The sequence below is a fragment of the Athene noctua genome, chromosome 2 (genome assembly GCF_965140245.1).
Source record: "Athene noctua chromosome 2, bAthNoc1.hap1.1, whole genome shotgun sequence".
In the NCBI taxonomy this organism is placed as follows: Eukaryota; Metazoa; Chordata; class Aves; order Strigiformes; family Strigidae; genus Athene; species Athene noctua.
In genome coordinates, this window is record NC_134038.1 from 56582788 (window position 1) to 56845760 (window position 262973).

Genomic DNA, 262973 nt, shown 5'->3' on the forward strand with positions numbered 1-262973 from the left:
GCCAGCTTTCTAGGAAGTTTAATTCAGCTGTTGGATGAGAACAAACTCCCTAAGCTCCCAAATAACAGCCAGTTGAGTTGTCCCATATCAGTTAGGACCACTGTCAAAATGTCCACCTGTGGGTCATCATTGTGAAAATTCACTTACCAAGATAGGAAATAACTGAAAATTACCGATTCCAATGGCTCTCTGGTGCCCCAGCCAAAACAAGGGGTGTCCAGTGCCAGTCTTGAGCAACAATAGTCATATTAGTGATAATTGCCTTCCCAGCTCTCAAAGGCTCACTGCCAGCAGTTTTTGTGAGCATTGACTCCCCCAAGTCTGAATGCTTGTAATTGTCCGTGGTAACCACCCTACTTGCTTGAAAATCTTACTGCAACACTTTGCTGAATTGTTGCAATAATTTCAGTTTGGGAGTGGAAGGAGGAGCATGTGAAAGAAGTGTTTAGAAGGTCAAAAAAGAGTTGCAATGGTACTGAAGAAGACTTAAGCCACAACTGAAAGATCCTTGTTTGTTTTCAAAATCCCAATTACCAGGAACAGCTTTGCAGGGAGAGGGGCAGGGGTTGCCGCTTCCTTAAAAGCTCTTTCTCTTAGATGAGGTAAGTTAAAGTTGCAAATGAATGAGCAACGTTGACTAGCAGCAAGTAAAAATGTTGTTTTGTTTCTTGTGACAGCTGTAATTTTTTTTAATGGTGCAGAAGAAAATTCGGGTGACCGATTTGTAGCTTTGATACCTTGAAATGATATTTGCCTTTCAAATCAAGGATACACCAGCCTGCAGAATTAGCTGCTGGCCATCCTGAAATAGGAAGGCCTGTGAGGATAAGCAGCTGCCTGTGGCTTGACAGGTAAAGTGCTTATGAAACAGCAGGAATCACTGAAACAAAAGCGAGACAGCAAGCAATAGCAAGAAGGAGAAGATTAAGTGCAAATATAAATTTGCGGACGATCTTAAAAAGAATCACATTAATTAAACATAAGCTCTTTTCTAGTCTAAATAGCAAATAGAGCGAAATTGAGAAATATCACATGTTACTTCTGGCTCTTTGGAAACACCAGAGCTTTTATCTTCCAATATTCCTGCTGGTAGGATTGGGGGATTCCCTCCCACCCCCACATTATTCCAGAATGCTCCATAATTGCTTAAATAAATCACAAAATAAACGGCAGGTCTTTAGTCCATCTAAGGTTATTTTAAAAGCTTCTAAGGAAAAATGAAAAGCCTTTTTAGAAGGTCTGCACAGCTCACTCTGTGTCTGTGGGGTATCTGAATTATTGCCTCATGAATAATCAGGGCAGGAGAAGCCTGACAGATTGCCACACAAATTAGTGTACGGGGATATGAATATGTCTGTCACAGCTTTGCCTGATGAGGCTGAAATAGATAGCTGGAGTTCACCCAAGGTTTTGTGGTGCCTGAGACGATTGCATTGGGATATTGTCTGGTCCTGCAAGACAGCAGGGATCAGGATCAGGACTGCGATCTGTGGCATCCCTCCCAGTCCAGCCAGCTTTCAGTGGGGGTTGCAGCACCCCATGGCGTTGGGGTATCCCTCCTGCCACAACACTGCAGTATCCATGTGGGCACCATGAGGGGGAAAAGTCACCCCTTCTCCCACTTTACTTCATGTATCTCCACAATTGGCCACCCCCCAACATGCTGCTCTCCCCTTTCCACTCCAGGCAAACACGATATGTACCACTGGTAATGGGGTACAGACTCTTAACTCACCTACCCACGTCCACAAGGAAAGACCTAAAATAGGACAACATGGCAACAACACATCTGTGTTGTGCCTCAGTGCCTGGACAAGGACTTAGAGAAGAGCTTGGACCCTCTTTCCCCACCGCCCCCTTCCCCTCATGTCCCACTCTGTGCAGAGGAAATCTCCATGCATGTGGAGTACTCCAAGGCATGCATCTTCCCCTCTCCACTTCCTTCCCTGCATACCTGGAGACATCAAGCTCCCCCATGCTCTCTTTGGAGGTACCACATCTGCTTGCTCCCTGTTCCCCTGTTTTGACTTCTTTTTATGTAAATCACTGCAACCTACTAGATTATTATTAAACTGCTGTGTACGTATAATTTTCATATGAAATGACAGTTAATGTCTTCAGTCTCCTCACAGCCCAGCCTGCTTTCTAGAGAGGCTTAATGGCTTTAAGCAAAGTCTGCTTCCCTTCCCTATTTATCATCTTCTTACCCATCTTGCAGGAGTATGAGACATTCTGCCTTCAGGTCTGAGTGAGAGAGATTACTGCCCTGCTATAGATGTCTCTAGAATAAAAAATTTGCATCTGTTGCTGAAAAACACCATTATTTTTTCCTGGCAGAGCATATTTAGGACTTCTCTCATTATTCATTCTTTTTTTTGGTGTACAAACACTTGCTGGAGGCCAATCTCTACATCCTCTGAAAAAAATGTGAGCAATCCTGAGAGCACTTGGTGGTCTGGGCAGGATTTTGCAGGTGAGGGAGGGCTCAACAGACTGCTCAGCAAAGTCAGTGCAGCCTCTGTCCTGGAGCTGGCCTGAGAAAAGGTGGTGGTCCTAATGTTTGGAGGCAAAGGTGGGGCTGCACAGACACAAACAAGCTCCTCAGAAGTCCCTGGTTTGGCAGCCACCATTTGCAGGTTAGAGCTGCAGAAGGTCAAGAGTTGGATGGCAGAAATGCTCCCCTGCTGAGGACAGGGCACCCACATGCCTGGGTTAGTCTTGCCCAGGGTGATGGGCTGAGATCTGAGTTCAGAAAGTCACAGAAAAAAAAAAAACCTAAAAACTAGCGCCCTTGGCAGCTGCAAGGAGATGGATATCTGACTGATTGGAGGAAAGAAGCTGGTTTGGATATTGAGTTTTGTATGTCTCTTGATGTCAACAAGCCTGGCTGAACAATGTAAGAGAATACTGCACTAAAAGGGGAAAGTCCTGCTAGGCTATGCAATGTGAATACTATTAAATGCTAACAATAACAAATTTTGTTTTTTCCTTTTAAATACCTAGATTTTTTTATATATACCTTAATTGGATTTTTTAATCCCTACAGTAAGACTTTAGAATAGGTTTACACAGAAGAATGCCATGGACCCACATACTCTCCTCATCCTTCTCTCACCTACTGTGATCCCTCTGGATTAGGGTGCAGAAGAGACAGCTGAGTGCAAGTGGACAGGCTCATCCCACAGGCATTGCTCAGCAGGAACCTCTTTCTCACTGAGTTGATTGAAACCAACTTGGCTTGAAAATACTAAGCCCTGCAGTAACAGGCAACGAGGCTCACTTTTGGGGTGTTGAAGAAGTTCCCACTTTATACAGGAGAGTATAAAATAGTATAAAATGTATAAAATATAGTCAATATATTTTAGCTACCAAGAATTGCAGTGTGAAGTTCTTAGCAATTAAGAATGGAAATTTCATTGATTTTCTGCCCAGTGAAGAAACTTAAGTAACTAAGAGATTTTGGGAACTTTTATCTGACTACAGCTTCAGTGTGTTTAAAATATGGTCTCAGTTCCTGACATTGTCTGAGATAAGACATGTATTGTGTTGTTCCTCACTTGACTTTCTGTACACTACATTGGCAGTACAGAAAAAAAATCACTTTGCATATATGAATGAGAGGAAGAACAATAAAGGCCATGATTTTGTCACAGCTATTTCCATGACAAAACCAAAGACTTTTGAGAGGGTATTTTCTTAGCACAATGTCACTGTAGTTTGTCATGGAAATCACATCTTAGACAAAAATCAAACCCCTGGCTTCACAAATTATCTGTGTTCCTTTCAGTCTGTGATGCCTCTAACAACACCACAGCTTCACTACATACACATAAAACCCAAGTTAAATATATTGTATAGGCATCTTAAATGTTTTACAAATAAGCATTGATGTGTAGTCATATTAAAAAAAACCATACTAAATGTATTTTCTTATAAAGTAGTAAAGCCATGAAATAATTGTGAGGCAAACAGCAACAGGAAGTCAGGAAAGGCAGAATTACCCCCTGGAAACCAGCACCCTGAACCATGTTTGGTAAATAACAGGCCTGGTTCTGATTTCCCAGAGAGCCCTGGACCTGTGTCTTGGCTGTAGCAAACCTTGAGTTGTTTTACTGCATTGGAGGCCACGTGAGGTTACAGACCTTGTCTGTCTATAATACTGACAGCATCTTTCAAAATCAGTCCATATTTGACTGACAGGGAAACCCCGAGCTGACGGAGCTGTTCTGTGCCACATTTTTCCAAAAAGCCCTTAAGTCTTCAGCAGGATAGACTGACCTCCCAGGCAGTGACGTCCTGAAGGGCGCGGTGACAATCAGTGGAGAGAAATGGTGGGACACTGTTCGCTGAATTATGCAACCTCTTTCACATCAAGAACAACAGCAAAATTATCCAGAAACTGCAGCACTATGGTATAACACCTCCTCATGTACATGGGTTACTTTTACTCAGCAAATAATTAGTGCATCTTCCTAGCACAAAGCTAAATAATTTAGTAGAAAAATTTCCCTACTTAGCAGAATCTGTCTGAGGTCTTGGTTGGCAGGTCTGAGTAAGGTGACCAGCAGCTCTCCTGATTCACATCAATCCCCCCTGAAAAACCGGGAGAACCTCCATTCACTGCAGACTCTGTCCCACAGGCACTGCTCAGTCACCACCAGCTCCCAGATCCAGAACTGGTTTATTCAGCCAGTCCCACTACCAGGGTTTCCGGTTTCTCTCACTGGAGCAAGTTCCCCAATGCCAGCACAGATCCCTCCAGTGCTGGTTCTTCAGGTTAGGCAAAGGCAACTCCAAAACTGAAATGGAGCCAGGATGGGGAACAGATTAAGGAACTAGCCCACTGTTACCCGAGGCCACTCCTGACCTGAATGAAAAAAAAAAAAAAACCACCAGCCTACACCAAAATAAAATTAAATTATCATTTGAGCTACTTAGCAAGTTAACTAAATTTACCGTGACCTACATACCAGAAAGCACTGGATATGTGGAAATACTTCTTTCTGTGGGAGTCAGGTCACTCAGTAAAACCTAGTTCAAAAATCCACACACACTTTTCAGAAGCCTCCATTGGTCTTAGAGCAGAGAATGGCCAATCTGAAGAAGCAGTGAAACATTTTTAACCTTCACATCTATGAGGTCAGGCCTGAAATGATTTTAGTATCTTGTCAGAATAGTAGACAATGTTGACAGATTAACTGGTTATGCTTGGTGCATATTGCAGTGCAGACACAGTAATTACAGCCTAGAAACAATCATTTAAACAGAAAATAATGCATTACATGCAGAAAGTTCATTACCAGCTGCCTAGAGGCAGTACCTTCATGGCAGAAATAAAACACATCAGGCAGCACATGAGGCATTAAATCTTTCTAAAAGTGTATCAGCTAAAGAGCAACCACTTATAAACAGCTGATATAGTCACAGAAGATAACACAATTATATATTTCGATATATATTGAAAACAGTCACCTAAAGACAAAGATGTATCTATCTATCTATCTGTCTATCTATCTATCTATCTATCTATCTATCTATCTTTCTTTAAAACAGAAAGTCTATTTTATCTTTATCGTTTTGTGTATGTATATATACAGGGGTAAAACCATACCCCTAATAACAGATAACGCTGCATGGTCTATAAAATGGCCTTTTCCAAAACAAGGCAGAGATGTCCAGCCAGAATTTTCTACACCTTTTAGCATCGTTTTCTATCACATATCAGCATCGTTCAGCTTTTAACTGCAGACTGCTGCAAAGCTGGTCTTTGGAAATAAAAGAGCTGAGTTACCACCTAGCATTTGCTCTGCTGTTTTTAAACACTATTTGTGTATAAAAGCCCAGCTCAGATTAAGAAGATAAATACAATACAGAGCTTTAAAAGATAAGTTAAATGGACAATGAAAATCGGCCTTTCATCTGCTTAGGAAGTCTTTATGATTAAAGTCTAGCACTTTTTTTCTGTGCTAATGAAGGACTAGGCAAGATGGTGACTGAAGAAATGTCTGGAGAACAGCATATAAACCATGGCTGGTTTTGCTGTTGCTTTTCTTTCTAAACCATTTACACAGATAATTTTTATTTCTTTTCTGTATTAGTGTGATCAGATGAAGCATACAGACACTATCAAAAGAAGCGTACATTGGCTTTCAACCTCCATCATGGCAAGTTTTCTTTTTCCAGCAGGCATCTGAGTGTGCCACCACGTACGTAAACCTCCTTTTGATACATGTTCTATGCAAATAAACCTTTGCTTTACAGAGCAGCAGGCCACGAGCTGGCACATACATCAAACAGCATGCAAATCCTTCTCCACCGACGATGTGGTTTATAGCATGCCACTGGATTGTAAAAATGTAAAACATCTGTCAGATACTGTAGAGTTATGGCACAATGGCTGTTAAAAACAGCCACACATTGCATTAACAGAGCATATGTTTTGCAAAACCCTCTCTGAGACACCTATACCCCCAGCAGTATATTCAAAATAAACAGCAATTAGTCCTCCCGATGCTTTACACTGGAATAGAAAGCAGAGGAAACAGGCATGGATCTCAGTTTAAACCAAGTTAACTGGAGTGTGGTTTATTGACTGGATTTACTGGCAATTGGTTTTAGAAGCAAGATAAAAATAATATTAAAAGGGCACTAGTATTCACTGGGAGATTTTGGAAAGCCCAAGGGCAACTTGATTGGAACTGCGTCACACAAAGAGTATCACTCAAGGTTAGGGCTGCCCTCAGTTAACCCAGTATTTTCCATATGAGAAATGGAAATGAAATGTTATGTCCCAAATGAAATCAAAGAGGCTTTGTGTGCTCACCCCCTCTAAAAACGTGGTTATAAGAAACAGACACCTAAAAATAATTTTCTCTCTCTTATTCAGTCCTGCCACACTTACCACTTCAGTATTTGAATGCTACTATCCCATGGTTTAATAAGCAGTGTGACTAACATCTGTCCCATAATTTATTTGTTCGTCCTTTCCCTCGGGAAAGACCTGTGTGCAGTAGAGACTGTTTTTATTATGTATACAACCAAGAAAAAGACTAATTACACAAGCACACACACGTCCATATAAGTTTGTCAGAGAGGGCAAGATGAAAGCGAAGGTGCCTCATACCTAGGGCAGGGAGTGCTGAGGTTTGCACTGTGGGAACAAGGAGGGCTGGAGCTAGAAGGGCCCCCAGAATGTGCTGCCCAGACACACCTCACCCTTGTCCTGGATAAAGCACAGTTGTGCTGGAAAGGTGTTTGCTCTCTCCGTAGCATTCCTGCAGCATGTTGTCTCTAGCAGCACAAAGGACCACACACTCCTGGTGACCGATGTGACCGAGTGGTTATGGAAACATTGGAGTCTCTTACATGAGTTTTATCTGTAGCTGCTACATATAGTGCCTGGCGACATAGAGCCAAAGAGCTTGACCAGTAAAGATATACTAGGATCTTGTCAGACAGTTTTTAAAAGTTTTCTCTATGTTACAGCACTGTATTTTACTGGGAACTTGATTTTATATTAGTGATAGAATCCCTGCAATACTGTTGTGCTGGAGTGACCTGCAGAAGAAGCAGCTATTTTCTTAGTACAGGAAGAAATTATGGTACAAACTAAAGTTGAGCAAGTAGAGGCAGGAGAAAGGAATTTCTTTGTCTCCCTGTTTCTGGCAGCAAGAGAAACAGATTTACAAGGAGTATTTTGGAACTTGGCCTCTTTGAATAGGGAAAATCCATAGCCATTCAGGGAATACATTAATGCAGTAGCCATGCTAAACAAGAAAACATCCACTTCTAGTTATTTTCATAATGCAGGCTGGATGCCCTTTAGTTGATTGTGTCCTGTGACTGAGGACAGGAGTGCTCTTGCCAGTTTTTCTAAAGGTGTGTGGCTGTCTGTGAGGATGTATGTGCATTTTTTTTAACTTGGATGGGAAATCCAACGGTGGAGAAATTACTAATCCAGAGAGCTCAGCAGGTTTGTGTAGGAGGGGTCAGGCAGCATCACAGCAAGAATAAGTGACAGCTGCCATAGGAAATTACAACTGCCCGTTCTATTTCCAGGAGCCAAGATGAAGGGTGCAAGCCACCAGCACCCAGCAGGACTGTGTCTGACAGTCTTTTCCAAGTAGCCATCCGAATTTTGAAACTGTTTTCCCTTGTTTTGCCTAAAGCTTCACTAGTGAGGGCAGACAAGGCATTACAGCCACGGGCATTACCTCCAGCCACTGTAAGGGGACTGTTGCCCTGGACTGGATTCCTCTGGGCTATATCATCCTGGTCAAGGCGAAACTGCCCAAACAGACCTGCTCTGGATTCTGTTAGGCACCCTCCATGAAAAGAGAAGCTCCAACTGCAAGGACCTTGGCCACAGGCTTTCTGTTGCTGCCTCACTCATAGCTCCCCAGGGCCCAAAGAAGGACCCGCGTCCCACCGGGCTTCTGCGCTGCATGGTCAGCACACAAGGGAGAGAAGAGCAAGATGAGCAGGGCAGCTGGAGTGAGAGTTTTCACGGACCTGCCTACATTTAAGTTTCCTGCTTTTTCCAAAAATGACAGCACAAAACAACATTATCGTAAATGCTGCTTTTCAGCCGATTTCCAGCCTGGGAGTCTGAACTGTGCATGTGCCTTAACTGCTAGCATGGAAAACATGTTTCTGTTCAAGCCAGCAGCTTTGAGGATTTCCTGGGAGTTGCAGGTGGCACACTGCTATATATAGCGATTTTAACCCATATAAGAACTGGTCTCAGTGGTGACTGAGAAGCATGGATCCTTACAAAAATGTGGTGCTTGTGGTGGTCACAGACTGGCGGTGACATCAGTCTCAAAGGTGGTGCTGGCCTCCTGCCATCGCCCAACACAATTAAAGGTCAGTTTGGCAAGCAGCAGGGACATTGTGCAGAGCTGTTTGTATAGCGAGTGTGGTGCTGAATATTGGGAAAATGAAATCTAGTACCACCTTGATTTGTTTCCTTATGCTTCCTGCACTGAGGGTGGGACTAGGCCTGGATTTAAAACAAAAAGGAGGAAGAAAAGAAAAAAGTCAGCTATGTTTAATGTCACATTTAGCTCTGTGGATGGCACCTAGCTTTGGTCCATGCCTGCTTGTCTGTGCCCAGAAGCTGTGCATATGTTTTTTTATGATGGGAATCCGCAGATGGGACAGGGTTTTATTGTGGTGCTGAAAGAGAACCCAGTACCTGCAGAGCACTTTTTCTCCTCAGTCCCATCTTTACTCAGTTCACTATGGCCTGGCATGGAAAAGGAGGATACATGTAGTGTCTGTTGTCTGCTAAAGACTGTGAAACCACTCCAGTATTGACTGTCTGAGCACTGGATTCCTCTAGAGGGAAATGGTGGCAAAACTGTTCTTGGAAATCTAGTGCTATTCTAGGAAATGAGGGAATTTTGCTGTAGAAATATCAGAGCATCAAATTATTCCTTCACACATTCAATAAGGTCAGGTTTCAAAGTCAAGGCACAACTTTAATTTTAAAAGACAAAGCTTTCTAAATAATCCTGATAATGATATGGTTATGACTGAGCAGGTATGTCATTGCAACCACATTCTCCTTTAGCATTAAGTGGAGCCTGCATTCTGCCTTGAAGAATAAAGAGGGCAGAAAGGTCATGGTTTTAGAGCACTGTTCATTATTACATCTAATTTTGCTCAGTTTATTAATAATTTATTTTTTCCCCAGTCCTCTCAGATGTCACCCTCATGTTTCCTCGTAAGTCTTCACTCAAGTTTTAAACATCCAAATTATAGACAGAAACAAAGGCAGATACGCAGTATTGCAGATTGCCTCCTCTTCTCCTTGCATGATTCAGTAACTTTGGCCAATTGCACTGCTTGGGCTTTAGAAGTGCCAGTAATTCTGTAATTTCTTCACAGAAGTAGGTTTCCCTTTCTTCCCTGGTCTTGGGCTCTGATTCTCCATCCCACGTGTACCTGGAGCACCCAAGGGATTTAGCAAGGAAGAGAATATAGGATCAGACCCTGGCAGTTTGCAGGGGATTAAGAAATCCACTGCCTCTGGGCCCTCAGCTGGCAGCATTCACAGCAGCTCTCCAGTGCTCACAGCAAATCGATCCCTGTACCAGAGCCCAGAAAACAAACCCATTTACTGCCCCACCATGAGCCGCAGTGCAAGGGCAGGACACAAAGCTGCTCGCGTGTGAAAGGGGATCAGGGTGACTGAGATTTGCATCCAGACTACTCATCAGAGGTGTCATACTCCATTTTACCTTACATCTGAAAAGAAAAGATAGACTATATAAGCTCTGGTAAGTGTCCAGATAAAAAAGAAACTTAACCATCCTATGTGTGGGTGCATCTGGAACCTGTAGATTAATTGGCATTACGTGGTAAGGATGCGAAGCATAGGGAATACAGTGCTGGAGGATTAACTTTGCCTTTGGAGGCTGTGCAGACAGCTGATGAAGCTAGGAGCCTAGCAGATACCTTTATCTGCAACAGCTCTTCCTCCCAGATGCCATCCTCTGTCCATCCATAGGTACATCCATCCCTCACATGCTGTCAAACCATGACTTTCATCATAAGCAGTTTCTTATTTCCAGCCAAAGTTTCAGCTGTTGACCTGGTTCTAGGAGAACCTGCACCAGCGCCCTAAATCCTAGATGCTACTCTTTATGCTAGCCTAGGGCAAGCATATACCCCATATTAACTGCCATCATACCTGTACACCAGTAACACAAAGCCCTAACATGAGGTCCAGATTGGAGGGCCAATCCACATTGGCATTAGGACTACATTTAAACTTAGCCTTAATTTTGTTGTAAGTCCAAGCCAGAAACTCAGATTTACACATAGTCAAAATCAAATGCTCTTCCACACCCCCATTTTTTACCAGAACACAAATATTTCAGATTCATTCCAAGATGCTGGCTCATGCCAGACATTTTTACTGATTTTAAAACTTTGGCAAACAAATATATTGCAAGGCTTGACCCTCCTTGTAACTTCTGAAGCCATTTACATCTTTGAAAAAAGACCATGGGTGAATTTCTTTGGAGAAATTACTCTGCTGGTTCCACTGAGAACCACCAAAGTGACTCAGGCAGAGTCCTGCCCAGACAATTTGACTCAGTACAATTTCAGTGCTCCCTGCGCACAGGGGAAACAAAAGCACAGAGACCAGGATGCTGCCAGCCACATCTGCAGGAAGTCCCTTATAGAAGGCGAGCAGGAGTTATCCAAAGGCCTCTTGCTTGCCACTCTATTTCAAAACGTATCCAGAGGTACAATTTTACTCCTTATATTCATGATATTTAAAATGTTAGATTTTGGTGAGAGGTATTTTAGAGACAGACAAACTTTATCTGACTTGTAAGGCTCTTTGTTCCAGGAACTCTTTCCTAGTCTGTTCACTGTCTAGCAGCCTTGCATTATTTCAGCCGCGTTATACTAAAGGTAATGATAAAAATAAAGATAACCATAAAGATATATGATAATATATTTATCAACGATCTGGACAAGGGGATCAAGTGCACCCTCAGTAAGTTTGCAGACAACACCAAGATGGGTGAGAGTGTTGATCTTCTTGACAGTAGGAAGGCTCTACAGAGGGATCTGGACAGGCTGGATCAATGGGCTGAGGCCAGTTGTGTGAGGTTCAGATAAGGCTGAGTGCCTTGGGTCAAAACAACCCTGTGCAATACTAAAGGCTTGGAGAAGAGCAGCTGGAAAGCTGCCCAGTGGAAAAGGACCTGGGGCTGTTGGTCAACAGCAGACTGAAGATGAGCCAGCAGTGTGCCCAGGTGGCCAAGGTCAATAGCATCCTGGCTTGTGTCAGAAACAGCGTGGCCAGCAGGGACAGGGAAGTGATGGCCCCCCTGTACTCAGCACTGGTGAGGCTGTCCCTTGAATACTGTGTTAAGTTTTGGGTCTCTCACTACAAGAAAGACATCGAGGTGCTGGAGGGTGTCCAGAGAAGGGCAATGAAGCTGGTGAAGGGTCTAGAGCACATGTCTTACGAGGAGTGGCTGAGGGAACTGGGGGTGTTTAGCCTGGAGGAAAGGAGGCTCAAGGGAGACTTTATCACTCTGTACAACTGCCTGGAAGGGGTTGTTCTCTTTTCCCAAGTAACAAGCAATAGGACAAGAGGAAATGTTCTCAAGTTGTTCCAGGGGAGGTTTAGATTGGATATTAGGAAAAATTTCTTCACTGAAAGGGTTGTCAAGCACTGGAACAGGCTGCCCAGGGAAGTGGTGGAGTCACCATCCCTGGAGGTATTTAAAAGATGTGTAGATGTGGTGCTTAGGGATGTGGTGTAGTTGTGGACTTGGCAGTGTTAGGTTTACAGTTGGACTCCAAGATCCTAAAGGTCTTTTCCAACCTAAACTATTCTGTAATACAGCATGACAACAACCATTTTTCTATGGCTGGGCCACCAGCCCAATAAATATTTGGTGCCTTGGGGATGGCAGGTATTCAATCAGGGATACAATTTTCCTCTTTTGTAGTAAAAAGGATGATGAATTTTAATTTCCACTGGAAAAAAAAAATGGTTTGAACTCTTCCTTGTAGTCAAGGAAAGTCAAGAAAATGCTCTGAAGTGCAATATAGATTCTAAACCTCTTAAACAGTGGTAAAGAGCAATGCTGGTTTTGCAATCAGCTTTTCCAAGGAATGGTTTTCATGGGCACCCATTCCTAGTGATCCTGTTACGGTACTGTAGTTTCAATGCAAAAGAAATAGGGCAGAATTACAGGGGGAAATACTGTTAAAACCAAAAATGCTTTGATTTTTGTTACACTTGCTAAAAATCAATGCACTATCAGTTTTCTGCCACAAACAGAAGGGATTTCTTAAATATTAAGATGTCACAGAGGGTCTATGTACTGAGAATATCAAACTCATAAATCAGCCTCATATCAAAAGCAATACATCTGGCTATCATAGGAGCTTTCCCCTGTGAACCAGAGAGAGGAGAGTGCTTAGTCCCAAGGAGGTTAACATCTGGGAAAGAATTCAACTTACAGAATTCACAAATGACTGGCAGCCCACATTAAATTTGTTGTCTTGAATCAATTGAGAATGGTGTGGGGGATTCCACAAGGGATATTATCCTCCTTGGCCTTAAGCCACTCACTGGAAAATATGCCTATTGGAGGTGAAATTGAATTGCACAGATTTGTCTTCTAAATATTCACCATATGCTCTCATAAAACTAAGTGCCAGCCCCATCTATAAAATGAATTGTTTATCGTGTAGCTGTTTTCTTTAGGCTTTGCTTCAAATCCTTAGTACACAACATGAGATCTGTAAACATTTGAGTCATATACACGATGTTAAATGAGTTTATTCCAAATTTTTAGAAAGGAATCCTTGAAAGCCTGAATATTTGTTTACACATTGTTTTCTCTGCTTCATGTAATTACAATCATGCTCCAGTCCCTCAGCATTTCCATCTTATCTCATTCTATCCTAAAACAATTTGTGCTGTCTCAATTATTGTGGAAAAGGTAGGTACCATCCCAGAAGAGACTTCATCTCAGTCATCATTAATAAACTTGTAACACAGAAAAGTAACACAACTGGTTCTCTAGTTAATAACTTCTTGTGTGGTCTGTAGAAAGCTGGCAAAACCAGCTGAGAGTAAGAGCTGTACAGAATATATGTACAACAGTAATCTAGTAAAATAATAGGAATGTTTTAGTAGCTCCAGCTGGACTGAGGAGCAGCACAAGAAAACAACTGTAATAACCTTGACACCTAGGCTATACAAAGGTAAAAGATGCTGTAGGACTTCTAGGTGAGAGACATCAAAGAAGCTAGGAAGAATTTCTACTGTGAATAGATTTGGATTATGTCTAGCACTGATTTCATTTGTAACCTGGTCTCCAGGACCTGTTAAATGAAGTTTTGCTTTATTTACATGAGAAAGCTGCTGTGAAGGGAAAGATGAATGAGAAGGAAACTCAGTGGACTAAACAGTGCAGTGCCTTCCCAAAGAAGCCACCCAGAGTCTTGCAGTATGTCCAGGCAGAAGTGAGGAACTGGCATCCCAGAACATGGACAAGGATGACAGAGGATGGACAGAAAAGATGTGTGGGGGCTTGTGCTGCCAGGTAAGAGGTATTCGTGTGAACAAGCAAGTACCACAACTATTCTTGCAAGTAACAGCTGGTAGAGATACTTTACAGATCTGCACAAAATCCCAGAATGACAAAGATTTCCCTTTTGAAATGTTGCTAAAAGGCATCTATAAAGACTAGTGAGAAACTGAATCCAAAACAGGCTCCAGTGAAAATGAAAGGCAAATTTGTCCATTAGATGCCAAACCACTGAGTATGACATCTGCAGTCTCAGAGCTATCTTAATGCAAAGAGGGTTGGCACTCTCTGAAGTTAGCCCTCACTGGACCCTGAGGATGGCTTCTTGCAAGTTTTAAGACATGCCTTAAGTAAAGCATGGGCAAGAGCCATGGCTGGAGGAAAGAAACACCACTCCTTCCCTGACACCTCCTGCCCAAAGTATAAGTAAAAAAGACTAAGACCTCACAAGTCCCTCTGCATGAGCTCAGTATAGGGGTGATTCCATTCTTTGGGGGGAACCTTTTGTTTACAGGACTGGTAATCAACCTCTCAGCCAAGTTTACTTCTCAAATCAAACACCTGATAGCAGTATGTTGTACACTGAGCTCAGCAATTCATGCTGTTATGATTCAAGACTTCTTGTATTACATGACTTTAGGCACTGTTCTTGAGATGTATTTCTCCTCCAAGACCAAATAAGAGTTCACAAGTGGAGGAAAGGTGTTTTTAAATAAAGGAGCGGTTTTTACCCCTTAGAGGGACATTTTGCCTTCATGCATGATTGTTCACTCTGCAACCTGTCTGTTGATATTTTTCTTCTCTTGTTCATAACATTACCGAGAAAGTTCCCAGAAAAACAACATGAGGCTCGCTAAAAATAATGGGTTGTTGGTAACATTATCTCAAGAAGCATATACTTGTCTACATTTCTGCTGCTTTCTTTAGCAGAGCTCAGGCGTTCCAGGGCATCACAAATTTCTGTTTGTTCTTTCCTGTACTGCTTTTTTAGACTCTCATGATGAATGCACACAACTCCACCAGGATTCACACTCTTCCTCCTTCTCATAGTTTGTTTGTTATATAAAGTCTGACTGGCTTGAGGCCATGTAGCTTACAAGCAATGAAGGTGAAGTTCCTTCTTCCAACTCTCCAAAAGAACCACAAACTTTTTTGGTGTTTGATTGAAGAATAAATGCTATAGTACCCACCTTAAATATAGTTTTTTTCTTTCTCTGGCATAAAAGATATTGCTGATGTCACTTTATATGATTAGAATCCACATATAGCTTTTGGCATATTGTTGCTTTAGTATGTTTCACTCGGTAACCTCCTAAGAAAGTATATCTTTATAATATAAAAAAAAACCAAAACACACCAACCAAAACAACAAAAAAACAAAAAACAAAACCCAACAACCTTTGACTGCAGGGTAACATTTTCAGTAGAGATGAGATTATTTACTTAGGGACAACTTAAATCTAGCATTATTTCTGCCATTTTCTAGGGAAAACATGTCTTAATAGTGAAGAAATGAGATCTCTTCACTGACATCCGCATCATATAGGGAATTCATAACTTATCAAAGACCTAAAAGCAAAGACCTGAAGTGAAATTAGTGCATTCATACGGCCTATATCCATTTCAAATAATACAATTCGAGGCTTTTTAAGGAAAAGAGGTCCCAGCTCACCAGGCAGAAATCAACTCTGTGCAGCTGTTAATTAACGATGTCTGGACCCTTGCCTTGCTGTTCAGGATTTCAGAGTTTCTCAGGAGCTTTTTTTTATTATTATTATTACTTGATTACACCTGCACCATCCACCAAGTTTTTCCTGCAAAGTCTTTCCCAGAATGTTTTTTTAATAGCTTCCTCCTTACAGCTAGAACAGAAGCAGCTGGTGGGTTTTATGGCATTTAGTAGGACCTTCCTAAGGTCCTCTTTGCAACAGACAGGAAGCTAGAACCAAAGAAAATAACGCCATACTTCCAGAAGAGATTAGCATGTGGTATATAAGTTGAAGATAAATACTTATCATGCTTGCAAATCCTACTTCTAAAGAAGTCTACCATGATCCGTCTGCCATGTTCTCTTCAGGCCGAGGAATCTGCATGAGGAAACCTGCCACTGCCTGATTTTCACTTCAAGTCTCTCTCTTCTGATTCTCTTGTCAAGATTCATCACAAGGGGTAAGATGCAGCATCCCCTATGGTGCAATATAAAAGGCTCTGTTGTAGTAAGTACTTTTTGATCATCTGAGATCCTTCTTTTCATTGTATGACTATGAGAATGCGTGGAGGAAACAAAAAAATACAAGAGTTACATGAGTATCAAAGTGCCCTGTGAAAACAACTAAGAAAACAGATTCTCCAGAGCGAGGGCTCATTTAGCAAAAAGAAAGATCAAAATCTTGGGCAGAAAGCCAAGAAGCAGCAATCAAGTAAATTTATGAAGCTGCTGCATGAACTTCAAGGCATGCTTTTTTCAAGCCTTAGCCTGTGTGTTAGGCAGAAGTTTGTCTCCAAAAGGTGCTATGTCATGTCACTTGTTTTCTCAAGTTAGTCATCACTGTCAAGCTCCCAAATAATATTAAATCAGACAGATTAAATGGTATTTGCAGAGATGTTGAGACCTGGTGACAGCCACAAAGGACAAATTGGTCTTCTGGAAATCATCTCAACTTGCCACCTCCATCATTAGCTCCTTATCAAAACTGAGCTGAATATCCAGCACTGAAAAACAAATGGCTCCTCTAAGCTGTCTCAAAGACTGTGTGATAAAAATAGCTCTAAAATAGTTACAATGATAAAATCCATCCTCAGATGGGTAAGCTATTCATTGTCTAGCCATGGAAACAGTTGTGAAGCTGTTTCTATTCTGGATACAGGTTAGGGAGCTCTGATCTGGAACTAGAAGGGGAATAAGAAAAAAAACCCTAATTGTTCAAAACGAGGTTATGAGAGCTTATAGTGATCACGCCAGATAGAGCTTATGTCCTGAGGAAAACACTGATAACTGTATGATGCAGAAGTCCTGAGAATTTCACGTCCCTGAAGGAAAGAAATGGAGGAAGGATGAATTCAACCCTAGAAGGAGGTAAATCGATGAGTTGTGAAGAGTTGAAAAATGTTTACTTGATCTTCTTATTGCCTGCAGAATGAGGACAGATAGTCTTATGATTTGACCAGGAATGCAAGAATGATTCAACATGTCAAAGTTCCATCATGCAAGATTGAAAGTGAAATAGTCTTTGGAAAAGGGAGAAGGAAAGGTGAGGCAAAATTGCAGACTGGCACACAGAGCAAAGAGATCACCTCAAAAGACTAGCAAATTTGTGTGCAGTTATATTTATTTTCAATTTAACCTAATTTTGGATTTCCTCCATTTTACTGTGTTGAAAGCAGAAGAAAAAACTCCCCAGCTCTGTAACAGGCCAGGGACCTACTCATTTCTGGAAATATCCCAGGAGGTGACCATTATGTGGTGAAATGTTCTCAGCAACAGCACTGCCTATGTAATAGAAGGTGCATAGGGACTGCTCTAACAAATTATTCATGGACAATAAATAATGTATAATGTGTCTCAAAGGCTCGGGAAGTGCACCTGTACACAACATTTCTATTCCAGGAGGCATTTGTATTTTTGTTTGGATGAGTTTTTTCTCAACATTAGCTCTGTGGGTAAGCATGACCTTGCATAAGCCTGGGGGTTTTTTCACACATCATGTGATCATGGTCCATTGTAATACACAAGTTTAAAGAAAATAAATTTTCTTCTTGATCCTGTTTTTATTAGTATTTATTATTAAGTTCATATATAACTAGGCTAATCTGTTAGCTTTATATCTACATACATTTTCCTGGGGGTAATATTGTCTCAGAACCATATTATTCTGTTGGGTTTAGTGGTAGTAATAGTGTTTACAATGTCAGATATAGCACAGGTTCTGTAGCAGTAAGCACCGCATCAGCCTCCTGTAAAATATGCTCTCTGTCCTTGGGAGTTCATAAACTAGGTTATGATAAGTTGCAGCTGGCTGATGAGGTAACAAGCAAGCAAGATATCATGTCCTAATTAAAGGAGCTGGCTTGCTTTCCACTTGGCTACTGTAGTAAAGGGAGTTACTTGGAAAGGTGCTTGTCTTCCTACCTCATGTCTGAATAATGTTTATTAATCATCACTGATTTCTCAGTGTACTTCTCCCCTGTGAGAGACAGGGGAGGATCTTTCTCCTTCCCTTTTACTATGTGGTTTGCAGCCTGGATGACTCAGGGTAAGCTCTGCTATTTCTTCTGCTTTCATTTCAGGTGATGTGTTTACCACGCTCTGGACTGGTCTGCAGAACAGCCTAACCTTCCCCATTAACTGTTTAGAAACAAGATAGACTAAACTAACAGATACTTCCTAAGATTCCCAAGAGCTATTTCACTCATACGATCTCTTGGACAAAAACAGTTGGGAAATGCAGTAATGTAGTTCATACACTCTTTCAGATGAACAAGTAAACTTACTTTGAAGACATAACTGTCCTGCAAAAAATTATTTTCAGGAGAAAGTCTCTGGGGTAGTTTCAATCCAAATTCCCATTTGTTTTAGGCTCTTTTTCCAGTGGAGGTTTAGATTGGATATTAGGAAAAAATTCTTCACCAATGGGGTTGTCAAGCATTGGAACAGGCAGCCCAGAAGCATTGATAAGACACGTAGATGTGGCACTTAGGGACATGGTTTAATGGTGGACTTGGCAGTGTTAGGTTTATGGTTGGACTCGATGATCTTAAAGGTCTTTTCCAACCTAAATGACTCTAAGTTTCTATGATTCTCAAATACATCCTTTTCAAAGTCAGGATTTATTTTCCTTTTCTTATTATTTAGTACATTTATGTAAAGAAATGAGAGAGGAAAAGTTATACTTTTTTTTTTCCTTAAATTTTTGACTCTTCTCTTGTACAAGAATCTTGATATCTTGTAAGTCTTGGCACAAATACTTGTATAGTGTCTGACTAGTCTCTGGAACTAGAATGGTAACTATTAACAGAGCAGATCTATAATTATGAATTCTAAACTATGCCTAATCCAAAATTCATAAATGCCAGTGATTCACCTAGCGAAGAAGTAACCACAATAATATATGAGCAATAGAACTGAACAAACACCATACATATTTTCAGTTAAGAGTTAATAATTTGAATGATCCAATTTAAGCATTAGGTAGGTAGATTTTACAAATAATCCAAGAAATCTTCAGTGTAAATACACTGAAAAGGAAAATTTCTTTAGCAAAAGGCAAAATTACTTGATTTGACTAAATCATTAATTATTTGCTAATATTGAGTCATCAGGCTGCAGCTGTACAGATCTGGGGTGTTTTCAAGTTTTCAGATTTGTCTGAGTGCTTTAAAAATCTCATCTCTTGTGGAAGGGCACACATGCAATTAATGAGACTATCATATTCTCATGCTATCATTACAAACTGTTTTCCAAACCACTCTCAAATTGACCTACTTTACTCTTCAAACCAATTCCTTAGGAAAGGACAGAAGTAATTGTCATGACTGGCAAGTACCAAATTTAGTGAAGGTAAGAGCACAGGAAACGCTGAAAAGAAAGATGCTCCTTGCTTTATTAGAACAACGAAGGTACTTCATTGAAACTATGCTAGGAGAGAACATTCTCTGGGACAGCTAGAAGGAAAAACAATTAATAAATCATTATACCTAAAAACCGGAAATCAGATGGTGACAAGTAAAGTTATGTTATGCCATGCTTCTCCTGGGTTAAGATCTACTCCTCTCCAAATCCATATAAAAGTGTATAGCTTCTCCTTTGTTAGTTCTCTCTGGTAGGCTAGCAGGTGGCAAAACTACACTCACAGTCTTCAGAAACATCTGCATCTAAAGCCTGCAGTACAGTGATCTACCCCTAACATGGCCAAAGCAATGATTATGATAAGGATCCAATTTGGTCAAGCATAGATATCACTAAGAACAATTTAGTTTACATCTTATGTCTAAGCATTCACCAAGGACAGACATTCCAGTACAACTTCTAAATTGCCAAAGACAGTGAGCAAGTCTATTTAGTGAAAGGAGTTGAGAAAATTTCCTTACTTCCCTGCATCCTCCTCTTAGCCAAGTCTCACTTTCATGTTAGTCTTTGTCTTAGTTGGCCCCAAACTCATTCCTACTCTGCTGAGTAGATGAAAAGACCAAAAGCTAAACACTGCCTCAGTATCTCATCAAACTGTTGGCTCACTGAATAGAAATACTGAAAAGGCTAAAGATGAGGACACTCCACACTCAGATTTTAAGACTAGACAGTCTTTGGCCTCATTCTAGCTTCCCACTCTCTGTGTAGAAGAAAGCCCTTGGCGTGGCAGAAATGAAACCTCCTGCCTCATTATCCCAGTTAGATTTTTCTCTCCTCTTGGACTCATTGTTGTGGTTTTAAATTCTTGCTGTACCTTCAGGCTCTAGCATCACACCTACTCATTAAAAAGAGAAGTCATCTTAAAATCATCTTCTGCAGATGTAAAGACTGTGACTAAATAACCTCTCATTTAGTTTAGCATTCCTATCTTTTGAATGACTTGGCAGTGCTGTAAGGAACTGCTGCTGTAAGCCCTTGATCAAACACTCTAAAAATACTCATACGCTTAAGTATTGTTCATTTTGTCCTTCCTGGTTTGTTCCATGGAGATCTGTCATAACACCACTGTTATACTAACCTCACCTGGAAGATTTAACATATCGCATGATAAACAAGCAACAACCAGCAAAAAATGTGAAACTGGAAAGCCTTTCCTCAGAACAGTGAGCAGCTAGTCAACAGCTGAAATCACTGGGATGATTTGTGTGAGCTAGTCACTGCTCAGCTATGCCAGTAAAGATCTCACAATTTCATCAGATCCCATGGAGGCCGCTGCTTTACAGACTTCCAACTCCTGATGCAATAGGTCCAGGATGGTGTTAGAGAGCCTACATATATGCTACAGAGAGACTGGCTGGTCACAATCACATAAACTATCTTATCTGATGTGACAAAATCCATTTTCCCAAGTATTCTGCAGCAATTGCCAGATGTTGTCAGTTCTCTCTTCAGAAGATGAAAAGGCTAGGAAGACATGCAAATTGTAGACGATAAGAGGATATGACTATGACCCTTGGGCCTGACAGTTGATACTAGACTGTTCCTGTGCCTCTGCTATCCCCCGTACGTTGCTCTCCACAGGGCCTAATGACACATGCTCTTAGTTTTCACACTCACATAGCAAATTCAGCTTGGCATGCAATTTACAGAGAAGTAGCATACTAGTACAAGAATGAGCTTGTACCCAAAGAATGTCTGGATTTTAAACCAAATGCTTTTTTTTTTTTTTTTTCCCAAATGCCGTTGAGTTTTGCAGCAGTTAGGAGTATGGACCAATCCGTTGAACATCAGGGAGAGCAGAATACTAGCAGGTTTCATCATATGCTCAGCCAGGTTAATGACATAGAAGAAAACCATTCCCCTTATGGGAGAGAGGGAACATGCAGAAATTGTGATTAAGTCTTGACTTACAGATGTTTCTCTGCCCTTAACTATTTGCATGTGCATAACTAATGCTGTAAATTTATTTTATGTCCATGTATGGGATCAAGCAGAAAAACAAGCCATGAGTTTTCTGGAGTTCTTCCTGTTGCACTGACAGTTGTTTATTTGAAAGTTGAATCATTTGGTTCATGAATCTAAACTATTTGAATGCTGATGCTCCTCAGGATAAGCACTTGGGAATACACAAGGGTCTGTTTCCTCTTAAAATGTCGACGGCTAAAGAATGGCTTAATTTCACATTCTTATAACTATACAGGTCCTCTACTTTGTACTACCTAGGGTAAAATATATTAAATAAGATTCATCTGAACTTCACTGAAAGTACTTGTTCTGTTTGCCATAAAGAGGTGGGGCCATAGACCATGGTAAGGATGCCACACTGCCCTTGAGGATTCTCAGTAAAGGGAAGCACCTTATCTCCCATCCCCTGACTAAGCTTTACCCATTTTTATGATGTAATTAACACTTCCATCATATGCCCTACCTAAAATTTTAACATGTACTACCAACATCAGTTAATATCCCTATAATTCAAGAATTAATAATCATTGGTTTATTGGAGAATAAGATTCTAAATTCATATTGAAATTGCTTTTGTGCTCTTTACATATTGGCTGTAGGCAAGAGTATTTGTATAAAATATGTATTTATATATAAATATGGAAATTCATTCTAAAAGATGAAGTCTATTTCTCCTGGAAGGTCTGACAGAATATTGGAAATCCTGGATATTATTTTAAGCCCTGCAGCAAGATCAAAGGAGCGTTCTTCCTGAACATTTCCTTGCTCCTCTACACCCCATTTAATCTGTCCTTGTAATTCCTTAGAAAAAAAAAAAAAAAAAGCCTAAAACTAAAAGCCCATCATTTCATTTCTGAAATTAAATGCATCATCATAATGATACAACTATGGTTCCACTGTCCGTTGCTTGAGTGTTAGGTGATCTTATTTGCTACTTGTGAGCCAGTAAACCCACTTAGGCAGCTATGTTATATGCAATTCCCTTTATTATACAGCATTCTTATTTCGAACTTTTAAAATCTCTGTTTTACAAAGCAAATCAGCATATGTTATGTATGGAAAACGTCTCTGTATGCCACTCCCTTTATAGAAAGGGACAAACTGGAATTTCAAGAGAACCTGACTACATTTGCATTTTAAAACAAACTTTGGATTTAACTTACTGAGTATCATTTTTTAATTTTACGTACCAGATCTCTGAAGCATGCTGGCCTCCCATCATTCAGTTACAACACTATGTCACCAAACAGTCCAGCTATGTCTTATGAATTTTAAACACACCTTTCCTGGTTACTCAGAGGTAGGGTTCTCCTAATATGTCTGCAAACCAAAGCTCTTAACTCAGCAACTCTTAACTTAGTCCTCAAGTGTTTGGCACAAACAAAATTTCTTGGCAAAACTAAAGAGAGGTGGGGAATTCACTTCAGTTCCTCCCCTCGGCAAGGGTTGTGTCAGAGGCATAGTGAGAACACCAAACCTGATCTAAAACAAAGCATCTCAAGGAGACAGAAGTCACTGCACTTCATTTTCCAAGGACAGAGAGAGTATGACGAGGACAGTACCTAACCCAGTTTCCAAGGGGGTATGATGGGAGGATGGACTTCATTTGTAGTTCCTGCTGTAACATGGGAGGTAATGCCACATCTTATGGCATGAGTGACCGTGTGTTAAATATGCTCATACCTGAGGATCTGAATGAGACTTGGTGGAATTACACACTATACAACACCTATGTGAGACCAAAACTAAGTGCTACGATCTGGCACTCAAGGTGTTCAGAGTGCCAAGGTGCTGTCTCTGAACCAATAGATCAGTCTTAAATTGAGTCTTTCTAGTTCATGCGTACATCAGGTTTTTTTGTTCTATAAAACAGACACATTCTGCAAGTGAGACAAGAAAATGAGCATTCTTCATGCAGCAAAATCTTTTCTCTCTGGGACAAAGTGAAGAGGGAATCCATTTCATGCCAGGGAAACAGGAACCAATATGGCTCTAATGTGAGCAAATCCACCCTAGTTGCCTGGAATTTGAAACAAATACAAGAAAGAAATCAATCAAAGGAATAAAAGCTGTATTTCAACAATCTTTATTTTGCACCTCGTGTTTCATGCTGAGGTCAGAGAAACAGTGCATACTTATCCCTGAGATGACAAATGAAGATTAAGTAAGACTATTCACCTGGCAATTCCTCTTGCGTTCTGAGCACACAAAATGCTGCTCTGAAAGGTACACTGGTTTAGCATTCCTGGCCCATGGAAAACAAAGCCTGAAACTTCTGGGGTCTGCAGAACATGCAGAGGCTGCTGCTCCCTAGCTCTGGGCAGTCTTTCCATGGCAGCGCTAAGGAGAAAAGAAGCCAAGCCTGAAAGATCCTCACTTTCAAATATGTGCTTCAAGCCTGGCTGTGGTCTTGTCCCTGTGCTGACTGCTGTGCCAGCCCTGGGAAACAGCACACACAACACTCTGGTTTTTAGCATGGGAAGTGAGCAAGCTACAATCTCCCAGCAGCTTCTGAAAGTCCTGAACTTCCTCGGGCTTTCAGAGCATGTTGAGTTATGCTAATTTTCACAAGCAGGAAACTACTGTTTTAATAAAAAACACTGCTGATATACTTTATCTTTATTGTTAGCTATTGATTCCAGCATGGAATATTGTCATTTTTGCAGAGGGACTAGACATATACATCATCACTGACAGGTGAACAAGTCAGTCGCTGTATCTCTTCCCCTTAATATCTACCATGGCAATTCTTAGCATGTTAAAAGTGCTGAGAATTTTGTTTTTAGGAGAATGCATGAACTTACACTGTATTACTGCCAATTACAGAAACTGTTTCTTCAATGGCCAGGCTTGAAGGTAGTGTTCATTTTTGCCCCAGCAGGTCTAGCTGCTGCTTGAAATCTCTCTTGAAAGCATTGAGAGCATTTGGTGTCCAGTTAAAAGTGAAATGCATTAAATAACTCATAACTAAAGTTATTTTAAAAATAGTTTATGATTAGAAGACTAGGAGGGGGTTGGAGAGGGGGAAGGACAGCACCAAATTAAATCACCACTTCTTACAGGCCTAGTTCATGGAAACCCTAGAAGATCCCCTAGCCCATTAATAAGATCTCAACAATATTCAGTCTCTTCCAAAAGAATTAATCCTAACAGTTACATTCTTATGTTTATTTTCTCAGATTTATGTATGTGTGTGTTCACCTCAGAGTCAGCTCCAACTTCTCAGCAGCATGGGCAAAACTGAGTTTTACCATATCATGAACAAGGAACTACATAATCTATGTTGTCCTCATTGTTTGCAATGGAACAAGCTCTAAGGGTGATCTGGGAAGAGGTTCACAGGGGTAAGAGGGAAGGAAGTAGCTGAGTTAAGAGGGTTAATACAGTACAAGGGGCAGTGATTTTTCTTCTCCCCATCTCCCTCTAAAAGTTGGTGCTACCCTGTCATGAGCCTAAGGCTCCTGCTGGAGGACTTCACAGTGCCAGTGCCAAAACACATGCCTGGGTCAAAAATATCTTTGCTCTGACAGTTGAGTGATGGATAAACCACTGCTCCCTTTGCAGTCTAGGCCCATCACTACCCATTCTGTGGGTCTGTCCAAAAAGTCTATCTTCTCCCAACTGGTCCCCAGTCTTGTCTTCTCTCCAGTAGTTTAGGAAGTCCTGCAAACCATCTTCCTTCTCACCAACACCCATGGTGATCTCTCTGTCCACTTCCTCCTTGGCCCGTTTCAATTTCCCTTCCCTTCCCTTCCCTTCCCTTCCCTTCCCTTCCCTTCCCTTCCCTTCCCTTCCCTTCCCTTCCCTTCCCTTCCCTTCCCTTCCCTTCCCCTTCCTTGCCCTGCCTTGCCCTGCCTTTCCTTTCCCCTTTCCCTCCTAATCTGAGATGCACTGACATGGGCTCACCCCACCTATGTGCTGTACCCAAGCTTGCTGCCTCCTCTTCCTTTTTCTCTACATCTTTCCCCACAACCATCTCCAACCCAACCCCTCCCTCCTGGCAGTACACAGGGACTGGAAGTGTGCTCCTTTCCCACTGTCCACCTCTTTAAACATTTAATTTTTCATTAATCCAGGCTATGTGTATGTGTTTGGGACTGTGAGTGTAAATCTAGACAGCTGCATTTTGGCAATCTTGCTGTAAGATCTCCATGGAGTAAAGTCTGTTAACTGCTGCATCTTAGTATACAACTCCACCCTACCCATGTTTTAGGAAACAGAAATTTGACCTCAGTAACTTATACAAATGTAGTGCTAATTTCTGAATGTAAATATTATCCTGCTTTTGTCTCAATATTCTTTTTTAATACTTTCCTCTGTCACACATACAAACATGCCATATTCATTATCCTTAAATCTCATTTGACAAAAATATTGGTTTGGCCTAGTGGATAGGGCCAACTAGGTCACATTTTATAGATGATGACTCTTATTTCTCTGTTCTGTCTGCATCTATACTGTCCCTCTGCTTGTGTCCTTAATTCCTCACAGGTTTTCAAGGATAACTCTCATTGTTTCTTTCTGAACAAGAGATTTTGATCCCTGACATAAATCCAGACCAACTCTGCATTTAATGCAGTTAAATGAATATATAATGAAATTACAGTTTTTCTTATACACATACTTATTACATGTAAATAAGATAGGACAGAAATAATAAATGGCACAATGAGTTGTGCTATTTCTAGAACAAAGAGCAGACATTAATAACAGAAGTGATCTGTGCAGATTCGTGGTGTTTTTCGTTTTGTTAAGGAGAAGCAGCCAGGAAAATGTGTCACATTTTCCAGCAATTCACATGAAACCTCAGCATACTCTCTGAAACTTGGTATCCCTGATTCTTTTTATCCATGAGCTTCAGTAATTCAGAGACCCCTCAGCGTGTGCCAGCAGCCTAAAAGAAAACAAGAATGAGAGAACAACACTTCTTTGCATGCAGGAGTTGACCGTGCCTCACCAAACACAAACCCAATTCATCATCTTCCAGACACTATTTCATACCAACAATTTTGCTGTCTCTTTAATGCATCTGTCTGTTTATCCATTCTCAAGTACCATCTGCTTGTCCTGCTCTTTCGCACCGCACATGTTCACAGCAACTACACCTCCAAGGTGACAAATGAGCAGTCGAGCTAATTTCATTGGGATAAACAAGAAAGCAAGAGCCAGATGGAAAGCCATAGAGAGAGCCAATGTCATTTGGGGGGAGGAGAGAGTGTTTTGGAGGAAGAATCACCATAACAACGGCAAGTGCAAAGAAGAGGTTTCTATTCTGTCTATACCACTAATTACTATGAATATTTTATTCTTACCCTGTGGTTTATCCATGTCCAGATCAATCATTTACTGGCAGATGGCTTATTTTGTTTGGGTTTTTTTTTTCCATAAAGTTTGATTGTTCTTATTTTCACAAGGTTTGGGGTTTAGATTTTTTAATTGTGTTTTAGGAGTTTGGATTGTTTTTATCAGACAAACATAGGGAACCAGTGCTTGGAGGAGTTCAGTGACTTTGTGAATTCTGAAATGAGCCCACCATTTTATTACATATTTTAATTACTGTAAAGACTCAAGTTGCTCATTGATAATATTCATTCAGATCCTGCTTTCAGTTTACAGATAAGCTTCTGAGACAGTAACTTCTTTTCTCTATATGGCACTTCCCAGCACTGGCATAGCATAAAGATCTTACAAATAATCCTGACTACACTGGCCAAGGTCCAGCTGACTTCAAAGCACCAGGATCTCTCTGCCTGTCAAAACACAAACATTGTACCCATTTAACTAAATTGGTTTAAAAAACACTTTAGGTAAACCATCACAAAGCTTAAAGCACACATGTGTGTCTCTGTGTAGGTTTAAAACTCTTTTATATTGCCTTAGCTTGCCTCAGCAAGATACATATCCTAAAGTGAGAGAAGATAGCTTAGTCTGAACTAAATAAGCCTATATAGGCCTTAACAGGAATTTTTAAAACATGATTTTAATTCAGTGCAATGTTTCTTGATACATGTTTATGTAGCATAAGGCAGTGCAGTACAGATATGCCTTACTAGTTGCGTGCTTAGAATTGGAAGCAAACTCTTTGCCAGGCTAATAAGCACCCACCTTGATCAAAAATGGCACAGTTCAGTGTCTTGCAGAGATACCTGTGCTAGTTGGGCATCCCCACACAGCAAAAGTCTTACCTTACTGCAAAGGAGAATCTGGTTTATAATTTCTAGCGACGCACAAATACAGAGCTAAGCCAGCAGGCTGAAAAGCCTCTCACGTTCACTGTCATTTCATCCAACAATAGCTCATTAAATTTAACAATACAGGCTCAGCATAGACTTTATTTTGCTAATATGAATAGACAAGACTTTCAAAATGTTTGGGTTTTGTACACTGTCAGTATGATTCAGTGGGAATTGGTTTCTATATCTCAACATGTAATATTCAAAGAAAAATAACATGTGAAAGTAATGTGATCTAACTAAAAAATCTCCCTACCTGAGCTTCCCAAATTCAATTTCATTGCTGTGTACATTCAGCAATTGCTTCAAAGACTAATCTATCTGCATCAGAAACTCCTATTTCACGCTTTTCAGTGAAATGCCTGTCAGAAAAAATTTGCTCCCTTCCCTGGGGGAATATAATCTTTCACTTTGAAGATACATTTTCAAACAGTCTCCCTTATGTCTCTTCTATAAGAAAACATCATTCTTGATGTAATACAAGCAATTATTATAAGCATTCCATTTTAAAAGTAGTTTTGGACTCTGTAAAGTCAGAGGCACTCTGTTTTCCTCAAACGGGAGCTATTCTGCTGAATGGTACAAAATCACACCGTGTGCTGGAAGACTTTGCTCTTTGTCTCCCTTCTCTTACTAACCACATGGTTCTCCATCAGCTGACTCGACAGTTTGCTTTTGTTATGTTAAACACTCATGGAAAGATTAAGGCTCAGATCTGTCCTATATTCCTGTGCATTTCTACTGCACTCAATGCTATTTGCATGAGAAGCAATGTTGAGACACTATTTGATTAAATTTTGGACATGGCATTATGTGATGCAGTTACACATTTAAGGAGGAACCTAGGCTTAATAAACAGAAGGGTCCTTCCTCCTCTACCACCCAAGTTCCTAAGGGAAAGGACTGCTTATGGGAAAAAAAGTCCTTGATAAAAAGCCCATAAAGGATGAAATTCAATCCTTAAAATCTTACCTAAGATTTTTCTCTAAGCCATGTTGTACTCCATGAAAGACAATGTCACAGTAAATTTCACTGTGTGGTGTTTTACTTGTAAATAAACAAAATGAATGGTATGTCTGGAGAGCATACCCAAAACCTTGAAAATAATGAGTTTTAGGACTGTGAATGCTGTGTGTCTCTAAGTGTCAGTTAAAGAAACTGATACACTTTGCAGACGGAACCAAAAATGAAAAAACCTGCCATAAACTTAGCTCTCACATGAGTGTCTGCTGGTGGACTGGTATTGTAAGAAAGAAGTTAATGTTCCACCTTTTTAAGATGTATAATTAATCTCCATAGCCAGGCATTTTCAAGAGAACAGGCACACCTGGCTAGGCACAAATGATTGCAAAAGCTTTCCCCCTCCTCAGTGGCCATGAGATGCCCAAAGCCTAAAAAATGGAAGACCTTGAAGTACATCAGAACCTTTCCTGAACAAATGTCAGGAACTCTGGAAGGCAGCTTCAGCCAGGGCCTCTCTGACAGGCCTCCTGTAGTTTGCTAGGACAACAGCGCAAGAAGAAAACATTTGGTCACCTCAAACACAGGGGACACACTCTATTTTCAGTAGCACCCCCTCCATCCCCCTGACTGCAGCACAAATGCCCAGGTGCTTCTGAGGATCAGGTTTGGCCCAGGCACCCTTAAGTATCTTTATAACTCTTCGACCTTTTCTTCTTCCTTTTCTAAGCTCTGTTATTTCTGTTTCAAACACTCTCCTTTTCCATCCAAGGATGGATGGATGGATGGATGGATGGATGGATGGATGATCTCCAAGTGGTGACCTTCTGTTCACTACCAAGGTGGAAAAAGACAATGGACTCAGCAATAGAATTCTTCCCACCAGCATTGCCTGCAATAATTTGCACATACCCTGGATGAAATGACCATAGTCCTCATTCTCCCTCTGAATGCACAAGGTCTTTGGATGAGTAAGCAACACCCTGAAGTCAGTGAAGCAGCTGCATAATATGCAGGTGCTCTGGAGAGAATTAGCTCTTCCCAGGGCTATCAGGATTGCCTTTAAAAACTTTAAAAAATCCACAGAACAAGCCTTTAAAAAAAATGCCTCTCCATCTACCCCTGTGTTAATCTTTCTCTAACATTAACTGCACTTTCTTCAGGATCTCACCCCCACTGTATGTGAAATAAGAGATGATATGAAGACCAGAGTGAAGTCAGACTTATTCTCGAATCTCAAGTATCACCTGTTGACAAATACCGATGCTTTGTAAGTATTTGCTCCAAACTTGAGAAAAGGGAAATTTTAACTAGTCTAGTCTCTTTCATCCACCTCTTTACCTACCTAACTTCACACATTTGCCATCACAAGTGTGCATGTCTATATATTTCACTGAACATCCAAATATTTCTGCACTGTTTATCTGTGTGTGTTTTGTGTTTATACACATATACATACATATATATACACACTTTGATTTAGAATACCTTGATAAGTTAGTGTGAATCTTGTCATTCTTGAATCCGTAATTAAATCACTATTTTAATCATAATATATTCTACCAAATCACCTCATTAATCTTTAAATTAGTCAGTCATTAAGTGTTGCCAAAATTCAACCTTTTCATCCACCTCACACCACTAATAAACCTTAAAATGCTGTTAAATCATAACTGTGTCAAATACTTTCATCCACGACATAGGATAAGAACCTGTAAAAACGTATTTCCAATATAAAAATTCAAGTTGCATAGCTTTTGTTTAATTTTGTCAGAATGCTTATTTGACTAAGATTTACATGAACACACATTACTGCAAAACTGTACAGCTCACAATACAAAATACAGTCTTAATAATCAATAATCATCTTTGTTGTGTCTTCAGTGATGGATAGTAGAAAATCTGCTTTTGCATTTATCAGGTCCTGAAAATGGATCATACACGTGATAGAAGGAGGAAAAAACCAAGCAAAATTCTGCAGTGAAGCTGTGACCCAGAAAGAGACACCTGCTCCTGCACTCATACCATCTCAAACCACCTTTATTAGAGCTCTCTGCACAAACCTTATCATCCTCTAGCCTGCAAAGCTGTGTATCTGGGGAAGAAGTTCTGGATTGGGACTGCCATGTGAAAGGTTACATTTCTGGTGGGTTCAGTGTCAGGACTAATGTCTTTAGCTTCACTACTCCTACTTTAAATCCTTTTGGACTGCTCAGCTTTGATGTTTCCCTCTAGAAATACTCCTCAAAAATACCGTCCTTCTTCACAGCAGCTTTGTAGGGCTTAGCAACTTGACACATGCATTTTTAAGATGTACATTATGCTCAGCTTTATTATCACAGTGCTGGATGTTCACTTTTCCTAAGAAAAGGTACCAGGTCTCCTAAATAAAATATTTTAGGCACTTTACGGAAATAAAGTATTAAAAATAGGGCACTAAAGACCTACTTTGGACTATCTCTTATCTCTTTATGTACGCAATAGTCAAGCATAGCTTCATTTAATTCTTGTTAGCTTAATTGCTGGGTACCTACTACATCCATCTGTGTGCATTATAGTGAATACGTGAACTGAGGGCTTAATGAGTTGGACACCTGCTCAGATGAACAAATGACCTAGAGTTATCACTGGTAATATCATCCATACATTAATCTGCTCTTAATTTAAAAGGAGTGCCAGCGCACCAAAATAAATGAAGATGCGTACTAGAACTGATTAGATTACTCCATCCAGCCTGCAACTGCAGTATTAGAGACGTGTCCCCAGGACCATCCTCTGGCAATGCAACTGGTGTGGTTGCACCCACACAGTTGAAGAGTGAGAACTCTCAAAGCAGGGTAGTCCTGTTGGGAATGTTCCTGACAAAGTACCTGAGAGTCTCAGAGGAGGGAAATGCTAGTCAATCTGGATCACAGGCATGATGGACACTACTTTAAATCTATAATAGCATAAAAGACCAAATCTTACTGCCAATAAATGTTCTCTGGCACTGTTTAATTTACTGTGATTTAATTGCTAGTGAGCCCAGAACAGAAAAAGTGTCTGTCTGAAGAGCTATAGTGCACAGAGTGGGGGAAGCCATTTCAATTCAGCTCCTGTTATACAAAAATACCATCTTCGTGTTTCCATACCATTAATACAATTTTCATGCAATTTTCTATTCTCAGAAGGCTTTGACTATTAAGTAGCTTACACTGACTCACTATATATACTCCCGAGTCAAACATCCCAAACAGCCTCCTACAGCCAGAAGAGTTGTTATGGTTGTGTTTATTGTGACATTTCAGAAAAAAATAATGCAGGGGAATAATGAACAAAAGCATAGATACAACAGGATCATAAAAGCCTACTTCATACCCAGTACATAAACTGGCATTCCCAACCTCATTTTAATTTATGTTACTTTAAGTATTTAGCTGACATTTCTCTCAAGGGTTTTTTTCAAGGCCTGAAGGAACACAGCTTTCAAATTAGGCCTTTGTCAAAGCAGATCGTGGCGCTCAACTAATACTTGTTTTACCTGTCCGGTACACTGGATTGTCCTCGTTAATCTAGGCCACCAAGACTGTGAACTGGCATTCTTCAATTCTGGCTCAGCTTTTGTACCACATAGTAAGCTGTCTTCTTCCTCCATAATAACTTCTATCTCCAGAAGAGCACAACCTTCTTTCTATATTTGCACAGGTAGAAAGATCCTGGCTGGAAGTTTTACTTCACTTCTTGAGTATTTCACCCAATTCTTTCAATTCATTTCAACTTTGAACACCATGTCCATTTCACCACTCTCTTGTTCTCTTCCATCAAATTCAAGACTCTCTTCCTTGTAATTCCTACTCACCCCACTTCTGTCCTACTTGAGAGAAATTCCTTTTTATTTGCTGAATCATCCTCTGTCCTGGTTCGAGTGAGTGGCAGGGGTCTTCTTGGTTGCAAGGGAGGGAGCTACAGCAGTGGCCCTCTGTGAGAAGCTTCTTGAAGCTCTCAGGCTCCAAGTTGGACCCACATTCGCACCAAGGCCAGGCCAATTAGCTGTGCCTCTGAGATAACATGTTGAAGAAAGGGAACCTTGGCGGAGTTGTGGGAGTTGTGAGGAGAAGTTGTGAGAACATCTGTGTGAACACCGAGGTCAGTGGAAGGAAGGAGGAGAAGGTGGGGAGATGTGCCGGAGCACAGACCCCGCTGTATTCTGTGGTGAGAGGGCAGGGCCACCCCCCTGCCACCCATGAAGGTACACGGTGGAGCAGATGCCAACCTGAGGTCTGGGGGAGGCCCCATGCCGCAGCAGGTGACTGCACCTGAAGAAGGCCGGGACCCTATGGGAAGAAGGCCCCACTGTCATAGTTCGGCGCTGGGAACACACCCATGGGAGTGACTCATGTCGGAGAGAGTTTGTGGAGAACTGTCTCCTGTGAGAGGGGGACTGCACTGGAGCAGGGGAGGAATGCCAGAAGTTCCCCTTCTGAGGTGGAAGAAGCAGCAGGACTGACTGAACCCCCATTCCCTGCCCCCTGTGCCGCTGAGGCAAGACAGTAGAGATATCGGGAGCAAAGCTGAGCATGGGAAGAAGGGAGGGATGGAGGAAGGTGTTTTCAACATGTGGTGATGTTTCTCACTGTCCTACTCTGTCTGTTAAGTGTTGCTGCTGCTAGTGTCTGTATTAAATTTTATGTTCTTTTTTTCTTCCCCTAATGAGTCTGGGTTTTGCCTGTGCCTTAAAGGATTAGATCATCTCTCCCTGTCCTTATCTCAATTTCATGGATCTTTTGCTTTCCTCCTTCTCAGTGCTGGGGGGAAGGGAGGAGTGAGCGGCCGTGTGGTGCTCAGTTGCCCTCTGAGTTCAAACCACAACATCCTTCCATCTTCTTTCACCTTACCACTTATACCAGTCTTATCATTGATTACTAATGGGAAAAATGACCATGACTTTCCCACTAATATTTGACCATGTTCTCCCACAACTGCTGTGCAGACCCAGTTCATGTACTTCCACCAGAAAAGACCTCAGTTAATCAATATCAGGATAAGGACTAGGAGGGACTGCTAAGGCTTGGAAGGTTTTTTTATATGAAAATGAGAGGGTGCTACCAAATTCTTGCTGATACATGCTCAAACACACAGAATGCATATGTGTGTGTGTGTTTGTATGCATGTATTTATATATGTGAATGCATACTCTTACTACTGTCTTTTCCCTTTTCCACCTATTATATATTGTATTCCATTTGTGCATATTGTAATGCTTCTCTCTTTTATAATCAGAAACAGCATCTGTCTCAATGTTACTGGAGTTCCAGAGGCGCTCTTATATTATACGTCATCACAGATGTTTTGTTTTAAAACTGTCTGTAGTAATGGCTTGCCATAAGATAACATGGGGAAGTGGAACATGTCCAAGCAATGTGGCTGTTCCTTAATTTCATCCAGTAAGAATAAGTTTCTTTCACCATTAGATGAGACATCACTACCATGACAAAGTATTTCAGGAATACTAGTATCAATAATATCTCATCTAAAGGTCAAGAGTAAAAAAAAAAACAGCAAAAATCCCATGTATTTATTACAGGGCTTCCGAGAGAAATTATTTTGAGACGGACAAATACTCTCAAAAGCAAAACCAACTCTGCACACTGAAATTTAACAAGTGAAAGTACTTACAGATGGTTAAAGATTAGCAATTTCCTAGGTTTCCATAAAGAAGTCACTCACCTATACTGCTGACTTAATATATATTAAATAATTCGGGTCTTCTGCTTTAATAAGTGGTTTGGTTTAGAGCATGAATTTCCAACTATTTTTTATATGCCTTTCATTGGCTTTTATACAGCTATAAAACCATGACATAAACCAGAACACAATTCATCATGCAATATAACCTATTGTAAATACTGTAATAGACCATACATCAAATATGAAACTAGTTTATAACCACTGAAGATCGCATGTCTGTGCCACACAACTCTTTTGTGGTGGTAGAAGGCAAAACTATCCTTAAAACAAAACTGAATGATCAGTTTGGCACTGTTGTTCCAGACATTATACTATATGTGTTGCTGGTAAGCCAGAGAGAAAATAAAATTTAGGCTCTGAACCATGAAATATCATTCCAACAGGCTTTCAATTCTTGTCAGTCTTCACATGCATAGGAATCCAACACTGCGTGGACATTGGAAATGGTTGGACATTAGAAACTGCAAAGGACACAAGATCAAGAGAAAGACCCATGTCAGACCAAGATCCAATTTTACTTTAAAGATCACCACTTCCACCTACACTGCTTACAGTTCCTAGTTCCTACTGAGCAAATAACTGCCCAACAGACCTTTTGTGCAATGAGTGAGAAGACAGTGAAAAATCTATACTACTCCCATGCTGTGATTACCTTGAAATCATACCACAGAAATACAAGTCTACTTCTAAGCTTTGTAGTGCATGTGTAGCACTGTACACCATTTTAGCACGGATCTGCTGCTTTTCAGTGCCTTTCCAGAGTGGATGTGTCACCAGTCTCTGTTCCTTCAGATGTCAACATTTTGCCAACGCCCTTGTGACTCCCACAGTGAGCCTGTAAAGGTTTAGGGATCCTGTAGTCTTCCTGTTCATGTACACGCAGTGATGCAAGGGTGAGAGCAACACATTTAGGGCTGCAGTATGCCGAAGAAGAAGACAGATGATATGACATTTATTCACAGGGACGCTGTTGTTAGCATTCTGCAATGGTCTGGTGTGGAAAGGACTAGCTTTATTCAGATGAATCCAAATGGGTGTAACAGAATTTGGTAAATAAGTGATTTCCTCTGCTCAAGTTTCTATTTGCACATTTATATGGGATTTTACAGCATTAATTACTCTACTGTTGCTCACACCCTTGAAAAGAGGGAGGAAATCAACAGTATTTCAAGTATGAATGAAGGCAGTCATCTGCAAGATGATCATCTCAAGATGACCATCTGCTAGATGATCATCTCAAGAATGATCAGCAGTCTTCTTCCACCCCTAATGGATTGGGGGAAAGTACTTTTTCCTCTCAGATGTGAATCTCTTCACAATTGTCCATGACACTAAGGGGTCCAAGGAGCTTAATGGGGAGCAGAATACAGTTACTCTTTAATACAGTAGCCCTTCTAAGTGCTACACTAAGGAATAAGCTAAGTTTTAGCTGTAACATGCATGTTTTGTGTGCTGCATTAGCTTAATGACTGAGCTCAGGAGGTGATTTCGTCATGATAGCGACAGTCCTTGAAATGTTGCCTCATCTGAAAACCAGTTAATTGGAATAAAAAGACTTTTCTGCTGCCAAAGTTGAAACCAGAAGAAACATTTCAGATTCAGAGTCCAGAATTCCCTTTTCTCCTGTCCTATGAAGAATATTTTTAATTGAACACTATAGAACTTGTTGCAAAGAGTTTAAGAAGTTTTATATATTATCTCAAGGATATTAAATAAGTCAAGCTTAGCCCATATATGATTTTATTTCCAAACCAATCTGGCCTAATTAGAAACCTTAAAAATAGGCACATTTTTACAGAAGGTAAAATTTCGTATAGGACATGGATGCAACATCTTTTTAGTACATTGTACATGCTCAACTATACTGTTATAGATGGTATATATTGTAATATTTTCAGCATGCTCCAGAAACTGCCAAATGTTTTCCATAACCCCTCTTTTTATTAAAATATTCCAGATACATCTGTACTGCACTAAATCCTGTGCTGCTATTTGGCATGAACTCTATCTTCAGACTGTTCTGCAGAGTTAAACTGTGCCAAGACTGAAGTACTGATTGCTACTTACTGTACACTGCATACTAATAAACCCTATGTCTGTGTCCTGGCCAGCCATATATGCATAGCCCCTGAGAAATCACTTCTGCTTTTTAATAGTTGTGCCCTAATGGATCAAGGCACTAACAAGTACCTTTCATAATTCTGTGAAATTAAGAAATCGATCCAGCTGAGTCATTAGCATAAACATAGTAAGCAAAATCAACCAGCTGCCACGTCTTCAGTTTAGTTCACAGCACTGGAACAGGGGTGTCTCCGTCTAGACTACAGGCTTTGACCAAGAGAAAGAGAGAAGCTGAAACAGGCAGAGGCTAAAACTTTTCTGCATTCCTATATGAAGGACAGACTTTATATGGCAGTGTTCATGCCACATTTTCATATAATTTTTATCATATACTTTAGCATACACTGACTCCTTTTTTCCAGATAGTTATCATACTAACTGATCAAGTTTTCAGGGACAATTCAAAGAACAGTTATTGCACACTAAATTCTAAAATTATACATATGTGCTTATGGGAAGACTGACTCATGAATCTGGAAATAAAGAGACCTTACTGTTAGATCACCCTGTCCTATTAAGCTTAAGACTAGAAGTTGTTATCTTGGTTTCATTTCACCCTGAACATTAATGTTCCCCATCTAGTTGTCTGGAGATACATCCATTTTGGAGACACTATTGACCTACCTGGATTTTGTCAGAAATCTGAAGGAGAAACATTAAGTTGGAGTGTGGAAAAAATGTAGAACAATAGAGGGATCCTTTTCAAATATGTCACTGCAAATTGACTACATTTTTGAAGCAGCTCACAGTGACTTGTAGAGCCAGTTACTTTTCTTCACTACCTAATTACTGAGCAGTGATACATTTGGGTAGCTCAAATGTTCAGTTTCAGTGCCTACTCAGTACCATTTTTAGCTTGATTTACAGAGTAAATTAAGCCTATTCTGTAGCATTTAGATGTCTGTTTGTCCATCTCAGTAGTACTTGGCTGAGTTCCATAAAATCTGACACTTAGTAGGGTCTTTAATAAATAACAGGAGACAATTTAATTGCTCAGACAAGCATCTAGAGCTATTTTAGATGTCCACATGCATCCTCTATCCACTGCTCTAGAGAGGTGCAGGTTTTCAATATATTTTGTATCTTAGTTCCAGTCCCACATGGAAGTCTGTAGGGCAGCATGCCAACTTTAGGCAATGACATAAATGTCTAGGTACCCAAATCCTTCCCTAAATTCCAACAAGTTTCATGAAACTCCACTGCTTGCTGAGTTAACAGCCGCAGCATAAAGTATAACATTTATCCACTTTCTATAAAATACCAGTTCAGAGCTGGCCACAGCCAGGTACTGCCTCTTTCAAACTGCTAGGTGTGGATGTGGAAGGGCCTGGACATACTGTGAAGAGGATTAAGATTAATTAGAGAACTACGGGAATGAAAGAGCTCTCATAAAAGAGATGCTGGGGAGGCTGTGATCACTGCAGTGAGGTCAAGGTTGGAAATCGGACATGGACTTAAAGAAAACCAGACTTCCTTATTTCCACTGTTTCCCCTGTTTATTGTATAATAAACTGCTTACATTGCTGCTCACAAATCTCTCCAGACACAAACAACCCAAAAGACCCTGATTCATTTGCAGACTTTGCTAATCATCTTTCCTTGCAGCTCACCAGTAACGGTACTCATTAGATAGAGGCAGACCCAAGGCATGGCTGCAGAAGCCCCTGGAGGGGTATTCCTGCCCACTGGACTTTGGTCAGGGCTGTTACTTGTAGGTAGACCCAGCTCGGAGAAAGGCACCTCTCTCTCAGATATTTGCTGTAATGCAGTAGTATATTTGCCAAATTTAAACTGAATTAATATTCAAGGACTAATTTAACCCATTGTTCTGACTGCCTGGTTCTAATAATGCATAGATAATAATGCAATTCCTAGCCAGTAAAATTCTAAAGTGAATTTTTAAATCCGATTGTGATCAACTGGCCATACCCCAAGATAAACAAACCCTAGAGTTTTGTTGAACAGTTCTGGCCTGAGTGTTGAATACTTCTGAGCAAGCAAAGATCTAGATTTAGCCTACATTAAGCATCTCATTTGTACATTACTGTGTCAGCCATATGCACTGTGATAACTTTGTCTACAGAATTTACTGTCCCTACAGTTTGCTAAAAACCCTATTTTTTCTTTTTTGGGGTCAGTGGGCAGATATCACTCAGCAGCATTTTGCTTCCAGTCATCTGCCAGCCATGGAGGAAGAGGCAGGGGAAGGCCTCCAGACCCTATAATCTACTAAAACACTACAGAAAGGTCCCAGAGCTCATCTGTCAAAGCAAAGAGAGTTAAGTGCCTTCTGCATGTCTTGGTGATCTACTGGCAATGGATGTAGAAGTGCTGCATTATCTTCATTATTTGGTGCTTGCACTAATGGCAAGTGAAATAAAACCATAATAAACTTTTGCTCTTATTACATTTGGAAAACGTTGAATACTTGTCTACATGTGGCTGCTTAAAACTGCAAATTTACAAAATTGTTTGTAATGGTATATTTGACTAATGAGAAAAAAAAATGCCTGGCAAGTTGTGTAGCAGAAATGCTCTCAATGGTTCTTGCTATCTGTACTCTGCAGTTCTCTCTGGCATTACTGATGCCTGGTCCATCTCTTTCAAAGCCCCAGTGCATTAAATCATTTTGTAAATTAAAAGAAATGCGCTATCTCCAGCAGACAAAGAGTGGATAGGAGATCTTCCAGGCTAACACCAAGCCTCAGAAAGCTTTTGAAATCTCATTACTCAAGTATCTAATACACAGAGTAACAGTTGCTGCATGGTCTTTTTACTATGCATTGTGTATAACTGACATACATCAACACTCACTATGTTGGTGAATTGGGTGAATAATCTGCCAGCTTTGATTCCCCTTAATACAATTTTCCTTAAATGTAGGAAATTAATGTTTGCATATTATATAAAAAAAAAGTAAATGTAGTTTAAAAGGATTGCCATTCTGTATATCATAGTATATTTAAAGTGTGACCAGAGAGCCTCATTACAACCATTTCCCTTTATCCATTACCTAAAGTAACATAAAATATATTTATAGCAATCCCAACTTTTCCCTCATGTCTTTCTCAAAAATCCAAAGCCATTTAAGCGTGACGAAGGTTTGATTCATTAATGTCTGATGAAGCACAAGTTCCAGTTGTAGCCTTATGCAAATCAGGGTGATGAACATTACTTTCTCCCTCATTCTTCCTTCCTCCTTCCCTTTCTCAGAACTTAAGGCTACATTACATAAGCTTTGACTTAAATTATATATGAATTCAAATATTACAGTTACGTTTTCTTACCAAGTCAAGTTAAAAATCACTTCAGGAGAAAGACTGTCCATTCCTGAACTAACACATCATTTAGCAAAATATACTAACCAAAACAATACTTCATATTCCATAAATGTCTAGACATAGATATTCTAGAAAGAGCAAAGAAAGCATTTTCAAAAAGTACACTACACTCATCTAACTCTGTCTACCAAACCTGTGGTAGTTTAACAAATGATCCCCAGGGCAAAGAGCATTGTTGAGCTCTCCCAACTGTCTTCTGCAGTCTTCTGACTGCAGAATCTAGTTTGAATCGTTGCCAGAAAACAAAAAAATACGGACCATCATCCAAAATCGTGCAGACACTTGGCCCTGCAACAACTTTACCTCAATCCTTTTCCTTTTATTTGTGTTTTATTTGTCTTGGGAAGTGTGTGAGAGCCTGCTCTCTGCTATGCACCCACCCTGCCTCAAAAAGCCACACAACCCAGTGCTTGGAGCTGCCCACTGACAGTCAGGCTCAGAGAAAGGAAGCTGTGTGCCTACATGGAGAGGTGTGTTTCAGACCTGGAGACCTTTTTACAGAGCAGATGGTATCAGCATGGGATGAGGAAACTAACTTAATGCTACACGTGTAGGGAACTACTAAGCGATGCAAATTTTGCCTCAGCTCTGAAGGGAGAACCATCATGTCCATTTGCTATCTCTATTCAGAGTGAAGGGGCTCTCGCTGTGCAAGCATATAGAAAGAGAGATTACAACTACTGGCGAGTAATTATAGGACAAAATTTTAAAATTCTGATTCATAACATGTTGTGGAGTTGTTCTCCATTAGGACTTTAGCTGAATAGAATTCAAGTTTCTACCAGGAAGTTGTCTTGTGAGCTGTCAGCAGTGCAGTGAAGCCTAGTTCTCGGCAGCACATGGTACAAGACTGCTCCACCACCACTTCCAGGTTTTCTGTCCTGCAAGCAGCAACCTAAGAGCCCCCAAACCCTTCAGAGCCTCAATTCAAGCTGAGATGAACTTTTGGATTCAGGGAAGGCCTCATTTTCAGACTACACCAAGTTTGGAGCACCACCATCTCCACATTTCTTTGGCAAATGGTTTTGCATGCCTACTTCTGAGGAGTTATATTCCACTGCAAAAATACTGTGTTGTTGGTATTTGCTGTGTACTTTTTTTCTTCTTAGATAATTTCTTCTACAAGTTTTGACAAATTGGATTTAATTTCAAACTGGAACAAAACCAAACGTCAAAATAATGACATGTTTCTCTAAAGCACGCTTTCCTGGGTTTGGCCAGCTCTGATTAAGGTGAACTAAGAATGAATGTCCTTAAACTGTTTGTCCATCATTTATCTTCCAACAAGGAATCAGCTTACTCCAAAAACACTCAAATACACATGCTGAGCAATTCAAATTGCCTGAACAAAGAGATGAATGATGAGCTGGAGAAAATGTGTACATGGGAGCGGGCACAGCACCATGACTTGTGAGCTGTATTATCCTGCAGTCACAACGTGACAAGCAGGTCCTGTGACCAGATTGCACTTTAGTTTGGCAAGTAGTTTGCAGAGTCAGGTTGGCATCTTTCTTTGGGACTAACCAAAAGAAGATGAAGAACTGCCTTTGAAAGGCAGACACATTGATTTGTCATACTATTCAGTTGTCAAATTTCTAGTTCAGCAGGGGATTTAATTTACTTTAAAAATCTAAATATGAATTCCCTTTGTTTACGCCCTTCTTCACATCCAGTTCTTGCAATACTTCATTTTTCTCACATTTTTGAAATTCATATGTGTTCTTACTGGGAACAAGAATGATCTTAAATTCCTGAGTGACTGGGTGGCTCACCAGGATTTCTTTATGACTAATGAATTTTTCTCACTCCCTCAAAGCTTCATCATTAAGGCCATTGTTTCCCCAAGGAGATGTCCTTGCTCATTCAAAAATCGCACGATGTTCTTCCCATGTACTTTGCAGCAGATGCAGCTGAGTTCCAAACACCTGTGGACACTCAGCTACTTTGTGAGTTGGTATCAGCCATAAGTTGTAAGCTCTAAGGATAACATCTGCTCACGTAACTGCACTCTTATTCTTCCTTCCTGTTCTCATTCTACAAACTTTATGACAGAGTTATATAATGTTAAAAAAAACTATGATTTGCTCTCCATTAGAATCATTTGGTACATGACAGGATGTGCCTGTGAAAATGCAGATTGTGACAAAATGGGATTTCTGGATGTTTGTCTTACGCTTCTGCTGTTCAGCTGTCTCTGACCTCTCTCTGTAGCCTCACCATTACCACATATTTTAAAGGAATAAACTTCTTGGGAAGGAATGGCCATGTTAATCACGAAGGTAAAAGCAATCTTTTTTTCTGTTTGCTTTCAACACAAAAAGCTTACTGTTTATAAATTTGTGAAGGTGATGAGGTCAGTAGATATTCAGGCTCGTACGAGTCTTGAGTGATGACAAATGAGAACAAATATTTTTCTTTTCTTCTGGTTTTGCTTGAACTTCTGGAAAAAGAGAATGAAGCCCTTTCCTCTCAAAAGAAAATGGTTGTTTGATGAGATGGAAGCACTAAGTAAGTGATACCATGAGATCTCCTTAAAATTTTTATGTCATAAAATTAAGTAACAGTTATAAAATAGTTACAAAAGAATTTTTAAAGTGACAGAAGAGAAGCCATCCATTTCCCATGTATTTAGTTGTTGTACCAGCTTCTCATACAGTCCAGCACTTCGCAGCTGTTACTGGTTGTAAGCAAGCACACTTTGTGCCTCCCCCCTTCCTAAAGCAGGTTTTCCCTTCTCCAGATAACAAAACTTTGGGCTTGCACAGCTTCACAACCTTGGCATAAGTGGCCAGGGCATGGCCTGAAGAAATCCCTTTCTTCTGTATGCAGCACCCCAGGTGAGTCTTATTAGAGCAGTCAGGAGGAACTTCTCAGTTTCTCTTCACTTCACCAACTTCCTGCCCATCCAAATCCTGCTCCCATCCCACAGAGGCAGCTCTGCCTAGTTGGTTCCTCTGACTCCTGCCCTCCAGATGAAGTTCTTGGCACAAATCATAGAATCACAGAACCATTCAGGTTGGAAAAGACCCTTGGGATCATCGAGTCCAACCATCAGCCCTACTCTACAAAGTTCCCCCTACATCATATCCCCCAGCATCTCTTCTAAACGACCCTTAAAACACATCCAGGGATGGTGACTCCACCACCTCCCTGGGCAGCCTATTCCACTGTCTGACCCCTCTTTCTGTGAAAAATTTTTTCCTAATGTCCAGTCTAAACCTCCCCTGTTGCAGTTTAAAGCCATTCCCTCTTGTTCTGTCACTAATCACCTGTGAGAAGAGACCAGCACCAACCTCTCTACAACGTCCTTTCAGGTAGCTGTAGAGAGTGATGAGGTCTCCCCTCAGCCTTCTCCTCCTCAAACTAAACAGTCCCAGCTCCTTCAATCTCTCCTCATAGGATTTGTTCTCCAGGCCCTTCACCAGCTTCGTTGCCCTCCTCTGCACTCGCTCCAGCACCTCGAGATCTCTCTCGTATTGAAGTGCCCAAAACTGGACACAATGCTCCAGGTGTGGCCTCACCAGTGCAGAGTACAGGGGGACTGTCACCTCCCTACTCCTGCTGGTCACACTATTTCTAATACAAGCCAGGATGCCGTTGGCTTTCTTGGCCACCTGGGCACACTGCTGGCTCATGTTCAGCTGCTTGTCAATGAGAACCCCAGATCCTTCTCTTCCAGACAGCTCTCCAGCCACACCTCCTCAAGCCTGTAGCCATGCAGGGGGTTGTTGTGGCCCAAGTGCAGGACCTGGCACTTGGCCTTGTTGAAGCTCATCCCATTAACATTGGCCCACTGATGCAATCTATCCAAGGCTCTCTGTAGAGCCTCCCTATCTTAATGCGGATCGACACACCGGCTTAACTTGATGTCATCTGCAAATTTACTGATAATACACTCTATGTCCTTATCAAGATCACCCATAAAGATGTTGAACAGAAATAGTCCCAACACCGAGCCCTGAGGAACACCACTGTGACCAGCCTCCAGCTGGACTTAGCTCCATTGACCACCACTCTTTGGGACTGTCCATCCAGCCAGTGCTTGACCCAGCTGACTATTAGCTCATCCAGGCCATGAGCAGCCAGTTTTTCTATGAGAATTCTATGGGGAACTGTGTCAAATGCTTTTCAAAAATCCAGGTAGATAATATCGAGACAGCTTTTCCCTCATCCAATAATCCAAATACGCCTGAGAGCTGAGCCATAACTTCCTTTGGCCCTTTTTGCTCTCAGCACATGCTTCTGCAAGCCCATCCTCTGCAAGACAAAGAGGAGATGTGGCTGACCCCCAGGACAAAATTGCTGTCAGAACCCAGAAATCCTGCTTCTGATGTCAGCCAACAGATCTGAGGGTGTGTGGAGGGGCATATTTTAGTGCCTTCGTTCTGCCGTTAATCTTTAATGATAAGGGATCAATGGTGTCCTTTCACCGGGAACAGAAACATGAAATGTGTCTTCTTTGAGGATTTTGTAGGGTAAGATTCTGGCTGATAGCTAAAAGACTTCTTTCAAAGCACAAAAGAGAGTGTAAAATGACAGAAGTTTGTGTGGGTTTGGGAGTGGACATGGAAGAAAGAAGCTTTGTCAGCCTTCATTCCTCACTCTTTCTTCTTACTGACCAAACTCTCTAACTATACACAAACATGCACAGCTTATTACACACAGCTGCTGTTTGCATTTTTGGTGTGGTGGCTGGTAAAAGCCTTGATCTCAACTTCTAGTCACTGCATATGTAACTCAGGTCTATAGAGCACCAGTGACACTAGGAAGGATTTTTGTGGAAGTCAAGGGCGAAATTAGATGAGTCCCTTTCAAGTCACGGAAAGGATAATGAATGTCAGAATCATACCCTGGCTGTTCACAAATTGGTGCCATTAGCAGGAGAAAGCGCATACCAATCAATAAGCATTGGCACTTAGTGGCTCTGAAGTATTGGTGGGCTGGCAATTTACATCTGCTCACAGCCCTGTACTTCGACACAACAATTTACTGTCTTCTCTTCTGTTGAAACCCACCGATATAAATTATCAGAGAGGCACTAGCTAATTCTCCCTTCCAGCTTCATAAATGACTCTTACAAAGGTCTGTTTAGAAATCAATAAATTTTATACGAGGAACGGGTAAAGAGGCAAGGTTCTGTTTAACTAATAGGTAACTGTTGTAAGGTAACATCAGGTTCTCTCCATTGCATTCCTTTGTTGCAACTCTAGATTTCCTCAGAAGACAACTCATGTTACATGCTCATCCTTCTGAACTTGGAGGGATCCGTTTTCAATTTATTCAGTCCCATCTGAGGTGCTTGTGCTCCCCATGTCTCCTGAAATCCAGCTTCCTTTCCTCTTGCTCAGGATTTGCTCAATTCAGAGAGCTCCATAACCTACCACAGTTCCACCCCGGGAGCCCACACCCTGCTCTCTGTTTGCACAGGGAAAGGCAGAACCCGCTGCACTACTGGCTCTTGCACTGCAGAAAGCACTGGTGGCCTTACTAAGAGGCAAAATCCAACAGTGGCAACTTCCAACTTCTTCCACTGAAGTTTTCACTCACAAGCTCCAGCTAGCTCACTTCCAAGAAGATGGAACTACTCTTCCATAATGGAAACTTTTCAGGGAAAGGGCATTTTCACAGATCTCTCCCAGAAATTATCACCATCTCTCCCGCAGTTGCCAAGGAAACCAGCAATGGCTCCTTGGCAATGTAGAGAGCAGGAAAAAAAAAAACCTGCACACACCTGAAGGAGTGTGAATGCTCTCCTCTAAGAAAATTTTCAAGATTATTGACATGGGCTACTTATACAAAAAGACTCACAAGAATGTTCATTGAGTCCCTTACTGATCTGAGACAGTGTGGGGGATATGTCCACTCACATGTCAGTGCAATATGGAATTGGGAGTATCATAACATCATTCAAAAATGTAGTGTTTGGCATCATACCTTCTCTTGCCCATCAATTTTAAAAATCATAAAAACATCTTTAAAAGAGTATTTTATTGTATGTTTGTTCTCTTAAAACAATACCTGAGATTTTATCCCTGAGATGCATTTATTCACTCTTACATACACTGTTATATACACTGTTCATACACTGTTACCCAGCAAGTTTAGTTTGATCTGGCTTTTGACCAAAATGTAATTACAGAGATGATAGCCAATTATATTAATAATTACAGTCTGCAGAACCAAATCTCAGTTTCTCTCAGGATTATTCTTTATCAGCATATTAGACCACTGTCTCAGTCACTTGATGTGGGAGAAGGAATTACAGATGAAATGGGGAGTAGCCTGAGAGCTGGGGAAGGCTCATGACACACCATCAATAGGGAATGAGATAGGAGAAATTCATTGAATCTCCTTCTCCACAACTGAGCTTCAAGAAGTCTGAAATTGTATCCATGGTCCCTTTATTCAAATAATTAATATCTGGCATAGACAATGATCTCCAAGTCCACACACTAGACTGGAACTTAAAAGACTGTCATCAAGCAGTTCACTTAATCTCTCTGTTCCTGAACACCATGTAGAACAAGGACAATGGCAATACACTCAGAAGCATTTTGTGAGGACAAATATACGAAGATTCAGAAAAAGCTCAGAAACTATACTGTTGAGGACAATGTAAGTTTATTAACAGAATTTATACAAGTGATACATGCGTTCTGCATTTTCATCCATTTTATTCAGTGCTTCTCTTTCATCATAGAAGTAATGAGCAACTGAACAAATGTAGAAAAATGCATCGTAGTTAACACTGTGTCCTAGATTCTCAGCTGGCCTTCTCTCTCCACTGACTTCAAGGTGTTGCAATAAATCCAAGGCACCATGTAGGCTCCTTGATGTTTCAAATACTTGCAGATATCACAGATCACTCATATATAGCGTGATAAAACAGCTGCAGATAGAACAGCTTCTTGTGTTTGGCCCATCCAAACAGCTGTGGATGCCCAGAGGACAGAGGAAATCTAGATGTGATCAGGCCAGAGTCCTGAAAGCTCTGAAAACCTCTTGGAAGTGCCTTAATATCTGTGCCGAGCAGAGACAGGCACTTGGGTTAGTGAGAGGAAGCCAGAAACCCAGAAAGCACACCCAGCTATGAATATGCTCTCACGCTCTGCTGCAGCTCTAGAGAGAAACCCATTTCATTCTGGCCAGGCTGAGCTGGAGTCCTACTCCAGAAACCATTTATGAAAGCCCGAGGCTTCTGGAATTAAAAACAAAACGTGGGCTATTTGCAGCAACAAATTTCCAGTTACAGGTGAGGCTCCAGAGGGACAGTATGTCTAGATAGCTGGAGACTTGACTACAAGCTCCTGCTTTCTAGGTCTCTCTTGCTGTGGAAGCCGGGTTGGAAAACTTTGCCTCACTAGGTAAGAGATACAGAAAGAGAGGGCACAGTGTCATGGAAGCTCTTCTGCATTCAGACAGCTCAGCATCAATGGCCCTACACAAAAACATCACTCCAGGTCTGGGGGATTTTTTTTAAAATGGAAACCAACCCATATTCAATGAGCTCCAGGGTGCTCTTGCATTTAAAAAAATAAAAGGTTCCACGCTGACTGTCTCTTCAAACAGGCACCTGGTCTGGTTGTAAGAACATGGTCCTCCTCAGTAACAACTGGTTTTGTTTGGTGTATTGTCTCTGAAAGTCATCTTTAGCAGAAACAATACACGAAGTAAGGCACCTCACAGGGCAATACCACACCTGTATACACCTACAGCAGGCTTTGACTATTTACATTTATTTAAGATAAGATCTGAATTCTTATCACAGAGTTTGACCTCTTGCATTTGGGATCTTCCCTAGGTTCTCCTGCTTTCTCATCTATGCCCTATTTTTTTTAATTGAAATTGGGGTTGCCCTTTAGTCTAAATAAAATGTTTATTTTAACATAAATTCATAACACCAATAAGTGCATTAAACAAATAAATAAGTCTTGCCGAAAATACAACATTTATTTGGGGATTGTCAAATTATCTGAGGTCTTCAAGTCCTAGAGGCCACTGTAATGTAAAATGATGTAGTCACTTGGTGGCATAGTGCCACATGCACCAGAAAACTTGCACAGATCTAGCATGTGCTCCCCAAGGCAGGCACATCGGTGCTGAGGCTGGAGGAGCAGACATTTTTACTGCCTCTTGATATGAAGCATTCAGTGACTTGAGAAACCTTCATGTGAGGGATGCATATACTAAGTCACTGTGTCCTACAGAAATTACCAAGAGAAAATGCTCAATGCTGTCAGTCATTTATTTCCTTCTGTCCCGTTCAAATTCAGTCTATTAGACTACTAATAAACACCATTTGTCAACCGCATCCCAAGTGTATTCTCAGTGATTCAAGTAAGGTCCACCAGAGATACATTTAGTGTTCAGATTCACTGGTTTAATTTTAGCAAGTTGCCACTACTGCCTCATATTTCATCCCACTAACAGATTTATGCCGAGGTTTTTTTGTTCATCCATTATTCCTTGCACTATTCAGTGCTTTGCCTTTCTTGCCCTTATTCTTAGCAGACTGGTGATGCACACAGATCTCTCTCTGGGGCCAAAGACACTTTCAATTCTTCCTCCTGCATTAATAACACATACAGACAATGTGTCTTCTGAGGGTTTTTTACTGTATTTTTGTTGCCTCTTATTCTACAAAAAAATACACTGCTATGAAAAGACTCATTGTAGTTTCTTTCTCCCACCTTTATCCTCGGGGTACTGTCATTGTTATCTATCAGCTACAGAATAGCCTACGTTTTTCAGGTTTCTTAATAGTCTTGTTTATTATTTACTGTTCCTTTCACAAGAATATCAGCCCATCTCTGTTCTCTGCTATGTATCATACTTTAACCATTAAGATTTTGTATTGTTGCTTCACCATCTTCTATAAAAGCACTCTGAGCGGGGAGAGCCCATTCACTCCTATGGATATGGAAAACATAGCTCCAGCTTGCACTGGGCAGGACTCTTCAGCATCAGATGGAGCATCTTTATTGGATTTTTCATAAACACTCAGGTTCATAGGGTTTGGAGTTTTTAAGTCTTTTGCTTTACTTGAGACTGCCCTCCTTTGACAATATAGTGAAATTCTTTGATGTACTGAAAGAAATTGCCAAGATTTTTTTCCTTGTTTTTGTCTGACTGAAACAGCAGCTCAGGGGGTGGGGGGGTTGAAAAAAGGGCTGCATGGTGAAACACCAGAGACAAGACTCCATATGAAATCCTGCTTCATTCATTGTCTATATTCTTATTGGTCATTCTGCACCACCCAGCTGCCTTTTGCCAGATCTTCAAAGGTACAGGTCTCTACATATTCCTTTTTCAGCAAAGTATAACAATAACAACTAATAAACAAATTACTGTTAGGCAAGTTCCAACGTGTACAAGTAGCCTGTTAATGGAAGTAAGTTTCAGGGCTGAAAAAACCTCTGAAGGGCTCTCTTAAAGGAGTATTAAGTTTTCCTTGTGGTTTTCTCCTCACCAGGAGCCCAGCAGTCAAAAATTAACAATGCTTTACTTAAGACGGGGCAGAGCCTTTTGTTGTGGTGATTCTTTGTTCTGCTTTGTCAGACAAAATCCTGCTCTGGACATTGCTTCACCCTTGCCAAATGAGAACATATCTACAACTGCTACAGATCCTCCAGGTTTGGCTTCAGTTTGGAGATCTGCACAGCTGAATGAGATATTTTTGTACTCAGGGAATGGCAGGGAAGAAAAGAACATTATTATCAGCCAGGCTCTTTCTGGAAATGGCAATTTCAGAATTCAGTTTATTCAGAAATCAGTTTATGGCCAATTTCAGCTGATGCTGGCCTTTCCATACCTCATTTCTTTGTATCTCCAGACTACATCCAAATTCCCATTTTCTGATTTTACTGGCATAGGGCCTTTAGGACAACAGCTTCAACCACACTGTTACCAGAGTAGTGGACATCCGTGAAGTCATCAGTGTGTTTATTTATACATGTCCTGCCCGAACACCCGGCTCCCAGTACCAGGCATGGCTGGGCAGTGACTCAGCAGCAGGAAACCTGATGTCGTTCCTCCTCGGCTCACATTCAGGGCATCGCTGCTCCCTGCTCCCTAACAGTCACTGGCACACCACAAAAACCTTCTGATAAAAGCACAGTCCCATTCCTACTGCACCCACCTTGCCCATAGTCCATCCCTGCTATGTGAAGCATTATACAGTCCTTTTTTCCTTCACTCCTTCCCTCTCTCTCCACAGAGGTAACAATGAGGTTTTAGAGAAGCAAAGACTCAGCAGCAAACTTCGCTGAGTTTTTAAATAACTAAACTAAGAAAAGAAAACTCAGCAGGAAAGTGCAGAGGTTTATTCTGAGTGGTCCTTGTTTTTTGCTTCCAGCAAAAGATTTTGTTAGGTCTCACCTTGCCTGTCTTTGAAGGCAAAGAAGCATAAGAAGGTGAAGGCTCATTAAAAAAAAAAAAAAGTCCTTTTTTTCCCACCCTGGATTTAAATCTCAGTAACATCCTTAAACTACATTACATATATACACATGTACTAGATATACATAACACTTCTGGATCTGCTTCAGTCCAGCGAGCGCATTCCAGCTAAAATGGCTTTACGCTGCCTTTTCACCTTGGATTCTCTCACTCCTCAGATGAGTCCCAAGAGGGCAGGCAAGTAGCCCACTAATATTCATGGCACAAAACTCCTCCAACAGCTTCTCCAAGCCCCGGCCCCCATGAAAATTTGATCCAGGGGAATAAAAACTTTGTTCTTTTATTTGTGCAAGCCTAAATCTCTGATCCCTCTGTGAGCCATCTGCAAGGGGAACAGCTGAGAGGTGCAGACTGAAACCCAGCAGAAAACATCCACGCACCTGCATCTCCCTTTGCCAGCACCCTGACTGTCACCCGAAGGTGGGGATATTTGTGTTGCCCGCCTTCACCTCCCTCCCAGAAGGAAGTTGCTAGTGGCCACAGTGCTCAGCCTGGGTTTTTGAAGTCAGGCCTCTCTTTCCCCTGCTTGGCACCACATCTGTGACCGACGTTAGAGCTATTGCAATTCGGAAAAAAAAAAAAAGAAAAAAAAAAGAAAAAAAAAAAAGAAAAAAAAAAAAAAAAAAGGGCAGCCAACATGTGTATTTGTGTGGAGTTTATAATTCAGCCTTCCCAGGCGATCCCCTGAGGGCTGGTCAGGCCTGAGCCGTGACCCCGGCGGCGGCTGGCAGGAGCACGGCCGCCGCCTGTCAGCCACGGGCCGGGCGGCAGCACGGCGGGGGCTGCGGCGCCATCTTGTGTCAGCGCCGGGACGGGGAGACGGGGACGGGGAGACGGGGACGGGGAGACGGGGACGGGGAGACGGGGACGGGGAGACGGGGACGGGGAGACGGGGACGGGGCGGCGCAGGCCGGAGCGCCGAATGGGCCAGTGTGGGACCGGAGCAGAGGGGCGAGGGCGGGAAGCGAGCTGCCTGGCCGCACACCGACACGCGGCCTGCAGAGGGAAGGGCAGAGCGGCGGCCCCGGCTCAGCAGCTGCCCCCCCTCCAGCCAGCCGCCCTCCAGCAGGTGGGAGAGCCCGGGTTGAGGGGCATCTAGCAGCAGGCAGGCTGCTCCGTTGCTCTTGTTTTTAGCTACTCTCAGATGAGACCCTTCTCCCGTTTCCCAAAGACCTGGCCGAAGAGAGGAGAACCATTAAAGCACTTGACTGAGATGCTGCCAGGGTGAAGTGGTGGGGAAGGCAATGGAGTCTTTGCTATGAGGAGGGACTATTTTTGTGAAAACTGTTCCATTGTTTCATCATTCAGCTCTAAATCATCTGGGCCTCGTGAGCGCCAACAGCTGTGCCTGCTCTCTGCAGCCGCTCCCACGGCCCAGGAGATGGGCGTGAGCCGGGGCACCGCATGGAGGTCACAAGCTACTGTACACCATTCACCCTGTGGTCTCCAGCAAGTGTACAGATGCTCTGTTCCACCTCTGCAATGTCTAGGATCTGCAGTATCCAGTGAGCTCTTAAGTGCAACAATAGCAGAAATCAGGGATAAGGAAAGACATTTGCACTGGAGGGCATTTCTTTCCACTGCTTGCAGCTAACAGCACTTTGCATTTGTGGTGAGCGAAATGTTTTTTGCCAGAGCATAAGCATCTGGACGAGATTCAGGGGAGCGATGAGCTTGAGCTCTTTAGTGCCAGCACAATGAAGACAGGAAGAGTTGAACAAGTGGAGTAGCGAAGAAGCAAAAGCTACACAGGAAACTAATTATCCTCCAGTCCACACTCTTTAGCATCTCTCCTCAGTGCTATGAAAAGTGCGTGGGGAAAAAATGCAGCACAGAGAAGCAACAGATATATTTTTAATCCATCCATGTAGACTTCTGGTCCTAAAGAACAGTGTAAAAAACCCTCATAGACATAAGTGAAATTACAATCTTCCTAAATCTATTGAAATGGAGAAGATTGTAGGGGGAAAAATGAACCAAAGGAAATAAGAAACTCGAGAGCACAGAAATATATATATAAAAGGAAAGAGTTAAAGAGGAAGGGTAAATTACTACCTCACAGAAAAGGTGAAGGCTTATTTTAACATCTGGAGTATTTTTACTTCGTTTCTTCCCTTCCTAATCAAAAGCCATGTGGCTGACAACTGAAAATGCAGTATGGTTGTTGTATCATTGTCTCTGTTTTACAGGTTATCTCAAAAACCACTTCTCTAGTGTCACTAACCTTTGGATATATTTGCTTCCTACTTTCCTCCAAGTGAGGGCCAAAGCAGGCTTGTGAAAGGATGAACCAAACTATATAGAAGGTGAAAGACCATAAATAAACTGATTCTGAGAATCTAATTCCCATGCTATTAAATTCTTAGGAGAGTTCATGACATACAGCTTTCTTCTTCTGTTCTTTATTTTTAAACATCTATAACGCTAAACATTTTGTCAAACACCAATTAATAAGAACTCTGTGAGCAGATTTGGGGAATTTATTCTTTGATAAATAATATCATATACTTATTTGTACAAAGTATATAACAAAACTATAAGCCTTTTTATAATGTCCCAAAATTCTTATTTGCAATCTAGAAAGTAAATGCCTGCTTACCTCCAGCTGAACTAACGGCTATTAAATATTAAGGTCACTTGAACAGCTGTATGTTTTTGACTGTAGGAGAGGGTTTCTCTTCTCACAGTGTTAATGTCTGAGAATATGGAACAATAAATCCACCTTCCTCAGTAAGTGAATATGCATTTAGCCTTGTCCCGATCTGAAATGACCATACATAATTCCTATTTTTATATGATAGTCTGGTTATGATTATCGTGAGTTCCTACTTACAAAGAGTTCAAATGTATTTCATCAATTCTGTGTTTGGAAGGAAGGAAAAAAAAGGCTGCTGGGACAAGTTGAGAAGCCCTGCTGGGTCTTCTACGTGATGCTCCCCTCACAAGCCAGTATCCCAACCCGATCCCAGAACGGCACCAACCAACCAAATCCCTAAAGCCTCAGCCATGCTGACCATATAGGTGGACAAATGTGGGTGAAGGCAATTTCATGTCAATCATGGCAAAGAGATTATAAGTGTGCAGCAAATGTGTGGTCAGATGACTCCTATTTAAAGCACGTAAACAGGGTATCACATCTTAGGGATGATGTTTTGGAATTTGTAGCTCTAGCCAGTTCCTTGCATGACAATGCATGAAAGGGTTCAGTGCTTTTCCTTCAGTCTGGCAGGTGAACAGATTGTGCCTTGGTACTTTGTACTAGGCTACAATGGCCCAGAGCAGCGTTGCATGAAATGAGCGCTGAGCTCATCCGTGAGTGGAAAAAATTTATTTGCACTCATAAATCTAACTACTTATTGGTACGATCAGCACAGCCATTGTGAACTCCTTACAACTTTATATGGTGTGATATAAACTTATATTTTATTATATCCTTTCAGGAGCCTGTATTTTCTTCTTGGGCTCATTGGCGATAAAACTCCATGAAGATGAGCTGCATTGTGTTGCTAAAAGTAGAAAGGGGTAGTAGCTCTGGCTTAGCTCCATCATCAGCTCTGCATAATTAATTAACATTTTTATTTGCTCTTTTCACTCTGTACTGTGGCAATTTTGAGCAAACAGATCCAAACATGTGCTTTTAATGCACGCATTAGGGAAAGAGTGAGGGAGCAACTCAGTCATAACTCAAGGGAATGTTTGTCACCTATAAAATCAATGTCAGAAAATAAAAACAGAAAGACTAATAAAATAAATGAAATACATAATAATGGATGTCAGCATTGCAGACAAAACAATGAAGGCACTGCTTTACCATAAATCTAGAGTGAAACAAGGACCACAAAGGTTATCTGTGGATTTTGAACAGCACTCTTAAGTAAGAGACATAGAGCAGGTGACTGAATAGGTTAGCATTGAAATCAACAATAACTTAGTTACTCTTTGATTTTTCAAGCAGGTTAAATGTGAGATTATCATTTGTGATGTTTGCACATCCCTGAAGCCTTTTATAATGTTGCCATCAGCTTTTTATTTGGAGATCCCAAGTTTATGGATCATATCACCTCACAAGAGTGTAACAACTTTACAAGGTCTGATTTTCCTCCTTTCTACGTTCCCTGCATATCAAATGGAAAAATGTAGCGGCCAAAATCATGAGTCGAAGTGTTCCTTTTTCTTTCTTTCTGCAGGGCAGGGGCCATTTATTTTCTTTAATCTCTCTTTTTCTTCTTACAATAATACATACTTATATTCTCATTAAAGCTCCCATCAGCATAACAAGCAAATCACCAACTAGACAGCCATCAACCCTCTCTCCCATCCGACAGTTCAGTACTTTTCCCCCAGCTCAGTGTTGCAGCTGTCTGTTGTTTTCCCTGCCACCTTAGGACAGCTGGCAGTTTCTTATCTCTCTTCCAAGGCCTGTTTCTCCTCAAAGCCTTGCTGCTTCTTCGGGCCTGCGGAGAGCTGACTGGCCAATGCCAATTCGGCTCTTAACATACTGAATCTCCCACAGCTGGCATGGGGCTGACAGGCCAATGCCGACTTGCCTCTTAATCATTTACCAGTAACATATTGAATCTCCCACAGCTGTGCAGGGCTGACACTCCCGCAGAAAAATAAACAGAAAGAAGCTCCACTGTTGGTTAATTTGTCATCAAAATATGCCTCCAACTATTTGGGGGGTCAGGAAGGTTTTTTGCTTTACGTTCTGAAGTCTGTAGACCCCCATTCACTCTATGGTTTTAGAGACTTCCAGAGAACACCTTGTCTTTATGAGAGAAATGCTGCAGGAACCAGCCAACAACGTGCTCAACAGTGAGCTGGCTCGCTGAAATCCCCTGCCAGCTCAGTCTGTGACAGCACAGGTAGACCTCTGTGTGCGCCTTCCTCTCTGTATATGTGTGCACGCATAAGATGTGCTTATAAATGTGTTCTAACTGTTACAGAAAACAACATGATAGCAGCTGGTAGGAGATGGCAGTTTTATAACCACTTGCTAATTTTTCCGTAGCTTATTATTGAGCATTTTAGAACAGTGACCTTGCCAGTAAGTGCCAGTTCTTTTCGTTCAGTTCAGTTTAATAGCTTAATAATGCATAATTGGAGTTCTTGGGTACTGGTAGTGAAAGGACACTACGGTCCATTAAGTACAGGATATTTATTTTGGGAAAATGAGTGCACAATTTTCTGGGAGCACTAATAGACATAAATGGATTTCAAAAAGCCTTTTACCATTAAAGAATAAGACTCAGCTATGAGTCACATGCTCCGCTCCTGGGTTGAGCCTGGGATGCAGTCTGTCACTCATTCATTCTTCATTAAAGAAGTTCTGCGGATCTTGCTGGGAGTGTTCTTGATTCATCGAGCTGTGAATGGGATCAGACTCTCGGGCCTCATGTTTAGAACAGGCGGCCCTCTATAGAAAAGATTTGAAGCAAGTTCATTCAGCATTATATTGATGGCTTGTAAGGCTACCCACTAGAAGTACTCCCTAGAAATTCTGTTATTGTCTGATTCACCCACACGGAGAGATGTTGGTCTTAGGGTCTTTTTAAAGTTCTTTCATTGACTGATGGGTTCTGTGTTCAAACTTCCTACACCCTCTGTTCCACAGCTCATGTGTGATGGACTGTAATGTAATATAACACCTTTTCTGCTGCTTCCTCTGGACTCAGCACTGGGATTAGGTGGCTACCAGGCTATGGAGATACTTACATGGAGTGGTGGACATTTGGAGTTTGTTCAGCATTTTCCATGTCTGTGCAGCACCACATCCTTCCCACACTTAAGACTTCTTAGTTCCGAGTCTTCAATACAAATACCTGCTCAGCAGTGTGCAGTACAGGAGATGTTCTTCCCTAACTTCTGATTTATGTTTATTTTATGGGCGTAACTTCTCAAGCATCTCAGACTACCCTTCAGCTTTGGTGTTAGAAAACAAAATTGCTAAGAATAGAAAGAGAAAATCTAGTCAAAGAGATGGGACAATTTGACATATGCAGTACTTCCAATGTGGCACTGCACAAGTCTTGCCTATGTTCCCTTCACATCACTGGAAGGAAAGGGAATTTTGGATATTTTCTATTGCTCAAGCATGGGAACTTTATTCCCTTCCGATCAGGTTGGCTCATCACTTCTCTCCCCAACATCCCTCAGTCTTGTTAGATATTTTGATCATCTCTTATTCACCTTCCCACTTGCTAAACATAATGTACCCTCTGCTGAGGAGGTGGGATTTTTTTTCCAAAATGCCTGGTATAAATGCCTAAATATATTCTAGACTATGTGTCTTGCTTCAACTTAAACTTGTTTTTCCATCGCTACTAACACTAGTAAAAGTTCTGTGGAAAACCTACCCATTTTGTACCCATGTCACTCATCTCATGTCTAAATAAGAAACAGATAAAATTCATGAGCCAACATGTTGAGCTGATGCTTGGCATACAAACAACAAAACAATAAAACTTATGAACAATAGTAGAAAGAACTAAAAGACTTCACATTTCACTTTTTATCACATCTTATTTTCATTTGTTGCATGCATTTGGAAATCTGTCCCACAACAATATTTTCATTTTCTATTTCATTTTTATTGACTCCTTTTCTTTTTTCAACCCCACTCACATAAATATGGCAATATGAGTTATCTATGGATGATTCATTTATCTTGCTGACAGATAGTCTGTCCAATGAATGAGAAACAATCACAGCTCCATGACATCTAATTACACTTTCCTTCTCTTTTTTCTATGTTTTAGAGGAAAACAAGGTCTTAATCAGCAGTGATGCATATAAAAAAAAAATGGTTTAAGTATATTTGAGGGCTTTCATTTGAATTAAAATATTTTTCCTTTTAATTTTCTAACCATGCTGAAGATACATGGTTTTCTACAGAGAGTTGTAATGTTCTATTAAACATCGAAGTTATGACATAGTATAAATATTAAATTTTTCATTTCTGGTTACTCTGACTCTAGCTGCAGTTTCTCCATATGTAATGATGCTTGTGTTCGAGCATCAGCAATTACCTCACCCAGATAAGGATTTATTCCACACACATGCTTTCCCCTTCTTGGAGTGTGGTTTGCATCGTTCTCCACTCAGGTGCTTTGAGCCCCCTCAGCTCTTCAGACTGTTGACCTGGAGTCAATCTCTGTCATACCCATCTCTGATGATTTTACAGGTTGTGGTGCTAAGCAGAGTTTCCTAAGCACAGTTCCTGAGGACAGATGGAAAGCAGAATTTGAATCTGTATTCCATAACACTTCCAGCAGCAGGGAAAGTCCTAAATAGCTTCTTTCGTCACCAGCCATACTGGAGATAGGGATGTGACTCCTTGTTCACGAGTATGCTTCTGTTGTGAGAACCGTTACATATTCAAGGGATACCTCTGAGAAACAGGATTTACAAGTTTGGATCTGCAGTTTCTATATGAAGAAAATCAGTAGAAACAAGACATGTTTCCAAACTTGAGTGTGAAAGAGATGGATCTGCTTCTCACAAGCTCATACTTCACCAGGAGGTGACCCACACAGAGCAACACTTCTCTCTAATTTGATGAGTACTTGCTAAAGGAGAGGGTTCCAATATCCCCATGAACTTTATTACTTTTGCCTCCTACTACAACTTTTTTCACTGATCCAACTGATCACATATTGGCCCTCCTCTAACTGAGACCCAGGAAGAGTATCAGTTTGCTTTGTTTAGTTCCACCTTTATCCACATGGATCAAGTCCTACAAAAGCTTACATTTGCCAACTAGCAAAAAGACATAAAACTTACTGTTTCGCTGTGCCTCCAGTCTTTGGTGAATACTGTTGTTGACACCAGGGTCATTGTGCCCTTGTACATACCATTGTCATTTTTGCCAGCCAGGGTGTGGGGTGCCTGACAGCCAGCCGCCGCAGTGATGTGGTAGATCTGACTCAGAATTTTTAAGTGGAGAGAAGCAGTAGGCAGACAACGATGCTGAGTCCTGCTTGCTATATAGCGAAGGGTGTTGAGCTTTGGAAGAGGTGTAAAAATTATTAGTAAGAGGCTTAAAAGCTCCTGCTCTTTTTCTTGCGTGCAGCTATTTTTCCTGATGTCAACTTTTTATACAGACTTCTCTGCAGCTGGTTTCCATTCAGGTCACTAACACAAAAATTTCACCCACCGGTGGGTAAAGTAACACAAACTGTAGAATAATCCAGTTGAAGGAAAACGGGAGGGAAATCAGAAGATTGTCTTAAATCTGCATATGCTTTAAACTCAATAAAGCACCAAGTGTCAACTAAATGCCTTGTGGTTACTAACAGCTCAGAAATTGAAGGCTAAGAGCCATGAAATTATCAAGATTCACAGTTATGTTTTACATAGCTGCTAAACCTCAAAATAATTAGCATTGAATATCTCTGCTAATCAATCTAAAGCAGATGTTGGAAATTAGAGGCTAAATCATGTAATCCTGGATGCCAGAAGTTTATCCAAAAGTACTATTTATGGCACACCATTGTTTTGTTATGTTTTTTTACTTTAGTAATAATTGAAAGATGTAGTTTAGAATCATAACTGACAAAACCACTTTTTAATAACTATTCTGGGTACATATGAGCATGCCTATTTGGGGGATTTCTGGCTCTCATATACGCGTTTTATAACTGTTGCAAATTTTGGCAAACAGCCACTTAGAAGCAAACACAAAATTTAACTGCAAGTGTCTCAGAATTACTGATGTTGTAACTTACATTGTAACATGCTCTGAGACCATGTTTGTGGGTTATGAGAGGCAGTCACAGAACAAGCCCTAAAAGGGATTTGATTAGGGGAGAACAGGCGCAGCTCTGGGAAAGCATTTTTTCACTTGCTTCAGTCTGTCCCTAGTCATAATGGTCCTTACATATATTCTTAGAGGAACATTTCCAGAATTTGGGCTGAATGAGTTAAAGAAAGAATTTAAGTGGCCTTGCTGGCTTTTGAAACTTAACACGGCTTTTAAAAACAGCTACAGCCCGATTACAAGAATTATTTCTTCAAGGTCTGAGTACACTGTCATTTAAATGGGACTTGTAAATAGTACCTGCAACAACACCATCTGACACCTCTCACAATATTAAAATGTTTAAGCCTTCGTTAAACTTGGAAGAAAAAGATAGAAGCTAACTCCTACCATAAAGTAAAGAAATAAGAAAAATATGGAATATTACATTTCTTTGCAAAGTTTCATGAAGCAATGAACAGGCTTCATTGTAACAGTAAGGCAAACAAGTTCTATTGGCAATAACTTAATAAATACCCTCTTAAAAATAATTCAGATTTTAAAAGTTTATTAGCAATAATAAGTACATCCCAGCCCCTTCTGTCTGCCTATCTGTCTCACAGATCAGGACTGCATTTGAGAGGGAAACGCTTGAAATATTGACTCAAATAATTTGTGCTGAAGTTTCTGGAGCCTGAAACACAGGTCCTGAATTGTTGTCACAACAGACCTCTATGACTTGTTCTACTTCAGCATACATTAAAATACACAAAAAGGGAAATATCCATTTGCTTCTGGTTTCTTTGCTGTGTGATTCTTTTTAACAGTCCAATTAAAAATCTGTGGTGAGTTTCTTGAAGTTTTATAGATAAATCACAGAGAAAATGTAACCCTGCCTTCTTACACCTCAGGCTTCTTGATGACACCAGCTGCATAACGAAACCTTCATGTCGACAGGAGGCATGTCCTCCTTTTGCCTCACTTTTTGGTCTCCTCAGCCCAGGAGACCCAGCCTAACCCCCGTGCCTCCAAGCTGTACCCCAGATCTGTACCATCAGGCAAAAGTGGCAGCATTTGTGCACAGGGAGCCCAAAACTGCTCCCTGGGGAAGCAGCAGTGCCCAGACCTTGTCACTGCTCTCTTTATTGCTGCCCTCACTGCTCTCCACAGTGGACTGCTGCCATGCTCCAGCCAGCTGCCCAAAGACCCTGGGAATTTACTGAGGGTGACCATTTACCGGCATGTCATGTCAGGAAATGGATACAGCTTTCCTCTGCACCACTGAATCTGACCCACCGTATTAACCTCGTTATTTCTATATTTGCATGACAATGAGCAGTTCTGCTCAAAAAAACAAGCCAACAAAATGTCTGTGTAGAAAGCTGAGAAAGGATGAGAATAACTGTAGGTGGGAAGGCTACTGTGTGAAGAATATGGCTCTTCTTCTGTAAGGCTGCATCACAGATATAGCTGGGAAATGCAGGAGGTAGGGGGAAATTGTAAGCATTTTGAAAGTTTTGAGAAGTAGTTAAATGATGCCAGCACAGACACAGCAGGCTACACATACTATGGAATTTACAAGTTGTTTGTATGTTTGTTTTCTGTTCAAAAAGATGAAACTGCTAAATTTTTTCAGCACATTCACTATTTTTGCTACTAAACTGAAATTCCAAACCCTTACATGTTGTGTGCCCTAGATAAATCAGCTCTCAGATAGCTGTTTGCTTAGAAAATATTTTTTACAATGTTAATTACTTCATATGGGTTTTTTTTGCATTTTGAAAAAATTAATTGAACATGAAACTTCCAGGATTGCATTTTCACATAAATCATTTGACTTTGTATGCTAAGTCAGCACAGCAGGTGAAGGAGCTGCTATGTAAGTATTAACAAGACAGCAGGATATGGTTTCTTCATACTATTCAGATAAGCTCATTTGTTGTTCAGAAATCACTCAGAGCCCAAGAACTGATAAAAATCTTCCAAAATCTGTGTTTAAAACAAGTCCATTCTGTACAAGTATTCTGTAACACAGTCATCTGCACAACACAGCAAGTAGTTCCAACTATCTCTTGTGATATCCTTTTAAAAATAGTTTCCCACAAGCATAGTGCTGGCTGAGTATATGGAGTCTGACCAGGCTTTTAGTTTAACTGGAAATAATTCCAGCCCCATCTACTGAGTCATTTTAAATTTGCAACAGATCATATATTTAGAGAAAATACACAGAAATTGAACAACATGTGTCATCTTCTTATTGTAAGTTGTTCAGAGAAGAGACATTTTCTTTCTGTATGTTTTTATAATAAAAAGGACTCCACCAGCAGTTATAGTCTTAAAACAATAAAAGGATCTTAATAAGTAGAAATAATTAATGAACAGATGTGTAAAAGTTCAGAGGCTCACTGAGCCAGAAGTCTTCTATGTTTCTCCAAACCTCCTGGGATGTCCATAGCAGAGTGACGGAAACTTTATAGGATATGTTCCTTTACATTATTTTTTCCCATCATTTTCTAATCACTTTAAGAACATAATTCCAATAAATTTACATTACTTTAGACTGGTGTAACAGAAACCTGCCAGTGTTCACCAGTAAACAGCAACAGGGACAATATCAGCCTGCCTTTTCCAGAAATCACTCCAGAAATTTCAGTTGGGACAAATTCTGCATTTATACATGTTGTCAGTGTACATTTCTGTCCTCTTATCTTTGAGGGATACTTTAGAACACTGAAAGGGGGTGGAGATACAGGTAATACAGGTTAGGGACAGAGTAAATATGCTATCCATTCACTGGGAAAGCATTTACATATTATATCTGGACAAGTCAACAGAAAGGTCTAGATCCTGTCCCACAGCAAGGCTTTGCACTGCTCCCTTCATCAGCACAAAGCTTCCAGAAAGACTTAACTGGTCACCTTAACTCGCCGCTGCAGAGGTCATCTTACAGCTTTGGATGGTAGGTAATTCCTGCTCCGCTACCCCTCCTGTCCGGAGGCAGGGAGCATGGTACCAGATACCAACCACCAAAGCCATTCCTGGAAGTCAGAATAGCTTTGGGGAGTGTCAGACTGACTGCCACAGATTGCATCTGTGTCGGTGCAGTGCTGGTGACCCAACGCTGAAGTGGCACTGGTGAGGCCGCCCCTCGATTCCTGTGTTCAGTTTTGGGCCCCTCACTACAAAAAGGACATTGAATGACTCGAGCGTGTCCAGAGAAGGGCAACGGAGCTGGTGCAGGGTCTGGAGCACAGGTCGTACGAGGAGCCCCTGAGGGAACTGGGGGTGTTTAGTCTGGAGAAGAGGAGGCTGAGGGGAGACCTCATCGCCCTCTACAGCTACCTGAGAGAAGGTTGCAGAGAGCTGGGGATGAGCCTCTTTGACCAATTAATAAGTGATAGAACAAGAGGGAATGGCCTCAAGTTGCACCAGGGAAGGTTTAGACTAGATACTAGGAAGCATTTCTTTACAGAAGGGGTTGTTAGGTGTTGTAATGGGCTGCCCAAGGAGGTGGTGGAGTCCCCATCCCTGGAGGTGTTTAAGAGTCAGGTTGACATAGTGCTGAGGGATATGGTGTAGCTGGAAACTGTCAGTGCTAGGTTAATGGTTGGACTGAATGATCTTCAAGGTCTTTTCCAACCTTGATTATTCGGTGATTCTGTGAAAAAGGTAGGGGAGCAGCTCCAGTGGGACACCTTGCTGAGCTCCAGTGAGACACCTTGCTGGTCTGAGTCCTCCTGGCCACTGCTGAAGCTAATTAGATTGACTAGCTTGTTTCTGCTATTCTGAGAAGTAGTTGGGTTAGTAAGACCCATCTTGCTGTACTAGGAGGGCCACAGCACTGGGCTGAGTCATTCCTATATACCTAGGCAGCCCTATGTGCAGCTACACCTGACCATGTGCTGTTGAGATGATGGCAGTACTTAAACTTTCTTTTTTCTAGCAGGTTGTATTTCTGCTAGCTGAAGTCTGCTATGAAAGCTAAAGCTCCTTAATAGTGCAGAAAGTGTTTTGGGGATTTTCCTCTCAAGCTGTGGCAGGCAAGTTCTCAGTGCCTCAACAAGTGCCCTTCCCATCCGTGAGAGAGATTAATCCCCCCAACAGCAGAAATAAAACTTCCAGGGAGCACCACCTATAGCTTTAAGCTCAAATATGGCATCGCAGCCACAAGTTGCCATTAATGAGGGCAGATGAGAGATTCAATAAGTGACTGATTCAATACGTGACTGATCTCTAGGGAAGGAAACATAGCATGCCAGGTTGGGTAAATCCTTCTGTCACACCTGAATAATCACAAGTACATTTAAAACACTTTCTAAAAGTTGGAAGACACTTATGCAACAGTTCATATCTCAGCACATTATTGCACGGCAAGTTATATACATCTCTTCCTATTCATTTGTTTCATGAACTGTGTGGGACAATACCAGGAAAAGGCTGCTTTTTTTCACCAAGAGAACTATTTCCTGAATTTCTTTGATTGCGGCTAGCTTTCCACTCACACACTCACAGACTGGGTCTCAAACTCTCTTCCAAACTCTCTCTTTTACTCCCTGTGCCCCTTCATACAGATCCCATGCAGGCTGCTGGACTAATGAGATAAACTGGAGCCCCACATGGTTTTGTGTAACATTGGTGCTGTACAGATACCAAAACTGAGGCGGAGCAGTGAAGTGCTGTAAGAAAAGAAAGCAGCATTAGTGATGGGATTAGAATCCATTTGTAAGATGTGATTCAGACACCTAAATTTAGGTGTGTACAGTGTAGGTGTCTGTGATGAGCCAGCTGTCTATGGCACCATTATCATAAAGGAGGTTGAAGGGTCATTTCAGCTTCCTAAATCATAGGTGTCCTATCTGCAGCTCCCAAGGACAGCTGTTACACAGAGCTCACAGAGAAGTTGTTTCCTGCTGCAGGGCAAAGCTCCTGCTAGAGACCAGGCAGGATGTCCTTGGGCTAGGGGCTCCATTTACTTGCTCATACATGGGCATCCATTATCATTTGAGATGCCCTAGGAAATCCAAGGTGTGTACAGGGGTGGAAGATATGACACAGGACCTCTGTAAGACATGTGTCCATCTGAAATGACAGATAAATATGCTTGTCCAGGCAGGCACCCTGGCCATCTCAACAGGCACTAGATAAATACTTCAGAGTGACTAAGTGGTGAGGTAGATATCCTTGCCTAGGCAACTGAAGCATAGTCAATGCAGACACTGACATCTGTTCAATAATCCTCTAGATTCATCCACTGCAAGGGCAGGTTCCCTAGGAGACATGGGCAGGATTCACAGACACTGGGTCCAGTGTCTTGTGGTGGGTTGTCCTTGGCTGGACACCAGGTGCTTGACAAAGCCCCTCCATCACTCCCCTCCTCAGCTGGACAGAGGAGAGAGACTGTAATGAAAGGCTTGTGGGTGGAGATAAGGACAGAAAGAGATCACTCACCAATTATCATCATGAGCAAAACAGACTTAACTTGGGAAAAGTAACAATTTATTGAAATCAAAATCAGAGTAGGGTAATGAGAAATAAAACAAATCTTAAAACACCTTCCCCACACCCCTCCCTTCTTCCTGGTCTTAACTTCACTCTTGATTTCTCTACTTCCTCCCCTCAAGTGGTGCATGAGGATGGAGAATGGGGGTTTTGCTCAGTTCATCACACATTTCTGTTGCTCTTTCCTCCTCAGGGGAGGACTCCTCACACTCTTCCCCTGCTCCAGTGTGGGGTCCCTCCCATGGGAAACAGTCCTCCATGAACTTCTCCAGTGTGAGTCTTTCCCATGAGTTGCAGTTCTTCACAAACTCCTCCAGCATGTGTCCCTTCCACAGGGTGCAGTCCTTCAGGAGCAGACGAAGTGGGTTACCTTGTCATAGAAGGAGATCAGGTTTGTCAAGCAGGACCTGCCTTTCATAAACTCATGCTGGCTGGGCCTGATCATCTGGTTGTCCTGTAGGTGCTGCATGATGGCTCTCAAGGTGATCTGCTCCATAACCTTGCCTGGCAGCACAGTGAGGCTGACAGGCCTGTAGTTCCCTGAATCCTCCTTCCAGCCCTTCTTGCAAATGAATGTCTCATTTGCTAACCTCCAGTCGACTGGGACCTCCCCGTTTAGGCAGGACTGCTGATAAATGATGGCAAGCAGCTTGGTAAGCACTTATACCAGCTCCCTTAGTACCCTTGAGTCAATCCCATCCAGCCCCATAAGTTACAATTACTTTAGTTACAAGTAGTGACTAAAACACATCACTATTGAGAGAATAACAAACCTATTTTCTTGATGCTGAGCAAATCTGCCTTCAGAGAAAATGCCTATGAGCAAATTTCTTTTGCTATTTCAAGTTCCCTGGAAAACCTAGGGAAAACCATAAGGAAATGCCATAGAGAAAGGAGCACTTAACTTTTTCCCACACTTCCACCTCTTTAATGACTTCCAAATCTCTTCAAGAGCCCATCTTAGCCTCTCCAGCTGCTGAACTCCCAAATTTTCCCTGCCTTATTGATTCAACCAAATCTGCCTGAAAATGGACAAAAGGTAGTGAATACCTGGTTCACTGAGTACAGGTTTCAGAGTGGTTTTCTCTGGTGTGAAGAGAGAGTATCCTCAGATGGAGTCTTCCAAGTGCCATTAATTCTGCATCCTCTCAGTGTGCCTACAGTATCATCTGATTATTTTTTTTTTATTATTTCTATAATATCTCATTATTACCTTGGCACCTGGGGACTGTGATTTGCAGGAAAGGTTCTGTTCCAGGCCAGGCTGGATTATATTACAGTTCCAAGGCATGTTTGGCAATTGCTAATAGTGGCTAGCTAATTTTAGATGGTTTTTTTCTGTTCTTCTCTCAGTTCTGATGTCCTATTAAAACTCCATTTTCAAAAATAAAGATTTTATACTAACAATAGTTTTCACTCAGATTTTGGGGTATATTTTTACTGCTTATAAAGAGTTTTCAATAAGATTACTTCCAATTTCATTTTTCTAAAACTGTGGTATAATTATTTTGGACCTAAATCTGTATCTCTTTTCCATGATGTGACAGTATCTCTCAGAATAAGGACTGAATTCCCATCTAAGCCCTTTGTTTACAGGGTGATTTTTTTCACATATCCAGTAATGCCTGCTTCTGACATCTGAATATGAGATATCAGTCTTTTCAAGGGCTCTGCATCTCAGTCTTTGCTATTTATTTGCATGCTTCCAGATTTGCACTGCTCTAATTCACAAAGCCAAATTCAGTGACCCCCTCAGTGAAAATGGCTGAAGCCAGTAGCTGAACTAAGAGTAGCAGAGGGAGTAGAATTTGGCACCTTCAGTACTTTCTCAGTAATATCTCACCTGAACCCACACGGGCTATTGCCCTATGTGGAGCTAATTTTGTCTGAAACCCATAGTTCTAAAAAATGAGAGGGAAAAAAAGATAATTTAGAGGAAAAATTACAGTAGATTTTCCAAGGCAGCTACCAAAATTGTCATACACGTATACACACAGAGGAAAAAATCATTCAGTAGTGATGCTAGATCCTCTCTCTCACACCTTGCCAAGTGATGACATTCCCAAACGAAGGGCATATACTCTGTAGTATACATTAAGTGTACCAACAAAGTACAAAATATATTAATATGCCATGCAAAACTGATTTGGCAAAGCTAAAAACAAAGGTCTTGTTTACTTTGCATTTCACCGGTATCTCTGGTGCAAGCATGGTTATCATTCTGGTTTTGATTACTGCTACAAGCTTATTGTAACACGGGGGCCACACAGACAGACACTTCACAAGGTTATACATAACAAAGGAGCCATCTGCAACCTGCTGTGCTATTATACATGCCAGGGTAATGTTTTCACAAAATATTTTCCCTAGAACATTTTAAAATCAACTAGATTTTTGACTGTCAGAAATACACATTTTTTCACTGGTAGATTTCTTTAGAGAGTTGCTGTGCAATGGAGCATGGCAGCTGATGAAAAACCTGACCTGCTCAATGGAGGGGTTACAGGTTGCACATCAGAAAAGGGTACAAGCTTTTTTTTTTTCTTGGTAGCTCACTATTAGAAACTTCCTCAGTGCTGTGCAAACACTTATAAAGACAACTGCTTTAGGTAAATTTGCAGACAGGGAATGAAAATGCTAGAATGACAACTTTAATAAAAAGGCCTTCAGCTGGAAATGTGGGGCTTGGTTCTTGCCTCTCTTGTTCTTGTATAAATCAGGATTAACTTAAATTTTAAAAGAAAGAATTTACCCTGTTATAAATCTATGAGATCAGACCATAGCTCCTGATCTGGATGGGGGTAAAAGATCTAGTCAACAAAGGAACAATTATTAGTCTGTATTTACTCAAAATTCCTATAAAGTGCATTAGTACATTAGTTTCAGTATATTTGTCTTGCATTAAAATCAGAAATTCCATACAAGAGAAAGAATTGCCATGTCAATTGTGTTCCACATCCTCAGTAACTCAAGCAGCCCCCTTTTCTCTTCTGTATGAGAGTGGCCCATATAGGGCATAAAAGCATAAAAGCAGGTGTAGGTAACATTGAGCATTTGGAGACCCCAAATGCTGTCAAATCAGGACTATTTGAGGGACAATATGAGAGGAAATCCCCATCCCAATTTTGGCTTTACCTGCAAATCTTGCTTTCCAGCCATGTGTCATACTGTTTCTTGTAGGATACATCTCAGGCAAGATAGACGCTGTATTTCTGCTGAGTTTTCAAATAAGTGGGAGCATGCGAACCAGTAGCTTGCAGCCAGGTACGCAACTAGCCCTCCTGCTTCATGTTTCAATTAGACTGTACTGATGCAGAAACTTTGCAGATGCTGCAACTCCATATTTGGGGGTTTTGCAGTCTGATTTCCTACTTGAATCAGGAGAGTTTCTGAGAAATTTCAACTGTATAGCTGCGCTCAAAGTTTTGCCATAAAATAGGATGAGTTTGTGTCCTGATGGTGTTTTGCTAGTAAAAGAAAAGAAAAATTGAAAGTTTATTTATGTGGCTGACACATCACAGATGGTTGCAACTGTTTCCCAGCTCTATGCTTGACTTACTTTTGCCAAAATTAGTGCTAATCATAAGTCAGTCTAGTGAGAACTGCCTCAGGAGTACTGTAACAATTGCTATCTAATGGCCTGGAGAGAAAGAGCCCAAGTGCTGGAAACTCAACACTAAGTGCTACTCCCAGGTATAACAGCCAGCTTCAAAGGGATTAAAATGCTAAAAAGTGTATTTGGGCCATTGAAATAAAGCACGTAAGATGTTTGCTACCATACCAAGGCTAATGCAAGAAAAAGATCATCCTTTTCACTTTTTCTTTTTTTAGTTATACTCTGTCTTCTTAGAGATCGGAGAACCAAAACCACACGCACTATTCATGGATTTATGCTGGAGCATCATGATGCTTCCTGTTTTGCTAGTTCTTTCTTCCTTAATAATTCCTGTCATTTGATTTGCCATTTGCTTTCCACTGTTTTCAGAGAGATAAATGCAGAGACTGCAGGATGTTTTTCCCCAGCGGTAATAAGTAATTAAAAACCTATCATTGCGCAAGTATAGGTAGCATTCTTTTTCTCCAAAGCATTAGTTTGCGTTCCTTAATTTAATATAATTTGAACTCATTATGGGGCTTCTTTCTCAGCTCATGGTTCCTGCTTCTTATGTGCACATCTGTCTTTCTCTCCTTCTCCAGACACAACTGGATATAGCAATGTTGGCTTTGACACAACTTCCTAGCATGGATGTTTAAAAAATAGGTTTCTTTCCAGCAAAGGCAAGGCTTCAGCTGCTGCAAATTTCTTTGCCAGACTTCTGCCCTGTGCTATTGACAATAGCTTCAGGGACTGGAGTGAGGTCCCTGTGAAGGCTTGGCATTTTGAACAGGATCTAGTTCAGTTCCTGCTTGCACCAGATGATCCTGTTCAGCCGTACTGGTCGTCTTCATTTATGGAAGGGTCCCTTAGTGCAGTATCGCTACTCAGAACCATGGTGCAAGGGCAAAACTGTCATATTACAACCCTCACTGTTTGAGAGCAGCAGTGGCTTGCTCCACAGGGGGAGGGAAGCCGGGAGCTAAGAGTGAGAGCAAGGCAGGCAGAAGTAGGGACCTTGCCAACAAGCCTGCAGTCCGACAGTAAGCAAACACAAAGAGCAGAGCAAGTTCAGTGAAATTAACCCAAGTCAGTTGAGCATGCAGACTGGCAGGGAGGTCTGTAGTGACAAGTCAGGCTTGAGGCCAAGCTGGGCAAGGAAGGGTCAGAATCATCAAGGTACAAGACCAGGCACAGATGCACCTACAGCACAGCTCAGGCGATCACCAGGGGTGAGTGCCTGAACTTTAACTCAGCTCCCAAGCCAAGGAAGGGAGGGCCCTTGACAAGGCTTCTCACAGGTTTCCCACACAGCTCTTTTCACAGAAGCCTGCTCCCAGGATACACAGCTACACCATATCAGAGCTGACCATCAACACATAGGCCACTAAATCCCTGGGGTGGTGAGGAAAGAGACTGCAGAGCCTCTTAATGCAATCAGGACCCTGACATTTATATCTTCAGCCTTTTCTTCCAAAAGAGGCTTAAGATCACCTGTGCTCCAATAGTGGTACTTGAATATCAAATTTCTAATGGAAGATGGAAGTGCTGGGGGGGGGTCATCAAGTTAGCACTGGAATGAGTACCACCAAGTTCCTGGGAGATCACAGTCCTTGAATGCTCTGGTCTCCTCTAAGGAAATGATACAGATTTCTAAACACTGTACATCATTTATTGGTCCAGACAACTATAACAGATTTCTGATTCCCTCCTGAAAACTTGGTATAAAAAGAGATTCTTGGTCTCTGGCCAATATCTCAGTCATTATCAGAAGTAATAAAAAAATCTGTGTTCTTTTTGAATGTTCAGAAACTGGTCATTTTAGGAGATAATCTAAGGTAGAAATCCATTGTAACAGTCATAGCAAAAAAAAATCTATAGTCTTTCATTTGGCAATAATAAAAAAAAAAATACAAACTACAAGAAACAAAGAAATTTTACCCTTTATTATCAAGGATCCATTCAACGAGTGATTTCCTAAACAGAAGGCTCTGAGCTTGCACACAAGAAAAGGTGCAGATTATTATTCTTATGAATAAACCACTAATTGAACCAAGCAGTTCACTGGGAATAAGGTTAACTCTGTGCTTTATGTCCATGGGACCAGGCCCTTGGATTACTTATTTTGTATTAATTTTTTACATTCTCCCCATTTCAGATGCAACTTCTTCTTAATGTGGTAAACAAGCCTTTTGGAGCCAGTGTGAAAGCTGCTTGAAAGCAAGATGTCCCTGTCTCAGAGAAGGGTTTCCTTGGAAATCTGAATCCTTATTTTTGTGGTAATATCTAAATTCTTAATAGCTTAATTCTCAGGCAGAGTTGGAGAGGGCTGAGTTCAGAACATATAGAGATAATCTAACTATTTACATGGAAGCAAATCTAATTAGAGCTCAGTACCTTTAAAATGGCTAAATTATGCATGGTTTTGGGATAGGTTGTGCTGACTGAAAATCAACACTGGCATTCCTGGTGGAAAATAATTATTACCCTACTTAGTTTATGTATCTGCCTTGCTCTCACAGTGGGAAAGACTGCTGCTTGTGAAACTGTATGGAAAGAATGCAGATGCAGGGTGTTGTACTTTTTTTGGCCAAGCTTGTGTCATTCTGTTTTAAATTCCAAAATAAGGTCACAGCAAATTTTATGCATCCAAGTGTGAGCTGCTTTTTTGCTGCTGCAGTTGCCAGAGATGCAAGCAATTGTAAATTTCCACACAAAGTTGAATCCAAAAAGGACAGTGCAGATTTTCCATAGCACCTGTCAGGCAAGTAGTCACATCCACTGACTTCAACAGACGAAAAGCTATACACCACAAGAGCTTTAGCTATTGACTGGTAAGAACAGCAGTCAGTCAGCTTTGAGAGTTTTTGACAGTCTCATCTAGAAAGGATAAAAATACGATGGAAAGAAGAGCTGTTTGGAAGTAGTTTAAAACACACTGGGGAAGAAAGATTTAAACAGTACAGAAGGAAAAAATATCCATTTTTATCACACAAGAATTATAAACCAACAATACATTCTCTTAAAGTGTTCTGAGTATGGTGGAAGCCCATTGCCTGAGATGCTTAAGGTGAAATTAGTGCACCTGGGGGTACATCACAGGGTGCATCATAGGGAACAACTCATGCTAGCAGATGAAATGTCACTATAACTTTCCTGTCTAGCCTATTCACCCCTGTGCATAGACTCGGAAAACTATACTGATTTTTAGGTGTTCCCTCCAATGAAGCTGGGTTTTAACATGGAAAAAATACACTCAGTAGTTACTATTTTTTTTTTTTTTTGCTTCTGTTGGTTTAGATTACAGCTATAGCCTGGCTGTAATTTCACTGAAAAGTGAAATAAGGGCAGAAAAAAGACACAAAAGAATCACATTTTCTCAAGATAGTCCTCTCTCAAGTGACCTAATGTTTTTAATTCTCTTTATATTTCTCCCTCCTGCTAAATGATGAGACTAACAAGCCTCGATTGTTTTTTAAGGGCATGATACATTTTAATGGACATATCTTTATAGTAAGCACCTGACTTTATTCCCAATTGGTCAAGCTAACTCATGCTGAAATTTCTTTGGTATTGCTTCATTTAACACACTTGATTTTGACCAGCTTTCAACTGAAGATCTTTTTTTAAAACTACAGGAATAAGACAGTGAAAAAATCCTGAATAAAAAAATTTATACCATCACTGCTTAAGGCTTTGTTACCTTCTTCTCTCTCGCTTAACTTTTTGAGACAGTATAATGCAATTACCAGATATGAAAATTAAAAGGAGCTACCTTTACACTTTCCAACAGATCATAGATTTTGATAGAGTATCTGATTTAAACACACTCAGAAAATAGTAAAATAAACCAGAAAATTATTATTTTCTGAGTAAGAAAAAAATTACAATTTTGGTGTGATGCTCCTGCTATCTGAAAACTATAAAGATTTTTTACTGTTCGTTCAGACATTTGTCTGAGTTGGGAATAAATACGAAATTTATAAAGTAGTTAATTTCCTCAGAAGCTCATTCAGAACTCACGGTTATGTGAAGATCAGGTGCAAGACCACCTGCGGAACCTGAACATACATAAATCCATGAGACCTGATGAGATACAACCCAGGGTTCTGAGGGAATTGGCTGATGTAGTTATCAAGCCACTCTGCATCATATTTCAGAAGTCATGGCAGTCAGGCAAAGTCTTCAGTGACTGGGAAAAGGGAAACATCACACCCATTTTTGAAAAGGGTAAAAAGGAGGGCCCTGGGAACTACCAGTCAGCCTCACCTCCACATTGCAGTAAGATCATGGACCAGGTCCTCCTGGAATACATGTCAAAACTGGAAGACAGGAAGGTAATTAGAGACAGCTAACATGGTTTCACCAAGGGCAAATCATGCCTGACTAACCTAGTGGCCTTTTATGATGGAGTGACTGCATCAGTGGACCTGGGAAGGGCTACAGATGTCACCTACCTGGACTTCTGTTAGGTCCTTGATACGGTCCCCCACAACATTTTTACCTCTAAACTGGAGATATACAGGTCTGATGAATGGACTGTTAGATGGATAAGGTACTGGCTGGTTAACTGCATCCAAAGAGTTAGTAATGAGTGGTGTTCCTCAAGGGTCCATACTGGGACCAATGCTATTTAATACATTCATCAGTGACATAGACAGTGGGATTGAGTGCACTCTCAGCAAACTGCAGATGATACCAAGCTGAGTGGTGACATTGATACACTTGAGGGAAGTGTATCAGTGTCATCCAGGGGGACCTTGGCAGGCTTGAGGATTGGGCCCACTTTTCACCAAAGACTGTAGTGACATGACAAGGGGCAATGGCTTTAAACTGAAAGAGGGTAGATTTTGATTGGACATAAGGAAGGAATTTTTTATGATGAGGGTGGTGATGCACTGGAACAGGTTGCCCAGAGAAGCTGTGGCTGCCCCCTCCCTGGCAGTGTTCAAGGCCAGTTGGACGGGGCTTTGAGCAGCCTGCTCTAGGAGGGGGACTCCCTGCCCATGGCAGGGAGGTTGGACAAGATGACTTTTAAAGGTCCCTTTCAACCCAAACCATTCTATGATTCTATGATTCTGTATCAGTGGAAAATGCTCACTGATTTTTGTTGGTGGTGGATTGGGATCTTTGACTATCTTTTTCTTTCTCTCTAACTTTCTTGTATAATTTCCGCCTTTTTACTGTAACGCGCTACAAATGGCAGATGCTAAACTGTTGTAGAGATACTGTAAATCAGAGGTAATATAGTTACATTATTATAAACCCCAATAGGTGGGCTCCTTGTTATTTTGTTAAACACACCAAGAGTCCAAAGGACATGATAAAAACTTTCTGCTTTCTGAAGGGGGTCCATCTGGCTCCCGGGAACAGAGTAACTGACAGAGCAATTGTGGACATTTGACTTGTATGGCCTTTGCACCAGTAGACAGAGGATTTCAAAGTGCAGGAATGTGACTGACTATTAATAAATGTGACTATTAGTAGACACCAAATTCTTCACTCAGAACTGCTTCTGAGTGAAAAAGTGACTCAAAGGCTGAGATGTAAGGGTAAGCTAGCATGTATTTACTTCTACACATGGAACAGACAAAACTGCATGAAGCGCTGAGGGATATGGTGTTGTTGGGACCTGTCAGTGTGAGGTTAATCATTAGACTGGATGATCTTCAAGGTCTTTTCCAACCTAGATGATTCTGTTATATATATGCCACATTTTTGTGACATGTCACAAAAGCCCAATAGGGCATCCAGAACAGAGTACATTAATGTCAGATACCTAATTTTTCACAAATGACTCCTAGAAAGTTGGAAGGAAGCATCTGTGAAAAATCAGATAGTCTTTATGTGGAGATCAAGCTCAAGTCAAATCAAGAACAGAAACCAAAGATGTTCACTTCTCTAAATTCCGTCAAGGACTCAGCGTGTAAGGCATCAGAGTATGTCTGGCTAACATGCCTATCATATCATGCCTGTTGAAGAAGGAGATGTAGACTAGATTAAAAAACTGATGGTAGCCTGCTATCAGCATAGCAAGCTATAAAGTGAATACCCATCCATCACCCTTCTCTCCAAGACTTCATTAACTCCCAAAGGCCTTTAGCATTCATGCTCCTTTTCTTTCCTCACAGTGAGACAAGTACCTAAGGTACATTTATGCTTTTTCAATTAAGCAAATGAAGTCACACAGATGAAACTAAGAGCAAGATTTCATCCATTACACTCAGTTCATCTTTTCACCTTTATATTACCGTAAGCAGGGTTGTTTCTTAATAATAGCAGGTTCAAGACAAGTCTAGGATGTTAAGCATTTTACTTAAGTTTCAAGGGGTTCAGAAAGCATGCTGGGTATCTGAATTCAGGATTGCTGCTCAGGTAACTTCCAAACTGATTTCTGAATACATCAGCAAAGGAGACAGAGAGGATCAGGGACAGCACTGAGTTTTGTGGGTATCCTGTGAGATTTGTGCACCACAGGTCAAAGAGAATTATTTTCAAATGCATCAGGAAAATCAGTTCTAAGAGCCATGGAAGCAACTCATTCATTCAGCCCCTTAGTCACTATCTTATCCATGTATCTATTTCCAAGGTGAGCCAGAACATGTAATTTTTTTTTGCTCATCTGCATTCTAACTTTTCCTCTCATATATATGCATTTTATACCTGTGTCATTTGGTAAAGTCTTTTACTGTCATAGCAGAAGAAATACAAATATGTGGCTAATCAGACATCTCATGTCTGAGCAAGGGATTAGCTGGCCATCTACCCTGTAGGTTAATAACTCAAGGGGAAGGAACTATTACAGCTCCTAGCCTTGCTTTAGGATGGCAGTTCAGCTCTTGCCTTGCACATTAGTCTAAATTGTCCAGGCAGAAGGAATAATCAGTTCTTATGTTCCCTGCATGTTGGCAGCCTGAACTGTAATCTGCAGCCCAAGGGTAAAGATATCATCTGTCTCACCTTTATTCAAGATGAAAACCTAAGGAATTTCCTTTAAAAATTTCTAGGTGAATTAAGCTAATATCTAACAGGACAGCATGCTTGTTCAACTACTTTTGCTAATTTCTCAGCACTAACATCAAATACAGGTTCCACATTTAAAACCCCTTAAGGAGAAAAGCAGTGAAGAGGTTGGGTGGGGAAGGATTAGGATCCCTTTTTTACCTCCAAACAAGGACACCACCTGCCCTCTTCCTCCTCTGCAAGGTCTCTCATTCCCAGTCCTGTCTCATGTTGTGATGATGGTTATTCAGGCTGCAGGACCATAAACTCTGTGCTACAGCGGGATGTTACATTTGCTAGTCACTCAGGGACCAGTTCTGTTCTTGCTTCAAACTGTGCAGAAGGCAGGCTTCTCTCTTTCTGTGTTGCAGGTGATAAACAAGTATGGCCACCTCTTCTCCAGGGAACTCAGAATATTTCTGCTGTGTATACATATGCTCTCACTCTGCAGGAAGAATAAAATCTCTATGGAGTGATGAGTTCTTGAATGCATTTTAAAAAAACACTGGTGACTTTCTAAAAAAAAACAAAAACCAAAAACCACCCAAAAAACCCAAAACCCAAACCAACAAACAAAAAAACCCCACCAACCACCAAAACCAGAATTATTTGTTTTTATAATCAACAGTGTTACATAGGGGCTTCAAAATGTCAGTGACAGCCTAAGCAATGACCAAAACCAATAGATTGATATTCTACACTAGCTACTCTTCAATAAATTCTACATTTACTCTGATTTACAAAGCAAAGATTACTCTCCCTCCCTTTCCCCTGGTGTCAGTTATTAATCTCAGTATTTCTGCAGGTACTAATCCTACTCTAAGCATTGTTCTTTTTTGCTTTCATATGCCAAAGATAATTGGTCATTAAATCCTTAACAAATCTGTGGACTTCCCTCAGTTTTACCCCAAAACAAGGAGTATGCTTTCTGTTTTTAAAGTGAATTCTTTCTCTTCAGAGGAAGCCAATACCTCCTGCTAACTCAAATGCCAGATGGTGCATTTGGATTTATTTAGACATGACCCACTTCACAGGAGGGAGTGCTGCCCATATAAGATTATACCTGTACTCTGTGGGTTTGCATGAGGGAACTTCAGCTGATGATGAACTTCAGCTGATAAGACTGAATGAAAAGTGATGCTGAGTCCAGCACTGTATACTGTAGGTGATTCATCGCATTGGCAGCTCAGCTGGATGCACCAGGAATTTAATGCCTTCAAACTGGCAGCTTTTTTCCACCTTAGGAACTAATAGTTCTTGCAAAGGAATAAACTGCAAAAGTTTTTTTACTAGACTGGCTTAGGGAAGAAAGGAGTACAGAGCCAGAATGGAAGAAAGAAGCCTGTATTTCTTTTCACCCACATTTCTAGCTTCAGCCTTTCAGAGTGATATTTTGCACTCCGTTTTGCTCTCCAGCAGTATAAAAAACATCTGCTATGAGTCTCTAAAAGGGGATTGTTGCTAATCTGCCTAAAAAAGACACTGCAGAGATTGACTTTAAAACTTCCTGGAGTCATTTCTTAGTTAGCCAAAGGAGTGGTGAATGAGCTGGTCTTCTCTTCCAAAGAAGATTAGGATGGTATGTAATGTTTCATGCACACAACAAAACTAAACCAGGAATCCATCCCACATCTCATATGTAGCTGTGATAGAAGACGCCTCTGTGGAATTAAACTGAGCAAGAGGCATGTATTTATTTATTCACAGCAATAAAATACAGACTCATAATGTCGGTAAGGGCATTCACATTTCTTAAGCAGTGCAATTCTCTGGAGTCTGCTCACTTACAGGTGTTCATGAGGGTGAAAGAATCATAGAATAGTGTGGGTTGGAAGGGACCTTTAAAGGTCATCTAGTCCAACAGCCCTGCCATGGGCAGGGACATCATCTACTAGATCAGGTTGCTCAGAGCCCCATCCAACCTGACCTTGAATGTTTCCAGGGATAGGGCACACACAACTTCTCTGCACAACCTGTTCCAGTGTCTGTCTCACCACCCTCATCATAAAAAATTCTTCCTTATATCTAGTGTGAATGTTTTTTGGTTTAAAACCATTACCCCTTGTGCTATCACTAGAGGCCCTACTAAAAAGTCTGTCCCCACCTTTCTTATTAGCCTGCTTCAATTTTGAAAGCTACAATAAGGTCTTCCTGGAGCTTTCTCTTTAGGCTGAACTCTCTCAGCCTGTCCTCATAGGAGAGATGCTCCATCCCTCTGATCATTTTTGTGGCCCTCCTCTGGACCATCTCCAACAGGTCCATGTCTTTTCTGTGCTGAGAACTCCAGAGCTGGACACAGTACTCCAGGTGGGGTCTCAACAGAGAGTAGTAGAGGGGCAGAATCACCTCTCTTAATCTGCTGGCCTTCCTGCAGTTCTTTTTCACCTATAACACATAAAAGACCTCCTTGGGAAACAGTTATAGGATTAATGTGTCACATTTACATCAAAATGACTGACTACCAGGATTCAAGTATCAGAGGTAAATCCCTCAATTTACAGTGTCTTCAAAGTCATTAATTACCTGCTTTGTTTTGCAACCACCTGATTTAGGATGTCATGTCTCCAAGGACGTTTCTAACTCCTTTTTCGAAGTCCTCCATACTTTGGACTTAATGGCATTCTGTAGCACTGAGTTTAATGATTTAATCATGCACCCTATTGAAAGAGAACTTGCTTCTGTTTCTTCTTAAACCCAGTACCAAATAATGTAGCTTTTTGTACTGTGAGAAATAATGAACAGCCCTTCCTTAATCACCTTCTCTGTACTACTCATGGCATTATAAAATTTATCACATCTCCCCTTCCCTCTCATAGTTCGTTTTCCAGTTTGAAGGGTTCAAGATTGCTTACTCCTTTTCTGTGGAAGTTGTTCCATTTTGCAGATGAATGTTGCTGTTCTTCTCAGCATCCTTCCTGTCTCAAATACAACCTTTTTGAGATGAATAGCAAGAAGTTCATTAAATGTAAAATATATTTGTGAAAACAGAACATTAACTCCTACCATTTGTTTCCTAGTTTTCAACACAATATTAATCCCTGAGATATTTTATGGTCCTTGCTATATGAAAAGACATGTGGACAGGCTGGAGAGGGTCCAGAGAAAGGTCACGAAGATGATCAAGGGACTGGGAAGCCAGCCCTGTGAAGAAAGGCTGAGAGAACCAGGTTTGTTCAGCCTTGAGAAAAGAAGACTGCAGGAAGACTTTATCACCATGTTCCAGTATTTAAAGGGTGGCTACAAAGAAGATGGAGACTCCATTTTTACAAGGACTTCCATGGAAAAGATGAGGGGTAATGGGTACAAGTTACTCCTGGGAAGATTCCAATTGGACACAAGAGAAAAATTTTTCACAAAGTGAACAATCAGCCACTGGAATGATCTCCCCAGGGAAGTGGTGGATTCCCCTACATTGGACATTTCTAAGATTCAGCTGGACAGGGTGCTGGGCCGTCTTGTCTAGACCGTGCTTTTGCCAAGAAAGACTGGACCCGGCGATACTTGAGGTCCCTTCCAACCTGATATTCTGTGATTCTGTTTTAGATCCTGATAGCTTTACATGCCTTTGGTAAGAAATCTTTTAGAAAGATTTTTGAAAATCCGTTATGTATGAACAACTGTAATCAACTGCTCATTGACACGTTCAAAAGACTGTAATAAACTTGCAAATAAAAAGAAATCTGAGCTGATTTTCCCCCTGTATCTCATATTTACACTTTACCCACTGACTGGTTTTGTTCTCTCTTATAGTTTCTACAAACTTGCTTGGTACAAAAGTCAGATTTACTGCCCTCAGAACAAACCTGTAGCTCTTTTAAAGACTGATGCAGCATCTGCTTTTATTTTTAATCTATGAAGAGATTATTCTGGCTGTGACTGTCTCAACCTTTGTATTCATTTAAACAAATGTCTAGATTTAAGGATATAAATAACCAGTAAGATACTGTATACTTCATGACTGGAAAAAAGTTTCAAATAGGTACTTTCCAAGCAATAATTTTCAGTCATCCATCAGTTCTTCTTCCACTTTCACTTATTTCCCTTTACACATAGATCTCAGACCTTGTACTTGATAGAAAAATACTATCTCCAGAGCAATAATTCAATACAGTCTGAATATGGAGATTTCTTTTCCCTTTAGTAATTCCAGTCTTGGAAGGAGGGTTGCAAGCCATCCTTTCCACCAGAATCTGAAGGTAAATACCATTTTTCTCTTATGGAAATTGACAGGAATAAAGTGCAGTGCAGAATAAAGTTGAACATATTGAGGTGCCCATGTCTTCATCACTGCATCTACAAAGACCTGACAAATCCTGGAAACAAAATTCATCATACAAAGAAAAAAACCCCAACATATACTAAAATCTGATCCTAAAAGTAAAGGATCTGGTGACTCATTGATTAAGGAATTGAGAGATGCTTCCAGGCTACTCATAACTATGTACAAATTATTTATTGCTACTTTGCAGTCTTTATTCAGAGCAAAACATAGCAGGAGCCTCTAAGCTTGAGAGATTGCCTCACAGAATTTTCTATACATTATTTTGAAAGCCTCTTCGCCCACATTGTGCAGTGCTTTGCCTCCAGCTCAAGCTCTTGTATCTGTCAAAAGTGAGACACTGTCTTGTAGAAGCCCTCTGATTTTGTAGTCAGGTGGGTAACAGGAAAGCCTAGAGCTGGCAGTGGTAACTCATCCAGTCCACAAAGCAGAACAAATCAACTAGCTGCAAACGGCTTTCTGAAGTTGCATGGAGTTCAGCATGACATGAAAGTGATGTAGATCTGCTGGTTTCCATGTAAAGTGGAAGGACAGTGCAGCAGCACCCAGCTGCAGTCTTTGAACAGAGCAGCCTTGTGTTATGACACTAAATGGGAAACTGAGAAACCAGGGAAAAATTTTCCTGCTTGCAGGCCTCCGTGACCATGTAAAAATCTCCTTTAATCTCCATCTATGAGGAAAGAGGCTAATAGTGTGGCAATCTGAAAAAAATAAGGGGTATTTTTCTTGGCTAAGCCAACATACATACATGTATATCACATGTATGAATGCTAGGCTTTGCAGAAATATTTCAAATGCTGGCAAGCAAGATCCACAGGTTTAAAAGAGCTTTTAATTAACACCGTCCTGTCTCACAGGGACAGTGAGAGAATGAATACACTGAAGATGTAAGGTGCTCCTCTAGTAATAGGACTCACATGACTATAAATAAAACCCATTTCAATTTTTATAGAATATTCTACCATCTGACTGGTTGAAATAAAAATATCATATAGTCCCTGAGATCATCACCTGCAGCCTTATGTAAGAGTAGAAACTGTTTTTCAAGAAAAATATTAATTTCAGCCTATTATTAGGCATGAAAACATTCTTCAGCGTTATGAGTCATGGTTCTTGTCATCAAGCTAAATGCTGTGAAATGTATTTCCTAAAAGCAATACCCTTAACTTTACTCAATGCAGTGATTGTGTTAGTATGGTTAAATGCTGGCTCTCCAAGGTTTTATTATGAAATAAAAGGGGCACATGTGAAAGGACTTGAATGGTATCGCATGTATTTGGACTTCTGCAGTGAAGGGCTGATGCTACCATAGCAACAAAATCTCTGGATTGTTTGGATTTGAAACCACTGCAGTTAAACTCCCTGTTGTGATAGCAAACAGCTGTATCACTAAGCTGCAGACACCATAATTTTTGCAACTACAGTTGTCTGCAGTATGGTCCATATTTATGTTATTAGGGGCTGTACTTCCCCTCAGATCTTACACACAGACTGGTGCTTCTGTAGTCCTTCTTCCCACCTGACCAAGAATTTTCTCAACATCAGATTTTCAGAAGATGATAGAGCTCCATGTACATGTCTGCATTTATATACCTAGATACCAAAGCTGTGACTGGAGTTGGATGTTTCAGTAGTAATATTGTCTTGGTGTTGCTATTATTTGATTATAAAGTATAATCACCAGACTTATAAAGATATACACATTTTTGCATCTTATTATATGTATATATTGCACACTCAATCACAAATTAGGGGCAGTTAGATAAGCCTTTTGCCAGACACATACTTCTGATATTTCTGTTCTTTTCTTCCTGGGCTTAACAGAGGTCTGGTTTAGGAGATTGCTTCTCTGATTAGAAATTGCAATGCTTGAAAGTTTATGGATATTTTCAATTTCTGCCTTTTCCAGCATTAAAATACCTTTTACAACATCACGCTTCAGATGCTCAGTTTTTTTCACACTTCTTAAAGCACTAATTATCTTTTTCAAACACTGATCTTCCTTATATGCTCAATCTTTACAGCAACCACAGTTACTAATTTCGCTAACAAATACTATAACAACAATACGAAGAACAGATATCCATTTTGAATCTTTTTAATGTACTGGGTACAGATCCTGATTTACATCTTTTCATATCTCAACTGTTAGTACTTTCCCAAGAAACTCCGTATCTTTTCTATTTATCTACAGCTATTGCTACTCTAAATTTGGCCGCTTATGTCACTCTGGCGGAGTAAAGGCTCTGTCTAAAGGTAGATTATGTTTTCACCTATTTTCAGGTCTTCTTATGGACAGTAATTGCACTGGATATCTTCAAGATGAAATAGAATCGGGTGTTCTGGTGTATTTTCCAGCCACTCTGTAATTTGCAGTTGTTCACAGTCAGAAATGGTGTATTACTAAAGAGCTCCTACCTATTAAAATATTTCTGGTAGTAATCCATTAGTGAAAATTTATGTTCCATTAGTGAAATTTCCATTAGTGATATTAGTTATATAGCCAACATAACTAGCTACTAAGTGTTGGATCTACATTCCTCTCCCTTTCCACCTTGTAACTGGCTCACAGTAATAGCAGAGCTTCCGACCACCGCTACCCCAGGCAAACGAAATGGGAGTATTTTTGGATATAGAGTCTCTGCTACAAAGCAGAAACTTGCCTGTGAAGGGAAATTATCCATAAAGCTATAGGAATATAGTTACACTGCTACGACTGAGACAGTGTGACAACTTCTGTAGGTAGCTTCTCTCAGGATTTGGAATGTCCCTTTTTAGTTTAATATATGTCTCTTTAAGCCAAAATGAAAACAAACTTAAAATCACATAGAGGTTCACAAGGGGACTCAAATTAACATACTCTCAGTGATATAATTAAACCAATAGAGATTATAAACTTCCCCAGAGAAAAACATCCTTAAATAAGCTCTTCAGTTTTACATTAGAGGTTCTTTCTCCCCCATTCATTAAAAAAAGTGTGTAGAACACAAACATACTATCACATAAGCTGTTATATTTCATGGTACCCCACAGAATGAGATGGCTAGACAGTGAATGTTGCACCTATGTGTGTTATCATGACAATCCTGAATACAGCCAGTTCAGGGGACCAGTTACACACTAGCACACCTTATTGGGGATTTCTATTTCAATTTCTGACACTGAGGTGGTGTTTGGGAAGCACTGGACATCCTGGCTGCTGTGTTTTCCCTGTCTAGCACCAAAGGTTCCTTGAGCTCAGTGCAATAGTGTGTAAAATAGATTGTGAAGCTCTGCCCTCACTCAGGTTTTTAAAAATTAACACCTTTTTATCTTGTGACCAGAGGCTAGCACAGGCTGTTCTATTGCTCTCAATAAATTTCCATTGCCTCGAAAGATTAACCAGCTTGGGAGCTTTTAATATATCATCATTACATTTGCCTTTGGTAAATTTACCTAAAATGTCATTCCAGAGGACTAAATTGCAGCATAGCAAGGGAGATGAGAAATTGCTATTCACAAAGGACTGCCTGACAAAGGTTACCTTATAAAAATGTGTGCTGACTTAGGCAGTATTCTTCATTGCCATTTTGGGGATGAAGATTTGGTTATATTAAGATTTCTTACACATCCAGGAGTGTCCTCACACATATATAAATAAGAAGAACTGCTGAGCTCTGAAAATAAATCACTTAGCTTTGCTTGGAGATTTTTAGAAAACTCTAAGGGCCGTGAAGATAGAAAAATTGCTTAAAATACTTCCATTTGTCTTAAGAAAAGTCAATTTTCAGTGGGCAGTGGAATACACAGACAGTACTTCATCAGAGGCATCTTCCAAGGATAGTCAGGACACAGCACTGAAGAAATGAGTCAAGTGCCAATTCTTGGTTGACAAACAAGGTATTTTGGAAAAAACAGGTACCCAACATCTATGGAGAGAGCTTGGCCTATCGATGACTGTTCTTCCTTGGACTAAGTGGGATGAAATACTGTGGTAGCAGGGAACCAGAGTTTCATGAGCCTGGCAAGTAAAAGCAGGAGCTCAATATGCAACCTCCAACATGATGCATCCACTTGCTTACCTACCATGTAGAAGGAGAAAAAGCAAAGACTTAAGGTTGAGGTCCTCACTCAGCCAGGCTTTACAGTTTTCAAAACATAAAAACCATGTAGAAAAGAACAATTATAAATTATTAAGTGGTCTGAAGTCTTATGGATGCATTCAGATGTTATGGGAGTCATTAACATGTTACAATGACAAAGAAAACATCTAGGAGTTCTTCTGGTGATACAGGACTTAAAAACGATGGCAATATGTTCCTATTATTTAGTTTGCTTCAAAATTTTATTATGTGGCGCTGCACATTGCTAGAATTTTAGATGCAAATTTTTGCCTCTTCGTTCTTCCTCCCATATGAACCAAAGCATTAACTGGGCCACATTTTCAATAAGTGGAACTCCATATGCGTACATCTGTGCTTACATGTGCAAATCCCAAAGCTGGGCTTGCAGCTGAATATTTTGATATCTGTTATTTGCATGAAAAATGTTGTCCCTAAGGGTAAAAACATAAGTATGTTTTGTATCAAATTATAGGCCTCTGTTTCCTGGAAAGATTTGAGCATATGAATTAATATAAATATGAATAATATAACTACTGATATATTATCTCTTTTTGTGCTCATTCAAGTGGGAGAAATTGGCTCCATGTTTGAGAAACTACTTATCATTTTAATGGTAAGGCACCCAAACATTATATGCTGGCCCAAAACACTGCAGTGTCATCACACTCTCTGAATCACCAAAGGCATGTTGGGTTGTTTCATGCAGCATTTGTTGCAGGGACCCTTAGCTAAAGTCGAGTTGTCTCACAAAATCTCAGGAAGACATTTTGTTGGCAAAGCAGTGTGAAGAAGTGCACACTCAAAGAACTGCTGTAAATTATGTTCATGGTCTCAAGGAGGCAAGAGGGAAAGAATATGCTTTGTAAATAGGCATATGTTTGAAGCACAGCACTTCCTTAAGCAGATGAGTATATACCAGCTTATACTTCACTCAGAGTTCTTCCTGACCATAAAATCTCTTGCCAGAGCTCTGCAGGGTCAAAGCAGTGTGCACACATTTTTCTTTAAAGTTATGAAGTTTGGTCATAATAGTCAGTGATATTCTTAGCTCTCTCCTAGGGCAATAATTTCCCAGATCTTCTTTTACAGTCCATTCCTTTACACAATATTTCTGGATTCTGGAATAAGTTATCCCATTGGCTATAAAATAAGCAAAAAGAGGTTAATCTTCCTGACTAAATTTAATCTGTGTGAATAGCCCTCAATTTTTACAGTAGTTTTTTTCTAACATTTTTCATGAAAGGAACCATTCAAAATAATGCAAATTATTCTGATAAAGAAGGGAGCTACAGGATTGGGTGAAGACTACCTGGTGCCTGCTCCATTTTATCTTGCATATTATCACCAGAGGATAGTTTTATAGAGTTTCCAGGATGAATTTCAGATTTGCAAAGGACAACATTATGTCCTTAGTCTCCATTCTCCTTCTGTCTTACGTTCTGTAGCTTGGAAATACTCTACGTTGTTTACTGCAGGTATGTGTTCCCACCTTTTACCAGCCTTTCCTAAATGCATAGGAAAGGACAGCCTTAACCAGCTGAAAGGTGCTCTTCTCAGAACATCCCTTCAAGTAGGAGAGAGCAGTGCTGTCTGTTGTAAAACAATGTCCCCCTTATGACATTCAAAATGGTTTCGGAGTTTGGGAGTCAAGTGCCTGCTTCAGAACAGCAGCACTTGTTCACAAGTTTTTGTTTTGATGTGTCACGCTTCAGCAATACATTCTTGAGAAGGAAAAGACCTAGCCCCCACAGCTCAAAAGTGTGATTCTTTTGCTATTAAGCATTAGAATCTAGAACATGGCACAGTTAAGGAAAAAAAGGTCATTTGGTGTTTTCTTTTTCATATTTAACTTAGTATCTATCTATTGAAAATGTATACGTATATAATAAACAGCATAATATACAACAGAATTATCTACTCCACCACATTTTATTTATTAAGAATATACAAACAATAAGATCTCTCATACATGTCTGGAGACTTTGTACTACCATGGTTAAAGAGGAAATACTCTATTACCAATAGTTTAAAATGGGTGTATCCAAGGCCATGATAAAACAAAAAGAAGAAACCACTTAAGAAAATCACATAATTTTTGCATAGTACCAGCTACCAGACACTCTGTTCAATATATTTCAGATTAACATAAGTAGCGCTCAGTTATTTAACTAGGGCATTTACAAATTTATAGAAACTGGATTTTCTTCCTACAGTATATATAGCACATATATAATAGAATCGCACACAACATACCATGACATTCATTTAGAATGGGTGCAGTTCACACACTTACTGTGAGTAAAGTGGTCTTCTCAAATTCATGTTGATGAACCCTTTGAGTAGTACTTCCATTTATTTCCTAAAATTTTGCATGCCTATATAGCAAACCTGGTGGTGCCCACCATATGACTGCCAATCTCATGAAAAACATAACGATCCAAATACCACTGAAATCTTCTCTATCAGCCCAATATCTTTTGACTCTATAGGTATTTACATACAGCTGGTTCTTTCTCTACAGCTCTGAAGCGTAAAGGCTCACATTTGCTGAGAAAACAGCAGTAGTTGGAGCAGTTGTTACCCCACAGCTAAATAGAACCGGTGCTCGTCCCTCAGCTTCAGTACACAGTGCAACAACTCCGGTTAAACTGATGCTGAAGGTGTGTTTCGGCCAAGGCACCAGCTCGGATCTCCTCTGGTCTGCTCCAGTGTGGCACCACGCCTAGCTAGCCACAGGCCTGAGCAATGGACATAAACGCCCACCGGGTGGCACTAAATAACAAGACTGTGGCGCGGTGTGCCCACACGTGTCCTGTATTCGCAGTGTCACCAGCTCTGTTAATCGGAAAGGTTACGGGATACTACCGGCATCGTTGCACAAATTCCTCGGAATATTCTGAATTTTAACTGAATGGTTTTTATCAGGTTGGCCTTTAAAATTCACAAGTGCAGCACTTGTACTTCTTTTGTTGCAGTGCAAAAGAATCACAGGACAGAGACAGAAGGTGTGACAAAACAAGGTGTAGCCTCTAACAGAAATTAGCAGTTTGCTCAGTGACTATCCATCTCTTATATTAAAGCCTGACCTTCATCCTTTTGTTTCAAGATAACAAGTCAGACTAATTCCATCTGCCAAATCTTTGCAAAGAAGCTCTAATGGAGTTGTTGATTAAGCTGTTTTAAATACAGCGTTCACCATAAAGAAACAGAGAAAGGCAAGGCTTACAAGAAGAGGTAATACCCATTAGCAGATAACAGCACAGTCTCACAAATGCCAACCTTACAAGCATATGCACATTCTTCAGGACTTAAACCTACTCTTTTAACAGACACTAACCTTAAAGCTTTAAAAAGTTTCCCTGTTGTGTCATCTGAAGTGAACTGAACATCTGAAAGAAATTCTCACTGGGACTCAGTGTTTATGATTTTGCCTGCTAAAACGTGGTATCAACACAGGCCTCTGTTTTGCACTTCTATGTTAAAAAACATTAACATATATGACACATGGAAATGGCTGCAGGCAATCACACTGAAGATCCATCCAGTCCAGCAGTGGCCAGTAGTATAGCATGGGGCACGCTGTAATAGGACAAACAAACACTGATGGCAAATTCTTCCAGTTCCTAACAGCCTGAAGCTCAGGCACTTGCCAGCCCAGAGGTGATATTTGTGCTTAACAGCCTTTGGTGGGTTTTGAGGGTTTTTTTAATGGATTTGTCTTATTTCCATTTTCTCAACATGTGCACAGTTTGGCATTGATCACTAGGCATGGCAGCAAGTTCCACATTTAAATATGCATTGCTTGGAAAGGTATCATTTTTGTTTGCTTTGAACCAAAAGAATATTGCTGGATGCAAGTATGATGCTGCAGTATTACACACAAGGGAAGAAGTTTTACACTTTTAAATCAGGTAGGAGGACTGCCTAATCAAACAATCTTATGTATGCTATTTGCACTATATATGATAAAAGGAGCTGAAATGATTCTTTATATCTTCTCTGAAGTCTGGTGATTACAGCAGCTATAAGGCTCAGCTATAAAGGCTAAGACCTTTCGAACAAAACTAGCATAATGTTTATTCAGGCATAAAGACGCTGTGAGGATTTATCCAGGCATAAAGATGCTGTGAGGATAAAGCTCATTATTTCAGACCTTTCCAGACTGAGGGATAAGCTAACATTATATTCATGATGACATATGGAAAGTACAGTGATACAAAGCACCGAGGTGAGATTCTGTGCTGTGCCTGAATCATCTTACAAGATCTTTAGATGTTAAGATACTTTTACACCTACCCAGTTCTGAGTTTGTCTGTAACTAAGAAGCTCTGCTTGTAACGTATGCTGTTTAAATCTCTCTGGGGCACTCAGGGGGTCACAACACTGCTTTGTATCATCCCATTCTCCTAAAACCTTTTCTATGACATAAAATACATGTTGTATATTTAAAGACAGCAAAAGATTCGGTCTCTTGAAACCAGCTGTAGATTAAATCCACCAAGAAGCTCTGTGGTTCCTCCTTTCAACAGTTTAGATCTTAGTGCTTCCTCTAGAAGTCAGACCAGGGTAATTATGGGGAAACCTTCTGTCTTAAAAGGATGGGAAAAAGTTTTTCTTGGACATCAGTTTAAAGATTGGTGGTTGAAAGTTTTCATACCAAAAATACAATAAAAATCTCAAGATAAGGAGCTGGAAGTTTCCTAAATTTATTCATAGTGGCATTTTTCACAAGCCAAAAATGGGCCTTGGCATTTTCCAGTGCTAAGGTTAGCCAGAGAGCTAGGTGTAGACCTAGAGTTTAAAAGCATTTCCTAATTTTGAATCAATCTGTAAACAAAACTAACTGGACCAAATTCCTTCTATACAAACCTAAGTAAAGCCTGTTGAATTATGTCAACAGGAAAAAATTTGACCTATCTTGTTTGTAAAATGTTGTGCAAATATAACAAATAAATTGAGTAAACAGTTCCAGAGAGAGTGCATCATCATCATTCAAAATATGTTCTAGCAGACATGAGGGTAGATAGTGAGCTGAAGACTTGCATCATGGAAAAAAGCTAAATAAGGAATCAAATCTGTTCTAACACATTTACCCTTGCTGCTCTTATTTCTTTCTCTAGTTTATTTAGGACAGAAGCAAAATCTACTTACCAGTTAGACAGGACTAAATTCACCTCTGGTGTAATTTAGCTGGATTTAAGATGAAGACTGAATCAGTATATAGATTGCCAGAGGATGACAGACAGTGGGCATGGGTAAAGTGCAGGATACAATTCCATCTACATACACTGAATATCCAAAACCAGTGAGAATACTTAGTGTCCAATGCATGGATTAAAAGCACTCCAGTACCTACCTGCACAGGAGACCTGGTCCATTGGCTTCACAGATACCCTGTTCCTGTCCTCCGCTTCTGTGTGGTATTATTCCTCCTGGCAGGAGTTGCTTTTCAGGCCCTGCAAGGCCTGGCAAACTGGTGGGGGTAGCAGAAACTGCTTTTTGCTAACTGTTACGGCTGGGACCTGGGGAACACCATAATGGGACAGGTCTGAGAGGATGAGCCAGGCAGTAATTCAACCAGTCACCTATTTATGCTCAGCTTTTATGCAATTCATCTGTTAACAACTAAAAATCAAGCATTAATTAAACATATAGATCTAAACATAAAGCCTTAGGTCTGTGATACAGTGAAATTGATGCTGCATTGTGGTTTCTGGGAATTCTTAGCCTCCAAGACTGTGGTGGCTGAGTTCGAAAGCTCTCTGGCAGAGGAAGCCACAACCAAAGGGGGCATGTTCTCCCTTCCCCAGGTTCCACTGTGTATCACTTGTGTTTACATACAACTTTCCTGTGGATCAAGACCAGTCTGGTCTGAAGGTTTAATTCCTCTTTCCCTTAGTCAGAACCAGTCAGTCTGGCTTACCAGACAGATTTTAGACTCTTCTGCATGCTGGTTCAGTCCAGCCTCTTTAGGTGGGTGTTACCTGTTTGCAGACTGCATGCTGGCCATCTGATTCCTTCAAGTTTTTGCAGACTGGGTACAGTTATCTTAACTCTACTATTTTTGTGCAACTATGCCAAGCAAACAGATATTACACAATATTTCACTTCCTACCCTAAATCAAACGGTCTTGTGGTATGTCTGGGTGCAAGGCAAACAGGATGCCTCATGTTTCTGCTTTGACTCAGGCAGGCTTGTAGTATATCTGGGTACAATGCAAACAAAATTTAGTTCACAAATAGGCCTTCTCACTGCAAACTGTCCCTGCTGACTCTTGCTTTCTGCCATTCTGTAGCTGATCCTGAAACTGGGTACAGCATGATTTTCCTTGTTTTGCCACATCACCTTTTACTCAGCACAAAGTTAGAGTCACTGACTCACCTGAGAGCAGCCCCCACTCCTCCTCTACCTGGGCCACTAAAAGCTGCCTTCTCACCATCAGGTAGAAGAAAAATGCGTAAACATTGTGGGGTTTATTTAAAAGGGTCATTCATGTGCTTAGATGTAGGATTATAATTGTACACTTCTCTGATTTACAACTTTGTAGCAGTAACGATTACTTGTTTAATGAGGGCTGGATATAAATACTAGACAGAATTTATAATCTCTTGTTCTTCAACTGTGAACCACAGCAGATGGTTTCAGTCTATGTAGATTAAGAGCAAAGTAACACATTTTGTATTTCCAGAATAAATAGGAATAGTTTAACACCAATTGCAGTTAGATCATGCAAAATAGGAAAGATAGCATTCTAAGCACTGAACATCTACTGATTTGAGCAGATTTTGAGATTATAAATATTACATTTGTCAGTTTGGAATGATCCACACCACAAATGGATGAGAAACTGAGAGAGAAGAATGGATCTGCAACTGGACTGGGATTTGGTTCCCCTTTCCTTTATAACACTTTTTCACTCAAGCCTTTACAGTAATTTCCAGTATAGCTCTTCTTCTGCAAAGACCCATGTTAGAATTAGTTTTGTCACTGAAATAGTGCCTCTGAGTAAAGCTCCTCTTACAGCATATCCTTGTCTCTAAGAGGTTAAATCAAAGCATTAAACAGGAGAGGACAGAAGTACTTATGGGACAGAAGGGGAAGAGCAAGGAAATGACAAAACAGTATTCATCAGTGTGACTGGTATCAGTTCCAGGAGTCTTAACTATTGTCATGGGTCTTTTAGATACCAGAGCAAAGAAAAACTTTAAAGAGGAATTTAAAGGTTATTTTAGGTATTTGTACATATAGGAAATTTCTCCTCAGTGTACAGTGGGCAGTACAGGCAAAGCATGAAACAAGCGGGCAATGCAGGCTGGCATAATGTGACAGGAGATCTTCCACAGAACCACCACCTTGACAGCACCAGACCCACACATGGGCCTGCCCAGGAGCTCCCACGTGTTTGGTTTTGGTGCACAGCTCACCATCCTGCAGCCCAGATGGCTGAATTCATGCCTGACATGAGGTGGGAATTCCAAGCCAAGCAATCTCTTGTCACTCTGTATGAGGACAACATCAAGGATGAAGAGAGCATTTTTCTGTAGGACAGCACCTGCAGTGGAGACAGGCACTCCTGTTGATGAATTAGCGCCAAGATATGTCCTTGTTTACCTCTGAGGAGTGACAGTTACCAGCGTAGCACAGATTAGACCATGGATTTTGTTAGGCAGGGTCTATGCTGCAAGATGATACCTGGTGTGTTTGTCGCTCCCATAGTTCCTGTTGTCAGCCAGCTTCTGACACAGAAATAGCCATTGCACAACTGAAGCAAAGCAATTACAGGGATTGAATAGAAGAAATAAAAATTATTACTAATGCAGCTTTATAAGGGTGGAGAGGCCTTGAAAGTGAAAACAAGACTTTGGAGAATTAAGGAAAGTCAGAACTTTATTTTGTAGCCAAATTTTGGGAAAAAATATTTGCAGCAATATTCTGAATGGCTGCAAATGGGGAAAGATTGAGATCACTGGGGCATCTATTCAGGAGAGAGAAAAAAATAATGCAGTTACTGAAATAAATAATAGACTTATGTGTCAGCAAAGCACAAGGGCGGAAGCTACTTTTTTTGATGAAGCCCCAGATAGCAATTGTAAACTGTTTGTTAAGTATGCTGACAGATGAAAAGAGAAAGGATGATGAGGCAATAAACAGGAAGGACAGGTGAGTTCAAGGGCACTATTTTGATTAAGATGGGAGAAGTTAAATCATGCCTGGATCTGTGAAGAGCATAAACCGAAGAAGAGTGAGGAGAAGACTGAAGATGATTAAAGATAGTGTGAGGAGTGGGCATAATAAACTAAAAGAGAGGATGAGATTAAGACCTTAGGAACATGGTCAGAAGGAGAAAACAAACGAGAAATTTGAAAACTCAGTGTCTATCATGGCAGGAATGGCAAGTTGTAGATGGATAAGGGCATATGTGGTTTTGGGTCTGGTAGATGGTTCCTCTGTCTCCCGTTCCAGTGTGGAGATCATGAATCATTTTGTCAGCGTTGGTGGTGAAAGACTGGCACAGACTCTGGCACAGTCATGCTGTTGGCATCCAGGCTCGGTGCTGGGTGCTGGAAAGGTGTGAGTGTGCAGGGGACACACCCGTGGGAGGCTCTCGTGTTGCAAGCAGGACCTGTGCACCAGGAAGCTCCTGTCAACTTGGCAGCAATTTGTTCCACCACAGGTATCAAAGTGTGGAACAGCTGGATCCCAATAATCCACAAAGATATCAAATCAGCCTGTCTGTTCCCAGCAGACTTAATTACTTCAAAGCTTTGGATACAAGGTAAATGTAATTCCCGTGCTGGTAATTATTATCCATAGAGCTGTGGAGGTAGCTCTGACTAAGTCTGCATGGTTTTTTTTATTTAAATCAGACTCCTTCCCTGGGGACCCACTTTGATGCAAGGGAAAGGCTGAGATGACCTGGTGATAGAGCAAGCTATGCCAACAGAAGCATCGAGTTCTGGGAGGCCCATCCAAGGTGAGCAGGTCAAAGGACAAATTAAAACCAGCTTCTGCTCATCCAGGATGGTGCCTATGTAATAGTGAGGGGGGAAAAAAAAAAAAAAGTGGGAAAAAAAAAGTTACTGAAATACAGTATCACTGTTATAATAAACAGGATAATAGGCAAGGATAGCAAAAACTTGCTTGTGCACTAGGATACCTGACAGGGTGAGAAGCATTTGTTTTCAGAAAAGATACTAACACATACAGAAAGTCACTGCCCTAAACACCTTACTAGGCAAAGTAAAAATATCCCTTTAAACTGCATCATAATAACAACTGCATAATAATAATTTGTCCAGAAGTCAAATTCATTCCTGGTGGAATTTTGTTGCCTTTAGGGAAGAAATAAAGATGTTGTCTCCTTTCATGCACACATTCATTGTGTTGCATTTTTTTGTTGGGGTTTGTTTTTTTGTGGTTTTTTTTTTTTTTTTGTAACCTCAACCCCAAGAGGTTTAATGCATTTTAATTTCTTTTTAAGTAGGTCACTGGTTTTCCTTTTCTGCACTGCCCTCCTTCTAAAACAACTTGTAGCCTAAACCTTTATTTATTCTCTTTAGAATAGAAAAAAAAAAAAAAAAAGCCCTCTGCAGAAATTTCAAATCTACTTTAGCAATTCTACTGTATTCCACTTTAACCTCACCCACTCAATACCCACCAGGCTGTTCTCAAGTTCTTGCCTTTCCATCTGCTAGTCCTTCACAGATAAAGATTTGGGGAGGAAGGCATCACAGAAAGATGAAAGCTGTATACTGCAGAAAAGAGGAAACTTGTTCTTAAAGAGTATGACAAGGCAATGCAACTTGTTACTAAAACTGTCACCATTTTGGTCGTGCATCTTCTTTGTAAAAAGACAGTAGCACACTGACCATCAGGAGCTTGAAAGGAAACAGCCTAAAATGCCATCCCATGATGTCCTTCCTGCATTTATCTCCCTTGAAAATTATAGCTACCTCTCCTCCCACCTCCCAGAAGACCTGCAGAACTTAGTAATAAAATAACCCACAAAATGTCAAAAAAATAATTTACCCAGCGTGAGATGGGGAGAGACTGCAGTGAGGGAGTGACAAGAATTACAATACATGCAGGTGGTAGCTGTGTACAGGGGAGTTCATCTCTGCTTGCTTGCCTGAAAGGTGAAGAGAGTGCATTAGCAAATTTTTGTCTTGGGGTGCTAGAGGCTGCAACATCACTGCTTGCCTTTGGTCAGCACCCTGAAGCCCAGTTTATGAACCAAGTGTGACACACAGGGACTGCAGTGTTACTTGGAGCTTGTGAAAACGAGTAGAGCAACATTCAGACTCCCATCTCTGCCAGCATAAGATGTGAGGTTCACAGGCACTCTGGGAGGAAGACATAAATAATAAATGAGCTAAATAATGAAGACTAGCTGTACCTAATTATAGTTCTAGCTGCCCTTTTGAATAAAGAAAGTTCAAAGCTGCTGGAAAAAGATGCTGATCCCTTTTTTGAATGGTGTTTGAACTTCACAGATGATTAATATGAGAAAGTCAGGAGATGCCAATGGAAGTCACACCAGCCTTCAATAGCCTTGCTGAAGAGAGAAGCAGTGTCTCTTACAGCCGTTTATTTACACATCAAAACATTCTTAAGCTTAAATTAATATTTAATTTAAGAAGCAATGTAAGACTTATAATTAAATTGTGTAGACAATTTGGAAGCTGTTTTTCCTTACAGCTTTTGGTACCTGACTTGGGAGACTAACTTCAGAAAGGAGCTCTTCAGGCTCTGTATGCAGTCAGGAGAGGGTCAGTTAACTACAGAAGGAGCGCAAGTTCCTAGCCTGGACATTTAAGTGTCTAATGCTAAGTGTGTGAATGCATTTACCTCATCATCCCTCTCTGTTAATAGTTTAATTGAGAAAGATTTGCTCCTAGTGCCCTTCCCATGCTGCAAACCAGGGATTATGAATGCCTGATCACTGGGACCTGAATTTCTCTCAGACTAGGGGAAAAACATGATGTGTGGAATAGGATGCCAGGTTATAGGTCAGTGGACTGGTGTTATTTTCCAGCTCTTGGTGACTTCTTGTGACTAACCGAGGGTCAGTACACATTTGCCTCACATTCTCCTCTTGTAAAATAAATATAATAATTCCTAATCACATTCTAAAAGAGGTCTTAATCTTTGGATGACAAAGTCTTAATTCTATACCAACTATGATTATTTCATTCCCAGCACAAATACCTATCCGTATGGGTGCATTTAAGTTATTGTTACATATTTCTAAATAATGTGAGTAGTAGAAATAAAGGACAGTTTAAGTTAAGATTCTTGCTAAACTTTAAGTGCATTTCCACTTTCATACATCATATTAAATGTACTTCCACATAAAGGTGAAATTTAAACTGCTACAGCATATTGAAACAACTGCATTTGTAGAAAGTACAAATCTAATCACGGGCCTTATAAAATTGTACAATGCCTCTGTGCAAATAGTAAACACCATTAAGATGTATTTCATCATCCCTTATTCTGTCAATGGCAAAAAGTTTCATATTACTGTATAGGCTTTCTCGTTAGACCTCAGTAACACTAAAGCAACACCTAGCAACATGAGCAATGTGTAGACATGTTGCATAAAATGTAGTGTGTTGTAAAAGAAGAATACAGTAAAGAAAAAACATACCATGTGTTGCTAATCTGTAATGCCAGCTGTATAGAGAACAGACTATATCACGAAGGAACGCCAGCAAGTCATCTTTTAACTTAAGCACAGATTACTTTTATATTTGCATATATATCAAACTTCATGATATAAAACAAAATAACTGGCTAAACCATCTATCAATATTTTACTGAGTTCATGTCTCCACAGCTAAAGCAAAACTTCCATTCATTCATTCATTCATTGGGTATTGTATAAAGGATGCCGAGGTTACAAGCATTTAATTTGTGTTAGCTACACAATATAAGCCATATTGAGCCTATTCTCATTGTCATTCTCCAGAATTTACTGCTACCATTTGCTTCAAGCAAACTGTAGAACAGAGATGCAAATTTATTGTCTCTAGTACTCAAGCCGTGGAAGCAAAATGATCATCAACAAAAGAACTGAAATAGATTTGTTGTATACAATGCGCTGTGAAAGTTCGTATCTCACAAAACAGTGGGCCTCGTTCTCGGATGAGGAAAATCAGTTCAGTTCTCCCTCCTTCGGTGGAGCTACATCACTTTCCACCAGCACAGACGACGTGGCCAGTTACCTGTGGCAGTGTCACGCTCTGCCTTTATAATGTCTTTTCAGGTGCATTAACACCTACTACACCTTCCAGGTTTCTCTGGCATAGTAAGGACTATTATCATCCCAGACAGCCTTCCCCTACAGCAGTGTTCCCTGGTGTTCACTTCTGGTTTAGTTCTTAATTGTTATTCAGCACTGTGGCCAAGTAATTGTGGGTTGTTTTTTCACCCATGTGCCTTCTCATTTTATTTCCAGTCTCTATCCTTCTGCAGAAGTGGTTCCGTGTACAACCTCAACACTACCCACACAGTCATCTTTTGTTGGAAGAATTCCTTCTGTGATGCTAATAAATACCCATTCTAATATTTACAGCTCTCAGGTGAGTGTGTTAAAGGAGCAGGCAGTTTATTGCCTGCTTTATCTCTACTTTGCTTACAGAAATGGGTCTCAGATCATACTTTACGCTAATTCTGCTCTGTAGTATATATAAATTTTTGATTAATTAAATCCAATCTATCACAAGGATAGCAACACTTTTTCATCTGAAACAGTCCTGGGTATATAATAATTTTTTTGTACAGTGTTGCAATGTGAAGATGGCAACTGAGAATACTGTGGGGTTTTTAATGTTTATAAGTCTTAATTATTTTATATGATCTCTTCTGTTTGTCCCCTGTGTTTTCACACATTTCCTAAAATAGATGACTATACTGGTCAAATATGAACATACTAATGTACAATGCTGAGGTTTCAGAAAGATCTCAATAGCATTTTCTTTTTCTTTTTTACATAGTTGACAGCAGAGCTGCTTGAAGGTGTTTTAATGTGATAACAAGCCTGTGATACCATTTGGTAGTATTTATGTTCTCTCCAGGTGACCTGTTTTCAGAAGAATCTCTTCAAATAGCTTGCCAACATTCACAGTCCCTACACAGAAAATTACTTACAATTTATATTACTTAATGTTAGAGCATGTATCATAAAATAATTAAAATTTAGTATTTTCAAGTATGATCGGTTAATATTGGTTAAAGCTGGAAGTACTGCTTGTGAATGTCACAAAATATATAGCAAATGTCTGTACACGAATAATGGATTGACGATAAATGAAAGCTGATTTGTTTATCTTTGTATTTCAAGATGGAGAGCAATGTAACAGTCATTAAATATCCCTAACATGCTTCCATTTAAAACAAAATCCTGAAAGCAATTATTTGGCATAACGCACACTAATAAAGAAATACAATGACACAGTAAATAATTATTTGATTGAAAGAATAATTGTCTAGCCTACATTTGCAGAAACAATAGTATTCTCCATCTCTCCCTTACCAGTCCATGTAATTAGAGCTTGTGAGGCTGATGGGGACAGGGTGCGAGGTTACAGCCCATTTCTCACCCATCCGCGCACACCCGCCCGGTTGGAGACGTAGGCACAACGACATCATCTGCTGCATTTCCAGACCCTTGTCAAAAGAGTAGACATGGGGAGTCTTGTGCTCCTTAATGCAGCTTCCCTTTCTGTTGGGTCACACTGGAAAAGGGCTTGTCTGAAACCACCATGGTCCCTAAAAGACCCTCTTAGGTATCACTGGTGGTGTGAGCAGTTGTACGTACGCACATGCTTCGCGGTGCTGCACCAGGCCCTGCATGGGCAGGACTTTGGCCCTTCAGTGCAGTGCGTGTGGCAGGCAGAACACACAACACAACTGGCAAGTCTGCACATCACTGCTGGGCTCTCATTCCAGGTCACAGTGTCTCCAGTTTATTTTTTTAGTGTTGTCTGATGAATAGACTGAATTACAAATGCTCCCAAATGCTTTCTTTTTTTCCTTTTTCCATTTATGAAGTCCAAGTGAAAAATGCATATTGGGTTAACATATAACTAATAAATTACTGTGATTATATATTTTACAGAATAAAAATTAATGTTTATTAATTCATCTGCACAGGAACAGACCCTGAATCTAATCATACATGACCTTTACTATTCTTAGACTGTACACCTAGGGCAAATTTTCAACAGGATATAAAAATTTGGCTTAGCAACGGAATCTCTAATCTGTGCTTGAACATTGCTGCACTATTATACTTGCTCTGCTTTAGGCAGCCTTTTAAGTGTTTTAAAAATTATTCTCATGGTAGTATACAAGCACAGAATGAGGTTTATAAGCAACTAAATAATTAGTGAACACTAATCAATAAAAATATCAAATACTGGTAGCAGCACTTAAATTACAAGTGCTGATAGTAGCTCTCAGCATTGAGGAAACGAAAAACAAGAGCAGGAAGACAACTGACTATAGTAAACCCAAATGTAAAAAGCAGTCATCTAACCAGAGAGCTAGTACCACATCCTACCTGATCTGTGCAAATGAAAAGTATTCTGTTGAAAGGACATTAATTACAGTAACAGCTGCCAAATATGTATGTGCATATATATGTATGTCTGTATGTGTATACACAATCATCTGAAACAGTAGCAAGTATCTTAAATTGTTCTAATATGTCCTATTTGTTGAGATGTACTGGGTCTCTTGTCTCGCCATACACAGGAGGCGAGAAGGATACTTCCTTACAGGAGCCCTCCAGGTGCAACTACATAGGCACAGCCACTGTGGATCTGTCTAACCTGGCCTTTTGTCCCAACAAGTGCCCTCATGGACCATTTTGTCAGTATAAATCCATAATGTAGTCGCTTTTAATAAAATTCAGTTTGCTCTAGTGTTGTTAATCCTGCCTTTTTGAATGCTTATGTGAAGTAAAAAAGGGTCTTTCAAAGTAAATAAGCAGATGAAAAATAAGTTAACATTTTGAATGAAGGAAAACACTGCAAGGAAGGCTGAATTTTTGTTTTATCATGTATTTACTAAAAGTACTTGATACTCATAGAATCAATTAGCAGATCACTGCAAATTTTGCAAAAGCAAAATATATGTGGATAGATTTTCACTGCACGCTGCAGGAATGAGGCCTCATCACCGGGAGGGTGGACGCGAGGGTGAGGAGTACAGAGATGACTCCTCAGAGAGAAGGAAGATATGGTTAAGAGATGCTGGAACATCAGCTGATGCTTTGCCAATCTCCAATGCTGTGAGGACTCGTTGGTATACAATCCTTCTTAGCTGCTATTTGCAAACTGTGCATTTATTTTACAGTGAAAAAGGTACATTTGCATTCCTCATCACAAGACCTGAATGATAAGGCGTCTGCACAAGGATGGATCTGTGACCCATGTTTCTAACAACCTGCTGCATCCAAGGAAGAGCCTGTTACTTATGTCTTCTTCGTTTCCAGTATTTGTACTGTATTAATCAAATTATACTGTAAAATGAGAACATTTATCGAAGACCAAGATGAAAAATGTTTAATCTTGGTTTTTTCTGACCAAGAGAGGTCATAGATGGAAGCATTTCAGACATTAAATACTCCAATCAACAAAACTGGGTAGAAAGGAGGAAACCGAAGGACCAAAAGAACCTCACCAATGTCTGCAATTTCCCGCTATTTATTACAGATCCTTGCTGCCAAAGGGATTTGTGTTTTTTGTTGTTTTGTTGTTTGTTTTTTTTTTTTTCACGCAGATGTCTTGTCACCAAAGGTTAAAATTCACGGAATATTTTCACACAGACCTTGTGTTTTGCTTCCGTTGTTTTGACACAAACCTTCCACGTCTGGCGGGACGGGAACTCAACATCTGCAGGAGGGACAGCCTGGCTCACTCCTCCTTCCAGAGCAGGCAGCCGGGACACGGGCTAGCGGAGTAACGGGACCGGCAACCCGCTCGGCCCGAGCCCGGGGCCATCCCAGGGGCAGGGCCTGGGCCCGCCGAAGCGGGAAGGGGCGGGGGGGGGGGTACTGGCGTGTCTCCGGCTCGCGGGCGCGCGCGCGCAGCCGGGCGTGTCCGGCGCATGCGCGGGGCCGGGTCTCCTTGGCGCTGCGCGGAGGGCGAGCGCAGGCCTCGAGCAGAGGGAAAGCGGGCGGGGGGCGCGGGGCGCCGCTTCTGCCGCCATGTTCCTGTGCGCTCCCCTGCGGGCCGCGGCCGCACGCTCGGTAAGGGGGAGGTTGCGGCGGCGGCGGCCACGCGTCTGTCCCCGCCGGCCGGAGGAGGCCGCGGGAGAGGAGGGAGGCCGCGGCGGAGAGGTGGGTGGGAGGTCGTCGCTGCCTTCGCAGGGGGCGGCCGGGGCCCGCGGCGGGGCACGGCCTTGGGGAAGAAAGGCCCGGTGCTGCCCATGAAGGGCGTCTCTCCCGGGTGTTTCCCTCGGGGCCTGCCGGAGTTACCTGACCGGCTCTGGAGTTGTACTGCCTGCATCAGGTTAAGAAGGCTCCAGCAATAACTGCCTGGTGCTTATTGGAGGTTATGGGGAAGCTTCCAGCGCGGAAATAGTATTTCTGGCTTGCCCGTGTATGTAAGATTAACGATGAGAAAGAAGCCACTCTGTTTTTCAATCCTGAGTCAACTATTCACACCAATTTAAACCCTTTAGGACACTGCAAAAAAAGGGGTCTCGTCTTCTTGAAGTCTGAAATTTACAGGTTTTGGTTCTTGGAAACAGTACAGTATCTTTAGATAAGAGTAAAGGGTTTTAATCTGAAGTGCTCCTTTTGGTAGGAGACTGCCTCTTACAGCTAGAAACCTGAAGCTTACAATGTGGTGGTCCCATCAGAGCCAAAACTACATATGTTCTATATTTACTTAGCATTTAGTAGGATTTATACCAGAGCATCAGATCCTCAATTATGTGTTCCTTTTCAGCATTGTCTGCAGAATTGCAGTTGTAGTTGCATGCTCTACTTAGGTTTTAGTCTTTTGTCTGAATTTGACGTGTCTAGTTCATGGACGGCACTCAAAATTGTCATGCCAGTGCAGTTCATTTGATGTGCTTCATGTTAGTTATAAAGGTAACAGGCTGAGAGTCTCCTGGAAAGGGGTCACAGGAATGATCTGCAGTCCACCGAGTTCTCCGTGTATCCCAGCATTCATTTTGGCCTCTGACACAGAATGGCAGGAGATGGTTTCCTGGCTGCTGCTTTCAGATGAGACAGAAGTGGAGAGCAAAGAAGAAATGAATGCATACAACATAATACACATAACTGTGTAGTAAATCCAGTACTGGTTTCCTGGAAGGACTGATCATATGACAGGGAAAGACTGCAGCTGTTGTGTGAAACTACACTGCAGGTGAAACTGTGTGATCTGCTGGTGATAAGATTGAGCTGATCAGGTTGTTCTTACAGAAGTGCAGGGACTGTAGTTCCCTGGTACTTGGGGTTGAATTTCAGATCTGACCCTCTGACTGTATTTTTGCAAGTTTGATGCTGATCCACTTGAAGCCCCACAGATTTTATACAGTAACAGAAATCAAGTAGTTAAGGAGGTTTGTTTTTTTTAATATACTATACTTTAAGAAATATAAAAATTAATCTAGAATTCAATATAAAAAATAATTTTATTATAGAATTATTACATATGACAAGATAACATTATCAAATCATCTTAGTAATACTTGTGAGAATCTAGAAATCTTGATCTGTTCTGGCATGATGGACCCAGACAGAGAGTACAGAGAATAGCTGAACAAAACTTGCATATGGGTGTTGTGCTGGTATTTCAGGTTTGTGTTTATTTTACGTTTGTCCTCCTTTGCCTGATCTCACTGTTCAGTTAGATAAAAGCTGAAGAAGTATATAAATGTTTACTAGAGAAGAACCTCAATACTAATGGTAGTTTGTGAAAACATTAAATTTAAAGCACATATGATATAAAGTAAAAAATTGGAAAATTCTTCACGAAATTTTTGATGAGAATTTCTGTTCAAGGCACTTAAATGAAGCTGTAGCAGAGTATTACCTGTTAGAAGTTAAATCCTTTTAACTTCTACATTGTCTGAAATGGTCAAGGTGAGTTGAGATTTGCTGTTGTACAGGAGAGCCTTTAATAGATAGTCTCTTCTTGACTTAAATTACTACTGATGACAATATAATTAATGGTTTACAGTTAGAACAAAAATCAAACTGGTTCTTAAAGCAGTGACTAGCAGTATGTAAATTATTAACTATTAATACTCTATACTTTATTTTGTCTGTAGATAAGACAGATCCGATACTTACATAGAACAGCAGTGTGCAATGCCGGTGGAGGAGCCTTATTTGTGGTAAGTAATTTTCTGTCTGCCTCGGCGTATGCTTTTATAATCTGTCTAAAAGCTTCTGATGAACAGAACTTTGCTATAGAAGCCTGCTGGTGTTTACAAAGAACAACTTTTCAGTAGAACTTTTTATTAGAATTGTGATGGAGTATCAAAAGGTTTTTAATTTTTGGCCTTGTGTTTCTTTCCTTATACAGTGAAAACTTAAAAATGGTGATGTTAGTAGCATTTGTGTGTGATTGCAGATGAAACTTTGCTTAAGCCTTTTTTTTTCATTATAAACCCGTTCTTGTTTCCTTTTTTTATTGGAGTTAATTGAGTTTCTAATTGTAGCTCATGAAAATTTTTGCAGGTGCAGTTTCTCGATTTCTAATATTTCCTGCAGAATTACACTTAGGTCCAGGTCTAGCCCTGTTTACTACGAGTTCAAAAGTGCAGTTCTTGTTCATATTATATGTGATACAGGATGTTGCATAATGATTCATAATTGAGGCAATTAGAATCATTGGGTTGGAAGGGACCTCAAATATCACCTAGTTCCAAGCCCCTGCCATGGGCAGGGACACCTTCCACCAGACCAGGCGGCTCAAAGCCCCGTCCAACCTGGCCTTGAACACTGCCAGGGAGGGGGCAGCCACAGCTTCTCTAGGCAACCTATTCCAGTGCCTCACCACCCTCATGGTAAAGAATTTCTTCCTTATCTCTAATCTAAATCTACCCTTTTGTGGTTTAAAGTCATTAACCCTCATCCTGTCACTACACTCCCTGATAAAGGGTCCCTCCCCATCTTTACTGTTGGCCCCCTTTAAATACTGGAAGGCCGCTATAAGGTCTCCCCGGAGCCTTCTCTTCTCCAGACTGAACAACCCCAACTCCCTCAGCCTGTCCCTATAGGGGAGGTGCTCCAGTCCCCTGATCATCTTTATGGCCTCCTCTAGACCTATTCAAGCAGGTCCACGTCCTTCTTACATTGGGGGCCCCAGAGCTGGACACAGGACTCCAGGTGGGGTCTCATGAAAGCAGAGTAGAGGGGGAGAATCACTTCCCTTGACGTGCTGGCCACACTGCTCTTGATGCAGTCCAGGATACAGTTGGCTTTCTGGGCTGTGAGTGCACATTGCTGGCTTATAGCCAGTTTTCCATCCACTGTTACTCCCAGGTCCTTCTCTGCAGGGCTGCCCTCAATCCACTCATCACCCAGCCTGTATTTGTGCTTGGGATTTCCCTGACCTATATGCAGGACCTTGCTCTTGGCCTTGTTGAATTTCATGAGGTTTGCACAGGCCCACCTCTCAAGCCTGTCCAGGTCCCTCTGGATGCCATCTCTTCCCTCCAGCTTGTTGACTGCACCACACAGCTTGGTGTCATCAGCAAACCTGCTGAGGTTGCATTCAATCCCACTGTCCATGTCTCCAACAAAGATGTTAAACAGCATTGGTCCCAACACTGACCCCAGAGGAATGCCCCTTATCACTGCTCTCCACTTGGACATCAAGTTGTTGACTGCAGCTCTTTGAGTGTGACCATCCAGCGAATTTGTTATCTAACAAGTGGTCCCATCTGTCAAATCCATGTCTCCAATTTAGAGACAAGGATGTCATGCAGGAAAGTGTCATATGCTTTGCACAAGTCCAGGTAGATGACAAGGGTTGCTCTTCTCCTCTCCACCAACACCGTAATCCTGTCATAGAAGGCCACCAGATTTGTCAGGCATGATTTGCCATCAGTAAAGCCATGTTGGCTGTCACCAATCACCACCTTATTTTCCAGGATCCACTCTATGATCTTGCTGAGCACAGAGGTGAGACTGACTGGCCAGTAGTTCTCCAGGTCTTCATTCTTCTGCTTTTTAAAAATGAGGGGTTTGTTTCCCCTTTTCCAGTCAGCAGGAACTTCACCAGACTGCCACAACTTCTCAAATATGATGGGTAGTGGCTTAGCCACGTCATCTGCCAGTTCCTTCAGGACCCGCAGATGCATCTCATCAGGTCCCGTGGACTTGTGCACCTTCAGGTTCCTTAGATGGTCTCAAACCTGATCTTCTCCTACAGTGGGTGATTCTTCATTCTCCTGGTCCCTGCCTTTGCCTTCCATGACTTGGGCAATATGGCTGGAGTTCTTGCCAGCAAAGATGGAGGTGAAAATGTTGGGTATCCTAGCCTTCTCTGTGTCCGAGGTAACCAGGTCTCCTGTTTCCTTCCAGAGAGAGCCTACATTTTCCCTCATTTTCCTTTTATCACTGACACACCTATAGAAGCTTTTCTTGTTGCCCTTGATGTCTCTGGCTTTGGCCTTTGTAACCTGATCTCTGGCTGCTCAGACAGTTTCTCTGTCCCTCCCATGCTACCCGTCCTTGCTTCCACCCTCTGTAGGCTTCCTTTTTGCGTGTGAGCTTGTCCAGGAGCTCCTTGTTCATCCATGCAGGCCTCCTGGCAGTCTTACATGACTTCCTCTTTGTCAGGATTCATCACTCCTGAGCTTGGAGGGGGTGATCCTTGAATATTAGCAGGTTTCTTGGGCCCCTCTTCCCTCCAGGGCTTTATCCCATGCTACTCTGCCAAGCACATCCCTGAAAGGCCACAGTCTGCTCCCCTGAAGTCCAGGGTAGGGAGTTTGCACTGCACCCTCCTCGCTGCCCTCAGGATCTTGAACTCCTTCATTTCATGGTCACTGCAGCCAAGGCTGCCCTTGAGCTTCACACTCCCCACCAACTCCTTCTTGTTGGTGAGAACAAGGTCCAGCATAGCAGCTCTCCTCATTGGCTCCTCTGTCACTTGGAGAACAAAGTTACCATCAGTGTGTTCCAGGAACCTCTTGGATTGCTTATGCCTTGATGTGTTCTCCCTCCACTCCGTCAGGGTGGCTGAAGTCCCCCATGAGGACCAGGGCTTACCAACATGAAGCTGCTCCTGTCTGTCTATAAAGGGCCTGGTCTGCCTGGTCTTCCTGGTCAGGTGGCCTGTAGCAGACCCCCACTATAACATCTCCTGTCCCTGCCTTCTCTTTAATTAGACCATATCGTAATATGTATAAATAGTAATAGTGATTGCAAAAAAGAAAAAGCCCTCAAATTTAAATGTGTAAAGCAGATGTGCTGTCTGTCTACCTCTGAAGAGAACCTGAAGCATCTCTGAGAGGTCTATTCTGTCCCATTCTGTTCCATTCAGAGCTTTATCTAGTCTGCAGTTTAACAGCTGAATAATTTGGCATTTTCTCAACATTTGGTAGAAATCAGCACTTTACTAGAGAATTGACCACTTTGTTGAAAGCAGGTGCTCAGCATTTTTAGACAGATTTTTGTTGCTGTTGTTGCCTTTCTGCAGCTGTCTCTACAGCTTTTCTCATAAGATGAAGTTAATGGGATTACAGTACATGGTTCGTATACTTTCCCAGAAACCTGAGCGGGCATTGATGGTTTATTGGAGTGAGAGCTGATATTCAAGGAATAGCAGAATTGGTGTAGACTGACAACTTAAGAAACTTCACATGTAGTTTGAGGTTGGTGAAGACAGGCAAAAGGTATCATTGGTACCCTGATGGATGCTGGTGCCTGGCCTATGAAGCTAGATAGCTTTGTAAATTCTCAAAGCATTTTTCAAGATTTATATAACTATTTTAATTATTTGCTGGAGGGAGGAGCCTAAAAGTAGAGGAAAGGGACTATGGGAAGAAGACAGTTGGATGTCATTGTGTGTGTAATTGTTTGTCCTAACTATAACTAAAAACCTTCAGAGCAAATTTCAGATTTTATTTAACACAGCCAGTTTCAAGTGAAAACTCATCCTGCTGATTTGAGCTGAAGACATTATTTTAATGAACACTAGGTGTTTGTGTGTAGTCAGAAAATGGGAGTCTTTTCCCCCCAGATTTCTTGAGAGGAAAAAATTCAACATTAAAAAAAGTCTTAGTTTTGTCGAATATTACAAGCAGAGGAAGTGTCAAAAGTTGTTAAAAACTGCTTGTGGAGGACTAGTAGGCTTACCTGGGAGTAACTTTAACCTGTTGTGGTGGTCCTCTTTGTATATCAGTTTACATGTGAGTGTCTTGGTTTTGTTTTGCAAAGCAAGTTGGTGCTTCTTGTTGTACTTCCTCTATATGAAATCTATGTGTGAGGAGGGGAAATGCATACAGCATACTTGCTTTGAACAGCAGGGGACCTGGTTGTAATAAAATCTAGTATTAAAAGGCAATGCTGATCTGCATACCTATGCATCACTTTGCAAACTTTTTTTCATGCAAGTTTTTTTCCTTGAATGTAAGAGAACTTCTACTGAAACTCCTTTTTATTGTAAAACAGCCAAGAGCAGAATTTCTATCAACCATTAAACTCAGTCTGGTGCCACACAGGCAGCTAGATCACTTCAGGAGTGTATCAGGTTTAAAATGAGGTAGATTGCCTGTAGTAACATAAGAGAGCTGCTCCAAATCTATAATTTCTGATGGCTAGGGAACGCCTCATTTCAAATGTACTTTTGTTTACAATAGTTACTTTCTTTCTGTAAACATGCCCTCTCTCTTTGACTTCTACCTGTCTTCAGTCTCTCAGCCAAAACTTAACTACTTTGTCGTTTTCAACACATGGACTGAGTTTCCTTAACACATCAACTGCCCTGATATGGGCTGTTACAGGACTGCACAGGGGTTCAGTACAGAAGGTTAGAGAATTGCTGTATTACAGTTTTAGTTACTTGTGAAGATGGTCAGTGAAATACTTGGGTCTGACAGCACTTCCACCCTTCTTAATTGGAGAGGTTTATATCTTGAGTTCTGCTGGAACAGTATGTAGGGTACTTTCACTTTGAAGGAGAAGTAATACATTTCTTTTCACTGCTGATTTGATAGGGACTCTTAACAGGTTATTGCCCTAAACATCATCTCCCCTGCATACCACACAGTTCTCTCATTTTGGTTTTACAGTCTTTTGGACTGGTGTTTACCATAGGGCATAGGTAAAGTTTTGGGCCAACTTTCTTGCAGTATACCTGAAAGCTAAATTATTCTGGTTATTCTATTGTAATTCTTCAGTGCTCTTTAATAATTCTCTGTGTCAAGAAAGACAGATGATGAGATCACCGAAAAAGAATAATAAAGTGGCCCAGGTTGGTGTAGCAATACCAATGTGAGATGAGCATTCAGCAGCCGTGGTACTTTCCATGGGAGAGTACTGTCATCTGTGGGGACAGTGTGCCTTGGGTAGGCCTTCACAGTGCAGTGGATCACACTTTAAGTAGGTTAGGCTGAATGCTGCAATACAAACATGATACAGTTAAGCCATGCATGGAACAAAAACATATTGTGTAAGACTAGGAAATTGGGAAGCATGAGAATTGGAAAAAATGTGTGGATAGAGTTTAACCTTGCTTTTCAACAAATTGCTGTAGTTGGTACAGACGTAATTGTTTGTACTTAGTTTGTATATGGAGGAAGCCTTAATATATCCATTTCTGCTTAAGAGCATCTCTCATGAGGAACAGCTGAGAGAGCTGGGACTGTTAGAGAAGAGAAGGCTTGGGGAGGGAAGATCTTCTCAATGTATGTAAAGACCTGAAGGGAGGGTGCAAAGAGGACAGAGCCAGGGTCTTTAAAGTGGTGCCTAGTGACAGGACCAGAAGGAACTGGCCTCAGAGATGATCAGGAAATACTTTAAGTGTGAGGGTGACCAAGCACTGGCATAGATTGTCCAGAGAGTTTGTGAACTCTCCCACCTTGGAAATATTCAGAAGAAGCCATCTGGATGTGCTCTTGGGCCAGCAGCTCTAGGTGACTCTGCTTGAGTGCTGGGGTTCAGCCCAGATGACTTCCAGAGGTCCCTTCCAACTTCAACCGCTGTATCATAAAAAAAGGCAGAAATGCACCCATGCCATTTAGGATCAAATCAGCTCATGCACGTCTTGGATAAATGGTGCCTTGTCAGACAAAGGGAAGACTAGGGAACACATTAACAAATTGCTAACAGCTCAGTAGGCCTAGAACTATCTCTGTTAGCTCTCTATGAAAACTATCAAGACTCTCCACAGCACAGAATTAGATGAAAGCCCATTTAGGAAAATGGAAGACAAAAAAGGTGACATGATCTTATTTAGTGCTCATCTCTGCTGTTACCTTTGCAACATATTCTGGGGCCTTGCTGCACAGAACTGTGTGGCAAACTAGCTTCAGATAGGTCTTTATTAAATATTCCTCCTCCCATGTAGAGTATTTAAGGATATCAGTTTAGAGATGGTAAACTGGAAAGAACAGCTGTTTTAGACAAAGAAGGAGACCTTAATAAATCAAATATACTTATTTGCAAAGAAACTGAGATCAGGTACAATTATAACTGCATCACATAGCTATGGAAGGCAAAATAGCAGCCTGAAATAAAACAGGCATGCAGATTTGAGAAGGAATAAAGTTATGGAAATACTTACGAATCATGGATTTGATATGTGCAGCTAAGACCTAGAACAGGTCTGTAAGGGAAAAAAAAAGTTACACCATGTTTCCAATCAGTTTTTCCTCTTTTTGATAACTTCCATTAAAATTGGTAGAAAACCCTCACCATCACTATGTATGAGGAGTCAAATCCTTTATCTGGAAGGGTCAGTCTAAAATAGTCGCAATTGTGTTCCTAGAAGCAGTTTTATGTTCTCTTGTAGACCACACAATAAGCAAGAAATTAATACGTAATAAAATATTAGTGTGTTCAAAGGAAATTGGTTATCTTTCTGTAATTCCTGTTATTAGGGGAAAGTCATCCTCAGTGGAGAAGTATATATTGACGGTAGTTTTGTATTTGACTTGGAACTGTGGTAGGGGTACATGCTTCCAAATTGACGGTGGCAGTAGTACCGTCTGCTCAAGGATATAGTCAGGATAAGCAAAGGGAATCTCTCACTAGACCCAACAGATGTAACTGAAGTGAAGTATTTGGCCTTTTGATATTTCCATACAAATTTCTAAATCAGGAATAATGGACCGTACGTATTAAGTTCTGCACTGATGACAGTCTTGCAGTATGTTTCTTCCAATGTTAAGATTTGTCATTAAATCCTTCACTGCTTAATAAGAACGCAGCATGGAAACCGCAAAATCACCTTGCATTACTTGAGAAAATGATGAAAGTCAGTGGAGTGGGTTTCTTTCTCCTAAATATATTTTTAAAGCTTTTATTATTATTATTAGCTGGTTGTGAATTACCTTTAGCATCAAGCCTCAACTATAGGTTGCATTTTTTTCCCAAACTTTCCATTTAATTTGAAAACTGTATAAAGTTTGGAATGAAATTGAGCTATGAGTGTTTCAAGGATACCATAATGAGCTGCTTAGAGATAGCTGAAAATTTTGTGCAGGAGGTTTTTCCGGTGGATAAGGATTTTCATCAGAACAAAGATTTTATTATAGGAAAATGTCATCTTCTTCAAGACCTCCAAATTAGTATTTTCTGAAAATAGAAGAACTAACTTCAATTTGATGCTTCCTTAGAAGGCCACCTTAAAAATAATATGATAGAATACCTTTCTTCGGAAATATTAATTCAAAATTCTGCTTTCATTCTGATTCAGAATTTTATCTAAAATTAAAAAGTTGAAATCCATTACAAATCAAAAGAATATGTTAAAATGGATTAATAATGTGTGTTTGAATCTGCAAATGTTTTAGTTATGTAGCAAGCTTCTTGAACAATTTTAAAGTTTTTATAGTTAAAGTCTCATGGGAAAAATGGGCTGTTGTTTTAGTCCCTTGTTGTTTATTAAGGTATTACCAGAGGACTCTTAATCTACTTGTGATGAGTTTGAACATAATTGCCAAACTGTATTAACAGTGTTAAAAAAAATGTATTTTGATAACAGCACCATATTCCTCAAGAAATATATTTTTAATAAGAAACAACAGAATTAAGTTATTTTTATCTTATTTTTAAGAGTGATGAAATAATTATTAATATTTTTGGTAGTTTTCCCAGAGATATTTAATAATTTGAGTACTATGAAATTTTTATCTGTAATATAACGGGTTTATTCAAGCAACTCAACTGTAACTGTCTAATGAGAAGACATTTTAAAACAGTAAATCTGTCTTGGATAATTTCCTGACAATTCTATTTTTACACATTTCCTTTTTCTTTTCCTGAAGCACAGAGATAGTCCTGAAAATAATCCAGATACTCCGTTTGAGTTCACACCTGAAAACCAAAAGGTATGCAGACAGAAAAGGTTAAATACACAGGTTTTGTCTTTAGATCAGTACTGACACTATTTTCTTCCTCTTTCCCTTTAAAAAGCGAATAGAAGCAATTGTAAACAGCTACCCAGGGGGACACAAGTCTGCAGCTGTCATGGCAGTACTAGATTTGGCCCAAAGACAGCATGGATGGTTGCCCATATCAGCTATGAACAAGGTATTTAGTACTTAATTATCTTTCCAGCATAATTTTACAGGGTTTTTAAAATATCTTACTTGGAATATTAGCATTTACTTATCAAAGCATACTAACGTGGGAATTTATACGAGGCACCGAATTATAAGAATTCCTTATGAGACTAGATTTTTAAAAATCATAGGGAAAACTAATGCAGGAAACTCAGACCTCATTGTTTATATAATGTCAGCCTATTGCTAGAAACTACAGACAGAACAAAACAAAAATTACATGAGCTCTGTTTAGATAGGCTCTTTTCCCAGAACCATCCTGAAAGTAGGAACAGAAACTTGAAAGAGTTTGTTTGCTCCTGAGTTTGGGGAAAGAAAAAAGGTTACGATGGTGGGGTTGTTCTCCTCCCAGAGTGGTGGCACTACATACACTGCCAGGATTATATTTAATCTCTAGGCCTGTGAAGACTTCTGCAGAGCAGTGTTAGGTGTAGTATGTGTCATGAATATTTTGTAAAACCCCACAGCAAGCACCCGGAAGACTTAACCATATTTATTAAAATTGTTTCAAAATAAGCAAGCAACTACACTGCTCCGGAGTGATAGGTTGCATGACAGTAATCAAATACCAGGAAATAAAAAATTCTGGTTTATATGAGTAAATCTGTTATATTTTGTGTTATAGTCTGACATGTCATCAGTCTTAAAGTGAAAAGTTTTAAATTCAGTCAAGATATGCTAAGTGAGGATTGTGAGCATTACAGAAATTACTGAAGGAGTTCAGTACATGTTTAGAGAGGGGCAAATTTTGTCTACTACTTCTTCTACAGTGTAGTATAAAGCTTCAAATCTCTATTAATACTGAATGGGAAAAGTATTTTTGTTAAGTTTTAGATTGATACTATGTTAAAAATGATCTTAAGATTTTTTTAAATGAACAGATATTTTCCGTGGTTTGTTACCTGCCTGCCCTAGAGACTGGAATGTAAAACAGTTACTCTTTGAAAACAGAGCCAGGGCAGGGTTCTGGGTTAATGAGGTCAGGGATACTCGCACCACAACTGGTTCTGTGGAGATCGTGCTTCACTCCCTATTTACTGACTGTGATGCCAATCTGCAGACGTAGCTGTGGCGTTTCTGAGGCTGGCTCTGGTGTGTCAGAGAACCTGAGACAGACCTGCTGTTTCTGAGTTAGATGAGTGTAGTACCAGCCTATAAGTATTCCCCTACCAAAAGGCTTACGTGGGTTAGTGTGGGCAGATGTCTACAAGTTCCTTTGTTCATTCAGCAGAAGTGCAGTAGGAGCTGGAGCTGACAGTGAAAGCTGGAACCCAGCTGACTCCTCGCAGCTGCTTGTGTATGATGCTGGATGCTGGAGGGGAATTGACTTGAGCTCCTCGCTGTGCTCATCCATGGCTTAGTGGAGTGTGTGCTCGAGCAAGGTGACTCCAGTCGGAGTAACTCAGGTGCCTTCTTTTGGGATTTGAATACAGCTGTGCTTCGATACCCATCCCCTCCCTCTTACTGACTGTTACTACAGACAGAGGACAGGTGACTTCATTGAAATGGTTTGTTAAATGCCTTTACTGATGCCCTGTGAGAATTAAATACGTGTCTGTTTTCCCCTTGTTACAGGTTGCTGAAATTTTAGAAATGCCTCCCATGAGAGTGTATGAAGTAGCAACCTTTTATACAATGTATAATCGCAAACCTGTTGGGAAATACCATATTCAGGTCTGCACTACCACGCCTTGCATGCTGCGAGACTCTGATAGTATTTTAGAAGCCATTAAGAAGAAACTTGGTATGACAACAACTTTTAATGTACTTTTTCTAATTTTTTTTACCTTGGTTTAATGATACTGAAGTAAACTTTTTTTATATGGTGGGGACAGAGCAATAGTATTTAAAACACAGAGTGTGATCATTGGAGAATAGGTACAAGAGATTTCAAATTTCAGATTTGGCATTTAATATTTAAAGATTTCAGTACAGTAGACCAGAGAAGGCTGTTATCTGGAATGCCACTTAGTGGTCTTAAAGTGGTTTTAAAGACTATGTGCCAGGAAATGCATTATTCTAATATGACCCTCATACTGAGAAAGTAAGACCTATCCCATATATAGGAGAGGACTCTTCTTGGCGCTTTTTTAATATGCAAAAGATTTTTAAGGTATATGCTATATGAAAGTTGTTTATGAGGGTGTTTTTTGCTCAAGTAAGGTGACAGAGTCACAGAATGGTTTGGGTTAGAAGGGACCTTAAAGGTCATCTAGTTCTAACCCCCTGCCATGGGCAGGGACACCTTCCACCCGACGAGGCTGCTCAAAGCCCCGTCCAACCTGGCCTTGAACACTGCCAGGGAGGGGGCAGCCACAGCTTCTCTGGGCAACCTGTTCCAGTGCCTCACCACCCTCATGGTAAAGAATTTCTTCCTTATCTCTAATCTAAATCTACCCTCTTGCAGTTTAATACCATGACCCCTCATCCTATCACAACACTCCCTGATAAAGAGTCCCTCCCCATTTTTCCTGTCAGCCCTCTTTAACTAATGGAAGGTCCCTGTAAGGTCTCCTCAGAGCCTTCTCTTCTCCAGGCTGAACAACCCCAACTCCCTCAGCCTGTCCCCATAGGGGAGGTGCTCCAGTCCCCTGATCATCTTGGTGACCTCCTCTGGACCCACTCAAGCTGGTCCATGTCCTTACATTGAGGACCCCAGAGCTGGACATAACACTCCAGATGAGTACTCCAGTACTCATAAGAGCGGAGTAGAGGGGGAGAGTCACCTCCCTCAAAGTGCTGGCCACACTGCTCTTGATGCAGTCCAGGATACAGTTGGCTTTCTGGACTGCGAGTGCACATTGCTGGCTTATAGCCAGTTTTCCATCCACTGCTACTCCCAGGTCCTTCTCTGCAGGGCTGCCCTCAGTCCACTCATCACCCAGCCTCTATCTGTGTTTGGGATTGCCCTGACCCATGTGCAGGACCTTGCACTTGGCCTTGTTGAACTGAGTTTTGCACAGGTCCCTCTGGATGGCAAACATGATGTTAACGTAACTTAGGAATTCTCCATGCAAAAAGTCAGTTGAGGGTGCTGCATCATAGGAGATGTAAGGAGAACTCACGGGTTTTGTGTGGGGGTTGGTGGGATTTCTTTTCCCCTCCTTGTTGTGTAGTTATGGGCAGAAGAGGGGATAAGATCAGCAGCTAGCAACTCTTTCCCTTCTTTGAAGTTGCAAGCCATGCTAACATTTCTGAAGAACTACTGTGATAAGAGCCACAGAACAGCAGCTCTTTCATATATTCTGTTGTCTGGAAACGGCGTATTTAGATGAAATTTATCTTAGTTTGTTACTGCAAAGATAGCTTAATTTTAACTGAAACTCTTAAGCTTGAGAAATCAAAGCATTAAGGATGATTATGTAGCTCTTACTGAAACACAGGCCTTACTTAAGACTTTTATTAGTTTTTCCCCCGCTTCTAATAACTGTGGAGGAAAACTGCTTTTCAGCATTCTTCCTTCCATGGAGAATTTTGTTGAGATCAGACTCCGAGATGTTATTTTGGCTTACCTGCCCTCTGGGGAAGGTCCGTATCTGTATCACTAGAACGGTAATGTGCCATGGAAGCTAAGTGTGTGTACAGAGTTGTTCAGGAAATAAGCCTTTGTGTATAAACTCGGAAATTGGTTATGAATCTGTAGCTAACAATGCCTAGATCTTGGTTAATTTGGGAATTTCTATTAACACATTTCATATCAGCACATGAAAGCTTTGTTTTCCCTATTTTTCCATTCTATTGTATTGATTGCTAAAAATGTTCCTGAGTAGAGCTGTACTGTTCCTTATATTTGTCATTTCTTGGTTATTTTTCAGTAAATCATACCTGTAAACCTGTAAGTGAGGTCTCAAAAATATATCTGAAAACTGACTTCACAGTTTATTAGAATCTTTTGTTTAATGGAAACATGTTGGACTCATTTAAGAGGATTTAACTATGCAAATGTTTTTAAGGCCAAAATACAAGTACTGAGAAGGCTGTGGGGTACTTAAGATTCATACTTTATTAATCTTGTTCAATAACCATTGCTGAACCTAATATTCTTTGTTGTTTTAGGTATAAAAGTTGGGGAAACAACACCTGATAAACTCTTCACACTCATAGAAGTGGAATGTTTAGGAGCTTGTGTAAATGCACCGATGGTACAAATAAATGACAATTACTATGTAAGTGTTACATTCCCTTTTAAAAGATTGAACTTATTTGCTGGGTTACCTGTATTTTCACTTGGTTCAGATTCTGAAGTTTTGGTCGGTTACTTCAAATTCCTATTGGCAGGGACAGCATAAGCTGTCCTTGAACACCTTTCCGTTTCTTGGCCTCTTCCTAGAATGTTTCATCTGTCTCACAGTGTATCGGTTCTTTCAGTTACTGTCTTTATACAAATGGGGTGATGCGTTTTTGCAATAGTGGTCTGCCCATAAATCTTGGATTTTTAAATAGGTATTTGGTAAGCTTTTAAAAGCACTTTAAAGCAGTCTGTTGGAAAGGATGGACTGGTCTAACACTGTTTTTTAGACTTCCGGATTATGGCTCACTTGGATGCATTCAGACCAAAGGAATTAATGTATTGACAGAATCCAGCTTTTTAAAAAAACTTATTTTTAAAATACTTCGTTATCACAGTCTGATTAATTTTTTGAGAATTGATCTCTTGAACTGTACCCACAATTTTTCTTGTCACGGCTATAGCGGGTGGGCGGAGATCCAGCACACTAATACACCAAGGAAGCTGAAACCACCAAGCCATGGTAGAGATGACCTGACTGAACATTTAGTTTTAACATAACTTCTGCAACTATATGTGAAACAAAAATTTTAACATTGAAATGATAGTAGACTTTTTAATTTTCCTTTCTTTAAACCAGTGTGTGTGTTAATGGATAGGATCAGAATTACCTATGCTAGGATCATGCTTAAGAGAGGCACTAATCTGATGAATTTTGAATGCTGCAATTAGCACAATTGCTGACACACTTTCTGTTTTGTTAATGATTTGATTTTTTTTTTAACAGGAAGATCTGACACCCAAAGATATCGAAGACATAATTGATGAGCTAAAGGCTGGCAAAGTTCCCAAACCTGGCCCAAGGTATGCTGTATATGTGTAAAATTGGCCAACTATTTGAAGGCTGATGCTACTGAGAAACAAAATTCCTGTTCAGAGATTTGAGTTCACAACCTAAAGCTGAAAAGCATTAATTTACTGAACAATATGGCATGCATTCAGTGCCTTTCTATATATTCATGTGGAACTAGAAAGAACTAAGAGAATTTTCACGTTCTTGATGACTGCTTAGAGGAGCATGAAATGTGAAAACATCAATTCTGATTTGTCTTAGTACTAGGTGAATGACAGCACCTGCTGGATTTTTTTTTCTTTGTCTACATCATGTAAATCAACAAATGCCTGTTGGTTGTTTGGGGTTTTTTTAATTTCTGACAAAACCTGGAAATATTGCAAGTTTGTGAAAGATTGGAAAAGTTCAGAAATAACCCTGTTATTTCCCCTTGTTCTTTGTTAGTCCAACTACACGTTTGTGTGAATGGAGGAATTAATTTGACTTTGGTGCGCTACCTATTCCTACTGTTTCGAGAATGATTTTTTTTAATACAAGAACAGTAATCTTAAAATGGTTATGGTTTCCAAACACAGGGAAACATCTTTAGCAAAAACATGACTGATACAATTGCATACAGCTTTTGGTGTTACTGGGATAATATCACTTTTGTCTGGCCAACCTACAAATAATTAAAAAAGAAAATTAGCAGTCCTGTCTTGCATTTCAGTTATGAAACTATTTGTCACTACTTGAATTTGGAATCCTTTTGATGGAAGAGCAGCGTCACACACTTCTGAAGGATGAATAGAGAGAAAAAAAAAATGGCTTCAGCCTTAAGTCAGATTCTGAACTATTTTCTATCCAGTGATTAAACAGTATCTGAGGTTATAATAATACCAGCATTGAATAAAACTGCTTTCATTTTTCAGGAGTGGACGTTTTTCTTGTGAGCCAGCTGGTGGCCTTACTTCTCTGACTGAACCACCCAAAGGACCAGGTTTTGGAGTTCGAGCTGACCTCTAAGGATTTTTGTAATATAGATGAACTGTTTGAAAATAAAGTAAATTTAATCTCAATAAAACAATGTACATTGTAATACTTTGTAAAAGATGAAGAAGGCAGCAGCAATTAGAATATCTAACTTAACTTTTAACTACTGCAAAGCATAATCATAATTCTAAATTATAAAAAAAGTGGTTCTGTAAAGTGGCTCACTGAAAGAGTCCACTTATGATCCCTGAGAGGTTTAAGTTGCATCTTTTATTCTGTCATTGAAAATTCTTTCAACTTCTTCTAAGGATCTTTGAAGCAACAAAACTGACTGAATTACAAGTCTGGCACATGCACAAGGAAACAGACTGAAAGGAAATTCTCTGACAAAACTTCACTGTATGTTACTTCCAATTTCAATTTTAAAACAGAAAACCAGGATAGGTGATGCAAACTATGTTGTGTAAAAAAAAAATCTGGTAGATTCAGTAAGAAGTGGTTTTTCATGAGTCTAATTCTTCTTATTACCATTCAGTGCCCAGGAAAAATGTGAAAATTATGTTTTTATCATGTTACAAAAAACCCCACCAAATAGCAGTAGTACTCTTAATAAAAGAAGAAAGAGCAACAAGAGACCACTTCCTGTAGGAATTTATTAAACACAGACAAGGTATGCAGTTGCAGGAAGACAGAATATACCAGAACAGTTTAATACATGGCTGTGTCTAATATATGAAACTAGTTATTTGATTCACAGAACCTTCTTTGACCTTACTGCTGTGTATCAGCTACTTTTAAGACCAAATCTGTATGAAATTGAGGTATTTCTCCCGATAGAAAGTTGAAGATAATTTTTTAAAAAATTGAATTCATATTGACACTTAATACATCTGCTTGTAAAATCTGGCAAATGCTATATATACGTATATATATACACATTTCAGCGTAAATTGGGAAATGTAATCATGTCAGTCACCTGAAACCATACCGTGCCTCTTTAAAATCTGCTGTGGAACGTACATTCTTACTACAATATGTGACAGATGGAGCTTAACTATTATTTATATTCTATACTGTATTTAGTTTGTTTTGATATTCTGATTAACAGTGCTTCCCTATTCTCCCTCTTCTGAGTCAAATTTTGTATCTACACATTTCCCTTCATAATGGTTATCTCATATAGTCTGTTCATGTCCCACCTTTATTTCCATAGGCTCTATGAAGTTCCTTGATGTATTTATTGTTTAACAAGTACTGTTACTGTTGGTAGTTCTGACAGCAAAATATGTATGTATATCATTAGTATGTAAAACTTGCTATCCCTTCTGCATTACTAAATTTATAAAATGAAATCATTGAATTGGATATAAATGGAAGAGTAAATTTGATAAATAAAAGTCATGGGTGAGGCAGTCACCCAATAAGCATGACAAAAAATGTTGTGTAGAAGTGGTATATAACGTTGTGCGTATGAGAAAATAGTCTGTAGATTGAAATCTTATCTGTAATTTAAAGTTGCTGAATGCTCTTCTGAAAGGTCACTCCAGCGTTTGCAATAGCCACACGCCTTGCTGCAGGGCAGGCATCTGGCACCGTGTGACACTTCTCTGGAGACATATGAGCTAGACAGCACGTTACATTTTGATGCAGACGGGCTCATTTTGGTAGACCCATCTGTAACTAAGCTGTTTGTTCAACTGTAACAGAGCTGTATTCTCATTCATACAGGATTACCTTATTCTAACCTAGTATGAAAGCAGGCAACTGTTTTTAAGTTTTAAAGTATACGTTGAATATAAATGAGGATTTTGCAGGCATTATGGAACTATTATGTACTACAATTATTCATGGGTTTGTATGTAACTGAAACAGAGGGGATTGCATAATTGTGTTGAAGGGAAATAGTTTTAGACCTGCCAGGTCTGAAACTTTAAAGTATACAAAAAGAAAGCTCTAGAATGCCAGACTCCTCCCATTTGTTGCCTTGTCCCACTTTTCTCCCCTATTCACTCCATCTGTACATGAAAATCTTGATGTCTCATGAGCAGAACACGGACCTCAACAGTTTCCCATTTGTTGGAGATCATGTTAACAATGTTCCACAGACGAGTATGTCAGTCATTTTGATGCAACATGTAACAGTCTGCCAATTACTTGACTAGAGAAGGGTAATTTACATTATCCTTATTGCGTGGTACAAATCTGGTACACCACTGTTTAAAATCAAACTGAATATTGTAAGGCAGCCCTAGGACTGCAATATTTGAGGAGAAATAATCAAATAACCATTACTCTTCTCTCTCATCTTACCCACTTCATTAGTCAATTAAATGAGGATTTGTGGTCCTGGTTTCTCATAAAAAAGGTCTGGCAATCATTATATTAAGAAATGATTCAAGAAAAAAATTCACATCTTGTGTTATTTCAGTTTTTGTTGAAATCTGAACATTTCAAACTTCAAACAACCAAAAATACAGATTCTGCAGTATCTGTTACATGTAGTTGTTTACTATATACAAAATTTTCACAGTGATAATTTATGCAAGACTGTGATGAGGACTAACAGGATGACTATGGAAGAGTTCCAGAATAGTGTAAGAATTAATATATCAATTTCTCTCTTCTGTTCTTGAATAGCTGAAGATAATACCCTGTGCTTGCTTTTACTAGTAGCACTGAATATTTAAGGTAACAAATATTAACAGGACATAATTTCCATTATTCTCAATCCTCAGTAGAAGAGTGTTACTAATAGTAATTCTGAGCAGCTGACACTAACCTGTCAAATAATAATAACAGCAAAATAGTAACAATTCTGCATTTTCAATCTACCTGTTAATATCCTGGACTGTAAGATTACTGTCTGGTGAGTTAAATGAAAAAATGAGTGAATTTCAGCAACAGTCAACACATTCCTTGAACTGGTAACACAGCAGTAACAGAACCAATTCTGTGGTTTTGGTCTTGTTTCTCTCTCTTCTTGAACAAGGGAAAAATTAAAGAATTCACATGCTCTATTAATGCTCTAAGAGTGAAAGAAAAAAAGGAAAAGAAAGCCCTTTAACTGGGGAGGAGAAAAAAGACTACCTAGAGAAGATGTTAAAAAAGAGGTAGGGTCTTGGGAAAGGAAATAAGATTTAGAACATAGGAGCAGGAGACACACAGAGAATCCAGGGAACTGAGTGCGTGCGTGGTGGTTCTTCCTTCGTTTGGTAAAGATGGAAGAAATTTTGGAGTAATAGGAAATTCCACTAGATACTCAATGATGTGTTCAATGTTGGGTAACAGAAAGGATTTTCCTCTGCACACCGCCAGAAAAACTTATCTGGAACGATGTTCTGTCATTCAATAGGAAGAAGCAATGAAACTCCACTTCACCTGTGCAGTACATGAGCTGGGCTCATGGGCTGACCTGCCCCTTACCCACCAGAGGCCAGCGTGTGTGCTTTCACCGGTGTCACATTTTGCGAGTTCTTAAAAGTTCTTAAATTTTTGTCCAGCAGTCTGAGACTTTCAGTCATTTGATTACCAGACTGAATTCAGCAATGACATGGTTCAGCCAGACACTATGTGTGTTAAGACCCGTAGTTCACACAGCTGGTAACAGGAGGTGTTTCACAAGGGAGGGCAGATCAAGGGGTTGCCAACAGCGCAGCTACAAAGGCATTTTGCAGCTGTGCTACATGTAGAAGCAGGGGGCTTCTGGAGACAAGAAACTAATGTAGGAGTAGCAATGAGCAATTAACTGACCAATTTGACTGTGAGTCCAAATAGTTCTTAAAAAGGCCTTAAGATTTTTTAGTTACTAATAGATACTATTATCAAATCTTTAACATCTGCTGCAGAAAGTGTTGCTCAGGAGACTCCTCTGTTCTCTCGGGTGCTGGCTGTGAACACCTACCAACACACACTGAAGTCCCAGAACTGCATGCCACTCGGGCGGGTGCACGAGGACCAGAATGCTGTACGACACCGCTGCACTACACCTAGCCTGTCGTGTTCTAAAGAGCGAATCATTGGTATCTTCCCGATGTAGTACTGCGAGAATAAAGAAATATTCTGCCTTGGGAAACAGTTCTTACTCCACTTAGGCTGGCAGTCTGCAGCCTGCCTACTCTTGCCACCTTGAATGATGGGCTCTAATCAACCTGACATGGAAGAATACGAACTGATTGCACATCCCTTTGTAGGTGGTCACGGGTGCCGGCATACCTGCTCCTGGTCAGCTGACAGCACTCGCCCTATGCCAACAGAATCACATGAAAGTGAAGTTGTTGCTTTACAACACAAATGGTCTGTACTAGCATTTATACGGTAAAATTTTGAAAGCAAGTGAGAGAAGTTTGCCTGAACATTAAGCTGACATGCAGCATGGGAGTATTTCGATGCCATTCTCTACCCATGCTGGAACACGATGGCTGGAGATCAGAATATAGGGGAAGTCCACACAGTTAGATGGCCTTAATCAAAAGTAATATTTTATTTGACTTGCACAGTAAATATTAAGGAATTCTTGCTTTCTACACAGCAACAGATGAAATCGATCCAGTAACAGGCTGAGCATGGCAATTAAAAATACATTGAATGGAAGGGCTTTGTTTAGCTGCCTTCTCAAAATACTGCACCTGACAGCCCACCTATCCTGAGCATGTTCCAGAGGCAATCTGGCAAGTATTATTTGAGAATGCACGAGAACAGAACCATGCAGATTCTTTTAAGTCTTACCACATATTACAGTTTTAATAAGCAGATGCAAAATCTTTCACAAGCACAGATGAACAACCTGCTTTTTAAGGCTGCAACTAGGACTAACATCAGTCTACTTCTGTAACCTCTCTTGATTCACTAATATGTCCTCTGGCAAGGAAGACACAAAAAAATACCGGGGTTGTTTTTGTTTTGAAACCTGGAAGGAGGCCCAAGCGTCAAACGGCAGACTGCGTCCGCCAGCGGGGCAGGGGCCGCACGCCCACCGCACGGGGCCCCGCAGCTCCTTGCCCGCACCCTCCGAGATGGGCCGCGCCGGGAGGGGGGTGCGGACGAGGACTCTGCCTCCGGACCAAGCGAGGCGCGGGAAGAAGCACCGACCAGGCCACCGGGCTCATCCTCTCACAGCCTCTCTACGCGGGTGCCCTCAGGCGAACGGGCTCCCCCTGCCCCCCGGGGGCTCTCCGGCCCCGCGCTGCACGCACCTGCGTCCAGGGGCTTCTCCCACAAGCTGCGGGCCCTTTAACGGCAGCCTGCCGGTACGCACCGCTCCTCTCGGCCCCTGGGCGAGCGCCTACACCAGGCAACGGGGCGGCTCCTACCCGGCGAGAGCCGCGGCCCCCCTTCGGCCCGTTTCCCGCCGCACCCATCTCATTTGGATGCGCCGCCGCCACCGGGCCGGGCCCACCGCGCAGGCGCACGGCGCCGGTTGTTAAAACTCACTGCGCCATCGCCGCCGGAAAACCCCTCCCTGGGGAGGGAGCGGCCGCCGCCGCAGCACCGGCGTGGTGGGGTGAGGGGACTGGGGCGGTCGCGCGTCGCCGGTGGCCCTAGGCCGGCTCCCGCCCGCGGGGACTAGAAGGCTCTGGTCCCCTCGCCCCGTGACCCGGTGCGGCAGCCGGGCCGCCGCCATTTCCAGAAAGTTCCAGCGGCCCGGCCGAGGAGAGCGCGGCCGCCCCGGCGCCTGCGCAGTGCTCGCGCCCTCCCACCGCCACCCTCTCCCCTCGCGCCCCGGGCACCCTGCGAGTCCGCTACCCCCCGCTGCCTGCGCGCGAGGGGGGACGATGGGGCGCCCCGCCGTCGCGCAGCAGCGAGGGGCCCGTCTCGGCCGGGCCGGGCAGGGAGCGCTGCGCTGACGGCGCCGCCGCCCCCCCCCGCCCCGTGCCGCCCGGGCGCTGTAACGTTGGCGGCGGTACTCGCCCGCCCGCGTCCCGTGCCCTGTGTGCGGGTCACGTGGGCGGGGTGCGGCCAATGGGAGGCGCCGCCGAGCCCAGCTCCAGCAGCGACGTTGGGGAAAGGGGGAGGGGAGCGGCAACGGCGGCGCAGGGTGAGAGAGAGAGAGAGAGGGAGGGAGAGCGGGCGGGGGGAGGAGGAGGGAGAGAGACAGGCAGGCAGGGAGGGAGGGAGGGGTGTTTTCAAACCCGACAGCTCCAGCCGCCGCGGCTGAGCCGAGCCCCTGGGCACCGCCGGTGGTGGCGGGCGGCACCCGCTCCCCTGTCGGATCCCCGCGGCCGCGCCGCCACGGAGAGAGGAAGGGGGAAGCGGCAGGAGGAGGACGCGTCCCGCCGCCGGCTCCCGGGAGAAGGTAAGGACCGGAGCGCACCTCCCCACCCCTTCCCGGTGCGCGGCGGGGACCCCCGGTGCCACCCGCCGCCGCAGTCGGGGTGCCGCGCGCGCCGTCTCTGACCAGCGTCCGGGGAGCCCTCACCCGCTGCCCGCCTCAGGGGGTGTAACCGCTGCCCTGCCCTCACGGGCAGCGGGCGCCGCGCGTCCCCCGCCCAGCCCGGCGGGGCCTGTCCCCGCGCTGCCCGGCGCGGGGGGCACGGCGGTGGCGGGCAGCGGCGCTCCGCTGTCAGCCTGTCAGCGCCGCGGCGGGAGCCATGGCCGCCGCCGCTGTCACCGTCTGGCGGCCGCGCCTCTCGCCCGCCGAGCCCAGCCCCTGCCCCGCCGTCCGGCGGGGGGCCTTGCGGGCGGCAGGGTCGGGGGATTTGGGGGCGGCGGCTGCTCCCGCGGGAAGCAGGGCTGGGACTGTGGGGAAGGAGGCGGCGGGGGATGCACGGGGGGCCGGGGCGCGGAGCGCGGCATGGCGGTGTACACACACACGCACACACACACACACTCACATCACACACACGCCCCGCCGCCCCGCCTCCGTTTCGGGAATTTCGGCAGCTCCCTGCAGCCTCGGGAGTTGCGCCGTCGATTCCGGCCGTGCCGCCCCGCCGAGGTGCCCGCCCTCGCCTCATCGGGCGCGGGGCGAGCGGGTCAGGCGGTTCTGGCGTTTCCCGTTAAATGCTGAAGGGTGCCCGGCTGCTTTGCGGAATAATGCGCTCAGCTGCTTGGTGTGCCAGTACAAGGAGGCCGCCGCCGCTGCTGAGGTGGAGCACAGCAACTCGCACGGCACAGGTGACACCAGGCAACAAAGGAAGGACAAGAAATGAGAGAATGCCAGGCACGGTTTCACGGTTCTTCATGCTAGTTCTAGCCTGACTCTCTAGGTACCAATACCGATATTTTCTTTTTTCTTGAGGGCTGATAAGATGATAAGAAATAGAAGCATTCTTTTTTTTTTTTTTTTTTTAATGAAAACTTCCAAATAAAACGGGTAGTTTAATATCAGTATTATCAGTTAGAGGTCATGTGGAAATTGCCTGGACGCTGTCACTGCGTTCTGCACCTTTCTTCTGCAGGCCATGTGATGTGGAGGAAAATCCGAATTTTGTACTTCTGAATTACAAGGTAGTTTATGGCATAAAGCAGCTCTTTAATGAAGACAAGTGAGTAAGTTGTGATGCTCGTAGGAACAAAAAGCTATCAGACCAGTGTGGAACAGTCCAGATGTACTTATGTTCCAGGAAAAAAACCTGTTTAATCTTGGAACACTAGAAAAGGGTGAGATCGTCATGTCTATAAGAAATCATTAACTTCTATTAAAATAATTCACTCTTATTGACAGATCGTAATTTGGAGGTGGGGGGCACTTCTGTTCTCTTGTTTTGAAGCAGCAAGGGTTTGTGTATTTTTCAGTATGCAAGTTGATGACACCTTGGTTGTCCTTGCATCTTAGTCACTCTAGGTAGGGACATGGTGAGCTACCCACAGGTGCTGTGCAGCTGCAAAGAGCTAAGCATCCTGTGCTTTCTTTCCTTCTTCCACTGTAATTGTCTGCTGTGGTTCTGTGGGTAACAGAACTCCAGAGTAACAGATCTTCAAAATGATGTGAGATGTCAGGGCATTTCACCTGTATTTGAAGCTTTTGCAGATGTTGGGTGTCACTTGCTTTTCTTCATTCTTTAGATGGAAACTCAGACTCTCAGCTAACCCTGTGACCCGATCAGCTGGGGACCTTAATCTCACCCTGTGTAAATTCAGAAGGTTTCTGTGCAAGCTTGAGAAACTGTCCAAATAAAGTTGCAGGTTTTTGAGGTGTAGTTCACTGGGAAGGTAATGGTAAGCCCACTGACTGTGTCTTCCCCCCCCCCCCCCCCATATTTCTGCTTTCCTGTATGCCTTGTAAGCTAAAATGTCAAGGAGTGCCAGTGTTTTTCTTGGCACCCAGAGGACTACAGTGGCATTCTTGTGGGGTTGTCAGTTTTTAGGTTTTTGGTGTGTGGTATATAAGTCCGTTTTCTGATTTCCTCGCTTTTCTCTAGTAATCACTGAGTGCAGACAATTGATCGGAGAGCCTTTGGTTCTTTCACAAAGATGACAGCTCAATATTTCAGATACAAGGATTTCTGCCTTCCCATTGCCATCTCTTTTGTGTGTTCTTCTCCCACTCAGAGGATTATTCAAAATTATTTTTGAACTCTGAATACTACAGACAGCAAAGCTTAGGACAGATGTTGTGTAAGAAAGCAAACTCTGTGCAACAAACTTAAGTTCATGTATGGTTTCTTCCAGCAGGCTTGCACAATAGGTAACTTCTTTGAGGAAAAGGTCTTTTAATAAGCAGGCTGAATGAGTGCTTGTATGAAGCTTCAATGTTTGTTTGGCATTAGTTGCAGGGGGTGCTACTAATGATACCACTTACTGTAGGATTAAAAGCATATACTGAAAATCTAATACTTGTGTTTATTAAATTAGAGGTCATCAGTCAGAGTCTTAAACAGCAGCTTCTTTGCACTATTAGGTGTCTGTTTAAATTGCTCTAAAATCCATACACTATTGCAGTTCTGACTTATGTAGATGGAAGAGTCCTTTTAGTGGAAATATAGGCAGCTAGAAATGGCTGAAATAGAACTTCTTCCTCAGTATTGGTCATGTGGCTATAGTAAAGAAAATTCTATTCGTTGAACTCATTGACTGTGTTTAGACAATTTTAGGCTGATGAAATTGTCTGGAAGATTAGCACGGTTGGTCCTTTTTAAAACTGGAAAAAATTATTGATCAGTGTAATGATTAACCTGCTACCACACTGTTAATACACTGAGAACAACTTACTTTTGATGATTTTTGGATCTTATCTTATGGGGGCTAGGCATGAATGTTTGGTGTTTCTTCTTTTCTATGTTCTGTTGCACATGGAGTAGTATAAATGTTGATTGGTCATTTAGTCTCCAAATCAGACTATATTTTTTTAACTACATCATTAGACTCTACTTAGACTCTAGCGACAGATGGTATGAAATAAATATTAGCACAAACTCTGTCTTGCATTTTGTGTTATGACACTGAATAGTTTTATTAACAGAATAACAGAAGTCAGAGCCCTGCTAACATACTTAGGTTTTTTTCTTACCAGTTCGTTATTATTCTAGAACCTAGAGAAGTCTTAGAAAGTTTCTCTATAGGCTTATGGAGCCATACTCTTTATTTATGTGGTTGAGAACCTTTATTGCCACCTTGCATAAAACCTAAATATTCATTTAAAGAGGGACTTGAAGCCCTCGAGAGTATGACTTTGCCTTGGCTTATTTTGGGTTATCTCCCTGGATCTGGTGAAGTGTCCTTGTATCTGCTGCAACTGCTTTTACCTTTAGCAAGCAACAAATGAATAAACTCTCCTCAGTTTCATGGCTGCTACTTGGAGTGCTCTAGGTAGTGATAATGTCACAAGAGGATTGGTTTCACACTGGTTTATGCTAAGAAAAGCCATTAGCAATGTTAGAGACAGAAGCAAAAGTAAAAATGCAAGATAAGGAGGAAACCTTGAGATATTTTCTTCCCTGTTCCTGTCGTGTGCTTTCTACTTGCCAGTAGCCTAGTGGAGATGGAGAGTGTTGGAACAACTTTCTTCTTGTCCTAGGTCTTGCATTCATGAGACTGGAAAACATCAGAGGTAGAAAATACTTTTTTCCCCTCTCTGAGCTTCAGAATATATTAAATGCAACAGAAACCAAATAACACTGTATTTTCAGGAGTATTGTTGTAGAAATCTTAGAAAGTTCTATTGCTTGATGACAGCAGAAATGAACTTATTTATGTAAAGACATTTCCTATGGTTTCCTTCTCTTTAAAAGCCTTTTGTATTAGTCCTACTTAATTGTCTGGCTTTCCAAACCTTTCAAGCTCCGATATATAGCTGCCTTAGCCAGTTTTTGAAAATACCTTCCTCTTGTTTATGTTTGCTTCAGGATTGTGTGCAACAAAGAAAGCTATCTGAGAGAAATCAACTTTCTGTGGTCCTCTCCACTGTTCAGCAACCTACTCATCTGGGTTCTTACTACTACTTCAATGATCAAGGGGAAAATGGAAAGTTCATTTAGTGATAATCTCTTTCTAGTGTGGGTAATGCTAATCCATTTGCCTTCTGACTTCAAGAAGGGACAGGTGTCTTGACAGCTGGATTATCTTTTTTAAAGAAATTTAAAAAAAAATAATGTCTTTTGTCTTGAAAATAACTGATTCTTTGCTTTCCAGTCCTTTTGATTGTCCACATGACATAGGAAAACATTAATGAAGGTTAACTGCAGTACTCACCATAGTTTTACGGCTCTAAATAGTTGTATTCAAACAGTATTCTGGTTATTCTCTGTTCTCAGTTTCCATTCCGTCTGTTCCCTCATTGTCTCTTTTCCCCCAAAGAAAAATTATTTCTGTAAAAGAACCAGCATGTGATGTTATTCTGTTACTTTTGTGATATGTGTTGATGGCCAAGAGGTGGCAATAAAGACTGTTCAATATTTTGCATGTCTTCACAATTTAGCCAGGATAAAAACCTCTGTTATCCAGCTGGGAACCTGTAAGTAAGAAGCTAGTTTTTTTTCCCCTGCATCTGCTCCTTTAGGTCTTTCCCAGGAACAGTAGCACTCAAGCACACTGTTATACCCCTGCTGAACCCTGCTAAAGCTGAAGGACTGTGAGTAGGTGTTGGCAGTTCATCTGCTTTTAGACAGTGGAGGGCCGCCTCATGTTTTTAGTTTATGTTCCTTCTGGCAGTGCTGCAGCTAAGTTGTTGGTTTTCTTGGGTTTAGGTTGGCAAACTGTCATTAGCTTATGAAGATTTAAATAGAAATTGCTGAGGTTGTAGTGATAATGTATAGAGTAGAAATCTCTTGTCTTGCAGATCTTTAGAAGGTTTAGACTAGATATTAGGAAGCATTTCTTTTACAGAAGGGGTTGTTAGGCATTGGAATGTGCTGCCCAGGGAGGTGGTGGAGTCCCCATCCCTGGAGATGTTAAGGAGTGGACACAGCGCTTAGGGATCTGGTGTAGTTGAGAACTGTCAATGTGAGGTTAATGGTTGGACTAGATGATCTTCAAGGTCTTTTCCAACCTAGATGATTCTGTGAAGGTTTCAAGAGGGAATGTAGATTTCTGTAGAAGGAATTTAAACTTAACTGGCAATAGGCTTGCTCATTTTAAGCTTGGCAGAGACTGATAGAAGGGCTTTTAAGTGTTTCTTTGGTAGGCACAGTGCTACTGGAATAGTCTGTCTCAGTTGACAAAGATCTAAGATCTAGCTACATCTTTAAGGAATAACCAGTAGATCAAAATTGAAGTTTACAACTCCACTTCTCCATTTAGCTTAAAGGGAGTATTATATTATGCTAAACATCTGCGCAGGTGCTTCCTTTGAACCCGTAGCTCATCCTAAAAAAGACTCAAGAGGAAGCACCTGTGAGCACACAAGTTTTTAGACTTATAGATTAAAAGGAAGGACTAATGGATTTTGCAATAAGTGTCTTTGGCTCCTAAGAGCCAGAGTTCTTGGGCAAGCATGACTTTTTTTTTTTTTCTTTCCCAGAATAGGCTTCCTCTTTATAGGATCAAGAATCTCCTTTGTTTTGAGAGGCTATCCAGAATAAAGGGAGATCCTTTCAGGCACTCTGGAAGCTTGCGTATGCCTGAATCTCAGAATAAAGAGGTGAGGTTGTTTTTCCATGTAAATGTTTATTTCAACAGCTAGGTATGTCTGTCAATAGGAATATGACGTTTGTATTCTATGCAGCTGTCTTAATGATATGCTTTAACTTGAGTATGACATCAGTACTCACAAGTTACTCAGGTTTTTCTAGCCACCTGTGTAAGTCTTTGTTGAAATAAATGCTGTCCTGACTACATAGCATAAGTTGCTGCAGAACATAGAAGACTTAAACCTTTTCACATGCTGACTACATAGCATAATTTGCTGGAGAATATAGAAGACTTGAACCTTTTCATATGCTGAACATACCAGCAGGAGGAGAGAACTGCCAGTAGACATACTGCCACTGTGGTAAAGAACATCTGCCTTTCTAATTCATGTAACAGAATCCTAGACTAGTTGAAATCAGAAGGCAACTTTGGAGGTCATCTAGTCCATCCCCTGCTCAGAGCAGGGTCAGCTAGAGCAAATTGCTTATAGTGATGATCAGTTGAATCTAGAATTCAGTCCAGTAGCGTGAGTAAAATATTGTTAAACGAACTTAATTTTTTTAGTCTATTGGGATTCCTTGCTGAATCTGTTGTGGAAGGCTTGATAAATTGTAAAACTGTGAAACTTTTCTTCTTCCGAAAGTGAAATAGAAGTTTTTCCCAAATGTTGTAAATAGTGTGTTTCTCCTGACTGATTTCATTTTTAATAGTCAAAGGATGTATTCTTCTTGTACTGCCTGTGTGTGGTAGTCTTGTAAAGCTGTGGCATATTCTACTAAGTTCTGCTGTAGAGATTCTTCATGAAGTTTTAGGGGTTTTTTTAATTGAAATGACTAATTAGCTGGTTGCATAAATAAGACTTCTTTGCATGTCATTTTGCTTAAAAAAACCCAGAAGCTGCATTTTTAGTAAGAAAGAAAAGACAAATACATGTATGTTGTCTTTACTAGAACTTGCTTGAAGAAAGTCTCTTGCAGTGCCTGCAACTCAGAGTAAGCTTTTGAGTGAGAAACTGAAAGTGAAATGATCTTTTTTTCAACTGCTGAAGGAGAAATAGGAAAAGTAGCTAAAGCATAAATATTAATTAATAAGAGCATTTCTTCAGAAATTATCATTTGACTACTGATAACATCAGAAAAGAAACTTTTTGATCTCTCAGAATTCCTTTCAAGGAGAAAAACAATTGATTCAAGCAATTGTATGTGTACCATTATCATTCTATTTGTTTCATTGCTTCCTTGAACAGCCAGCCATATGTAAAAACAGTAATGGTAATATCTTCCATGCAAAGACACAGGGTTGATCTGAGAGTAGAGAAATGCACTTGAGAATAAGACAATACTAACACATCCTTCAGCTTCATCTTGAATTCTGGCACCAGTTGCAGTTCCTTACTGGCCCACGTGGAGGAATGCTGTATACATAGTATGTGTGGTTCAGAAGTAACGACGCCCCTTGTCACTGTGTAGGAGCTATTCCTGCCACACTGAAATGAGAGTCAGTGTCTGACTTGTGGGAGTCAGGTTTATCACCAGTTTGGGGAGAAGCAGTGTTTGTTTTTTTTTTTTCCTTGTTTGTACGGGTTTGTCACTAATGCCCTATTCTTAAACCTTAATTTCTTACATCTTGTGTGTCTGTGTCCCGCTGTCCTGTCCCCCCCCCAGTTTGGGGCAGGAGATGTGTACCTATACACATAAAAAGAAGCTTCAGCACAAGCCTCTCAGAATCAGGGAGAGTTTTGTGCTTTTAAATAATTCCTAACCATTCTCTGATAAAAATGTCACCTGGTCTATGTTATGCAAGTTCCATAAACTTTCAGCTTTGGTAATTTAAGTTGTTTAAATTTGTTTCATCATAAAATATTAGTTTAAATGCTATGAATGCATCACTTTTCTTGTGTTTTAAGAGGAAAATAAATGAAAAAATAGTGGTGGTAGAATGACCAGCCTTTTTTACAAGATAATGTTGGCTTATTGATAAAGGTTCTGCCATTCTTATACAATCTGGGATGCCGTTGTGATATCAAATGTTCCAGTCTTGTATGTTTTTCTAGAAAAAAGCGTTTTTCCAATCATGTTGTGAAAATTATTAATTACTTAAGGCTATAGTTTTGCAAGTTCATTTGTAATATGTATCCAATCCACATGCTTCACTATTAAGCAAGCCTACAGCCCTTGAAAGACTTATCTGAAATAATGGATTAATTCTGTAATCTTAAACTGGTAGGACTTCTGTTCTGAAAGTTTATCCTGAATAGAAATATCTCTATGATTGAGGTGTAAATCAAGAGAGTACCTATTGTAAGGACAGTTCTTCGGCCCTATTTCTTTTAGTAAGCACCTAACATAGTTTCAAAAATCTGAAATTTTAATTCTGTTCAAAAATAAATGTGAAGAAATCATAGTATTTGATCTTGCTTTTTGTTCCTTCAGAGACCTTTTCTTTCAGTGCTTCCCTGTTTTAGCTGTCTGTTTATATAAATCTTTTGGGATCCCTGTTGCAAAGCTCCATCTTCCCCAGTCACCTGTTTTCAGGGTTGTGCTACGCTGTCAGTTTAGGCCATGTTTGTCACCATTGTTTTTCACCCTAAATGACATTACATAATCAAATTAATTCCCATAGCAGCATTTTATTTTATTTTTTTTTAAGCCAGGAAGGAGTTCAGTGTCCTAGGAGATGTGATGTTCAAGAGTCAACTGGGAAAATACTCATCTCCTCCCTACTTCTTTTCATACCTTTTCTCAACACCTTATGGGGGTTTTGGAGGTGGTCTCTTGATGCAAATAGGTTTCCCCTGGTTTTGAGTCCATGCATCTAACAGATTCTTTGAGTGTCCTGTCCTTTGAAAATGACACCTTTTTGGATACTTGGACTTTAATATTTAGTATACCATGGTGAGGTGGTAAAGTGCTTGGTTATTTATAAGGAAGAACATTAAAGGTCATATATAGATAGCTGGGATCCTTTTGTTTTCCTCTGTCATGTTGCGTTAGTAATTTTTATCTCTTACATGCCAAGCAAGACTAGATGGTTTGGCAAAGCATCTACAAGGATATTTTGTCAAAACGTTAGTTTTTATGATTTTTTTTCAGTGCCTTGGCAAGACATAAACAGTGATTAATTCCATACGAGTTTAGAAGTCTGATAGCAACAAACTGCTTTAATTTTTTTCATAATCTTAATGTGTGGAGTGACATTTGCAGCGGGAGGATCTCAGAATCTATTTGAAACTGGAAACTTTAGAGAAGGTAAAGGAAGGAAATGGGAGTGTGTTACAAAAGTGAAACAAGTGCTTCTTGGCCGTATTTGCATGCCTTCTTGCTGTATGCTACGGTGTCAACCTTTATGTTCTGCTGTGTCGGAAGTGCTGTCTGCTGTATATTAGAGTGACATTGCTTGTTTGCCTTTCTTCAGGTAGCAGAATGGGATCACGAGTTGATTTTTTTTGAGTGAGATGCCACTTTAAATAATGAACTGGATGGATCTCTGGGGATAAATTGCAATGGTGCAGTCCAGGACACTGCTCCAAGAGTAGTCCTATTGCAGAAGTTCAAGTAACTTCTCTAACTTAAGAAGAGGTTGCAGGAAGAGAAAAGAGGGTCTTATGTTGAAGTACTGACCTTGAAAATTACCAATTTTCAGCCTGTTTTGAAATTTGTGTATGATAGAGGATTTTTATGAGCATTTGTCAAGTGTTTTTCTCCCTTGTGGATAATAGATTTTAGTCTGCTATACCTGTTTCCTTCAGCAGTGGTAGGGAAGAGGAGTTGCTTGCAGAAGTTGAAACTGAAGTCACTAGTATCTATGGTCTAGCAAAGTAGTATCTAATGTGAAATAATGTGAAAACTAAATTCTGTAATGTGTTATGGGTGTGGCAAGTAGGTCAAACTCCTGCATTATTTCTGTGAACTGAAGTTGCCATCTGCAAAATTAAGGAAGTAATGCATTCTCATCTTCCAGCAGTATTGTGAAAATAAGTTACTGTCTGTGATGGGATGGGGAGTTTAACCCTTATTAATTTCCAGTTTTGATTTATAGATAGTAAGTTTTGCGGTGTTGTTCAGAATAGGTACTCTTTTTTATTTATGATTTTTTAAAATTTTATTTTAAAAAAAGATGTTAGACATTTCTTTCTCATTAAGAATGTAGAAATCAAGGCAAGCTGAAATAGCAGGGAATCTTGGTATGAGTGACGAGTAGATTCTCTGGAAGCAAGTGAAGCCACTTGCTGTGTGTGTTTCTGGTCAGTGGTTTCTTGGAACTTCAACAGGTTGTCAGAAAATTTTCACACAGCAACAGAAGCAAGTTTCTTCAATTGCTATGGGAGTTTTCCTTTGCCAGTAGTAAGAATGATCACAGAAAGTTGAAGCCCACTTTTTGCCTTGAGTGCTGCCTAAGCAGAAGCATTAAGGACTAAACTGGCTTAAAAGGAATGTTCAGCAAATGAATATTATATTGCTTGATCATGCCCGAGAAAGTACAAATAAACCCAAGAGTTGTAAGATACCCTAAGAATCTGATTGTTTTGGTTTTATTTTCAGAAACAAATCAGTACCAATGTCTTGGTTTCATTTTGACAGGTAGATTTTGGAGTTTTAGTTGAAAGTGTGTGAGGCAACAGATGCCCACCACTACTCCAGTCCTTACTTGGTTGACATTTATTGTAAATGTAGTTGTAAGAAAACATTACAGAAGGAACTGCAGGTGTATTTCTAATGATGAGCTGTGACATCAGAGGACTATCTCTTGCTTGGATACAGCTGTTACTGAAGCATGATCTCTCTGTAACTTATAAACCAGTATTACCTTTAAAATTCAAGTCAATCCATGCAACAAATCTCAAAGGCGTGTTGGGGTGTGGTGTTTTCAATCAGTGAATAAGATTTTGTAAATTAAATTTTGGGCCATTTTTTTCTTATTCCACAGTAAAACACTGCTGCATGATTTATAGGTGCCAACAGTTAGTCAAGAATAGGAAGACTTGTATTTTTCATGGTTTCTTTTGCCATATTTTTCATGCTCAAGTAACAAACTCAACCTGGTCTATGTAAGGTACAGCTGAAAATGTCTGACTGACTAGATAACTGGAGCGCTTAAATGACCTCCAGATGTCCCTTGACCTCAACTATTCTTTAACTCAATGAGCAATGAAGTTCTTGTGTGCTTTGGTAAGCATGTGTTTAGTTAAAAAAAAAAAAAAGCCTTACTAAAACTCAATCAGAAAACTACAGATTCAATCATGCTCTTTGATAGAGTGTATTTGTTTGAAAGAGGCTGACAAGTCAAGGTGCTACTAGTAGCACAGAAAATAAATTCAAGAGTGTTGTGAAATGTGTGGAACTTGACACTTGAAACCAAGCACAGGTAAACTCAGGCTCTTAAAATAGGGAGCTGAAGGTGCTCTGGGTAGGATCCCAAGGTTCTATATAGGCAAGTGCAGCAAAACCCCTGCAAAGAGTCTTGTTTCTTTTCTGCATAGGAAAGAGTTGTATATCCTCTCATTTTTTGCTTTTCCTAGTAGAAATTCCTAGACTATGAGATATATTCTTTATTTTGGTAGGAAGTAGTGGTGAGTTCCAGCTGAAGTATTGGAAAATCTTTCTTGCTGCCTGAGTGTCAGCTGTTTTTTAGGGACTTCATCCTAGCCCTGTGTACTGTAGTCTGGCATGCATTGAGTAGGTACTTCAGAGTATATTAAAAGCTATTCTGGAGATTGAGTAGTCACTGCCCATTCCTGTTTCACTGTTCAAAGACGCTTTTATAAAATGGGGTTCACATATTTTATTGTTCTTATTACAGAAAGAATTGTGCAATCCTTATATGTTTGGATCTCAAGTATCTAAACATTTCAAATTAAAATGTAGAAATATTGTCTGATAGGACAGTGAGTCTAGTAATCCGTTTCCTATATTAACTAGGATCTGAGGAGTCTCTGAAATACAGGCATCCAAGTTGTCTCACACCATATATTTCTGAAAGGTGTGTTTATGTTAGACTGGTGTTTTGTTTCCTTTGATTTTTAGTGTATCTAAAATCTGGTAGGGAGAATTGCTGCAGGGGGGAGGGGTAAGGCACTGAGGTTGCACAATAGGTATAGCAAAGAAAGGAGTAGAAGTGATCTCAGCATTGCATGTTCTAGCCACAAAGCCATCTCAAATGTTGTGTAAATCTTAGAGGAAAATTGTAATAAAAAAAATTCCTCACTTATGGACCAAAAGTGGCTTGTCATATTTTATCATCAAATGCTGCAAAATCTGCCAAATTTGTGACTCATGTCCATGCTGGGTACTGCATTTGCACTTAATACCGCAACAGACTGTTGCCTTAGGCACCGTTAGTTTGAGGCTGTGTTGGAGCTTAGTTCTTTCATCATAACTCTGACACTGGAATCTGCATGGACTGAACTGTCGCAATCATGTGTGAAAAGAGCTTGTGAATATTTTCCAAATAAAAATGTTCTTGTCACCTTTCATCTATAAAAACTACTGCATGTATCATTCAGGCAGTGTTCTCTCCAACATACTAAATTGGTGTGCTACCTAAAGCCAGTAGTATTTAGTAATTTGTTTGCTGGTTACTGCTAGAGAACTGAATTGCATGTACAGTGAGACACCATGGAGTGCAGGGCAAAAAGTGCCTGGTAAATTGTTCTGTTCATTGTATTTGATGGTATTTTAGAGCATACCACATACAGGAAGTGGTGATGGTAAAAATTTAGTCTTAAATAGTATAGCATACACAAATAGCCTCTTATTTAATCTTTTCTTTTGCAAAATGTGTTTTCCTTTAAGCTTGTAAAAGACAATATGCTTCTAGCCTGCAGCAGGAGGCGGGCTTGCCAGTAGGGATGTACTGCAGTGTATGTTTAGTCCATTATAGCTGCATATGTGTAATACTTTTGGAAAAAACGTTCTAGTGTATATATCTTGTACCTACTAAACTTTGACTTTAGCACCCTGGGAGTTAAGTTCTTTGGTAATCCTACTTAGCAGTTACATGAATGCTGGCTTCCAGTAGCACCCTGGGTTGCTAAATGATTGGGAGGAAGACTTTTTTTGGGATCCATGTAACACTGTTTTCATAGGACTCTGCACAAGAAACATAAAACTATTTTTGCTCAAATGAAGCCTTTAATATCCCTTTCATTGTCCTTATTGTAAAGATAAAGTGAACTGCAATAATTATGGAATAACTGTGTTTATGTAGTCCTTTGGCAATGAAGACCTTGATCCAAAGACTTTTGTGGCTGCAGTCATGCTGAAATTTTGAAATTTCAGAACAGTATTTTGTATAATGTTCTAATGAGATTTTTAAATGCATGCTGTGGGCAGTGTCCCATCCTTTACCATCACGTTGACATTCTCATGAGACATCAACAGTGTTTAAGACTGTTTCTACAAATATGTCTGTCCAAGGAGGTAATGGAAAACTGACAGCAGTAGTAAGCTTGTCATTCTTCATTAAAACTAGGAGATGGAACATTTGTGGTTTTTTACAGGGCCACAGGAATGGCAGGACTGAAGAATTTTGGTTTGTGTTCCATGTTCTGGGAAAAAAATTCCTGTGTTGATCATGGAGTCTCCTGTGCTTTCCTCCCAAGTACAATCCTTTCTTGTCCTCTCTTTTCTTTCTGTTGCTTTCTCATCACAGTTACATCCTCTCATTTAACTAATCTGAAGCTTTAGTCTTCACGGGCATTCTTGTATGTGGGAAATATCAGGTAAAAATATTGATGTTCTTTTCATACCATGTGGTGGTTAAATTACCAAGCCAGAAAAGCCTGACTCTGTGCTACTCGACTTTTCTACCCTCCTATTGTGTATTCTACCTGAATGGCCTCTTTCCCCACATTCCCAAATTCTTGTCCTTGTGCCTCCAAACAGCATATCCCCAGCCTCTAAACAAAATATCCCAAATAAACTCTTGTTCTATCTCAAGCCTTTTTTTTTTCCTACTGGAGAGTGTAGGTTAAAAGGTAGATGCTGATCTGATAAGCACATGTGTTGTGGTCTGACCAGGAGCTGTTTCATTGTGTAGGTGTAGGTTATGGTTGAGTAACTGTCTGTATAGAAGCACTGAGTTCTGTAAGAAAAAATAATTGACAATGCTGCTACATCTTCCGTCACAATGTTTCATTTAGCACTAGTAATGCTGGAATTTGTTAACCTCTCTTTTGGAAAGAAGTCACTTCTCTAAGTTGTTTGCTGAAGTATGCTTTTATTGTGAAATAAAACACTGAAGCGATAAGAAAAATAAACTTTCCTGATAAAAAAAAAAGAACACAAAGAGTGTTAAACTTAGTTAAATGAACATCTTTTTGTTAGTATATTTTTGCTTAAACTCTGCTCCTTACAGTATTTAAAAAGCCCAATTTTCTCTGGATTTTTGGTCCTTTGTATTATACCCAGTCCCCTTCTCCCAGTGCATTAACCTCAGCTGCCTTTGACACTCCCACCAGAATACAGATAACATTTGGCATGGCTAGGTGGGAGCTACCTACATACTTCTTAATTAGCCAGTATGTACATACGGGCTGGCCAGCTGGCTTTCTCTGAACAGAATATGTAATGCTGGCTTTTGCCTGCCTTTCCTGCAGTTCATCTGTTTTTAGATGTCTCTTTCCTATATTCATCCACCAACTTTTTTTCCTGTCTGTAATAGACTCTTAATAGCTTTGACACCTAGATCATACCAGTCATTTCTAAATACACTTGGAAGAGGCAAAGTTTTGGGGAGGGAGGAGATTGCTAAGAGGAAATCTATGTTAGTGTCTTAGTTTGAATCAGGAATACACCTTTAGAGTGACTATCCTTTATATTTCCTCAGTGTAGTTTAGCTTGCTCTATGCAATGGCTTCAGAGCTTGATTCCTTCTGCTTTAGGCCAAGAGATGTGTTCAGGAATGTGTTGAATGTGCTCCAGCCTTTAGTGTGTGTTTAGTACATGGGACTGCGCTAGAACTAGTCTAGAGCAAAACTGCCAAATGTGCCTAGTGTAAATCTGAATTTCTGTTACCAGCTGTTCCACTCTACAGATCCATTCTTGATAATTCTGTACTTCTTGCTAATGTAAATCTAGCTTTAGCTGTCATTTTCATAAGTTTAATTTTAGCAAAACATTCTGAAGCACTCCTGTCAAATATTTATAGCAGAAATTTTGTACAGTTGATTCACTGTTTCCCAGTCTGGAGTAAATCCCTATTGGAAGAGAGGGATATTTTTCTTTTTTTTTTTCCTCTGCAGATGAAATACGGTATGGGAAATAGAGAAGAACAGAGGTAGTTTAGAAGATTGCCTTATGCTAGATCCCCTGCTTTTTAAATGCGAATACATTCTAGAGCTCAAGGATAAATGCACTATCTTGTAAATTAAGCTATCTGCTACTAATATTCGCATAGAAGTTCAGTCTTGTGACCCACTGATTTGCTATAATAGCAGTCAACTAACCTTTAAGATAACTGTACAACAGGGCTCCAAAGAAAGCCTTCCCTAAGCATCATGTAACTTTTGCTGTATGTGTTATGGGAAAGACACACAGGAATAAGAAGGTAAGCACGTGCTGTAAATCAGAAAGGAAACAAGCAGTTTTTTGAGCACTAGAACTAGTGATGCTTAATTTCTTACAGATTTATGTCTTATGGTCGATTGGCTGGTAATATGCAGGTCTCAACTGCAACTTGTCCCTGTGACCAGGGGAAAAGAAGTTGTTTATAAAGGCCATCTTGTGGAGTTTTCTTACATGCAATATAGCATGAAGTTCATACTGAAACTTTCCCTTGGGGAAAACAGTAACAGATTATTATTATTTGTTACCCATCAGCCACCTTTTTCTATGGAATCTGTTAGTGCTTCATGTATTTGAAAACTTTTCTCTGCTTTCAGATTTAAAGAAAATTCATATACAGGCTTGAAAGTTATTGGTGACTCATACATATGCATGTAACACAGACGTGGGCCTCAGTTTCTCAGGAGACTTGGCTGTAAGAAAAAACTCATAAAGAGTTTTAACGATAGTGGCAGCAGCGCTGTTGGAGTATGGCATGAATTCTTTTTACATAAGTGAAAAGTGTGCCCTTTCATTAGTGCTAGATGTAAACTTACACAAATTAATAGTTACTTGTTGGTAGTAGAGATTTATTATATACCTCATTCTCTGTAGCTGGTTATATCTGAAATTCTGGTGGTTGGTGGGAGTTTTTGTTTGTATTTTGGGGTAGGTTTTTATTAAATAATCCTAGCTTTTTATATCACTACCTGTAGATTTGTCAAAATGCCTACCTTTGTTACTTTAAGGAAAAATATTTTTTTAGGTGAAAAATGATTGAGAGAAGTTTAACAGTATTTCAAACAATAGGACACTGATAAGTGATATTACATGTGCAAGGAAGACATCCAAACAAAATCAGAATATCTGATTATTTTTTTTACATACAGAGAAGCTTCTTTAGTAGGAAGCAGATTCTATGTTTTATTGAAATAAATCAGTTTGTTGGAGAAAAAGCACAGCTGTGCCTGTTTGTCAGATGAAAAGTGATGGCGCTGCTGTTGTGACAGAGGAGAATAATTTGAATATAAGGAGTTTAACTTTTAATTTAGGGTTCTGGTGATTTGAAATATGCCATCAAGACTGCCTAATAAACCAGTAATTGCATTAAGAAACAGCCCTGAAGGAAACTCAAAGCAGACAGATCTAGGTTTCCCTGGAAGAACCTGCTAATGTTCTACATTTTCACTTTGAATGCAAATGTTTGTTGACTGTGTTCAGAACATGAGTTGAAATGGTACTGAACTGCAGGCAAATGGAAATAAAATGTCAGTAAAATCACCTCTTCAGGTCGAAGTTTTATTATAATGTATCATATGTGATCATAGATTGAATATAGTTTGTTTACATTTCTGGACCATGATGATATCTTATGAAATAAAAAAATCTGCCCTTTATGAAAAATGTGTGAGGGGTTTCCTCATATATTTGAAGCATTTGTGTCTGTTCAAAAGATATTTCACACAGGGATTGTTAAATGGCAACCTGGTACCTAAACACTTAATGGAAATACTGCCATGTGTCAGTGTGAAAGTTGGGATGGTTCTGCTTTAATAATCCAGTATGTGATATTTGGTTTTAGTGAACTTCCAAACCAGTTTTCTCTTCAAAACATAATTGGCTTGGGGTCAAGAATCAAATGAATTCACATTTAATTTTGATCATATGGTGAAGAAAATTTGAACATTTTATGCTTTCTGTTTTCATTTACTCGTGTATTATTTGTGCTAACTGTACTATTTTTAAAATACCTTTAAATTTATTTTGAAAGTGTTTTCATCATCGTCCTGTCTACCACTTTTAAAAATAAGCTATTTCTGTTCAGTAAGACTTGAAAGGACATGCAGGGAGGCTGGCCCTTTTGTGAAGGAGGAACTCTTGTTCAGGTAATGTGGTTTAGCCCTTTCTGGTGAAGCAAAAAAGAGGAATGGAGCTAAGCTTAAGCTGATAAATTTTACTAAGCTCATGAAGGTGGGCTCCTTACTGTCAGTACCAGAAGGGTATAGGAAATGGCATACCAAACCAGGAAAGGAAGAGAAGCAAAATAGGAATGGAGGTGATTTCAGGGAGTCAAGTAGCAGAAAAAAGGAAGGAAAGAAAACAGCAGCATGTGCAGTGAGAAATATTTTGATTAAAATAATAAACTTTCACACATTGATCTGTTTTAAAGTAGTTGTAATCATGTTATATACAATGGGAACTGTGGCAAATGAAACTTAAAGAGAGGGTTTGATAAGCTAACTGAGCAAAAAGCAGGTTTCTGACTTGTATTTTCTTTTTAAACCCACGAAAACAGATATTTGCTGCTAATACTCTGTATATGGTGTAATCAGTAGTTGTTGTCTTTGAAGATACTAACTTGTTGCTTCTTTTAGGATTAAGAAATGTGTGGTAACTACAGGAGAGTCATTTTAGAGTACTTTCCATTGCACCAAACCCCTTTTTTTCTATTCCTGCAACTGTTACGAAAAGCAAATAAAAAGGCAAATAACTGTGTGCTTTGTCCATTAAAAATGAACAATTACTCTCCATAAATACTATTGTCACTGCATAAATGAAGGGTATACACTAATGTTTCTTTTGTCTTGGGTAGGAGTAGAACAGTAGGAATTACAGTGTTGTATCTTGGATCATAGCGGAGACAAGATTCAGGTTATTGTATGTGGGACAGTTTCTAATTAAGCTCTTCCTGTTTTCTTAAGCTTGTGGTTAATGTGAAAAAAAACAAACCAAACTAAAAACAACCCACACCAAACACCAACAGTAAAAACTCAGGTGTGGGTGAAAGGGAGGAAAAGAGCAGGCGTTAGTGCAGCATTTATGAATTTTCTAACTGTAGGATTCAGCATTTTGAACTTTCCTTCCCCTCATCCCCTCCTGTTCTTGAAGAATAAGAAAGATTTTTTTTTTTTATATACAATGGTATTAATCTTAGCCAAGTATTCTGTAAAGGAGTTTCCCATAGTTTAGGTCTTGTGGGAAATGGATGGGGTAAGCTGGTGTGTAGAAATTTTTCTGAGTATGAAAATTTTGTGTGTTAGATCTGGTGTACAAAACAATTTTCTCTAATCCGTCTAGCAAAGAGAAAATACCAGCCAAAATACTGGCCCTGGTCCTATAACAGCAACAAATTTGCTATGTGCTGATCCCAAAATCTTAACTGTAAAGCAACAGTAGAAATGTCTTACCTGAAATGATGTCTAGCTGAGACCTAAAATTACTACATGATCCAGTTGCTGTGGTTTAGGCCTAGCCAGTAGCTCAGCCATACACAGCTGTTCACTTACTGTCCCCCTAGTGAGATGGGGGGGAGAATCAGAAGGGTAAAAGTGAGAGAACTTGTGGGCTGAGATAATTACCTGTAACAGGTAAAGCAAAAGCCATGCACCCAAGCAAAGCAAAACAAGGAATTCATTTACCACTTTCCTGGGCAGGCAGATGTTCAGCCATCTCCAGGAAAGCAGGGCTCCATCATGTGTAATGGTGGCTACTTGGGAAGACAAATGCCATCATTCTGAATGTCCCTTGCTTTCCTTCTTTCCTCCAGCTTTATATGCTGAGCACGATGGGGTCAGCTGTCCTGGCTGTGTCCCCTCCCAACTTCTTGTGCACCCCCGAGCCTATTCGCGTTAGGGATAGGAAGCAGAAAAGGCCCTGACTCTGTGTAAGCATGCTCAGCGGTAACTAAAACATCCCTGTGTTATTCACACTGTTCTCAGCATAAATCAAAACATATTCCTATACTAGTCCCATTCTTACTATGAAGAAAATTAACTCTATCCCAGCCAAAACCAGCACAATTGTGGTGACGTAAATATTTGCAACACAATACACCAGTTCAAAAAGACCCATAAAAACTTCACCAGCTTTAAAGTGATGTCAAAAGCAGTTTTACTTTTCACATGACCTTTCTTCTCAGGCACTCTTGCAAGAAGAGTGACTCTTGTGTGGAAGAGTCAAGTCAGACCCCTTCCATTATGTGAATCTGTAATGACACTTGGTGTACTCTGTAGATGAAACACCACAGAGCTCTTAGAGGTTTATATACATATATATATAGTGATGGCTTATATAATTAATTTGCTAGACAGTGAAAACTAAGTTTTCTTGTTCCACATCTAAGCTTTAGAAGATTTTTCTTCAACATGTCTCTCTTGTTCCAGCAGAAAGGGTAGCAAATGGCCAAGATTTGACCATCTTTCCATAGTATTTTGGGTAGACAGTGTTTCAGTTTCCTAGGCTAGAAAGCTTAATTTCTCTTAAGGGCATTGCTGGAAATGATCTTGTGCATCTTCCCAGTCTTACTACTCATAAAAGGAAGTGAAATGTTGAACCAATGAGGCATCAAATACCCGAAAGTGTTAAGTCTGCTGAAGTAAGTTAGAGGGATGAGGCAGTTCAGCAACTGACTTGGTGGTTTTCTGATTACACTGTCTGCAGTAGTAGCCATGTTAGACCTTTTGGGTTTTCACCCCAAGGTTTGAGCTGCAGATGAGTGGGATGCTTGAAGTCAGGTGTCATGTTAATCATCTTTCTTGGGGTACTATTCAGCTCTGCTACCATCTGCAGTAAAAACATTTGTCCTGAAATGACACTGCAGTGTGTATATTTATATAATGTTGTTTGTTTGTTTTTCAGACACACGATGAACCCACTGATACAAGATACAGCTAGCTAAACAGCTATAAAATGCCCAAATTTGGGTCTACAAAAACAGTTCAAGTTGAAAATTCTGATAGTGATAGCACCATGGTGGAAAAAACAACTGCAAGAAAGGTAATAAAATTATATTAATGTCCATTTAATTTCAGTGAAGCGAAGAGCATGTGTTCTATCACGATTTTCTTGCTGTAACAGGAAGACATATCTATGAATCTATGCTGGTATCTTGAGTGCAGAAAAAGTAGAAGTTTTACATGGTTTTAGTTGTAAATTAAACTAGGGAACAGAATTTATGCCTTTTATTGTAAGTTGCAACTTAATTCAAAAGGAAGCCGGTTGCGTTGGGTTTATTTGATGTAAGTTAGTGAACAGTACACAAGAACAATGATTCATATTTTATTTAATTTTACAGTGTCTTACTCTCTAACAAACACATGAAACATTTCTGAAGGCCTGTGACAGAGCACAGACCAATGAACAAACACAAATTTCTTTTATTGCTTTGTAGCACAGATTCTTGTTCCCTCTATTAGGAGGACTGGAAAGCCAAGTGCTGTAGAAGGGTTAAGAGTGACTTCTGTACAAGGGAGCCCGCTTAAAAATTGTACAATCCTTTTTTGAGTGTTGGACAATGAAGGAATATGGAAGCTCCAGTAATACTGAAGGGTGGTTAATTTATAAATGTGAGGTATCCCATCCTTTTCAAACTTCTGGAGCCAAGTTGCAAATAACCCAGTTCTCCATTTTGTCTGCCTAGTACACTTGTACAATAGAAAACAAATTTATCTGTAGTACTAATGAATAACAGAAGATAGAATAATATTCTGCATTGTGAATGATGAGTTATATATTGCCCTAAGGAGAGAGAATCCATTTATCTCCTAAATGAAGTTTAAAACTGTCTTCTCTGGAAAAGGAGGCACTGTGTGTGTGTGGTCATACTGTTGCTGTTTTGTGAAGTATTCTCTATAAGACCACTTAATGAATGAATATAAGCAGGAAGAGATGAAAAAATAGGAAAAGATGAGAAGATCCAGCATCTACTTGAAACTGTTTGTCTTCCAAAAACATTTGTAGAAAACTTCAGACTTTTTAGTCTCTTTGCATTTTGTTTTATGGGTCCCAGTAAAGTGAGGCAAAGGTAGTTGTTTCTGCTAGCTGTGATGAATGACTTAGATTAGAAAAGGAAGATAACAAAGTAAAATGGGGAAAGGAAATTGGCTCACTAGTAAAGGGATGAGAAATTGTTGGGTTTTCCTTTTTTGGTTCTTGTTTGGGATATGGTCAAGTTAATTGGAGTGTCATTCAGTACTGGAAAAGGTGGGAAATGTCTGGGGTCTACAATCAGCAAGAATAGGAAGGCTATTGCAGTGAAATTTAGTGGTATTAAAAAATGTCTTTTTATTTATAAACTTCAAATAAGCTACATTTTGTAAAGATTTTAGGTTATTTCTTTAACCTAAAATATATCTTCTGGCTTTATAAACTCATTATGTTGACACTTCAGTATTTCTGAAAAAAAAATTTTGACACAGGAAAATCTTGACGATGTAATCAACAGCTGCTCATACTAGGAAAACTGACTTATGTCAAGTTTTAAAAGCTTTATTTGTGTTTGTATATTTTTAAATTAAAAATCTGTAACAGATAAACGAATTTTCATCTTTGTTCACTTTCATCAAAGCAAAACTAGTGGGTTTTCTGCAATGTGTCATTTTTTAAGTTTTCCTTTTCCCTGTTTCTTTGCTAAACGTAAGGCTTGAAATGCTTGGAATGCGTTTGTTTGTAGGTTTGAATGTATAGAAATAGATTGTCATAGTTTTATAGTGCCAATTCCTTCCTTCCTTCCTTCCTAGGCTTTGAATTTTACGTACAAATTGCTCTGCAATCTGAGTTTAAAAGAAAAAAAGATCAAAATAAAGAGTTTACTTGTGAGGCCACTTTTCCTCCTCTACTCTCTAACTCCCCTTCACCACCTCTCTGTTGCTTGCTGTGATTGTAGAAAAACGGTGGTGGTTTCCAGGGTGGCTGTGGAATCTGGAACCGCTACCAAAGGAACTGCCTTATCAGTGACACCTGTGCCCAGTTCAGTATTTGCTGCCTGTCTTGACACCTTCCTCTCCAGTAATCGGCCTCTGATCCCCATACGCTGTTCCCTCTCTAATAGTAGCAGTTACATCTGCTGAGCCATATAACCCTCATACCATGCAATCTCTGCAAAGTTGGGTAATCTTCTGAAACAGAGATATGTAGCTCTTTTGTGAGAACATTAAAGAAGAAGATATGATTAGGTTTTTCCAGGGAACAGAAGAGTGAACAGTGTCTATTTAATCACCAGGAAATATGGCAAATCTTGATTTGATTTAGAAAGGAGTAAATTAACATTCCATTTTTAATGATCACATAAAACCCTTTCATTGTCATACTGGTTTGGGTGAAGGTTTGTCCTTAGCTGGTTGCTCTAACAAGTATTTGTTTGTTGTTGAGACTGATCACCAGTGCAGGAATTAGAAATATGGATAAATATCAGATTCTACCTTGCCTGGTATTTGAGATTAAGATGGCAGTGGAAGCAAGATTGTTTAGAAAATTCAAGTCTAGGGGAAGATGTAAGTTTGACCAAGGACATAGATACGGTATCACAATGGTGGACTAATTACACTGATACCAAAAAGTAAGCTGATAAACTGCTTGCACTGTTATGTTCAGTCTTGCTTGCTATCCACCTTAGCACAACCTGTGATGTGAGATGAGAAAAATGTACGGTTTGGTTTGGGGATTGCATGATATAAACTGATTTTTAATATTGAAAATGTGAGATCCTAAATAAAATTGCAGAATTAAGTGTTGCTGTTAATATTTCTGTATTCAGTTTTTTAGCATAATAAATATGGTTTGGTTGCTTTTGTCATGTTTTGAGAAAAACTGAATACATGGTTAAAATGTTAGTCAGTTATGCAATCTGTCTCTAACACAAGGACAAGTGATTGTCAGAAGTCTTTAGCTGACCCTTGAATAATCTGCAGTCTTTCCCCTGTATTAGGAAAAAGACAAAATATTGCCAGAATGTAATAATTTTGATTCAGCCTAGAAAATTATTTAAAATTCAATAGGCAATAGAGTAAAAATAAAATTTGAGTTTGAGCAACAGAAAACTTCAAAGTAAACCTGTAGTACATATGAAAACATGAAACTCTGAAGTAAAGATTGATCAGGCCAAATCAACAATGATAATTTTTAATTATATAGCTTTAGGAAGTAGTAAAAGTTTCTGTAAGGCAAATAACAGTTTTTCTCAATATGTAAATATATGTAACTGTTAATTAAAAAAAATAGTCTTTGAAACATTAGAACTTTTTATGAAAAAGTTATAGATTTGTTACCCTAATGTAACTGATGTAAGGAATTACTGATGCTGAAGGTGAAAGGGAAGCTAAAATAAAATTTTTGCTTTTGTGGCATTTTGATATGGAAGTGTCTTGATTAATTGAAAATACCTCTTGTCCACACACTTTTTTCAGTATTGTGTGACCAGTGAGTGTCCATTCACTGCCATCAGAGATGCCTGTGTCTTTTAGTATGAAAAGACCCAGAGGTGTTCAACATTCAGATAATTGTGGTGGTCCTTAGTACAAACAAGTACAACTAATACTAACTGTACTTTACATGCAGCTTTGGCTTTTTATTTTTTCTGTACAATAGTACAGTCAAACCACTTATGCACGTTGCTACGTAAACTTGCTCTTACTTGTATCTGTGTCCACCTTATTATCGAAGCAGTAATGTCTCTGAACTACTCGTGGGGTTTAATCTCTATGACTGTAAATGCACAGAAGATTGGTAGTTTAGTTATTGGGTTTTCCCCTTGTATGTTCATAGATGCATTGTAGGCAGAGGAGGCCTAATGTGAAATAATGTTCATACAAAACAGTGCATCTTACAAATTAACAGTAATGTTGAAAGATGCCACTCCCTAAAAAAACAGTCATTCTTCTTCTCAAAACCAAACCTGTAATGGCCTAAATATATGGGGTGAGACTATTCCAGTGGTTAATATATTAAGATAAAAATAAAAACACTTGCAGGATTTGATTTTCCTTTCATAGTTGATATAATATTTAGCTCTTACTGGTTGTGCACTCTTAGCTGTTGGCTGAGGAATGTAGTAAAGTAACTGTTGTTACGAGACTTAATCTTTCATATTTGTCCAGTGGAAGTTAATGCTTATGCTGTTCTAGCAACCAGTAAATAGCTGTGTGGATCAGCTGTGTGTTCAGGTCTTCTGAGAGCTTAAAAAAATCATTAGGAATAACATTCCTGTTAATAAACTGAGTTTATATCATATATGCTTTAGGGTATGTGTGTTTTTATTTCAGTTGCTCATCTTGGGATCATAAAATAAATTTAAAAATTGTAAGAGTGTGTACGGCAGATAGAACATTTAGGGTTTGCATGAGATATTTTGTGAACATAAGAACATAATGAAATTTTAATTATACTTGAGAACTTCCATGACCGAAACTCAGGAAGTAGATCATAGATAAATAGTCCAAAGGAGAAACACATTTGGGGTTTGTAAGAATTAACTCTGTTCTTAGAAGAATCCAACAATAGTGCCCAAAGCCATTTTAATACCATGCAGAACATGCTTCAGTATGTAATTATCTTTGATAGGCAGAAAAAGAATGCTTATTCTCCCAGGGCTTAGTACATCTGCTAGATTATATGGCACTCTCTTGTCTCCTTTTGTGTATTGTCATTGATTGTAGCAGTACCAGACAATAGAGCTGCAATGGGATATCAAGAAATTGTCCAGACTCCTGTTTGTTAGCCTTCCGAGACAGTTTCTGCTGAACAGATTAAAAATGTGTTCCTCATCATAGCACACTAGTATGGTTTTGTTGACAGAGAAAATTCTTCCTTGTTACTGCATCCTCCAGTGAGGCATGCATTAAATGTTGAGACGTGCAGATCCAGTTCGTCCATTTGCCCCAGAGTAGAATAAGCTGTACTCTGTTCTTCACAGATGTTTGCCAGACCTTTTCTTTAAAGCCTTGCCTGATGGAAATTCCCGTCTCCTTGGGCAGTTTATTCTGATACTTAATTATACTGACTGGCATAGAGTTAGATACTTAAAAGGATAAATAACCTTTGCTTGTCTCTTGTTGCAGTCTGAAGCCATTAAATGTTCTATAACTGTAGTGAACATGGAGAGTATGTAATGCCTTTTTCTTTGCAGCAATAATTTATGGATCTGAACATTAGCATGTCTTCAGTGTTTTATCTGATTAGCAGTTTTCGCTTTAGATTAATGAACCTCTTTAGAAAGTCCACAGATATTCTAAGTTACAGGTTGTTTTATAAAAGACATTGACTTGGTTTAGGTTGCTTCCATGGATCACATTAGACTGATATGTAGACCTATTCATGCTGAATTTTGAACCTTGCTTAGGACCCTGAAAGAGAGATGTCCGTGCTGGTGCAGTGACCGGGAGTAGCTAGAACAGTGAATGCTCACTCTTTAAATCAAAATACCTGTTGTAACCTCCAAGGCTTGATACCTCCTCTTGCCTTCCTTTAGCTGAAGCTGAATCTAGAAGGCTGTTTTTGTGGCTTTTAAGGTGGTGTATTGCGATTATACTGTTAATGATTTTAGTCAATTTGTAGAACCTTGATTTTATCCTGACTCTTCCAGTTTTGTTTTGTATTTAGACTGTTTTTCAGTTTGCCAGTCATTTTAATTTCCCTTTGCCAGTGCTCTTTGCTTCTCCCACTCTCTCAGTTGTGATGGTGTCTGTATATTTAATTGCATCTCGATTTCAGCATTGTCACTGAACATACTAAATAGCATTGACTTTGTGCAGACTTCTCAAACACCCTGTTCATTGCAGCTTTTGAGTTGGAAGGTCCACCGGTGGTGGTTAAATGTTTATTTCCACAATACCTAATGAAGAAAATACTTTCATTTTTTTCAGTTTCTGTGTATAGAATAGCCTGTTCTTTCATTTTCAATGTATCTTTTTTTATCTGAAAGTGTATATTTTGAACTCTCCTAATTAGATCATTACAAAATTAATACTCAGTGATTATCAAAAAGCACGTGTCATAATGTTTAACATAATGCATATATACAATTTAAGAATAAGAATAAATGTAAACCTATCAAATTATTTAGGCAGCTTGTGTCTCTTTGTGAGCACCTGATTAGTACCAAAAAAGTGTTTCTTTTTAAGGATTACCAACCACAAAAACTGTGCCTTTTTTTCTGCAGAACAAGTTGAAATCAGTGTTTCCTGCTTAAGAATTTTAAATTATTTGATTCTTTCTATTGCATAGTACCTAACATAATATTCTAGAGAAAGCAATAAAATTTTATTATCACTGTATTGTGGGAAATTTACATATGTTTGGAACAAGGGATGAGAGAGCTCTTGGTGAGGTTAGACTGAAGTGGAAAACTTGTGTGTAGTGGGAGAGATCAGAGTGGGCTCATGCAGTTTGGGTCTGCTTTTGTCAATTTATAGGTGCATTTGCAAATGATCAGCCGTGTTAGATAAGCTTCTCTCAGAACTAATAGCACAGACACTTCATCTCCCAGGGGCTTAGAGGAGTTTTAAGGAGTTTTAGATTTTCTTGTTCTAGCCTCTAAGAAAAAGGCAGGGGTGGTGGAGGTGTTTGTTGTTTCCTTGGGGATTTTGGAGGAGAGTTGGTTTTGATTTTGGTGTGGGGATTTTATTCTGTGTTTTCGTTTGGGTTTTGTTTTATTTGAGGTTCGGGGTTTTTTTTAAAGGTTTCCAAACTGAGTGAAGATTAGGTTTTCTCTGGGAGCATCAACCTGTTACTTCAGGAATTCAGACATTAGACTGATCTCTTCTTTGTGATTTCCCTGGTACAGACATTTGTTGTCTGAAGATTGTAGAGTTTGTTTTCAGGCTTTTTTTTGTAATCACTTCTGCCTAGCCTTTTGGCAACAGTTTAAACTCAGAGTGTGAGATGATGTAATTAAGGTACTCTTCTTAGCTGTGTTTGCTTTTTAAAAAAAGGAAGGGTGCCCTCAAGAACAGTAACATTAATTGGGAGTTTTCTAGCTTTCTTCTAATCGGAATAAATCTTTTAACTTCTTGCTTCAGAAGTACCAAGGAGCAACCTTTTGATTTTCACTGATTGGCAAATCTATATGCCTATTCTACCTTTAGAAAACGGATCTGTTCATGGTTTCATCTGATCATCTGTTGAGAATGATATAAAGCTGTGGAGTTGTGATAGCAAAGATAGCTGCATAATGTGTTTCTGCAGCATGTAATGAACAGAAAAATGTTATGTCTCTACAGTTGCATCTATATTGGTAGGCCAAAATGTTGGGGTTTGCAGAGAGTTCTTTGAAGTGATCTTTTCACTAACCTGGTATCTTTCACGTACTTTGACATCCTGTATTATCAAAGCAATTAAACATAAGTTAATGTTGTGCCCATCCATGTTTTTCACTGTTTATCCTGAAATATGTTTTATAAACCCCAAATCTCACATTTATGCAATTAAAAATTCCAAGTAGATTGTACATATTTTCTAAATTTGATACCAGTTTTAAAAGTTTTTTCATGAATTTTCCAAGTTCTTAGTAAATTTTGCTTTAGAAAGTGAAACACTACACTATTATTCCTGTGGAAATAGAAAGGGAATTGTGTATGGATGGATTACAGGGTGGGGGTGGAGGCAGGGGAGGGTTGTTAGAGTTTTTTTTTTGTTGTTACTGTGTTACTATTCACAGTCTGAATTGCGGTGTGGGCTTTTAATGTGCTTTTAATGTGATATGTTATGGTCAGGGAAGGAAATTGGGATTAGTTGTTAAAACTTAGAAAATTCTTGTCCAGTTTGTGGTGTTCTTTTGCTTATTAATCAAGGCTCTAATAGTGAACAGCAGTTCTACAGTGATGTATCTGGAAGTATTTAGAAATAACACAGAGGAGTCTAATTTTAAAAAGAAAGAAATGGCATTCATTATTTCTAGTAAGGTTGCTTTAAAACTTTTTGAATAAGCTATGTAATACACATACACACATGCCTGTACATTCTCACATAGCAGTCTTTTCAGTCTATATACATTATAAGACTATTCTGCTTTATGCAAAAATTACTTAGTATACTTTTTATTTATATTAGAGCAAGGACAAGATTGCATCCTACAGCAAAACTCCAAAAGTGGATAGGAGTGATGTGGGGAAGGAGATGAAAGAAAAGTCTTCCATGAAACGTAAACTTCCTTTTACTATTAGTCCATCCAGAAATGAAGATCGCAATTCAGACACAGGTAGAACCTTTTTATTTCCTTAATTAATTATTTGTTGGTAAAATACGTCCTAATTTAATTAATTGTATATTATGTTTTTATATTGATTATTTTTCCCCTATAAAAAAGGGTAAAAGTTGCTTGCTTGCTTCTGATTGTTACATCTCAGCCTTGATAGGCTTTCATCCTATCATTAGCAAGAGCTAGCATGCCAGTATAGTTTATCTACATTTTCCAGTTGTTTCCTAACCTCGTTCTTTTGCTTCTATTTTAGTAGTAAATCTTTCCTTTCGTTGTCATCTCTAGAGGTCCATTTGTTTAAACAGGTAAACTGATGAAAAGACATGTAAGTGCCTTGATTTGAGACACAGCTGTCAGTCTTTTTTTGGGAGGGAGAGTGGGAAAGATTGGTAGATGTCTTCCATATAAAAGGGAAGGTTGCTAAGGTTATGAAACTAACTAAACTAGCCATGGAGAGCAAACTTTCTTTCAGTCTAAGCTCCTATGATCTTTTTAGGATACCTTTTCTGCACAGGCTGGTAGTTCTTCCTAATTTAAGCATATTCTATTAAAATTGATTTCAAGACTTCAAAAAACCATTCTTAACATGGCTCTTTTCAAATCAAGATGGAGGGATCTGGATATATTCCAAGAGTACAGCTATCTCTGAATCTAGGTAATTAGTTATCTATGTCATAGTTCAGTAATAGTTCTGTTGGTAGCAAAACAGTATCTGTACCCTCTGGAAGGCCACCAGAAGGTATGTTCCCCAAATTTCTCAGAGGCTCAGTACTACAGTTTCTTATACACTGCTCATTGTACATTTGGATATTTTCATAAAGAGGTAATATGCTTAGATTTAATATGCTTAGATTTAAATGTAAGATCAACATGTACTGAGGTATATACTTATAAGTTTTGTCCAGGATTGATTTAATGCAGAAGATTTGGCTCCTGGATATTACATGCATGTTTTTGTTATGGTATGAAATCCAAACTTGAAATAGTCAGATTAAAAAACAGTACTCTTGGCTTTAGATCTCTGTTTTCAGTGGTTCTACAAAATTCTAGATTCTTACACTATTCATGATACCACTTGATTTTGAAAAGACCATGTATAAATTAGAAATATGCTCCCAGCATCTGCTTTATTAGTTTTATTGCTTGGTATCAGACCCTAACTATTTTTCATAATGGAAATAAATATATTTAGAAGCAAAATTTAGCACTTATCTAACGTTTTCTGTGTCGAAAATCTTTTGTCATCTCTCCACACCTCCATCAACTTTAAATAATTCATTGTTTCAGCATCTTGTAAGGTAACGTAATTTTTTGTGTTTCTCTTGCTATATAAGATCTACTGTCACAGTTGCCACAAACAATATTGATTAGGCATTTAGACATGCACAAAAAGACAATGTACACACTACAAAATCTTTTTGTTAGAAGTTGCAGCAGGGAGATGAAATAAACAGTTCAAGTAGGGGCAAAAAATACTTAATGTAGCAATAAAAGGCACATAGTTTTTAACTGCTGTGTAGCAAACATTATAGCTTGTTGTTAATTTCATGACTGCTGAAGGTAAGGAGGTAAGAGCAACTACCCCATTTCACATATGAGAAACTTCGTACCAAAGATTTCCTGAAACTTTAGTGACAGGAGCATTACTAGAAAACAGTCCTTGTAATGCTGATTGTGTACCTAACCAATTAGATTAGTCCAGTGGGAATTAACCACTTACACTGGTGCCAGGTTTGTCACTGACATGGATTAGGACTGACATGAGTGATCATGAAATGCAGTGCTGCTTCTGACACAAACTTGGCATTACACATTGAAGAGGTTTGCTGTCACTGGACTAAACTGTTACCTCTGATGGAAGTGTCTCCCTGCTAACTATGGAGAGAGAATGGCAAATGGTACTTGAGAAGGAAGAAAGTAAGTTTTTGTAGATGAGAGTGTAACCAGAGAGAGGGGAAAAAGAAAAGGTGATGGAAAGCTGCTTATCAGACGGCAGTGCTAGTGTTTTTAAAAAATATATATATTTCAGTTTTCTTCTCATACTTTGTGAAAATCTGTACTGGTATTCTAGGGAAATGGTCAAAGGTTATATATACAATACATAATTGAAAAGATTCTGAAAAAAAATATTTGGTACTACTCCATGCTTCCCACTGTCAATTACAGTTCCAGGATGTATTTTATTCTTTCCCCATAGTTTATTTTTAATAGCCTTCCAATACGTTTTTTTAAGAGTTCAGAATAGCAAAATGTTTTTACCGTGTTGCTGAGTAGTTTCTCTGTAACAGATAAGTCTATTGAGTTTGATTTTCAAATATTTTGGAAGATTTAGAGTCTGGGTGAATAAAAAAATCAAGAAATGTCATAAAAAGGATTTAAATTGATTTAATTAATAGTTTAATAAATTATTTATCTCCAAGATACATGTTAGGGTTGCTAGCTGATAGTAGAAACCCCATGATAATTGGGTTTCATCCTGTTTAGGAAGGCAAATCAATCAAAGAATGGGAATACCTAATTTTTAGAGCTTTACATCCTTAGATCTGTCTCGGTTCTATGTCCAGAGTATTCATTCATAAACTAAGATTTTTGTCTTTTCTGCTTTATTTATGTAAAAATTGCCCCCTGTAATTCCACTTCTTGTTCCTTTCTGTGGTGGGGGATTTTTTTGGTTCAGGTATTGTCTAGAAACTGTAAGTGATAATGAACATGAGCAGCCAAACTTGTGTTAATTTGGAAATAATTTTTAAAACTTGATTTCTACAAAACTATACAGGAAGTAAATTTCACACACAGTCAGCTTTGGCAAGACTGAAATCAAACATCATTTGTAGTGTCCCATAGGAGTCTAGAACAATTCTAGTTATCCTAGTTATCTAAATTTAGATTTAAATTAGTGGTTTTGGCTAAGTACTGCTGCAATAAATTTGTATTAAATATTTTGATATTTAGCCTTTAGGTTACTTTCTTAATAATTTCATAGGGTTTAGGACCAAGTACAGTTGCCTGAAAGTAGTCATGCAATGCCAGTTGAGATTTCTGCAGTAGCTGAGAAGTCTGCACAGGGCTGAAAGATAATGTGAGTCATGGGAGACCTGTGGCCTTCTGAAGAGGCCAGCAGGACAGCAACAGCACCTGAAATGGCACTAAATACTTGTCTTTAAGCAGCAACATTCTCTTCTCAGTTTCTTTTAATGCAGGGGTGTGCCTGTTAGTTACACTGTCCTGGTTTGGACTGCTCTCCTAAACTGAGGGCTCTGTTATCACATCCCCATTCTTTGATCAGAGCATCCACAAAAAGCTAATATGATATATACATCCTGCAGTCAAATTTATTTATACTGCAAATTCTGCAGTATAACTTAATCTTATGAAGGATTCTACATGCAAGCTTTGATTAAGACTGGTGGAAGGAGGAGAAGCATTTTTCATACCTTTTGAAATAAATTTTCTGATTTGAAGACTCCCAATCCAAACCCATAATTTGGTTGAGAAGCCATCACTTATTTAGACTGCTTAAATAGCATTATTTAAATTTTGTTAATTTACTTAATCTGTTTACTTTTAAACAACCCCTGATGTGGTTATCAGAATAAGAACAACAGGCAAGTGCTGCTTTTGCAAAGGACAAGTTTGTTTGCTTTCTGCACCTTACTAGTATGAAGAGTTAAATTCGAATTTTTCATAATAATTAAACATAACTGCAGATCAGAAAAATCTTTTCATTGTGAATATAAATATAGGAGCTTTTTTGCCTTTTTTTGTAGTTTTGTTCTTCCTGAATAATCAGCTATGTAACAAGAGTTACAATTACACTGAATGTGCTAATTTGTTGATCTTTCCTTGAAAATGATGTTCTCCATATTTTCTGTTTAGTAGCATCTAAGTTTTGTTTTCTGACCCCTTCAATTCCTGTCTTGGAAGTCCGAACATGGCACAGTCATATTTCTTTTAGCATTTAATTGACATCCAGAAAAGCAAACAGCTGACCTACCTTTTTGTGCTATGTGTACATCATAGTAACACAGTTTCTATACTTGGGCTTCCCATAGTTACAAGAGGTTAGTGGAGCTATTACTGTTTACACACTTGCTTGCTGGGTCTGGAGTTATTGTTCAAATATTTCAAGTTCCTTTAACTGTTGTTTCGACTAGAGGCAGGAAAGTGGAGGTGATTTTGTATGTGTTTGGTTAAATAAATATGCTATACACTTAGTTAATTGGGTATTACAATAGTACCTTGATATCTCTATGGTGTATAGTATACTGTGAGTATACTGTGATAATGTGTCTCTTCATCACATTCTAATCTTTCTTTGGGGATAGGAAGCAGCAATCAGTCATGGTGTACTCTTTAAAATAACTTCAGTCACATTGCTACATCCACACACATCATAACTCTGTCTCTCTTAACTTCATCATATGCAGTATTGATGGTCTTGACCTGCTACAGTTGTTAGTGATAAGTATATTAGTCTTTTGTTGTAAATCACGCAATCTTATAAATTCTTCTTGCTTAGAAGCATTTAGTTCAAGCAGTTTGTATTTTAGCTTTGCGTGGTCCTATTTCTTAATCCTGTTATTCCATACAATTTACACTATGATAGGAGTTCTGCATGAAACCAGACTATCATGAGCCCTGACGTTTGAATTTGGTCTTTTTGCTTTATTTCCTTTATCCACCAAAGTGATTATTTTACCAAATGGAATATTCTGTTAGTTTGGCATGGTTTGTTTTGAGAAATCCACGTTACATTATTTAATAATCTATTTTCCTAAAACATTTAGAAATTACTTGATTGGGAATTTGCAGTTTAACAAAAAAAAAGGTACATTATTGAGTGCCTTGGGACATAATCTGTGATGCATAAATTCTCCTAAAATAATCGTTAATGACTGATGTTTCTCATTTCAGTACGTTTAAGTACTGTAATAAATTTCATGAAGCTCTTCTACAAGTAAGTGCTCAAATGCACCTAAATCACTGTTTCACATAACTCAGCTATTTTAAAATCCTTTTTTATTAAGTGTTGGGTGAAAAGCTTACATTGCAAAATCTTAAAAGGAATTTTGTCCTGATAGATTTGGCCATATATTATGAAGGTTATTTAATAGATAATTGAATGTGAAGGCACCTGAAGAGTTTTGATTTTTATGTTCTTAATAACAAATAAGAAATTCCCTGATATTCAATTTCTAACTGCTAAAGAACACCCAAAAAGTGCTAAGTGAATGTAAAGGAAGATATTTGTATTCCATAGACTTTGAAAACAAAATGCTCAAAATCTACAAAAACTCCAAAACCTAAATGACTTTGTCAATTTTATACATTAAATTTTACCTAAACTTAATTTCTTAAACTGATATTATTCCTTTATTGGGGATGTTGTAACTGTCCAAATTATATAAACATCAAGTACACAGCTGTGAAAACTTTTCTGTTAACGCAAGATAAAGAATAGCTAAAAAGTTAAAGTCTTCTCCTGCTAAATATAGTGTACTGCGTGATGATATTCTTGGAGTAGTGAAAACAAAGCTTACAGTATATTCTGCAATAAGCATGATGGGGGTTCCCAGTAATTTATAATAATTTTTCTGTGGTTTTGTGTAACTTCTTTATTGATAGTTCCATTATTGTTTTCCTTGGATTTTTTTTTAAAGGTACTTTTTTTACAATCTAATTTTTTTATTTATTTTTTTTTTCATCTATAAAAAATTCTCTTCTATATGCCCTACTCCCTCCCTTTTGCTTCTTTCTGCCCCTTTTGTCCTATATGGTTCTATCTTGTACATTCAGAACCAGGGCATTTGCATGAGATCTTGATGGGGAAAAGCAACAGCCTCTTACAGGACGTGCTCCAGTAAATGGATTATCAGGTGCACCTGCTTTAGTTCTGAGACTTTTTTTTTAGGTTGTTGATCATATTAATTTTGTGTATTGAACTGTTTAGATTTACTGAAAACACATATGACGTCTCACATAAGTTTTAATAAAATTGTGTCCTTTTTTTGTGTGCTAAGGGCATAATTACAGTATAACTTGGTGAGAGCAGTTGTATTCTTACTTGGTACTTTTAATTGGTAAGCTCTAGAAATGCTTTGCAAACATGGTGTTAATAAAGAGTAATAGAAGAATAACTTGCCCCATCACTGGAATTCATTGGAATATGTAGGGGAGGATCTTCGTGTTATTTGGCAATACTAAACATGAGATGGGAACAAACTGCACTCATTTACTTAGTAGGCTTTGCTAACAATTAATTTTTAAAAAAACCAAACAAACCCAAAAACTGCCAGATAAAAATACCTGGAAAAGTACATGGTATAGTAAAAAAGTAAAAGCTAGATCACACAAAAAAAATTTATTTCACTTATTTTGATGTATTATTTTCTCAAACTCAGTAAAGCTATAAAATTTTAAGGAATAATTCGAATGAAAATGAATGTGTTTTTCAAGAAAAGAATCATGAGCAGTAAATAACAGCGGATCATGCCAGACAAACTGAAATGTGTTGTTTTGACAGAAATACTAAATTAGTCAATGAAGGGTATGCTGTACATTATCCTTGGAGAGAGAGCAGCATATTTGCAGTGAAAATGCATAAGTACAATTTCACTTTAGGTTTCATTTAAATTTTCCTATGCAGACATTCTACCAGTAGAACAGTAGTGTTGATTTGGATATTGAATGGATATTTAGATATTCAGCAGTATGAAATGCATGTAGTTCAGAAAAAATCTCATCAATTACTCTGTAAAAGGGATCTTTTTTCCTTTTTAAACATGATGATACATTTGTAGGGTTTTTTAATATGTACATAGGTCTGTAGCTTTCAGTTTTTTAAATAGTCTTGCTCATAATTGTTTGGTCTGTAAAACCATGTATTTCTTATTTGGTCATTATGGAATTCAAAATGTGCACTGATTATGTGCCTTCCCATGCTTCTAGAGCATTGTATTACTAGAGCCTATGTATGTAATCAAACCTAGAAGATGGGATTTAGAGAAGGCTAGGAAGGCAGAAGATGAATTGAGATGAAATGAATGACACAAGGAGGGCACCTAAGGCAGAAGTGAAGAAAATCTAAAGATAAAAAGAGTCAGTTTGGGCTTAATGAATCAGGGAATGGTACCTTGTTAGGAACGTCAAAGGAATTTAAGCTACTAATTTGTAGTTTTTATTAATTTTTGGCTCTCTGCGGTAGGTTAGTGAAGTTTGCCTCAGTGGAGTCTTCTGTTTTAAGATTTTCTGCTCTTGCAGATAACCAATTTTTTTTTTAAATGAAGTTTTCACAATGTGTTTAAGGTTGAGATTTAGGAAGAAAACTGGGAGACCAGTATAATCATAGGGACAGTAATAAAAATACAATTCTTTCCCAACCTTGGCTGGAGCTTAATTGCATTTCCACACTTTTTTCAGTATCACCCAAAATACTAAGATGAACTAAAAGCGGATGAACAATGCGTCATCAGGTGGTAATCAGTCACAGTAAGAATAAGATGAAATAACTTATTACAGAAAGAATTAAAAAGGTCAGTGTGGCAACCAGGCTTATTTAACTAATAGTAACAACCCCAACCAAGCCTCAACCAATTCCCAGCCAAATTCTAGCATACTGTTATGGCTGAGTATAATTAATCAGTCCAACATCTTTCCCCTCTGTCCTCTTTAATTTATTACTTATTCCACATTTTGATTTTTAGATCTGAGCTTTGTTTCATGTTCTTTCTTGCTGTATTAGGTGTTAGCACACCAGCCAGCCACAGAGGAGAAAGTAGGCCGTAGACATCCTTACTGAATTCTGTCCCTGTCTTTGTGTTTAGTAGTCCATCTTGGAGGGTGAGTTGGGTTTACTTGGGACTGTAGGGTTCAGAGTCCTGACCTGCTGCTTAATGTGGTTGGTAGGGAAGCTTCCAAAAGGAGAGGTTGCAGTAGAGTGAACAGGGTCTCTGGAAAGGCTCATACTGAACTTGGGCTTTTAAGGAGTGAACGAAGGGAATTATCTGCTCACAGTTTGGAGATGTCATTTTTGTTGATTGAATCTGTTACTCTTCAGACCATTCCTTCTTGATGTTGGTGGTTAGAAAACTTTTTTAACTCTTTCAAAAATTTTAATTCCAAGTCACCATGTATGTGACTAAAGTTCCTTAAGCCATCTTTTACATCCAAGCAGTAATTTTAGGGGCTCTGAAGAAAAAGGTAGATGTTGTAACTCTAACATGCAAGCAATATAAGCTGCTTACAAAGTATAAAATGTTGAATTGGTTAAGAACTTGTTAAGACAGAAAAAGAGCAGTTGCCAGGAAAGATGAGATAATTACAGAAAATGAACACTCTTCACTACACATAAATGCAAATTAATATGTCTCTAGAAAATACAGTTAAACAATAATGACCAGGTAGGGAGATATGTGGAAAACAGTTTTATCAAAAGAAATTTTATGCATTGAAATTTTGTCCTTGTTTGATGTTACGATGGTTAAATACTGCTCCAGTTAAAAGTGATTTAGTTGAAATTACTTAATCACGAATCAGTTGTTTTCTATCATATGTTTATCTACATGCCTGTGTGTGGTTTAGGAGACCTTTATACAGAAAAATGAAGGAGGAACTTCTGAAAAGAATAGAAGACATGGACTAAAGTTTCCAAATTACACAAATAAAATTCTAGTTTTGGAATTCAGTAGGTATTAAAAAGTTGTCTGATTTCAGAACACATTTAACCAGTCTGAAGATCTGTGGGAGTTTGTAGGTACTGAACAGCTTTAGAAATGGTCTGTTTATTTAGATGTGTAATTTTAGCTCCTGGTTTAAAACTTGGACATGAAATATTAAACAACTACCATAAATATTCATAAAAGGAAATAAGTTATGTATATAAAATAGCTGTATGTTTTGGAAGGATATGAATTTTTGAGAAGAAATTGCTCTAAGGTGAAATAACAGGATGAGTTTGAGACACACAATCTTTTATCCAATTACCTAACAAATAACAGTATTAAAAAGTCTTTTCTAATTTTTAACATTATATCCAGAGAGAAGTGGAATAGAGCACAGTCTCAGACCTGTATTCAAGGCTGAAAGTTGACTAGCTGATCTTAAAAAATTTTTTAAGGGCCTGACTTGATTCTCTGAAAGTTAAAGCCGTGTCATATACAGTCTTCCTGCTGGGAAACAGGTTTTTCATCTTTTAGAAATTTTTAGTGATCCTCCTTATAGCTTGAAGTGCTTTAACTCAATGGCTTATTATCCTGATTAGAACAGGTAACCAAAACTAATACAAATGCAGCAAATTAGAGATGCAATTTCTGTTTTTCATCACCTGCCACCAATCACCAGTTCACATACCTTAAAAGGCTGTTTTATTTCTAGAAAAATGTTCTAATAGAACAGCAGTTTGAGTTTTTAATGTTAATATTTCCAGAGAAGGAAGGTCCGGAAAAAAAGAAAATGAAGAAGGATGCTGGAAATAAGAAATCAACACCAGTTAGCATTCTTTTTGGTTATCCTCTGTCAGAGCGCAAACAGATGGCACTTCTCATGCAGATGACAGCAAGAGACAACAGTCCAGGTGATCTTACGAAGTTTACAGTTTTCTTCCTCCTGCCGGTTTAATTCTGTCCTAATAATGGTATTCTGAACTCTGCTGGCTTTCAACAATCCTTGCTTTTTATTGACATTAAAAAAAACATTATTTGTAATTCCAGTAATTCTGTTGTGCATTGACGAGACATCTGCTGAAAAATTCTTGACCTTCTGTATTTATGTGCAAAGCTTTGTATTATGATATCTGTAAAACCTGAAAATCTCTTTTCTTCCTTTGATTATTTTTGCCTCTCAGACACTGTTCCATATGCATTAATTAAAACCTGAAGTACTCTCTATTTTTCATGAAGTTTAACTACTGTCTCATTGCCTCCACTTGGAGCAGGATTTTAATTTAGAAGGAAACGAAATCATTTGTCTCCATAGGATTTAATGGGAGAGGGGAGACAACCTTTTTTTAAAATTCAGAACCTCAAACTTTCCTTGATTCACTTGTATTTTAAAAGTCTTTATGTATGTATATATACCCATGTAATGTTTTTACAAATTTGGCCTTTAAAAGTGAGTGGCTACATTTCCTTAAGAATTTGGTGCCAGTTACATATCCTGCTATGTTTAAAACAAAATCTGTGTAGAGAAAGGCAAGGCAAGAGTAGGTATCTATAAAAAGCTCTTCAGATTTTGGAATAGTTTTGGGGGTAAAAAGGATATTCTTAAGCCTCTCTGGCCAGGGAAGTCTACCCCATATATGAAAACCTTTGAGTCCCTAGCCCATGGATATATTGTTCTCAGTTGCTTGAGAGATTAAACTCAAGGAATTGTAAAGATGGAAACTACAGACTGATACGCTTTAGCTCTCTGTTTCAAATTATAAAAGTTGCAGAAGTTGGGACTTACAGGCTCTCTTCTTTCCATCAAATCTCTACAAACATTGCCTGAACTATTGCATACTTTTTTTTAAAACTGTTATTGAAATAGAACGAGACTGCTTTGGTTAAGGATTTCACTTTTAATTAATAGACACTCTTCAATAGAATAATGTTTGAAGGAAAATATTTTGGCTAAAATTCGATTATTTCAGTATATATGTTCATAAAGCACTCTTTTGTAAGAAGCATATATTGTGTCAAATGTATTAATAACTTTAATTACAGCAGATGATATTTTAACTGACTCCCTGTAACCAAAGACTACCAGACAGCATGTATTGCATTTTTCTTACTGCAGTTTCTCCTTTTGTGTAAATCTTTATGGCTCCTCTTATTTTTGAGAAAATACTGAGAAAATTTAGTAATAGTAGTTTACTGTCCAGACCACCCAAAACCATTTGTGGTGGCACAACTGAGAAGGAGCAGGGAGTACAATGCACAACAAATAACTCCTTAAACTGAGATCCCACTACATAAAAATACAGTGGAAGTGTGCTGGAGGAAGGAGAAACAGTGTCAATACTGCTTTGTATTGTTTCAGAAGAATTTATACCAGAGTATGTGAACCTTGTACTTTGGATAGACTTAATCTGTCCTTGAAACCCACTTGAAAAATAGTGAAACTGTGCAAAACAACCTTTTGCACGTTGCCGATAGGCATTATGTTGGTACATGTGCAGTGTCAAATGGATCCTTCATTTAAATATAACTATTCAATGATAACTGTAGTCTTTGAATACATTTATTAAAATGCGATGAAGTAAAGATAGTGTTAAATAACTTGGTGACCATTAAAAAACTTGTGTTGTAGATTCCACCTTAAATCATCCCTTACAAACAACGCCAACACAAAAGAAAACTTCAAGCTCCTCTTCAAGACAGAAAGACAAAGTTAACAAGAGAAATGAACGAGGGGAAACTCCTCTACATATGGCAGCAATTCGAGGGGATGTTAAACAGGTTAAGGAGCTAATAAGTTTAGGTGCAAATGTGAATGTAAAAGATTTTGCAGGTAAGTTGATACATGTTCTCTGAACTGTATGAATTAAATGTAACTGCTGAAGTTGTCAGCAATTTAATTTCAGTTCATGCTACATTCAAATGAAAAATATAATTTCAAATCCTGTTTTTACTTCTGATGGCAGTGGTAGTACCTAGGACACTGTAGTACATAGTATATTAGTAGAATGGTATAATAATACCTGGATGCTTGAGTTGCAGCCAGGGCCTTTGCACACTAGGCACATATAAAAAATAAATACACGTGCACACTTGCTGAACTTTGTAGAATTGTACTAGGCAAAGTCAGTAACTGACAATGGGACTGTAGGCTATGTGAGATGTAAAGTTTAGTAACAGTGAAGGTGGTAGCACTGTAATGTACATTGTGGCAGCTAATACACGCCAAAGCAGATGAGTGTGGTATAGCTTGCACTTGTCATCTAGTCCTGCTAGATTAATGCTAGTTTTGATATGTCAGTGTCTGCTGTGATACCAGCACTGATTGATAAGCTTTAAGGTAAGTTGTAACTTGTACCATATTTTTAGTATCCTTTACTTGGTATCTTACTTTACTTTTCTTAGTATCTGCTTAGTAACCTTTCTGTAAGGAAATGTCTGTGCTGCCTGTCTGTCTGCAAGACCTCCTAAATAATTTTTTGGAACCTGCTGGCTAATTTCTGCCTATTTTGCTTTTGATACTCTCACAGTAGTTAAGTTTCTACACAATTTAGTAAAAAATCTCCAGCAGAGTAAATACGAGATCCCCAAAGTAATGCTTCCACAGAAGACAGAACCTGCAGTTTTGAGTTCAGTAGTTGCCAGCTGTTGATTGGCCAGGCACCAAATTAAATGCATTTACATACTGAGATAAGCCAAAGTACCTGTTGGGTTTTCCTCAGCCAGTGTAAAGGGGTGTAAGACTTAGGAGCCAGAGTATTGAGTAGACATTTAAGGCATAGTGGGGGGTTGGGGTAATGAGGAGTGAACAGAGTGGAAGGAAAGCTAAATCACAGGATAAACGGTTGGTGCAGAGGTTGTTGTGAGGTTGGGTTCTAAGAGACATTCATAAAAAGACAGGATTCAGTAGACCTTTCTCCCTTAGATACAAGGACAACTCTAAAAATAATACAAGTGTCAAGTACACACTATATAAACAGCATAACAAACAGCTCCTAATACTCTACCTCTCAACATTAACCATTAAATGCTGGCTTTTTTGCATTCATAGTAGAAGTGGATCATGAGAAAGTGAGGAAATAAATATGAGAAAGACCCGTGTTGCTTCTGGTGATGTTCAGAACGACTGTGCTCCCAATGCAAAGGGTAATGCTGAAGAAAAGGTGTCAAAATTTGTGGGGAGCTGAGGGCATCGCAAGGGAATAAAGAGAATATTGAGAATACTCGCTGGTATTATTAACTGACAGCACTAGGAGTGTCAATTTTTTGGAGTCATTGCATAATAGAAACAGAAACATAATGAAGGTCTGAATGAGAGTTTTGACAGACCTACAGTGAAGCTTGCTTAAAGATGCTTGGTTTATGGGTCTGAATGGTTATAAGGAAAATTATACTTTTAATGGGAATGGTGAGATGACCTGAGGTAGCAGGCCCAAGAGAGAGAAATTAAGAATTATATGGTACAATTAGTGGTCAGCTCAAACTTGACATCAAGAGATTAATGAGATGTGCTAAAATCTTGATTTTAGTTAAGAAACATGTGAATGATTTCGTGGTGTACAGAGGGTAGCTGAATTTGTTTGAAGATGAGGCTGCTCAGGACTTATTTGTAGAGAAGGAAGAAAAAGGAAGCAGAAGTAAAACCCAGGGGGATCTTCAGAGAAGTTGAGAGGGGAGATGAGAACTTGTTGAAAGAGCAATTTTAGAAAAGGCAAGGGAAGTTCAGGGGAAGTCAGACCCATATAAATCACAGCAAGAATAAAAATGCTTCAAGAAGAGATGTGGTGGGTTAACCTTGGCCAGCTGCCAAGCACCCACCCAGCTGCTCTCACTCTCCTTCCTCCACAGTGCAGAGGGAGAAAATAAGATGGAAAAAAGCCCTCATGGGTTGAGTTAAAGACTGTTTAATAAGAATAGCAAAAGCTGCACGTGCAAGCAAGGGAAAAAGATTAATTCATTCACTACTTCCCATCAGCAGGCAAACATCCAGCCATTTCCTGGGAAGCAGGGCCTCAGCAGGTGTAATGGTTGCTTGGGAAGACAAACACCATAACTATGAACATCCCTCCTTCCTTCTCCTTTCCCTGAGCTTTTATTGCTGACCATGACATTGTATGGTATGGAATACACCTTGGGTTAGTTTGGATCAGACTGGTGTGTTATGAACATTGTTTTAATTCCAAATGCAATGCACAGCACACTGTGGGCTGGTATGAAGTAAGTTAACTTCATAACTTCATCCCAGCATGACTCAGTACAGATATTTAACTTAATTTTAAAGACCAATGAAAGGATGAGGAGAATGGTTGAGAGTTGGGTCTGAGAAATAATTGGAAGCAAGTTGTTAGAGGCTTTATTCAGAACTCTGGAGGTTGTGTTTGGGATCAAGTGAGATACTTTTCCATTGGTAATCCAAATTGAGTAGCAGAGGTGGCTGAGCTTCAAAATCCTGTGCAGAGGAAAAAGTCAAGAAGAGGGGGAGGATTTGAGCAGTCATGGGTAGAGCAAAGTAAGAATTTCGGATGCAGTGAAGTTTAGAGAATTATAGGTTTTTAGCTAAGAATTTGGCAGAACAAAGCAGAAAATGAATTAGTAATGGGGGAAGTAACCCTGCTCATGGGATATCTGCCAGAATGATACTGCTGTGTGAGAACAAGAGTAAAGGAAACAGATGTTGAGAGCAAGCCAGGACTAGAGTTGGCAGGCTGGACATTGTGACAGGATAGAAAGGCAAAGCAGTAAAACATGGAGAAGAATGAATTACAGGGAGAATTAATAAGAGGTGAGAAGACATGGATTACAGGGCTGAGAGCAGAAGAGTGTCATCATTATTGATGAGTGGGGAAGAAGGCAAGTTATAAAAAACTGGAATGAAGGAGGTGGTAGGCAGTGCTGGAAGTGAGTGACTGGTGATGATTGGAGGGGAAATTTTGTGTATGAAGACTAGGAAGAAGTGTTTTGCCACTGAGTAAGGTAGAACCTTTTTTTTTTTTTTCAGTTTAATGAGTGGCAGGTGAGAATTTGAGTGAGAGATGAAGATGAGAAGTTACCTTACTATGAGGGATTATATAAATTGGGGGGATGGGACGTTCTTGTACCTCCTCTTCATGGACATACTGATTAGATGCATTATTGATTAGATGCATTATTTATTAGATGCCGAGTTCAGGTGAATAAACTCTTCCAGACTTGCCCTGGTTATGTTGGAAATAGAAGTTGAATGCCTTCCCAAAACTGGGCCTTGAGAAGGCATCAACAGCAGGCTGGAAGTTCAGGGCAGCTATGAAGTGCAAGGCATCAAGTTGGGGAGATTTAGGTAAGGAATATAGCCTGTGCGAGTTGATTGTCATCTTCAGTTGAGGCTCTGCTACAAAAAATGAGCTCTGAACTTCAGATTATCAATATGGAAATCAAAATTGCTGAAAATGACTAATATTCTAGGAAGAGAATCATCATTAGGAATGAGTTCTCTGACGATGATTAGCTTGGTATCTTAGACTAATAGCTGCTGAACACTATTAGTGATTCCTGCTACATGTTCAGTGGCTCTAAAGCAGCACTGGTTATGATAATTTGCCATACTTATTCTCTCCCATACTTTCATATTGTTTCTATATAGAATAATGTTACTTATATATACCTAACAACGTGTTCAAATGCTCACTAGTCAAAGAATTTCTAACATGTTTAGCTTGGGGATTTTGTGTCGCATTTTGTCTTTTACTATTTGATTAGTGATTTCTGTGTTCAATTTAATCACAGTAAAACGTGGAATTTATTGGCATGAAGTTTAACATTGATAAAGCATGTGTTATTCATCAGATAGATGTCATTACCTTCCTGCCAACTACTGTGTGTGAGTGTATTTTGAAATGTTTCAAGGTGATAGAGATCTGTAGCACAGGAGAAAAAACCAAAAATCTTTGACCTTTCAAACTCACGCTTATCACTCTTCACTATAGGTTGGACACCACTGCATGAAGCTTGTAATGTCGGTTACTACGATGTTGCTAAAGTCCTGATAGCAGCAGGAGCCGATGTGAACACACAGGGCTTGGATGATGACACGCCGCTTCACGATTCTGCTAGTAGTGGGCATAGAAATGTGAGTTTGCTGAGAGAGTGGGAGAGGACTAAACAAGTGGCTCGAAATGCTCTGTCTTTACAACAAATCCTAACTGTCCTGATTACTCTCATATGGTTTAATAATTCTGCTTCTGCTGTTTTGGGGGCATCTTAAAATTATTTTGGTTTTCTTTGTTTCATCTTGCTTTTTATCCTATTTCAGTTGCCAGCTATTTTCTACTAGTATCTGTTTTCTTCAGTATTTAAAACTGTTACTTTTTAAATAAATAAGCATTTTAATGACTTTGTTTTAAGAGAGACTTCTACTCTATAGAGTTCTCAAAAGAAAAAAAAATGTCTCCAAACAGAATACTGTTTGGGGAAATTTTTTTCTTTCTGTACATGCAGGAGAGTAAAAGATGCTTTTTATAAATATATAAAATATTTAAAGTTGTATACCCTACATTTATTTTTATATATTTGTTCATGAACTTTGAAATAGAGCTTTGTTGGATATATTTTTTATTTTTGAAAAAAAAAAAAACAACCAAAACCAAAACAAGAATAACCTAGCAGAGAAGATAAATGGAGCACTTCAGATATTTTACAGTAATTTCTGAAATTGTTCTTGTTTTCTGCAAGTTAGATGCAGAAATTACTGTGCTCTCCTTTTATCTCCTTTTGTCCTTATGTCTCTTTTATTTCATTACTTCATGTGTGATCAGTTACATAAAGTTAAAAATAGAAACTATGTCTTAAGTATACCTTCCAAATGATGTTCAGTTTGAAAGGATATTCTGGAAAGGCTAGAGAAAAGAATTATGATAATCTGATTGTGAAATTCTTATTAACTATTTAGTACCTGTTTCTTATGAGTATCTAAACAAAAGTTGGGTCTTTAGATTAAACTTGCATAAAATTGTGATAAAGATTTGGAGAACATGACCTTTTGCTGGTCTGGTCTCAGTATATGTATCTGTGACTACTGACATTACGTATGAGAAAAATTCTGAAGTTTCATGTTACTGTATCACACTGCTGAATTTCCCCACGCTTAGCATGGAGGACTGAAAAAAAATACCGGATACTATGCTGAAAATGTGGTGGCCTTGGTATCATTGTAGCTTTAACAACTTTTTTGTTTCCCCTGATGGTAGAGAAGTTGATGTTTTTGCTCTACTGTATTCAGTTGGGGATGGGGGGAGTTTGGTCCTCCAATAAGATACTTGGATCTCTGTCAGGGCTTTTCTGAAATGCTGTGGAAACCAGTAGAACTGCTACTTGAAAAAACTTTTCCTGTTCCTTAAGAGTTAAGTTTTAAAAAATTTGGAGCAAGGGGGTGAATTGAATGCAGAGGAGTAGAGAGGTTGGTTAGGAACCATGTGAATTATGTGAGGAACTGCTAGAACAGCAAGAACAAAAGGCCACTGTTGTTTATTTTTATGATGATGTTAGTCTGTGTAACAGAACAACTTTCTTTAGTCTTCCCTATTATATTACCTCCTTTAATGAGCAGATTATGAGTACCTGGACTTTGCATTCTAGTTGCTGAAGTCTTGCTTTGCAGTCTCAGCTTAATAGGTAGGAGTTTAAGATAGCGTATCACATTATCCACACTTTGTGTGCAATAGAAGTTGGGGTTTTTTGTTGGTCAAGTAACATGTTGTGGATAACCTAAAAATTTATTTAATGCTGCAGATTGTGAAGCTGTTGCTTCGACATGGTGGAAATCCATTTCAAGCCAATAAGCATGGGGAGAGACCGGTTGATGTTGCTGAAACTGAAGAGTTGGAAATGCTATTGAAAAGGGAGGTGCCCATCTCTGATGATGAGGACAGTTGCTCAGGTAAAAGTAGCCATTTAATTGCATACCTCGGTTGCATTAGTTCACCTGGTTAGGTGATTTTAATCTTTTGTGTAGTGTTAGCTGTGAAGAGTTGCTGCAGGTAGCAGTTGCTATTGCGAAGGTTGTTTTCCACTTTAAGTTTTAGAGGTAGTTTTCAAATCTTTCAATTGAACTATCTGAAATATTTATTCTGATTTGTTTTTTTTTTCTTCTCTCTCTCTCTTTAATAAGCCTTTCCCACTCCAAATCAGCCCTACTTCAGAATGGTGGGTTTACCAGAGAAAGATACAGAGAAAGTATCACATTTATTTTGATACAAAGTGGTTTCTGAAAGGTCTTTTTGGGGGGAAATATCCCTAAAGTCACTTATTTCACACCCTTAGTAGATGAATCGGTGTCTCACATGGGTGTAACTAGTTACACTTACTCAGTAAAAAGTCCCTGCCAGTGAGTGAATCACTGGTTTGTGAATGTGACCAGATAGTAGCTTGCTTACATGGAGGCAGTAATTCTTGGCCCCTACTGTATTTCTGCAGATTAAGGAGCAGGTATCATCTCTTGAGGCACAGTTAACAGCTGTTATCTCCTTGGAAGCAAAAGATTCTTGACCATCAGTAATTTGCTTGAGTGCCAGAGAGGAACTTTTCTTTCTGCTTTTCACAGAGTCTTCAGCAATTTAGGTTCTTTTGAATAAAAGAAATGAGGTGGATTGAAAACTGGCTGAATGGCCAAGCCCGGAGGGTGGTGATCAGTGGCACAAAGTGCCCTTGCACCAAAGAAGGCCAGTGGTATCCAGGGCTGCATTAGGAGTGTTGCCAGCAGGTGGAGGGAGGTGATCCTTCCCCTCTGCTCAGCACTGGTGAGGCCACAGCTGGAGTGCTGGGTCCTGCTCTGGGCTCTCCATTATAAGAGAGACAGGGACATACTGGAGAGAGTCCAGTGGAGGGCCAGGAAGGTGATGAAGGAACTGGAACATCTCTCCTGTGAGAAGAGACTGAGAGAGCTGGGACTGTTCAGCCTGGAGAAGAGAAGGCTCAGGCAGATCTTACCAATGTGTACAAATACCTACAGGGAGGGTGCAAAGAGGACAGAGCTAGGCTCCTTTCAGTGGTGCCCAGTGACAGGACCAGAGGCAGTGGACACAAACTGAAGCACAGGACATTCCCTCTGAACAGCTGGAAACATTTTTTCACTGTGAGGATGACAGCACTGGCACAGGATGCCTGGGGAGTCTGTGGGGTCTCCATTCTTGGAGATATTCAAAAGCTGCCTGGACATGGTCCTGGAGAGCTGGCTCTGGGTGGCATTGCCTGAGCAGGGGTGTTGGACAAGGTAACCTCCAGAGGTCCCTTCCAACCTCAACCATTCTGTGAAAGTTACATGAGGGAGAGCGTCTTGTCACATGATAAAATCAGTTCCTTTTTCTCTGACAATAAAATCCAAAACCAACTAAACAAATGAACAAAAAGACCCCAAAACCAAACCCCTAGGAATGTTTTCCATTCAAGGTTTCACTATATTTCAAGCAGAAAAAAAAAAAGTCATATTGCCCTGTGTAGAGCTCGTAAATGTTCTGATGCAGTATAAACTTTTTTGGCATTAGAAGAATAGCCTGAAATACAGTACATAGTCGTTCTTTTTTAAGGGACAGTCATGGCATTGCTCCACAGAATCTACTTAATCTTAGCCAAATCATTAATCTTAAGAAAAATATTTTTACATATGCATAATAGAAAATTGTTACTATTTAGCAATTGATTCCTCAACGGCTGTCTGTGTAGGGTCTTGCTTAGTTTTCATGGGCTGGTTTCCAAGAGGAGCAGAATGTTCTCTGCAGTTTCTCAAGCAGTCAGGATTAGAGAATAGATGATCCATCTCCTGTACTTCCATTGCTTTACCTTTGGTCATTACGAAGTAAGCTCTCTGAGTTTGCAATGGGGAAAGACTGTTAAGAGCAAAATAAATAGGGACATGAAAGAGAGAAGCAGCAGCTACCTTGTAGGAAAAGGGTGAAGGGAAGGCACAAGCAAGTTAACAAGGAGTGGTTAGAGTTAAGGCAGGAAGATGATGGCATGTATATATGAGAGAGGGAGGGGAATACATAAAAAACTGGTAGCACAGAACTAGTAATATGTACTGGGTCCTACACGTAATATAGAAGATATCGGGAACTTCTGGAATCTGTTTTGTTGATATTGTCTTGTTGAATACAAAGTAGCTGAGAAGCCTGCTGACAAGGTAAGTGTCTTAACCATCGTATACTGGCAGTTAGTCCACAGAGAATCCTACTGGAAATGAGGGGGAATCTTGCAGCAGAACATACGGGGTTTTTCTCATTCAAACTTTTAATGCATTGAAACTGCTTCATCACTTCTTATACTATTATTTCAAACTCTTTCTCTTTTTATTCAGTATGTTAAATCTCTAGTCCATGGTGCTGAATATTACCACATTTCAGTTCTTTTTAAAAAACAAACTTAATAGGTTCAGCTGAAGAGGCTTGACTTGGAACCTTATTTGGAGGAAACAATATATCCAGAAATACTTTGAAAATATTTTTGCGTTCTAGATCGTCATATGATCAGGTGGTGATCCATATGTTTCCTAAAATTTAATTTGAGGCACAGTTTCCACTTGGAAGTCAAGGACATCCAGTACAACATACTTGCTCCATGCTATGCACTCATATAGCAGAGACCAGTTGCAGTGAATTATAGCATAGTCTACTTGGGCTGTCCATATCAGGTGCATAAAGGTTCATGAGGGAATTTCTTTAGATGAGGAACTTTCTGTCTTTTAAGAATAAAAGCTTATCTGCTGGTGAAACATGACTAAATAGTTCACATGGAGGAGCATAGTTTAGTTGTTAGAGAGTATAAGAGTTGTTAAATTTCTGGAGGAATGAGTCATTATAGTAAGATGTTCTTGAGAAAGGTTATACAGGAATGATGCATAATAGATGTGGTTTACAAAATTTAAAGTAATTAGACTGGGACAAATGCTAATTAATATTTTTACATACCTGAGTGAGAGCTCAGTGTGGGGAGCACTTTGGTTTCATGATCTTTCGTTTTATCTTAAAAAACTTAATTCTAGTGAGAAGGTTTATTGTGTAGTTTGAGTGCTTTTTCTCTTTTTTCATTTGTGTGGAAGTATGACTGCTGAACTGAACTATTTTGTCCTAAACTAAAGTATAAAGAATCTCCCATCAATATTGACTTAATTTTTGGTTTTCTTTCACTAGATTCTGAAGAAGCTCCATCTGTAAATCCTTCCAGTGTAGAGGGGAATATTGATTCAGAAGCAGAAAAGGACTCTGTAGCCAATGACAGCAAACAGATGGTGCCTAGTAAGGCACCACTTCCATCTGCTCTTGATGAGTATGAGTTTAAAGATGATGATGAAGATGAAATGAAAAAAATGATTGATGACAAACACATTCTTAGAAAAGACCTAAGGAAAGAGGATGAGACTGAAGTTGAAAAGAACAGCTTATTTGTGAAACAAGAAAAAGTTGTCTTTTCAAAATCATTTAAAAGCAAAAAGCAGAAATCATCTAGAGTTCTGTATTCAAGTTCTGAAAGTTCAGATGAAGAAGTACTTCAGGACAAGAAGATAGTCTCTCCTTGCTCTATTTCAGAGACATCAAATTCTGATGTAAGAGTGAAGAAAGAATACATGGTTACAAATGAACACAAGCAAAAAGGCAAAGTTAAAAGGAAAGTAAAAAATCAGAGCAAAAATAAAGAGAATCAAGAACTAAAGCAAGAAAAAGAAAATGCTAGAGTAACAAATATAGCTACTTCTGCGTTAGATTCATTAGATAAAACCAGAGAGGAAGAAACCTTTAAGAAGGCTTTCACCCCAAAAGAAGATTCTTCTTTACATCTGTTTCATATCACTGCTGGCAAATCTCCAAAGCATCCCTGTGGATTAAGTGAAAAGCAATCAACACCATTAAAACAGGAAAACACCAAAACTTGCTTATCACCAGGAGGTTCTGAAATAACATTGCAGTCTGAATTAGTTCGGTATGATCACAGCACTGATTCTGAATATCTGGTAGAAAGTTCTAGTGGCAAATCTTGCAAGCACAAAGAAAAAAGCAAGCATCATCAGAAAGATTTTCACTTAGAATTTGGTGAAAAATCTAGTCCCAAAATTAAAGAGGAAGATAATAGCTCAACACTTGAGAATTCAGAGTATACTCTGAGAAAGATTGACAAGGAAGGTAAAACACTTAAAAAACATAAATTAAGACACAAAGAAAGAGAAAAGGACAAGCACAAAAAAGAACAGGATGGGGAGAAGGAAAAGCATAAACATAAAGATAATGCTAAAGAGGTTCAAAGAAGTATTGAGTTTGACAGAGAATTTTGGAAAGAGAACTTTTTCAAAAGTGATGAAAATGAAGATACGTTGTTAAATACAGAGCATGAATCTCTATCTTCAGACAGAAAATCAAAGCTAGAAAAAGCTGTGGCAAAAGAAGATAAGTTAGTTAAGGAAAGACAGTTCCAGAAAGAGAGAAATGCTAAAGAGGAGAGAGAGAAAGAGAAGAACAAAAAGGAAAATGAGAAGTTTCTCAAGGATGAAAAAATAAAAGACACAAAAGAAGAAAAAGAAATTATGCTTGCAGATAAAGAAATAGAATTGTTCTGCTTTGGTGTTAAAGATGAGGCAGCCAGCATGCATTTAACAGAAAAAGAAACAGATAGTGAAAAACAGGAAAAGAATTTAAAGGAAAATAAAGAAAAGACTGAAAAGCGAACCTCAGCCAAAGAAAAAGATGTTGAAAAGGTAGAAAGAAAAAATGGAGAAAAAGAGAAAAAGGTAAAACATGAATACAAGATGGAGAAAGAAAAAGCAGAAGCAAATGAAAATTTAGAGAAAGTGAAAGAGAAGCCAAATTTCCAGCAAGCAGAAAGATGCCATAAGGAAAATGATAAAATAAAAAGCACAGGTACTCTTAAAAAACTCGAGGACAAAGAAAGAAATAAAGAAAAAATTGATAAGAAGCATGATAAGGAAAAGGCTGATAAAGACAGACATTGGGCTGAAAGCAAAGAAAAACACTGTACTGAAAGAAAAGCCAAGCAGTTTGAAAAAGAATCTGATTATACTAAATCAGAAAAAAATAGAACTAAAGACAAAGAAAAGGAACTTGAAAGAAAAGACAAATCCAGAGACAAGGAAATCTCAACAGCAGCAAACTCAAAACACATGCAAGAGGAAAGGAGATGCAGTATTACGGAAAGTAATAAACCAGTGCATGACAAGCTGTCATCTTTGAAAGAAAAACCGAAAGATGATTTGTTGAAAACTCCAGATGGTAGAGAGAAGGATAAAAAAGATAAAGATATAGACCGATACAAAGAGAGAGACAAGCATAAACTGCATCAAAGTAGTTTACTTAAACTAAAACTTGAACATGAGAAACTTAAGCCTAAGCCAGCTCCTGCACCAAAGGATGCTCGACCTAAAGAAAAAAGATTAGTCAATGATGATTTAATGCAAACTAGTTTTGAAAGAATGCTTAGCCTTAAAGATCTGGAAATAGAGCAGTGGCATAGAAAGCATAAAGAAAAAATAAAACAGAAAGAAAAGGAACGTTTAAGAAACCGTGCTTGTTTAGAACTTAACAAGATGAAAGAAAAACCAAAACAGTCATTAGCTGAAGTAAAAAGCAAAGAACTGATTCGTTCAAAAAGCTCAGAATTGCCTGATGTTTGTATGAAAGAAAAACAGCAGAAAGATGCTACAAGTAATAGATCACAATCAGTAGATACAAGAAGTGTCAATGTTATAAAGCCTTCACTGGTTTTAGACAATTTAAATAGATCCCCCAAATCAGAAAGTGAAAAGACAGGTCTGAGCTCCAGATCAGTGTCTGTAGTTTCAGTTGCAAGCTCTGAGGATTCTTGCCATACCACAGTAACTACCCCAAGGCCTGTAGTCGAATATGATTCAGACTTTATGCTAGAAGGTTCTGATTCCCAAATGTCTTTTTCACAATCACCATTTTTGGCAAGTGCCAAATCACCAGCCATTCTTGAAAAAGAGACTGATGGTCTTGCTGAGTTGCCAGATCGCATTAAGCCACCTTTCACAAACCGGCTTCCACCGATGTACATTAGATCAGCGTCTGTTGAAGATGTTAAACTGGTTTTGAATGAGTGTAGACCTGTTGTAGAGGTTCAAAGATGCAGCATGCCTGCTGCTGTTTCTGAACACAGCAAACAGCCTCGAATATCAGAAGAAAATAATCAGAATGCTCTGCCATCAGTTCAGACTTACGCTAGCTCTTCTCCTAAACCAGAACTACCGTGTAGCATGCTTGAAAGAGATTTTCAAAGTAGTATGTCAGGTTTGCAGTCAAACTTTACGTCATCTCCAACTGGAGCTGTTAGCAGCAAGCAGCCAATGACAGGTACAAGTACTATTAAAAATACTGCTCAGATAAACCCTTCAGAAGACTGTAACATGCATTTAGAGCCATGTAGTCAAAGTGGTGTGACTCAGCAAACCAAACCGTGGGATGTGCCTTTTGACAGACTTAATTCATTAAACAATGAGTTTAACAGCTCTGGTTATGGTGTATCAGAGCAAGATGCTAACAGTGTTATAGCAGTGCATAATTCTGAAAACAGGACATTAAAAGAGCAACAAGTATCTGAATTTTTGCCTCAGCATGCTGAAATTAAGGGAAGTTCTCAAGAACCTGCATCATTTCTGCCTTCACAGTCGCCTTGTTCTTTATCTATCCAGCCACTCTCAGATGCGTCTAAACACATTTCTTTACCAGGAATTAGCAGTCAAGATTCATCATTTGTACAACAACAAAATCTAGTTCAAACTACAACTTCTGCTTTAGATACAGGTGCTACTAGTACCAGAGAGCTGGAAAATGCTTTCTTCCCTTCAAACATTAAGAAGGCTGATGCACCCATTGCTATATATTCTGAGAACTCTGTGAAGGATATTTCACAGAGCTATGAAAGGGTGAGTGCTTTACCTACAGTCCCATTAGAAAAAGATATTCCTAAAAGTGATAGCAGTTCACAATTAAACGTAAATTCGTACGCGTTCAGTAAAATTGCTTGCAAGAATGCTCAGAGTGAAGTGGATAGTAATGCAGCAGATACTTCGGACTTCAGAAATGAAAAAGGCCAAGAGGAAAAGTTGGTTTCAGTGCATGCTGTTGATAATAAAGCTGATGTTGATCTCTGTGAACTAAGTTCAGGAATGTCAAAGGGAATTACAAATGAATCAGCTAATAAAAAACCCTGCACTGCAGACAGAGAAAATGTGTTGACAGATGATCCACCACAGTACTCCTCTTTATCTAATTTGGAAAATAGTTCACAACAGATTACACAGGAAGAGGTGCATAAATACAGCCAAATAGTTAAACTAGAAGAAGAAGAAATTGCTGAGGATCAGAAGGTGGAACAGCAAGAAGTACCTCAAAGAATTACAAGGAACAGAGCAAATATACTTGCTAACCAGGGTAAGCAGAACCCTATTGGTTGCATGCAGACATCAGAAAAAGAGTCTGAATCGTCAGCATCTATGAAAGCAAGGATTAGATTAACTGAAGAGGATGATGCTCAGGTACATCATCCACGTAAAAGAAAGGTGTCACGTGTGCCTCAGCCTGTGCAAGTGAACCCTTCTGTACTACAGGCTAAGGAGAAAACCCAGCAGTCGCTGGCTGCTATTGTTGATTCTTTGAAACTTGAAGAGATTCAGCCATACAGTTCTGAGAGAGCAAACCCGTATTTTGAATACTTGCACATAAGAAAAAAAATAGAAGAGAAGCGTAAATTACTGTGCAGTGTTATTCCTCAGGCACCTCAATATTATGATGAATATGTGACCTTCAATGGCTCATACCTACTGGATGGCAATCCCTTGAGCAAGATATGCATCCCAACTGTAAGTAACACGGTCTTTAAATATATAGTACAATGAAAGGCACGTTTTGGTTTTATTTTTGTAACTTGTATTCTTCCTGACTTGCTTCCAAATACTTGTGTTGAAAATAGTAATTTGACATATGTCAAATTAATATTTACCAGTAATACCATATTTAAAAGCCCTGTTCAGTGGAAATACAAGCAGTGGTTTCACAGTCATTACAAGACAAACCATCATTTGTGACACCTGTAAAAGGCATGCAAACAAATAACTGTATTTCAAAGTACTTGCTACTGTAAAGTCTGCCGTTTCAAAAGTGAAGTCAGTTGTTGAGAGCTTCTCTGAATCTGCTGGAAATAATTTGGTTAAAACTAATTATTCAAAGCTGTTTCATTTGGAGGGGGGGTGGATGTGCAGTGCTTCAAAATATTAAGTCCAGTGCCAGAAGTTTTAAGTAGGAGAGTGCCTGCTAGCTATCTCCAATTCTCCTTAATACTCTTTAAGAGCATCAGGTGTAATCTGCTGCGTCTTGGCTTTTGTAATCCATCAATTTAAAGTCTTACGAATTTTATTTAACAACGTGAAGTTTTTCTTTTCACCAAAAAACATCTGTAGTTCAGGGACTTCTGTTTACTAAGCTCCGCGTAGTTCTGACACGGGCATATTCCTGATGACAGCTGTGGAGGAGGTCTGTGCAACACAACATAATTGGCTTCAGTGCAGTTAATATTTCTGTTTGCTATGGAGGTGCCTCTCAAGGTGTCTCACAAGAACAGAGTCTCTGCTGGTCTCTATTTTGAAGTCAGCATAATCATGGTAGCACTTGAATCATACTTCCTTTCTTTGCTCCTCAGCACACCCGATTCTGTGCTTATTGTTCTACATGGGCGAACAAAGGACACCTGAAATATTGTGCACTGAGGGTTTTCTCGAGACCCCACCTGGAGTGCTGTGTTCAGCATAAGAAGGACATGGACCTGCTCAGGCAGCTCTAGAGGAGGGCCACAAAGATAATCAGGGGACTGGAGCACCTCCCCTATGGGGACAGGCTGAGAAAGTTGGGGTTGTTAAGGGAGACCTTACAGCAGCTTCCTACTATTTAAATGGGGCTGACAGGAAAGATGGGAGGGACTTTTTATCAGGGAGTGTAGTGATAGGATGAGGGTTAATGGCTTTAAACCACAAGAGGGTAGATTTAGGTTAGATATCGGGAAGAAATTCTTTCCTGCGAGGGTGGTGAGGCACTGGAACAGGTTGCCCATAGAAGCTGTGGCTGCCCCCTCCCTGGCAGTGTTCAAGGCCAGGTTGGACGGGGCTTTGAGCAGCCTGATTTTGTGGAAGGTGTCCCTGCCCATGGCAGGGAGTTGGAACTAGATGGTCTTTAAGGTCCCTTCCAACCCAAACCATTCTGTGATTTTGAAGTAGTTACTCCTTTCTCAGTAGTTGTTGCAGCTTCTATAACATATATCACCAGAAGCAGAGAATTATTTTTTTTTTTAATAGCCACTGCTAGTCAAGTACATACTATTTCCAAGCTGCAACTTACTGCTTTGGCATCACACTTCAGCACTTAATTTGGGGTAAACAGAAAGTGGAGAAGCACAGTGTGTATTTTTCCCTGGCCCATCTTCTTCTACCTGGGCAATACAATTCATTTCCCTGTCATAACTGGCAATGTTTGTAGGCACTATAAGAAGGGAGGGTTATTGACTTGGTATTAAAGCATTGCCTCATACTTCCTCTTGTCTTTTGCTGTGTATAATAGGGACACTGCAGTTCCTGAAAATAAATTTAGGTACTGGGGTAGTGCGAATTCTCAGGTAAATTAGGTTCAGAAAATATCAGAGATGAATGTGTGCTCCCTGTTCTTGTGGCTTTTAATTGTTAAAAAAAAAAAAAAAAACAAACAAAAGCACTTCTCTAAAAAAAAATTGATAAAAACCTGAATACATACTTGAAGGATTACAGTTATTTTTATCTCATTTAGATTTCTGGGTTGCTTCCCCACACATATATGTTTTGCTGATACTGTTGTTTTAAACTGTTAACTTGTTTTGTTTATGCTCTCATGGTACTGTTAACTTCTGCAGTTGTAGAAAGAACAGGTGGCTGTTAGGAGCAAAAGGAAAGAAAGAAAGTGCTGAGAAGCCAAAATAAATTATTAGGAAATGGGTGTTTATTTCCATTACGAATAAAGTGTAAGAAAACAGCATGAGTTTTAATCTAAAGAGGGAGCTATTTTAAGCATTTTAGTTTTGCCTGAAAAATCATCTACAATGCAGCTAAATGCTTTCTTTAACTGTTGTTTGTGTAAATAGACAATTTTGATAAAATTTCTTGTTTCTTTCCGGAAAAAATATACCATTAACAGAAATTAGTAGTAGTTCAGATGTAACTTCTCTGTAGAGCTTGCTTGTTTATATGATTTAACAATTTTAGTTTTTCACCATTAAAAATCATAATCATAATAGTTCCCATTACAAATACCATAAAAAGGAGTATTGCTAAACCAGAGATGATTTTATGCACAGAAATGTTTGTTTGTATACTGTACACATCGTTCAACAATGTGAAAATAAGGGCTATGCTTAGTCTCTCTGCAATTGTTCAATATCAATAGCATGTATGTGTTGTTATGCATATATTGTGTAATTTAATATGCAACTGTAAAATAACCTTTCTGTTGTGATTGTTTAAATTTTTCCTTTGATGGTTCTTTAATGATTCTCTGTTAACCTGATTTTTGCCTCATTAATTTACACAGGCTATGGGAAAGTAGCTACTCCTTAAATTATTCCTGTATTTTAGATAGCACTGTGTGAAGGTCTATGTGAAGACAATATATTTAGCTCTGACACTTTGAGACTTGGAATAGTTTGTATAACATACTGTTCTCTGGATTGGAATTTTAAGATGCACTATAGTTTATCTGATGAACTTCAAACATCCTGTAGGTGGGCACCAGGAGGTGGTGTGTTTGATTTCCACAGCCATGTTTATATACGGTAATTTATGACTCTTACCACCTAAGGCTGTAGGGATAGTCGTGTATGGACTGTGGCTTCCCTCTCACCAATGCAAATACAAAACATAAGATAGGAGATATCAGGTCAGTTCAAAACAGAAGGAAACAAATCTGAATCTTCTAACAGAGTAAATTTAAATTGTACTTAGCTACATTGCCTTTCAGATTGCTACATCAGCATGTTCTGTGAGGTTCAGTTGTCTTTACCTGTACTGCTTCCTTAGAAGAGTTTCCAAGCTGATTCATTTTCAGCTTCTGATGGCTATCTAGCAGATATGTTTCTAGTAAAAGGGGTTCTGTCCAGTCTCTCTGGCATTGTTATAGAAACTTGAAGTGGTAAAAGCTTGTTTCAGTGGTGTTACACTTCCTAAATGCATGAAATATTAGAGCACTAGAGTAAGCCAGTTGATTTGAGTGGCATGGGTGAGAGGGAAGATAGATAAGGGTGTGGGAAAGCAATTGTGGAAATTTTGTGTATGTGTGAATCTGAGTCAGCTTCAGTGTTGCTCTTCTTTGTAATGGGGGTTGAAGGTTTGCAGAGTGAAGAGTTGATGTTGTAGTTGTTAGGAAGGATATAAAGCATGCAAGAAAGTTTCTTGATTGGTTTTTCATGTGTTGGGGATGGTGAGGTTATGTCTTGAACCTTAGCCATTACTGAACAAACCTGTTTCAATGGCTGCCTTCTAGCTAAGTGGAAGGCTGAGTTCTGCCTAGTTTTTCTGGGACTAGAGCCCACTCGAGAAGGCAGGGCCCTTTTGTTTCCCTCTCTTCTGTATAGAGTCTGGGCCGTCAGGAAGCTAGTTTGATAACTTACTTTGGTTATACAAAAAAACTGAGGTCATCTTTTCCTTGTGGCATTTGGTTTCATGCTCTGTTTTTCCAAGACCAATATATGTGTTCGTATTTTCCCAACACACTTTATGGTCTCTTTACTAAGTCTCTTTGACGAGAATTTCAGAGAGACTTCTCAGGCTATTCTTGTCTTGAAACCTTTAACCTGAGTTTCCTTTGGGACTAGAAAGTTTATTTCCTTGGCCCAAATCCATCACTGGATCACAAGTTGGGATTTCCAGCAGGTGGTGTGGGGCTGCTCAGATCCCGTTTGCAGACTTTCAGGATCCGAGGCTCTTCCTCCCCGTGTTTCCAAGGAGAGAGGAAAAAAGTCATACTTTCGTAAAGTGCTGTAAACAGACTCAGTCCTGTATTTAGCTTTATGTTTCGGAAGACAGTGAAGGGCTGAGTGGAGGGAAGTGTTTCTAACGGTAGAGAGGCAGCAGTGATCTCTGGGATGACAGGAGCCTGTAGCCGCCGGTAGCGCGTAGCGCTCGGGCAGCTCGGCTCCGAGGGCCTGCGGGGCTCCCGCCTCGGCTGGGGGCCGCGGTTGCCGGCGCGGAGAGGCTGGCGGGGGCGCCTCCTCGCCCGGCTGCTCCCCCGCGCCGGCGGAGTGCCGGCGCGCCCGTCCGCAGCGCCAGGGCGCCCCCTGCTGCCGGGGAGGAGCCTGCGCGGGCGGGCCGCGGGCTGCCATTTTAGCTGGGGGCTGGAAACGTGGGGCCGCGTGGGGCCGGCGGCAGCACCAGGCACCGAGTAACGCAGGTCTGGCGTCGGGACGCGGCCTGCTGTGGTGGCATGGCAGCTCCACTCAGGATGCACGTTTAAATAAAAGTCCACAGCGAGTTTGCCGTCTGGGGAATTAAGTGCTTCCCAGTTATTTCCGACAGGGTTTATTCTTATTTCTGTTGCAAAGTTAAATGCTCTGTAAATTCAAGGGAATGACTTTTTATAATATTTGAAATTGTTCAGGTGATCTGGATGCTTGCCAACTCTGAAATTTGTATGTCTGGATAACTTAGGTGCATAAACTCAGAATATTTACAGACAGATTGTTTATCGTGCTTGTTATGTTGTGTGCTTCTCTGTCAGCAGAAGCACTGAGATTTTGGGAGATCTTTTTGAGTTCAGTAAAACTAATTAAATAAAAGCTGGGTGTTACTACAAGCATCTTGTCTTATTTTATTAAAAGACTATGACAGCACTGTTTGTACTGTGCCATGAATGCAAAGTTTCCAGGCAAAACTAGACTGCAGTGTATCTTGGCCTAAATTTAAACACTGATATCTATTAAGATTGAGACAGATTATTCCAGTAGATGTGTGTGGTTTGGGTTTTTGTTGTTGTTGTTGTGTTTGTTTTTAATACTGATGACTTAAACAAAATGGCATATGCCATAAATGGCACTCACTGGTTTGGGAGGCAAACCATTTTCGTTGAGAAAAGTGAAGTCTATCTTGCTTAGTCATTTGAAACATGAAGGAGAATTTTATACCAGATAATAGCTTAAGGAATGAACTACAATTAGTTTTTCAATATTTTCTTTAATTCCAAAGGCATTGGTTATCTTCCAGTTGGGGAAAAAATTGTCCTGAAATAACTTTCCAAGACAACTATAATTGAATAACTTTTGGTAGATAAATCACTTTGCTACTAAAGTGTATAGGCACAAGATTGATACTAGTAATGCAGTGTGTCCATATTTTCATAATGGTTTTATTACTTCTTGACAGTTCTGGATATTACTGAATACAGTTATTTACGTGTTTGTGTTAGGTACAAGGTAGAGTATAATACCTGTAGGCATATATGTCAGCTGTGGTTTCTGAGTATCAGTGGTAGTAAACAGTATTTCATTTAGTTTTGATGAGTCTTTCCAAAGCATTATCAATGCTCTTTTATCTAGCAATTGCTAAAAACCATGCTGAACTGTCAGAACTTTCATAGAGAAAAGCAAACTTTGGGTAGAGCCTTAAAACTCCCAAGATGTTTATTAGTTAATTCTCAAGAAACATGGGATTTTTGCAGTTGCCATGAGGGCTCCAGGTGCCTTTTCAGTGTTTGTCATAGAGCTCAGTCAGGACGGTAATAGCAGTTGTTTGCTATAATTGACTAAAAATGCAAAATGCTTAGAATATAGCCAATCAGTAACAGTGTTGATAGCTCGCTCAAGTCTATTTGATTTTTTTTTTTTTAAATAATTTTGGTTTTTAAACGTAAGCATTTAAAAAAAACCTCTTGAATAACTGACTGGAGGAAACTCTTGTCCAAGCCACTGTCTGGGGCTCTACTGTACTTTTTGTGCTTGCCTGTGTTCTGCAGGATTGTAAGATTAGGGATATGGTCAGTTATCTTTTGTCATATAAAATGCCCCTGACACTGTATAGATATATCAAATGACATTTTTTTAGCAATGTTTTTCTTACTTTGCTTGTGTATTTGGCTTTAAAAGTTATGCTTTAAAGAGTCTTTAAAATAGAAAGCAAGTTGAATTTTTCCTATCTTCCAATGTATAATCCTTTTAAAGAACAGCTGTGACATGCTGACAATGACTGGTTAAAAGCACTAAACAGTTTGAAATGCTGTTTCAGTCAGGTTTATTAACTTTATGGTAAAGAATCCTTCACTCCTTTTATTGCAGATGGATATCAAGGTCACATAATTGATGGAGTGCACAAAACTCTCATATTTTCCCTAAAAAATACCTTGCTTTTATTGTTTTTTACATAAATGCTCAAATCATATAGGCAGCATTAAACATATGTTAAATACATACTCACTACATTATTTATAAAACTTCTTCCACAGATTACACCACCTCCCTCGCTGTCAGACCCACTTAAGGAATTATTTAAACAACAGGAGGTTGTAAGGATGAAACTACGTTTACAGCACAGTATTGAAAGGGTAAGACTAAAGTAATTTATTTTTATTTCTCAACTTCAAGCTTTAGGGTTTTTCTTTTTCAATGGACAGACTATATTTTGCTCAATTTAACAATGCTTTAGAAGTAATCAGCCTTCTATCCAAATTTGTGAATTGGAGAAACTTGTAAATTAAAAAAATTGGTTTGGACAACTGTTAGCAGAATACTTAATAAGATAGCAGTGTTTTCCTGTTAATTGCTCTAAGATGTGGCCCATATTTTTCCCAGAGGCAGTGGGGAATGGGAAGAAAGCTGCAGACTCTGCTTTTGAAAGCTAATAATGGTTGTAGACTTCAGAAACAAATTGACTGAGTTAAAAGAATTGAAGCAAGAGTAAATTCTGTATTGGTAGAAGACACCTGTTGGCTCTAAGCCTAAAACATTATTTGCAATATTCTCCTTGCAAAAACTGCCTAAAACTATGTTAGAACTACATATGTAGGCTTCACTGAATCTGAACACAGAAAATTGAGAAAATATTCCTGGTTTAAGAGTACTCTTTATTTTTAGGTTACCCAAATCTTTTCCCTTGGCAGGCCAGATTTAGATGTCTTGTCATCATTGTGAGCCAGATTGCTTGTGGACGCAGACAGGACCCCTTTCTCACGTATAATGTATCTTAAGGATTCCCACACAGTTATACAAGCAGCTGGCTCATTAAAACCTGATGTGGTAGTTTTTTTGATTAAGTTGATTTCAATGTGGCTTAACAAACCAGTTGAGGGAAGGGTTTTATTGAATTCAGCATTTCAGTGTAAAGCTAGGTATAAAATAACAAGCACAAAGAAGGTGAACGTTGTTCAAGTTCTGCCTGAAATCAGTTGTAACCAAAGGAAAGATGCTGCTTTTTCTGTTTTCCAAGCTTTTTATAATCTACCTTCTTTTTTTTGATAAAAATTAGAGTTGTTATATTGCAGAGCAGTAAACACACACATACATTCTTTCATGTCTTATAAAATTCTGCGTACTTTCAGTTATTTTGCCAAATAGTCTGTTCTTCAAATCAAATCCACTTTACAGAACTCTAAGTCGAGTTTGGCCAGTTCAGGAAAGAATCTTTGTCCAGCTATGAATTTAGGGAGTTTCTGCATGTTGTTTTAAAAAAAAAATAATTAAAAATTATTTAAATTATTCTGCATATTACATTTCTGCTCCAGTTTGCTTGGCCATTGTGCCTGGCATGACAAGTATGTGACAAAAAATCATATGGTCATAGAAACACAGAATACCACATTGGAGGGAATGTCAAGGATCACCTGGTCCAACCTTTCTTGGCAGAAGCACAGTCTAGACAAGATGACCCAGCACCCTGTCCAGCTGAGTCTTTTAAGGGTCTAATGTAGGGGAATCCACCACTTCCCTGGGGAGATCATTCCAGTGGCTAATTGTTCACTTTGTGAAAAATTTTCCTCTTGTGTCCAATCAGAATCTCCCCAGGAGTAACTTGTACCCATTACCCCTTGTCTTTTCCATGGAAATCCTTGTAAAAATCGAGTCTCCATCTTCTTTGTAGCCACCCTTTAAATACTGGAACATGGTGATAAGTCTCCTCTAAGCCTTCCCTTCTCAGGGGTGAACAGACCCAATTCTCTCAGCCTTTGCTCATACAGTTGGCTTCCCAGTCCCTTGATCATCTTCGTGGCCCTTCTCTGGACCCTCTTCAGCCTGTTCACATCTTTTTTTGAATAGTGAGGACCAAAACTGAACACAGTATTCTAGGTGTGGCCTGACAAGTGCTGAGTAGAGGGGGATAAAAGTCAAGACTCGCAAAGCTGTATCCTAACCCTATGCTCCTTATAATTTTAATCTTTCACCTTCTTCATTAATTAGAACTTGCCTCAGTAGCACTAAGTGGAAAATGTGGGCATGACCTTCAGCCAACGGTGGTGGTGGGGGAGAATGTGTTCTCAGGTCTTGACAATCAGGAAATACTCTTTGCATCGTTAAACTGAAATTTTGGATTTGGTTATATGAACAGCTGCTCCTCCCTCTACCAGCTCCCTTCTCACACTTTCAAGAGTGTCAGCCTTTAAAAGAAATGTTTAAATGAATGGACGTTTTAATGAATCAAACTGAAATGCTTCATTTGCTAAATATATGTTTATATGTTAATATCTTATTCAATTAGGAAAAGCTTATTGTTTCTAACGAGCAAGAAGTTCTACGTGTTCATTATCGAGCAGCAAGAACGCTAGCTAATCAAACACTACCATTCAGTGCCTGCACTGTTCTGCTGGATGCTGAGGTTTATAATGTGCCTCTGGATGCTCAGGTAAAGAGATGTATTTCAGAATTTCAGACAAAAGGGTCTTTTTAGCCTGACTCAAAAGGAGATAATTTTGTTTCCATACTGAAATTGTAATTGTTTTGTCTGGAATTAAGATTTTGCACATCATAGATTGTTAGCTTGATTAGGCCTCGTTTGGGCATACAATACCAAGAGGATACAGATATACACACACCAGTTTTCTGTTTTGTACCATGTCTGGTTTTCTTTCACCTCTAGAAATTATGTGAAGGATAAAATGAGAACATTACTCTGATTTTTTTATAAAATCAGACTTCAGTCATAAATAGAACATATTCTGGAAGCTTAAACAACAAAAAAACATTATCAGAACATAACAGCATTTTTGTCAAAGAACTGAAATGCAGTAGTGTGTGATGAGATTGATTTGAGAAATTTGAAAATGTTTTGTGAAGCTACTCGCATTATAGTTTTCTCCTCTTTATAAGGCAGTCACTAGAACTGTTCCATAAAAAACAGATGACCAACAGTGAAATGTCAAATGCTACCAGATGAAATTATTTTTTTTCAAAATCACCTCAAGCTCCATGTTGTTCAGATGTTCAGTGTTGGTATTTAGTCCTGATTAAAACATAAAATGAGCAGTGTACTTTATAATCTGCATACCTTTTATGGACTACCATTCAGAGGTTTGTTGCAGCCGTATCTCCTAAGAGAATATAATTTCATGGTGTCAGTATTTTGTGAACAGGTCTGCTACTGAATAGAAATGGAAACAGCATTCAGAACCTGATTCAGTGAGGAGCACATAATGCAAGGAGAAGTTTGATATTTTGGATGTAATAAAAGTGTTGATGCATTGTAGGTGTTTCATTTTAAAATGCCCAACTTCCATTTCCAACATATGTGGAATTTTACTTTAGTCCTGGAGTCCCTTACAGAATTATTACAGCTTCTAGTTTCCTCAGTCTGTTACTGGATTTTTTCCCCCATCTTTAAAGAACTACAGCTATGCACGAGGTAATTCAAGCAGGAGATAGCAGTTTATGGAGACTGTATTGTTCTCCCATTTTAAGCTTTATACTGACAGATTTTTAAATTATCATTTCCCTAGTAAATCTAACTGATAGAGCAAAAATTAAACTTTTATTTTCTGTTAACAGTCCAGATATCATCATCAGTTCTGAAGTTCAGGATGTCTTTTGCTTTTTTCCTGCCCTAATTTAGAGGCCCCAAGCTTTTTAGAAATTTGAGATTTATCTGAGTTATGCACATAACTTACATTTTTATAGTTAACATTTTACAATTGATTTTAAATAAGCTGATTCTGTATTTGAATTCTGTGAAACTAAAGGAATCTTTACTGGGGGAGAAGTTATTGTGGTTTCCCCCCATGCACAAGTATTGCAACTTTTTTTACCTTCTATATAATAACAATAGTAGTTGTAAAATGCCCCTCCTTCCCCTTCACTACCTCAACTACTTTGTGTTTCAGTCTGCGGCAATTTTTCTTAGAAAATTATAATACTGCACATAATGTTCAGCAAAGTATTAAATACATTTTTTATTATAATTCAAATCAGTATTTTAAACTATCAACTTGATGCTTTGATTTACATTTGCTTCTTGGGAAGAATGCATATGCATAAGAAACCATTCTGTTGTAATGCATTCTGCCACTTTCCTGTTATCCCGCTAGCAACTCTTAATCTTGTTCTACAATGAAGAAATCTCTCCGATCAATTTTTTTCTTGTATTTGAACAAATAGCTGGGAAGGATTTGTAAGCAAAGAACTGGTTTATGTTGCAGGAAAGTAACCACCTCAGAACTGTTTTTATGGGATTTCTGGGTCTTTGGAGGCTTTTCCTTTATGGCTGCACGTGTTGGGCAGACCTTAAGAACCGTGCTTTGCAGTCAGAGGGGCCAAACCAAAGATGGAGGAGGAAAGAGGCCCAACTTTCTTGTTAGCTGGTCACTGCTCACCTAAATGCCTACAGTTCAGGGTTACAAGACAAGATCAGTGTTGTTAAGGGCTCTTTCTAGAACCAGCCTGTTTACTTGTCCTTGATATCTGAAATATCAGCTGTTTTCTAAAGATTTCAGTCTTTGCAGTTTTTTTGTCCTTGCCCATTGCTACAGTGTACAAATTCTTGCAGTGTCTTCCCCCCCCCCCAAAAAAAAAAAAAAGTAACAGCAGCTTGTTCTATTTAGTGATTACTATTTAAATGTTAAATTGGCATAGTCTGTCTTTAGGACTATCTATAGAGTATCAGGTTTCTCACGATGGGAAGATGTGCCATTCCAGCTTCTTATTACGTAGGGGTACTTTTAAATAAGTATTTCACTGAGCAGGACATAAGACATGTCTGCTCACTTTTTTTAATCTCTTTTTGGGGATTTTGATGGTAAAAAAAATTTTTCTTTGCTGCTTTTGAATACTTTTGTAGCCAGTTAAGTCAGGCGGCTTAAACATTCCTTTATTTTAATGTTTTTGCTTTTCCCTGTGGAAATACTAATTTAATTTGTTACTGAATTTTAAAGAGAACAAAGAGATAGCAGTTTTGTGGAAGGATCTGCCTTGTACTGATTAAGACTTTAAGGCATAAATCTTTAAGCCTCCTACTCTAAATTTAAAAAATAGAGTACGGTAAATAGCTTGAAGGAATCTGAAAATACCCATTTTTCCTGAGCAACTGGATCTCAGTAAAAGTAGTGGTCACTGTTTATGCTCATATATACCTTGATATTTTCATTCTGAGTTTAATTTTCCATCTGAAACATTATTTATGAAGGTCCTACAAACTAGGCTTCATGTTTTAAAGTATGTTTAAAACTGAATCATCAAATAACTTACAGTTTGAATAACATCTTTTTTTCAGACTGATGACAGCAAAACATCAGTGAGGGATCGATTTAATGCAAGACAGTTTATGTCATGGTTACAGGACGTTGATGATAAGTTTGACAAATTAAAGGTACACTTCTTTGTCTTTCTACTTTAAAAAAAAAAAAAACAAACCACAAACGCAAACCTCTAATGTCACTATGAAGATGAGGTGAATAAATAGCAGATTTATATGCAATATCATAGGCTATTGTAGATGTTTTAAGGGCAACATAAAGGAGGGTCTAGCAGTATAAAAAGCCCTAACCTTTGTTGTTATATACTGTAATGAAATAATTGCAAATTTCTAAATATATAGTCAGGAAATTACTTAATATCACCAGAGATTCTCCTAGATATTTTTTCTATTTTCAAATTCATTGCAGTATTTTTTCAAATATTGAAGTAACTTCTTTCTCAATTTTAAAATAGACGTGCCTTTTGATGAGGCAGCAGCATGAAGCAGCGGCTTTAAATGCGGTACAGAGACTGGAGTGGCAGCTTAAACTACAGGAACTTGATCCTGCTACATACAAATCTATCAGCATTTATGAAATTCAGGAGTTTTATGTTCCTCTTGTTGATGTTAATGATGACTTTGAATTGACACCAATATGACAGTTAGCGTCTTCTGGCTCACCCTTTCCTTTGGACAACTAGAGATTTGAGGTGCGGTGATACACAAAGGTATTTTTATTTTAAGACAGAGCACTTAATTCTGTGGAATAGTACCTTTCTCAGTAATTCAGGTGTTCCTTCAGAGAAGTGTGGCACGGGCTCTTGTTCAAGCACAGAAGATGGATACTAATTTTAAAGCAAGTTTCCCAGTAACTGCCATTATCTGTATTTTAAAATTTCCTGTAGCTATAGAGCTTGTTGCTGAAAAAGATGACGAAACATGGTGAGTTAACAGCGCTGGAAGCTGTTAATAACTAAAACAGCCACCAAAAAGAAATGATACTTAAAATCTGCTATAAAGCTTTGTATTATGAAACTTCAGTAACAGTTGAACTCCCACAGAAAAATGATGAAAAAGCCTGTGGAAGAAAATGTAAGACTTGGAGGAAAATAGTCTATTAATCTTATTATATTTTGTAAATTACTGTACAGTTTTCTTTTTGGAAAAAGATGTAATATTGTCTTCATTTTTAAATAATTTATTTTATACATATTGTGCAAATGTATATAGTCTTGTAATTAATGTTCAAACCTGTATAAAATAGATATTTTAACTGTAAAACTGTTTTTGTCTACTGTTTTATTGGACCAAAGTTGTAGTTTTTATTAAGTGTAGTGTGTTCCTGGTTGGCAGTTCTTTTTTGTATGGCATGTGTTTGATTTAGCTGCTTGTTTCATCACCATAACTGTAAAAGAATTGAAACTGAACTGTATTGCATGCTTCACAGAACTCTTAACTCCTTTGCTTCAATAACTGATACCTAAACAATTGTAATATTTACAAATCATATTTCATATTAGTCTGATGTTGTAATGCCATACCTATGACTTACTATACTGAAAATATTTTTGTGTAAAACAAAAAAAACCTTTTGCTCTTATATGGTGGTCTCGTAATAGAGCCTATTTTTTCCAACAAAATGCCTTTGAATGAAAATTCTTAAATTGTATATTGTCTATTTTAATATTAATCTATGGAAGGATATGTAAATAGTTGTAAATGTAATGTTTAATAAATTTTATTGGTCATGTTATTAGTTGGAATTTCTTAATGCTGTAACATAAATCAGCGTTGCTGAAATACGTAAGGAGGCTCAAAACCAAAAAAATCCCATGTTGTAAAATTTAATACACTTTTATTTTTAGTAGTTACTGAGCAGGCAATTAATTATTGAGTAGTAGGAGGTTACAGATATTCATGAAAAAGATTTGTTATCCTCTAGCCCATAAATTATTCAAGGAATAGGTCCTTTTCTTGGGATCTGATGTCTGTGAAACTTACGTATGAAAGAAATGGAGCTTAGGCAAGAGACCTGGTTAACCAGAAAAGAAATTTAAAGTACTTGGTTTGAACTGATTTTTGATTACCAGGTGAACTACTACAGAGTAGTTAGTCCTTATGCTTGTATGAATGCCCAGGGTGCCTTTACTGTGATGGAGAGGAAACAGACATTGAACAAGAGACTATGTGGACATCACTGCTAGTTCCAATCAAGAATAAAGTCATAGTAACGCAAGCATAGTAAAAACGATTAATACGTAGCTCCTGCCCTGTAACTTTTTTTCCACTCTTAATTTGTTAGGTACCTGTGAGAGGAGAAGTTCCTGCTTTTATATACAAATACCTTCCTGACAAGGTATCACTCAGAATTGAAGATACACTGAGGAAAATTCAAATGTGCTATTTGCAGTAAAATATCCTTCTGAAGGTAGCTGTAAAATTTCAAAGTAATACAGATTTCTGTATTATCTACTTAAAAAGACAAAGGGGGGAAATGGATAAAGCTGCATGATGTTAACTAGTAAGTGAGTGTAAGTTTATTTTCATAAGATAGAGTAATAAAAAGTAACACACTTATTAGGAAGTGGGAGACCCTAATACAGACTTATTTGAAGTGTGGGATACAAATAATAGAGTATTTCATAACAAACAGAGAAGATAAACTAGGTTGCAGGTTTGTTGGCCGTGTTAGAAAAAAGAGGCAGGTGACAAAAGTACTGGGGGTGGAGGAGACAACTGGGTGGATTTCTGGCTGGCACTTGTTGCAGTTGTGGGGCCGTACCCCGGTGCCTGCTCAGAGCGGCAGGGGGTTGGAGCCCACGGGCCGCAGCGGTGACGGGGAGCAGGGTGGTGTTGGGGTGCCGCAGCAGTTCTGCACCTCGCATGGCAGCAGGAACGGCCCCGATGCTCTCGTGGGGCTGGGGTGGCAGTAGGGGTTCGAGTGTGTTTACTGTAAAACAAACAGCAAAGTGCGTCCTCTGGAAGCATCAGCAGAAACATTTCTGTGGTAATTTAAAAATATTTTGGCAGTATCCTATCTTAAAAGGAGATCTGAAGACACATGTTTGTTAAGGTTAGCCTGTGTGTTCTTTACAAGGAGAGATGATTTCTTATTATCAGTGTCTGTAAAACAGATTTTAGGGGGTTTTCTTGGATTGCAACTGCTCTGTAAAAAATTAGTTGTTCAAGGAAAGGGGACTAGCCAAATGCTTCAGTCCCTTAGACAACGATCTCCTGGCTTCTCCGATTTGAATCCGGGCTTTGTTCCAGCCGTACATTTTTTTCCAGTTTACTCCGTTTAAGGACACCCTGCAGTGGGTTTCCCTCCACAGAGCTGGGAGGGGAGGCGGAGGGATGATAGGAAGCAGAGTGACAAGGCTCCCGACACAGCCGCGTTCCTCCCGCCTTTTTTCTTTTGGGGAGCAAACTTGATACTTCGGTCCCTTGGAGTTCGGCACGTAGGAGGATAAACTACCCACGCGGCAGCGCCGCTGAGGCCCCGCGGGGGGCTGTCCGAAAGCCCGGGGTCCCCTCCTCACCGACGGCTGCCCCGGGCTGGCGGCGGGGCTCCATCCCGCCGGCGCTCTCCCAGGACAACCCCCGCGAACTGATCGCCAGGATCGAGTTCCCTTCGGCGCCCGCCTGCTCCCGCGGCAGCTCCCCCCGGCTCCCTTCCTCACGCCTTACCGCGGCCCGCTGCCCCGGGCGCCCTCCCCGCCCCTCGGCGGAGCCCCAGCTCCCGCGGGCTGGCTCCTTCCCCCAAAAGACCCCCGCGTTTCCCCCTGCTGGCACTCGGGAGGGAAGGGGGGGGCGCTCGGCCGCGCACCCCGGAAGTGGCGCCCTTCCGCCGCCTCGCAGCCCCCCCCAGGCGGGCTCCCCCGCCTTGCCCCTCCGCTCCCCTCCCGCTCGGCGGGGCCCAGCGCGAAGCTGCCCGGCCCCCGCCTCCCCCGCCGCGCCGCTCCGCGCAGCCGCCGCCCGCCGGGGCGGAGGGTCCCGGGCCGCGCTGCCGGCGGCGGGGGGAGGGTCCTGGCGCCTGACGGTGCCCCGAGGCGGGGCGATGCGAGGCCGCGCCGCCGCCTCCGCGCTGCCTGCGGCCGAGGGGGAGCAGCGGGCCGAGGCGCGCGGTTGCTGCTGCCGCCGCCTCTGGAGCAGCGAGAGCCGCCGGCGGAGCGGGGGGTGCCCGGCCCGCGGCGCCGTCCGGTGAGCCAGCCGCCGGTGGAGCGGGGGGGGCGCCGGCGGGATGGAGCCGGTGGCCGGGAAGGAGGAGGAGGAGGAGGAGGAGGTGGTGGGGCTGCAGCTACTTCTTTGTGGAAAGAAAGTTTCGGTGCGGCCCCGCTGCCTGCCGGAGGAGGAGGAGGAGGAGGAGGAGGAGGAGGCCGGGCCCCCCGCTGCCGGGAGGGGCGGCTTTCGGCGGTGCTCCCCGTGCGGGGCCCCGCCTGCCCCCGGCCGCTTCGGCAGGGGGGGTGCGGTGGCTGTCACCAGCCTCCCGGGCCCCTGGCAGTGCTACCTTTGGGGCCCGGGCCTCCCGGGAGGCGGCGGGCAGGGAGAGCCGAGCGCGGGTTGATGGGCCGGAGGGGTTTTTTAGGTCTTTCCTGCACCGGGCGGGAGATAACTGGTGCGGGAGAGCGATGCTGAGCCGGGGCTGGGGGGAGCCGGTGCCGCCTGCAGGGGTGGCGCCGGATAAAAGTCTGGGGAAGCATCGGTCGGTGAAAGGAAAACAGAGCGACGGGGGCAGCCCTGGGCGCTGGTGGAAGCGGCATCGCTCCGGCTCCGCTTCTCGGGAGCCGTTTCCGCAGGAGCCGAGGGCAGCCCCTCGCCCGAGCGACTGCGGCGCCGGGACCGCCCGCCGAACCCGCCGTCGTGCCTGCCCTGGGTCCTGCGCCGGGACCGCCGGCGGGTTTGGACCGGCCCTAGCTGAAGGGAAAGTTTTCTCCGCTCTGGGTAGGGGGAGAGTAAACGGTGATTCCCCCCCCCGACTTTCTGAGCGAAGAGCTCCCGAGCTCCCATCTTTTCCTCGCGTGGCCCCCGGGCCTTGCGGGGGTCCCTCCCCCCTTCCCTGCATGGGTGCGGGTGGCGGTGTACAGCGCATTTCAGAAGCGTTTAATGACCATTGTAAGAAAGGCGGATCGGAGACAGGCTTGAAATATCCAGATCGTGCCTTACTTGCAGGTTGGCTTGTTTTTCTCCTTTTTCATATTCTGGTACTGGTGGTTGAGGGGTCGGCTTTTTTTGAGTTCGTAAAGCAGAAAAACAGTTCTAGATACAGAAAGAAAGAAACCCAGTGCCTCATTAGCATTTTTTTCCCCTCAAGAGAACAATACAGGCTCACTGTAAGCTTGCCCAAACATGGGCTGACTTTTATTACATATTGGTACGGTGCCTAGTGCAATAGGGTCCTCTTGACTGAGCTCACATGCTAAGCACAAGTCAGAACTCACTGGCACAGGGCTAATCATGCTGTATTTGTATTCGCCTGCCGAGAAGCTGGGTTTTCACTGAGGGAGAAAGAAAGGTTGAACGCTTTGAACAAGCCCAGTTTTTCTGTCTGTTTGAAGTAGCAGATGCTCGTCACTGGCGTGGCTCTTGAAAGTTCACCTCGTTCAAAGCCTCTGGTACTTTTTTTTTTTTTTTAAACGTCGGTGTCTATTTTTTTAAAAAAAGTTAACAAGTTTATGATTGAATTGAAAGCCTATGTTGGTATGAAAACAACTGTCTACATTAAAGATGATATGGCAGTTTGCCTTCCATGTTCTAAAAGATTGCTGTATGGCTTTGGGCCTAGACACCTGTGTGTACTTTTAGCCTGAGGAGATAATACACGAAACCTCTCTGTCTGCTTTATGTATTTACAGAATTATTTACAGGTCTTCATTGGTGGGTTTTCTCTTCTGAGGCATTTTTTTATCATCACTGCTTATAGGGTATCATCTTTGATATTGCAAACTCGAGGTTGTTCACCTTAAATTCATTGCAGTTTTAATCCAAACGTGCAAATAGCACAAAGCTTCAAATAAACAAGTTATCTGGGGGAGGAAGGCTTGGGTTTGTTGTTAAGCACCCCAATTTAACCTCTTTATCCACCCCCAAAAAATGTTAATCCTTATTGAAAGAGTTGCAAGGGGGAAGGGAAGTAGGATTTAACTTGTGTTCTAATACCCTTGTCAGGTCCTGGGTTTTTTTTTCAGTGCTGCTTGAAGTACTTGTGAAAATTGCTCACCTGCAGGAAACATGAGGTCGCAGTACGTCACAGCGCCTGCAGTCACTGTCCTACTGTTCCTGCTGTGGATCCAGTCATCAATGGGCTGCAATAAGGCTCTTTGTGCTAGTGATGTCAGTAAATGCCTGATACAGGTACGACTCCTGTTTCCTTTATTTGCTTTTAAGCATTTAGGAAAAAGTCCTGAAGCTGTGTCTTGAAAAGATTCAGTGATACAAATAACTGGTATGTTATGTTAAGTAGTGTCTTTTTAAAGAAGTTAATATGGTCTCCTGCACATAGAAATATAGATTAACAACGATTTAATAGCTAATATTAAGTGCATGTGTATATGAGCTTTTTTTTTTTTTTTCATAGATTGGTTATTGTTAGAAGCCACTACCAGTCATACCAGTCATGATGTTAGTTTTCAGTTTCTTCTTTACTAGTGATATTATTAATATTCTTTATTAGTGATATTATGAACAAGCAACAATTTAAAACACATTTTATTAAAAAGGTTTCTGTGGGCAACAGTTGGGATTTTTTAAAGGTATCTGCAATACTAGAAGTTCAGATGTGCTTACAGTGTTTATCTGAGATGTTCCCCTTACCTTGCAATCTGTCCCAGCCTAGGCAGAGGGTCATTAGTTGATGCCTGATGCTCTCTGTAACATCAGGTTTGTACAGTTGATTAAAAGATGCCTAAAAACTCACATGAGAGAACTAACACAAGTAGAACTAACACCTAACTTGTCTTTGAGTCCTGAGGTACATTTGGAAAAGCTTTTTTATCAGAAGGGACCTATGTCTTCTAATGGTTATGAGCAAGCTCTGAAAGCATGCAGGTCTACCCTAACAAAAAACAAAACAAAAGCAATTACTTAAGAAATTGATGTTAAACTCAAATCCAGATGCTGCTTTTGACGCACTGTGCATTTGTCTGCAGTGAAAGAAACAGGTTGCTGCTCTTATAGCAGGAGTTAAGAGGTACAGGGTGCTACAGAAAAGTGCCTTTTCTGGCAAAATTGTAAGCAGTTGTGGTAACTACCAAGTATTTATTTACCAACAATGTATTAAGCACACTTTTTGATTCCATATTGAAAAAAGAAGCCTTCATCTTGTCAGTTGCAGCTTCTTTCAATAAACTGTTTTTTACTGCCTCTTTGTAGACTGGAAACGCAATAGCAGAGAGCACAAATATCACATGCCAGTAATGTGCTAGTATGCTTACTGTAAATTTATGATCACAGTCTGAAAAGTGATGCAGAAGTGGCGTGAAGCATTTCCATGTTTACTTCATTTCATTGACTTCCGTATAAAACTTGTCTGGTTTACAAATAAAAATACTTGCCAGATTCACAGATCCATCCCGTGGAATGAAGACTGACTGCAGTCTGAGCTGTCTTTCTGGCTTCTGCACTACCACTGCTTTAAAAAGAAAAAAAGAAATTGCTACTTCTTCTAGCCCCACCATGGTCTGTGGAGCTGTTAAATATAGGAGCAAGAAAGAGGCTTTTGACTTTACCTTTTTGATAACAACACCGGTGGTTTTGCTGGTATGTTGGGCATTGTGCACTGTGACGAACTGATGCACTTACAAGTTCTTCTGTTGTTTTTTCAAATCACCTTTAGACTTGAAACCTTTAAAAAATAAGATGCTAGTTGTGGATTGGATGTATGAGGCACTTAAATTGCAAGTGCAGTGGTACAGATTTGCCGATTCAGGGGAAAGCTGTTGGCCCAGATGAAGGGGATAACAGGGAAAATAATGCTGTTTTCTTTTCCTGTGCCACTGGTGGAGTCCACCACCCATAAAAGCATAGACATCTCCTTCCCAAGTAATCACTTACCTTTTATCGAGTCAAGCTTGAGACACCCAGCATCTAAACTTTATTTTTATGAGCTATCCTGAATAGAATACAGCCCAAGAGAGATGGAGCTAGTGCTACTGGAGTCCTTCCTCAGCTGGGGATAAGATGGCTCAGGTTCAGCGCTGCATGGAGGTGGCGCACACCACTGTGTGTTACTTGAATTATGTTGGCATCTCTGTAGCAACGCAGCCCTGTGCATGCAGAGGGACCCCTGTACTGCTTTACTTGTTGTAGGTATGTTTTCTCTTACTTTGTGCAGGTGGTGTGGAATCCCTTTTTAAAGTGTTTCCCGGAACCAAAATTGTATGCAGTTCTCTGAGACCCTAAAGTAATCCAGGCCTTGTGAATTGTGTACAATTACGGGGGAACGCCGCTGTTTATTTTCACCCTCTGGCTGCTCTCTTCCTTCAAGCAGGCCTGACATACCAGTCAGTATTCATTCTTTATAGAAGAACAGATCAGGTCAGACTAGTCTGTGATGAAGGCTCCTAAAGCTTTGACTTAAAGCAATTGTTGTTTTTCTTCTTTGCCTTTTTTTAAAAAAAGAAATCTTCAGTGCTGTTGTGGCAGAAGTGCTGCACTGGTATGTGAAGTGCGTGTTATTTCTTGGGTAGGTATGCAAGTAGAGTACATCCATGTATTTTTTTTCCCCTCTAAAGTCTTCTGGATAAATCTGAACTTAAAATACTGTGTTGAGTGAGTTTGCTTGACTATTGCATGACATTTTTCCCTAACCTCCTTTTGTAACTGTTCTAGTTCATCACAATCCGTGGCTTGAAACCAAGATAATGTCATTTGGAGACAACTGGGGGAGCAAACACTATGTGAATGTTTGTCATCTGCATTTGTGTGCAGAAAGAGAGGCTGCCTGTCTTAGACACATAATGAGACGAAAGACCTGCTCTCTCAAAAAGCATACGGTTAACATAAATATTTTTGCCAGCGTGGCTAGAAGTCAGTACAGTCATTACTGCCACTCCTTAGGAGCTGCTCTGCTTAAGGGTGGTCCCTACATAAATATTTATTTTGTTAGATCCAGAACAGAGCATGAGATCAACAACGCTCATGCATTCAACTTTTCTTTTACATCTGGAGGCTCTAGCTTTGTTGGTGCTCTCATAGTCTACTTTTTGTTTTTCTGAAAGCAAAGGCCTGTAAGAAAATAGCTTGAGGCATCTCTCTGTGTAAGCTTAGCCTTCGCAAAAAAACTTTGTGGCTTCCGGTAGTTGTTGAAGGAGGTGTGGATAAGGCTTGGGAGTGTAGGCAGAGTGGGACCACAAAATTGGTTCCCTTGGAGGCTCTGGATATAGCTCCTTCCCATGTCTCTGGGATTGGGGCATTGAAGGCAATAACTGTTAACTTGCTTTTCAGGTAGGCCACCGAGCCCTGGTTGCACGCAGCGTGCATACTGCAGTATTTGTTCTAGCACATCTGTTGTTGACTTGGACACATGGGTTGTTTTGATGTTTCCATGTGTGGAGGAGATGAGAAGGCCAGTTACGTTTGCTGGGTGGAGCGGAGGCGTATATTGTGTCCTTGCAACATGGAGGAAATCCTTGAAGGCAGAAACCTCTAGGATGGGACGTTCCCACAATTGTTCGTAGCAAACGGGTTTGAGGCGAGTCCCAGGCTGGTTCTTGCGGTGCAGAGCTACCTGCAGTAGTCAGGCTTGGGTGGTTCATCCGTGTTGTGCTGGAAGCTGAGCTTTGCTGTCTCATCTGCAACAGCTCTCTAAACTACTGCCATGTGTAGGAAACAGTGCTATAGTTCAGGTGTGGATTTCAGATCCTTCTAAAGAGGGGTTGTTTTGCGGAGAATACAGAGTTTGCTCTCCCAAATGCTACATGACTGCAGTCACTTCGGCTGGTGCAGTATCATTACGATTAAAATCTCTCTTCATCTTTGCCTTTGCCTCCTGTTAATCTTGTGTACAAACTTGTCAGCTTGAAAGGATTTCCAAGACTTTTTAGCCCCGTGGTATGAAATAAACACCACTCCTTAACTTCAGGGCTTAGGCATCTAAAATTTACTTTCAGTGCGTATGTTGTAGCTGTAGTACGTAAGGCACTTGGGTTAACAAAACAGTTCTGGCTGGTTTGCTTCCAGGAGATTTTCTGTTATTAAACTGTTCTAGGAAAAAAAACATTAGCTCTTTTTCTTTCACTCCCTCTTCCAGTTTGCAGAGATGTTGCCAATGCCTTCAGGTCTTGTTTCTCACTGCACTGAGAAAATAGTCTCATTTCAAGAAGGCTTTGAAAAAATGCAGATGTTAAATACCTTGTAAAAATCTTTATTTATTCTCTGGAGCAGAAGTATCTTTATTGTACAAACATGCCTGCTTCCTTTTTCATGCTGTATTTTTAGATGGAGAAGCTCATTTCTTGCCTAGCAAAATACATTCTCCGATGCACCTTCAGTAGTTCAGCTTGGGAAGTTGCCAAGTTGACTTATGAGTAATATTTTCTTCCGAGTAATATTTTCTTCCACTGACGCCTCGCCACCCCCAGCTATCAACAAGGAACGTTTCTCATTCTGCCTCGCAGAATGTTGCTTACATGTTTCATGTAAGCATTCTTTTAAAAAGCTGTATCCTGTACAAGTATCCAGTGTGGATGAGTCAGGCAGAAGGACTCAAGAGTGGTTAGGGAAACCATGTACGTGCAGACACATATATGGAAAAACATACAGTTATTGCCCTGAAGAGATGGTCAGACTCCCAGAAGGGGAGAGCTGAAGAACTGTGCAAAAGGCTAATTAATAAGGTTGCTCTTTCTTCCTTCCTCCCCCTTCAAATTTAAAAATAAATTTAAAAAAACCTCAAGAAAATTACACTGCTCATAAGCCCTTCCTATAAAAATAAATTTGTTAAAGTACTGGTAGGTATAATGACTCTATCCCAAAATAGTGCTTATGCATGTAGATGCTAAGCAGAAAATTTTTTTCTCATGTTACAAGTGCAGAATTTAAGGTTACATTTAATTCTGTGAAAATACCCTTCTGTAAAAACTGAAACAAATTTAGGGTATTTTCTGGCTTTGATTCATACATTCATTACATTTGATAGTTTACGGAGGATTGCCTCCTCCCATGTACTGGCTTGTTGCTGTTGCAATGTCTTTAATAAGCGTAAAGTTATTTGCCCGGTTTTAGTGTTGAAGAACAAATATATAGGATATTTTTAATGCTAGTATGTATTAATGCTATTCCTTGGCCAAGGTGACAGTACTTTACTCATGGTTGTTTTTAAAGTTGTTTTATTCAGGCTTTTTATTCTCAAGGCTGACACAATCTGTTTATCAAAGGGTAAGATAAATATTTTAGAATGCGTCATTCATTCACATAAGTCATCTTTCTAAGTTTGTGGCGTCTCCTCTTGTGGAAAAAAATTTGTACTTTATTAATGAGCCTATTTTTGATCTTTCACTTGGAAACAGCATAGTAATAGCTGACATTAGTAAACTTTGAGCATGAAAAAGTAAAAAAAATCATGGTAGTTTTCCAATCTATAAATAAAAATTTAAGACTTACTAAGACTGCATATTGCAGAAATGCATGTGGTGCAGGAGTTCATGCTCGAACACTCAGCAGGGCAAACAGTTCACATTTAACTGCTCAGGCAACAGCATTTCTCAGCATTGCAGTGAACACAACAGTTTGCAAATTTGCTTTCTTCACTGGTTTCAAGGTTTGTGATCTAGGATGAAGTGAATGGAAAAATAACCAGTCAATGAATTTACAGCGCATTAATATATACTAGTACCACGTCTGCAACGGGTTTGGGGTTTTTTTTCAGTTTAGTCCAGAACTGGGAGCCCTGGAGCTTCATTTGGTATATTCTTAAGCCCTGTCACCAGCCAGACCTCACTCTGGCCTTGCCCACTGAAATGCACTCTTCAGTCTTCTGTGGGCCTGCATGAGTTGGTGCGAGAGAGGGGAATCCCTATGCAACTCGACAGTCTGCACAGATTTGCAGTTGCCAGTGCTGCAGAATTAAGAGAGAACGGGGATTGTACGCAATCAGGTGCATCTGTGTGCTTTGCCTTGCCTAGCAAATGTGCTCCTGTTTGGTATAAAAATGCCTCCTCTTTCCTCTGCCTGATGCTTCTAAACCATAGCAAGCCATGAACTATTTAAAAAGTGGAATTTTACCCCCTCAGCTTCTTCCCAAGGTGCTACAGAAAGACTTTGCGGGTGACGTTTGTGTCTGCCTTTAAGGAGCGGTGTCCCTGACCCAGCTGTGGTTAGCTGAGGTGGAGCCTCGGGTGGTGACTCCAAGTTAGGAGAATTTTACAGCAGAGCATCTTCCTGCCCTTCCGCCCTGTCCATGTGCGTCTCCTGACCACACCACGGTGTGTCCCTCCCCTGCTTCTGGAGAACGGGATCAAAGTGCAGGGATGGGCGTCGTCATTTCCCTGGCCTGGTGCGTAGCAGGGATTTGCCATTGGCTCTTCCAGTAAATCCCGGGGTGGGAAGGATCCTGTGGTCAGTGTTTCCAGTTAACGGTATTTTGTTTTCTCACCAGTTGTGTGTAATGTGATAGTTAGACGTCATCGAAACCAAATTCTTAGACAGGGCAACCAAATGTGACTTCTTGACTGTTCATGTTTTGCACTACAGCCTATATATACAAGCCTATATATTACTGTCACGTAGCCACAGTCTTTCAGCCAAACTGGATTTACTAGTACGGATTTGAGCTAGAGCGAAGGAGACCGCCTGGTTTTTAGATTTCCTTCATCCATGTAGCCTATTTCTATGCTGTGAGGTCCACAAGCGTATGTCTTCAGCAGGACTGCTAAACCAGTGCCTTCAGGTTTAGGTAATTTGAAGAGAAAGGTTTGTCTTCTTGCTTCCATGCCTTTTTCATTTTTCTAACTTAACGGTTAAAGAAAAATGCATATGCATACCATTTCACTTTCTAGAGGCTCCAGAAGTGTTGAAAGTATCCCAAGGTGGCAGTTTAGGGGGGGAAGAGGAAGGGGGTTGTTTTCATAATGGCAAAAATGAATCAGTTGGACCTACAGGGAGCAGAAATAGTCTGGTCACTGATACTGCAGATTGAGAGCAATGTGTAACAAGCATTCAGAGATGCACAAAATCCTGTGGTCAGATGGCTTAACCGAGTACGTTCCTTCTAGAATTCAAGAAGATGTATGATCGTGGGTATCTTCTTCAATATGCACATGTGGCTTATAGTAACTTCCTTTTTTAGATAAATTATAATGTACATGAACTATTTATATATAAAGAAACATCCTTCTTTGAATTTCCTGTTGTGATGGGGCAAACATTCACAGAACTTGTAGATTCTGTCATATATAGAAGTGCACACACCTTTCCCATAAATAGAATTTATTTATCTTTTAAATACTGACTTCAGATTTGTGTTGAGAATGTCACCTTTAAAAGAAAAAACAACCTTGCAAAAGATCCTTTTGCAAACCAAGGTCAGTTCTATGGCTGAAACTATTTTACCATTTACTCACTGTATTAGTGTACTAAGACTTTTTTAATAACATGATTTGAGTTGCAACTTGAGGAAGAAATTGCTCTCCCATGTTAGCACGTTACATCTGGGATTGCTGCAGTCTAATGAGTTTCTGTTGTTCGCAGGAGCTGTGTCAGTGCCGCCCTGGGGAAGGGAACTGTTCCTGCTGTAAGGAGTGCATGCTCTGCCTGGGCACACTTTGGGATGAGTGCTGTGACTGTGTTGGTAAGTTTGTGTTTCTTTGGGATTTTCGTCTTTTTTTTAAATCGCTTCATCCTGCCATGTGCTGAGCTCAGAGTCTTATAATAGAAGTAAGACACTGGGACAGAATCTGTGCTTTAAACATCTTACAGCTCATTCTGTGGGTATTAGATAAATTACTGTGGGGAACCAGGCATTTGAAGGCTGTATCTGCTCTATGGAGTTGGGGATGGGGGTAGTCCAGATTTTGCTTGGTTAATGTCATCATAACTGACTATTTTGTCTCTAAAAATAAACTCCTTTTCGAATTGTCATCTTGAGGAAACTAAACAGCACCTATGTCATGGGGCTGGATGCTTTATGGAGGTTTCTAACTGTAAAGTGTATTGACAGATCCTGCACAGGGACAATTTTGGGTCTGAGTTTCCCTGTGAATCCTTGAGACTAGTAGTAAATATGCCTGGCCCAGTGTTTTCATTGTTCTTTGATTTGCAAGAAGAGCTCTTTGTGGAGGGTAAGAAAGAGGCATACAAGTTCTTACTGTAGGATTGGATGGTAGTCTTAAGAACAGCATTAGTACTAACAGGTAGTGTTCAGAATGCCCAGATATTTGCAAGTGAATGCTGCCCCTGCTTAAGGAGAAAGTATTGTAGTTCCCTCTCTTGTTTTAAATGTATTGAAAGCTTCATTCTCCCGCAGCTGCTGGAAGTCTCCCTCTGCTGCCATTCAAAATCTTTCTGGCTTCTATGAGAGGGATGCATCTTGAGTGTTGTACCTGCTCTCAGCTTCTCTGGCTGGCTGGGTCTTCTCTGAATTCACAAAGGTGATTTGCCAAAATGCTCCTTTTCGGTGCAGTCCGTTGCTTCTCCTGTTCCATCATGATGTGAATGTGCTTTCTGGCATCCTGCTTTTTGCTTGATTCTGGCTAGCTTACCTTTGCATTACCATCTTTCAGTAAGCAGCAGAGTGGTGTGGTCTTGCACATGTGTGAGTCCAACGGCATGAAGTATTTATTGCCTTGCACCTGTGGAGGTTCTACATTTAGAAAGAGGCCCTAGAGTTTCTTTTTTGTATTTTATTTTGGGCTCCCTGTAAAGTTTTCTCTCTCTCTCTCTCCCCCTCTCCTTTCTTCCTCATCCCCTTTGCCCTTCCAAAGTTGTCTTGTTTTTTGTAATGTAACACTAAAGTGCTCTGTTATCATATTCACTCATAGGGGTGAGGAACAGGACAGTAGACTATTTCCCTAGTTCAGAACCATTATCTGCAGTAGAAAGCAAGGCACAGTGTGCCAGTCTCTAGGGAGAGAAAGAACCTACCTCTTGGGATTCTGAAGAAAGAGAACGAAGTCCACACACAGTTGTGTGGGTTTTTTTTTTTCTAAATCTGCAGCTTACTACCTACCTCTTGGGATTCTGAAGAAAAAGAACATAGTCCACACACAGTTGTGTGGAGTTTTTTTTCTAAATCTGCAGCTTACTGACTGTTCTGTTGCTCTTTTCCGTGGTGTTGCCCAGGAGAGAAGTTAATGAAGTTTCAGGTTCAGTTTCCCAGTACTAAGTAAACTAAAACATCTCCTGATGGTTCTGCAGGTGCCTTGTTGGTTCTGTGGTATGGTCATATTCTTCTTCTCTTCAGTGTAGGGTCATCCTTGCTTTAGCCTTATTCAAATGAGGAAACAGGAGTGCATGCCATACCCAGCTTCCTGGAGGCAGTTCTTTGCTGATACTTGAGCTGATATTTAAGCTCTTTATAAGCTGATCATGTCTAATGTAAAAGCAGATAGGTTGTCGTGTCTTTCAGGTCATGTGGGGTCTGAGGTCAGGAATTACCTAGTAGCCTCCAGCACTAACTTCATGGGTGCTCAGTTGATGCCCTGTGTTTTATGTGGATGTTCTCTCCTTTTTCTGACAGGGAAAAAGATACCAGAGGGGAGGAGGACAGCAACAGGTTCCTCTTTTCTCTACTTGTCTAAGCTTTGTGAGTTAAGCTCTTCTAGTCCCTCACGTAAAGGCTTGTCTGCATCCATCATTTCAATAGCCCTTTTCCACATCTTTTCATACATTCCAAAGCAGTAATGTAGACGTGTTTGTTCCTTACCAGTTGCTCATGTTAAGCTTTTTAATTTTTGTTTTAACCAAAGCTACTCTTTTATAATAATTATTGCATATAAATATAATTATAATTAAAATACTTTTAGAAAATACTATTTAAAAGTAGTTTTTAAAATGGTAAGAGGGAAGGATCTTTGTGGAGTGAGCAGTTACCCATTAAACTATGAGCGATGGTTTCTTGGTACCATACCGCATTGATAACGCACACAAACTTGTACACATTCTGCAATAATTTAATGAACAGGCTTGATGTTATTTTTCTCCTATTGGTCCTTCTTATCAGTGAAATTTATTTTCTGAATCCAACCTGACAGAGGGGACCTCTAGAAAAGCTTGCTGGTTTCCATTTCACAACATTAATACAATGACATTAACTAAAGTATACATCTCTTGATATAGTTGTACAAAACTCTTACCTTCCTAATTATTTTTTGGGTGGACATCCTTTATTACAGTTGTATTCCAGGTACTTACTAAAAGGTGATAATGCAGACACAGAAATTTTTTGTTAAAGCGGTGAGTACAGGAATGTCGGAGAAGAACAAATGTAGTTGAGAGGAGTAAGAAAATAATTGTTTACAGTAGGAAGTTTGTGTAAGTGGAATTATTTTTTAGTGTGACCTGATGGTGTTTGGAGGAGAGGCTTAATTTTTTTCCTACCCAATACTTGGCTCACCTTTTTATAGGAGAAGACTATCTTGTGTTGTTCCTATTATTAAATGCTGGTAATTCTAACCACTTGCCTAAGATTTGCCAGATCTCGTGCTAATTGTCATAAATGAGCTTCACTCTGTTTTGTTCATTCTTGAAATTTATCTACTTAGGTTGTAAAGATTGTGGTTTTGTATAAGGCTCTGGATAAACATGATTTCTGAAGCTGGAGTTCTACTGTATCTGCACTGCAGGAGATGCTTCTTTGGTTGTGTGGGTCAGGTAGACTTTGAACATTTATGTCCCATACTGCTTTGATACTTCACCGATGGGTGTAATTTGCAGCTGTAGCTGTCTCAAACTGTGTTTGTGAAGCTGCCCAAAATGATATCCAGATGTACATGAGGGGAATGGATTTGTCTGTCTCTTGCCAGGTGACTTCCAGTAGCGTTTTATGGCTTCTGAGTTTAACTATCTATGCAGATACAGCTTTTCTTTTTAATCTTGGTTGTTTCAATGTTCAGATTAAATCAAGAAACCCTTCAGTTTCACTGCTAGTAATAATGATAGTGTTTAAATGGTTAATGAAAAACTGGCACCTGTGTTGCACATCACAGAAACATTTTGTAGGAAGTGGGAAAGAGAAAAAAAAAAAAAAGACTACAAGGTTGCAAAAAAGATACCACAAAAGACATGGAAAAATAAGGAAGAGGTAACCTGGAAATGAGCATTTTGCCAGTAGTGACCCCTCCAACTAAGTAGCAAAATTAGATTTATCTCCGCTGTTTCTAAGATCAGATTCTTGCTCCCTCCTGATAGTGATCATTGCATCTCTGGCAGATGACTAAAAAGATACAGTGCACTGCTGCAGCAGATGAGATCGAATACTTGAATTGTGATCAAAAGTTTCATGTACCTCAGGACTTGTCAAGATACTATCTTCCTTCAGTTGTAAGCTTTCATGCCAGATTTATGCTAGTATCAACTATACTGTGCTTTGTCTCTTTTCCCAGAGGAAACAAACCTTTCTTTGAACTCTTCGTATTCTAAACTGTAATGCTAGCATAAAAAGGGAAGTGAACTGCTGCTCAGATGAGGTTTTTCTTTTCACTTTGATCTCACAAGTCACAGGTGTGTTTTGTGGAAGTCTGTAAAGATCTGAAACTTGCTGTTACAGAAAGCTCATTCTGCTATATTTGGTGGAACTATTGAGCTAATATATATGAAAGGTCTCTCTTCTGCTTAGAAAAAAAAGCAAATTTTAATTTTCTAAATATTCACACCTGTTTCAAGGAAAAGAGTTTAGGAAGTTCTGTGTGACTTACAGTTTCATTCCTCTGCAGGTATGTGCAATCCTCGCAATTACAGTGACACACCTCCAACATCCAAGAGCACTGTCGAGGAGTTGCATGAACCAATTCCTTCCCTTTTCCGGGCACTGACAGAAGGGGATACTCAGCTGAACTGGAATATCGTTTCATTCCCTGTAGCAGAAGAACTGTCACACCATGAGAACCTCGTTTCCTTTTTAGAAACAGTGAACCAGCCACAGCATCAGAACGTCTCTGTTCCAAGCAACAATGTCCACGCACCTTACTCTAGTGACAAAGGTAATGAGTGTAATGTCTAAATTCCTAGCGCTTCCTCTCGTCTTTTCCAGGAGCCTTCTCAGTGCATATTCTGTGCTTGTCTGTGCTTGCTTCTTCTTTTCCCATAAAAAAGTGTGAAAAGTTGAGTCTAATTTTGAGCATGATGTAACAAAAGGAGTGAGGTAAAAGTATTGAGGCATGTGGAAGATGCTCTTAAAGTGTCTGATGATCTTAGGAAATGCTGAGCCATGTGAGTTTAAATCTGTAATTCCTCCTGTGATATGAGGCAGTTTGTTCACATTATTTCAAGTACACTAGCATGGTATGTTCTTTGACTTTGAAGCAGTTACCTGTATCTTAGGAGACAGGACAGACCAAAAACTGAATCCAAATCACTTAACAGTGCAGAGCTAGGCAACTGAAACACATGACTTAAGAAGTTTGAGAAAGAAAATAACATGCCATAAACAATTGTATCTAGAGTAGATGTTTTTTTCTTTTTCTGAGCTGGCATAACTTCAACTGTTTAGAAGGATGGTTTGTAGAAAATCCAGTATTAATAGTAAACCTGAGTAAGATTAGCAAGATCACTCTTCATGTTGAGGAGGGATGTGACAGACAATCTTAAAAATAAGCAATTTGGAGGTGGGGGTTCAACTTACGGACTCATTTCTCTTATTTAGTATCAAGGTTTTTATATTCTCACCTTCAGTTTAGAGGACAGACTTCAGAATATTGTTTGCTGGGGGGTGGGTGATGAGAAGTTTGAGGTAGTGACAACAGTGGCATAAGAAAAATACTCTGCTTCTGGGTTTCCATACTAAACCTGAAATACTTTTCCCTGCAAATCATTACATCAGACTTAAAAGAATCTCATAAACAGTTCTTGGTGAAATTGCAGCTTAACGGGAAAAAAAAAAAAGAGCATGTTTTATTAGTGTAATTAATTCTTTGCTTCCTTTCCAACGTACACTTTAAATATTTGTAACCCCATATGTTGCTGTTGTGATGGCTCTTTTATCTCATCAATGAAAGATACCCTAATTGATGGACAGACTGCTTTTCCATACCATTGTGAACCTTTGACCTAGTTACGTTTCTGAGTAGGACTGCTGTTGATTAAATGGGACCGTAATGGCAACTCTTCTAATTTCCTTTAGTTAAGGCACGTTAGAAAAATAAATTAATTCCAGAACTGGGAAACCAGATGGTCAGAAAGCATCTCATTCATATGTCTTTGACATTATTAAAACGCTTGCTAGCCATTATGAGAATGATGCAGAAAGCCATGTTAAATGGCAAGCCACAAAAAGCCCTGTGTGCAAACACTACAGTATTTAAAGATGTAAATTATACTTGGAAAAAAAATGATGCTTAGGACAGTCTTGAATATATCCCACTGTACTAGGTACTGCAGCCCAGATGGCTGTTCTCTGACAGTCCTTTACTACCATACCAACAGGATGGGCTAATGATAGTTTTGGATTAAACTTAGAATTTGAATTGCATCTCAAGGGTGTGGAGGAGTTTTGAGTTTAACAACACAGAAAAATACATAACACTTCAATTTTTTCATAGTCAAAAGTCTCCTTCATTTCATTTTTACTAAGAACATATTAGAGATTAGGTTGAGAGAGCTTTCACTAGAATGATGACAGTCCAAAAACAACAGTTATATTTGGAAATAGTTACCAAATGCCACTGGTTTTCAGGCTTCAGTAGACACTTAGAACAGAAATAAATGTCAGAGCTGTTCTTGTAATCATTGGCTATGCCTCCTCCACCTTAGTGATCAGTGAAGAACTGGAAAAGGTAGAAAATGGCTTTCAAAATCCTATTCTTGAAGTATCTAAATATGTAAGCCTGTTGAGGGGTCTCTTCTTTTTCACAATGTAGGTAACTTTTTCAGAAGTCATATTAAAGTTTATATATAAAAACATGGATGATTCAAGCATTGAGAACAGAAGATGGTGGAAAGAAAAGTTGGCTGCTGGCCTTGGTCAGTTGGTGTTTGTTATGGTGGAAGCAAGGACAATTAGGGAATTGTACCTCTTGTGTTGGATGCTGTGTGAGCCATGGACTGGCATTGTTTTTAATACTTTTTTGATGAGTTCGTTGGGGAAGCAGTAACCAAAAGGTGGAGGGGTCAAGGGCTAAAGAGCCTTATGAGCATGGGCATGGAGAAGGAGCCCAGGAAGTTGCTGGAGTCTAATGGTTTCTGCCCGTGCAAAGTTCGGTCACACAGTCAAGTCACTGTGGTTTAACAAGCTAGCATGTGTTAGAAGACCACTAGAGAGAGAGGGTGGGTGTGTGCGTGTGTATGTGTGGGTGCTGCAGTAATTATGAGCATAGCCTGCAGTGGAAGAAACTGAAGACCATGTCTTTTCCCTTTCCTTCTCCCCAAACATGGTGCTGGGCTTAAGGGCAGATCTTGCAAGTGGAGATGTCGTTAAGGTGACTTGCTAAGCATTTTTCTTCAAGGCTGTGACATTCAGGGATTTGAAACAATATTCCTGTGAGCAGAAACACAGATGCTCTGTTTTCTTTACAGACTATACAGGCTATGCCTCCTCCATTTCATGCTTATTTTGTGGCTCCTTGCATGCTTCACTCCAGCATGGTGTGCGGGGCAGCAGCCTATTGTATTGCCTGTAAAAGGAGAGGGGCCTGCATGCTGTCTTCTGGAACACATCCCAAAATTTGGAAAGGCTCTGCCTGCAAATACCCCTTGTCACATCATGTAGCACAGTTCTGATTTTAATTTCAACGTGCGTTGATGCAGGGATTGGTTTAAGCTGGTCCAGGGTGCCAGACTTTCTAGATTGGGTGAGTGTCAGGAAAAGCAGCATCAGCCACGGGAACCCACGAGCTTTATGCCTGAGTGGTGTGAAGCCACCAGCCCCAGGAGGGCGGCTGTAGATCCGGGGGGGAAGTGGGGTGCGGTGGGATATAAAGCATTCCTTGTCTCGCCCCAGCCTACTGCAAGCCCAGCCGACAGACCTTGGACTTCCCTGTTATTATCTTAATGAGTGTCTTCCCTTTCCTTCTGTGAACTGGCTTTTAACGTTTTAGCTGCCAAAGTATGCATGCGCTGCTGGAGCTGCTGTAGTTCTTTGTACCAGTAGTTTCTGGTATTTGAGCCGCTACTTGAGAGAGGATTGTGATGATTATTCATCTAGAGCTACATTTATACTCTGTCCTTTTTGCTTTACTTTTTGTTGATACCCTCAGAGCTCTGAACTGCAAGTTCAGATGTTTAAATAAGCTTAATTGTTTCAGATGATGACAGGATGTTGGCGGGAGAGGGGAACTAGATAATCTTTTGGCAGCTGATGAAGTAAAATCTGTGTTGTAGTTAAGGGTTTCTGACTTGATACCACAGGGGATGGTGTCCGCTCAGCGTTTGCACTCCCCTCCAGTGCCAGCCAGGTAGAGCTAGAAATCCAGTAAAGTGGCATCTACCTCCATAGGTACTCTAAGAAGCTTTTTTTTTTTTTAAAAAAAAAAAAAGAAGTTTCTTTTTATGAGTTCTGATTGGCATAAAATGGTATGGCTGCTGGATGGACAGTTACCTTTTTCAAGTACATTTAGGGCTACCGATAAATAGACCAGCAGACAACTGAACTTACGTAGCACCTTTAACTTCAAAGATGGCATACAGGGTCATTGACTGGGAGAGTTTTTTCGTCTTGTAGATAGACATTTTTCTGTAACTTACAAGAACTGAATTGTTATATCTTTTCCGAGTTGCTGAATTCATTAGTAGTGCACCAGTACAGATCTCACTTGCAGCACAGACAGTATCATAGCAAAGCCCAATAGAAATGTGAGTCCATTACTTCTGGTCATTTGGAATTTAGACTTGATTGTTGTTTCTCCCATACGACCTTTGTAGAGTATGAATTGAGGGGGAGGGGGGACAGGTGAGAAACTCTGGGGAAAAAAAAATGCTGCTACATCTCTCTCCCTCCTCGCATCTATAGTCTGTAGTCTTTACTGTGAGAAAATTGGCAAAATGCAAATGAAAGAGCTGTTACTGTACTAAGTAACATCCTTTTTATCTACACTGAGGGAGCAAAGTGATGACTATGTAATTAGGTTTGTGAAACAATTTAAATACTCTTCAGGATCCCAGCTGAGCCTATATGTATGTATTTCTTTCCCCTGTGTAACTGTTTCTGCAGCCTATAAAGAGGGATTTAATGCTTGAGGTGAGGAACTCTCCTGCTTTCAGTAATTCAGCCTCTACACAAGTACACAGATGCTCTGAGGAGGGGACCAGGAGTGTCCCATGATGAACAAAATGCACCCTGGCCAATCTGACTTGTTCAGACCTGGCAAGTCTCTGAGTGAGCGAGGCCTCAGAAACCGTTTGGTAGCATATACATGGAGCATGTCCTCCAGCTGCTTACAAGAGCTACTGGGAACCAGCCAGATGTGCTCCTGGCTCTGGCCTGCTGTGTGCGGTCTGTCCTCTCCCCTTCACAGCAATTTTGGGCTGGTCCTTTAGGACCTAATCCTCTGGGCTTGTGTGCAGGTGGAAATAACCTTTCTTCTCCACTCTCCAGTCAGTCAAGTTTAATGTCCTTGGTTGTTGCTGCCACCTTCATAACGTCTGGCTTTGGTTTCCATTTTGGTCCTTGGCCAAGGAGACCAGTCTCACCGGTCCTGAGTGCTGTCATCTGGTTTTGCGAGGGTTATGGGCCTGGTGCTGCTTGTCCTCCAGCCTTGTTTCCCCCCAAAGAGATGTCTTCAGTCTCCCAGTTCATTGTCATTGATCTTTACATCCTAGAAATCACAGGCTCATCTTCCACAAGAGGTTTTTCATGTTTCAGCAGGCATTAGTTGATGAACTGAGCTTCTCCAGGACTTCTGAACTGGTACTAACATGGATGAGGCTGTCACAGATGAAGTTAACATGAAGTTGAATCAGAGGGGACTCATCATTGTCTGGTGTGAAGACAGTTTGCAAGTGATGGGAGCAGCTAGATCATCTCAGAGCGTGCTCAACTTTCCTGACAAGCTTTCCTGACCTACTCTAGACTTTCTTTTGTGTGTTGGAAGTTGGAGTGCACTGGTCAACATGATAGCAGTGAGCACTTCTGGCAACACTTTGGAGAGGACTCTAGTTCCTTTAAAGAGTTGTTACACTGCTATCTAGAGCGAGCTGAGAGTCATTTTGCCTCCTCAAGCTGAGACAGAGACTAGGTCAGTCAGGTGGAGATGGCATCTCAAAAGCTGATTTTGCAGCAAGAAATCTTTATGGATTAGCCAGGATTGCCTGTTTCAAGGCAGAGGCTCTGTACCTCCAGCTGACACCTTCTAAGATTGACCTTGTGTATGGCATTTAAGATCAAACATGGGAAGAAAACTACTAAAAAGTTATCAAAGGAGTGAATTGGGGTTAAGAGGGTACAAAGAGTATGAATATGTCTTAGGCTTCTATAAGGTTCCTGTGCTTTTACTCCAGCACTGAACTGGATGGCTGATGGGACACTCACTGGTTCTTGGATTTCATGAGGAATGCTGCCTGGACACTCAGCTCTTTCTCCCACCTTACCCTTCCACTGAAAACCTCCTGTGAGGAGTGAGGGGGACAGATACCTGGGAATGTCTGGGCCTCCTGGGAATGTGTGCTCCTTCCTGGGACCCTGACAATCTGAGCTTTTTGTCACTGGTGATGAAATGTTGTGAAGTCTCTTGTGCATTCTCCGTAAGATGACGGAGCTGCTCTATGGTGTCTGGGTGGATTCTTGTCTTTGAGGCCATGATGGCTGCATCTCCCTACCACTTTTCAGCTTTGGCTGAGCACTTCAGGTGTATACGTGGCAGGTCACTCTTTGCATGTGGTACCATAGCATATGCTTCTATTCTGCTCTTTCTTCCTCCCCTCTGTAAATAAAGTGTCCTTACTGAAGCTGTAGATATGTCGGTTGATTTTTAGACACAGGTTTGGTTCTCTAAGAACTCTCTCCTTTGGGTGTGGTGCCTCAGGCTTTATTATAAGGGGTCACAGAAATAGAAGTGCCAGGAATTGGACAAGACTTGCACAGGCACAGCATACTTTGTTGACATTCCCAGCAGTACTTCAGGTACTCCAAGATTTCTTGGACAACTACAGCTTTACTCACAGCGCATCCTTTCTGGGAGCAGAAAAGTGCTTCAGCTATGGGTCTGTGCTTCCTCCCCAAAATCCTTATGGCCTGTTGCACTGTATATGGTGTCTGCAAGATGTGTTCTGCTCAGAGCCTGAACAAAGCAGTGAATACTCTGTTGCTTTCAGTGGGCTGGCAGCATGTCCCATGACCCTCTTGCTGCTGTTTAGGTAGTAGTAAAATAGCTTGTCAGGGGTCAGGGTTCCCTCACACTTGTTTTAACAAAAGATAATTCTTAAAAGGGTAGGCAGGGTTTCCAGATGTCAAGCAAGAGGATGTGTCCACAGAAAAGCCATTGGGTACATTGTGCTCTCCAGTGTATGTTGTGTTGTCAGGTGCCCAAAAGCATGGGCACCGCAGAGATCATTTGTTCTTGGTATTAGGGAAGCCAGCTGCATAGATCTGTTGACTTGTAAGGTGATAAAGACCCTTGCTGGCCTCCACTCACCTTTGGACCTCACCTTAAGAGCTTGCCATCAGATATGCATACTACTGAGGCTGTTACTCTATGGGGCACCAGTGTTTTGAAGGGAAGGTTCTGGTGCACTTCAGCCTCCCAAGAGTTGCTCGCAGATAAGAGACTTACTAAACACTATGGTTAACAACTGCACTGCTCTGAGAGTCCTTTGGTTACCCTTCTCCATATCTTCAGAATCATTCAAAAAAACCCCTACTGTCTTGATTTCCATTTACACTTGAATTACATTTTTCTATTCTGTGTTGGAATGTAGGTCAGTATGCTTCTCCTGGATCCTTGTACCATAAGTAGTAATAGGCTAGAAACCCCCGTGACATCTCCTGCTCACAAGTTTGTCTGATTGTGTGTGAGTGAAACATGCGTGTTTGCAGACAGCTTTCAGTTGTGCTTCTCCTTAAAGTGTGCCAAGTTACGCTGGGGCTAAATGTGACGCAGTCAGGGTCCTTTGGAGGATGAACTTTAAAGTTACAGTGTAGTCACTCAGCACAGAAGAAAGTTGGTAGGTAGAATCTGTCAGCTTGGAGAATTGGAAGTAGACTGGGGAGGGATGTTTTTGTTTTATAGTTGTGGTGAATTCGTCAGCTCTAGTTTGAGTTGCAGTGCCAAACTTCATGGCATTTCAAGTGATGGCATGGATGTTAGAAGGATGAAGTTAACACTTAGGCAGAAGGGGTTCCTTAATCTTAGTAGTAAAGCTGGTGATGTTGCTAAAAAAACCAAAAAGAAGAAAATACTGTTCAGTTGCAATTTGAGGCAAACGGGATTCTCTAGCTCTGTGATTTAATGGGGCTGAAGAATATTGTGGAGTTGGGGGGAGGAGGAAATGTTTACACTTAAATAAGTGGGTTTTGGTGGTTTTTAAATAACTTCTATAAACCTGAAGATTTTCATGATAGCATGTAGTAACTGCTGGCAACTGTGAAAGTAGTATCTTGGTACTGCCTTCAGAGGACACATGCCTGCTTGTTACTTTGCCTTAGCCCATCCCTACATTTTAGAAGGTGTCCCTCATAACCAGGGGACAAAACCCAAAAACATTCTTGCCTGTGACTGTAGAAATAAATTAATCCAGAGGGAGAACAGACAACAGGTTGAGTTGTAGACACTGAAAACTTGATAGATTGTACCTTAACTCTCTGCCTCTTCTCTCTGCTTTCCCTATCACCTTTTTTTCCTTATGCCTCATAATCATAAAGATTTGCAATCCTATTTCAAAAGCTGCACATTTAATTTTTAAGTAACCTTTAAAAATGTTTTAAGACCTTTTAAAATTTTTCCCCCCTCTTGGTTTAGAACACATGTGTACTGTGGTGTATTTTGATGACTGCATGTCAATACATCAGTGCAAGATCTCTTGCGAGTCCATGGGAGCTTCCAAATACCGATGGTTTCACAACGCCTGCTGTGAGTGTATTGGGCCAGAATGCATCGACTATGGCAGTAAAACTGTAAAATGTATGAACTGCATGTTTTGAAGCAGGAAAATTGTAATATAGTAATATTGAGGCCAAAGTAATCTCTCTCGGTTAAAGAGATGGGGATTGCAAATACTGCGTTTTGGTGGAGTGCCTACTTGTTGCAGTTAAATGTACCTGGTCGTAAAAAGATGTATAAAATCTGAAAACATTGGTTTTTTGGGTTTTTTTGTTTTTTAATTCATGTAAGCTAGGCTAACTAGTAGAAGTTTCAACACTATGTTTTAAGTTCATTTTTCTTTATTTCTGCTCGAATGGTACAGCCATGCTCATCCTTGCTGTTCTGATTGTTTTCTTTTGATTTGAAAGTATTGACTATACTGGTTTTCAGAATGTAGTACTATATGTTGTTGTTTAGAGTAGGGAAACATTAAGAATATGGCAATGAGATTTCCATCATCTAAGTTCAACAAATAATTAAATGGCTGCTCAGTTGGAGGAGGGTGGTTGTTCTTTAGGAGCTGTTTTTTTAGGGTTTGGTTTCTGGTTTTGTTTTTTAACTTTACCTTCCAGTTTTTGAGCTTAGCCTTCTATTGTGAAAATAGTACTTGGGGAAGAAGAAAAATTAAAGCTTTCTCTTTAACACATGGGTTGTCATGGATAAAATCCTAACTTCTAAGAAGGGCTGCCCAACAAAACAGTATGTATGGGACACTTTTCTTCCAAGTTTCATTTGCCCTGCTCTTGTAAGTACATCAGGGTCTATGTTGCATAATTTATATATTAAAAAAACTTTTTGGTGGTCTTTTAGATACCAAAATAAAGCTGTTAAATGCAGCTGCATCTCCCTCCTTTTGCACTGTTTTCTAGAGTTGCGTACTCCCTGAATGTTCAGTCCAGTAAAGGAAACGTGAAAGGTTATTATGGATTTAATGACTGAATAAAGAAGAATGAAATTATATGAACTAGCAAGTGGTACAGGGCTACCAGTTGAGCAGTTGGCAGCAGGCATGTTCCCATTTAGTAGTTTGCTGTGAATATTTATTCCAAAACATAATTGTTCTTGGTTTTTTTTTTCCCCCCCCATAAAATGTTGTCACTGAAGAAGGGAAGATGTATCCACAAAGGCAAAATTAGGATGTTCTGAGTTTAGAACATTGTCCATTTTTCTAAGTAAGAGTTTTAGTATGATGACAGTTACATAGCAGTTACTATGACCCAGTTAGGGCTCCACTGATAATGGTACTAAGTACAAGAATAAAGTGTATGAGTAGTTAACGATCAGCTTTTGGTATTTATAACTATGTGGGTTTTAACTTTTGAATTCTTTTTATGCATATGCACACACACACAAAAGAATTTGACTATTCATGATTCACTAACCTCAGTCTAGAGGGATTAAACTGTTTTCCAGTCACACCTGTCTATCTGTATCATGTACATATGAAAGCAGTCATTTTAAATTTATTTTGTTGAAAAGCTTGCCTGAATGTTGTTCTCATTTTTTCTCATGATACAGTTCTTCCAATAAGATGAAATAATAATTTAAAAAATCTACTCTCGTGAAATAACGTTACATCTCTCTTTCAGCTGTAAAGAAGTACTTGAAAGGTGAATGTTTATTGTTTTGAATTAGTGGATAATGGAATACCTTCATGCTTTAAACTTGCAAGTAAAGGATAAAAAAATCATAGACGTGAATAGAAAAACTTAGCTTATCACGAAGGAGTTGTTCTTCCTATATTTGACAATTCACTTTATCTATTCTTCTGCTTGGATTCTTAAAATTAATGGAGAGAAAGAATATGTTGGAGTAGCTGTGACTGTTTTTAGCCGGAGGGTGATGCATCGTTGTTCTTGACCAAGATAGGACACATACAGAGTAAGCGTGGCTACAGGTCATTAGCGTGCTTTCAATTCTTGCCATGTTAAATTATTGGAAACATTATGGTAGTACAGAATCTTCTTGGGGAAAAACCAGCTGATGTTTCTGGTCAGGCACCTGCTGCCCCATGGATCTGTGGCACCGTCTCTATTTACATCATCAGAATTTCACTGTGAGGTCAAGTTAAGGGAAGAGCAAGGGTGTGGAGTGGGGTGGGGGGTGTAGATGGGATGGGACTGACCTAACAGGTGTCCAGGAAGCACTGTGGGGAATGGCATTAAAATGTAAACACAGTTGTCTGTGTAATGGCCTGAGAGTAGATAGTGAGGATGCACACTTCCGGGGGCTTGTCTTATTTTTTATAATTCCTGATGCTGTCTAGAGTTTGTTGTAAGTGTTGTGTGTATGCAAATGTCATACAGCAACATCCAGTGTATTTTATTATGAGTGTTTTAAGAGGTATTTTAATAAAAAGACATTACTGGTTCATGTGTTTTCTTTCTCAAGATTTTCTCAGGGCAAATATTACTAGTAAGTATATTACAGAAATTACTCATCTAGACAGATGGAATAATACAGAGAATTCTTCAGCATTTTTTTCCCAAAACCGAAATTGTAGTTTCAAGTTTTTTTCTTTACATAAATGAATAAAATAGAAATTTTTTAACAGTCAGAATGTTCTTTCTGACAAATCTATCCATTTTGGAAAGTTTTTATTGAGTCTTACTCATTTTGCAAGATAAATCATAATTTATTTTGTGGGCTCTTTATTTCACCTACCATCAAACCATCTCCTACACAAGTGCTTTGGAATATTTCAGAACATGTTTTAAACAGTTTTCTGGCTGTGAATCTTCTCCAGGTAAAGCATCAGCCAGTTTTATCACTGTCCTTTGGGACAGAATTGTAAATCACTGAACTTAAATGGAAGTAAAAAAAGGGAATTCATATAATAAGAAATTATACAAATCCCTAGTCTCTTGGGGTTATGACTGAAAAGAGATTGAAGGCCTTGTGTTATTCTTTCTCTAAAAGTAGAGAAAGTTTTTGTTTAGTTGCTTTGGGTCTGGGGTTTGGGGTTTTTTGTTTGTTTTTTCCCACAGGCATTTGGTGCTCCTAAATTACAGAAGCACTGACACCCTGCAAAGAGAGTGAGTACAATAGCCATAACATGATGTTGCTTTCCTGTCATGTCTTAGAGTTCCTGTCTTACTTTTAGTACTTCTAGTGGATTTCACATCTAGTACTTCAAAAATAAATGTGAGAACACCTTCTTGTATCTCTAATAACATACCTATGGTCTCTCCAGTATCCATCCCAGAATGGTGGCTGATTTGATACCTGACTTTCCAGCCTCCCATCCCGCTGACTGGCTGGTCTGGCCTGATGTTTGCTGGTGATTGCACGCTGACACACAGACCCACACAACACGCACAGGCTCCAGTGTCTCCAGCCATGGGCACCCGAGACCCTGTGACTCATGGTCCTCTCTCCAGTGGCTACACTTGTATCTCTGCACACACAGCACAGAGACACCCTCACCCAGGAGAAGAGTTTAATGAGAAGACAGGACAGGCCATGGTGATGAGGTACCTGCAGGGCACGGCCATGCCAGTGTACTGACCAGCAACCTGTTTACAGCTGACCAGCCCATTTTATCTCCTTACCCTCTTTTTCTCCATCTTTGTTCCTCCCCAAACAACCTTGATCCATCCCCTTCCCTGCCTTTGGTCTTTCTGCTATAAATCCTGTAATAGGTCTTGGGCCATTCCAAAGTGCTCTTCCCCCACGTCCCAGGCAGTAACTCCCACACGGAATGATAGCTCTCATGGGACAGCCCTGGGAGCGGCTCATTTCTCAGGGTACTGTATTGGGGTTCCCCCACCTGGTATTGTGCCACTACACTCCTTTGTGCTCATGGAGAGGAGCATTGATCACATAACCTAACATTTTTCTAATTGTAATGTCTGCTGGGCACCTTTACCAAGATTTGCCACGTGATCTTGGCATGACTCCTTTCATCAAGCAGTACATCATTAAAATTTGTGCTACTCACACAGGAAGACATACTTAGATACAAAATGTTGCAAGGAACAAAGTAAATTCCTTTCAGACAAATCTACCTAAGATGTGAGGCTGCCAAGACCTCTTCATTGCTTAAGTATTTTTGAATTTTCTTCTTACAGCAAAGATCTTGAAATGGCGTGACTCCATAGTAGTGCTCATGGGAGTTGTAAAAACAGAGTTGAGTGTCATTCAGTTCTTTCTGCTCTCTTCTACTGTGTGATACTTCTTACAAATAACATACTTTATGCCCCGAAGGCATTAACTAATCTTCTAGGCTTTCCTTTGTATATTCAGGCTCTCATTGTTTCATGTGTGTTTCTGTATGTGGCCAACCAGTTTCTTTTCTAAGCTACACCTCTATGACTGCTGTGTATTCCTTTATTGCTAATGAGAATTACATAGTTCATCTAAAGCTATCTCTGAACAGTACAGCTCATGCAGACTCCCATCTCTCCAAGACCAATTCAACCCCAGAACTGGCTTTCTTGAAGTAGTAGCATAACAGAGAGGGAATGGGAAGAAATTTTTTATTCGTTAACACAGCTCTGCCTTTTTCCATTTTTTTCCTTACAAAATGCTTTCTAAAGCTCCCCTCCATTATTATTTTATTAAATTTATGAGGTTCAGGTACATCAGCATGTCTGAATTTCAAAGCAGAGAGCTTGCCACCTCAGAATCCTTGCTGGTCTTTCTCTTTAAAGCAGTAAGAATTTACAGAGTGAATGTGGGGCATGGAGGGTGTGCGTGCCTTGGTCTGTGTAAGTAGGGCTCAGACCACAATGAGTTTTGTAAGTCAGGAGTTGTCCAAACGTATTTCACATGGCAGTAAATTGGTATCGTCAGCACTGCAGACAATCCCTTCCTTGTTTGTCTTCAGAAAATGGGAGAAGACTCATTCTGGGTTCATTAGCCGATGGGCCCATTGTGCGTGAACTTGTATTGGCAACAGCCTCTGATAATACTTACTCTTTGGAGCTGAGAGCCTCTGGCGACTGTCACTTCAAGTGGAGATCCTCACAGGCAATCATCTCAAATTACTATGGGATGTTACTGGAGTAACCTTTCTCTCTTCTCTTGCCAGAAGTAACACGGCCTTTGTATAACAAAAAAAAACCCCAAACCAAACAGGAGCTGCGATGTTGAGTTAAATACACCAGTAAGCCCTTGTTGTTCAACTGTTTCTTCTGGAGGGGAGGAGGTAAATTGGAAGCTGGTGTGGTTATGTAATATGTTGTGGAGACAATATCTCTGTGCTCCAACACTAATCGGAGTGTTTACAACCCTCCCTTTTGTGTTTTCTACTGAATAGCACAAATTCCTGTAGGGGACCTTTTACATTACCGCAGGAGGTTGCACAAAGAGCCCATTTGACAGGGACTAAGCACCATTGAATCTCAAGTGAATAAATGAAGCAGGTGGCACGCTGCCACAGTATTAGTGTGTCCAGTAGCCCAGGGATTACGTTTGAGGCTGTGGGAATGAATCGGTCTGCTTCTTACTGAAACAAATTTCCTTGTTGATGAGGAATCCTGAAAAGGATTCAAATTATGCAGGTGCTTAACATAACAGAAACTTGCATTGTAAGAGACAAAGAATACAAAATTCCTTTTAACATCACTGTAAACAGGATGCACGTTGAGATGGAGATGTTTCTTGGCACAGGTCACCTCAAGCCGTATCCAGAGGGTTTCTCCATTTTCTTGTATTCCAGAGCGTGGCAGAGAGGAGCGGGTAGAGATTCAAGGTCAGAACCCTTATGCAAGATGAACCCGATAGCTGCTCCTACTTGAGCTGCACACCCAGGAGTCTGTAGCAACGTAATCGGAAGGCAGGCCAGATGCAAACACCTCTTGTCTAGAGCTGTGACGGCTCTTGTCCTGGCATTAATGGCTTTTCATGTTTGTAGACTCCCCACAGTTATAAATGTTATCTCGCAACGGGTTTAGCCATACGCTGCTTTAATGACTCCTAATGCTTACGTTTCCTTGTAAATGTGCTCAGAAGAGCAATCGGGTCGCTGCCCGGCAACCCTCAGCGGCTTCAAGAAACTTTACTAAGTTATTTCACAGGTTTTTCCCCACCGCGCCGTCACTCGCTGGAGCAGGAAGGGGCGCGGGGCACCCTCAGGCGGCCCCTTCCCTGCCCGGAGCCGAGCCCAGCTCCCCACGCCAACCTCCCGCCGCCCCGCCGGGCACGGGGACTTAACGATCGGGGGGGGACGTGGGGCGAGGGAACAGGCGAGCCGCGGTGCCCGTAGGGCGCGCCCGTCGCCGGGAGTTGTGTGCGGGAGGCGGCGGGGCAGCCCTGCCCGGCAGGGTCCCCCCCGGAACTACCGCGCCCGCCCTGCCCCGCGCGCGGGAGCGGGCTCCACCGCCCCGCCCGCTCGGCGCTGCGCGTGCGCAGAGCTCCCCGCCGCGGGGGAGGGGCGCAGGGGGGCGGGCCGTCGGCGCACGCGCCTCCCGCCCCGCAGGCCGCTCCCCCCCCCACCGCCCCGTGCCGCGGAGCGAGGCGGCGGCGCCTGCGCGGTGGGGAGCTCGCGCCGCTCCCCGGCCGTCCTTGCGAGCCGGGCGGCGGCGGCGGCGGTGCGGGATGGGGCGCGAGGCGGGGCCCCGCGCCTGAGGCCGAGGCGGAGCCGCTGCGCCGGCGAGCGGGACCCTGACGGTTAGTGCCTGGCGGCCGGGGGGTCTCCGGCCCGGCCCCCGCCGTTCCCGGTGAGGGGCGCGGAAACCGCTTCCGGGCTGGCGGGGAAGGGGAGGGGAGGAGGAGGGGGGGGGGCTGTTTACCGGGCGGTGGGGAGCCGCTCCCGCCCCTCGGGCGCCGCTGGCGGGTGGGGGAGGGGCCGGCCCGAGCCGCCCGGAGGCTGGGGGAGGGGAGGGGCCGCTGGGGACTCCGCCCCCCCTCACCCCGCTCAGGGTCGCTGGCGGCGCCGGCTCGGCAGGCCCGGGCGCTGCTGTACCCCGCCAGGGTGACCCTCTCGGCCTCCCCGGCGGCGGTGTCAGCACCCCCCGGCGGCGGCGGCGCTGGGGACAGGCCACGCGCCCCAGCGGTGACTTGTTCGTCGGGCAGCTGCGGGGGGCGGGCGGCCAATCCGGCCGGGGTGCTTTGCTCGTCCCTCCTGCCCATACGGGAGCGGGCGTCCTGCGCCCCAGGGTGGGCGCCGGGCTCCTCCTGCGCCCGCTTTACTTAAGCGTTTATGCACTTTGGACCGTGCGGGGTTCAGGGTAGCGGAGGCATGGGTTAGAGGTCTGCTGGGCTGCGGGTTAGCTTACTGTGAGGTTTCGCTTTGGGTTTTTATTCATTTACCTTCTTCTAGAGGTCACATCTTAAAGGCCAAAAAAACTCTTACCATTATGGTGATTTTTCTGCATCTGGTGTGTTTAACAGGTTCTAAGGATGCTGTGTTTTCTACCTAATAATGGTGTTCAGAAAGACTGTGTTACCATACCTCATATGTCAGTCCGTGATGTACGAGTAATTAAGCAGATCTTACTTTTAAATGCTGATGTATGTTAAAACAAATGACAATGTCAGCAATCCACATTGATAATTTTAAAGTATCTGTTCATAAGAATGGTGTGGTTTGGATTCCCCCCTCCTTGGTGTCCCTGAGGTTAGTGGTCATCCTTAATGAGGAATAATAATAAAAAATAATAGGCTAAGGCCTTTTTACCAGTTGCATAAACCAGATGGATTTGTGTTAAGTCTTTTGTTCCAGCACAGAAAACCAGCTATAATTGCATTCTTATACCTGTTTCTTATCTGAAAAGTGCTTGAAGTGATTAGCATGCATGTTCAGCATTGCTATAATGCACCCATTCAAGGGTGATGTTAAAGCTCTGTTGGATACAGTGCAGGACGTGAATTTAACAAGCTTAAATTAAAACGAGAGAGAGATCCCTTAGATACGGGTTTTGATGTCAATTGAGGTGTTGTATACAGCTTGTATACGTGATGAACGATGCCACACGGGTTCATTGTAGTTCAGTCCATATGTAATAGAGTTACACAGTTGTTGTGACACATACTCTTGAGGGGCACTTTTCTACAGAGAAGTAAAATTTAAATTTAAAAAGCTTCCAAACTATTGTGGTTTTGAGGGTTTACTACTTCCTGAGTGTTTGAAATTTACTAAACACCCTGCTGTAATGTTCTAGGTAGCTAGGTCGAAAACAGGGTGTTTCTTATGGAGAAGCAGGAAACTTTACATTCCCTGTTCTAGGGATCTCATTTCTAACTTTAAAAAAATAGGTTGTGTTCTTTAGGCTTCCCAGATCTGAAACAGAAGACAGGAATAGCTGCCTCTAATTTTTAATACTCCAGGTGCAACTCTGGCACTATTCTTAGTTAAGATGTATTCAGAGGTGAGAGGACCTGTTTTGTGTTGTTTTGGGTTTTTTTTCCCCTGAAGTAAGGGTTTCACTGTAAAACCCCTGGTGTGCTTGTAGTTATACAGGGAAGAAAGTTTCTTCTGTAGGGTACCTTATTTCTGCTTCTACATGTTCATGTTTATACCGGAATATATTGTCTTGGCGTTAACAATAACTGTGGTTTTGCTTCAGAGCTGCATGGCTTAATTCTGTAGATGTACTTAAAGCAAAACTGATGTGTATATGCACTGTATTTAACACTTTGGCGTTCTGATCTCAGTTGTACCCTTTAGGCACTTCCCTAACATATTTTAGCTGTATTTTCTTACAGAAAAAGTTTGAATGACATTTATCTTCAGTTTATTCTATGTCTTGTATAATCTACTAAAATTTTATCTGAACTAAAGCATCTGATTATTTTGAATCAGTGAGTGATTCACTACCCTTAAAACTAGTCATGGTTTGCCATGTGCCTGCTTAAGTTTTTCACCTGAAGGATTCATCAGCTCTTTCTGCTGTTCACCTGAGACTCATGGACCATAGTTTACAAATTGTTGCTCAAGAAAAAAAACAAAAATCAAATGAGTCCATAGTTGGTCTGGACGTAGCCCGTGGGAGGCTTGCACATGGGCTGCATCCCCAGACATGGTCATGTTTAGAGGTGATTGCTGTCCAAGTAAAAATTACATCTTCTGCCTGCCATGGCCAAAACCACAAAGGTTAGGTTGCAGGTTGATTTTAGAAAAAGGAAGGGTATGACTCCTTTCCTGTCTATACTTATCCTTCCCATCCCAGCCATTGCTCACCTTTTCGTCTTGACATGAGGGAATACAAACTTGGTTGAAGCTGTGGAGGTATAGTAGAATGCAAGAGCCACTGATTTTTGGCAGCAGCAACAGCAAGCCTTCGTCTCTGAAGCTGAATAACAGCAGGGGATCCGGCACTCCCCGCTTCCAGTTTTTCTTTAAGCTGCAGTAGAAAGTGGCGGACTGGTTACTTGGGGCAGCTGCTGGCAAGTGGGGTGGGAAGGGATATATAATTGCCTGGGTAAGGAGTGGTGATCCAGTAAGTAGGCTCATGCAACACTCATCTCAGATATATCCAAAGACATCGTGGTTTATTCTGACCCATTACTAGAAGATAATGTACTAGGAAAAAATATTGTATTTAGGTTTCATCACTAAAGTGCTGTGACAATTTTAAACTAATAGGGAATAATTTGTGAAAAAGATAAATACGCAGTACAGTGGCTTCAGTGGATAATTTATTAAGAAGGTAAAAAACAAAGTTAATGCCTAAACAAAATATGTCTGACTAAAAATATTTGAGAAATATAACTGGGGTCCTTAGTGTTAACTATTAGTTGTGCATTGAAAAAGCAGAGGGCATCTTTTTTTCTTGTCTAATTTATGAATTGAGAGTATGTGTGGGAGATTGAGATCTACCATTTCAAAAAAATGAGATCACAACGTTTAGGAGCAATCAGTTCACTACCTACAAGTAGTATTTCCTTCAGTAAGTAAGTTGTGTTTAATTAGAGAACATAGTTTGGTATTTTTGTGTAGCTTCTGTAATACTAAGTGTACAGATGATGAACATGTCCCGGTTTCTTCCAGAAGCAGCTTGGCATAACATTCTGACAAAAGCGATTATTTAATAAACACAGAACATTATAATAATAAAGAAAAAGTGCTCACCAGTTGCTAAACCAATCATAATAATGTAAATCTGAATATAGTGAGCTGTTTACTAGCAACAAATTAATGTGGTATGTAGCTCAGTTTAAAAAAACATTAGTAGAGAAAATGTTATGTCTAGTTTTAAATAATCAAATTTAGTATTGTCTTCTATGTGCAGAATTAAATCATCCAGTTGTTCTGATATAATAGTAATTGAAGAGTGTGATTAAGTGGCTTCATCCTCATTGGTGCACCCTTAATTGTTAATAGTTTGTCATCTGTCCATTTGTTTTAAGAGCTGTGAAGATAGGTAGAAATCTAAACCTTAATCAATCAGTGCAACTATAAAATTTCTTTAAAAGGTTGACAATCCTTGGTGTTACAGGTTAATTTATGGGATGACCTTGTAGGCAATCCCTGGCTTGCTTCCATCCAGGCTACTGTCTTTCCTGGAGGAAGCAGGGAATGGCTTAATGATTCTTGCCAGCCACAGCTCGAAGCACAGCGCTAGGGAAGACCTTGCCTAAGTGTGCAGAGATGCAGTGTTTTAGCTTCTGGGGGAATAATGCTTTTTCATAGGAGTAGGTGCTGCCCTCTACTTCAGTGCAGTGGAAGGGGCAGCTTTGCAACTGGTAGGAGCAGGTTTCTCTTTTCCACACTGCCTTCTTCATTCTCCTTCTTGCTCACAAGGAACTGAGCTTTTTTAGACTGGCTATTTTGGTCTCTGGAGGCACACAAGGGAAGAAAGGGATGAGTGAGTGATGGCTGCTTGCGTGAGGTGGGAAGGGGCCAGATGGCTGCTGTAGGGGAAGAGCGAGAAGCAAGTGCTCGGTGGTAAGGTTTGATATTCCAAATCAGAATGCAAGTTTGGACCAAACTGAAAATTATTTTAAGGAAAATAATTTTTGTTTCAGGTTGGTTGTTTTGTACATTTGCTAGCAGTAAGTAGCTCTTCCCTCAAGTCAATTCATATAGTTCTGCATAGAAAAAATTATTTTTGTTTCATTTTTGTCCTCTGTAATATGAACATTTCACATTTCTATGCTCTAGCTTAAGTCAGCACAATAAGTTAACTTCCTGGTTTACAGTTTCATTAGGACCCCTGGGCTTTTGTATTATGCGTAATTATGGAGCTTTGTACTAGAGGACAGACATCTGGCAGAAAGGGACTCTTGGGACTGAACATAGATTTCTGCTACTACCAGCACTTTGGCTGGATACGTGGGTTTTAAAAACACAATGTATGATGATAATACTTTTACCCTGACACTTGTGGAAAAAGAGCTATCACAGGGACAAAAATTGCAGCTTCCCTTTTTCACAAAAAATTTAATAATTCTGCAAGAACATCACTTCTTTTTAAAGCCATGCCAAACTTTTTAAAATAGTTACACCTAAGAGTCAGAAGCTATAATTTTAATGGTTTTTTCTATTAAAAACTTATGTGAAATTTAACATTTAATTTACCCTGGTAATTAGTCTTATTGCTACTTTAACATTTCTAGAGTGTCTGCGTGTGGTTTTTAAAATGAGCATCACCAGTCAAGGTGCAGAATTTTTTTGGATGTATTGGTGAAAATACATTTTTACTGATCTTTATTATCATGAGTTACGTTGACTGATAAGTGTAAATTCTAAAGCTAAACATGCCAGCAATGAAACTCTCATTTCATGATATTAATAGTGTTTTTCTGTCATGTTACATGGGGAGTCCATAATTCTGGGTTATTGTTTTTCTCTGTCGAATACACGTCTTCCACATACTTAATATTGATTGTATTAATTTAATATTACCTCATGTAAGATAATCAAAATGGCACATATTTTACTATATTTGTAATAATTTAACTCCAGTAGGTTTTTATATTGTGAACAAAGTGGTATATAAAAGCATAATGCTAATCTATACAAAGTCTTAAAATATCCGTTTTTTAATTGGATTTGAACAAAAGTATCATCTGACACCCTCTTTAATTTTCAATTGTGGTGTCTTCAAAGGAGATGCTGTTCTTTTAAGATAGCCTAAAGAGCTTTTCATATCTGGTGGAATTTTTTTAATTGATTGAATGGACTGAAAATATAAGAGCTTGGGGAAAAAAGCAAACCAACTGATGAATAGATTTACCCAGAAACTCCTTGGATTATTTCAGTCTAGTGGTTTTAGCTTTTCTTGTTCTTTAGATGTTTTAATCTTTACAAATTCTGTAAGTTTTCTTTGTGCTGGCCGCTTTCAAGCTAATCTTAGGTGCAGAGATCTTTCACAGGGTCGTGCTTCTGAAGTTTTAATCCTGGAATTTGGAGTTGCAGTTCTCCAAAACTTATGTAACTCATACCACTGGTGATCAGGTGGGTTTTTATCAGTCAGCTTTTGAAAAGGATTTCAAAAGTTATTGGAGAAAATGAAATGCAACTTTCCAGCTGAAAGAGGAAGTGATGAATATATGGAGTTCTTACTTTGTTGTCTGGATGGTTCAGTAAATTCATGTGGCTGACATACCAAGATGTAGATTCAAAGCCAAGTTCCTTGACAAAGATAATTAAGAAGAAATAATGTTCTGTCAATGACTATCACAAATGTATCTTGGAATATGCCAAAATCTGTATACCCTACCAAAAAACAATGGGGAAGTTGTAATTGCCTGCAGCGCTCCTTTTGTGTGCTATGATTTTATTATATTTCTTTTATTATAAAACTGGCTTACAGTTTTGTGTTATGGTTGGCTGCTTTTGGTTGCTAGTTCTTTATAAATCCTTTTGTAAGTTTTTAATATGCTATTTCAGTCAGACTTTGAAGATATCTAAAAGATGAAAAAAGAATGTCACAGAAATTTACAATGAGTGTGTCTCATTAGAACAGTCAGTTACAGACGCATATTTTCAATGGGTAATTACATTTGGTGGGTTTTAGTACTTAAGAGTGAGGATTTCTCCACTCTTAAAAATGCTTTATACTAATGGAGGCAGTTTATTTTCTTTTTGGAGCAGGGGGGGAGGACAATGGCAATATTTTGTCTTATGTGTACTAGGGCTTCCATTAAACTACCTACACTAGTTTTATTTAAAACAGCATGACTTTTCTTGTGTAGGCAAGGCTACACAACAGATTTGGGAATGGCAGTCAGAACTTGTTTGGTCCTGTGCTATCAGATACTGAACTTTTTTGCCAGCTGTGAAGTGTATGTATTTTTGGTGTCTATTTGTGTTACTATTCAGTTCATTTTTATTATATTTGGCAAGTAAATTGAAAACAGCAATCAGTGTGTATTTCATAAGGTATGGGGGTTTTTGTGATACTCTGAAGCCATAGGCTTGCCAAAACTTACTGCAGTAGGTGCCACAGACTGAGCTGAAGCTTGTTTTAGAAAATGTATGTGAATTTAATTTTAAATTCTCAGGATGTTTATACATTTTTCCAGAAAGCTGGTATTTCATGTAAGTTTTCTTGCAAAGCTGTTTGGCTCTGTAAATTGGCATAGAAGACAAATACTGTGAACTCGTGGGTTTTGCTGCTGTTTCAGTAATGGGTAATTTAAGCGATCAGTGTTCCCCATTGTTACCTCTGAAGAAGCCTTTGCTGGCTGTGGAGGCAGAATCCTGCTTCATAGCCCTTTGTTGCAGAGAAGAGCCCCAGAGGCAGCTGCTGCCCCAAGCTGGGTGGTGCCGCACCTTGCCTTGGATGTATTTACGAATATTTTCAGTGTTCACACACATGACATTTTGCAACATCTCATCCCTGGAGGTGGTGGTGTTAATCGTAATTAATAATCTACCGGATTTATAAATATTTAAATTGACTTTCCCCTTGGCTATTGAGTGAATCTGGGGCAGAGGTGGAAAACACAATTTGTTAATCCTAACTCTACATATGGTACTAAAAAAAATAACTAAAAATTTAGACATTTACAGAAAGCTAAATACTTCCTGTGGTCTTGATGAAGAGCTGTCATTGGCATCGATGGGAATATGTCTGAAAAAAGGAGATTATATAGTCCCCGTGTGTAAACTTACATACCATGGTAAAAAAGAAGAAAAAAGATCATTTTCTTCTACATATAGCATGAATTTGACAGACATCAGCATCTATTCCAGCAGGTTGCACTGCTATAGATGTAACATGGATCAATAAAACTATTATTTTCTTGGCACAGCTCAAACCAGATCTCCAAATGAAATAAGCTACATCAGAAAAAAAAAATCTTTTGGTGGGTAAAACTGCATGTACAATAAGGCTTTTCTAAAAACTGCTGTACTGGGAGCATAGAAACATTATACTCCTGTGCATTATAGTTAAGTTGGGAAAACGTTTACATGCAAACCAATCTCCAGTTGATTTTACTCAGTATGGGCCTAATAAAACAACTCGTGAAGGCAGAAGAGGAGACTTGCCTTTCACTTCAGTTTCTAGGTCAGTAGCCACTGATGTAAGCTTGATAATATACAGGATTCTTTAAGCCAAAAACAAAGGTGCTGTGGATAGACATAGTTATCAAATAATCACTAAAACAATCAGGAGATAGACATAGTTATTAAACAATCACTAAAAATAATCAGAGAAGCTGTTACATAAACAGTTTTTCTAGATCCAAAGTCTTTCTGCTGTTACAGTAGAATGGGTTTTATCTCAACTATTATAGTTCTGTTTTAATTTGATATTCACTTGAAGTTGGGTATAGTTTGCCTGTGTTACACTGGAACATGCTGGGTTTTAAACATGAAAAAAAATCATACATGGAAACTGATCGTCTGTGTCGTGTATCACACACTATGAGAGATCCAAGCAAAGCTGCTGTTAGTTTCTCCTTATGTTAGGGAGTTGTCAGCTCAAGTGACAGCCTATAATTTATAGATCTCTTCATCTGTGTTCAATACATGGTGGCAAAAATTCAATGTAAAGCACAAGAAACTTAATTTTCAGTTTTAACCCTAAAGGTTTGTGTGTCATTAATATATTCTGGGAATAATAAGGCCTTATAATTGAATATTCTTTGCGTTTGGTAAACTAGACCATTAATGCTGACTTCCCAGTTTAAGGATTACGAAGCAACTTCTGTAAAATTAACTTAATGCTGTTTGAAAATTCTATGAATAAAATAATGATCACAATTCAGTGAAGAAGCATGGTACTTCTAATTGATTTTTTACATCCAGTCTAAAAGATAGCATCTCAGTAATGGATTAAAACACGACACTGTGTGGATTCAGCATGCAGTCCTTTGTGCAGCATGTGTGCTCTTTCTCATTTCCTCTATGTATTAAACAGGTTTATGCAGCTGACATGTAGCTAGGCTTCATCTGTGCTGAACTCAGTGTGCTTGTAGGTGTAGCACGTGGCTTTTAAAGGACAAACCAGCAGACACAAGTTAAGCGATCTTTGTAGGGGGGCATATCTGTTCTGGTTTTGTTGTAATTGGCATGGATAATAAAGGTGATGATAATACAGCAGCATCGGTGTCTGCCTGTACGTGTCAACTGATTATGTTCCCAAGATTTCCATAGAGCTTGAAACTCTACCTGCTGGCAAGAGCCTCATGATGTGTTACACCATCTCTGCTGCTGCTGTTTCTTTTGCCAGGTGAATGATTGCTGTTAAGAAATGCCAGTGTGTTATATTACACATTTCTTGTCTGTAGGCATGTCCCAGATTTGTTATGAATGTTAAATCCAAAGCAAAGTGTCTTTAATATTTGCTGTTTACCCTTGTCATTTCTAGTATTTTAGCATGTATTAGCTAATTCACTCTTTAAAAAAAGAAAAAAAAATCAAACACAAAAAAACAAAACTAGGCTATATATAGCCTTAGATTTTTTCAGTCGGGCTATGGAGCTGAGTGTGCAGAGCTCTGGAAAACTAGATTCCGTTCTCTGTTGTGTGATCTGTCATGGTTAGTCTGTAGATGTTTTTGAAGAATAACAAATGCTTAAAACTCCCGTAAAATATTTGATGCCAAATCTGTTGGTTTCTCTTCTGCTTCATTTTATCTTTTTTTCACACTTGATGATTAGGACTTGCTTTTTTAACAGCATTTGTAGCTCAGCTGGTCAGGGTTTTGTGGTGGTTTTTTTTAACTGACTCCACTGAATGTACAGCTGTTCTCAAGTTGGCTGAGGTCAGGTACTGGAGTGTGACTGAACAGTGTCGTAGTTGAGATCTTTGATAAGGGGAATTGGTCATTAAGTAATAAACCCAGCCCAGGAACTGATAAAAGTATAAAAATTAGTCTTGATTTTCTAGATCGTCAATTGCTGTACATCATGCTGCAGACTTTTGGTGACTAGGGATTAGACAACTCTTCGAAAGACTTGTCAGAAAACCCAAATTGTATAAAGCTCACATATAGTCCTGAGGGCAATCAAAACCTGAAGTGATACTATGTTTGTAGCGATTGTTAAAAAAGTAAACTGCACACCTTTTATTGCATTTTCCCTTCTTCTGTTAATTGGTAAAAGTAATAAAACTTTGCTCTGTTTTACAAGAGTTAGTGCTGGCACAAGTGGGAATTTGGAGAGGTGGACGGGAGAAAAGGGACAAGGTTGTCACACCAGAAATAATTCTAAAGCCAGTATAAGCCATAGTGGGTATTATGTATGTTGTGCAATGTGACATTTTTCAGAAGTATAGAAGGGTTTGATACATTTGCAGGACACTTCAGATTATTCAACTCAGCTCTCTGTAGTTCTGTCCTTACCAAAAGTTACCACATTTTCATTTGGGCTGAAAAATTGGGTTTCTTAGGCTGGTATTTAAGAATTTAAACAAAAAGCACTAACCAAATCCTTCAGACTGTTTCTGAGCATTGAGCTAGCAGGGACAAATATATCTTTGCTGTAATAAAAAATATTTTGACAGGCAAACCTTTTTAATGTTATTTGTAATTTAGAGGGAAAATCTAAATTTCGCTGGAGAAGACCTCTCAGATTTCCTTGCTTATGTGTGGATGGTAATTTTCAGAAACCTTAATTAGAACTGAGTGTCACAGAAATAGAAGGTGGGAAAGGAAAGCTGGGAAACAGCAGCCAAAAGGTGAGATGAGGCGCTGGGTGTGGAGAAGAGGAATGGCGAAACTGAAGTTGCACAGGTCTAGGTGCTGAACACCTGTGTGGTGAGGAGGAGGTTGTGAGAGAGGTGAGGAACAGTCTTGGTGGTGGAGGAACTGGACTGCAGGAGAGGGGAATGAAGAAGCTAATGGAGAGGGACTAAGGCTGAGAAGCAGTGGGACTAGACCATGGAGCAGGGAACCAGTGTACCAGGCTGGAGTACAGTTACTGGAGGAATTGGTGTTGGGTTACTTTGTGGTGACAAGACCATGTCAACCAGGAGCAGGATTTCACAGGGGTAAGACTAGAGAATCCCGAACAGCGGACTAGCACTTTCCCAAGAAGTTTGAAGAGGGGGAAATTACAATCTGGTTGGGCAGTAGCAGTTGCAATGCAGGTAGCTGATTAGTCAAGATACTCCTGCAAAAGTCTGGCCTGGTTATGGTGCCCATCTGCATCATGGTGCGGAGTCCACACCTTCTGCTTGTCACTCTTACATGTGATGTAAAACAATTAAACAGCAGTCTTTCCAGCTGTTAGCTGCCCAGTTATTTCCAAGATTTGAAATGTAACAAAAAGATTTGTGCCTAGGCTTTTCTCCTAGACTATCTGCTTTAGCTTGCTCTGGAACAGACAGCAGGGTAATGGCTTTAAACTGCAAGAGGGTACATTTAGATCAGGTATAAAGAAGAAATTCTTTGTGGTGAAGCACTGGGACAGGTTGCCCAGAGAAGCTGTGGATGCCCCCTTTGTGGAAGTGTTCAAGGCCAGGTTGGATGGTCTGGTGGAAGGTGTTCCCTGCCCATGGCAGGGGGTTGGAACCAGATGATCATTAAGGTCCCTTCCAACCCAAACCGTTCTGTGATTCTATGTAAATTGTCACAGCATGCCTCACCAGGGAAATATAATAGGATGTTATGGCAGGTGGTGTGACAGCATAGCCAGTGCAGGAGACAGAGTCATGGGACAGGGGCTTTTCCTCTGGGATTATGGTTGATCTCTTTTCACATGTGCTTTCTCTGGAGCAAAACACTTGACTCTCTCCAGGGGATCCAAATTTTGTTTTCCCCAAGGTGTCTATTGGGAGCAGCCTGTGAATTGCATCCTGATACAGCTCTACAGAATTTTTAGACTAGAGGCTGTGATAGTGCTGTCCCTGAAGTGTGAACCAAACTGGAAAGCATATGCTACCACATACCTGGAGATTTTATCTTCATGTGATTATGAGACTTTATCATAATGTGATTAGAAACCTTGTTTCTAATATTTCTAAAATGTTTAGGACATTATTTATTCATTTATTTATTTATTTTAAAGTTGGCTCTCTACTGAATGGATTAATGAAGAGATGGAATATCCTCAATAATAGGGAGTAACCTGGATACTGCTACGTATTCTGAATATGAGCTGGCTCCTTCAACAGTCCACTCAAATATGGATGTGGTCTCTGATTTTTGAGAGCTAAGAAGTTTTATGTGTTTGTGTATCACTGCTTCTGAGCTGGTATGAACTCTCAGAGGAGATCTTGAAATACTTTGAATGGTACTGTAATTGTGGCAGACTTTATCCACCTACAGGTAAATGAGAGAACACACAAACCTGTTTGTTACTTTTAGAGCTGATCTGATGCTGTCATTATTTTTGAAAAATATACAGTTTGCACATATGGGACTGGAATTGTGTGATTACACACTCTCCTTTAAAGTAAATTTTCTAGCATTCTCATAGCATCACACATTCTGTAAAGTAATCTTAGGTTTAGGAGCTGAATGTTGCTAAGCAATCTGTATTTTATTCTCTTTATTAAAAAAAATTTGTGAAGACCCTTCTTGAAGCTTTAATTCTTGCCAGTTATGAAGAGTGCATGACTCACAAGGGAGTTACTTAATGCCATGTTTATGTGATTACTTGTGACTTGTGAAATTTTAAACTTGCTTTACCTGTCTATGTGAAGCACTTCGCTTTTCTTTCTCCTTTCATGGCCATGTTGCCTTATTAAAGAAAGGAAAGGGCACTGTTTATGTACCTGAGTACTGCTTGTTAAGTAAAATAGATGGCCTCTGATGTCATTTTGCTATTGAACTGCATGGCAGCATTTCAGTCTTAAGTGTTTGAGTGAAAGCAGTGTTTTGTATTAAGCTTTTCAGTATGTTGTAAAAAAGCATCTTTTTATTTCAAAACACAGCTTAAAATGTTGTGTTTTATTGCAGTAATAAAACCTCAGAACAATTTGAGTAAAACATAAATGGTTTATTAGCTTTAAGCTAATAAAAACCTTGTTCTTTGCCAAAGCCGTTGCTGTAGCTGACAACCATCAATAGTTACAAGATGATTAAATGGAGATGTATTTAACAGCATCCTCTACTCTTGGAAGGACCGTGGTTTTAATGGCCTCCCACACTTTGCAGTAGGCTGAGCAAGATTCAGAACTTAAACGTATCTCAGACATTGCATAGTCTTGGTAAATAACTTCTAACTCTGTCTTCTCATCTCCAAGTCATCTTTTGCAACCATCTCAGCAGTTGTAGGGGTACCACTCATAGTTTCTGAAGTGCTTTGACATGCTTAGACCATGAGTGATAGTTTTTATTCTTTCCTTTTATGGTTCATTACTTTCCAAAATGGAGCTATGCATGTTACTAGGATAGTTTTTGTCCAAAAGCAGTGTGCTTCATTTCTTTGAGTAACGTCAGTTTCTTCACATATGTCCAGATCTTTTGGACTGAAGGCCTATGATGGTGAGGCACTGCTGTGTTCTGGGTCTTGCTTTTGGGTAGTTATGATAGAGCAGGTTCTGGTAGCTGAGTGAATGTTCCCACTCTGCCTCTTTTCTTTGATTACTGACTTCTTGGGATTATTTTCAGTGTAACACCCTGATTTTCAGAGTGTGTCTGTTCGTGACAAAATGGGATGACCTGGGGACACCCACCATGCTTCAGATGTGGTCTTACATAATTGCTTGTTGTGGAAAAATTCTCCATGTCATTCATTCCGCCCAATAGCTTTACAAAATAATGTCTGTGCATGCAATCACCTGTTCTAATTTGCTTCTGCTGTTGCAATTGGTTACAAGGCACAAAGTCACAGTACAGACTCAGTGCAAAACAGAAATAATGGAGCCTTCTGTACTGAATGAAAGAGCTGTGAGTTTGGTCTTTCAGACTGCCTCTCTTTAATGTGTTTGTGCAGACTTAGATGACGCACTGTAATAAGTGAGAGCTATTACAGTTGGCTGTCTTGTCTCTCTGTCTTCACTTTTCTATGTCTTTTCCAAACCTCAGCTGTTTAATACTAATTTTTACTTACTAGCTATGTAGCTCAGGCTGGTTTTTTTAGGAGAGAGTTACTTTCAAAAATTAGGCTAGGAAAAACATACTATTTTGCCCATGCAGGCATCTCCCTTCCTCTCCCCAACCCACCTTCCTGTGCTTGTACAATCTTGAAAGGTGATGGTGACGTGATGGCTAGGAGTTTTTGTGTTAAGGACTTACCTTTTGCTTTCCATCTTTAAAATCTCTTTAAATTTAGTCTTTCCTTAGGGAATAGAGGAAAGGTGACAATTCCGCACATGTTCAGTGAAGGCTGTTTGTTTTTGACACTCAGTTATTCTGAAGGTTCAACTCCATGTTGAGCAGGAAGATGGTTCAAGATGGTTCAGCTGCATTTTGGGAAGAGTAGCTAAGTCTGAGGAGGAGCTTGAACCTGTGAGAAGCGCTCTGATGCTGTCACATAACAGCCTTCATGGGTCCTGTGGAAGAAGAATCAAATGTCAAGTGAATGAGAACTGGTGGGAGTCAAGGAGCCTGCTGTTGGTAGGGAAGTAAGGAGATGCAAGGGGGATGACTTCTTGTGATACTAGGGAGAGACAAAGAAGACAGTAAGAAGATAACTTCTTGTGATACTAGAGAGAGACTGAGTGCCAGTGTGAGAAATGGGGACAAGGTGAGATAGATAATTGTGCAACAGAGAAGAACATCCAGGAGGAAACAGGAACTGATAACTAGTCAGAAGAAACAGAGGAAGAAGAGGAATAACTATCTGCAAGGAAGCGGTGTGCAGCAGGAACTGACTGAATAAAAAACAAGGGGAGAGGAAAGTGGGAGACTGAGCTTGGGTTACAGAGACCAAAGCAGATGAAGAACATGTTGTGTGTGATATACTGAGGGTGAAAAAGAAATCAATCAAGACAGGAACCATGGGAGTACTGGCATTGGGTGATAAAGACATCAAAGCCTGAAGTTACAGGGAAAATACTAAGGATGAAGTAAAATCTGGGGAGATGAAGCTGTGTGTGCAGTATCACAAAACAGACCTGCCCAAAGAGGGAGGTTGCATTCCTGTCATCATGGTTCTGCCACTCTGCTACTTTCCATCTTTAACGCTTGTTGAGCTCTTCTATGAGCCAGCTCAGCAGCAGAAGCCTGATGGAGCAGCTAGCAGATTGAATCATCTCACAAAGGGGTCTTGGAAGAGCAAAGAACTGGAACTGGGGATGTTAATGGGGGTAGTAGTATGGCCTTCCCCATGTGGCAGCAGCAAGGTGAAGAGAAGCAATTTGAAGGAAGATGCTGCTGCAGGGGAGAGGCAGGACTGAAGCAGTAACAGATTGGGAAGAAAGGGTCAAGTCTGAGAAGGAGAAGCTGGCAGAATAATCAGCCTGTTAGAAATGTTCCTTCTCAAAATGCTGAAAGGATCCATGATTTTTTCAGTCTCACTATTTCTGTCAGCAAAAATTTGTAAAAGCTGGAGGAAGGGTACAGATCTGTATGGCCAATTAACATTACCATCCATTAGTAAAAGTGGAAGAGGTTTTTGCAGTAGGCCTAAAGGCTCTGATTCTGCTGATAATTCTTGATATAATTTGAGCATTGTGGAATTTCCCCCTTATTTAAAGGCCTAGGAAATTACACATGTAGGAAAGGAATGCTTTCTTAAAGCTGTAAAATAATATGAAATGGAAGTGCAGTCTTAATTTGTTGCATTTACAAATATGCACCATTATGTTTATTTTTAGTCAGTGTCTCTGCTTCAGCCAGAATAAAGAATGAACAGTATTAAAAGACCTCATGAATATTTTGTTCCTCATCATAATTCTGTGTGTTACTCTGTGCCCTATTCTAATTCTGATCTGTTCATTTCCATAAGCACTCTGAGTGATCTGCTGTAGTGAGATACTTTGTTTCATACACACATTAAAATTATCCCTGTTCTGCATACAGAGAACTGAAGGATGAGAGTTAAAAAAACAACCAAACCCCAAACCAAAACCAACAACCCTCCCCAGAACCCACTTAGCTGAACACATTTATAATTATTAACCTGGCAAAACACAATTCCATGTTATGTTTTTCTGTATTCTACCAACTGTAAATGAGACCCCGGGAGTTGAATAACCCTGCCGAGGAGTGTTGTGGAACATACGGAGTAAATCAGGCTTCATCCCAGGACCTCTGCTGGTTCCAGAGGCAAAGCAATGTGTGTCCTTATTTTCCAAGGTTGTGGTGATGTGCCTTTGCAATGACGTTGTCCTTTCCCTCTGTGCACTTGCCCACTCTAAACATGGACTGACTTGTAGGTGTGGTCCATCCTGTTCCTTAAAAAAATTATATGTAACACTTCTAATTTCATACCATGAGTTACTGCTGAAATACTGTCTGTTGTTTAGCAGCTTTTTATGGGGTGTTTTGGGTTCTCCTTTTTGGGGTGGGGTGGAGGGGTTGGTGGATGATACTAACAGGTGCTGTGCAGGAATTTTTCAGATCCTTCTGGTACTCAGATGAGATGCAACAGTATAGCCAGTCTGTGTCATTGGTAATATTGAAAATGCTTACATAAGTGGAAGTGTTGACCTTTTTTGATATCTGCAAGTCTGAAGCTTTAGATACCTGCACATTTCTCCTAAAATATCTTGTTTGAGCATGCCATTTACTTGTTTAAACACAATATCAAATTAGCATGGCAGCGGAGTGTTTGATATCCATTCAAAATATAACAAAACCCAACAAGCCTGACAAAAAAAAAAAGGCTGTCTCATGTTAATGCTGTTATGCTGTTCTCTTTTAAGGAGGCTTTCTGCTTTGGCATAAGAAGTTATAGTCTGGTTTGTATGATGTATCAGGAGTTCCTGCTTAGCCAGTATGTATCGTTTATTTCCTTGAATAAGAATTTACAAAATACTGGGTAATTTATGACTGTTTGCCTAACTTAGCAAAGGGTTGAGTACTTTCTTCTTAATTATGATCTATACATCAGCATTCAATAGCAGGAATACCAGAGGTGACTTCAGAGTCCAAAGGCTAGTGCAGAAGCTGTAGCTATTATATCTGGATATACTCTTGTCATAACTGAAATACTCATGGAAATAGGTTTAATATGGCTTTTGTGTGTAATCTTACAACATGTTTTAATTCTGGTTTTTTTTGAGGTTGTGGCTACGCAGCCACCTTGACCAGTAAGTCTGCAGAGAAAGGCACCTTCCCCCAACTCTCAGCCTTACTTGTGCTTGCCCTGGCACTTACATGGCTGCATAGAGAGCCAGGCTGTGGAACTGATGTAGCTTTTAAAAAAAAAACCACTACTTTTTTCATTTTCCAATAGATCAGTTTCCTTTCAGCAGCAACACAGCAGCATAGATTTAAGTTGGATTAAAGTTAGCATGTAATCATGACTTCACCTGTCATCGAAGTAAGCCAGGAGTGTGGAAAATAGATTTTTCTTTTTCTGGCGTTTGCTCTATTTCTGGTTTTATTTTATTCCTTGAAAGAAGGGCTCATCTGAGGGTGACCATTTGGACACAAGAGGCCAAATTCTGCAGAGTGGACTCTAGAATTATGATGTCCCATACAACATATCTGTTCTGTGGAATTTTCTGAAATTTATCTGTGCTAGGAAGAGATTTTTGCTTACAAGTTCCACTGCTGTGAATTTGTTTTGGCTTTCTTCAGCAATTTTCATATTAGCTTTTATTTGGCCATAACTCTCAAGCAAGCAACATACCAGCATCTGTATGCAGATGACCTGATACAGCCTCTTCGAATTTTATGTTTTTGTTGTATACCACAAAAACTTATTCTTTTTCTACCATCTTTAATTTGTGTTAGTATAATTAGAAGATGGATTTGCTTTAACTCTTTATTTTTTTCTTCCTTCTTATTGCAACAGGCTAGGCAAGTGCTTATTTGCATCTATAAAATATGCTTGGGAAAGATGAAAATCATCTTTGCCTTAAGTGCAGTGCTCACAAACACTCTGAGCTTCCAGACAAATCTATTTTATGTCAAAAAATTAAAGTTAGCTAACTATTCTGTAGTAAATATTACCAATCAGTATGCAAGCTGCCTGTGAAATTTGTAAGAATTATTTCAAATGTTAACATTATATCTTAAATATAAGAATATTTTTGATATTTTATAAAGTATAAATGGCTAGTATAGCAGCTCTCTTATTATGTTGATGTGGCTTAATGGACAGATTCTGCAAACACTGAGCTTAAGACCTGATGGTTTATTACTGTGTCTTGACATAAGTCGGAACATTCATTGTAGAAGGCATTGCTGTTTGTGTTTTCAGGACAGAGCTCTAAACAAGGTGTTCTGAAACCCATTGCTTAAAAATATGTGGGGTTTCTTTTTGTTTTCCCCTGCTGCAGGTGTGATGGACAGGTAGCAGAAGATTTCACTTTGATATCAGGGAATCAGAATGACTGAGTGCTTCCTGCCTCCCACTAGCAGCCCCAGTGAACACCGTCGGGTAGAACACAGTGGGGGTCTTGCTCGTACTCCCAGCTCTGAAGAAATCAGTCCTACAAAATTCCCTGGATTGTACCGCACCGGTGAGCCTTCACCACCTCATGACAGCTTGCATGAGCCTCCAGATATAGTGTCTGATGATGAAAAGGAGCATGGGAAGAAGAAAGGAAAATTTAAGAAGAAAGAAAAAAGAAGTGAGTAGGCAATTTCTGTTATTTCATGCTTATAATTTTTCTCCCTCTGCCCCCCTCTGCCCCCCTCTGCCCCCCTCTGCCCCCCTCTGCCCCCCTCTGCCCCTCTCCCCCTCCCTCTCAATTGCTTAGTATTCCCAATGGTTTTTTTAAACTTGTTTAAGTGTGAAGGGAGTTAACTTGTACAAACAGGCTTTGTGCAATACCTGTTCCTCTTCCAAAGAAACCCACACCTTAACCAAAAAATGGAATTCTTTTTTGTTGTTGCACAGTTACAGGTGCCAAGCACATGCCCAGAATTACTAATAAACATGTTTATCCAAAACCTTTAACGGTGCATTGATAATTGCCTGGCATGGGGTTCTTCTAATCTCATTATCTGTTCACATTCTAAGCGGAGGTTTCCAAGTATATTTCCAAATCGATGCTTTTTGAAATTGTAGCTGAGGTGCTAGCTAAAACAAAACTGTAAGTTTGACCTGAATTTTATACTTTTAAATTTGGAAGAGTCAGTTTTAACAACTTTAACCCTTTTCCCTTATGTCTGCTGTACTGCTGTTGTGTACCATCTCAAATTTTCATGTGCACACTGCACCATTATTTGAGGAGTAATAAAATCTGTGTCCTTTTTTACCTCTAGCTTCTCACTTTAGTCTGATCATGCAGTTTCCTCCAGCAGTGCCACAGTATTATTGCAGAGTTCAAAAATGTGCAAGCCAACAAGATTTGAATTTACTAGAACTAACAGAGTAAAGGCTAGAAGAAAGTAAAGCTTTGCCTAAAGAATCCATTCTTTGTCAGTGTATCAGTGTCCAGAATGTAAGTTTTAATTTAAAAAGCGTACCCCTCCTCCACAACAACAGAAATGTTACTTCCTGCCTTTAGATTTGTGCAGAAAATTTTTGAAACATGAAATAGTTTTTATTTAGGAGGGTTTTTTTACATATTCTGAAAGAACAAAGCACTTGGAAATACTAAGCTGATACTAAACACTCTCAGTACCGGAAAGATCCTTGCTGTCCAAGTCTGAAACCTAAATATCACAGCCCAAATACTAGTGCTTTTTAAACTGATACTTGTTTTAGCAAAATTTCAAAATAATGTTCCTCCTCTATAATGTCTGTGTCCACAATACCTGGAAGTTCTGGATGCCAGTGTACCTTGCTGCTACTTACTTGGGAAATTTGGAAGGTCAAAACCAATAAGACAGCACATGATATTCTGTTAGAATGAGTATGGTGACTATGTGTAATATGCATGCATATACTTAAAAAATTACTCTTGAAGAATTTGCTGCCACCGTGCTGCTTTTAATCAAACCCATTTCCTAGAATGCAGGAACTGTTTCTACCATACTTAGGACTGTTGTTATTTTAACTAAAGACTGTGTGCCTAAAGAATACCATAACTCAGAAATACATTATCCTCAAGTTAAAATCAACAGTTTAAATTTCTACAGGTTTTAAGAAGAGTGATTCCTTAGGTTTTTTTTCCAGTGTAAGCAACATGAACCTAATACAGATTATTGGACTGGTGATGAAAATTCGGGATTGATTGGATAGGTCTAAATTCAGGCTGTTAGCAGTTGGTTTTTTACTCTTCGCTAATCAGCTTTCTGTTATAACTCTGCATTAGATTCCTCTAAATTTGGAATTGTTAGAGGTCAGCATTATACGCAGTGTGGGTTGCTTTGTGGTATAATTCGGCACGTCTCATGGTGATAGTCTAACTGAAGGCTGAAGAGGAAAAATGCTTGTTCAGCAAATACATACAGGTCTGTGCACATTAGCACTCTAACTGCTTTCTTCTGCAAGAGATTACAACACGTTTTATAGCTGATGCAAAGCAATTTTTGGTACTTAAAAGAAGCTTTAAAGGTTTGAAAAATCCTCAGAAACACAAAAATGCAAAGCACAGGACAAATCAAAGTATATCTTGCAGCTGTAATGTAAAAAGCATTTTCAGCATTTCTTAGCCCTAATATAAGTATGTCATATAATTTCCATTCAGATATAAGCCTAAGTTACATACGGAGCTTTCAGTACATCCTCATACAGTCCAAAAATGACTGTAAATAGACCCTGAATGGACATTTAACTTATGTGAATGACAAGGGTTCTTTACAGTTGCTTAACATGATTGATTTTAAGTTACCCTTCCAGCTTTGCCTTTTTTTATTCCTTCTATACTTTTGATTTTTCAGTTTCTTCCACATTTGAAATTCTATTACATGTGTTCATATTGTTTCCACTTTTCTGGCTACCTGATGTGATTTTTTTTTTTTTGGACAATACACAACCTGCTGTGGTCATGTAATTTGGGTTTAAACAAATATAATTGAACATTTCAATAAGAAAAAGACAAGTGTTGACACTAAACCATGACAGAGTGAATGTTTGTGGAATGTACACGATTAGTGAAGTAATGACAAGGTCATCCAAACTCCCAAAACTATGTAACTAAACGAAGATTTTGAAGTATTTTGATAATACTCTAAATGTAAACTTCAGAAATGCTTGAAGATCAGGAGAGTCTGTGGAGAGGGAAGGATAAGTATCTCAAGGTTACTCATTTTAGTTTTTCAGGTAAATCCTGTTTGTGGGAGCAATGTAGTCTTAGCTTCAGTATTATTACCTGTATCAGAAAAGCATTTTGTATGCTAGCAAGGATCTTTTTTCTTATGTGATTAATAGAATGATTGGATATTTTTCATGTTAATGGCAATAAACTAATACACAGCAACACAAGTGGGGAAAAAGTGCTAAAAATGTTTTGGAGATTATAAAAAACAATATTTCATTTTATTTTCAATGTGGAATGTCAGCTGTTGGAAAAATGTTTCAGCCACTAATTTCTATTCTCCACTCCTCCATGATAGACTGAGTGTTGGTTAGCTGTAGAGTGAGTTAAATCAGGGGATTTATTAGGGATAAAAATGAATTTTCTTTCTACTGGAATAGTTTTAGCTCAGATCTGTTTTCTGACTCAAAACTTCCCTTGTCTATTCAAGAACTTGTACTGTGGCAGCAGGAGAGTAAAAATAGATTATTTTTTTTTTAAAGCCATAATGGTTTATGTGAGATGGTGAACAGTATAATTGATTTTTTTAAAAAATTGTTTAACCACCTGTCAGTAATCACATATTGATAAATTCATAAAATACACAGTTCCTTGCAAAAGAAAAATTGTAAGAAATACTTATGAAGAGAAAGCTATTCTACTCATTGGAATTTCTGTAGATAGAGAGTCTGTATGTAGTATATTTTACTCTGCTTATTTGGTTTACTTCTGATATTGATACCATTGGACAGAATGGGTTCAGTATGTAGCTAGAATTTCTTGTTTATAATAATTTTCATTTTCTTTATATAGTTCTTGGGAAAATGGAGGATTGGTTGAATTACGAACTAAACTGTCTTGTGAAAGGACAGCAATATCATTGGTATGAACTCTTCGGAATTTTTTAGGAAATCTTTTTTGAAGATTGAATCCCTAATGTGTTGGGTGGGAGGGATGGTTCCCATAGATTCTTTTGGGATGTAGATGCTGGCCAGAATATTCTTCTGTTAACTTGGGGACCTGCTGAACAATCTTTGGTCCCCAAATGGGTGTTAACCTTTATCTTCTTCCCCTGAGTTGCTTTCGTTGTGTGAAGTTCTAGCAATCTGCATCTCTCTGCTAGGTACTACTAAGTGGAAGATACCAGTCTGTGCTCTCATCTTAAGGGATAATAATAATAATCTGCTCAGGAATGTATCATCAATATGGATGTTTAGCAACCATGCAAAAGCTCTGATAGTATTCCCACCTGTTCCAGGTAGAGCAGTGACATGATGAGTTGTCTCTGTGCTTATGATCCTTCCTTTCTGTGCGGAGTGCTAATGGAGATGGATTCTACATCTACATATCTATAGGGGGAGGCTGCTGGAAATTGTAAGGAGGCCATTGTCTTCCTACAAAATAGCCAAGTAACTGCTATTGCAAACAAAATATTTTTACTGATCTGGTGTGTGGAGAAGCTCTGAATGTAATTTTCAGGTCTACAGAATAAGAAGTTACTGGAATTCTCTACCCATGATATGCATTAGATGCTCTTCATATCAAGGTTTATCTTTTGGTGTTGCTACATCCTATTCTACTGAGAAATTACTGTGTATTTATTTAGCAAAGTACTATTTGTAAACAGTTTAAAAGTCTGCCTTTCAGTCCTAATAATTATTTTAAATCAAAAAAGTAAGGCAAATTTCATATTTCAGCTTCATTTGTTCTCCTTGCATAGGTCTGTGCAGTAATCTGAATGTGAGATTTGTTTGGGACCACTGTGCTCCTATCAGTGGGTTGAAAAAAACAAACCAAAAACTGAACAGATCTAACTCAAAGTTGGATAGTTAAGTGTTGGTAGCGTCTGTAAGTTTGAAGTTTCTAATAATACGTCTTGTGAGTGAGGAAAGGAGATAAAGCCATCTATTCCAAGTTCATTATGCATCGTGTCTGTCTTTACCGTTTTATTTAGAAATGGTATACAAGTTGACGGCAAATCTTCTGACAAATTCAAATTAGGTAACTAATGCTAGCATTGCACATTAGTTGGTATAGTCATATTTGACCTACTAAGTCTTCTAGTGATCCATGTTTTCTTTCAGTGAACTAATCACAGATCAATGCAAATTTCCCCAGGGTACAAAAATCTGATACAGAGGTAAAAATGACTTAAAAACTCATCAGAGATTGGAAGCACAAAATGTATCTTGTGGTAGGTAGTCTTGGTAAGTTACAGTTCTCAATAATGCAGTACTTTCAGTTAACAATAAATGTTATAGCATGAATTTATAGCTTCATTGTGAGTGCAGGAAATGAGAAGTATTCCCAAGTATGCAGGCAGATAGAAACAGTGGCCTCACTGCATGACAAAGATTTTAAGCGTGTAAGTTAGATCTTTTCAAGTCACACTGGATTTTTATTTTCTTTTACTTTTTAAAAGGGATTTTTGTAATTTTCAGTGAGATAAGAACTATATTTGCAACATCATGTTTAAAATAACTGCAGTGAAGGCATTGTGGAAGGTCTAACGAAGCCCAAGCAAGGAACTTGGCAGTGCAGTCATTATGCTGGTGGAATTGGAGTATTTATTATATTAGTATTGGTCTACTACAGGTGCAGGAAAATGTCATTGCAATACTTTAGAGTGGTGGGAAAATGCAGACTATTAGTACTAGAAGTCTTGAGGAAACAGGGAACAGAAATACCAGTTTACTCACAGTAGGTAATACTTCTTTCCACATTTAAAATGATCTGATTTGTGAAGTGCTTTTGGTAATTTTTCTTCTGTATAAATTTAGGTTGCTTATTTTTCAGTGTATTATGTCACAGGTGAAAGGAATACAGTAATTTTCTTACCAGAAGTATGGTAAAGAAAATTGGGTTACTCTGAGAGACATACAAAACCCTGCTTGGGATGGGTAGGGGATTCTCTGTGAATCTCTAATCAGTCTATATTTCTAAAATTTGTTATCTTAGGTTTCTGAGACAAATTAAATTAGGTTAGTTCTGTATTTAACTTGCTCCTTCATGTCTTCTCATGAAGTCAAGAAATACCAGTTTCGGTAATGTGCTATTGCACGTGTTATATTACCACAGATCTAGAAAAACACCAAGATTTGTGTTGCAATGTGGGGTGTTGAGACACGTAAGGCAGGTGCTCTGTTTGTTGGTGAAGGCAGCCTCCAAGCTCTGGTCCCCTGTGCCAACCCAGAGGACACCCTGATGCTATTCCTCGTGTGTGTGTGAGAGCTCTGTGTTGTCCAACTGGGAGCTGTTACATCTACCCAGCAGGAAAGATCGAGGGCAGATTGCTGTGGTCTCTGGTGAAGATCTGGCTTTCTGTTTGGAAATTACATCTGTGAACCTCGTCTTGAAACTCAGTGCCAGCCCCATCTCATTTTCACAAAACACTGTGGTGATGTGTGCTCCTCCTTTGTCCCGTCACTGGTGCATCAGCAGTTCTCTCTGTATCAGAGTGAGATTTGAATCCTTAGTTTATGCACTGTGGGTTTGCCTTAAGCGTTTTTTAGTTTTAGTTTACAAAAAGAGTGAATGATGGTATAGCCAGTAAACTGTGAGGATGAGACCTGGTTGCTGGTTGTTTTCCAGCTAGTTTTTGCATTTTTATATTAAAAATTCACTTGGACAGGACCAGTGCTACAGTCTGTCTTCTGTGAAAGTGCGTGTTTGGTAGTCCTAGGGAAAGGGAAAAGTCCAGGATGGCAAGGGCAAGCTGGTCAAACAATTGTAATTATTTTATGCCAGTTCCATGCTTTAAAACAGTTCTTATATTTATTTGACTGTTGAAAGGTACCTTCTACAGAGCAGGCAAAGAGGCTTCAAAATACAGACAGCTCATTGGATGTGCTGAAATAATGATGGGAAACTCTGCAGCTAAAGATGGTTTAGAATTGGGAGAATAAAAGACAATGTCCCCTGTTTCTTTTGCACAAGATATTTCACCTGTAAAGACTGCAGCCTATAATCTCATCCATGGTGTGCTCCCTTACAATCTAAAGGAGTAATTTTCCACCACCCAAAACTATTCATGCAGAAGGAGTACCTGGCTGTCGGTGTGCTTCCTCAATTGGGCAGAGGCACTGCCTGGAGGTAGTGGAGGAGCCTCAGAGGATCTGTATAATGGGGGCTTCACGTTGAAGCAAGAGCTTGCTGCCCACTGCCTTGGGGAACCTGGCTCATGCAAATGACATGTAAAATGTCGTTTTCATTGACCAGGTTCCAGGCTTGCTTTTCTTACACGGGGTACTGCGTATGTAAAATAACAATTAATTGACTTGGAATTCGTGTCAGTTTGTATATTGTTGGGTTTGGTTGTGGATTGTTTTTTTGTTGTGGTGGGTATTTTTGTAATCCATCTTTAAAGATTTCCTTGGTCTTGCCTGGAGGATAGGCAGGGCTAGCTGCAGAGGCGTAGTTAGTAAAAGCACTGGTGCATCTTCTAGACAGCACTTGGTGTTTTGCTGCTGGAGCAGCATACTTGGCTCAAGGACTTGTTTGAAGCTCTCGTATATGCTTTTTAAGGCAAATATCCACCTTCACTCACAGGTATTATGGAATTGTTTTATTTGTCTAGTGGAAAAGTAAGTGTGCTTGGGCTTTTTTTGGGGCTTTTTTGGGGGGTGCATTTTATTAGAGGGTGAAACTTTATTAACTTCATACTTATCTTAAAATTCATAATATTCGGGAAAGGGATTGGGGAGTTTAGTGGCTGAAGTGTGGTTTGTTCGTAATAGAAGTTTGTTAGACTTATGTGTATGCAGTAGATGATCCTTAACACCAACTCTTATACTGTTGATTACAGGAACGTAGAGAAGTTGCCAGACAGTTGTTTTTATTTTGCATTTCCTTGACTATTAGATGGGAAACTAGCCCATAAGATGGACATTGCCATTATGAGTAAGTATATAAAGTATTAATTGTTTAGATCATTCAGGAGCTGTGTGGCTTATCTTTGCAATGGTTATGCAACCTTGTTTTAATCCTTGTCCACTTAAATGTGTAACAACTAAAGAAAACCTTCTGAAGAGCCAGGCAGGTGCTAGTTTTTAATTCACATTGCGGCTTCTCTCTTGTCCTTACATATTACTTCTTGTTCTTTCCCTGTTATAATATAGTATCTAGAAACTGAATAGACTTACAGCTGTCCTCTTGCCTTCTCCTCCTTTGTCTAATAGCGGAAGGTTATGCTGCATTTCAAGAGGACAGTTCCGGTGATGAAGCTGAAAGCCCTTCAAAGTTGAAACGGTCCAAGGGAATACATGTCTTCAAGAAACCCAGCTTTTCCAAAAAAAAGGAAAAGGATTTTAAAATAAAAGAGAAACCCAAAGATGAAAAACACAAGGAAGACAAACATAAGGAAGACAAGCATAAAGAGAAAAAGTCAAAAGACTTAACTGCAGCAGATGTTGTGAAACAGTGGAAAGAGAAGAAGAAAAAGAAAAAGCCAATTCAGGAGACAGAGATACCTCAAGTGGATGTTCCAAGTCACAGACCCGTGTTTGGCATTCCTTTGTCTGATGCAGTAGACAGGACCATGATGTATGATGGCATCCGCCTGCCAGCAGTTTTCCGTGAATGTATAGATTACGTAGAGAAGTATGGCATGAAATGTGAAGGCATCTACAGAGTTTCAGGTACTCTGGGCACACTGACATGAAGGTTCCTAAGGTCTTTACTTGTAATTTTCTTATTATTTTACCATGTCCAACACCTAGAGACTCTATAGCTGCATTTATTTTAGTTATCCAAAAGATAATCATGTAGCTAAAGTTAAGCAAACCTGTAGGTCTGAAGTACCAGAAAAGTGGCTAATCTGGTAGTACTGCTTAATGGCCTTTTGTGATAGGATGGTAACAATGAATAAAGTGCGTTAGTATGGCCAGCTTGTATTCGTTACTTTTCCATTAGAAATACAATGCTAGTTCACGGCAAAAGCAAAGATGAGATATAACCATTTTGTTACTTAAGCGTCCCACTAAATGCTTTTCCAATTACTTGTTATTTTTTTATATTTTTTTGCTTAAAAACTTCTTCTGTTTGAGCAAATACACTAATAAAGCAGAAAATACAAGTTTCACTGTTTAAGCTTAGCAACAGGAGACTAATTAACCATGGTAATTGTGTAACACCAGCTTACATAAATGAAACATCAGTTGCAGTCACGTTAAACACAACAGTCCCTTTATTTGTGAACTGCATCTGCAGTATAACTCATGTAAGTACTTCTGTGGGTATGTTTAAGGGAGTAAGAATAAGTGAGAAAAGGAATTTGAGGAAAAGCATTTGAAACAAGTTGTCTAGCACTGTAAAACAGTAATCAAACGATTTTAAAGGCTTCATTAAGCTGTCTTCATGCTGTCGATCTGCATGGTGTTTGGTAGGCATGCATAAATAACCGCAGCAGCTTAAGCAGTTTCTTCATCTTGCCTGTTGGAACATTCTGGTTGCGTGTTTTTGCAAGACACTTGTGTGTTGGGAATTTTTCCGTAACTTGTACTTTCTAGGTGTTCTCCAGTGCAACAGCACCCTCTTGTGTGTGTAAGATTGTTTAAATTGAGAGCTCAGAGAGACAATTGCAGTGGCTTAACAACCTACCAGCCGTTGTGATGAATGGCTAACTTGGACATGAAACCGAGCATATTCTACATGACATTTACCATGGGTCGAGTGCACCCAGGTTTGCTTATTGTGGATGAGCCAAGCCGTGGCAGTGCATTAAGTCAGTGTAACTCAAGTGTGTGTTTGAGCTTTAAGAATGAAATTTCCCCGAGCTTGGGAAGATTGGAATGTCACTGACTTTATAAAACCACCTTACAGAAAATTTTGGCTGGGCTGAATAATTGCGTGAACGCACTTTTATTCATGCAGTGCCTCAAATCAAGAATCCTGTGTGAGATTCCTCTGCTGAGGAGGGCCAGCAGGAAATCTGGAAACTAAAAAGTGTGGGGTTTGTTTTGACAGAGGAAAGCTGTTATAGGTAGAACTTGTTGCACAACATTTGAGTTGGTAACATACTTGCTGCTTGGCTTAGGGCTGTATAATGGAACAGCCTGAAAGATGCTGAATGCAAATCCACAACTGATCCCATGTTCCCCTGCTCTCCCTCACCCTATTTTATGGCCCTTGATGCAAGGGGATGCTGGTGCCAGTTCTGATTCAAAACTTTGGTTCTGCTGTGTTTTTGCTTTGTAGTGGTAAATCGCTACTTTTAGAAGCAGTGATCAAGTAATTTTGAGTCATGATTTTAACTTTGTTACACATGGATAATGTTTCAAATCTATTCCTCAGTGACCTTAAATGGTAAGGAGAGGTGAAATAAATGCATCTCAGAAAGAAAGTTTTAATATAACTAATATACATTTACAGTTGAGGATTTCTCTTAATTCTTGATCTAAATATTTTAAGGAATAAAATCAAAAGTTGATGAGCTAAAAGCAGCCTATGATCGAGAAGAATCTCCCAACCTGGAAGAATATGAGCCCAATACAGTAGCCAGCTTGCTGAAGCAGTACCTACGAGAACTGCCTGAAAATTTGCTTACCAAAGAGCTAATGCCCCGCTTTGAAGATGCTTGTGGAAAGAGCACAGAAGCTGAGAAAGTTCAGGAGTGCCAGAGGTTGCTGAAAGAGTTGCCAGAGTGTAACCATCTCCTAATTTCTTGGCTGATTGTGCATATGGACCATGTTATTGCAAAGGAACTGGAAACAAAAATGAACATCCAGAATATTTCTATAGTGCTCAGCCCTACTGTCCAGGTATGTGCACCACACAGCAAGGGTTAGAGCAGAACTTCAGCCCAAGAGAGACTTCTTTGTAGGAATTCTCTTGCAGGCGGGAATCAGGTGTTGTCTGATAGAGTTAAGCTAAATTCCAACTTCTGTTTATATCTTGGAAACGTAAAATGCTGGGAAAGGGGGAACGAAAGACTTTCTGAATGTGAGCTTGCATACTACAGGTCTGATATTTGGGTGGTTATAAGAGTATTACAAAGACTGCTGTCAGGGTTTTAATTCTGTTGTGAACAGCAGTAATTTAATGTTGAATTCATCCAAGAATTCGTGCAGATACACAATTTCTGTGGGCTTCTGATTCAGTGATAATTTAGTGGAGACTATATTGTTGCTTCATTTTAATATCGAGCCAATGAACCCTTGTCCTGCAAATAGATCTTCCTGGTGCAGTAATGACTTCAGTATCATGGCTTTGGTGTCTGCAGTGAAGTGGCTGCGGAAAAACAACTGACTTAGTTTTCCAGTAAGATTTTGTGGTTTCTGGATTGATTAATTCCTTAATAAACATCTTGGAAATATTTTATTTAAATACAGCTCAGAATTAGTCCTGTGCATAATGGAAACATGTCATTATTGGGTGTGGGTCTTCTAGAAGAAAACCCACACTTTAGAAGAGCTTGGCTTTATAATTAAGAGTCTAGGTGGAGGCCCAGTAGCAAAGGGCTGGGTATTATTCTTGGCTATTTTGCTGTGCCAGACACTTTATAGCTAACAAAAGAAGTAACAATTAATGTAAAACAATGCAGGCCCAATCATGTTTTTTGTTAAGTAGATTTTTACAATTAAAATGCAGGTAGTGACTAATCTTTCTTTCGGGATAAATTTTTGAATTTTAATGGAAGGTAGAGTATCAAAACAAATACTTGCTTCTGCCTTATGTTAAAACAAGGAAGACAGTAGCAGCTCCTTTCAAACTACTTTTTCTACTATATTAAATCATCTGACAGAGAAGTTGTAGAAAATACTTAGAGGTTGAGGGAGGAGAGAAAAGCTAGCCAGCAACCATCCATACTGCAGTATGGTTGGTGTTCCTCTTACCATTGCTGTCATGAACTGCCTTGACATGAGTAAAAAGAAAGATTTAATACCTTTCTGTATCTACCAGTGATGAAAATAATTGGGGTAGGTTAAGACGTGTGAAAATTCTGAGTTTAGCATGAAAATGCTTTGGATAGTTACACAGGTAAGAGAGACAGTGATTCCTTGAGGCCTGCACTCGATTGTTTAAAGTATTGGTTTTAATCCAGATTTTAAGCTCTTAGGACAAACTAATATGACAACAACACACAGAAGAGCATACTAAAGGCTGTTTTGTTTCTGGAGAAAGATACTGTGATTCACGGATAAAGATGATGTGAATAAATCAACCCATATTTTGTCTGTCCTTTCCTTGCAGATCAGCAACCGTGTCCTGTATGTATTTTTTACGCACGTTCAGGAGTTCTTTGGGAATGTGACCCTAAAGCAGGTGACAAAACCTCTTCGCTGGTCAAATATGGCAACAATGCCAGCACTTCCAGAAACACAAGAAAGCATCAAAGAAGAAATCAGGCGACAGGTTGACAATTATTTCAGTGTTTTTCTGTTTATCTTTGCCCATACATTCAGCAGTACATCTTCATAACCTTGTAACATGCTCTTTAATTCTATCACAATTGTCCTGTCACTGGAGACCACTGGAAAGAGAGTGGTGATGTTCTTGCCCATTTCACACGTGAAAAGTTGTTACAGTCTTGTGATGATTACAGCAGTGTTTTTTGTGGATTCCTTTGCTCTGTAGTTCAATACTTTTATCAAGGGAGGAAAGTTAGGATAACGTGTTAGGAGTGTGGTTTCTTTAATTTTGCTCTTCAGCTAGTTCTAGAGCATGTGCAGAATATATGTTAAACACTTGGTGGTGGTTGATGTCAGGCTTTCAAGACCAGCACTCCAAGTCAAAAAGATTTTTCTTTTCCGTCTGCCCTGCTGTGATATATTAAAGACACTGATTTCTCTGTCAATATTTCTAGGAGTTCCTACTGAACTGTTTACACAGAGACTTGCAGGCAGGGATAAAAGACTTATCCAAAGAAGAGAGACTCTGGGAGGTGCAAAGAATTTTAACAGCTCTTAAGAGGAAACTAAGAGAAGCTAAGAGACAGGTGGGTAACTTTTCTATTTATTGGCCAAACATCTAAATGATGGATTCCTAATTTGTGAGATGCAGAGGCACTCAGTTAGATCAAACCACATTTTAATCTTTACTGCAGATTTTTTCATCTTAACTTGGCTGATGAGCAATTGCATTTTCTGGTTAGCTGGCTGACCCTGGGGACAGCAAGATCTTCACACTCCTTCACAGCTGTTTAAAAAAACAAAAAAAAGCAATAAAAAACTTAGTGTTTAATAGAGCATGTATTCGTTATACGCTTAAAACAATGAGTCCTGGGTACCATGAGGAACTACTGGAAGATTTAAGATTAAATTATTATGAAGTTTGTTATTTTTTTTTAAATTGTCCTATGTCCCAGAGAAGGAACAGACCTTGCTGAAAACTTTCAAGATAACCAAGATGGTGATTCTAAATGTGGAAAATAATGCATTCAAGAAATCTTTTTTTTGCAGTAAATAGAGTGACTGGGGAAGCGGTTCTTTTAAAAGTTGTTCTCTTTCTCTGGCAGGAGTGTGAAACAAAGATTGCACAAGAAATTGCTAGCCTTTCAAAGGAGGATGTCTCCAAAGAAGAAATGAATGAGAATGAGGAAGTTATAAATATTCTTCTTGCACAGGTAGCTGGCAGGCACTTTACCTGTTCATCTGTTGGTATTGTTCCATATTGTTAAACACTCTTTTGTTCCTTCTAATGCAATGGGGAATTGAAGGCTTGAAGGGGTCTCTCTGTCCAGTAAAACACGAGGCTTTGTTTTAATGGCAAATAAAGCAGGGAAGGAATGGTGACTGCAGGAGTGAACCCAAAACTGAGTAAACTCTTGGTAACAGCAGAAAGGAGACACTGTGCAACAAGAACAAAAAGTAGCCTTTGTTGTTAGTGTACTTAAAAAGCACTTCCAAATCTAACCAGTTTTAATACTGTTAACTACTTTCCTGCTGATCAAAGGAAATAAGGCAACTGTTTCGGCTTTTTTGCCTCCTTTTGCTTCCCTCAGTAGCTTTGATCTTCTCTCTCCACTGTACATTCCTCCTTATATTCATCTTCAAAGACATATTTTATAATTCAGTTTTTCTAGCTATTTTACTGGTTAGCCAGAACTTTCCCCTGTGATTTAAGGAAAGAGGCAGCCAAACATGCCAGAACTCAGTGCGTCATCTCCACAACTATTCAGTACAGTGATTGTCTTGAAGATTCAGAACAGACGTTGGGTTTGAACTTACATTTACTTTGAGGTCTTGATGAATCAGAGTTCAAAGCAGGCATGCTCACCACTTCTACTGAAAGTATTTCAGAGAACAGCATCATCTCATACTTACCGTATGTTCCTGTAGAACATAAAGTCAGAGCTTTAAGTGCACTAAATGGATCATTGCAGGAGAACGAGATTTTAACAGAACAAGAAGAACTGCTGGCCATGGAGCAGTTCCTGCGGAGACAGATTGCCTCAGAGAAGGAAGAAATAGATCGCCTTCGAGCAGAAATAGCTGAAATACAAAGGTAAGAGGGAGACTGCTTACGTGAGAGCCCTCACCAGGTGAGCACTCTTTGGGTAAAAGTACATACACGCTCTCCAGAAACAATACTCTAAAGTACACTTAAGAGCTCACCGTATGAATGTCATATTTGAAAGCCACCTCTTTTTATTGAAATCTCAACAACTTTGGATTTTTCAGGATATTTTCTGTTAGGATAATAATGGAATTATGATCTAAATGAAATTAGACCTGTGTACAAAAAAATTCCCCCTAGGAAATCACTGGTTTATTAAATTAAGCTTTGAAAGGAAATTCTGGTTTTGTTTTTAAAACCATTGCAGATTATTCAGGGGGTGTAAGCTAACTCTTTTAAACTGCTACCGTCCTGGCAGACTTCCGGAAGTGTTTAAATCAGAGTTTGTGGTTGGTCTTTCAGTCGCCAGCAGCACGGCCGAAGTGAAACCGAGGAATACTCTTCTGAGAGTGAAAGCGAGAGTGAGGATGAGGAGGAACTGCAGGTCATCCTCGAAGATCTGCAGAGACAGAATGAAGAACTGGAGGTAAGACTGGAGTCTTAGTATTACATGGCACTCTTCTTCTCAGTGGTTACTCGGCTGAGTCTGGGCAGAGATGTTTGCATATGTGCAGACTAGTAGTTTCGCAGCTGTTTGGCCTAGGCATAACACCCACACGCTCTGTTTTTAAATCACTGTTGTGTGCAAGTCCAGGTTGCTGGACTAATGTCTGGGCTAACGGCAGAACTTCATCCTGTCATGCAAAATGGCTCCCCTAGCTAGTCCCCTTCTTTGTCAGACGGAGCCCTCACATTTGTTTTCCTTATTTAAAAGATAAAGAACAATCACCTGAACCAAGCGATTCACGAGGAGCGAGAGGCCATCATAGAACTGCGAGTACAGCTTCGCCTGCTGCAGCGAGCTAAATCGGAGCAGCAGGTGCAGGAAGAAGAGGAGCCAGAAAAACGCGGGGGTGTTTCTCAGCAGCAAAGAGACAGTGTCCTGGAGACAAAAGCAGCCAAAGAGCAGCCAAAAGCGAGCAAGGAGCAGCAAGTCAAGCCATCGCCAAGTAAAGACAGGAAAGAAACTCCAATTTGATCCAGCTCCTTGGATATGCATAAAATCAACTGAACTGTGCAAATTACTGTAATTTGAGTCAAACTGCACAAATTATTGCTGGCTGTGTACATTCTGTAAAGAAACTTTTCTTTTAAGCCCTGGAGACTTTTGTCTCCAATACTTGTGGCTTCTACTCATCAGACTCAGGTGAGTTTGGAGAGGCCAGAAGAGTTTTCCAGTTAGTATCAGATTATTTCAAGACTGGTTTCCTTCAGGTGATTTAAAATAATCCAGTAACAAGTTTTTATTTTAAACCAAAATCATTATTTACATTCATTGGAGCAGAATTGGAAGATCTCATTTTCAGTAAATAAACAAAACTCCACCCACAGTTACTAATTATTTGCCTTGTGAATCTATTCACCCTCATTCACCATTATTTCTGCTTATTAACCTAGTCACTTCTTGCTTGTGCCTTTGATACCTTTCTGATGCAGATTCTATACAAGGGAGCTTTAAATTTATTCTGGGTTGGCTGAAGAGTTGGGAGACTGCGGGGTATCGTGTGTACCTAACATGCCCTTAAGCTTCATTTTTGTTCTGAGATGTACTGAATAAATGTGAAAACTTGAGAGATGTTATTTATGTCCCTGTATGATGGAAGTGTTCATGTCTTTTAGCGATGTAGGTAACCCATTTTACTCATTTACAAACCACCCTCGTCATACCTGTTTAAGATGGGCTCTGTTCACGCTGCTGCCATATAGCCAAGAGCTTTTTCTTCATCCATTTTGAATGTGTCAGTCTCTCCGAGAAAGCTACTGACGGATGCTTTAGGCAGTGAGGGGGATGGGTTATGCCACTTAAGCTACATCTGCCTGACCAAGCAATATAGCGTTTCCCTCCGCAGAAAGCCAAGGCACTTGTGCTTTCCAAATAAACCCGAAGAACAAAGCCAACAGGAGGCACTGGGGGTTCAGCAATAGCCTCTTTTCTTTTATTCTTTAAAAAAACCAACCACCCCCCGCTGTGAACTGCTTTTGGTTTGGCTGTTTTACTGCTCCTACCCCTCAAGCCTCCAGCCATGTTGGCATTTAAGGGCCATTTAATGTTTCAGATGATAACACTCATGAGACTCATCCATCAATTCCTATAGAGACAGCAAACTCCACAGAGTGCAGATAGGCTATCTTATTTTTTAATCTGGATATTTATTTTCAGCACCTGTTGGATGTGGTTGTATTCTTTATCTATTGCACTGTTGTGAATCATTGGCCATGATTTGATTTTGTACAAATAATGCTTTGATATGTTATAGAAAACAGCATAGTATTTTTTTAAAATTTGGAAAAAAAGTTTATAAACACAGAAAATGTGGTCAGATGACAAATATAAACTAAAGCATTCTCCCTTGCCTTCGTTACATACATTTTGTATTTGCTGGCAATATTTAAACTTTCTGTTTGTTTAATTCACACTAATTCCTATTGAATTGTCATGGATTTTTCTAATGTTCTTCAGACAAATCTCTTAATATTGGTTAACTTTTATTTTGTTAGGATTGTATTTATCAAGCAAATAAATTCAACAGCCATTTGAATGTAGTTTTTAATTTATCTACTTCACAACGTGTAATATCTTTTTCTAGTGCAAGCAACAGTCATTCTTCTTGGGTAGCTACTTACAGCTGAGAAGTTTAAATGAGAAATTAATTCAGGCCTTCTAAGTAGTTCCTCTGAAAGAACATTGTGTGCGTAGAAAGCTTCTGTTACTCAGCAGAAGATACATTTAATTTGAAGAAATTGAAGATTTTAAGACTTTGTTTCTCTACAACTACTAGAGATTTCAGCTGTGAAGGTAAAAACCATTTATTTACATCATTACTTCCAACACATGAACACCATCTTTTCTCCTCTAACCTTACACTGCACTTTGAGTGTGTCACATTGGAGTCTTCAGTAGAGCTGGAATTGCTGCTCCTGCAGTAATGTAGCAACTGTAACCAGCAATTTAATTTCAAAACACCTGAAAGATGTTTCTTGGAAATTTTCTTCCACATTCTTTCAAATGATACCTCCAATGATAAACAAACCTCTCTAGTTAAAAGGGTAAGTGTGAGCCAGCGCAGGCCTGTCACACAGAGGCTGACAGCACTGAAGCCCAACAGCCCCGGGGGGGCCCAGCCCCTGCCCCAGAGAGCTCCACCATGGGTTTGGCTGCCCCAAGGGCAGGAGCAGCAGCATCAACCCAAGGCCCGCGCCTGCTGCGCTTCTGATGAAAAAGCCACACGAGAAGCAGTGGTTTCGAAGACCACATGCAGCAATTGCATATAATTAACTGAAAAAGCTAAAAATAATTTCAAACAAGGTAGAAAGTAATTACCATAGTAATTTCTGTTGTTCAGATCACTTCATTAGTGCTGTCAGTGGACAGTGCCTTACAGTGAAATGTGTGAGCTGCAGTGCTCGGGCGATTGCCTCCCATGAGCAGGCTGCCTTTGTGGGCTGCACACACATGTTGAACAACCAATTTATCAAAAAGTCTCATTCAAATTGACTTAAAATAAGACTTTTTCCAACAATACAGCTCAGAACCTCTGTCAGATTCACCAAACTGACTCACCTTTACTAGGATGAAGAAACAACAGGTCTGCAACATCAACTCTGGTGTTTTCCTGTTATTTTCTCTTGAAAATGTAAGTGTTCCCACCACAGAGCACTGCTGCAGAGAAGGCGGGGGATGATGGGACAGGACAGCTACAGCCCTTACCTGTTTTTATAGTCCTTTTCAACACAGGTCTGGCACAGGTTCTGTCAAATCAGTCAGAAGCCCAAGGGAGCAAGGAGCACCGTATAAACAAGACCCAGGGGCTACAACACCAGCGTGAATCGGGACACAAGCGTGGGTTTTGCCAGCAGCAGGTTAACCCGCATCTGAATTGGAGACGTGACAGCTCTTACACCCAGAACTGAAATACTGCAACCGCACAATGAGCCGACTTCAGACACTACACACCAAGCAGCCTCGAGTGAGCTGTTAACTTGCTGGGTTAGTTGAACAGGGTGGGGATTTTTACTTTAATTAAAGAAAAAAAAAAAAAAGACTAAAAACATCGGCTTGCATCCAGCACCTCGCAGCATCCCAGCCAGCCTCCCAGGTTTCCTGGGCTCTGTGTTGTCCACACCAGGTTTCCAGTGCTGGCTCAGCTCCATTCCTGCAGAAGCAGAAGCCGCTGGTGTGGTGGGATTCTGAAAGGCTTCCTCTCTGGTGCACTGAGGTACTTTGAAAGCACTGTTGTGTAGCATGGTCCTACAAGGAACCGTAAGGGGTTCCAGAAATACATTGTCCTTTATGATGAAGATAAAGGGCCACTGTACAGGGAGCTTCCACCTCCACTCACTAATTCCAATACTAACACTGGGGGGATTCGTTTCTACCTCGGTGTCCTGTCAGATTAATGAGTTAAGTCTAATTTTTAAAGATCTGTGTACTGAAGCCAAGAATTTTACACCTGACTCTTCTCTTTCAATTAAAAAAAAATTAAAAAGCATCAACCTGTATCTCTGTCAAAAAGAGATTTAACCAAGCTTAATCTGTCAAGGTTTTAATTTTTCAGCATGCACCTCTGACTCATGCTTCATCTGCAGAGGGAAAGATGCCTCATTCAGACCAAATGTGGCTTATATCCAACAGCACAAGTTCTCTATGGTGTTCTTCAAAACACACTCCGACAGCAAAGCCAGCGGCAACACGCTCCGCACCAGAGAACAGCCGTCAGTCCTTCCTGTCCCAGGGAGATGAGGCCCCAGCGCCTGCCACCCCTCCATCCCCCTCCGCCCTGTCACAGCCGCGGCCACCCAGAGCGGCACCAGTCAGAACAGACCCCTGCAGCATCTGTGCCTCCAGCTCAGCGCAGGCACTTCCCCTCCTGACCCGCCTGCACACAAGGGACCGCCACCAAATTTTGTCTGGAGTATCCTGTGTTGCTGAGTATCTTAAGATTGCAAGTTGCAAGTATCTTAAGAGTGGGAGCAGGAAGGTTGGCCAAAGGATGATGTTACAAACTATATGATTTTAACCGGACAAGCCCACTCCCACGCCCTGGAAGAGCTCCTCATCTGAACTGCAACATACAGGAGTTCTCAATACAGCAAAGTTACAGCTCGAGGCAGGGCAAGCAGCCCCTGCTGGCCCCAGGACCTGCCCCGGCCAAACCTCGGACTAAGCGAGAGCTGTAACAGTAGCTGACAGCCCTTCTACAATGTCTACTGGGGCCTGTGGGAACAGAGCGCAGATATCAGGGTCGAGACTAAAGGTTGCTGCATCCTAAAACTTCTAATGCTGTTCCTCAAGTCGTTTTGACTTGTCCCTGACTCGTCCCCAGATACTCCTCGATGCTCCTCCACTGCCTCCCGTCAGGGCTGCTCCCTCCTCCAGAGCCCGAGGCCACTGCAGAGACCAGCCCACTGCGAGCTGGGCCTTCCCCTTCCCAAATCCCCCTTCCCTGCTGGACTCCCTGGTCCAGAAGAGGACCTGCAACGCTGCCCCCCTTACCCAGAGCCCAAAGCCCCTTCAGAGGGAGCAGGGAGACAGCGGCACAGCCTGACTTAGCTACAGCTCAGCAGACGATCAGGGAAATCAGAGGGGTGTGCCTGGGAGTCCCGATGAGCTGCCGCTGCACCCTCACCTGGTACCATCAGCCACTGTTTTATCAGTGCAGGGCCTTGAGACAGACAAGGGTAGGACATCTCTGCTGACAGCACTGCTTACAGGAAGCAACCTGGTCAGGCACAGAAGTACACAAGGTGACTGGGAAAAAAAAAAAAAAAAAAAAAAAGGAAAAAATCCCCTCAGTCAAGAGACCAGAAAAAAACAGCTGGGAAATAAATGACTAATACAAGAGAAAGAGCCCAGGCCCCAATTGAGCCTCTGTTATCACCTCACTCAAACCAAGTTTATCTGGGTTCTTCCTTACACAGAAAACCTGGATCAACTAAAAAAAACCACCCTGAAATTTCTTTTGATGTTCAAACACTGCCACCTCTCCTCTCAGTAGCCTTGTTAAAAAAACATGCTGAGAAGTGTGCTCAGTACCTTCACTTTCTAGTCACGGTTCACGGTTCGAACCCACCTGCAGGTAAATCCTTTTAAAACATTTCCTGTACATAAACATTACTAGAGCTTTGCAGAAATGGGTCATGGTATTTCAAGCAGACCATGGATTGGAGGGCTGCAAGATGTTTAAACATCTGTTTACTTGTCTCTACAAGTTACAGTGTATTTTAATTGGCTCGATGTAGTCCAACCTTAACACTGATTGAACCCCAAACCAATCCCATTACTTTAGGTTCTTTATGTATTTTTCTGATGTAAGTAAAAAGTAAACTAAAAGTTAACTAAAACTAAAAAGCAGAGTCTGAAAGCACTTGGGGGTGGGAGAAGATCATGCACATTTTAAATGAGCTTTCCTATCACAGTCTTATATTTTAAGGCATTCTATCAGTACGTCCTAATTCCGCATATAAAGAAAAGACTAATCACTTGAAATGTGCCACGTTGTCTGAATGCCAGCACAGAGAGGAAGACAAGCCTTTCCCATCAGTATCGGAGAGGGAAGAACTGGCATGAGAGAACAAGTGAAATAGAGAACCAGCTTCTGTCCACCCCCCTGTCTCAAACTCCTCTTCCCATCCTACTGAGAGTCCCCGGGCTGAAATCACTTCAGAAAACACAAGCACTGCACACAAGTTTCCACACCAAAGGACAAGGGAACACAAGGCAAACTTGCTGACAAGCAGAAACCCAAACAAAGGCTAAGAGTGTGCCTGAGCCACAGGACAGACTTTGCCATTCTCCCAAGCACTAACAAGTAACTGAGGGGGCATGATCCATGAACATGAAAACCATCATGGCCAGACCTACACCTGCACAGGAGGGTTGCAAAGCCCATGCAAACATTTATTTCAGCTGGGCTGAAATGAGCTCAGTGTTCCGCAGTCTTCATGAGCACAGGGTCTTGGCTACAGGGCCGTGAATTTGTGCAGCAGCTATTTGGGACATTCAAAACAGCAAAAACTAATTTCCAAGCATCAGTGGTGTCATGGCTAAAAAGAAACCGCCCTCTAGAGGGTTCCAGACATTTGCCAGTTTTATTGGTATGAAATCTGCATGAAAGTGTGACGAGGAAACAGCCCTACCAAATTCTGACAGGTCTCGGGAGGAACAGCCAAAGACAGAACCTGCTGTGAAAAATAGCAAATGAGAGAAAGGCCAACAGTGCTGTAACCAGGACATGGGAAAAAAGGGATTTCCCACGAAAAAGCTCCAAGATAAGCAAGCCAAGAGATTAAATGGAAAACAATGAAAATTGCTTGTAAACGACTGATTTGGTATTCTACCAGGAAGGCAGGGGTAGAGCTATGATACTGCTTTTGGGAAACCGTAGACCAACAGACAATGATCTGGGAGCTACCTCACTTTCTGCTCAAGAAATCCTGACCAAAAGAAATGAATTGAGACACAAAGGTCCTATCCTTCTTCAGGGGACACCCACACAAGGGACTTCACAAGGATCTTTGGCAATGCTCCCAGACACTGCCCCACAGAAAAAACAGCTCCTTTTTTCATCACTCCAAACTGAGATGCACATTTCCCCAAACCTCACATCCTTAGGGACAAGTTGAAGCTTGAACTACTGACATCGCTAACACTGCCAGCATGAGAAAATTCCCTAGCAGAGTTAAGCAACAGAGACCACATCCCTCAGGCTGTAGATCAAACGTTCTTGGGCAACGTGAAGAATAAAGCAAATCTTTCCTTCCCTTTCACTTCTTGGGAGTCACCAAATGAAGCAGAAAAGAGGCAGACAGATCCATGACATGTTGGGTGAAAGAAAAAGGAGAAGACGGCTATTTCTCCTCTTCCCTGAAGATGATCTTTATTTACACGTCAGGGGAATTCAGGCACTCTGCAACTGAAAACACTCAGTCTTCCTTAGGAAAAGCCTTAAACTTGTCTGCAGCAGTACTGAAGAAATACAGAACGGAGAAATAAAACATCTGAAACATCTTTCTAATTTTTCAACTTAAAGGTGTCTTACCTTTAAGTAACAAAAATACCTAAAGGGATCAGATACAATACTTCATTTCACTGGACTTGTTAGTGGAACAGTACGTTAATACAGTAACAGAATTATGTTGGGTCAAATTCACTCTAGACTCCAAACAATAGGATTCCTTTCAAATCCCAGTACTCCTCCAGTGAATACTGCACTCCATTCACAGTTAGAGGATAACCTGAAGTGTGCTCTGGTCTGAACAAAGGGCTGATCACATTCTCTTCAGAAATCACACACATGACCCAACTACAATTCAACTGTCATTACACTGAGGCAAAAAAAAAAAAAAACACCACAGGTGAAGGGATACATGTACCCTCAAAAAAATGCAGGAATTGACTGGACTTCAATGCATATTTCTAAAATGGGACTCACCTGGCCTGGGAGAGGACTAGTTACTTTTAGTTGCTCTCCATATGGCAGCAGAGACAGCTCAGAAATCCTCCTGCCTGAAGAGCTCACTGCTTTCTGACCATCTGCTGTCACCCAGACACAGTGCCGACACACTGCCTAGTCCTCTATGGATTTGCATGTAATTTCTGAACAACTGTTGGAGAACATGAGGAACAGGAAAACCTCATGAGAATATTACCTACACTACAGGGACTTCTGACCTGCACATATAGTTGCCTTTTCAAATTTTAAGATGATTTTTAGAAGAAAAAGGGACAAACAAAGGAAAAATCTAAAAAAACCCAAAACAAAACAAACCTCTACCCTAAAAAAAAACCCAAAACCCAAACCCACCAAGCTTCAAGGCAGACAGAGATGACCCTGTACCTTAACCACCTCCACGTCCATGCTCAATAGTAGAAAAAGCAGGACTCTGGTGAGTAAATAGCAACTTCCTGTTTACTAGAAAAAGAACTGCAGAGCAATCTGTTTTCCCACGAAAATGGGGAAAAAAAAGACACACCTGCCTGAGGCTGAACTGCCAGGCTACCAGGCACCTAGCTGATAAATGAGAATGTTCTGCTAAAACACATCAAAGATAAGCTGCCACAGCCATTTCTATCTCCTCAGGAAAATAAGCTTCACACACTTCAGGTTCTGCAGACTGGAGGAAAGGTGATTTAAGCAAGTTGCCCCTGGAAGACACAGAGGGAGATACTGTTATCAGTCATTTTAAACGAGAGGAAAGGAAAGCAGTCAATGAACTGACAGTAGATTAAGGGCAGTCTGAGCTCAGAGTTTCCTGTAAATCAGTACTGAGGTGGGTATTCAGACTCACTTCAGCAAAGACGCCATTTCACGCTGGAGTGA

At 40.2% G+C, this 262973-nt stretch overlaps 4 protein-coding genes across 13 annotated transcripts; all 4 read left to right on the plus strand.

Annotated features, from left to right (window-relative positions):
• Positions 1-99823: 99823 nt before the first annotated feature.
• On the plus strand, positions 99824-119227 carry NDUFV2 (NADH:ubiquinone oxidoreductase core subunit V2). Of its 2 annotated transcripts, none has more exons than XM_074899201.1 (8): positions 99824-100067; positions 102014-102079; positions 110189-110251; positions 110337-110453; positions 112061-112229; positions 114542-114651; positions 115501-115577; positions 116478-119227. In XM_074899201.1, exons 1-8 carry the CDS (start codon positions 99936-99938, stop codon positions 116569-116571), a joined length of 828 nt encoding a protein of 275 aa, XP_074755302.1. In that variant the 5' UTR covers positions 99824-99935; the 3' UTR covers positions 116572-119227. The 2 variants fall into 2 exon arrangements, with proteins under 2 accessions (XP_074755302.1, XP_074755303.1); XM_074899202.1 differs by having other exon boundaries at positions 99824-99977; positions 116478-119221.
• A 3409-nt stretch (positions 119228-122636) lies between these two features.
• On the plus strand, positions 122637-190160 carry ANKRD12 (ankyrin repeat domain 12). Of its 3 annotated transcripts, XM_074899204.1 has the most exons (13): positions 122637-122830; positions 128435-128554; positions 142725-142862; positions 150909-151056; positions 160481-160627; positions 162343-162543; positions 166673-166815; positions 168474-168621; positions 171866-176559; positions 183203-183301; positions 185449-185592; positions 188449-188544; positions 188886-190160. In XM_074899204.1, the coding sequence occupies exons 3-13, from the start codon at positions 142776-142778 to the stop codon at positions 189069-189071; spliced, it is 6093 nt and encodes a 2030-aa protein (XP_074755305.1). In that variant the 5' UTR covers positions 122637-122830; positions 128435-128554; positions 142725-142775; the 3' UTR covers positions 189072-190160. The 3 variants fall into 3 exon arrangements, with proteins under 3 accessions (XP_074755305.1, XP_074755304.1, XP_074755306.1); XM_074899203.1 differs by lacking the exon at positions 128435-128554; XM_074899205.1 differs by lacking the exons at positions 122637-122830; positions 128435-128554; positions 150909-151056 and having other exon boundaries at positions 142756-142862.
• Positions 190161-192404: 2244 nt separating this feature from the next.
• On the plus strand, positions 192405-216942 carry TWSG1 (twisted gastrulation BMP signaling modulator 1). Of its 5 annotated transcripts, none has more exons than XM_074899211.1 (5): positions 192405-192612; positions 194636-194763; positions 202096-202195; positions 206277-206543; positions 214449-216942. In XM_074899211.1, the coding sequence occupies exons 2-5, from the start codon at positions 194641-194643 to the stop codon at positions 214628-214630; spliced, it is 672 nt and encodes a 223-aa protein (XP_074755312.1). In that variant the 5' UTR covers positions 192405-192612; positions 194636-194640; the 3' UTR covers positions 214631-216942. The 5 variants fall into 5 exon arrangements, with proteins under 5 accessions (XP_074755312.1, XP_074755308.1, XP_074755309.1 ...); XM_074899207.1 differs by having other exon boundaries at positions 192406-192612; positions 194578-194763; XM_074899208.1 differs by having other exon boundaries at positions 192406-192612; positions 194598-194763.
• A 4083-nt stretch (positions 216943-221025) lies between these two features.
• On the plus strand, positions 221026-256193 carry RALBP1 (ralA binding protein 1). 3 transcript variants are annotated; one of them, XM_074899213.1, is made up of 10 exons: positions 221026-221233; positions 239251-239544; positions 247278-247736; positions 249508-249857; positions 251290-251451; positions 251903-252034; positions 252554-252661; positions 253421-253542; positions 253957-254080; positions 254369-256193. In XM_074899213.1, exons 2-10 carry the CDS (start codon positions 239301-239303, stop codon positions 254630-254632), a joined length of 1965 nt encoding a protein of 654 aa, XP_074755314.1. In that variant the 5' UTR covers positions 221026-221233; positions 239251-239300; the 3' UTR covers positions 254633-256193. The 3 variants fall into 3 exon arrangements, with proteins under 3 accessions (XP_074755314.1, XP_074755313.1, XP_074755315.1); XM_074899212.1 differs by having other exon boundaries at positions 221026-221183; XM_074899214.1 differs by lacking the exon at positions 221026-221233 and adding an exon at positions 246905-246999 and having other exon boundaries at positions 239404-239544.
• The last annotated feature ends 6780 nt before the right edge of the window (positions 256194-262973 follow it).

Excerpts from the sequence above, each read along its gene's own strand:
- ANKRD12 (XM_074899204.1), top strand. The coding sequence starts at position 142,776 with ATGCCCAAATTTGGGTCTACAAAAACAGTTCAAGTTGAAAATTCTGAT. Across the intron at positions 142,863-150,908 it reads AAAAAACAACTGCAAGAAAG|AGCAAGGACAAGATTGCATC; the intron begins GTAATAAAATTA and ends TATTTATATTAG. Across the intron at positions 188,545-188,885 it reads ATAAGTTTGACAAATTAAAG|ACGTGCCTTTTGATGAGGCA; the intron begins GTACACTTCTTT and ends ATTTTAAAATAG.
- TWSG1 (XM_074899211.1), top strand. The coding sequence starts at position 194,641 with ATGAGGTCGCAGTACGTCACAGCGCCTGCAGTCACTGTCCTACTGTTC. Across the intron at positions 194,764-202,095 it reads TCAGTAAATGCCTGATACAG|GAGCTGTGTCAGTGCCGCCC; the intron begins GTACGACTCCTG and ends TGTTGTTCGCAG. Across the intron at positions 206,544-214,448 it reads ACCTTACTCTAGTGACAAAG|AACACATGTGTACTGTGGTG; the intron begins GTAATGAGTGTA and ends CTCTTGGTTTAG.
- RALBP1 (XM_074899213.1), top strand. The coding sequence starts at position 239,301 with ATGACTGAGTGCTTCCTGCCTCCCACTAGCAGCCCCAGTGAACACCGT. Across the intron at positions 239,545-247,277 it reads TAAGAAGAAAGAAAAAAGAA|CGGAAGGTTATGCTGCATTT; the intron begins GTGAGTAGGCAA and ends TTTGTCTAATAG. Across the intron at positions 253,543-253,956 it reads GAAATAGCTGAAATACAAAG|TCGCCAGCAGCACGGCCGAA; the intron begins GTAAGAGGGAGA and ends TTGGTCTTTCAG.
- NDUFV2 (XM_074899201.1), top strand. The coding sequence starts at position 99,936 with ATGTTCCTGTGCGCTCCCCTGCGGGCCGCGGCCGCACGCTCGGTAAGG. Across the intron at positions 102,080-110,188 it reads GTGGAGGAGCCTTATTTGTG|CACAGAGATAGTCCTGAAAA; the intron begins GTAAGTAATTTT and ends CTTTTCCTGAAG. Across the intron at positions 112,230-114,541 it reads AGCCATTAAGAAGAAACTTG|GTATAAAAGTTGGGGAAACA; the intron begins GTATGACAACAA and ends TTGTTGTTTTAG.